Source organism: Saccopteryx bilineata, chromosome 2, assembly GCF_036850765.1.
Source record: "Saccopteryx bilineata isolate mSacBil1 chromosome 2, mSacBil1_pri_phased_curated, whole genome shotgun sequence".
In the NCBI taxonomy this organism is placed as follows: domain Eukaryota; kingdom Metazoa; phylum Chordata; class Mammalia; order Chiroptera; family Emballonuridae; genus Saccopteryx; species Saccopteryx bilineata.
The window spans coordinates 74,315,781-74,604,138 of record NC_089491.1 but is presented as its reverse complement, the minus strand read 5'-3'; the positions used below and the strand labels follow the sequence as shown (position 1 = coordinate 74,604,138).

The 288,358-nt window shown below is 37.0% G+C and overlaps 1 protein-coding gene across 8 annotated transcripts; it reads left to right on the top strand.

The window, feature by feature from the left end:
* The first annotated feature begins 63,398 nt into the window (after positions 1–63,398).
* MPDZ (multiple PDZ domain crumbs cell polarity complex component) lies at positions 63,399–254,474 on the top strand. 8 transcript variants are annotated; one of them, XM_066257252.1, is made up of 48 exons: positions 63,400–63,686; positions 97,612–97,651; positions 97,982–98,049; positions 101,225–101,391; positions 138,769–138,978; positions 139,475–139,614; positions 140,266–140,479; positions 141,577–141,705; positions 143,643–143,852; positions 146,911–147,025; positions 147,343–147,431; positions 153,912–154,098; positions 154,886–154,957; positions 157,652–157,761; positions 160,316–160,462; positions 161,890–162,054; positions 163,841–164,026; positions 165,146–165,355; positions 168,196–168,312; positions 170,319–170,486; positions 178,774–179,052; positions 179,300–179,414; positions 186,608–186,806; positions 199,076–199,180; positions 203,317–203,409; positions 210,591–210,768; positions 213,461–213,571; positions 218,276–218,374; positions 221,343–221,505; positions 223,475–223,671; positions 225,009–225,100; positions 225,307–225,397; positions 227,569–227,649; positions 235,047–235,139; positions 235,228–235,302; positions 237,613–237,787; positions 239,919–240,064; positions 240,869–240,952; positions 241,174–241,367; positions 242,795–242,942; positions 244,576–244,662; positions 245,536–245,626; positions 246,504–246,547; positions 247,728–247,850; positions 249,893–249,997; positions 250,557–250,669; positions 251,675–251,798; positions 254,073–254,474. In XM_066257252.1, the coding sequence occupies exons 3-48, from the start codon at positions 98,034–98,036 to the stop codon at positions 254,217–254,219; spliced, it is 6,204 nt and encodes a 2,067-aa protein (XP_066113349.1). In that variant the 5' UTR covers positions 63,400–63,686; positions 97,612–97,651; positions 97,982–98,033; the 3' UTR covers positions 254,220–254,474. The 8 variants fall into 8 exon arrangements, with proteins under 8 accessions (XP_066113353.1, XP_066113355.1, XP_066113349.1 ...); XM_066257251.1 differs by lacking the exon at positions 97,612–97,651; XM_066257253.1 differs by lacking the exons at positions 63,400–63,686; positions 97,612–97,651 and adding an exon at positions 63,855–63,872.
* The last annotated feature ends 33,884 nt before the right edge of the window (positions 254,475–288,358 follow it).

Genomic DNA, 288,358 nt, shown 5'->3' with positions numbered 1-288,358 from the left:
AATCTGGTTGGAAAACCCCCTTTAGTATTTCCTGGAGTGGGGGCTTTCTGATGATAAATTCTCTCATCTTTTCTGTATTTGTGAATATTTTTATATCTCCTTCGTACTTGAAGGATAGCTTTGATGGGTATAGTATTCTTGGCTGAAAGTTCCTCTCTTTCAGGGCTTTGAATATTGGGGTCCACTCTCTTCTAGCTTGTAGAGTTTATGCTGAGAAATCTGATGATAATCTAATAGGTCTTCCTTTATATGTTGTATTCTTCTTTTCCCTGGCTGCCTTGAGAATTTTTTCTTTGTCATTGGTTTGTGTCATCTTCATTATGATGTGCCTTGGAGTGGGTTTGTTGGGGTTAAGAAAACTCGGTGTTCTGTTTGCTTCTTGAATTTGAGGCTTTAGTTCTTTCCACAGGCTTGGGAAATTCTCATCTATTATTTGTTTGAGTATATTCTCCATTCCATTTTCTTTCTCTTCTCCCTCTGATATACCTATTATTCTTATGTTATTCTTTCTGAAGGAGTCAGACCATTCCTGTAGGGCTTTCTCATTCTTTATTATTTTTGAGTCTCTTTCTTCTTCTCTCTGTTGTGCCTCAAGTTGCTTGTCTTCTATTTCACTAATCCTATCTTCTATCTGGGCAGTTCTATTAGCTAAGCTTGTTATTTCATTTTTTAGTTCGTGAATTGAGTTTTTCATCTCTGTTTGATTTGTTTTTATAGTTTCAATTTCCTTGGTAATATATTCTTTGTGATCATTGAGTTGTTTTCTGATCTCCCTAAATTGCCTTTCTGTGTTTTCTTGTATATCTCTGAGTATTTTTAAGATTTCTATTTTAAATTCTCTGTCATTTGGCTCCAAGGCTTCCAATATGTTAAATCTTTTCTCCATAGATTTTTCCACATCTATTTGTGTTACCTCTCTATCTTTTGTATCCATAATATTGGATTTCCTTTTTCTTATTGGCATCTGAAGGTAGTCTCGTTGATAGTGTTAATTAGAATTAAAAAAGAATAAAAAGGGAAAAAAAAGAAAAAAAAAGGGAAAACACTCCACACACAAAAAAAGTAATAATTTATTATTTCCCCCTTTTTTCTTTCTTCTCCTCCCCTCCTCTCACCTCTTTAGGGAAATATCGTGATGACCTGTGAATTATATTATGCTAAATGGAACAAAAACTGCCTATAACGGAGGGCCTGATTTGGGGTGAGGAGTTCAAGGAGCAAAAAAGGGAGTAGAGATCTACTAAATGCAAAAAAAAAAAAAAACAAAAAAAAAAAATAAAGGGAGAATATCTTAGACAAGCATTAAATGATTTGCTTGTAAATGGTGGTCGACTAAGAGATATAATGAGAGGGATAAGAGGGAAACAGAAAAAAGGAGAGAAAAATAATAATATTTAAAGAAGAAAAAAATAAAAATAATAAGTAAAAATCTGTTGTATTAAGTGCAGCGAAGACTAAATACAATGGAGACTTTGGGTTGGGAGGAATGCTAGTGAGTTAAAAAGCAATGAAAAAAAGTACCCCAAATGCCACAAAAACAAACAAATAAAGGAAAACCAAGAACAAAAGCAGAAAAGAAAAAAAAAAGAACAAACAACAACAACAAAAAAAACAAAAAAAACTTGAGTCCCAAATTAAATAATTTGTTCGTGATTGAGGATTAACTGGGAGGAAAAGTAAAAGGAGAAAAGAAGAAACGAATAGAAAGGAAAAAATAAGAAAAAGAGAGAAACGAAGGAAGAAAAAAAGGAAAGGGAAAAAAAACAAAAAGAAAACAAAAGGGGAGAGAGTGAGAGTTAAGGGTTTTGAAGTGTAACCCTAAAGGATAGTAAGGATGAAGAAAAGAAATAAAATGTAACACTCATGGGTAGTGTAGTTCAAGAAAAGGGTAGCATAAGATGGGCAGAGAATAAAAGGACCGACGTGGAGAAAATACAAATAATATTAAAGGCAATAAGTAAGAAGAAAGAAACAACAACAACAAAGAATTAGTGGAACAAGTTATAAAGTCTGTGGATTTTTCTTGATTTTGAGAGGTTAACTTCTTCCTTTTTCTTTTCTCTCCCTCTTCCTGGTCGGTGACTCTGTACCCCAGGTTCTGCCCCTGTGTCACGCTTAGGTAGGGATTTGCAGTTGATGGGATTCTATGGCAATGTCATATAATTGACTTTAGTCTCGCTGGTAGTCAAGGCTTGTTGGCGTTTGCAGAGTCCAACAATGAGAGAGTTTGCTTTCCTGGAGTCTCTCCCCTAGTCTCCCCTTCCTGAATTAGCAGCCTGGTGATCCAGCTATGAGGCTGCCACTGCTTCTGTTTGGGGAGTAAGAGGCTCAAAGAGCTGGGAAATCCCCACTCTATCCTCACTCAGTGCAAGGCTCTGGGTAAGGCTCTGGCAGTCAGAGCCTCCAGCGTAATCAGGTGGGGCTGGGAGTCAATTGTTGTCAAGGTGACTATTCAGTGCCTAGCATTCAGTTGGACCACTCAACCCAGGCTTTCCACACTTGGTAGCCTGTTTTGGCTGGGAAGAAGATGCACTATTCGCTGCTTGCTGTATAGATCTTAATATCTGCCAAGTCCCTCTTGTTAGGTATATCCCTGAATATGGAGGCTCTGTCAATCAGAAGTTGCCCCCGCCCCTTTAGTGAACGGCACTGAAAAATATTATGCCTCTTGTCTTGGATCGCTGAACTGGGAGAGATCTTATCAAATTAGAACCCCGTGGGTGCGCAGATTTCATGGGTTAAGCTAATTTCAGTGATTGGATCCACAGCTGTGCTCCAGAGAGTATTTCAGGCTGCCTGCGCGCCCCTCCCCCAATGCTTGATTGTTAGCTTGAATGGCTGGGTGAGGTGCCCCGCCCACGGAGAGAATTTCCTGACTAGGAAAGACAGGTTTGGCGCCCCTCCCGGACTGCGGCACAGGGGCACAGGCCAGTAGCGGGGACTCCCGGACAGCCGCACGGGGCGCGCGCGGCTTCTCAGCGCATGCCGGTAGCCGGGACTCCCGGACGGCGGCACGGGTAGCTGCACGTGTGGGTTGACTCACCACAGGCGTATTCCCTCCTCGGCAACAGTCCTTTCGCTTTCTGTGTGTGTGTGTGGAACTCCGGGATGCTCCGAGGATATATTTTTCTGTTTCTAGTTGATAAATTTGTTGAGATTTTGGGGAGATCTGTCGGACGCGCTGCTCACGGCACCATTTCCGTGACGTCACTCCGAGAGTCCATTATCTTTGATTTAAAAGAGCAATACAAATTTCTCCAAGCCTGAGGTAGCTAAAGAAAGTTTGACAAAAAGCAGAAAGCACTTGGACTACCTATGTACTTCATTAGGTAGTATATAGAATTTCTACTTATGGAGCTAAAGGAACTCTCTTCTGAAATGACTTTCTTGAAAAACATTAAGACTTTTTCTATCATATAATTATGGTGGTCTGGTCTTTCTTTTGGAAAAAATAATGTTTTTTAGTTGGTTTTTAAAACTATATATGGGCCCTGGCTGGTTGGCTCAGTGGATAGAGCATTGACCTCACATGTGGATATCCCAAATTCAATCCCCAGTCAGGGCACACATGAGAAGCAACCATCTGCTTTTCTCTCACTTCCTCTCTTCCTTCTCTCCCTCTTCCCCTCTCGCAGCCAGTGGCTTGATTGGACTGAGCATTGGCCCTGGCACAGAAAATAGCCTGGTTGATTTGAGCATTGGCCCTAGACAAGGGTTGCCACGTGGATCCCAGTCAGAATGGAGTCCCAAACAGCTTAACCAACAGTCGCTATCTTTCTTTCTCTCTCTCTTTCTCTTTCTTTCTTTCTTTCTTTCTTTCTTTCTTTCTTTCTTTCTTTCTTTCTTTCTGTGAGAGAAGGGGAGACAGTGAGAGAGACTCCTGCATGTACCCCAACCAAGATCCATCCAGTAACCCCATCTGGGAATGATACTCAAATCCACTGAGCTATTTTTAGCACCTGAGGCTGACACTGGGATCAGCCAAGCTATCCTCATCACCCAGGTCAATAAACCACTCAAGCCACTGGATGTGCGAGGAGGAGAGAGAGAAAGGGGAGAGGGAAAGGAAGAGAAGCAGATGGTCACTTCTCTTGTAAACCCTGACTGGAAATCAAGGCTGAGATATCCATATGCCTGCCTGAGGTTCCATTCACTGAGCCAGACAGCCAGGAAAACAAGTCACTCTCATCCTCCTCATTCCATCCAAATATACAGTAGAATCTGAAAATGCCATTACTCATTTTTTCAATCTTTCTGCAGCTAGGAATTTCTATGTAACTTCTGCATAATAAGATAATCTGACAACAAAGGGCTGGTCACCTTTAAAATATTGATGAGAGACTAATTTGAACTTGGTTCAAGGTTGTTTTCAGTTTGGTATATGACTGAATTAGCAAATAAGAGGTGTAAATGATATGCATCTGATAAGTATACACATGATGGGATTCAAATAATTTAACAACTGGTTCACAACCCTACTGACCATTTTAAGTATAAAAAAATAATATACCAAAAGGTAGTTTATTATTTTATACACTTAATACTTAAATAAGAATAATAAAAGAGGTATACAAACTAGATTGAGTTTTAAAATATAAATAAAAATATTAAATAATACATGACAAAAAACAATGAAACTGTTATTTAAGCTATTTCCATATTATTTATTTTTTTCTTTCTTTTTATTGATTTTAAATTATTGTGTTTACATAGATTCTAGTGTTGCCCCGAATACATCCCCCCTCCCTTTTATTCCCCTTAACATCTCCCTTGCCCCCCTCCCCATAGTGCCCTCTGCTCTTCCCTTCAGGTTTATCCCATCTTATCATCCCCTTTCCCTCTGTCCTCTTTTCCTCTGGTCCCTCTGATCCCTCCTCTGTGTCAATTCCATTCCTCAGTTCACATTGTTCATTGGATTCCTCAAATGAGTAAGGTCATATGATATTTTTCTTTCTCTGCCTGGCTTATTTCACTTAACATAATAGTTTCCAGGTCCATTCTTGTTGTCAGAAAAGGTAAAATTTCCTTCTTTTTCATGGCCCCATAGTATTCCATTGTGTATATGTACCATTGCTTTTTAATCCACTTGTCCACTGACGGACACTTATGATGTTTCCAGATCTTGGCTATTGTAAACAATGCTGACATAAACATGGGGGTGCATTTCTTCTTTTGAATCGGTGACATAGTGTTCTTGGAGATATTTTCCTAAAAGTGAGATGGCTGGGTCAAAAGGCAGTTTCATTTTTAATTTTTTGAGGAATCTCCATACTTTTTCCCATAATGGCTGCACCAGTCTGCATTCCCACCAGCAATGCAGGAGGGATCTGAATTCTCCATATCCTCTCCAGCACTTACTATGTGTTGTTTTGTTGATGAGAGCCATTCTGACTGGTATGAGGTGATATCTCATAGTGGTGTTAATTTGCATTTCTCTGATGATTAGTAATGTTGAACATTTTTCCTGTGCCTATTGACCATCTGTACGTCCTCTTTGGAAAAGGGTCTATTCATTTCTTTTGTCGATTTCTTGATTGGACTGTTTATCTTCCTGGTGTTGAGTTTTACAAGTCCTTTATAAATTTTGGTATTAACCCCTTATCAGTAGTATTGTTGAATATGTTCTCTCATTGTGTGGTTTTTCTTTTTATTCTGTTCATATTGTATTTAACTGTGCAAAAACTTTTTAGTTTGATATAGTCCCATTTGTTTATCCTGTCTTTTATTTCACTTGCCCGTGGATATAAAACAGCAAATACATTGCTGCGAGAGATGTCAGAGAGCTTACTGCCTATGTTTTCTTCTAAGATGCTTATGGTTTCACGACTTACATTTAAGTTTTTTATCCATTTTGAGTTTATTTTTGTGAATGGTGTAAGTTGGTGGTCTAGTTTCATTATTTTGCAGGTAGCTGTCCAATTTTTCCAAAACCATTTGTTAAAGAAGCTATCTTTACTCCATTGTATGCTCTTATTCATTTGTCACATATCAATTTTCCATAAAGGTGTGGGTTTATTTCTGGGTTCTCTATTCTGTTCCATTGATCTATATGCCTGTTCTTATGCCAGTACCAAGCTGTTTAGAGTACAATGGCCTTGTAGTATAACTTGATATCAGGAAGTGTGATATTACCCACTTTAATTTTCTTTTTGAAGATTGCTGAGGCTATTCATGTTCTTTATTGGTTCCATATAAATTATTGGAATATGTGTTCTATATCTTTGAAGTATGTCATTGGTATTTTAATTGGTGCTGTATTGAATTTATAAATTGCTTTGGGAAATATAGACATTTTAATGATGTTTAGTCTAAATATAAACATGGTATATGCTTCCACTTGTTTGTATCTTTCTTTATTTCTTTTATTAATATTTTATAATTTTCTGAGTACAAGTCTTTAACCACCTTGGTTAAATTTACTCCTAGGTACTTGATTATTTTGTTGCAATACTGAAAGGCATTGTTTTCTTAATTTCTCTTTCTGACAGTTCATTGTTAGTGTATAAAAATGCCTCTGATTTCTGAGTATTAATTTTATATCCTGCCACCTTGCTGAATTCATTTATCAAGTCCAGTAGTTTTTCACTGAGACTTTAGGGGTTTCTACAGTGTGTCTGTAAAGTCATGGTGCACTTTTGACCAGTCAAAGGAAAGCAATAAAAGACCATAGAAATGTGAAATCTGCACCAAATAAAAGGAAAACCCTCCCAGTTTCTGTAGGATGTTGTGGCAGCATGTGCGCATGCGCAGATGACGTAAAACCATGTATACAGAGGAGCAGCCCACAGCCGTGCCAGTCGAGATGTGGACGGTACAGAGGAAAGTTCAGTGTGCTCTGTGCCTCACTAAATTCGAATCTGTGACCAAAGTGCAACGTGAATATCAGCGCATTTATAACAAAGCGCCACCACATAGGAATGACATTACTCGGTGGGATAAGCAGTTGAAGGAAACGGGCAGTTTGGTGGAGAAATCCCATTCTGGTAGGCCCTCAGTCAGTGACGAGTCTGTAGAGGCTATACTGAATAGCTACCTGAGGAGCCCTAAAAAGTCTATATGTGAGCCCACATCGAACTGCACTGAATAGGTATGAATCTGGGAGAGTTTTCATTTATTTGATGCAGATTTCACATTTCTATCGTCTTTTGTTTCTTTCCTGTGACCAGTCAAAAGTGCACCATGACTTTACAGACACACTGGTATATACAGTATCATATCATCTGCAAATAATGAGAGTTTTACTTCTTCTTTTCCAATTTGGATGCCTTTAATTTCTTCTCTTGTCTGATTGCTGTGACTAGGACTTCCAGAAATATGTTGAATAAGAGTGGTGAAAGGGGGCACCCCTAGCTTGTTTCTGATCTTAAGGGGATTGCTTTTAATTTTTGCACCTTTGAGTATGATGTTGGCTGTGAGTCTGTCATAGATAGCTTTTATCATGATTAGATATGTTCCCTATATTTCCACTTTGCTGAGAGTTTTGATCATAAATGGGTGCTGGATTTTATTAAATGCTTTTTCTGAATCTATTGAAATTATCATGTGATTTTTCTCCTTCTTTTTGTTTATGTGATGAATCACATTGATTGATTTGCAAATATTGTACCAGCCTTACCTCCCCAAAATAAATCCCTATTGACCATGATGTATGATTTTTTTCATGTACTGCTGTATCTGGTTAGCTAGTATTTTGTTGAGGATTTTAGCATCTAAATTCATCAGTGATATTGGCCTATAATTTTCTTCCTTTGTGTTGTCTTTGCCTGGTTTTGGAATCAGAATTATGCTCACCTCATAAAAGGAGCTTGGAAGTTTTCCTTCCTCTTGACTTTTTTGAAATAGCTTGAGAAGTATAGGAGTTAGGTCTTCTTTGAATATTTGGTAGAATTCACCTGTGAAGCCATCTGGCCCAAGGCTCTTGTTTGTTGGGATTTTTTTGATAACTGTTTTGATCTCATTTGTTGCAATCGGTCTGTTTAGGTTTTCTGACTCTTCCAGATTAACTTTTTGAAACATTATATGTTTCAAGGGGTTTGTCGATTTCACCTACGTTGTCTAATTTTTTGGCATACAGTTCTTCATAGTATTTTCTTACAATTTTTTGTATTTCTGTTGTGTCAGTTGTTATTTTTTCCACTCTCATTTTTAATTTTATTTATTTGAGTCCACTCTTTTTTTTTTTTTCTTGATGAGTCTGGTTAAAGGTTCATCGATCTTGTTTACCTTTTCAAAGAACCAGCTCTTGGTTTCATTGATACTCTGTATTGTTTTTTTGGTCTGTATGTCATTTTTTTCATCTCTGATCTTTATTATTTCCTTCCTTCTACCACCTCTGGGTTTTACGTGCTGTTCTTTTTCTAGTTCTTTTAGTTGCAGGGTTAAGTTGTTTATTTGAGCTTTTTCTAGCTTCTTGAGGTATGTGTGTAGTGCTATGAACTTCCCTCTCAGTACTGCTTTTGCTGTGTCCCATAGATTTTGAGTTGTTGTATGCTCATTTTCATTCATTTCTAGGAATTTTTTTATTTCTTCTTTTATCTCATTGTTAATACATTCTTCATTTAATAACATGCTATTTAGTTTCCAAGTATTTGAGTGTTTTTCAGTTTTTCTGTTGTAGTTGACTTCTAGGTTTGTGCCATTCTGATCAGAGAAGATACTTGATATGATTTCAATCTTCTTAAATTTGTTGAGACTGCTTTTGTGCCCTAACACATGGTCTATCCTAGAGAATGTACCATGAGCACTTGAAAAGAATGTGTATTCTGCTGCTTTAGGCTAAAAGGTTCTGAAGATATGTATTAAATCTAGTTGATCTAGTGTGTCCTTTAAGTCTGCTGTTTCTTTCTTAATTTTCTTTCTTGAGGATCTATCTATTGATGTTAGTGGAGTATTGAAATTTTCTCTTCCCCACTACTATATGATCGCATTGCTGTTGATCTCACCCTTTATATCCATCAAAGTCTGCTTTACATATTTAGTTATTTATAATGCTTATATCTTCCTATTGGTTTGCTCCCTTTATCATTATGTAGTGACCTTCTTTATCTCTTACTATAGCCTTTGTTTTAAAGTGTACTTTGTCAGATATAAGTATTGCTACCCCAGCTTTTTTTTTATTCCATTTGCATAAAATATTTTTTCCAATCTTTTACTTTCAGTCTATGTGTATCTTTTGTTTTGAGGTGTGTCTCTTGTAGACAGCATATGTATGGGTCCTGTTTTCTTATCCATATAGCTACCCTATGTCTTTTGAGTGTATCATTTAATGCATTTACATTAAAGGTTATTATTGATATGTAGTTGTTTATTGCCATTTTATTCTTTAAAGCTACATTCCTTTTTTACTATATTATTTTCTCCCTTTGTTCTGTTTACAACAGGCCCCTGAACATTTCTTGCAGCATTGGTTTGGTTATAATGAATTCCTTGAGGGGGTTTTTTTGTTGTTTTTTTTGTTTGTTTGTTTGTTTGGTCTGGGAAGCTTTTTATTTCTTTTTTAATTTTAAATGATAGCCTTGCTGGAAAAGAAGTCTTGGTTGTAGGCTCTTGTTCTGCATTATTTTGAATATATCTTGCCATTCCCTTCTGGCCTCAGGTGTTTCTAGTGAGAAGTCTGATGTCATCCTTATAGGGGCTCCTTTGTAGGTAATTGACTTTTCTTCTCTAGCAGCTTTTAATATTTTTTCTTTATCTCTTAGCTTTGATATTTTAATTATGATGTGTCTTGGTGTAGATTTCTTTGGGTTTCTCTTTAATGGAATTCTCTGTGCTTTTTGAATGTGTGACTTTTTCCTGCATCAATTTAGGGAAGTTTTCAGCTATGATTTCTCCAAACAAGGTCTCTATTCCTTGTTCTTTCTCTTCTTCTTCAGGAACATTATGATGCAAATGTTATTTCCCTTCATGTTGTCACAGAGCTCTGTAAGAGTTTCCTCAGACTTTTTGAGCCTCTTTTCTTTTTGCTGCTCTGCTTCCATGCCTTTGTTTATCTTGTCCTCTAACTCATTGATCTGATCCTCAGCTTCATCAATCTTGCTTTTAATTCCTTTCAGTGTGGTCTTTATTTCTGATATTGTTTTTGTCATTTCTGAGTGTTTCTTTGTTATTATTTCAATGTCCTTTTTTATACTTGCTATCTCTTTATTTAGGTGCTCATTATGTCCATCCATTGTTGCTCTAAGATCTTTGAGCATCCTAACAATCATTATTTTAAACTCTGCATCTGGTAATTTGGTTATTTCTGACTCATTCAAGTCCTTTCCTGAGGATTTCTCTTGATTCATTTGGATCGCATTTCTCTGCTTTCCCATTTTTTCTTTGTATAAGAAGGGTGTGGCCACAGGAGTCCGATGGGTGTGGCCTCTGTGTTCTCTACATGTGGTCTGTCTGCAGGCCTGCTTCCCCCTCTGCTGCACCCGGCATTCAAGTATGGGCATCGCCTGCACCAGCCCACTGCAGCCATCCCTGCTGTTTCCTTAAATCACACCTTTAGGGTGGGGGTCTGATTTGGAAAAACTTGAAGTAAAACTTCTGGAATGAGAACTGCTACTTTGATTATCCCAGCTGTTCCCACTGCTCAGGTCACTACGCCCATAGCTGGATGGTATCAGAGTCCAGATACCAAGAATCTGATTTCTGGTGGTTTACTGGCATTCACACAGAAACATCAGTCAACGAATTGATCACAGGAAGTGGGGAAGGCTTCAGTGCTCTATTCTGAAGTTGTGAATTACTTCTGGCAGGAGCCCCTTCCCTGGGGACCACAGGTGTCCATTCAGTTGGCCACCTGGAGCCCTTGGACCACCAGATAGCCAGTGAGCTTGTGCACGTCCAGGCAACAGTCCTGGGCCACCCTGCCACATGTTCACAGCCCCATTGTGCACTCCCCAGCCCTCCATATTGTTTCTTGATTGGCATTCTCACTTGTAATTTTTTTCACCTATGAATAGAATGAACATTACTGCAGGCTTTAGAATACACTGTTGTGCAAATGAATATTAAAAAAGAGTAAAGAATATAAGTTAGAGATTTCCACATTGGGAAGCTTCCCAGGTGTCCACCCTAGAAAGAACCCTGATTACAAGTGCCATTTTAACAACTGATTTTTAAAACTCAACAAAAAATTAGGTATTGATTCTGCTGAACCAGTGCGAACCAGCTAAATCCTGCCACTTAGTATACACAAGAATGTGTGTAGTTTCCTGGAGACTTTCTAAAGTTTATTGCTGTGTGAAACTCACATAGAATAAAAAAATCCACCAGTTTTTAGAAGCCAAGAGACTAAAGTTGCAAGTTCTTTAATAGGATTAGACAGGGAGTAAGGCTATATTGGTTATGAGGGTCTACATACTACTTTAAAAGGCAATTTTCTACTGAATCATGGTTACATACCATTAGGTGTGAAAAGCCAGAGTGTATTCAGAAAACACTAAATTATCCAGTTCAACTGGAGTATAGCAATAGAACAGTCTTTGGGAGGAACAGGCCGAGGGACTGAATTGTAGACACCATGGATTGGACCATCATCAGAAAGCAATTGAAAGTTAGTGACAGTAACCACATATTCATCTTCTAATGGTTCTTCTGGCAGGAAAATGCTTAGAGAAATGGAAGGAGCACATTACAAGTAGACAGATATTCTAAACACTATTGCCTCCTTCAGAGAAACAGGTTCAGACAAGGGATAATGGTGATGAAAATGACAGAATTGGGAGACCTGATGAATTAATAGAGCTAAATGGTCCTTTCAGGTAGGTTTGATGTAGCTGAACACTCAACATTGAGATGATAGTTTGAAATCAAGAAGTATGACAATTTCTGGGTCATTAATAATGACAAATCATATCTGAATGTGTTTTTTCCTTCAGATAATCATTTTTATTAAAGTATAGTTGAAATGTATATTTTTGAGTATACAACATAGTGATTTTACATTTATATAACTTACAAAGTGATCACTATAACTCTAGTAACCATCTGTCACCATATATGGTATATCCTTCCATTCATTTGTGTCATCTTCAATTTCATTCATTAATGTCTTATAATTTTCAGAGTACAAGTTTTTCACCTGCTTAATTAAATTTATTTCTGTGTACACTTGACCTTTGACCAACACAGGGGTTATGGGATACCATCCCCCTGCACAATAAAAAATCTGCATATAATTTTTGACCCCCAAAAAACTTTACTATTCTATTTGTTGGGGGTTGGTTACAGAACCCCTCCCCAAAGATACCAATATTCACAAACACTCAAGTTTCCTGTATAAAGTGGCATAGATCAATACATACAATCAGCCTTCTGCATCTACAGACTTCCAACCATGGATCTAAAATAATATAGGTATTTAGTGAAAAAAAAATCCACATAGATGTAAACTCATGCAATTCAAACATATGTTGTTCAAGGGTCAACTTATTTTTTTTCTTAATTTCTTTCTCTGATTGTTTGTTATTATTAATGTCGTATATAAAAATGCAACTTTTTCTGTATATTATTTTGGTGTTCTACAACATTAAAGAATTTATTTATTGTTTCCAATAGTTTTTATGGCATACTCTTTAAAGATTTTCTATATAGGGCCTGGTCAGGTGGCTCAGTGTTTATTAAACATTGTTCCAGGGCATGGAGGTCGCTTTTCGATCCCTGGTCAAGGCACAAACAAGAAGCAATCAATGAGTACACAGTGAAGTAGAACAGTGAGTTGATGCTTCTTTCTCTCTCTCCCTTCATCTCTCTCTCTTATTTCTCAACCAATAGAAAATTTTTAAAAATGTATTTTCTATATTTAGTATCATGTATTCTGCAAATATTTGCTTTTTTTCCAATTTCTATGTCTTTATCTTGCTTGCCTAATTGTTCTGACTAGGACTTCTAATATTATGTGGAATAAAAATGGTAAGAGTGGGCATCTTTGTGTTATTCCTGATATTAGGAGAAAAGAGTTCAGTTTTTCACCATTGAGTATGAAATTAGTTGTAAGTTTGTCATTTATGGTCTTTATCATATTCAGGTATGTCCCCTCTATCTCTACTCACTTTGTTGAGAGTTTTATTGTAAATGAATGTTGAATTCTGTCAAATACTTTTTCTGTGTCTATTGAGGTAATCATAATTTTTATGCTTGGTATAGCTTTAGTGATGTATCATACTGATTAATTTGTGGATATTGATATGGATATTACATTTCTGGAATAAATCCCACTTAATAAGGTTATAGGATCCTTTACATGGACAGTCTTATGCCACATAATAAAATTTCAGTCAACAACAGACTGCATATATGATGCTGATCCCATAAGATTATAATAGAACTAAAAAATTTCATTACCTAGTGACATCATAGCCCACTATAATGTCATAGCACAATACATTACATGTTTGTAGTGATGATGGTATAAAAAAACCTACTGCGCTGCCAGTCATATAAAAAAGTAGCACATACACTTATGTACAGTACATTATACTTTATCATGATAATAAATACTATACTACTGGCTTAGGTATTTACTATACTATGTGTTTATCATTCTGCTGAATGTGTTATTTCTATTTATAAAAGAGGCTTTTACTGTAAAACCATATTCCTTGTTATACCTGTAGCAGCTTCATATGTTTCATGATTACTGCATTTTTTATTGCATCATTTTCTCTTGTGTTTGATTTAATTTTATCTTGTTTTATACAGTAACATGCTGTACAGGTTTATGACCTAGGAACAATAGGCTGTACCATATAGCTTAGATGTATAATAGACTATACTATCTAGGTTTGTGTAAGTGCATTTTATGATGTTTGTAGAATGATGAAATATTCTAATGACATATTTCTCAGAAAATATCCTGTTCATTAAATGGCATGTGACTGTAATGTTGAATGAAGTTTGCTAATATTGAGTTGAGAATTTTCCCATCTATGCTCTTCAGGAATATGGCCTGTAATTTTCTTTTCTTTTTTTGTAGTGTCTGTGTTGTGTTGGAATCAGGTTGATGCTGACCTTATAGAGTTTAAAAGAGTTTCTTTTTTTTCTATTTTTCTAGAATACTTTGAGAAGGATAAATATTAATCCTTTAAATGTTTGCTAGAATTAACCTATGAAGCCATGTGGTCCCAGGGTTTTGTTTGTTAGGAGTATTTTTTTGTTTTGTTTTGTTTTTACTGATTCAATCTTGTTACGAGTAATTTGTCTGTCAGATTTTCTGTTTCTTTCTGATTCAGGGTTGGAAGGTTGCACGTTTTTAGAAATTTACCATTTCTTTCAAGTTGTCCAATTTTTTGGCATGTAACTGTTCATAGTATTCTATTATGATCCCTTGAATTTCTGTGGCATCAGATATCACATCTCATTTATTCCTTATTTTATTTACTTGGACCCTTTGTCATTTTTTTGTGATATATCTGGATAAAAATATATCAATTTTGTTTTTCTGTTCAAGGAAATATCTCTTAGTTTCATTGATCTTTTCTAGTATTTTGGTGGTCTCCCACATTTATTTTCACTTCAATTTTATTATTTTCTGCCTTTACTAACTGTGGGCTTCACTTTTTCTTTCTTTCTAATTCCTTAAGGTGTAAGGTTAGAAGCTTATTTGAGATTTTTTGTGTTTTTATAGATAGGACTGTGTTGCTATAAACTACCTCTTACTCCTGCTTTGGCTGCATCCCATTGATTTTGGAATGTTGTGATTCCATTTCATTTGTCTCAAGATATTTTTTATTTCCTCTTTGATATCTTTGTTGACAAATTGGTTGTTTAGTAACATATTGTTTAGTTTTATATATTTGTGTTTCTTCCAGTTTTATTCCTGTAATTTATTTCTAGATTTATACTGCTATATTTAGAAAAGATCCTTACATGACTTCAATCTTCTTAAATTCATTGGACTTTCTTTATGGCCTAATACTCAATTGACGAATATTTCATGTGCACTTAAAAAGAACATGAAGGCCTGACCTGTGGTGGCGCAGTGGATAAAGCGTCGACCTGGAAATGCTGAGGTCGCCGGTTCGAAACCCTGGGCTTGCCTGGTCAAGGCACATATGGGAGTTGATGCTTCCTGCTCCTCCCCCCTTCTCTCTCTCTCTGTCTCTCTCTCCTCTCCCTCTCTCTCTCCTTTCTAAAAAAAAAAAAATGAATAAATTAAAAAATAAAAATAAAAAAAAATAATAAAAAGAACATGAATTCTGTAGTTTTTGTATGGAATAGTGTGCATATATTATGTTCGATGTTCTAACATGGTATTTAAAGCCAAAGTTTCCTTATTGATTTTTCTGTCTGGAGGATCTAACCATTGAAGTTTGTGGGGTTTTAAAATCCCTTATTATTATAATACTCTCAATCCCTCCCTTTATGTCTGTTAAAATTTGCTTTATATGTACAGGGTGGGTAAAAGTAGTTTAACAGCTTTGAGTATATAAAACACAGAATTTATGTGTATTATTATTTATTAGTTATTGTATTATTTTCCATATAAATAACTGTAAACCAACTTTTTACTACCCCTGTATATTCAGGTGCTCCTATGTTAGATGCATAATTATCTATGAATATTATGTCATCCTCTTGGATTGGCTCCTTTATCATTATGTAATGACTTTTTTTTTGTCCTTTGTCACTGTCCTTGCTTTAAAGTCTGGCTTGTCAGATAAGAATGTTGCCACCCAGTTTTCTTTTCATTTCCATTTGAATGGGATATCTTTTCTATACTTTCACTTGTAGTCTGTGCATGTCTTTTGAGATGATGTGAACCTCTTATAGTCAATCTATATATGGGTCTTATTTTTTTAAATCCATTCAGCTATATATATTTGGAGAGGTATATTTATATATCATATAAAGAAAAGAAGATGAAGTATTGGTAAGCTGGTTAAGGAAGCACAATGCCAATTTCTAAAGTTTAAAAAAAATTACTAAATTTTAAGAGTGCTCTTTAAAGCAATGTGCATATAGAGTAACAGAACCCAGATTAAATATGTTTCTACTGAAAAAGGTTACATGAATTAGATTTAGTCTGCAAAAATTAGTTTAACAAAGATGGAGGCCGCTATGGTATCCCATCAGACTGAAACTAGAATATAATTGTATTGCAGAGACTTTGGCTTTCTGGAATCGATTTACTCTGACATTTTGTTTCTTTCCTGACTTGATATTTCAGAGTTAACTTACCCAAAGAAAAGCGGACCTGACAACACTTTGTGAGCCTTGGCAAGTTTGTAGTCTGTTGGTGGTATGGCTGTAGGCCCAATTCTCATCTAGTGAATGTAGTCAATGACTGTATGTTTTTGGTATGCAGTCTTGTTTATGTGTACCAGAGAAAGAACTTCTACGTAAAGGAAAAAGCCTTGAAGGTATTTAAGCCTTACAACTACTGTTAAGTGTGAGGTGGACTACCTTCTTATTATTGCACAGGTTTCTCTCATTTTGTTAATAAAAGCCAGATTCCCATTTCTATCGTTTCTGTATGGCAATGATCGGTAAAAAGTAGAGAGAACAGATGTGCAGAGAACTACGACACTGAATAATGATACCCATTGGAAATAGTTTAGATGTTTGCTATTAAAAGATAACAAAAAGAGGCTCAAATCTTTTCTGATTTGTTAATTCTTTTTACTCAGGTAAACTGTTTTCTTTAGAGAGTAGTTTAACACTACCATTCTACCATTCTGAAATTAAATCAGTTCAATGCAAACAGTATCTGCAAAAACTTAAACAACTTTAACAACTGAAAATTTGAGTCACATATCCAGATGTTTGACCATATTATGTCAAGTGTCTGCATATTCATTCTACTTGATTTAACAAGTTTTATTGCAATATTTGGAAAACTATGGATAGGTGAACTAACTCATTGAGAATCTCAGACCTGGAAAGAGGCCTAGAGGTCATCTAGTTGGTACATGTCAGAGCTCACGGTGGCGTAAAGATAGCACAGTCCAGTGGTGGATGGAAAGATAAAGTTGAAGGAGAGTAATTAGTACCCCAGAAACTAAGATAATCTTTACTGAATTTTGTTCCTTTTAGTAATGTTTGTTTTTAGGTCGATATTGTTGTGATGTTTTTAATTTTTAGTAATTGATTGGCTAGGTCTTTGGGGGCAAAAAATAAAATACACTGGCCTAAGTTCTTGGAGTCCTCACTTTGCCTCAAAAAGGAAGAAATAAAAATCTTTTTCATTTACCACTAAAATTCTACCACTTTCCAAGGACAGACATTCATTCTGTAGTATACATATGAAAACGATTTAGCATGCCTATCCACAGAAAATGTATTAGCTCAGTTCCTTGGACCTGAAATTAATTGAAGAACTTTAAGATTAATGGGACTGGAAATACCATTGCTTCCCTTCGCGTAATCTTTATAGCATCTTCATATTCCTAAAATACAACATGTTATGATGAATCTACTGTGTCTTATCTCTTCAAATGATTTTGCAAATTTTCAAGACCATGAAAACAACAAAAACTAAAAAATGGTTCTTTTTCTCTGTGCTACACAAATCAAGTGATCTCTAATGTTGTTCATGTAAATACTGTTAGAGACTAGTAATGCAAATTATATGGAAGTTATAGTGATGATCATTAAAATTTCAAGACTTAATCAAATACTCTAGAGAAATAGTCTACTTTTCTGAAAACACTATCAGCTTCAATGCTATTCTTTCAATACTGACAGCTTAGTTATTAATTTTTTTATACAATCAGTCATCAGGTATTTATTGAGGATAAAACCATAAGTCTAAGAATGCAATCCCCTTTGAAACATGTTATTTTCTCTTTTTCTGACTTTACAGTTCAGAAAGAGATACTAGATTCAGATAAAAATGACATAAAGCAATAAAAAGCCTACTAATTACTTGTAAATTATACCATTTGAAATTCAAAAAACTTAGATCTTAAAGTAAATAAAATCACATTGAAAAATTTTTAGATTTCAAGTTTATATGTGCTTTTCTCAACATAGAGTGCTATCTATGCACAGTATGAAGAATGACAAAATAGCTGTCCAGATCAGACTGCTAATTCTTCTACTTTCATCAATACATTTTTACATAAATGCTGAGTCTCAATCAAAAATGATACGGTTTACTGGGGGAAAGGAACAAGAAAGACATTGCAATTTGTTTAGCATTTTAAATTACCAGGTATTTCCTGTAAGATTTTTCATTTGGTTCTCATATTGGATTTATGAAGAGATTACTGAGACTCAGAAATAAGGACATTTTCTCAAGATTACATATCTAGTAATTAGAGGATAAAAATTCATACCCAGGTCCAGTTCAAGTTTCAGTATTCTATTATAGCTAACTCATGGTAAATTTTTATGTATCATACTAGATACACATGGGTATTTAAAAACATAATTATCCCACAGTTGAAATGATATTGTGGGACCAAAAGAGATGAGATGAACACAAGCTTAACTTTGCCATTGATTCAGTGAATAATTATCTCTCAGTCACTTAAATAGAGTGGCCTCTGCTTTTGTCATTTATAAAAACAGCAAAAAAGAAAATTTAGGTTGGTCATTTGGAAAATGCATAGCTTCCAAATCAAATGATTGCTTACCTCTCTTTTGAGATGACAAATTGTAATGACTAAACATATCCATATGCCAAAGGAATAAACATATTTCAAGCCAAAACCCAAATTCAAAATAATATATTTCTCCTGTATCCACTTGATCATATATAAGTCTAAATAATAAATGTGTATGTTTTGTACCATTTTGACTTTTTTACATCTACAAAGTTAGAGAATTAGGGACATATTTCAAAACAAATTATTTTATTTTATTTATTTATTTTAGAGAGGAAGGGGGGGGCAGGAAGCATCAACTCCCATATACACCTTGACTAGGCAAGCCCAGAGTTATGAACTGGCAAACTTAGCATTCTAGGTTGGTGCTTTATTGACTGTGCCACCACAGGTCAGGCACAGAACAAATTCTTCCTCTTTACATATGACACTCATTTTCTTACTATTTTAGTAAGGTGCCATTTTTTCAAAACAGTTTTACTCCTTTAATTCTAAAGAAGCCTATGTAAGTTGGGTTGAAAATATTCAAAGAATTTGTTAAATAAAGACAAGAAGAATAAAAACTAATCATATAAAATTAAGATTTGGAGAATAAGATCTTTAAATGTATAAGTCTTTCCGTGGGGTGAAGGCTTCTATCAATCAATTTTTCAATGTATCAATGTAGCAATGAATATTTACTAGAGATTTTATTATCAAGAGCATTTATCTATTTATCATTCTTACTGCTCATTCCATTACTAAAATGAAAGAAATCCTTTACTTCTATTTTGACAATAATTTTCCCATATCCCAAACCATCCAAATGCTTTATAAACCTTCATTTTCCTGTCTCAGCTCTAGCGAATTTTGCCAAAATACCCTGAGTCTAAAATCATATAACAAAACTATAATGCTGAAAGTGTCCTTAATGAGTTACGTTCCCTTACCTTAGCCTTACATCTAGGACTAGCCTTCATCTCCTTTATTCACCTGTTTATTCCATTCCTCCAGCAAGTCATATTCTGAGCCTAGAAAGGTAACTCATTTCTGGCTCAATACAGTACTTTGCTTTTTAAATTCAAAGATGCCTCAGATTGCATTTCAGTCTTACACTTATTCTTTCTCTTCACTGGTCTTATAATAATTGAGGTATCTGAGCCTACATCTTAAACTCCATCAAAAGATTACTATTTCTAACCTCAAGAGCTCCCTTTCTAGTTTAACAGATACTGTTGCTTTGAATTGAGAAAGTTCTAATGCTCTATTTTCAAATTACCTGGAAAAATAATTGCTGCATAAATTCTACCCTAAAACAGACCTACAAACTCAATTTTTACAATGTTGTGCAGCATACAAATTTATGTATTGTGGTAGTATCTTATTGAGTATTGTTTCTATTTCTTCCTAACTGCAGGTGGTATTTCCAAATACTTCTATTGTGAATTCTAGTGGGTAGGGTGTGATTAGCTATGTGTATTTTAAGTATAATATAAGTCCATTCTGAAGATATGTTCTATGTATTTCTGATGCCTTTTGTTTACAACCTACCTTACAACCCCCACGTTACCAGAGCATTAAAGAATATATATCATATAGCAATATAAGAGTAAAGTAAGAAAGATCAACACAAACCAAGAGTGCTTAGGAGTGAAGTTATAATAAACATGTAAACCATAGTGACCATCACACTTGCTACAGGACCATAATTTTGGCTCTGTGCTTTCTTATAAGCTGAACTTGGGGGGAGAAGGAGGAATCTGGTTATTTAAAAATCTATTGTGTTACAAAATTAAATAAAAAGAATTATAAAGAGCTCAAAAGAAGCAAGCCATTACTGACACAAAGATTGAAAGTGGGAACCCCATGAAACATAACAAGCAATATTCTCAACAACATCCTTACTTTTAACACATCAAGTTTAAAAAAAAATTATTTCTTATATTAGCCCTCAATAAAAGCCAAAGTAATCCCAACAGGATGAATTAAAGTAAAAAGAATGGAATAGGTGCCATCCTGGTATTATTGAAATATATTGATCTCTGAAGTCCACTTTAATACAGGTGTAATTTTTAGACTATGTAAGAAGATGGGCCTTTGAATACAACCTACTTTACATAGGAGTGCTGCTACAGACACTAGAAATTAAATGGTTTGTGTGTCCTGCAATTAACTGACATCAGTTTTTTATCTATTAGACTTATATGTAGATTCAGACAGTAGGCTTCATAGAAAACAATGTCCACATCTTATAGTTAACACAGACATATTGTTATGTGTTAAGAAGACACATAGTTGCCATTGCTAAGTGTTTTCCAACAGTCTAAATTTTTAGTCTATAATCTTATGTCTTTCAGAGAAACCTATTTACATTATGATAGTCTAGTAATAAACTAGGTCAGATATATTATCATTAGACAGGCAAAGGCAAGAGGCTTACAACGTTTCTGTTAGTATACACAGGAAAAAAGGCAATATTCCTAAAATACTTCAGATGTTACAAGGACATGTTAAAACACAAGGTGTCTGGGAATGTCTTGTTTATCCTAATGAAATCAACAGAGGTAGGCCAGGATGGGAGAATCCTTATAGCCTACAGATATGTAATTTGTGCTGTTTCTAATTTGAAAACTGGAATAGATTTTTAATTTATGATTTGAAAGATTGAGTTCACCTTTGAACAGTTTAGGTAAATTAGATTGCCCCAAGTCACACTTGAAAAGCACCACAACCACCACCATCGGTTTCAATTTGTAAAATAGAGCCAATGAAAGAGTCGCTAGGGGCAGATTCACACACCTAGCCCTTAAATTATGCATACATAAGAACCACCAACACCTCCATCAGGCAAATTAATTTCAAAGTGTGAGGATTTCTATTGAGAATACTGTGTTCAAAAGTTCAACTCAGCAATACCAGCAAGGCTGTACTAATGAATCAACTCTAAAATCACAATAGAAATGGAACAGAGCTCAGTGTTTTGTTATGGTCAACATTTCTCTGTATCAAATACCTAAAATCCACTAAAGTGTGCTTCTCTAAAAGGGCTTGATGAATTTAACTTCCTAATATTAAAAACTATGTGTTTGAAGGGCCAAAATAAAAAACCAAAAGAGGGTAACTAATATAATTCAAGTTAAAATTCTTAATTTCCTCCCCTTTTCTAACAAAACTTACAAGAACATTATAAGGAGAAATTGTCAATTGCAAAGATTTAGAAGGCAGCAATTGGTTTATGAACTCTCATTGAATTAGTTCTATAAATTAGACTCTATTGAGTCTAATGACTCTATTTGAGTCTAACTCTAAAAAGCAAACCTTATCTTATCCAGGAAAACCCATGGTATATGTTTAAAACTTCATAAGTGTCTATTACTTATGCTGTATATTGTACTAAGTAAGCCCATTTAAAGCATACACTTTAGCTTTCTTATGCCAATGATTTTACAAATTCATGACTATTATAAAATATATGGCAATTTAGAATAAATATCCTTTATGTCTATCATAATTACGTTCTACCAATGAAATTACACCAACACCTATGGGACCAAGTTCTTAGAAACAAATATTGTGTTTAATGCCTGCAGTGACACCTACTGGTTATGAAGTACACCAAATTCTTGAAGCTATTTGAAAATACCATAGGTCTATATTTTCGCCCTCAGTTCTTGAATTCACCATCCATTACAAAGTCTTTCTTTTTACCAGCCAACTCATTTCAGTAGCTTTTTGGTAACAAAATATATGCAAATAACCTTTCCTTTTTGGGAGTAAGGATTTGACACAATAGTCTCTTATTTTTGTTGAGTACGAAGAAGAAATGCCCTTTTTGCAGGTAACATATTGTCACAAATCATTTCATTTGTACTTCTGCAAAACCAGATGTATGTTCTTATCCAAGATGCTCAAGAGAGACAGTGCTTCTGATAAATTGAGGAGAAAATGAAAAGCAAAGAAAACTTCTGCATGAATTACAGATTTACAGGATGGTCTGACTGGTGGTTTTCCTGCTTTTGAATTCTCACTATTCTCTGGTCTATGTTACACCATTAAGAAATTGTTCATATGCTTTTCTTTAGTCATTGCTATTATAATATTGAGACTCATAAGGTCTATATCTAAATCATCCTTGAAAAGCTGGGAATATGGTAAACCGCATGTAATGGCTTTAATTCTTATAATGACCCTTTGAGTTAGATACTATTAACTCCATTTCTCAGATAAAGACACACTCAGAGAAGTCAAATACTTTGGGTAATACATTTTGCCAAAGTTAAGATCCTAATTTTAATCTGTCTTGAGTTCAAACATCTTCTTCCATTATGACACATAAATTTGTTATCAGAAATTTCTCGCTAGCCAAACTCCAGCCTCAGTGACTGTTGGGAATGTTCTATCCTCTGTAGGCCACCTACACCCCTTCCCACAAAAAAAATGACTCCTTCCTAGCAAGTAATGCTTCTTCTACTTCTCAGCAGTTTCAAGGATACTGTTCTACTTTGTCTCTAAAGGTTAAAGTTCCTGGAGGGGAATGGACCTGTTGTGATTTTTGTTGACAGAATCATATTGCAGCTTCTGGCATTGGCTCCTTACTCTGGAGCAGTGGTTTACCAAGAGAACTTTAAAAAAACCCTGCCAATCTGTAAGATGCTCCAGTGATAGGCACATGTCATCATATGTCAAATATCAGAGTGTTCAATACCAAGAGTAAGCCCTAATGTACCCTGTAGACTTTGTGTGATAATGATTTGTCAGTGTAGCTTCATCACCATTGCAACAAATGTACCTATGTGGTGTGAGACCTTGCTAAAGGGGGAGGTTGTGTCTGTGTAGGGGCAGGAGGTGTCTGAGAAATCTCTGTACTTTCTGCTCAATTTGCTGTGAACCCAAAACTGCTCTAAAAAAAGAGAAAGTTTATTAATTAGAGGGGAAGAAAACTGCCAATGTCTCTCCCTCCCCTTGCAATTAATTCAGAATCTCTGGGAGTCAGACCTTCGTAGTAGTGTCTGTTTATAATTCCCCAGGTGATTCTAATGTGCAGCCAGATTTGAAAACCGCTGGGCCATGTCTCCTGTGTATCTGGATGCCTCTGGCTCTCAGGCTGCTATGTGTCTCCTACTCACAAACACCCCGGAGTCATCGCCATAATGATTCCTCCGCTTCAGCCTCCCTTGAATATAAATAATGATACTTATGTTATATCATTATATATAATATGTAATAATAGATCCATGTCCCTGGTAAGTGGCCAGATGGGCATCTAACATAGCATATAACCTGCCATCTCACTTCTGATTCTTTGTCCCGGAGCCCCTAACTTGTGACTTTCATGCCTTCTAAGAATTTGATTAAAGTTGCCAGCCACTCCACTGTGGGTTTAATTTCTCATCCCAGATTCAGCCCGGAATGCCTATAGCTCTTGTCTCCACTCTTGCCATCATCTTTCTTCCAGTCTATATCCACATTTGTGTATAGAGATCAAGGACTTCCTCCAGTGTTTTTTTCCCTAACCATAGGAGTCCTGGACAGGCTGTTTCCTCTATTGTTAAGCTGGTAAATGTTAATTCCAGCTTTAGCTTTCATGGAAATGTCCATGAAACTCGGTGTTAAAGGCATTCCATGACCTCTAAGTGTATCCTGCATCCACAAACACCAGCTCTTATGCATAGGTGAGCAGACTTAAGTCCCACTTCATTTTACTAGACTATAAGCCATTTGAGGGCAGAAAACACACCTATTCATCTCTATCACCTGGTCCTGTGCCTGTTAAACCTAACTAGATATTTAAATATTGTGAGTAAATTAGTCCTTCCTTTCTGAAGTTCTGAAATATGTTTAGAAAATTAACACTGCCTGCTGCCTTCAATGTAATGGGCATGGGCTGCTTTTTCCAGTTGTAGCAATAAGAGTGTTCACTAAGTTATTCCACTACTTCATTTGAAGACTCTTTTGACCAACACCAAATTTTGGGATAGTTCCATAACTACTGAGTTGCATAAATTATCAGGTGCCATTAATACCTTATTCTAAGTAATCAAAAAGGTGTACCTGAGAGCCATAATATGTCATTTTATTAAGCATTTCATTTAATTTGGGAATAAAGGGTAAATTACCCCCCAAATAGGAAAGGAGATTCTTTTCTTAAGACAGAACATGACATCAGCTATTAAATCCCAACTCTACTCTTACTTACCTATTTGACCACCTCCAAGTTATTTAATGATGTCAACTACTTTGTGGGTTTTATTATTATGTATTTTTTATAATAAGCTTTATGAGCTACTTATAGGTCACATAATGATGCCAATTATTATGGTCATTATTATCCTTGGCATTTACTTTTCCATAAATATGTTTTTCCTGCAATTGGAATATGAAATCTGTTGTTGATCAACATTGCATTTTGAAAAATTTAAAATTTGCTTGATTGGCCAATAGTCTTAAAATACAATTTTTTATTCCCAGGAATATATTGTTTAAAAGTAAATTGGCCACCATAGTTCAGAAAATATTTTGGCAATGTAAGGAAAGCTTTAATAAAGCAAATTGTATGTCAATCAACTAATATCCAAAGAGCACCATTATGTTCTGTAGATGTTTTATGAGGAAAGAACAATCTTAGGTTAGCTTAACCACCAGGTCTCTATAATTTAATTGGGCATCCTAATTCTCAGAGAATTTTGTAATTTCTGCCTCAGCAGTAGAAAATAAAGACCAAGTCAGCTCTATGCGATCAAGAGTTAGACATTGGATCAGATATTGGCATATTTTTAATTCTTCACAAGATTGTTTTTATGACCTGTAAGCCAAAGATTAATATTTTGGAATAGGATTGATGCAGCCAGACACAACAGATGTTTGTTTCTATCTTTTGGGGGCTTTGGTTGTTTAAATACAACATAAGAAAAAGTCTAATAAATAGTTGCTGTGGTGATGAAAGTTCCTACAGCGCTTCCAAGGTTGCATTATTTTATTTGAATTTCAGCCTGATGTCAGGATGCTGGTGGGGTCCTATTATGCCATTTTATAAAACCTTTTTATGTGCCTAATTTGGTATACATTTAAATGTATATATGTACACACATAAATGTTTGTGCTTGTTATTTAAGGTATTTCAAGTAAGCTATAAAATATTGAAACCATCTGATTTGCATTTTTTAACAAGAATCAACATTTGTATTTATTTATGGAAAGATTTTTGGCATAAGATGTTCTATTAAATTATAATAAGGAGCTTTCTCTATCATCCTGGGGAATCTGGCAACTAGCCTACCTCCTACCCAGATCAGTCTTCCTCACCTACCCCTGCTTTCTCCCACCTGAAATATATGAAACTTATCGCTGTAGTCTTGCCTAAAGCTGGTGTTGAGAAATAAAAAGTTCAATGAGGCAGTTATTTGTTAACATGGACATGATTCCCATGATTCCCCAGTCCTACAGGAATCAGCAGATTGACCATCTGTCATTTGGGTAGCTCTATTTTAATTTTCTGTAAAATGAACACAAATGTGTTTTATATTTATATTTTAAGTCTTAAAATAACACCTCAAAATTAATTGAGTACAATTATTTGTATGCCCTAAGACTTGGAGAGCCACAACCCTATCAATCTTTACATTTCCTAATCTAATCTAGTTTATCTTTCCAGTCTCAACTGTATCAATTACTGGCCCTCCAAATAAACACCATTATTTGAAAAGTATAATTATCATGAATTACTATTACAAAAACAATAACAATATAATAATAATAAATGCTTATCTTCTGTTCAGCAATACCACTCTGTACTTTCATTAATTGACAAAATTCTACTTGGGAAGTTATTGTTATGATGCCTATTATACAGATGGTAAACATAGAATTCGAGAAATTGAAGTCACATATTCAAGAGTACAAAGTTAGAAAGCAGCAAAACAAGGAATCACTTTGCACGGTCATATGTTTCAGTAGAGGCATAAATGCTTTACTATTTTATATTTATCTGTGGCTAGTAAAGGTAAAAGGTAAATACTCCGTGACCCAGAAATATGGCTTTTAGATAAATATGCTCTAGAAATAATAAAATGTGTCCAAGATATTTCTTTTTTATTAAATTTATTTAGGTGACATTGGTTAATAAAATCATATAGGTTTCAAATGTACAAATATGATGCATCATCTGTATGATGCATTCACCACCCAAAGTCAAATTTTCCATCACCAAATACTCAACCCCCACCACCCTTTACTATCCCCAACCCTCTATCCCTTTAATAACCACCTTACTGTTCTCTGTGTCTAAATAAACTCACAGCATTTCTTATAATAGTAAAATCTGGAAACTATTCCTATCTCTAGTATTATAAGCCAGGATGTAGAAGCTTAATCTCAGTTAAAAAGAAAAAAAACATTTTTACATAGATTTCAATATATATATATGCATGTTTAATTTTTTTTAAGTTTCAGAATAAAATACATGTGAATATATGAAAACAGAGCCTGGATGCTCTAAGTTCATGACAGGGATTAACTTTAGGGCAATACAAGAGTTTTCTCCACGGATGGGAGAAAAACTCTTTCATCCTTATAATGTTGAATCATTTAGGCATATAAAAAACAACCAAAGCAGAAATGAAAAAAAAATCACCGTTAATTCTGGATACAGAAGAACTAGGCTGTACTCTTTAAAAAGGAGGAGAATATTATCTTATGAAGTTTGTATTTTAAATTTTTATTTTATTTTGCAACAGGCTCTGTACTTCATGATTGATTTTAGCATTTTTTAAATCAATAAATTTGTTAATTTTATTGAGACTTACAAGCTAAACCCAGAGATAGCTAGAGAAGGAAAGGTGAAAATACATCAGCTTAGAAATTAATATATATTAAGCTTTTTATTCTAGCTTTTGAAACTTTAGTTAAATAAGAAAATGAAATATTCTAAACATATTTTTAGGATCTGTTATTTTATATTTATAGTTGTAAAATTTTTCCTGTGTTATTGTTAATAAATCAATAATAATGTATACTGAGTTATAACTGAATACTGTACTAATCTTTTACATGTAGTTATATCATTTAATTCTTATAACATTTTATAAAAAGGCACTTTCACCTCAATCTAAAAGATGAGAAAACTATTTGTCACATCTGTGAAATGAAGATGGTACTAGTTACTTTATAGATTGGTTTGTAAATATTGAATTGATGTATATAATGGTTCTCACACATAGTAAGCTAATATTATTGATTTCAAGACAAGAAAAATAAAGCTCCTACATGTAAAATAACTAGCCTGAAGGCATATAGCCATTAAGAGTTGGAGTCACAGGAATCATGAGGACTCAGTAACTGTGCTTGGCCACTGTTAGGAATTTACCTGTTTGCTCTTTTAGTGAATAACAGTTAAATAAAAGTTTTCATGTATTTGTTTCACAAAGATTCAAATATTTTATTGAAAACTACACAGTGTCAGTGAGCTTGAGAGAAGCTAGTCACTTATTGTTGTAAGGAGCATACATAAATTGGTATGATTTTTTTGGTGGGAAATTTAACAATCCCTATCAAAATGTATAATTCACATATCTTCTGACCCAGTGGCTTCCCTTCTAATTCTCTGATGTTATTGTATAGACAAATGCACAAGAAGGCTCACTACATTACTGCAGTCGCAAAAAGACTGGAAACATCAGTGATCATAAAAGATTGTCTTTAAAATATGATACATTCATACAACAAAACCTGCTGTAACCATTAAAAAGAATAAGACATATCTGTGATACTGATATTAAATCATCTCTGTTAATTTTACTAACTTTAAAAAGCAGGATAAAAAGAGAATATATAGCATGCTAACATTTGTATAGAAACAATCATAAATATGTAGGCTTAGTATGCAATTATCTGTCTCTAGAAATGTACATAGGAAACTAAGAACAGGACTTCCTCTGATATGAAGAGCCACATGAACAGGAGTCAAGGGTTGGAGGAAATGCACATTTAATTCTACCATTTTTACCGCTTTCCATTTGTACCATGTGTATGCATCATTTTTGTAAAATATTTTAAAACTAAAAAACAAAACAAACAAAAAACCCACAAAAAGTGATTATACATAGCATCATCTGTTTAAATGCTGCATAGAAATACTCTGTATCTGAAGTCAGCTTTGCTCTATTATTTCCTTTCCCAAAGTAGATACAGACAGGGAAAACTTGGCAAGGAAACCAGTTTGTCTAGAAGGAGGTTGGGGAAAACTGGAGCTGGGTGACAGGAAAGGGGAGAAAAGGTAAACATAGCTTTACCTATGCACTAGAAGATTATAGATGATAGATGATGATAGATAGATAGATAGATAGATAGATAGATAGATAGATAGATAGATAGATGATAGATATGAATGGGAGGAAACAGTGAACGGTTTCAGTTCAGTCTCATTCCCAGCCCAGAGTCCAGATGCCTAAATATGGCAGCACAGATGACAACGTTGGGAGTTGCACCTGGAGAAGCAGCAGGCATGGAAACAGCATCTGGGTAAAAGTAACTGGAGTGGAGGTGTCCTCATGGAGAGCTGCTCCTCATAGCTTGAAGCAGGTCTTACATCCAGGTTACAGATGGTTTCAACAAAAATACCAGGCATACTTGATAAATGGATAGCTGCAAGCTCACAAACCAGATGGCCTGGAGGTGGGCACCAAACAGCCTTATTTGCAGCATCAGATATTATGAAGAACAAAATAAAGGGTCAAGGAAAATTCTGTGAGTATGCCTCCATCCTTGAGCATTCCTCTTGAAGAGAAAGTACAGCGATGGGGCGCCGTGGGCATGGAGCTGATTCTTCAGGAGCCCAGACTGTGTGAGCCAGCCATGCAGGTGTATTCGATACGATTGATACCTGTGCTGCCGTGCCTTAGGGAAACAACGGTTTCAGTAATGAAGGTATACTTCCTAATATAAAGCATGCAAAAGAAATAAATTTTTATCTTACTGCTTTTACATTTGCCACCTCAAGAAAAAAATTAAGAATTTCTTGAGTAGAGGTCAAAGAAATTATACCTTAATTTGGAAACTCTAGAGAGAACAATGATAAGTAATTATGATAGGAGAATTATGAATCTTGCTGTTCTTGGATTGTTAGGGTTACATATGCTGTTTACAGCAACACTGGAACATGCAATGCCCTTTGTGTGTGCATGATGTATATTCTACGGAACCTGACTTCTGATAAATCCTACAAACATTTCATTTTGCCACTGTGATAAAAAGCTGAGAGAGAGAGAGAAAAGAAGAAAAAGCAACTGAATAAGTTCTAATCTTAGAGTGTGTGTGTTGAGAAGGAGAGAGATAATTTGTTAAAGAAAAAATAAAGCTTAAGTAGTTAAATAACTTTAAGTTAAAAACCTTTAACTTTCCTGATTATTTAAAATATTAGCTGATGAAATACATGTTAGTTGACCTTTCTTTTCTTTACAAATAATCAAGTTGTTCTGTTTGTTTGTTTGTTTGTTTGCATTTTTCTGAAGTTGGAAATGGGGAGGCAGTCAGACAGACTCCCGCATGCGCCCGACCGGGATCCACCCAGCATGCCCACCAGGGGGCGATGCACTGCCCATCTGGGGCGTCGCTCTGTTGCAACCAGAGCCACTCTAGCGCCTGAGGCAGAGGCCATGGAGCCATCCTCAGCGCCCAGGCCAACTTTGCTCCAATGGAGCCCTGGCTGCAGGAGGGGAAGAGAGAGACAGAGAAGAAGGAGAGGGGGAGGGTTAGAGAAGCAGATGGGCTCCTGTCCTGTGTGCCCTGGCCAGGAATTGAACCCAGGACTCCTGCACGCCAGGCCAACGCTCTACCACTGAACCAACCGGCCAGGGCTATCTAGTTGTTCTTAATCATTTTCCATCTTTCCTTACACTTTGGTAAATGCAATTCCTCTGATTCACTTTATTGTTGCTTGGGAATTTTCTTGATTTATATTATGTCTCAAATGATAAAAACTTTCCAAAATTGTCCCAGATCCTAACTTATTGAACCACCTGCCAAATTAATTTTACTTATCAAGATCCTTTGTTTATTTTTTAAGATGCAATACTGAGAGTCCATCAGATTTATTATTTTTCTCAAAGAAACACAGATTGAGTTTTAACAGATGTTCAGATGTTTTAATTTCCAGAGTTTACAATTCCCACTTGGCTTTAATGAGTTCATTCAGCAATGCTGGCTTTTACTAAATACTACATGTTCTCACGCTTGGTTTTACAGCTCTAAACTACAAAAGCATACTAGAAAGGAGAGACGGTGAGACAAGCTTATTGTTGGAAGGGAATTCACACATGTCTGTGGGTTCAGATAAGGGAGCATCCTTAGCTGGGGAGTGGAAAGTGAGGTGAAATTATAAGAAAGCACCTCAAAAGTAAACTCTCCTCTATGAAATTTAGCATTTGCCTCTAATCAAACAAATGCTAAATCTTCTTTGATATTTATAACTCTATTTGATTATGAATAATGACAAGTTCTTACTGGATATTTACTTGACAGTATTTTAAAAGAAAATATAAGGTTTAATATTTTCAGATTCTATTCTTAGACTAAGTCAGGTCAAATCAAATAGTATCTTATTTTAAAAGTCGATAGAATCTTTGTAATCTTCTGTTTTCAATGCTAGGTCCGTTAGGGATAGAATTAATAGTGTTTACTTCATATGTCGGTAATTCAGCAATTGTATCAGTTATTATTCTAATGTTTTAAGTGCTTGGCATCAAATATATAATCTTTCATAAAAATATTAAACAAAAATCTTCTTATGCTAGGGGATATTATGCTCAGGATTTTGCTGTAGTGGAATTGATTTAGAGGAATAAAAATGAAAATCTATACTTTCTCTAATATGAGATAGCATGGTATAACAGTTGTAAAATATTGCAATTACTGATCACTATAAGTTGATGTTTAAGAGTTTGTGATCTAATATACATTATAATCACTTAAGATTTTTATCATGTAGGCTTTCAAGCTATTGCCAAGTGTAAAATCCAAGATGGATAAAGTTGGAATAAGAAACATAATTGAAGGAACAGAATAATTTTCTTCAGGATAAAAAAAAGAGATAGGAAGACATTCCAATCATTTTATGCTCTCTTCATCTGCCTCAGACATAATTGTGAGATATTAACTTGTGATCTGCTCTATTCTATTTTCTTCTTCTTCATTCTCTCTACCCCAACTCTGCCTAGCCAAAAAAAGAAAAAAGAAAAAAGAAAAATATGGCACCTTCAATTTTTGGATAAGCTGCTTGCTACTGAACTCCAGACAGTAGAAAACAAAACCCATAGAAAGAGCTCTGAGTGACAAAGGGCTACTAAGATTTCTAGTTTGAATAATTCATGCTTAAGCAAAATATCAATTAATGGTGTTACTTTTGCGATTTAAGTCTATTGTTTTAGATGACCTCAGGATAGCCAGGTGAGATTTTTTTAAAAACTTCAAATAAAATTATAGCAAAGTAAATTTAATTTAGATTATTCCAGGAATGACAAGATATTTTTTGATAGAAAATATTATAATATAAAAGACTACATTAAGAGGTCCAATTTAAAAACACTCATACATATATAGATATATGTATGTATGTATGTATGTATGTCAAAGTATAGAGAATAAAATACAGCAACCCTTTCTGATAAAGGTCAGAAAATCACAGAGAAGTATACTTCCTGAACTTAACGAGGAATGCCTATCCTACATCTATTGTCAGAATCATAATTATGATGAACGCCAAGGAACATTCTCAATGATATGAGAAAAATGACAAGAATATGTGCTACCACCGGGTGATGTTTGCTCTCAGTTAAGATCCTGATGGGAAACAGATGACACACTCAAACTAGATAACAGGGGTAGAGAAACAAAAGGATTCTGTAGCATCGTAAATTAGCAACACGTGATCACTCGCAAGGCTGAGGGACACTTGGAGCAACGTGTTAGCAGAACTAGGAATGAATACTACATGGAAAGGACTCTTGATAGGATACCAACCAGGCAACAATTGAGCAGGGAAAGTGTTGTAGAAATACATACATTCCGCTCACTTTCCTCCCACTGTGATTTCCCGCCTCATTGGCTGAATCTAACTGGGAGCCAGAAGGCAAGGAGCCTGACTGAGGTGAGCATTTCAGGGCTGTCTCTGTGTGCACAGAGCAGGTGCAGAGTGGGGCTGGGCTCTCTGGATGGGTCAAATAAGGACAGATATTCAGCACAACCAGCTTTCCTACCACAGTAAGTGTGCACCAGATGCAAGTGGAAAACCTGGATACAGACCCCAGGCTTTTAATTACCTCATTAACTACTTGAAACGAATCTTAAAATTATCTTTTAGATGATCTAAACGGAAAAGGGATTCCAATCTCAGTGGCAGCAAACATTATAAAATGCCTAACATCATACAAATAGCAAACTTACAAAATACATAAGAATAAACCTTAAAAATATTTAGGTGTTGTGTAAAGGAAACATTTTCTAGGGGAATATAAAATATTACTTGAATAAATTGTCAGGGAAAACATGTCCTAAGTTGGAATATTTTTAAAATGTCATTTCTTTTCAAATCAATTCTAGAATTAATCTAATTTCAATTAAGTTTTTTATAAGATTTTTAAAACTTAAATTTCACTTAAAGAAGCTTTGGGGAAAAAAAAGGCCTGACCTGTGGTGGCGCAGTGGATAAAGCGTTGACCTGGAAATGCTGATGTCACCGGTTCGAAACCCTGAGCTTGGCCCTGGCCAGTTGGCTCAGCGGTAGAGCGTCGGCCTGGCGTGCGGGGGACCCGGGTTCGATTCCCGGCCAGGGCACATAGGAGAAGTGCCCATTTGCTTCTCCACTCCCACCCCCTCCTTCCTCTCTGTCTCTCTCTTCCCCTCCCGCAGCCAAGGCTCCATTGGAGCAAAGATGGCCCGGGCACTGGGGATGGCTCCTTGGCCTCTGCCCCAGGCGCTAGAGTGGCTCTGGTCGCAGCAGAGCGACCCCCGGAGGGGCAGAGCATCGCCCCCTGGTGGGCAGAGCGTCGCCCCTGGTGGGCGTGCCGGGTGGATCCCGGTCGGGCGCATGCGGGAATCTGTCTGACTGTCTCTCCCCGTTTCCAGCTTCAGAAAAATACAAAAAAAATATAAATAAATAAAAATAAAAATAAAAAAAAGAAACCCTGAGCTTGCCTGGTCAAGGCACATATGGGAGTTGATGCTTCCAGCTCCTCCCCCCTTCTCTCTCTCTGTCTCTCTCTCCTCTCTCTCTCCCTCACTGTCTTTCTCTCTCCCTTTCTCTCTCCTCTCTAAAATGAATAAATAAAATTTAAAAAAAAGAAGCTTTGAAAGTAAACTGGAAAAAACAAAAGCTAAGATATTTTTTTCAAATCTTATTGAAGAGGGTACTTGCCCATTCAACTGGGAAACTTAAAATAATATTTCAACTATAAAATATATATTTTTTTATCAATCAAATTAGCAGAATTTCACTCTTGCCCCCTCTTTACCTTAAACATTTTTAAACATCCAGTGCAGCCTGACCAGGCAGTGGCGCAGTGGATAGAGCATTGTCCTGGGATGTGGAGGACCCAGGTTCAAAACCCTGAGGTCACTGGCTTGAGCACAGGCTCATCCAACTTGAGTGGGGGCTCACCAGCTAGAGCTCAGTCTTGAGCACGGGATCATAGCCATGATGCCATGATCACTGGCTTGAGCCCAAGGTCACAGGCTTGAGCAAGGGGTCACTGGCTCAGCTGAAGGCCCCTGCTGCCCTGTTAAGGCACATATGAGAAATCAATCAATGAACAACTAAGGTGCCGCATCTATGAGTTGATGTTTCTCATCTCTCTCTCCCTTCCTGTCCTATCCCTGACTGTCCCTCTCTCCTTCTCTCTCTCTTTCTCTCACTCTTGCAAAAAAAAACAAAAACAAAATCCAGTGCAGAGTAGGTGTGCTGAAAAGGTTATTGTCAGAGCTGCTAGGAGTGTAAAGTGGCGCAAACTTCATGAAGTATAGCTGGGTAATAAGGATGGAAACCTTAAACATGTTCATACCATTTGACCCAGTAACTCAATTTTTAGTAAATTATCCTTAGAAGGTAGTTAGACTGCACAATAATCTATCTAGGCAATTATTCATAGAGTTATAATAGCTTGTTAAACAACATAAACATTCAATAATATGGAATTTGTTAAATTATGGAAAAGTCACTTATTAAGATGCCATGTAGACTCTAAGGGCATTTGTTTAAAAATATTGACTAGAATAAAAATACTAAAATAGAATTTAAAAATATTATATGGAGGTTTAAATATTTATGTAGAGTATTCTAATAATTGATTAATATTAACAGATATGTAATATAATTGTGTTATATAATAACAAAAATATTTATTGAATATAGAAATAATATATGCATATACATATATATATATAAACTATGATTTTCTTCTAAAATTGTCTCTTTTCTAAGCGTGCACAGGAAAATGCAGGCATACACCAAAATGTTAACATATGGTTTATCCTGGTTGTTAGTTTTAAATGATGTTACATTTTCTTCTTTATATGTCTCTGTATATCTCAAATATATTATGGTCAAGAATGACATATAATGAGAAGGAGATCTGTGTGTGTGCATGTGAGCGTAATTTTAAAATATTTTAATGTTTAAAGATTAACTTAAATTGCTAAAATCAATGCTCATTTAGTTAAAGGATAATGTAATTGTACCCTGCTGTTGTTAAATGCTAATGTTTTCATGGAAACAGGGAAATAAAGTAGATCCTAAAGTGAAGAAGGAATTTATGTGAGTGGGCAGAAAATTATGCAGATGACAGAATTTTAGCATTTTTCTAAATTAGTCGGTCTTCTTTTTTTTTTTTTTTAGTCGGTCTTCTTAAATATCATCTTGATAGTAACAGAGCAAAGTTATTTCACCAAACTTTTAGAAATGTAGGATTACAATTTCCTCTAATTCTTTTTCCAGTAATTAATAAAGGATTATTAATATTAACTAACTAGTAAGGGAGTTTTGTAATAAGAAAATACTACTCTTCTAATGTATGGTTAGGAGTATTTCTATAAAGGATGTATTTAAAAACATATGTGTTGTCTTTAACAAATGGAGCAATGAAGCAGAATATTTAAGTGCAAGGAAAGATTGCAAACTAATAAAAAAATGTTAGATTATCTTTAAAATAATGATGAATAGTTAATCTATTTTTTTAAAATACAATGGTAGATCATCACCAAACTTGATTTCAGATGCATTAGAGCTTTTTAGCTAACAAGTAAAATAATACACTAGAAGAAAATATATAAACATACAAACAAGCTTAAGAAAATGGAAGTATTTTCTTTATCCTAAAAGAAATGGAAAGTCATAAAGGAAAGTCTAATTAAATTATAATATTTAAAACTTGGTGTTTTTTAAAACATAGATCAAATCTCAAACTTAAATTTGAAAAAGAGATCCATTCATAACAAATCTAATAGATTATGGTACTATCCTTTATACATGAAGAATTCTTCAATATTATAAGAACTCTAATAATCTAGTACAAATGGTATAAAGTGACAAATTACAAACCTCATTAATAATCAACTGCAAACTAAGACAAACATAAGACACTATATTTTTCTTACCAAATAGTCAAAGTTAAAAGTATTTAAATATCAACTTTATTGTAACAGAAACTAGTTTCAAGAGAAAGTATAAATTGTCATTATTATTTCTCTAATGAAAAATAGTGACATATATACAAATTTTAAGAATGTTAATTATTTGAATTCTTCCCTGGGGATTAACCATAGAAAATAATTTTAAATGCATTAAAAAGCATAATATTTACCAGCCTTTCATTATCAGATTGAAATTTAGAAATAACACATAACAGGTATAATAGTGTAATGACTAAATAAATTTTTATATTTCCACATGAAGGAATTCTAAGAAATTTTAATGAGAACAGTCTTAATGTGATACTAAGTTAAAATTCAGGCCTGACCTGTGATGTCCCAGTGGATAAAAAGCATCAATCTGGAATGCTGAGGTCACGGGTTTGAAACCCTGGGCTTGCCTGGTCAAGGAACATATGGGAGTTGATGCTTCCTGCTCCTCTCCCCTTCTCTCTCTCTCTCTCTCCTCTCTAAAATAAATAAATAAAATATAAAACAAAAGTTAAAATTTTCAAGATACAGTCGAGGTGACCCCATTTTTGCACATATATATCTACATATGACTGAAAAACTATAGCTAATAGTCCTTGAGCACTTACTATTCCAGACACTGTTCTATGTGTTTTACAAGGTCTACCAATTATTAGTTTATTGCCTCTCGGCTCCAGATTTATCCTTTTTGTCTGCTCTAAGAAAATGGAACTCGGCCCTTTCAATGTCAGGGGAGGGTCCTGGAAAGCTATTGCAGGAGGAAACTGTTTTACTTTCTGTTTCTTAGGGTTCTCCAGCACCTAGTTCCTGCATTACATGGTAACCAGTGCTTCCCTTGGCATCTGTCCTTCCAGTTTTGTAGCAAAGGCTCCTAAAACACTTCGCTATGAAAACCTTATATGATTGTAGGGGATCTTTGCTTTTTATTGTTCATTATTAATATTTCCCTTGTAGTCTAGAGGGCAGTTTTCTGGCAAGTCCTGCCAATGTGTCAATGTGTCACCATTCAAATTCTTTCATTCAGTGAGCACAACCTGGCTCCTTTTAATAAGGTTTGAAGAGAAAAGAGGAAACTCTTCCTTGGGAGCTATAATGAAAATTACATCATTTAATGCTGGAAAGAACTCTACATAATAGAGCATTATCTCTAAGCTACAAATGAGAAAACTGAGGCAACATATAAGATCATACAGATAAACATTGATGAAAGCGGAATTTTATCCAGGCACTTTGGCTCACAAGCATGTATTTGCAACCAGTATGCTATATTGACATCTGAAATACTGAGTTTATTCACACAGGTACAAAAGGACATGGAAGGAAAAGCAGGTACATGTATGTGGTAACTCTCTCAAGTGGTGAATATTACAAGTGTCTTATTTTACTCTGCACAGACATTAATTTTATAATCAGCAACATGTGTTTAGGTTGAGAGTAAATTTCAGAGGAACTCTTTCTGGACCAAAGATATTTCAATCTTTACATAAAGCCATACTATCAATACAAAAAGAGTACCAATTCTGAAACTATTGTGATAATCAAACCACTCTTATTACTTCAAGCCCTTTCCTGATGCACTGGTATAATCTGTATCACTGAACACACAGTTCTAAACTTTGGTAAGGCTCGTGCTAACAATGCATTCAGTACTGAGGCAACAGTAACTAGAGCTAAGTTTTAATTTACATAATTACAATCTCATACAAATAAAAAAAAATTCATTATGGTTATGCTTGGCTCCAGTATATATCATCCCTACAGCTAATATTATTAACAGTGCAGAGAAAATTTATAATAAGTTTTCAGGAAACTTACTTAATGAACATTATTTTCCAATATCAAGAAATGTACAGTTACCCATCATTGTTCAAGGAAGCCTCTACAGTGGTACCTTGAGATACGAACAGAACAACATACGAATTTTTTTAAGATACAAGCTGCTATTCGGTTCGTATTTTTGTTCGAGATCCGAGCGAAATTCCGAGATACTAGTCGTGATTCGGGAAGCTGTCGTTAGTTGGCATGTTGGCGCACGGGTCCAGTATCAGCAGTTCGATATACAAGTTGAATGACTTAAGAGCTTCATTATAGAATGAATTAAATTCGTATCTCAAGGTACCACTGTATTTTTAAAATAATCTATTTGTCCTGAATTCTTTATACTACATATTATAACTTACCCTCTACTGTTCCACCAACTATATTACAATCTATGGCATTTTCCCCCTTTTTATTTGTGAAATGCAATTTCCTCCTGGGGGGTGCTCCTGATGGTCTGGAAGAATCAATCTCCTAATATTTCTAATAATCTTATCCCCAGATGGTTGAGTGTCAACAGCAAAGCAATTATTTTTTTACTTCTAAGAAGAAAAGGGAATCTATGCTTTTTCTGTATGCTTCTACATACATTCTGGCAACAAAGTTGGAGTCATTATCTCTAACTTAAAAACAAAATATAAGCAGACAGTTTAAAGAAAGCTGAAATCACTTAAGAGAACTTCACGTCAAAGTCCGTTGTCTTGGCCCTGGCTGGTTGGCTCAGCGGTGTAGCGTCGGCCTGGCGTGCGGGGAACCTGGGTTCGATTCCCAGCCAGGGCACATAGGAGAGGCGCCCATTTGCTTCTCCACTCCCCCCCCTCCTTCCTCTCTGTCTCTCTCTTCGGGTCCCGCAGCTGAGGCTCCATTGGGGCGGGGATGACCCGGGCGCTGGGAATGGCTCCTTGGCCTCTGTCCCAGGCGCTGGAGTGGCTCTGATCGAGGCGGAGCGGCGCCCCCTGGTGGGCAGAGCCTCGCCCCTGGTGGACGTGCCGGGTGGATCCCGGTCGGGCGCATGCGGGAGTCTGTCTCTCCCCGTTTCCAGCTTCAGAAAAATACAAAAAAAAAAAAAAAAAGTCCGTTGTCTTAAAAGAGTGCAGATCATTAAAGTTGTATATTAGGTATAAAAAAAAACACTGAGATTTTAGCTTTTTATACTCATATTTAGAATATTGTTTTCAACTGTCCCACAGATTATGAAGTTTATGAGAATCTCATAGGACCATAGGGGATTTTGATTATTCAGTCTTTATTAATCTTTTTTTGTACTTTCATTATATAAATATATATTCAATTATCCAATCAACAAATACTTATTGAGTCAGAAATAATGCCTGGAGAAGATAAATATATATTCAATTACTAGATAACTAATACAAGCATAACTTGTATATAACACATATGAAAAATCATAATTGAATTTTTATAGTAATATTGTTATTCTCCACACTAAAAAACTGATCAAATCATTTAGTCATCTGTGGCCAAAAGCATTCACTTAGTTCTCACCCCATCTTTATTTCTTTTCGTTTTTCATTGTCCAGGTTCTTCTTCTTGTATATTCTTCCTTGCTCTTGTCTTTCACAACCTAAACTAGAAAGGTTTTCATATGTACAGACCTTACTAGTATTTGCAGGAAATTCTTATTCACTACATTTGCCATTACTTATTTTATTTTTTTAAGAAGAAAACTTTTATTTCAAATAGGTTCAGTGGTATGTGTGCAACAGCAAAAGCTGGTGGTTACAAATAGTTTCATTTCAAACCTGTATTAATATTTACATTAGACATTATTTGGGAATGATTCATTTCTTGTAGGTTCAAGCCAACATTTTGCCAATTTTAGCATTTATTATAGACTCTGTTTTGGTACTAGAGGTTAAATTTTCATCAACAAAATTCATCACAGTTGCTACTACGGTAATGGACTATGAAATTCATCCCCAATATTGCTTTGAAAATATACCCACAGGTTGTTAAGAGAAAATCTGACTTTATTCTTTAGTTATCATCTACTGTTGCCTTGATTGTCTTTTTTATTTGACCCCAACAAATTAAATACCTGTGTTTTCTCAACTCTTTTGCTAAGGGAAATTTTATCTCTGACTTCAATACACACAGGATTAGTCAAGACGATTTTTCCATATCAGCTTTGACTGCACTAACTCTTCCACCAGATAACAGAAATCCTATGTTTACCACAAGCACCTCATTCAGACAACGTTTGCACCTTTGCAGCTCTCTTGTGTCCTTCAGTGTGTACCCCTGGAAGCCTTCCAAGCAGGAAATAGGATAGTTCTAGTTCTGTGAAGATCTCAGGTAGAGCCCCAACTGCACCAAGTGCCTGCTCACCATTCTATCAGCCAGGCACAATGTGGGGCCAATTTTTGTTCCAACTCCCATAAGACTTCCTGAAGCAGCATACTGAAGATCATTAAGCTCAGTAAATAGTGATATCATTTTGGAAAAGATTGGTTTACACATGAATTTTCCTTCGCTATCTTTGGAAACAATACCAGATGTGACCCCCTATATCCTGGCCCACCTTTTTTACTACTCCTTTTAGAATATTCCCACCAGCTACACCCTGTGATACATTTTAATAAATGACTATACTAGATTCCTGTTACCAATAAAGGCTTTTTTTTATTAAAATGGCATTTTATTTTTAAATAGTCCCAAGATTTGATTCTATTTGAAGTTGTCGCTATTATACGTGTCTGTATATTTTGCTTTATTTTTTTTTATTGTTCCTTCTTGTAACAATCTGAGTGCAGTATTCTTTTTTTTTTTTATTAGAAGAATAAGAATAACTTCTAAGTTGATCCTCAGCAGTAAGGGATTTCTCAGTTTCAGAAACGTTACTGTCACAACCTCTGGGAATCCTTGACAGTCAAATAAACAACCCAACTACTCAGAGACCACCATCCTAGGTAGTAATTTCGCAGGTAAATGCTCTGGTCAATATTCCCAGCTGAGCTCAGTCTTCCAGTCTTTCTGGCCAAGGTGACAGGGTTCATTTGAAGCCACCTTGGATCCTCCAGACGAGCTTACTCATTGCCTGAACTATACCTCATGACTTCTATTCATGCCGTGAGGAACAAAATAATCACCTGGACCAGCCTGAATTCCTTAGCTACAAAATCATGAGATACTAGAAAATAATTCCTTTTTAAGCATATACGTTTTTAGTTTGTTAGGCAGCAGTTGGTAATGAGAACATTCTTTCCTGACTGGAGCAGTTTAGTGGTTTTATTCTTTAAATATTTCATACCATTTTCATGTCAGCTACACTAATACAGTAAAGAGTGTAAAAAATTCTGTTTTCTACAGAATTAATTGGAATGCAGAAACATTTGTTCATCAGGTGGAATAGAATTAAAAATGTCCAGTTGGGCCTGACCTGTGGTGGCACAGTGGATAAAGAGTCAATCTGGAACACTTAAGGTCACCAGTTCAAAACCCTGGGCTTGCCCAGTCAAGGCATATATGAAAGTTGATGTTTCCTGCTCCTCCCCCCACTTCTCTCTAAAATGAATAAATAAAAGTTAAAAAAAAATCCAGTTGGATAGATGGACCTTGATAACATTATGCTAAGTGAAATAAGTAAATCAGAAAAAGCTAAAGACTGTATGATTCCATACATAGGTGGGATACAAAAATGATACTCATGGACATAGATAACAGTACAGTGGTTACCAGCAGGAGGAAGATATGGTGGAGGGGAAGGGTATAAAAAGGGACAAATATAACATCATGGAGGATGATTTGACTTTGGGTGATGGGTATACAACATATGGTAAGAGGATTGGGGGAAGGGTATAAAAAGGGACAAATATAACATCATGGAGGATGATTTGACTTTGGGTGATGGGTATACAACATAAGGTAATCGACTATCCAAATGATGTGGAGATGTTTGCCCAAAATCTATGTATTCTTGTTGATCAATGCCACTCTGTTAAATTTAATTTTCTAAATAATAATAAAAAATATATCCAGTTAGCCATCTTATTAAAGTGAATTTACAGATTCAGTTCCAGTAGAAAAAGATTTCCTGGCAGTAAAAAATGGATTCTTCGTAGAATGAAGAATGAAGTCACTACCCTTGCTCAGCTTTATTTATAAAGAATAAAACACTAAAGCTTTTCTTCAGCATTAGGGCAAGAGAGATGAAGGAACATTAGAGAGGCAGAAAAGTTCAAAGTACATTAGGCAATCTGTTAGTTTATCAGATAACAAAATTCCTGATTTCTTCAAGTCCTTTGTTTTATGTGTTATTTCTCTAAGTAAGCAATATGTTTCTTGCCACTGCCATCATCACTATTTCATACTTGCACATGGAAGATAAAATCTTGCCTCCCAAATGAAGATAAGAAGAAATGTGAAGAGGTGTAATAGAATGCGAGCTATCATTTCTCTCTGAATTTGAAAGATGAGAATCCTTATTGAACAACACAACTCACAAAGATCATTGTTCTTCAAAGTAGTAGTTCCCAAACCAGGCTACACATCAGAATCACCTAGAAAATTTTTCAAAATGCTTTTTTCCCAAAAGTTCTGACGTGAGATCTGAAAATATGTATGTCTGTATTTGACAAGGTTCTTTCAGTGAAAGGAAAAAAGTCAAATTAAAAAAAAAAAAAAAGTGACTCAAACTGACAAGCAAAAAAGAAAGTTTATTAATTTACATAGCTGAATAGGTTCCTATTGGGGTATACCTGCTACTTCTTAGTAACAAGAGTAGTTTCAGTTCTTTGCTTTTCATTGTAGGATTTATCTATTGGCTTCCCACAGTGGAAGATGAGAGATGAGTTTATTCACCAACTTCTGTTCCCTGCATGCCTCCCGATACTCCTCCTTATACTTTCAAATATTGTTCAATATTCAGGGTTATATTTCTATAGCTATGTAGCTGCTGTTTATACTTGAGCCATGGAAGTACATTTTTAAATTCATATGTAAACTCTCACTTTCTCTTATAAGTGTTAATATTCTCTCAGTTTTTTGAAATACATTGTCTTCAATGAATTTCATCTTTTTTCATCTGGACTGTTTGTCCTCTAAGGCAGCTAACATTCTGGGATCTCCCTTTGCCTCTCTCTTCTTCTCATCATTTTCTTGCTTTCTGGCTCCCGTATGTAAAATAAAACTTTGTTGATGTCAGCTGTTGATTAGAGCACCTTGTTTCTGCTTCACTGGCTAACCTATTATTTAGTAGTCCTGGTGGATTCTTTATGTGGTAGTCAGAACAGTACAAGAGAAATAAAATGAAAGCTGCCAGGCCTCTTATGGCCCATGTCTGAGACTGCTATCACTTCTGCTTCTCTCTGTTCACCAGTCGGTATTCAAGGGAGGGGACATAGACAGGGATGGAGTAGCTGTCACTGTAGGTCTTTGCTCTTTCTTGATTTACTCTCTTATTTTTGTAAATGGAAGATTATATTTTGAGACAAAGTACAGTTGAAAAGTATTGTTAGATACCCTTAATTGTGATAGATAGTTATTTGAATTTTGAGCTATAAACTGGAACTCTTCGCTTGGAATTTGAAGGCAAATTGCCTTTGTCTTCTAACTCCCAGCATCAGTATTGCTCAAGTTCAATGCCATTGTGATCCTTGATCTTTTAAAAGTCTTTCTCTTTAGAACTTCATACACTTTTATCTTTTCTCCCAATGTTTGAAAATTTTACAGTTGTGTGTTTTGGTTTAGATCTATTTTGATCCATTAATTTGTCAGGGGATTTTATGGTCTGAAAACTCATGACCTTTAGTTCTGGGAAATTTTCTTGATTTATTTGTTTAGTGATTCTCCTCCCTCTGTTTCTTTTGTTCTCTATCTTTGCATCTCTAATTGCTAAAAATTTAGGCTTCCCACACTGATCCTATGATTTTCTTATCTTTTCTCTATTATTCTTTACTCTTTGTCTTCTGCCTTATCTCTGGACAGATTTCAACTTAACAATTCAAAATGTCTAATGCAGTTTTTCATTTCTATCATTGTTTTTAAACTCCAAAATTCTTTTTGTTCTCTCTTTTTAAAAATGTTAATTTGTCTGAACTATAGTGGGGCTTTTTTGTTTTGTTTTTATTTTACATTTTCTTCTTCCTCCATGGTTTCTACAATATTATCCTTTATGTTTAGGTTTCTTTCTTTTATGTCCCAGGCTTTCCTCAAACCCCTGATGTTTCTTCAATCTCCAGTGATAGATATTATCACCATTTTCCAACATCTTGCTTTTCTTCCCCTTTAGAGTAAGTAAATAGCCTCCAATGACAGCTGCCAACATCCCCCCATTCCTATCTATGTCCCCTCCCTTGAATATGGACTGATGAACAGAGCAGCAGAAGTGATAGCAGTCTCAGACATGCGCCTTAAGAGGCTGACAACTTTCATTTTATTCTCTTATCACATTCATACTGCCATATAAGGAAATCTACCCAAACTACTGATTAGCCAATGAAAGAGAAGCAAGGTGCTCACATCAAATGGTGTCATTTATGGAAAAGAAACAATGCCTGGGCTGTTTCAGTTTTTGCTGAGTTCTTAGTTGAATGCAGCTGCAGCCACCTCAGTAATGCTGGCATTCACCTCTGAGAGCAGAAGAATCACCATAGAAACCCCAGCCATGCTTTAGAGTCATGAAAAATAATACTTCTAATACATATTGTATTAGGTCGGTAAGCTTGGAGGTAATAGATAACTGATGTAGGGGATACTATACATTCCCACATTTTGACATTAGGCTTAGCCATATGACATTCTTTAACCAATGAAATGTTAGCAGAAGTGATGTCTGAAATGTCTGAACTTAAAAAGTCAGTTGCATGGTCTGCCATGTTCTTTCCTCTATGCAAAGTCAGCCATATTCCAGATATAAGCTATTCCCCAGAAGCCTAGACTTCAAACTAAAACTGACTTTGAGGGGAGTATTGCATTTCTATAAGCCACTAAGACTTGGAGATCTTTTGTTATTCCAGCAAAACCTTGCCTTTCCTGTCTGGTACAGACACTTAAGAGTCAATGAGAAACTTGTGCACAAGTGTAGGTAATCCACCAGATGCTCGCTAGATCTTTCAGAACTGAGGCTCTTCTTTCACCAGTTGCTGGGAGTGCTGTCAGCTGAGAGTCCTCAACCTTCATTCCTCTCTGGAAACTGCTTCAATAGGAGAAAACCTTTGCCCAAGTCATGACCCTTCCTGGGGGCAAACTGTACCCAATGATTAGTCAGCATAAAGGCATGAAACACCCACCTCCCAGGTCATAACACAGGACAGCTTTGATGGACCATCCCTGCTTCAAAACTTCCATTTTGTCAGTTTAAGATGTGGTCGCAGCCCAACCAAATCTTCCAATCTTGTTGTTTTCCCTTTTCTTCTTTCCATAGTTGTGTTTCACATGAACACTCCAAAATTTATTTCCTGCAAGATAATCTCCATTCCAGAGTCTCTTTCCTGGGAAAATTAACCTATGAACCTATGATCATTTTTTATATTTTTATTACTAAAACAATTTAGGGAGGACCTAATATCAATATTTTGAGGAATTTATCTCAGATTGTTTGGATTCCTCACTAAATAATTTTCTAATGTCATGCTCAACTGTATATAGGTCAGGCTGCCAGTGCTCTGGGAGCAGAATTGAGGAGAAGACTATTGAATACTAACAATTACTTTCTCAGCCTTCACTTTAAGATTCCCATTTTCAGTAAAGTATCCTGATATCAACTAGACCCGATATTCTCCTGATCAAAGACCTTTGATTTTACTCTCCACAAAGAATAAACTCCTTGCCTTCTGCTGTGATGAGAAAAAATTAGAGAATCTTGGAGCCTATTTCTACTTAAAGATGATTTTAGTCATTACAATTTTTGTACTATTTTTACTTTTATTTCCAGAAATGCCTAGTGCCACCATTTCCTAAGTCTACAATGCAAACCAAGTAGTTATTCAGTTTTCCATCTCTTTTCAACTTCCAGAATTTTGTTATTGTGGTCTCCTCTCTTGATATCTGCTATCCCTGTATATTTATGACTTCCAAAGAGAGTCACAAAAACCCTTCTTTTGTCATCTGCCCATATGCCATGTGACTGCCAATCTTCCTCAGGGCCTATGCCATACCCATTGTTGAACAATTTGAATAGATACAAGCTCAATCTATTCAGCTTCAATCAGTTGCTGAGTCTGGATCATTGTGCAACATAATCTTCCCTTACTGGAAGGAAATGGGGCCTTTTTAAAATTATTTTTTAAATTTGTAGAAATGGCCTGACCAGGCGGTAGCACAGTGGATAGAGTGTCAGACTGGCACACCAAGGACCAAGGTTCAAAACCCTGAGGTTGCCAGCTTGAACATGGGCTCGTCTGGCTTGAGCATGGGCTCACCAGCTTGAGCCCAAGATCGCTGATTTGAAGCCTAATATCATTGGCTTGAGTAAGGAGGTCACTAGCTCTGCTGTAGCACTCCAGTCAAGGCACATATGAGAAAGCAATCCATGAACAAGCAATCAACGCACAGCTAAGATGCCACAACAAAGAATTGATTCTTTTCATCTCTCTCCCTTCCTGTCTATCTGCCCCTATCTGTCCTTCTCTCTGACTATCTCTGTCTCTGTAAAAAAAAAAAAATTATATATATATATATGTATATATATATATATATGGCCATTCTAAATGGCTATTGGCTTTCTGTTGGCTATTTATATAAGAAATAGTATTTTTACTACTGATGGATTTAATTAGACCAACTTTTAAAAATACCACTGTAAAACATCTGTTAACCAAAAGACACCTTGGTGCTTTCAGTTCAAGACTAGCTAGTTTATTGTATAACTGCTTCCCACCTCTCATTGCTGCATATTAGATCTGAATTTAAAAGATATAGAAACCTGACTCTTTAAATATTCAATAGAACCACATCATATTCCACATCAGATAGTTAGCATCTAAAAAATCTTTTGTGTTTGTTTAGCCCCCTGTGTATTTTATCAGAACTTTTACTGTGTTTACTATGATAAAAGCAGCAATTGTTATGAGATTATTTTAGTGCAATAGAAAGAGTATTTTAATGTGTTGTAATTGCAGAATACTGTTAGTAGTTGTTAAAAAAAAATCTCAAAAATGATAGCATTGTAATCCCTGGTTGCACATTAAGGTCCATATTCTTCCCATGATACTAATGCATAAAGTAGAATGGTAATAATAGGTACTTGAAAATGTGTGCTCAGGGAAGAATATAACCTTTTAAAATTACTTACAAATGGAAATCCATGCACTTGGATTGCCAAAACACATTTCATCACAACTAACTAATTTTCTATTTTTGCAAATATAATTACAAAGATGATTCCAAGTAGTAAACTTAAGATAAAGTTTCCCAATTTCACATTCACATAATATCACAAATGGTTTTTCATAAACCATTACTCTAACATAGTAGTTTTCAAACTTTCTGACTGAGGCAGAGCCTGTCCTCAAATTAAGCCTTAGCCAAAAGACTACATGATACCAAACCAATAAAAAATAAATGAACTTTTGCCACTGGACAGTTGGCTCAGTGGTAGAGTGTTAGCCCAGTGTGTGGGTGTCCCAGGTTATATTACCAGTCCAGACTGGTAATAAAATTAAAAAAAAAAAATTACCAGTCCGCACAGGAAAAGCACCCATGTACTTCACCACCTCTCCCCGTCTTGCTTCTTTCTGTCTCCCTCTCTCTTCTCCTCCCCTCCTGCAATCAAGGTGTAATTAGAGAGAGTTGGCCCCAGGCACTGAGAATGGCTCCATGGCCTCGGCCTCAGGCACTAAAAAAAATTAGGCTTCAGTTACAATTGAACAAGAGCCTCAGATGGGCAGAGCATCGCCTCCTAATGCACTTGCTGGGTGGATCCCAGTTGGAGCGCATGCACAGTCTCTCTATACCTCCCCTCTACCCCTCCTCTCACTAAGATAAAAATAAATAATAAACTTTCTCTAGTTAAAGTGATGAAGAAGGACCCAGAGTTCTGCCCAACAGATTCTGACTCCTAACTCTATGAATCAGTTTTTTTCAGAGATTCATGAAGCACTTCTGAGAAATTACTAATACTTTTGAGATGCTTAATATCACACAGATACCTCATTTATTAGCTATTTGTAATATACAGGGGCAGCAAAACTAGGTTTACAGTTGTGGGTATGCAAAACAGAGATTATTCTTATATTATTTATTTATTAACAAGCTGTAACCGGCCACATGTTGCTGTGGCTCAGTCTGGTTAAATGGAAAAGAAAGAAAAAAGAAAGCGCACATTTCTAATATGTTTAATTTCACAATGCTTGTGGGTATACAATATTTTTTTGTTTTTCCATTGCTATGCAGATATAGAGATTGTCTGGTTTGCCGACTCTAGAACATGCAACATATAATTGTCCATGTGAGAAGTAATCCGTGTGTAGATCTAAAGCACACAATTCTAAAGATTGACCCTGAGCTTTGTTGATGGTGATTGCAAATGCCAATCAAATTGGGAACTGCAATCTCTTAAATTGAAATGGCATATCCATTGGAATCATAGGAATGTGAGAAATGAGGACATCTCCTTTGAAAGGTCTTGTCAAGATTGTTGTTTCTATGACGTTACTCGTTTTTTTTGTTTTGTTTTTTTTACTGCAAACCACATGCCGTTGCAAAGCTTTGGTTGGTTGATATTTCACAACATGATAATTGGCACGCCGATTTTCAATTGCAGTACGTGCGTGCGGTGGCATCCCTGGCAGATCGAGTGAATTCAAAAATTCTGTTGGATAATTAACCTCTTCATCTGCTTCCACAGCAGTGTAACCGGACTTGTATGTGACTGCCTCGCTTTGACTGTTAGACTGAATAATATTGTTAAGCTCGTAGATGTCTTTGTTCTTGCCGCAAGAATAGCTCGTTCACTCAGCCAATCGTGATTCTTATAATTGGTTTGAATATTGGGAAATACTTTTTCAGCCAATTCTTCTTTTGACGTCACTAAATTGCAGAAGTTATGAGGCAATGAAATTTATCCTGAGGTCAGATCAACCAGCACCTTTCCGTTCCCAATTTCCAGCAATTGATGTGAGAATATCTCAGCTGATTGATTGTTTAGCAGCTGGACATGCATATTTGTAGTTAATTTTAACGTCTTTACATGTTGCCACAAAGCAGAGTATTTCAGGCAAGCATTTATTTCATCTGCTGGTGTCAATCAAGGAATTACAGATAATGTTTGCCTGAAATCTCCTGCAAGCAATATTAATGCATTCCCAAATGGTCTGATGTTTCCATGCAAATCTTGCAATGATTGACCAAGAGCCTCAAGCGAGTTTTTGTGCGCCATTGTGCATTCATCCCAAACAATAAGTTTGCATTTCTGCAATACTTTTCCCATGCTGATGCTTTGGAAATGTTGCATGTAGGAGTTTCAATGAATTGCATGTTCAATGGCAATTTCAAAGCAGAATGAGCAGTTCTTCTACCTGGTAGCAATGTCGCAGCTATTCTGGACGATGCAAGAGCTAAGGTTATGTCATTTTGGGATTGAATTGCTGCCAGTATAGCGTGTGTTGCTTTTATGTCCAACAGATGGCGCTGTTTTTCAAAAAAAAGAAGCATGTTTTTACCTGTCACAGGTGTGACATCTATATAGTAGTAGGTATATAAAAACACTTGCATATTCAAATGCAATCTAGTAGGTATATGAAAATGTGCGTATTTGAATGTAACTTTGTATCAAAATTTCAAAGCAATCAGTGAAGACCTTTCAAAGATTTAAGATTTTGAACAAACATTTACATTTTAACTTATATAGATTTTAGAGGTAGGAGGAGGAGGAGGAGGAGAGAGATAGACAGACAGACAGAAGGAGGAGGAACAGGAAGCATCAACTCCCATTTGTCCCTTGACCGAGCAAGCCCAAGGCTTCCAACTGGCGGCATCAGTGTTCCAAGTCATGCTTTATCCACTGCGCCACCACAGGCCAGGCAGCACTGATTTTTTTGCATTACACTGCTTTGTTTGGAGAGAAAAATAAATGGGCAAAACGCAGTCAAAATAATTACTTTTTTTTTTTCCTGAAGCTGGAAACGGGGAGAGACAGTCAGACAGACTCCCACATGCGCCCGACCGGGATCCACCCGGCACGCCCACCAGGGGCGATGCTCTGCCCACCAGGGGGCGATGCTCTGCACCTCCGGGGTGTCGCTCTGCCGTGACCAGAGCCACTCTGGCGCCTGGGGCAGAGGCCAAGGAGCCATCCCCAGAGCCCAGGCCATCTTTGCTCCAATGGAGCCTTGGCTGTGGGAGGGGAAGAGAGAGACAGAGAGGAAGGAGGGGGTGGGGGTGGAGAAGCAAATGGGCACCTCTCCTATGTGCCCTGGCCGGTAATCGAACCCAGGTACCCCGCACGCCAGGCCGACGCTCTACCGCTGAGCCAACCGGCCAGGGCCAAAATAATTACATTTTATTTGAAAATTGACTATAGAAATAAGGAAATATCTGAAAAATCAATTTGTTTCAGCAAAATCTACAAAGATACAAGCATGGATGATGACGTTGCAGTATTCTTTGGAAATACCATTAGACAATTTTCATAGACTTGTAAAAGGCCACAGCCTCTCTCTTCTGGGACAACTCTAAATGGTCACCCTAGTTCAGTGATGGGCAAACCCCAGCTTGCAAGCCACATGCAGCTCTTTGCCCCCTTGAATGTGGCTCTTCCACAAAATACTATGTGCAGGCGCACAGATATGTGCAGGGGGTGTCCTTAGGTAGGGCGACTGGAGACACAGCGCAGGCCAGCAGCGGGATACACAGCACAGGGGAGGTGCATGCAATTCATGTACGAGTTGAGTAAGCCAGTCAGTCAGCAGTCTCACTGTGCAGTGGTTAGTGCTAATCTCATCTGCAAATTGGGTGCCGGTAACAAAAGTACCTACTCAAATTATAAAGTTACCTGTATTTTTCCAACCAGCTGCAAAACCTACAGGTATTTTTGTCATCCATTTAAGATGACAAAATTATTTTGTGTTGGTAGCTTTATTATTATAAAATGAAACATTTTTTAGGTGCCCTGTCTGACATAGCTACAAAGAAGCAAAGAAAAAAACGGAAGATGAAAACCGTGAATTTAAAGTTGAATGGACCGAGACTTTCACGTTTATTCACAACTTAAATGGCCTTCTCACCTGCCTTATTTGTCAGGAAAAATTGGTGCATAACAAGAAATCAAATTTGGAGAGACACTTTACAACTAAACACGTGTCATTTAGTACTAAATATCCTGTCAGTGATGCAAGGAAGAAAGCAGTTGAGGAACTTTGCAAGAGTTAAGAAAAATCAAGTTCTGTATTTAATTACTGGATGCAATCTTCCAACAATGTCAATATTGCAAGTTTTGTGGTTAGTCAAGAGATTGCTAAGAGAGGAAAACCATATACTGACGGCAAATACATAAAAGGTTGTTTATAAATGCATCCGAAGAGCTATTTCGGGATTTTAAGAACAAAGCAAATATTCTAAAAAAATAAAAAAATAAAGAGTTATCACTGTCTGCTAAAACAGTGAAAGATAAGAACAGTCAAAATGTCTTTGAATATAAGCAACCAGCAAGTCAAAGATTTTAAATTGGTTTTAGCTTTATCAATAGCAGTTGATGAGTCTTGTGGCATAAATGATACAGTGCAAGTTTCACTTTTTGTAAAATTTATTTCATCTATAGGTCCTAAAGAAGAACTTTTAGGATTATTGCCACTCAAAGGTCAAACATATGGAGAGGATATAGCAAATGCTATAACTGAGTGCATTGAAAACATCATATTCCACTTAATAAAATTGTCTCAATTTCAACAGACGAGGCACAAAGGTATGACCGGTGTAAAAAATGGCTTTGTTGCTATTAAGAAAGAAAAAATTAATCACGAGATACTTACTTACCATTACATCATTCATCAAGAAGCGCTTTGTGCACAGACATTTCCAGAAGAAATTTGCAAATTTATGGAATTGGTGATTAAGATTATCAACTCCATTATGGCTAAAGCTCTTAATCATCGCCAATTTAAAGAATTTTTAGTTGAAATGGAGAGTGAGTATGCAGATCTTCAGCTGCATAACAAGGTATGTTGGTTATCAAGAGGAAACGTTTTAAAACGTTTTGATTCCTTATTAACAGAAATTAAAGCATTTCTTCTTAAGAAGAGTGTTCACTATCCTGAACTAACAAATGATTAATGTATCCAAAACTTTTATTTCATGATAGACATTACGTCTCATCTAAATCAGCTTAATCGTAAACTACAGGGGAAAGGAAACACAATTTTTTCGATGTTAGAAGTTATTTCATTTGAAAACAAATGATCTTTTGCTCAAGATTTTGAGATACTTTGATTCACTTTCCAAGCCTGTTGAAATATCGCCAAGAAAATAATTCCGATATTGACGTTTGCTATTTTAAAACAACACTTTTACATATGAGGGAAGCTTTACTCAACAAGTTTCAGGAATTCAGAAACAGCAAAGGGATGTTAGCCTTTGTTAAAAAAAAAAACCTCTTAATGCTACTGTTACAATTAAATTTTTCTCCCTTTAATATTGACATTGGCAACTTTAAAATTCAATTGCTGCATTTAAAAAGAAAAGAATTGTGGAGCTCAAATTTTAAACATCTTTGTGCTGATATAGAAATATTGAAGAAAAACAAATGTGATCTTAGTTCACAGCACAAGTGGTCTACTTTGAAAGACCTGGAGAAGAAAGATATGTTGATTTTTAACAGCTGGAATAGTATTCCTGACTTGTATAATCAGCTGGAAAAATAGCATTGGCTGATCTTTCCTTATTTGGGCCTACATATTCATGCGAACAATCATTTTCAAGCATGAACCTTATCAAGAGTAAATTGAGAAGTCGTCTTATTGATGAGAACCTGTAATCATGCCTAAAATTAAAAACAACAACATACAAACCTGACTTACCCAAACTTTCCAAGGAGATACAAGGCCATTGTTCACATTAGTGTTTGTCAATCATTGTCATGATTTAATTTTATGGATACCTTACAATTTAATTTTATCAATATATAATATCGTTATTAAGTATGATATCAAGTTTTATTCAACGGACCTATAGCTTAAGATTTAAAACTTTAAATAAAGTTTATTGAGTTAATTTTAGGGACTGTTGTGGAGTGAAAGAAGATGTAGTGTCGAGGATTGAGAAAGGTATGTTGAGATGGTTTGGACATATAGAGAGGATGAACAAAAGGAGACAGACGAAACAAGTATACAAGACGAGTGTGGATGGGAGAATTGGAAGGAGTCAACCTCAGTGAACGTACCTCAATTAGATTGAGTACGTTTTTAGCAAAGGCCAGTTTAGGAGTACCCTAATTAAGTTAATAACAATGTACCTACCTATATAGTTTAAGTTTAAAAAATTTGGCTCTCAAAAGAAATTTCAATCGTTGTACTGTTGATATTTGGCTCTGTTGACTATGAGAGTTTGCCAACCACTATCCTAGTTCTATAACACCCTAGGATCTCCTGAGGGCTTTGTCACTGTACTGTAACATTTAACTCCTTCCTTTCGCCAGTTCTTTTTTCACAATCCCCTCACCTAGGTGTCATTATAAGGGCATTCCCCAATAAACTTCAAAATTCCCTGGAATTTTAAGGGATGACAAAATGTACAAATTTATATTTTCAATCAACCTCCCCCACCCCCACTCTCCTCTGGTAATTATCAGTCTGTTTTCTGTGAGTCTGTTTCTATTTTTGTTTGTTCATTTATTTTGTTCTTTCAGTTCCACATGTAAGTGATATTATTTGGTATTTGTCCTTCTCAGTCTGAGTTATTTCACTTAGCACATACCCTGTAGGTTCATCTATTCTGTCATAAATGACAAAATTTCATTATTTTATGGCTGAATATTATTTCTTTGTATGTATGTTTCATCACTTTTTTCTACTTGTCTATTGATGGGCACTTTGGGGTGCTTACATATATTGTCTATTGTAAATAATGCTGTAATGAACATAGGGGTGCATATATATTCTTTTGAAATAGTGTTTTGGGTTATTTTGGATATATACTCCAAAGTGGAATCCCTGGGTCATAAGGCAGTTCCATGTTTAATTCTTTGAGGACACTTTATGCTGTTTTCCATACTGCCTGCACCAATCTGCATTTCCACCAACAGTGCACAAGAGTTTCCTTTTCTCCACATTTCCTCCAACATTTGTTGGTGGTTTATTGATGATGATAGGTGTGAAGTAATATCTCATTGGGTTTTTAATTTGCATTTCTCTGATGGTTAGTGACATTGAGCATCTTTTCATATGTCTTATTGTTTTATCTGTATGTCCTCTTTGGAGAGGTGTCTATTAAGATCCTTTGCCTACTTTTTAATTGGCCTTTTTGATTTTTAGTATTGAGTTGTATGAGTTCTTTGTAAATGTTGGATACTAACATTTATAGAATGTATCATTGGTAAATATCTTTTTCTATTCAGAAGGTTATCTTTTATTTTGCTGATGGTTTCCTTTGCTGTGCAGAAACTTTTTAGGTTGATGTAGTTGCATTTGTTTATTTTTTTCTTTTTTCCTTTTGCCCAAGGAGATATATCAGAAAAGATATTGCTGAGGTAAATGTCACATATTTTAGTGTCTATGGTTTCTTCTAGAAGTTTTATGGTTTTGAGTTTTACATTTCAGTTTCTAATCTGTTTTGAGTTTATTCTTGTACATGTTGCAAGAAGGTGGTCTAGTTTCATCCTTTTTGTATGTATCTGTCCAATATTCCCAGCACCATTTTCCCCAGTGTATATTCTTGCCTCCTTTGTCTTAGATTAATAGACCATGTAGGCATGGTTTATGTCTGAGCTCTGTATTCTGTTCCATTGATCTATGTGTCGGTTGAATGCCAGCCCCTTGTTCTTTTGATAAGTATGATCTTATAGTATAGTCTAATATCGGGTAGTATAAAATCTAAAAATTTGTTCTTCTTTCTCAAGATTGCTGGGGTTATTTGGGGTCTTTTTTGGGTCCATATAAATTTTTGAAATATTTGTTCTAATTCTTTGAAAATGCCATTGGTGTTTTGATAGGAATTGTGTTGAATCCATAGATTACTTTGGGTAGTATGACCATTTTAATAATGTTAATTCTCTCTACACATGAGCACAGTATATGCTTCCATATATTTCAAGTTTTTTCAATATCTTTCTTCAATGTCTTATAATTTCCTAAAGGACAGCTCTTTTATTTTCTGGTGAAATTTATTCCTGGGTCATTTTTAATGCAATTGTAAATGGGATTGTTTTATCAGTTTCTCTTTCAGATAGTTAATACTGGAGTAAAAAATGCAATTGTATTCTGAATATTTATTTTGTATCCTGCTACTTTGCTGAGTTCATTTATCAAGTCTACTAGGGTTTTGGTGGAATTTTTAGGATTTGCTCCATATAGTATCATGTTATCTGCAAATAATGACAGGTTTACTTTTTCCTTTCCAATTTTGATGCCTTTTAATTCTTCTTGTCTTATTGCTATGGCTAAGACTTCCAATACTATGTTGAATAAGAGTAGTAAAAGTGGACATCCCTGTCTTGTTCTTTATCTTAAGGGGCTTACTTTAGTTATAAAGCTATAATAATTAAAATGTGATATAGATGTAAAAGAGGAGACAAATGGGGCATGATCCAGCAACAGGCCTTGTGATATGTGACTTTATTATAAGATAATAGAAGCATTATCAGTGTCAGTTGGGACATTTGTTGTCTTGAATCTTTGATGAAGTCCTACATCTCAGGACCCAGGAATATTTGGTTCACATATTCTAAACAGGAGTATAAGCCACATCCCCAGGGCACTTACTAAAGGAAATGCAACATTAACCCTGACACCCTTTACCTATCATCAAATTCTAGGCTATGATAAATAAGATTAGAAATTCAAAGGAGGGTTTTAGAGTGAGGCATTCTTTAAAGAAAACTGCACACTTGGTAGAGAGTACTATATATTTCTCCTTTACGCCTCCGAGTGAGCAATCTTACTTCTTCACCATCTCCCCAGACAAGTGAGGGGAGCTTTAAGAAAATCACTTACCAAGTTCAATTTGTCTTATACAGGAGCAGCATTTTATTTCCCAGGCTGTGTGCTTGCTGAACTGTGTGTAAAATTTAGCCGTTTCCTGGTGCAGCTATTGAAAGAGAGTGTGGTGAGAAAGTTTTTACAGAAAGTTGATCGGGTCTTCTGGAGTTTGGGGAGCACAGAGATTACTGTCTCGAAAAGTTTAATGTGAGAGGCTGTTAGAATTGCCTGTGAGCAGGCAACTGCAAATTTGGGTGGAGCTCAGTTGCTGAGTGTCTCTGCTGCCATATAGGTGATTTGGAATGTGGTGAGACTAGACTAGCACCGTTTTGAAAGGAATTCCCCAGAGAACTGCCTGTCTGGATGAATGGACCCTAGTAGTAAGAGGTTGTGGGGTGTACAGGAAAGCTGGAGTTGAAGAGGTATTCTAAGGTATTGGCAGGAATGTATCTCATCCTTATTATGGGCAGATGTCCAAGGAGCCAGAGAGGAGAGGTCTCCAAGTAACTCACTGAATTACCCCATAAGAGTAAGAGTTAGTCTTTGGAGACCTGCCATAGAAGACTGTTGTTAACATCTAGCCAAGTGAAAAGATAATTTTGCTCCTTTTCATCTCATCCCAACTTCTTTCCTTTAACTTTGATGGGCCAGAAACAGCAGCGAGTGAATGGAGATGAGGTGGTGAATAAAAAAAACAACATCCAACTAAACCTGGGAGCAAAGAGGAGATGTTTTAAATCAAATGTAAAATTAAATTTTAAAAAATCTGGGTAGAAATTTTCATACTCAAAAATAAGGGCTATTCATACTTCAGACTGGCTGTAGAAACAGTAAGGAGCATGGTAGTTTGAAAATACACCTGCAAATTTCTTGACACTCTTTCATTCAAGAGATAGTGTCTGTGTCAGCTTTCCTCGTACCTGTAAGCATTTGTGACTGCCATGATACATAAGGAACGGCAAAAGGCGCATTAGGTGACTTCCAAGGCTGAAGCAGATGAAGAATGCAGCTGGCCTGCTGGCTTCTCCTGAGCATGTGCTCTGGGAGCTTTCAGCTACCGGGTAAGAAGTCCAGCTATTCTGGGGCTGTCATGTGCAGACACCACAGGCAGAAGTCACATTGAGAGAGAAAAAAAGAGTCAGAGAGAGGGGCTCATGGACTGCAGGGCTGCAACTGGGGAGGGAGGTGAGTGTGGCATTCACCTTGGGTGCAAAATTTGAGACACCCAGGAAACAAAAATAAATAACATTTTAGAGTAATATTTTTAAATAAAAGATCAAAACTAATGTAAGTGATGAATAATGCATTAACATTGTAAATAAAGACAGGATCAGTATTCCTAATTGCTCTTTTTACTTCTCACTCCAGTATGGCTCAGCAAGGCGTCTGATTGGAAGGGACACAAGGCCACTTTCTGGGGTGCTAGAAATATTCCACACTTCAGTTTACTTTATATCTACCTGGATGTGTATAATTGTCAAATGTTATTGAACTATATACTTAAGATATGTACACTTTATTGTTTGCAATTATACAACTCTCTATATGTGTATATATTTTTAGAACAGGCGTGATCTAAATATTTTTTCAGTCTAAAAAATATTAGAGGAATGTTGCAGGAGGTTTGGGGGACAGAAATTTACTTACTCTTTAGAAGAGAGCCACTGCAGTGGATGGTCTCTGGAGGGCGTTTTATGAGAATGTGGGAGCTGAAAGTTCTGTGGGAATCTGTTTGCTGCCCTAAATAGGAAGTTGACGTATGGAGATGAGCAGAGCAGAAAAAAAGCAGAGATATGGAGCCGGACCGTATCTGAACTATGTCTGATTACTGCATTTACTCTGTACCTTTGTAATCATATAAGCCACCATCCTTTTTGCTTTATAAGTCAGTTTGGGTTGGCTTTTTAAAAAAAAAAAACTCAGCAGAAAAAGCAAGAATCAGAGGCAGGGAAGCAGTAGGAACTAGGAGTGAGCAGAAGTTATGAGATATACAGAAATGGAGTGTAGACAGCTTTGGAGGCAGCGCCTCTCACCTACCAGGCACGGCACTCCCACAGGGTAAACGACAGGAAATAAAGCAAGACAGGATCTCTGCTCTCATGGGGCTTACATTCTAGCTGGAGGTGGGGGACTGGAAAAGGAACAGTGATAATTTTAGAAAGTGGTAAGTACAGTAAAGGAAATAATACAGGGTACTGTTTTTGCTGGAGAGCCAGAGAAGCCTTCTCTACAGAGACGATATCTGATCATAGACTTGAATGAGAAGATGCCAGCTATCTGAAGCTTGAAAAACATGTTCAAAATCGAGAGATAGCAGCAGTCCTGGAAGACAAACCAACAACAATAACAACAACAAAAACAGAGAAAAGAGTGGATACTCTCTAAGAACTTTAATGTCAGTATAAATCATCTGGAGATCTTGTTAAAACAAAGATTCTCATTCAGTAGTGTGATGTCTGAAACTGGGTTTTCGAAAAGCTCCTGGGTGATGAACATGTTTCTGGTTTCTGGTCCATACTTGGGGACAAGGCTCCCCAAGTGTATTCTCACCAAAGTGTCATCTACAGTCTGGCTCACAAAGAAATGGAAAGTTTCCTTAAAGGTCTTTATAGCAACTTAATATAGATACAACATCAAAACATGTAGCCATCTTCCCATTAATTTATTTGGTCAGTGATACACTGGAAATTAAAAACATCACCTGACCCTTCACAATTTGAGAAACACTGGTCCTAGAGTACTACAGCTGGAGGGAGCTGATCGACCTACTGAAACTGTAAAGAAGATGGGTGCATTGAAATACCAGGTACAATGGAGAGTGGAAATAAATGTCAGGTGTAAAATATGGGTATTGGAACAAACAACATTATTCTCTCGACCACTATCGCAAACACACATACAGACAGATACGTTATAAATACACAAACATACACATAAACACCCAGAGCTTCTATACCGATTTCCTGGAAGCCAGGCATCTTTTTTTTTTTTTTTTTAGAAAAACACCAGAACTGAGCAAAGGGTTCCTCATTCTGAATTTAAGAGGCTCCTGAGTATAATATTGCTCCATCAAAAATAAAACATGTGAGTCAACAAGCCTTCCAGTGTGAACAGTGTCCACAGACTGTTGCATTTTTTATTTTTTTAGAGAGGCACGGAGAGAGAGACAGAGACAGAAACATAGAAACATCCATCTGTTCCTGTATGTGCTGTGACTGGGGATAGAACAGGCAACCTCTGTGCTTGGGGAAGATTCTCCAACTAACCAAGCTGTCTGGCCAGGACATAAATGATTTTTTTCTAGTTATTGATTAATTTTTAGAGAGACAGAGATAGGAAGGGGGGGCACGTAAGCATTCATTTGTTGTTCCACTTCGTTATGCATTCCTTGGTTGCTTCCCGTGTGTGCCCCGACTGGAGATATACTTACTGGAAACCTTACCATTGTGGATGACGCTGTAACCGACTAAGCTAAAAGGCCAGGGCCAGTATCTGGGAACATATTTTTAAAAAATATTTTATTGATTGATTTATTTTAGAGAGAGGAGAGAAAGAGAAAGAGAAAGGCAGGGGGGAAGGAGTGAGAAGCATCAATTCATAGTTGCTTTTGAACCGGCGATCTCAGCATTCCGGGTCGATGCTTTATTCACTGCGCCACCACTGTTAAGGCTGCTGCCTCATTATGAAATAGAAAAAAAACATTAAGGGTTGCCAGATTTTCAAGGAATCAATTTAAACAAACATAATTAGAGGCTGAAGAAAAGCAAGATGAGCAGAGACAGGGCTATACTGAGTCATAGTTATGGTAGAAGACAAACATTCTAAGAAAACCTGGTCTCTAGAGGTGCATTCTCTGAAATAATCTTCCATTTCTCTCCACGTGCTTGTGATATAACCAGAAATCTGTCACATTTTCCAGTGCATTTTACCTATGGCAGCTCTTGTCTTCTTGATGTTCCTAACTATTCTTTGACAGAATGTTCCTTAAAATTTAAAAGTACTTGTGTGGCTCACTGTGGATGGCTTACTATGTATACTGCATGAAGTTGAGTTATTTTAGTTGCAAATAACAGTTCAAAGTGTTTCAAATCTAGAGGAGATCTATTGGTCATATAAATGGAAATATAAGAGATGAGGTGAGCTTCAAGGTAATGTGCGATCCAGTGACATAGTGGTAGTCTCAAAAACTCAGTTTCTTTTCTCTGTTGTTTTTGCCATCACAAAGTAGGCTATTATCAAAAAGATACTGTGCAACTGGAGCAGGTTCTTTCCATTACCCTTACTGCTGATTTTTCTTGACTTTTGTTTGGACATATGACTTATACACTCATAGCATGAATGACCCCAAAAGAAAAATTTTGTAGGAGAGAGATTCTAAAGTGTCATTCTAGCTAGCTTGCATTAACTTGAGTCAGAGATTCTGGAACAGTGTTTGGATGTGTTCCACTGAAAAATAACCTGTTCCCAATGCTTTCTCCCATGAGTTCCTCATTGCACTAGAATTCTGTGGGTACAAAGGCAAAGGAATGTAGGGTCAGATGGTCATGACCTTCCAGTGCCTTTTCTCTTTCCCTTAGAGAGATGAGACCCAATCAGACACAACATAAGTTTCAGTGTCTCTATTCTTCTATAAACATTTTGTTATATAAAAGAGACATGTTTTCAAATGAGACAAAATTTTACATTTTTCTCATGCTTGAGATTCTTTCTTAGCCGTTCCTTCCTCCTAAAAGCTTTCTCCTAGACACATATATATTCATTATTTTAACATTCTCCTCTTTCTTCTTCATCTTCTTTTTAAAATCTTGTCTGTTTTCAATGAAAAAAGGGTAAAGATTATTTAGAATGGCATTTTTTTTTAAAGATTAAACAAACTAAAAAGAAAAAGTATTCAAACTCCGTTTTCATTTGAGAAAATAGAGGCCAATTGGAGCCTGCAGACAGACTATAAAAATCTTTTTGCAAACTAAATTAAGCAGAGGGAGATGCCAACATGCCATCTAGTTTTCACTGAAATGAAGCATTAGTAATAAGAGTCACATCTGATGTAATGCATGAAAATAGTCCGCAATTAGCAATCCCCCAAAGTCACGTATAATTCTTGGGAAAGGAGTTGGTTCATACAGTGCTGACCCCGGAGCTCTGCAGTAGCATGTACTATTGAGGAACTGCCTGTTGCCCACACCTGTGACCTGTTGTTAGCGCAACAAGACTGCATTTGGAAGGCAACGAGAGGGGTTCTCTGTATCTTGATGGATCAAAAGAAAATTTCCAAGATCTGTCTTTCAAGCAGACATTAAAGGTTTGAGCAGACAACTTGGGTCTTTTACCAGTTTCAGAGTAGTAGAGGAGCTGCAAATGTAAAATAATATTATGTACTTCATTTATGTTTGTACTTGTTAAATTATAATAAAACTATATATATAAACCATTCCTGGAATTCCTTCCATTTTTTTCTTACAAAAATGGTCTAAGCATTACTCCAATTTGAGGGGGAAAAAGAATTTCTGTGGAGAATGCCTCGTTGGGGGGAAAGACGAATGCAGACAGTGTTCCCAATTCTGTCACTTTCATATCCTGGAGGCTGTGACTGACACTTCATAGAAAGAATCATTAATTGAGACAAAACGGGAGAGTTTCAACAGAAAATAGGTGTTCTACTTTATGTGCTTTATACTATGGCTTTCTTTGTAAAATTTCAATTCTAGAAAGTCTCAGGCCCTCTGGGTTAGAATGAGCAGAGGAGGGTAGAACACTAACTTCAAAAAGGGAAGCTGAAGGGTGGAATCATCTTCAAGTGCTGGATAATTTTATGGAGGAACTAACGAAATCAAGATGCTTTTCTGTTCTCCAATATGCCCTTCTTTAAAGTAGGATTCCCTTTGCTAAATAAGACCAGAACAATAATTTCATTTACATACTTGGAATAAACCAGGGAACGAATTTCCTTAAACTTGCTTCTAATTCAGTGTTACGAGTTTCCTATGTTCAGTAGAACAAATGACATTTTACTTTTTAAGACCCTGAGAATACCTTTAGTAGCTGGTTATGCAATTGTTTGCCCATATTGCTCCTAGCAGCTAGCATTTCATGCACTCATTTCCTTGGCTTTTGAGAACAACCAGATTTGGAAAATGATAAATGGAAGTGCTTTGCTGTTCAAAGAATAGGAATCCTTTGGAATGTCTAAGCAGCAAGATAATCATCTCCAATTGGGATGCTCTGAGATAACTCTATAGCAAGGACACAAAAGTTATGTATGTACAGAAAATGTTTTTTTAACATGGGGTAACTTGCGGATGCTGATGGAAAGGGACCACAAGACAGAGATGTGTTGAAAATACAAGGGATAAAATAAGCTCGGATAAATTTTCCCTTTTAAAAATATTTTAAATTGGACTTCTCAGTATTCTTTGATTTATATAAATACTTTAATATCAGGTTTATGTATTGAGAAAGAGAGCAATTATCTTCCACAAAAAAGACTACAGGGGTTCAGGAATTAAGGGTATTAAAAAAGACAATTTTTTTCTTGATGCCTTTTAAAAATTTATCAATATTTATTTGAATTTATAGGGGTGATGTTGGTTAACAAAATTATATAGGTTTCAGCATCCATCATCTGTCTATTGTATTGTGTGTTCACCACCCCAAGTCAAGTTTCCTTCCATCCCTATCCCCTCTTTAAGGAAAGATAGTCTTAAATGGCCCAAAATAGAAATAAATGCTTTTCCTAGCACCATGCAATTCTGCACCCTTCCTCCATGCTTATAGTTTATGTCTTTTCATTGGAATTTATGTCTGAAAATGTAACTTGGAAAGTAAGATTATTAGCTCCCCTCGCCCCATGCCTCATCATTAAAGTGTTTCTCATCATCATTCCATACCACTTTAATAAGCTTCCCATGCAGAAAGCATCCACAGGGCAGTACACATTAAATTTTTTTAAAGTACCCATTATTAGAAATAGAGACTGCCAGTTCCCACAGATTGCCAGATTTAACGAATTAAAATACTGGGCGTTAAATTCTAATTTCAGATAAATAACGAAAAATATTTTCTAGAGTATGTCCCAAATATTGCTTGGGTCATACTTGTCCAAAATAATTACTCTTCTTTACCTGACACTAATTTTTAAAGGGGCGCCCAGTACTTCCCCTGGTCAACCTCGCACAGCCCATTCCCACATCCAAGGCCCAGCGCCTCGGGGGCTAGTTTAAAGCCCAAGACCGCTGGCCGGGCCGCGCCCCTGATTGGCCGAGGCGCGCCCGCCCCGCTGGCCGCAGGCGTCACGCAGCCCGTGCAGCCCGGGCGCCGCCGCCGTCGCCTCCGTCGCTGCGGTCGGCGCAAGTGCGGCGCGCGCTGGGGGAGGGGGCGCGGCGGAGCGCGAGGTTGGCGCGAGGCTGGCGTCGGGCTGCTGGAGGCCGGGCGGGATTAAGTTTCTTGGTCGCGCGTGAGTGTGTCTGCGCGATTATCCTCGCCGGGCCGTTACTTCAGAGGAGTAGAGAGGACTGGGCGAGGCGAGGTCCTCCGAGTCCCCGGCGACCCCGTTTCCTTAGCCCTCTGCTCCTTTCCGACCCCTCCCGGGGCAGCCGCCGTCAGCTGGGTAAGCGGCGCCAGGACACAGGCCAGGAGGCCGGAGCGCGCCCCCGCGTCTTGTGCGCGCGCCCGGCCTGGGGAGAGCGGGAGCCCGGGGCTCGGGGCGGGTGGCGGGGGGGGGGGGGGGGGCGCACTAGCCCCACCCCGCGAGGCCCGGGAAGCTGCAGCTGCTCTGGCTCTTTAAATGGATGAGGTCTGGAAGTTTCTTTCCTTTGCTACGCGCATGGTCCCTGAAGGATAGTCCCAGACCTTTTATTTCTTCCTCCCCCCCTCCCGCAGCCCCTTGTTTTTGCTTACTTAAAGTGGCGTGAAAGTTTTTTCTTTTCCGGGCCTGGCGCGCGGGGCGGTTGCTCCCGGGAGCAGGAGCCTGTTGCTCTCCGCAGCTGAGGATGCGCCCCAGGCTACATGCCCCAGGCTAGATGCCCCCTCCACCGTTAGGTGGTGCTGGGCAGTGCAGGGTGGGGAGGTGGTGGGAAGAAATGTCCCCACACCGGCGTCTCTCGCCGGGGCGGCCGAGGACCCAGATCGCGCCGCTAATTGCTACTCCGTCACCCCTTGGCGCCTGTGCCTTTTCATCTGCTGCCCAATTTGGTACCAGCATTTTTCTCTTCATTCTTCCGCCCCCTGCGCCAATGGGCCGCTTTTGTCTGCGATTTCGCAGCCCTGGGATTGCGGATGTTCCCGGGGAAGCGCTGTTCCGGAGACGCTTTGTGTCTTGAGGAAGTGTGTGTGTGTGTGTGTGTGTGTGTGTGTGTGTGCGCGCGTGTGCTGGTGTAAATTTTCCCTGGCATTCATTGTCAAAGGCAGGGCTTTTCTTCCCTGCAGCCTGCAGATCACTTGGAAATTGCAACTAGGACTGCGGGGGAAGAGGAGGGGCCCGGCGAGGGCCGGAGGTGGCTGCCGCTGCGCAGTGGCTGGGGGCGAGTTCGGGACCGCCGGACGTTTTCATCCATTCCGCGGGTGGAGTTACTGAAGCGCCAGGCAGGGGTGCTGTGTGCCTTGGGTGGGGAGGATGAGGATGGCGACTAGGGTTTCATGGGTATCATCAGATTAGATGACTATGCTTTAGCCAGCCTAGAAGGAAACCCTTCCATGTTCTTACGCTGTTGAGAGAGGAAGAATTTGAGAAGTCCATCTTTGGTGGACAGCTGTGGGGTAACCATCCCTTTCGTGTTTCCGTAGACATTCCTCATTTAGGTAACCTTTTACAGAATAAATAACACCCAATCTGAAAAACTAATGAGGTGATGGTTTAGGACCTGGGGGTCTTCACATGTGGAACTTTGATGTAGGTGCCTATAATGAACTTTTGTTAGGGTTGAATCATCTACATTTGTAATATATGTGTTTAGCACCTGGTTGTTGTTTTTTTTTTTTTTTTAATTTTAGAGAGGAGAGAGAAAGGGTGAGAGAGAGACAGAGAGAGAGAAGGAGGGAGGAGCTGGAAGCATCAACTCCCATATGTGCCTTGACCAGGCAAGCTCAGGGTTTCGAACCGGCGATCTCAGCATTTCCAGGTCGACGCTTTATCCACTGCGCCACCACAGGTCAGGCTGCACCTGGTAGAATTTAGTAAACATTGTATACTTAAAAACCCAACAAAAGTCGAAGTTCCTTGGCTTGAACTTCTAATTCAATGTAGAGCTTTGGATGGATGCACCTGTGCCTTGCTTGAGGGAAGGGTGGAGAGGATTTAGAACAGGGATCACCAAACTGTGGCTGGCAGGCCACATGCGGCCCCCTGAGGCCATTTATCTGGCCCCGCCCACTTCTGGAAGGGGCACCTCTTTCATTGGTGGTCAGTGAGAAGAGCATAGTTCCCATTGAAATACTGGTCAGTTTGTTGATTTAAATTTACTTGTTCTTTATTTTAAATATTGTATTTGTTCCCGTTTTGTTTTTTTTTTACTTTAAAATAAGATATGTGCAGTGTGCATAGGGATTTGTTCATAGTTTTTTTTATAATCTGGCCCTCCAACGGTCTGAGGGACAGTGAACTGGCGCCCCGTGTAAAAAGTTTGGGGACCGCTGATTTAGAGGATGGTGGAGGATAATCTTGGCTAGGATGCCCAGATATGCTGTTTGTTAATGGACTAGTTTACAGATGGGCAAGTCTATCTAGATTGGGTTCTATTCGTGCCCAGAGTTCACATTTGGGTACTTTAAAGCAGAGGTCTGTAAATTTAAGGGCCATAGACCAAATCTGCCTGCTGCAGTGATGTTTTACCCTAAAGTTTAGGAGCTAGGAATGGTTTATACAATTTTAAATGGTTGAAAAATGAAGTAAAAATATTTCGTATGTGAAAATAAAATTTCAGTGTCCATATTTACGTTTTATTAGAGCAGGGCCACACTTGTTCTTATTGTCTTTGTCTCATTCTTCACTCTGCATGGCTGCTTTCACAGGTAGTGTCAGAATTGAGCAGTTGCATAGTTGAGTCAGGGATGTATAGCCTTCAAAGTCTAAAATATTTTTATGTTACTTTGTAAAGAAAATGTTGCCAACCAAGGCCAGGCTTTAAAACTATTCCTTACATACAGCCTTTTGTGATGGGTGCACTGTTTAATTTCTTTACCTTTCAGGCCCTGTTTCTGGTGCCCCCTGAACTGCTAGACTTGTCTCCAAAATGTAGACAAATTAAATCAGTGTTGGATTTTTCTTGTTTCCAAATTTCACTCTCAAAATTTTTCTTAACTTTTTGGTATCTTTCTCTGTTGGAATATAGGATAAACTAGGAGATTCTGATTAGCAGCAATTATGTATTTAGTTATTTTAAATTTAACATAGCCTTATTTCAGGGTATTCTGCAGTTAGTTCTAGTGACTACTAGCCATTCTGTTACCTGAGCAGGTTTGAGGACTACTATAGCAGTATTTATTTCGGTAAAGAGAAGGAGGGGATAGAGCATGTCATGAGTTCCTTTCCACAGGAAAGTTGTCACATAGATAAAGCTACTTTATTTTGGAGGGGGGTCCCCTTGACTCTTCCCCACTCCTCTTTTCTCACGAATTTGCTAAAATAAACAAGAAGCTGATGAAGTTTTTCTCAAAGTATTAGTAATAGAGCAATCATATGTGTACCATACCTCTTACATGTGCTCCTTTTCTTTCTTTGGCTCCTTCAGTATTTTCCAGTCTCTTGTTTTTGGTTTTCCTTCTCCCTGTAACATACTACTTCCGCTTATCTCCTAAGCCTGGCTCTTGTGGTTTGGGAAAGGAGAGATGTCAATCAGTGTTATTGTGCTCTAAATTCCTTTCATGTAGACATTGCTCTGTTTGGTCCTTAAAGATGTCTTTTCATTGTAGATACTTTTAAACTTTTTAAATGCACATATACTGTGAGAGAGTAGAGGCTGTTTCCAGAAGTTATTATATCTCTTCAAAATGGGGTGCTCAGGAAATCCTTGAAATGTAATTTTGTATTGATACAGGTCTTGAGCCATTAGCTGCTGGGTGGGAAGGCTGTGCTTTACATATAAAGCAGTGAACTCATTGTCTAGAGTTAAGATGAAGGAATTTAGAAGCAGGCATGTAACAGTGAATTTACCTGTATGATAACAGTTTGAGTTAAAGGCAGATTATTCTCTCCAGATTATGTCCCAAATATGATATTATAGACTTGGCTGCTCCATATATATACATTGCTTTATAAATCTTTTATTTTTCCAAAAGGGGGGAGATTTTTTGGGGAAAATATCATGTCAAATATTTGCCAACAAAATATGCATAGGATTACATATACTGCATTTCCCCATGTATAAGATGCTCCCAGGTATAAGACGCACCTTAATTTTGGGGCCCGAAATTTGAAAAAAGTGTATTGCATAAAGTTATTAAACTGAAGTTTTATCCATCATAAAATTCATACATCTCCTTATCATAGTCAAATGCAAGTAAAAAATCTACAACTGTGTAAGACACACCCAGTTTTTAGACCCCAAATTTTTCCCAAAACGGTAGATTTTAGATTAATGTAATTTAAGAAAAAAAAATGCTGCTTTAATCAGATTCCAAATTATCATGAAATGTTTCTAACCCTAACATTTCATCTTTACCGAATTTAACATTTTACTCATTTGGGGAAAGATAGAAGAAATAGTTGAAGAAAATTAATGTGTTGATGAAACACTTAAGAAAATTAAGGCTCTGTATACAAAAAGGGTCAATTTCCCAGGAAACACCAGAATAAAGAAAACAAGTGGCCTCAAGCCAAAGCTAAAATACCCTTTCCTCAAATAGCAGTTTCCCTTTATTCATAAACATCAAATTACACAACAGCCTCCTACATGACCTGACCTCCCTCCCTTACTGCGAACCAGTCCATTCTTCAGGGCTTCACAAGTTACAGCCTACCGTCTATAACAGTGGTCCCCAACCTTTTTTGGGCCACAGACCGTTTAATGTCAGAAAATATTTTCACGGACCAGACTTTAGGGTGGGACGGATAAATGTATCACGTGATCAAGACAAACGTCAAGAGTGAGTCTTAGACAGATGTAACAAAGGGAATCTGGTCATTTTTTAAAAATAAAACATCGTTCAGACTTAAATACAAATAAAACGGAAATAATGGAAGTTATTTATTCTTTCTCTGCGGACCAATACCAAATAGCCCACAGACCGATACCAGTCTGTGGCCCGGGGGTTGGGAACCACTGGTCTATAAGACCTTTACAGTATCCTTAAGAATTGTTACGGGGTGACTTATGTCCCTCAAATATGTATATTGAAGTCCTGACCCCTAGTACCGCAGATATTACTTTGAGATAGGATCTTTAAAGAGGTAATTAAGGTTAAATGAGGTCATTGGTGTGGTCCCTAACCTAGTATGACCGGGGTCCTCATAGGAAATCCAGACATACACAGATAGAAGCCCATGTGAAGACACAGGGAGAAGTTGGCCACCTACAAGTAGTAAGCAAGCAATCTTATGTTGATGTCTGCCTTTGAATCCCTGTAACTTTTACTACATGTAAAACCTTTTTATTCATTCCTCTGTGTATCTATTTTTCCAACTAAGACAATAAGCTCCTAGAGAGCAGTATATTTGTTTTGTGTTCTTCCCACTGCCTAGCCTAATACAACATGCCTCCTAATCCATCTATTACTATCTACTAAATGAATAACTACCTCCTATCTCAGAAATATTTCTCAGGAAGGCAATGGATTACTTACTAAACATCAGTTTCCTTTATCTAGAAATAGTCTCTCATCTCATTCTTATTTGCCCATATGAAACCCCACTATAATTATCTAATTAAAGTACATCATCTTTACCATATATAATTAAATTTAATAAAATTTCCCAACTGTATTTATATTGATGCTCGCCTATGAATAACACTAATTTACAGGAGAAAAATAATACCTTTCTTGTTGTAAATATGAGGTCAATAATATATGTAACAAATATGTAACTATATCAAAACAATTTCTACTTTGCATCAAATGTGTTTGTAAAGCAGATATAACTAGGAAATACAATAATGATATAAGATACTGTCATTTACATGCACTACCAAGCAGTCCCATTATAAGGGAAGTTGTCTAATTCTTGTCTCTTCTTGGAACTTGTTATTTTTGGTTCTACTAGGATTTTTTATTTACATATAACTGTGAAGTCTATTTAAGACAGTTTATCGGCCCTGGCCGGTTGGCTCAGCGGTAGAGCGTCGGCCTGGCGTGCGGGGGACCCGGGTTCGATTCCGGCCAGGGCACATAGGAGAAGCGCCCATTTGCTTCTCCACCCCCCCTCCTTCCTCTCTGTCTCTCTTCCCCTACCGCAGCCAAGGCTCCATTGGAGCAAAGATGGCCTGGGCGCTGCGGATGGCTCCTTGGCTTCTGCCCCAGGCGCTAGAGTGGCTCTGGTCGCGGCAGAGCGACACCCTGGAGGGGCAGAGCGGTGGATCCTGGTCGGGCGCATGCGGGAGTCTGTCTGACTGTCTCTCCCCGTTTCCAGCTTCAGAAAAATACAAAAACAAACAAACAAACAAAAAAACAGTTTATCTTTTACGATTAATTTGACCTTATTAAGGTTGTCTAACATAATAATTTGTTTTCATGTTGGTATAGGAACCAAATTGATGTCAAGTAAGCCTTATTTAGTATCAACTAAATAAACAGTAGCACTCTCCTGGCTGAGTGTATTGAGTGCTTTATGAATGGGATACTTAGTGTGATGAAACGTGAAGGGTCTTTATTTCTAATCGATTCTATCACTGAAATAATTCTAAGATTCTTATATTTGAATGCTTATGTCCTCAAGTGTTCCAGCCTCAGTTCTTACCTCTTCTTCATCTCTGCCTTCTTCCTGATAAATCATACCTGCTTTAGCTTCAGCAACACCTAGAGGCCAGTGATTTCCTTCATTTATATTTCCTGTCTTTTTTCCTTAGAGCCACAGATGTAATTGATTGACTCTTTCAACAAATATTTATCGAGTGCCAACTCTGATCCAGCCACTGTTTCCAGTGCTGGGAATATAACCCTATGAGGTAAAAAAAGGAACCACCACCAACAAAAACAAAAATTTACTACCCTCATTGAACTTAAATTCTAATTGTTCCTATTTTCTGAAGGCATTTCAAGCTCAGTATGTCCAAAAGGAGCACATTTCCATTCCTTCCTGTAAAAACAGATGACATTTCTGTTTCTGCAATTGTTCTTTTTTTTTTTTACACAGAGACAGAGAGAAAGATTGAGGGATAGACAGGGACAGACAGACAGGAACGGAGAGATGAGAAGCATCAATCATTTAGTTTTTCGTTGCGCATTGCGACACCTTAATTGTTCATTGATTGCTTTCTCATATGTGCCTTGACTGCGGGCCTTCAGCAGACTGAGTAACCCCCTTGCTTGAGCCAGCGACCTTGGGTCCAAGCTGGTGAATTTTTTCTCAAACCAGATGAGCCCACGCTCAAGTTGGCGACCTCGGGGTCTCAAACCTGGGTCTTCTGCATCCTAGTCTGACGATCTATCCACTCCGCCACCGCCTGGTCAGGCTGCAATTGTTCTTTGAGCTGATGATGTCCCAATGTTTCTAGTCTTGCAGATTAGAAACATTGAGAGTTAGTCAGCCTCCACTGCTGTCCCTCACTCAGTCTGCCTGCCCCCTACACACTTCTGGTAGTCACTGAATCTTTTTGATTCCCTTTTTTTGATGAAGGTACCTCTTTTTCCTTGTCACTGCCTTGATTTAGGCTTACAATATTTTTGTGATTGGGCTGTTTTAACAGCCTGACATCTGGTTGTGCTAGCTTTTCTCCCACTGGTGAATTGTTTGCCCTTTTGCCAGAAAATAAATCTTAGTAAGCCCTCCTCCAGTCCCCACTATATCTAAACACTCTCCCTGCTCGCAGGGCAGAGTCCCAAAGAGTCCGTGGAATTGCTTTTCTAGCTCCTGTCTGGCTTAGTAGCCCCACAGTATAGAAACACTGTCATTAAATTCTGTTTCCTCTATGGTTTCATTGCCTTAGCCAACATCCTTCCTTCCCTTAGCAAGAGATGTCTTGACTTCTCGAGGCTCCTTCTTACACTGACCTCACATGTGCATCCTTCAGGACGATTCACATGTCGCATTTCCTCCAATTTCTTCCTGACTCATGGTGATGGCATTGGATTCCTCTGTACTCACACAGAATTTAGCACATCGTGTTGGCAGTGTAATTACTGTTTTCCACTAATGCAGTAAGTTTTTGAATATGTTATATGACTATTATATATTTATATAAATTTTTTGCTGATGATTTTCTTAAAGTTAGGAAAAATAGATAGCCATTCTGTTCCTAATACTGTTGTTAATAAGAATGCTTAATGCTTCGACAGCATTTCTCATTTTCTAAGTGAGATGAGATTCACTTAGGGGAGAGTTGATTCAGTTCCTCCTGTGCATCTGTAACTTCAGTTAACACCCTGCTCCAGCACCTGCTAGTTTGCTGAATGCTAAGGAATTTTCTGATCACTTTATAAATTATCTTGTGGCTGTTCCATCTTTCTATCTCTTCTCCCTTTTAGCTTCCTCACCTCATTATTTCTTCTTCCTTTCCTCCCCTATTTATTTATCTAGATTTTGCCATACATCAAACACATTCCCTCCCCATCTGTCTTTTCTGGTAGATAACACTTTTAAGTGTCACTTTTTTGGCAAACTGAACTTGGGAGTTTGCAATTACTGACTTCATTTTTATCTCTTTGAAATATTGTATGGGGGTGATTTTGAGGTTCCTCTGTCATACAGAATAAATGGATACTTTTCAGCAATGGGAAAGGAGATGTCCTGAAGCTGCATACTTTATTTACTGCATAGGTGAGATGTGGTGCAATTTGCAAGCCTCAGTCCAAAAAAGATCAAATATTTGTTTTAAATCTGATAATAAATTTGAAGTAACAAAACAGAGATTAAGTGACCAGACATTAATAGAAGACAAAATAAATTGATACCAATAGCTTTTGTATGCCTGTTACTTCAAGCACTTTGCATATGTTGTTGCTAATACCCTCTTTACAGTAGCCTCTCAGAGAAGTTAAGTGACTTGCCCAGGATCTCGCAACTAGTAAAATGGTGATGAGTTCTTTTAAAAAAATTTTAATGAGAGTTTATATTAAATATTACTTGTATTAGATACAGCATAGTGATTAATCATATATTTTTACAAACTGGTCCCCTCTGAAATTTCAAGTACCCACCTGACTCTTAGGTAGTTATTACAATATTATTGACTCTTTCTTATGCTGTACTTGACATCCCTATTATTATTTTTTGACTGCCAATTTGTTCTTCTTAATCCTTTTACTCTTTTCACCCAGTCCTCAACCCCCTTGTTTCTATTTTGTTTATTTATTTTTCTCCTTAGATTCCACATGTAAGTGGAATTATATGTTGTCTATCTCTGACGGACATATTTCACTTAGAAAATATCCCCTAGAGCAGTGGTCCCCAACGCCCAGACCGCGGACTGGTACCAGTCCGTGCGCCATTTGGTACCGGTTGCAGAGAAAGAATAAATAACTTACATTATTTCCGTTTTATTTAAAGTCTGAACGATGTTTTATTTTTAAAAAATGACCAGATTCCTCCTGTTAAATCCATCTAAGACTCACTTTTGATGCTTGTCTTGGTCACATGATACATTTATCCATCCCACCCTAAAGTCCGGTCTGTGAAAATATTTTCTGACATTAAACCAGTCTGTGGCCCAAAAAAGGTTGTTGACCACTGCTCTAGATCCATCCGAGCAGCCACAAATAGTAAGATTTTATTCTTTTTATGACTGAGTAATATTCTATTCTGTAAATCTTTATGGTTTCATTGTCTGAACAGACATCCTTCCCTTAGCAGGAGATGTCTTTATCCACTGAGCTATTAATGGGCACTGGGATTGCTTCCATACCTTGGCTATTGTATATAATGATGCAGTGAATATAGAGATAAATGTATTCTTTTCTGAATTACTGATTTGGGTTTCTTTATACCTGAAAGATATATACCCAAAAGAGGAATCACTGGGTCATAAGGAAATTACAGTTCCAATTTTTTGATGAATCTCTATATTGTTTTCTGTAGTGACGGTTCTAGTCTGCATTCCCACCAACAGTGCACAAAGGTTTCCACATCCTTATCTATGTTTGTTATTTGTTGATTTATTACTGATAGCCATTCTGGCAGGTGTGAGGTGATATCACATTGTGGTTTTATTTTGCATTTCTCTGACAATTGGTGACATTGTACATTTTTTCATATCTGTCGGCCATCTGTATGTTCTCTTTAGAGAATTGTCTATTCAGGTCCTCTGTCCATTATTTAATTGAATTGTTTGGTTAGTTTTTCTTTTGGTTGTATGAGTTCTTTATAAATTTTAGATTTTAACCCCTTGAGTGTATCATTGGCAACTGTCTTCTTACATCTTTCAGGTTATCTTTTCATTTTGTTGATGATTTTTTTTGTTGTGCACAACTTTTTACTTTGATGTATTGCTATTTTTTTTTATTTGCTCATCAGGGAGAGATATCAGAAAAAAATATTGCTGAGAGAATGTTAAAGATTTTATAGCCTTTGTCTTCTTTTAAAAAGAAATTTTATGATTTTGAGTCTTACATTTATGTCATACATTTATTTTGAGTTTATTTATATGGTGTAAAAAGGTGGTCTAGTTTTATTTTTTGGCATATATTTAATTTTTCTAACATCATTTATTGAATAGACTGTCTTTAACTTATTGTATGTTCTTGCCTCGTTTGTCATAGATTAGTTGACTATATAGGCATGGGTTTATTTCTGGGCTCCTTATTCTGTTCCTTTGATATATGTGTCTGTTTTCAAAATGCCATTTTATGCTGTGTTGGTTACTATATAACCTTGAGATAAAATTTTAATCAGGTAGTATGGTACCTATGACTTTGTTCTTTTTCAAGAATTGCTGTGGCTATTCAAGAGGTCTTATGGGAGCTCCTTTTTAGGTAATTGTCTTTGCTCTTGTTGCTTTTAAGGTTATATCTTTGTCTTTACCCTTTGGCATTTTAATTATGATGTGTCCTGGTGTGGGCCTCTTTGGGTTCATCTTGTTTGGGACTCTGCACTTTCCGGACTTGTGTGTCTTTTTCCTTCACCAGGTTAGGGAATTTTTAAGTCATCAGTTCTTCAAGTAGCTTCTCAATGCCTTGCTCTCTTCTGGCAACGCTGTGATGCAGATGTTGTTATGCTTGATATTGTCCCAGCGGTTCCTTAAACTGTTCTTATTTTTACTTCATCTTTCTTTTTTGGTGCTCTGATTGGGTCTTTTCTGTTTTCCTGTCTACTAAATTGATGATTCAGTCTTCTGCTTCATGTAGTGGTGCTGTTGATTTTTTCTAATGTATTTTTCATTTCAAGTCCTCATTTTTCACTGGTTCTTTTTTATGATTTCTGTGTCCTTTTTTAATGCTTGCTATTTATTTGTTGAAGTTCTCACTAAGTTCCTTGCACATTCCTTTAACCATTGTTTGAACTCTGTATCGGTTGGTTGGTTGCTTGTTTCCATTTCACTTAACCATATGCCCTGTTTCTTTTTCTGGGGACTATTCCTCTTCTCTCATTTAAGGCATGTTTCTTTGCTCATTTTGGCTACCTCTCTGTATTTTATTAACGTTTATTATGTAGCTCTGTTTTATACCACCCTCCTCCTCCATCTTGGTAGGTAACCTTGTGTAGTAGGTATCCTTTGGGGCTCTGTTGTACATTCTCCCTGATCACCTGAGTGAGGTGCTTCAGGAATGCCCTTGTGTGTGTATGTGAGCCTTCCTGTTGTAGCTTTTAATCTTTTTTCTGTATTTTCCTGATGTCAGAAGCAGGGAGGCAGTCAGACAGACTCCCGTATGCACCTGACTGGTGCATGCCCACCAAGCATGCCCACCAAGGGGCGATGCTTTGCCTATCTGTGGCGCTGCTCTGTTGTGGCCTAAGCCATTCTAGCGCCTGAGGCGGAGGCCATGGAGCCATCCTCAGCGCCCGGGCTAACTTTGCTCCAGTAGAGTCTTCGCTGCAGTAAGGGAAGAGAAAGATAGAGAGGAAGGAGAGGGGGAAAGGTGGAGAAGCTGACAGACACTTCTTCTCTGTGCCCTGGCTGGGAATCGAACTTGGGACTTCCACATGCCAGGCCGACGCTCTACAGCTGAGCCAACCAGTCAGGGCCCCTCCTATTGTAGTTTAATCTTGATTGCTGTTGACTCACCCATGGGTGGGGTTAGCCCTTAGGCTGGCTGACTGTGAGGCTTGACTGTGACCACAGTGTATAAGGTGCTCTGCAGGGGGTGGTCTCATTAAGCAAAATGTACCCTGGCAGAGTTCAGTGCCTATCAAGGTCTGGTGGCGTGTTCTTTTAAAAGAACTTTATAGAACAGTCTGGGAGCTCTGAAAGCAGAACTGCCTGGGCCGACTTAATCCGTAGGTAAATAACTTTTTCCTCTTCTGTAGTAGTAGTAGTAGTATTAAAGCCCAGAGCTATGATTTGGTGGAAAGGACTTGGCCTTGATGTCAATCAGACTTCAGTTGGCTTTAAATGTTAGCTCTGTTACTTACAAGCTTCATGAATGTAAGAGAAAACACTTTATTTCTCAGAGACTCACTTTTTTTACTTGAAATTGAGTTTATCTAATACAGAGCTGTTGGTTTGGTTTAGGGAAAGGCATGTGTGTAAACCACATGCTCTGTTTATGGAGACAAGGTTATATGACAGGTACTTCATAAATGATTCCATTTTAAGCAGTAAAATTAATAGTGGTTGACTGTCTAAAATCTCACTTATGGAGACTATTTTATACCCTGAAGAAGTCATTATTATAGTAGATGCAATAGCAATCAAATTTTAAGTGCAGTTTTTTTTATTGTTATTGAATACAATTTTTAAAAGTGTCAAATAACAAATTATTGTTTTAACTTGTGGGTTACAACCAAGCGTACATTTTAGATATCCTTTGGTGAATATATATATATGCAAGTATTTACCTCTTGAAGGGAGTATTGGAGATAAATTTGAACCTGAAGAATAAAATGGATATAAAAAATATTATTCAGCAAAATGGCATTGAAAATTTAATAATTTGTTACTTACAGAATCGACTAAGTTACATAATCCTGAGAAAGTTACTAATCTCTATGACCCATTTCCACATCTGTAAAATGTGTTAGCAAGTTATGTTTTAGAAAGAATAAAGGCTCACAAATTTTTCTTATGTCTTCAGGTATTTGAAATTATTAATGCTTAATTATTAATGCTTATTAATAAAATAAATAAGATAAAATAAAACTAAAAATAATTTGTAATTATTTTTTTCTGGCTGAATTTAAGAGTTCTAAATTTCTCCATGCTAAGTATTGCAAGAGTTGGCACAGAGAGCCTGACCAGCCAGTGACACAGTGGATAGAGCATCAGCCTGGGATGCTGAGGACCCAGTTCAAAACCCTGAAGTCTCCAGCTTGAGAGTCTCCAGCTTGAGTGTAGGCCCATCCTGCTTGAGTATAGGCTCACCAGCTTGAGCGTGAGGTTGCCAACTTGAGCAGGGGATCATCAACACGACCTCCTGGTTGCTGGCTTGAGCCCAAATGTCTCTGGCTTGAAGCCCGAGATTCCTGGCTTGAGTCCAAGGTCATTGGCTTGAGCAAGGGGTGAATGGGTAACTGAAGCCCCCTGTTTAAGGCACTTATGAGAAAGTAATCAATGAACAACTAAGGTGCCACACTGAAGAATTGATGCTTCTCATCTCCTGTTTCTCAGCCCCCCATTGCTAAAAAAGAAAAACAAGAGTGGGCTCAGAGAGATGGAGAGTGGCATTGTTCATGAGCCCTGCTCAGTACATGTATGTGGTGTTTCTCCGAGTTAAGAGCTAACACTGAACCTACTGGGGATGCAGGAAAGAGAAACAGCCACAGTAAATGTCACTCCAATGTGCTGTTTTCTTCCCAGAGGAGTTCCCGTCAAAAATTTGAGTCTGGCCTTTTCTGAATACGGTTCGTAAACTTTATCTTTTTTTTTTTTTTTTTTAATTTAGTGAAAGGAGGGGCGGCAGAGACAGACTTCTGCATGCACTGGACTGAGATCCACCCGGCAAGCCCACTAGGGGCCCTTGCTCCTTTTCAACCGGAGCAATATTTTAGTGCCTGAGGCAGAGGCCATAGAGCTGTCCTCAGTGCCCAGGGTCAACTCGCTCTAATCGAGCCTTGGCTGCAGGAGGGGAGGAGGGAGAGAAAGAGTATGTGTGTGTGTGTGTGTGTATGTGAGAGAGAGAGAGAGAGAAGTGCGAGGGCAAGGGATGGAGAAGCTGATGGGCTCTTCTCCTGTGTGCCCTGATTGGGAATCGAACCCTGGTACATCCACATGCCAGTTAGATGCTCTACCACTGAGCCAACTGGCCAGGGCCATTATCATTTTTTTTTTTTTTTGTATTTTCCCCAAGTTAGAAGCAGTCAGACAGACTCCTGCATGCGCTCGACTGGGATCCACCGGACATGCCTACCAGGGGGCAATGCTCTGCCCATCTGGGGCAATGTTCTATTGTGTCCAGAGCCATTCTAGTACCTGAGGAGGAGGCCATGAAGCCATCTCTGTGCCCGGGCCAACATTGCTCCAGTGGAGTGTTGTCTGTGGGAGGGGAAGAGAGAGATAGAGAGGAAGGAGAGGGGGAAGGGTGGAGAAGTAGATGGGCGCTTCTCCTGTGTGCCCTGGCTGGGAGTCAAACCTGGGACTTGTATACGCTGGACCAGTGCTCTACCACTGAGCCAACCGGCCAGGGCTGATTATCTTTTTTTTTTTTTTTTAATTTTACTTATTGATTTAGTGAGAGGAGGGGAGATAGAGGAAGACAGAAACATCTATCTTTTCCTGTGTGTGTCCTGATTGGGGACCTAACCAACAACCTCTGTGCTTCGGGGCAATGCTCTAATTAGCCGAGCTATCCTGCCAGGGCTAATCTTTATTCCTGTCCTAATTCAGCAAAGAAATTACAGAAGGCACAAACTGAATTTAGGAGGCACTAATTGATGAGGAAGGATAATATCTAATTATGTATGGTACTTTTAGCTCAAGTATACCTAAGTAAGCAATATGATAGAGACACATTTTGTAATTTTTGCAGTAAATATTCCAGAACAGGAGAAGCAATTTAGAATAATAATAGGGAAATGATGGAAGTAGAGTTGTTTTTAAAGTTACAGGGAAAAGCCCTAGGAAATGACCTTTGGTAAAGGACATGAACTACCTCAAGATAAGTTGAAGTAGCAAGGTTATGATATTCTGGTTTACCTTCCCACTTCCTAGTACCACAGCATTTTCTGTATTAGAAAAGGTCCTATTCACTATCCTTTAGACCAGCAATATTAAACTGGTGTGCCACGAGGATTTTTAAAACATGCAATACCTGACTATTTAGTCAGGGGCATTGACCTCTTTTTCCTTATCTTGTCAAAAAAACCCCTGATAGGCACTGGCTGATTGGCTCAGTGGTGGAGTGTGGGCCCAGGCATGTGAATATCCCAGGTTGGTTTCTCTGTCAGGGCATACAGGAGAGGTGTCCATCTTCTCCACCCTTCCTGCTCTCACCTCTGTCCACCCTTCTCTCTCCTTCCTTTTTCCCCTTCCTCCCTTCTTTCCTCTCTCTCCCTCTTTCCTCTCCTCCCGCAGCCATGGCTCGATTAAAGCGAGTTGGCCCTGGGCGCTGAGGATGGCTCCATGGCCTCCACCTCAGGTGCTAAAAAAATGGCTCTGATCGCAACAGAACAACACCCCAGATAGGCAGAGCATTGCCCCTAGTGGGCTTGCTGGGTTGATCCCGGTTGGAGTGCATGTGGGAGTCTGTCTCTGCCTCCCCTCCTCTCACTAAAATAGGCTCTGGGGCTACAGGCTGGGGCTTTGTTCCTGGGACTCAGGACCCTCTGCTCTCTGCTAAACTCACTTCCCCCCACCCGAGTCTCTCCCGGTTGCCGTTCGCTCTGGGGAGCTGGGCAGCCCTCTCTGCGTTTCCGCTTTTCCTACCAGTCTCAGTGTGGCTTCTTCAGTGTTCCTTGGTTGAAGAGTCCTCTTAGTTTAGTCGAAAGTTGGTTTTTACAGATGATGGTTCTTATAATTAGTTTGTAATCCACTTTGGTTCTGGGAGGTAGAAGTTGGTACGTCCGCCTACTCCATCACCATCTTGTCTTTCCTCTCACTAAAATAGTAATAAAAAAAAAAATGATGATGGCCATCTCGGGAGAATGAGTCCATTTTACCTACTTTCCTTGTCAGATCAGCAAAAAAGTAGTATTTTTTTTTTTTTTTTTTTTTTTTTTCATTTTTTTCTGAAGCTGGAAACAGGGAGAGACAGTCAGACAGACTCCCGCATGCGCCCGACCGGGATCCACCCGGCACGCCCACCAGGGGCGACGCTCTGCCCACCAGGGGGCGATGCTCTGCCCATCCTGGGCGTCGCCATGTTGCGACCAGAGCCACTCTAGCGCCTGAGGTAGAGGCCACAGAGCCATCCCCAGCGCCCGGGCCATCTTTGCTCCAATGGAGCCTTGGCTGCGGGAGGGGAAGAGAGAGACAGAGAGGAAAGCGCGGCGGAGGGGTGGAGAAGCAAATGGGCACTTCTCCTGTGTGCCCTGGCCGGGAATCGAACCCGGGTCCTCCGCACGCTAGGCCGACGCTCTACCGCTGAGCCAACCGGCCAGGGCCAAAAGTAGTATTTTTTTTGATGTGCCACAGAATTTTAGTTTATGTATGCCATGAAATAAAAAGGTTGGAAATGCTGCTATAGGGCTTTACCCTTAGGAATTATCTGGTCACAGGTGACAAAACCATGTCTTCTGCTCCTGTGTCAAAATTGAGATCTCACTAACTCAGTTTAAATGCTGTCCTTGCGAGGGGGCTGATAAATGACAGCTATCTTCTGTGCTGTTGCCTCCTCCAGCAAGTGATTGATAGGTCCTAATACAGGGCAGTTGCCATCACCAGTGTTTTGGGTCCCCTGAGGGGATACTTTGAGTATCCCTGCTTTTTCTAAGCACAAGGACATATATACATACATATTTCCTGGGCCCACTGGAGAATTGCCTCATTCCAGACAGCAAAAGGGCAGGAGGCAGAAGCCCAAAGTAATTTCTCTGGAGAAATTGTTGTCAGTGTTGAAATTGCACCTGGGAATTCTGTTACACGAAGTTAATCTCTGCATATTTTTGGTTTTCCCAAGAAAATAATGTGGCTGGAGCGAGTGCTTTATGAGTCCATAGTGGTCTCTTTGAGTCAGATGTCTACTCATTGTTTGCCTACAAGTTCAGTCTTTGAAGGAATCCCCCTGCATAGTTCTGCCTAAGAAATATACTAGCCTGTTACATCTTGATCCTTAGTGCAGAAAGTATGTTAGCAAACGGGCACACTGCCCAATGAATCTGAATTCCTCTGAGCTGAACCTAGGGAGTTAGCACAAGAGGCAAAATCTTCATTCTTGGAAGCATCTAAATCTTTTCTCTGAGGCACTGTTTGGTGTGAATTAACAATTGAAGGTACTAAGAGAGAACATATGGGTGAAAAATATGTAAAACTGGGTGTCCAGAAAGAAAATATCGGAATCCATAGTTCTCTATCATGTATGTGTTTATTTGCTTTGCTTATTTTTAAAAAAAGCATGGAGGAGGAAGGAAATAAATACAATTATAAACAATTGATTTGTCTAATTATTAAAAATAAAACTGTTCTTTTAAATAGTTGAATAATAACAGTAGCTGAAGTTTATTTTTTTTTAATGTTTATTTTGTTATTGACTTTAGAGAGAGGTAAGGAGAGAGCAGGAGAGAGACAGGAACATCTCTCTTCCTGTATATGCCCTGATGGTGGATTGAACCAGCAACCTTTGCGCTTTGGGATGATGCTCTAACCAACTAAGCTATCCAGCCAGGGTCATAGCTCAAGTTTCAATCCCATACATATAGCTGATTTGTCATTAAACCAAAGCTCAGTGAACTTTAGCTTGTCTGTGAGCTACATGTTTTAGGGGACTAATTCTAACATTGCCTACATAGTTGGAAGTGAGCAGTAAATAAGGGACCTTAATTTAAAAGAGTCACAAAATATACATATAATTTGTTATCCTGGAAGTGGCTGTGAATCTGGTAAAATGTCTTTATAAAGCTAGTAGTATATGTTGAAGGAATCTGCAATTAAGGTAAAAAACGTGGATACTTTTTGAAAGGCAATGAACCTTTTACCTTAGGGCAACAATCTTAAAAGTGAAAGAAAGTATCTTTCAAAACCAATGTTAATTTAATGAACTTGTTTGTTAGTATAAATACATTTGTTGTGTATCTATAGTAAAATATTTATATATTTTTCTTTGCAACATTTTTTTTCTTCCTATTAGGAAATTCCTAGGCTAGGATTGAGATATTTTTTATCAAAATTTGATTGCAGTATGTGGATTCTTGATCAAAGTAATAATTTTGATTTATGTATGTCTACATATTGTAAATTAATATGCCACTTCTTCAAATTAGAGCAGTGATTTTTCAACTTGAGTGCTACAAGAATTTTTAAAACATACAATATACAATACTGGACTACTTAGAGTCACTGACTGCTTTTCCCTTAGATTGTCAAATAAAAAAATGACAACAGCCAATAAAACTATAGTCTACTTGTGTGAATGAATCAAAGTTATACCTATTTTTTGTCAGCTCTTCAAAAAAATATATATATATTTTTGGTATGCCACAGAATTTGACTAATTTGTTTACATGTGCCACTAGGTGAAAAAGGTTGAAAATCACTATATTAGCGTGGATATATTATGTGACTAACTATTCATTATATTGAATTGTCATTTGAATGTACATGAAAGAAAAGTTTTCTTTCAATTAGAACAGATGTATACTTACGTGTTCTGTTGGGTTCAGCCATCATTTCCAAAGATGGGGATTTGAGTTTGCTCTGTGTATAAGTTCAAAAGTAGAACAGCAACAGTTATTCATCACTTCCTGCCCTGCTGCTCTCTCTCATGGAGCTGGCTAATCCCGGACTGTAAGCCTCTGCTTCTGAGGCTCTTATCTAAAATAGCTTGGTGAAATACAAGCCGAGTAGCCACCAGAAAATCAGACTAAATCTTTGTTTTTAATGGTAAAAGGAAAAATTTCTTATGAGATACTAATTTATGAAGAAATCTTTTTCATTATATATATTGCTGGAGTTAAGTAATTCTGAAGAAATTATTTTTCTGGAAGCATTTACCAATAATTAAAAAATGTTCCAAGTAATTTAGTAGTATGAGGTGAAATTTTTTTTTCACTGAAGAAGGATGATAGGATTTGAGAAATATTGTAAAGTGTAAAGAAGACATAATCATCCCTAGTCCTATGCTCCTAAAATTAGATACTAACATTTTCACATGTTTCTGGCAATCTCTTATTTTTCTAATTCTTATTACAAAAATATTTAAATGTAGCTTTTATGGTGAGTTATTATGCAGTAAATCGTGACATTATATCTTTCCATTTTAACAGGCATTGTGGCTCATGGCCAGTCTTGCTTCTTCTGTCCCCTTCCATTTCAGTGAAGCAAATCCCAGAAATTTCACTACTTTATGCATAATAATTTCAAGCAGTTTTTACATATATACATACTATTAATACATGAAAAGTATTGTTTCCTTAAAAAGAAGAGAGAATGCTAAAATCCTCTTTTAACCTTTCTCTCTTCTGAGGCTACCTCTTCAGCTGTCCACCCCTAAAAGGAACTAATACTAGAGTTGATTCTAGAATGTGTCCTTTTAATTAATTGTTGAATATAATGAGAATACAGATGTACATATTTACATGTAGCATAAATTTTATATATATGAAAAATACAGATAAATAATATGTAAACTATACTTATTCTGCACATCCCAATTTCCTTTTTGAGATCTGGATTGAGAATCTATTCTTGAATAAGTGATTCTGTCTCATTTTTATTTATTGTGAATACATATATCTGAATTTGTTTTAGTCCCCTTGTTTTTGTTCTTACTCTTCCTATTTTTTTCCTCTGTTCTCCACCTCTTGTAATTATATGAGCAGTCTTTTTTTTTTTTTTTTTTTTGATTCAGTCTTAAATGTTCATGATTTTCCACACAATATACTCCTCTGTGCATGCCATCAAGGGCTTTGGTGAGACATTTCTTCTTTTTTTCTTTCAATGGACAGAGAGAGAGAGAGAGGGATACATAGGGACAGACAGAACGGAGAGAGATGAGAAGCATCAATTATCAGTTTTTCATTGCGACACTTTTAGGTGTTCATTGATTGCTTTATCATATGTGCCTTGATCGCGGGCCTTCAGCAGACTGAGTAACCCCTTGCTCCAGCCAGTGAGCTTTTTTTTTTTTTTCTCAAGCCAGATGAGCCCGCACTCAAACTGGCAACCTCGGGGTCTCGAACCTGGGTTCTCCGCATCCCAGTCTGATGCTCTTATCCACTATGCCACTGCCTGGTCAGGCTATGAGTAGTCTTTATTTCACCTTTTTTCCTTTGTTTATAAATAATAGATTCCATTTCTGTATTTTAGTATTACTTTAAATTTTTGACATTCATACTTGGCTTATTTTTTCTAGTGGAGTTTGAAGTGAAACTATTACTTATTCTAGCCTCCTATTACTGGAATATTTTTGCAAAAATATGATTTTATTTTTATTTATTTTATTTTTTTATTTTTTTGTATTTTTCTGAAGCTGGAAATGGGGAGAGACAGACAGACTCCCGCATGCGCCCGACCGGGATCCACCCGGCACGCCCACCAGGGGCGATGCTCTGCCCACCAGGGGGCGATGCTCTGCTGCCACCAGAGCCACTCTAGCACCTGGGGCAGAGGCCAAGGAGCCATCCCCAGCGCCCGGGCCATCTTTGCTCCAATGGAGCCTTGGCTGCGGGAGGGGAAGAGAGAGACAGAGAGGAAGGAGGGGGAGGTGGAGAAGCAAATGGGCGCTTCTATGTGCCCTGGCCAGGAATCGAACCCGGGTCCCCCACACGCCAGGCTGACGCTCTACCGCTGAGCCAACCGGCCAGGGCCAATATCATGATTTTAAATGTATGAAACCTTATTATATTTAATATCCCTTTTTCAATAGTGGATAAATATTTGGTTGAAACCTGATGGTTTTTTCTCAGGCACTGATCAAAACTGAATAATTCATAGTATTTTATTCATCTGCCATAATGGCAGCTACCCTATGACTTGTTTTTCTGATGTAACTTTTCCCTGTAGGATTCTTAATTATCTCAGTGGTCCTATTAAAATTATATTTGCTGTAGCTCTCTCAAAATCTTTATTTGAGGTAGATTGTTCACATGGAGGAAGAGTATTTCTAAAGCAGGGATGCTTGAAGGGATTGGGTTGTTTGAGATGTGATTGGTGCTATACTGAAGCAGGTTGTTTGAATGAAAGTGTTTAATACTAATTACCCCTGGCAAAATGGAGTTCACTGTAAGAATGCACGCCAGTGACTGCATCTTAGGGACCAATTTCTCCGTTTCTCTCTTACTGGCTGTGTAGGGTCTCTGGCAGCTGACTTGTCTCAGAACTCAGGCTTGCAAGTACCTCTTTTCTGCCTCCTTTACAAATTCTTTTATTTCTTCAATTCTAGCTTCATCACTAGTTGGTTTATTCTCTGAATGTTTCTTTTCTTGAGTTCCCTAGAGAGACTGTAGCCCATTTCTGTATTTCACCTCAGCACTTGGTTTGTCCTCCCTTGGGTGAGTAGCCCAGCCTTTGTTCCACTGGCTATGGTAGGAGGAGGGGGCTTAGCATGGTATGTAATAATTTATTTCTTGGAGTAGGGGCTGTGGAAAGTGGAAATCTACAGGATGGACAAAAGTAGGTTTATAGTAGTGAGCACATAAAACAAAGTTTATTCTTATATTAGCATTTATTCACTATTGTATAATTTTTCATATGAACAACTGTAAACCTACTTTTGCCCCATCCTGTATGTTAGGGAGTTTGGGCTGCCATAACAAATACCATGGACTGGGTGGCTTGAAAAACAGCAATTTACTTCCTCATGGTTCTGGAGGAGGTTGGAAAGTCTGTCTTCAAGGTCTAGCAGGGTTTGATTTCTGATGAGAACTGACTTCCTGGCTTGTAGATGGCCACTGTTTTCTTTGGTGTTTGCTTGTGGAGAAAGGGGATGAGATGAGGGAGGGAGAAAGGGTGGGAGGGAGGAAGAGAGAGGTTGATATCTCTTCCTTTTCTTTTTTTCTTTTAATTGGGAAAGTGAGACAGACTCCTGCATGCATCTGTCCAGCCTGGGACCCAACTGGCATCCCTCACCCCTACCCTGGGGCAGATGCTAAATCAACTGAGCTATCCTCAGGGCCTGGGGCCATGCTCAAACCCATTGAGCCATTGGCTGTGGGAGGAGGAGAGGATGGGGGAGAGAAGCAGATGGCTGCTTCTCATATGTGCCCTGACTGAAGATTAAACCCGGGACGTCTGCATGCCAGTCTGATGCTCTATCCACTGAGTCAGTCAACTAGGGCCTCCTTATCTTGTAAGGTTGTAAAAGCCTTGTCTCCAATGCAATTACATTGAGATTTACAGCTTCAATATAAGAGTTTCAAAACAGTTCATAGCAGTTTTGAAATAATTCAGCCTTTTTTTAAAAATCAGGATAAGTTTTTTTTCTAGAACAGTCGTACCACTGACCTGCTATTATTTTATATTCTTTATATAAGTGATTGGTATCCAGTCAGTAAGTCAAACAGGAAAGCTCGAATTCATGCTAGGCTCATCTACATTACATCCACATTACCAGGTCCTGTTGCTTCTAGTGTTAAATTACTTCTTGAATCCATCTCGTGTTTTTATTTTTCACTCTGTAAAAATGGTAGGTAGGGTCCTCAAGTCATTTAGCCTGTACCCATCTTTAGCCTCATCATCTCTGCCTCTATTCCTCCTTTTCCTTCCGCCCCATGCATGTGGAGAACTACTGCAGTTCTCAGAAGGTACTGTGCAGCCTAGCCTCTGTGTGGGAGCTCTTTTATTATTCCTTCTAAGTCTCATCTGTTCATTAGGACTCTGTGCAGTGGTCTCAGAAGATTTTTCTTTCTCTTCAGTTTGGGTTTGGTGTCCTTCTTATGTCTTCTTGTATTTTAAGTGTCTGCTTATTACTTTTCCAGTCCCTTGGCCTGTGAATTCCCAGACTGTGTTCTCATTTCTCTAATTCTGCCACATAACATGTCATTCATGTAGGCACTCAATGAGTAAATAAGTTTGAATGAGTAAATAAGAATTTGAGTTTTTTATAATGCTGTGACCCCCTTCAGCATTTTCACTTTGGACAGGTAATTTATCTTTCCATATTATAAAGGAAGACAAGACTTAATATTTAAAGTATGTTGTAAGGCAAGATTCCTTGATACCTGATTCCCTTTGATTTGGAGAGTAAAAATATATTTAATACATTCTATTTTTATTGAAGAAATTTAAAAAGATTCAGGAATGTCAGCTTAATGAAAATAAAAATATTGTTCACAAATGCTTTTTTGATCAAGTCTATAAAAATGAGGGAGAACTTCAAAAGAACAGATGCTAGAAAGGCTGAGTGTTTTCTGTTGGAGGATTGCATGATGGTGGTGGGGAGGTGCCATTTCTGTGCTTTTGGAGCAGCAGCTCAGGAACGTTATTCTAGAATTGAATTCTGACTGAACGTGTAAGTTTTGCTGTCATGGCCAATTGACTTTATGACAAACTACTCGCAAATGACTACAGCCTTGCAGGTAGTGCTGATGCAGCTATGAATGAGACAAATGCTAAATTTAACTGCAGTAACAGATGCTGAGTGACTTGACAAGCTGCAAACCATTGCAGCAAGCTCTCTTAATGTTGTACTCCTTTTACAGTCAGAATTGTGTACGATAACTAGAAAATTGTATGCATATGGGACAGTTTCTGTGAGTTATTTTTAGCATTAAACACATTCTCACTTGTTAGTTGCCATATAATCTGCATTGGGCCGAATGATTGTTTTCTGTTCCAGGCACTGACTGTCTACTACACGAGAGCTGTGCCTGCACGTTCCCTGTACAACTTGTTGAAAAGTACAATGATTAGTCAGTTAGTAACTTCCTCCTAAATAAAATCAAATATCTTACTTGATTTTTTTATCCTCTGCTGAAACTAGTGTTATGGACTTATTGTTGGAGAGTCATATGGTCACAGCTAAAATCCTTAGAGATTTCTTTTTTTTTTTTTTTTTTTAAATATTTTATTGATTGATTTTTTTTAGAGAGAGAGGAGTGAGAGAGAGAGAGACAGAGAGAGAGAGAGAAGGGGGAGGAGCAGGAAGCATCAACTCCCATATGTGCCTTGACCAGGCAAGCCCAAGGTTTCGAACCGGCGACCTCAGTGTTCCAGGTCGACGCTTTATCCCACTGCGCCACGACAGGTCAGGCCCGAGATTTCTAAGGGATTTGGCAACTCTGTCATAGTGTTCAACTTTTGCAGAAATTATGAAGTCTTTAAATTAAAAATGATTATGAAAATTTAAATTTTTTCTCAGTTAATATATAGATAAATAGTGTTGCCAGATAGAATAATGCATACCTTGTTAAATTTGAACTTTAGATAATCAACAAATCAGTGTTTGGTATAAGTATGTCCCAAGTATTGCATGAGATATACTTATACCATAAAATTTTTCATTTATCTTAAATTCAAATATAACTAGGAATCTTGTATTTTTATTGCTAGTTCTGGCAACCTTATATTGATACCAGATTTTAAAAACTCAAAAGAAATGAAGTGCAAAATAAGTTTCTCTTAATTTCCTCCAGCCCCTTACATCCCACTGTTAGTCTTTGGAAAGCTTGCAAAAATAGTCTGTGCTTTAATAAACATGTGCATATTAATTTTACTTACACAAACATTTTCCTCCCTTTTATATAAATTCTAGAAATTTAATACATTGCTTTGTGCTTTTTTTTTTCATTTAGCAGTAAATTTCTACCATGTGATCTTTCCCCCAAAAAAAACAATGTAGAAAATACTGGGTAGTGCAGTAGAAGAGTGAGTGTGCTCTTTGAAATCAGGCAGAGTTGGATTCACATCTAAGTTCTGCAGCTTGCTGGCTAGATGTGTGTCCTTGAGCAAGACCTCAGCCATTCCTTTTCTCTGTTGTCTTATCTGGAAAATGGAGAGAATAATGTGCCAGGCAGTGGAGGATATTGTGGAGCACAAGATGGTCAGGTTTCATGCTCCCATGATGTAATGTGTGTTATGTAATGTGTATGGCTCTGTAGTTCCTCATAGGTACTGAATTAATTGAGTCAGCATTGATATGTCTTGTAATTCTGAGTGCCATAGCTACTGAAACAGACAGGTTCAGTTATCAGCAAATATGGCTATAAACACAATACATCAGCAGTAGCTGGAAAAGGAGTAATATTTTCTTTGTTATTTGAATATGCTTATTTTCATTATGTTGAGGGATTTTTTTTTTTACCTTGAAATGTAATAGCCATGCTTTTAAATGTACCTGTACTTTGAATATTAATATAGGAACTTTTATTATTTTCTTGGGGGTTTTTCTTAAAATATTAGATTTTAAAAGTGACTTATTCAAACATATATGAACATTATATAAATGGTTAATATTACTCATCTTTCTTTAACTACCTATAGTTATTAAATACTCAATTCTGACTTGGCTGTATCTTATATGGATTGTTGGCTATGTTGCATTGTCAACACCAGTCCATTTCAGATTTCATTCAGTTTGGTTCCCTAGACTTTATGCATGTTGTCTCCCTATTTCTTTCTTTAGTTTCTTCTTGTGTATGGCAAGGTCTACACAATTTTGAACTTGGAGAGAGGAAAGAAAACAGTAATGTGAATCTTCTTCCTTTCAAGGGGCAGGATATTGAAGTTCAATTGTTAACTGACTCTGGAGCCAGACTACCTGGATTCAAATCCTGGCTCCAACACTTATTATTGATATGACCTTGGGCAAGTTAATTAATCTTTCTGTACCTCGGTTTCCTCAAGTGAGTGGATTAAAGGACTTAATTGTATAATATGCTTTGGACAAAGCCAAGCATGTGGCAGGTGCTGTGTTTGCTGCTATTATTACTTCTTCTGTTCCAGCATTAATGTTGATTACTTGTTATTGTATCCAGTGGTGGGATTTAAATAATTTAACAGCCGGTGCTCTGCCCTAATGACCATTATACGTACAAAAAAATGATATACCAAAAGATAGTTTAGTATTTCATACAGTTAATACTTAATAAGAACAATAAAAGAGGTACACAAAACTAGATTATGTTATAAGAAAGAATTTTAAAATATTAAGGAAAAAGTATTAATACCTGATAAAAAACAAAACTGTTATTTAAGGTATTTCCAATGACAGCTTGTTGCCTCCTGGTTGTTTGACACTTTTTATGTTTGTTTACCGAAGTAACAAATGCAAGAGAATTAAAATGTAGTATTTCATCAAAGATATAATGAGATTTATGAAATGAATAAATAAATATTACAAGCATAGTTCCAGCCAACTTTTTCACCTATGGACGGAATGAACATTGCATTAGAATACACTGGTGCTTAGAATACACTGGTGCACCGATGAACATTAAAAAAGAGTAAGGAATGTAAATTTGTGATGTCCACATTGGGTGGCTGTCCAAATGCCCACCTTAGAACCTTGATAACAAGTGCCATTTACCAACCGGTTTAGTGAGCTCAACAAAAAATAGGTATCGGTTCTGCTGAACCAGTGCAAACCGGCTGAATCCCACCACAATCTCATTTCTTCTCTTTACTGCATCTGATTCAACCTCACTGGTCACTTGCATTGCCCAGAAAAACCCTTAGAACTTGGTGTTTTTATGACATTTATTGGATCTTTTTAAAGTTTTATCTGTTGGCTATTAACCACTGTTATCAGTCAGTACCCTTCTATTTCTGTGTATAGTTGAGGAGGGAAATAAGGGAAGAGTGATGGGGGTGGTGGTTGGAGGGTGAGAAGGAGAATTCATGTGTACAATTTGATGGGAGTGGATTCCATCTCTGCGTCTCAATAATTCTGTGATTACGAATGAGTTTCTTTATACTTAGAACTGAATCATTGTGATAGAGGTATAGAACAACGAAAGGAACACATTTTAAAAATCTTTTATCTCATGGTTAATAATTGCTGTGAACTAGTGTGGCAAGTAATTCCAGGACCTGAGTAGGAACAGCACAGATTTAAGAAAATAAACTTAAGAGAAATAGGATGGGAATAGGAAGCCTCTGCAAGCTGATGGCAAGAACAGAGCGCCCTCCACCCCCTACTTGCTTATTTATAGGGCAAAGTGAGGTCATTAGCAAATCAAAGAGATCATTAAAACAAAGTCACATTTCCAAGGCAACCCAAGAATTTCATCAAGTGCAGAATACCCCCACCAGACCTAACATCTTAACTTCATAAAACAAAGGATAAAAAGAAAACAGCCTCTAGTCTTTCGAGGAACATGGGGTATAGGATGAGTATAAACAACCTAGCACCACAGCTACCTTGGAAGTGTGGAAAAAAACAGCCTTTAGCAACTTTACTAAGTAAGTGAGGTGGGGGGTTGGGCAGACTGTCAGCTTACTGCCAGTTCTTTACACCTCTGTCCCCCAAAAATCTTAACTGCATAGACCCTGTTGGCTTGTGGTTCCTAACATATCCCCCTTTTCTAGTTTTTAACTTCAATTTGTGTGCTGTGATTTATACTCATTTGATTTCCCATGTTCCAATTTGGAGGCAGACTGAAAAAATAAACACAAAATTAATATAGCCAATGCTAAGAGATACCAAAATAAGTGTCTTAATACAATGAAGGGATTAAAGCTTTTTAGATTATCAAGCAAATTCTTAGCTATACAGCAGGATATAAAATAGAATTTTTGCAGTTTTGAATGTCCTTAATATGTTAATGTAATTTCACCAAGTCCATGTTGACACCATCACCGCTCCACATTATCTGTAAATGCAACCCAACCCCACTTCAGTCTGAGAACTGTCCCAAGAAGCAGAAGTTACACAGATTCAAAAAAAAGTTCATCTGGCACTGGAAGTGTTGTCACATTTCCACACTCTGCAGCTATCGTCCAAGTCCCAGTGACCACTGCTTCTAGCACATTAAGCTTTTGTCTCAAGCTTAATGTCAATACTGGATTTCTGGCAATGATTCAGGTAGACTAGAAGGGCCATCCGCAGCATGTATGGAGATGGAGCTTCTGTGTCCTTTAACCTGGAGAGATGAAACCAGGGGGCCTTTCCCTAGAGTTTTGCAGCCTTGGGGTGGTGAGAACCTTGGGATACATTACACTATGCTGGGTGGTAGAGGTAAATTTGTAACAGAAGTGGGCAAAAAGGAGAGAGAGAGAGAGAGGCTCTGAATTTGGAGAGTAGGTTCTGTCCTAGAATAGGCATGGGGCATTTAGGCAAGAGGAGAAAAGAGTGTGTAAAGGAGACACTATGTATTAGACAAGGCAGTGGATCCATGGAAAATGGGGAGAAAAAGAAGACCATCAACACCCACAACAGAGATCTTTGAGGATGAGCAGAACCCAAATATTCCAGCAAGGCAGAGTAAGTGGCCCTTGTGTCTATAAGAAATGAGATGGGCTTACCTGCTACTTGGATGGTTACCCTAGGCTTGTTTGTGGTGATGTGAGATGGGGCTGATGGCCCTGGGCACCTTCAGTCTTCAGTGGCAAGTCCTTGCCAGCTGGGCAAGGTTAGGTCAGAGGCGGCTGGGAGGAGTGGAAGAGATTGACCCTTCCTTTGCAGGAGCGAGGGAGCAGCCTATTTTCCATTGACCATTTTTGCCTGGCAGGGGCTGAGAAGGCAGGCAGGCAGGCTTTAGCCCAATGACCTTCCTTTTCACTGTTAAAGCAGGGCCCTGATGGAGTCTTATGAGGCCACTTAGGGGCATTGGAGCTGTTAAGGGCATATGCCAAGAGCTGGTATTTTGTCTGATCTCTTTGGGCTTTGTCTGCCTTTTCTTGTTCCTCTAAATGCCATGCTTAGGAGATATCGTTGAGGGGTTTCAGAATCCTCCTCTGCTTATATAAACTTTTTCCATATGTCTGGAGCTGATTGGAAAAAGACAGAAAGCATTATCAGCTGTATCAAATGAAAGAGGGTAGGAATTTGCAGGAGAAAGAGGTTTGGAGTGTGCTAAGAAGATTTGATAGATGAAACAGATTTGACAAAGAGAGGGATGAGAGCATAGTAAAATAAGTCTTATAAAATTGTGCTTGTGAAGCAAGTGTCTCATCCTGGCTCATGGTGTTTCACCAAATGTTCAAGAACCCACCGTGGAGCCTCAGCAGACCTAGGAAAAATATACATATATCCTCAGCCCTATAGGAAAACAGGGTGTGGCCCTTGCCAGATTCCTGTGAGTGGGTCCTTCCATCACACTTCAGGGAAGGCTTTCCTCGTTGGATTCCAGAGTCTCTGGGCCACTGAATGGCCTGTACATCAGCATTCAAACAAAAAAACAAAAAATATTTTTTTAAAGTAAAACATGATAAAGAAGATTTGTATGAGTTCCAGGATATGACTCCCCCTTTTTTATTTTTTATAGTTGACCTTTAAGCATTTGTTGGGCATGCTTTAAAATGCCTTGACCCTGAGGATTGTAAGGAAATACCTGTCCTCAGGTTAAATCCAAAGTCTAAAACATAGTAAATGCTTTTCCAAGTAACACTTCCATACCTTACAAAACATTTCTATCTCATTAATTAACAGGCAATCTAGAGAGCACAGGAGGCTGAAAAAAATCTAGTATGACCTTTGTTATCTTCCCATTGTAAAAAAACAAAAACAAACAACTGAGAGCTTTGTTAGGGAAATCCACCCTGCCCCAAGTCGCAGCTCAGTGATTGCTTCATGAGTGAGTAAAAAAAAAATCCAAAAATGAAACCCAGTGTTACTTAGCAATAACAGATGCAAAAGCTCAACTAAATTAGCAAGTCTTTAGGATCTACATTCTATTCTATTTAAATTTAAGTGAGTGCTTTTTAAAAGGTCCAATTTTAAAGCAAAATGTACGGATGAAATTATTATTTTTTAAATATTAGAGCCGGCATTTCCAATTTTTGCATGCAAGAACTTAATTCAGGCCTTAAAAACAGACACATTTTAGACAACATTAAACAAAGACTAAACAGAAACAAGAATCAGAGAAACCAGAGAGAAACCTAGGATTTCAGAGCACAACCAGATTAGAAAGATGCCTGCCTGATCTTAGGGCATTTTTTAATAGGGACTAAAGATGGACGAGACTAGTCAAAATTTCCTCAAGAAAAATCTCGGGGCCGCAAGGAAATTTTGTAGACAGATCCACCTTGAGTCCCCATCCAAATTTCCAGACAAAGAATAGAAAAGAAACAAAATGATAGTTCCAATGATTGTAGCTAAAACAAAGAAAATCAGACCATAACAGGAGAAGCTGTAACTTTTCTAACACCTGAATCTCCTATTTAAAAATTCCAAAAGCCGCTTCAACTGGCAGTTCAGGTTGATTATGCTGAGATTTCTCCTCCTGAATTTTAGATGAGTGGCAAACTAAGTTGATGGGGCCGGGGAACGCTCTGTTGTCAGTTTCCCTGAATCACCTGCCCTCTGGCAGTATTCTTAGATTTATATTCTTTTGCCCAATGTTTCCCTTTCCTACAGCCTGGGCAGAGGTCAGGAGCTTTAAGATTTGGCTGCCCTTGAGGGAGAGAGAGGCTGAGACTGACATCCGGGAGGGGTAGGGCAATTTCTAGCAAAATGTCCTAAACCCCTGCATTGGAAACAAGATCTACTGGCAGAAGTACTTCCCCGACCTTCCTTCTTTTGTTTGTTCTGCCGTTTATCAGAGTATTGTCCTGGAGGCCTCCCCTGAGACACTATGGCAATAGCCAGACCTTGCATGTATGAAGGCCCAATATCAATGTATATCGTGATGTAATTCCCTATATCTCGAGTCTGATCTAAAGCTTGTTGGAGTGAGAATCTCCAAAGGTCTGAGACAAAGACCCTGGGAGCAACCCGATAAGCGTAAGAAAGAGCAGAGGGCAGCAGAGGCACAAAGGTTAAGGCGGCCATGGCCACCCTCATTATCTCTCCAGTCATCCTCAGACTCCAAGGTCTTCTCAAATTTACATCTCTCTGTTTCTAGCTTACTGAGATCAAACAACAGCTCTTCCTCAAATAAAAACATTTGTACAAAAAGAAAAAGGTCCCTCACTCTTGACCCTAATTGTCTCATAATTTATTACTCCCGACTCTACTCTCCCCGAAAAGGACTCAAAAACTTGACTTACTCTGCGCACCTGGGGAGTTCCATCACCTGCCTTTCGTTTAGTTTTCCCTTCTTCAGGCCCCACGTTGGGCACCACTTGCCAGGAACCAGCATGGCAAGTAATTCCAGACCCTGAGTGGGAACAGCACAGAATTAAGGAAATAAACTTAAAGAGAAATAGGATGGGATCAGGAGGCCTTGCAAGCTGATGGCAAGAACAGAGTGCGCTCAACCCCCCTACCTGCTTTATTTATAGGGCAAAGTGAGATCGTTAGCAAATCAAAGAGATCATTAAAACAAAGTCACATTTCCAAGGCAACCCAAGAATTCCACCAAGTGCAGAAAACCCCCACCAAACCTAACATCTTAACTTCACAAAACAAAGGACAAAAAGAAAACAGTCTTTAGTTTTTCTGAGGAACATTGGGGTATAGAATGAGTATAAACAACCCAGCTAACACAGAGGTGTGTACAAAACAGCCTTTAGCAACTTCACTAAGCAAGTGAGGTGGGGGGTTGGGCAGACTGTCAGCTTACTGCCAGTTCCCCACACCTCTGTCCCCCAAAAATCTAAACTGCAAAGAACCTGTTGGCTTGCAGTCTCCAACAAGTAATGATGAACTCTTTAAAACCACAGAAAAAGCCATGTATTTATTTTAGGGATATCAGAGCAGAGGAGACAAACTAATTTTATATCACTGAAATCCAGAGGGTGGAAGTCTGGGCACTAATGTCAGTTACTTGAGCCTGAGGTTTTAAATAAAAAGCCTTTGTGATAAGTCTGAATAAAAAGTAATTTTTTTTTTCACATAACTGACTTGTAGGTAAACTCATGGATGGTAGTATTTTTCTCAGTTTCTACTCTCTACTTTCTCTACAGACTCCTAAATCAGCGGGCCTCTAAATTCATAGAGGACCTCCTCCTCCTCCACCCCATGCCAATAATGCCTATCTTTTGAAGTTAATATTTTATAAGGGTAGGAGGATAAAACCAAATTTTACTGTATATATCAAATACTTACATGTATAATATTATTCTTTTTGGACTTTGTGAGTATTATTCATGAGTAAATAGAGATGTTCAAGTTCAGAAAAGATAGATAAGTGACTTAAAAACATAGCTATTAAGTGGTCAAGCTGAAATCATCAGACTTACTAATCTATACCTTTCCATTGCTATCATGCTTCCTCTTGGGTGATTTAATTACATATACATATGAAGGGCTCTGGCCAGGTAGCTCAGTTGGTTCAGATGTTGTCCTGATACGCCAAGGTTGCGGGTTTGATACCTGGTCAGGGCTCATAGAAGAGTCAACCAATGAATACCTGAATAAGTGGAACAACAAACTGATGTTTCTCTCTTTCCCTCTCGCTCTCTGCCTCCTTTCTTGCTCTCCCTACCTTCTTACCCATACTCCCTTCCCCTCTTCCCTTCTCCCTCTCTCCTTCCTTTATCTCTAAAATCAATAAGTTTAAAAATTTCTTTAAATACATTCCTATGTAGACCTGGGCTTTCTTACATTTTGATATCTTTATTTTATCTTTTAATTGTCAGAGGTTAATAATATTTTTTGGGAATCTCATTGTATGCTATTTTATGAAGCAATATCGTAGTCTTCTTGTCAGAAAGAATAAAAAGTATGACTAATTTATTTTTAAGTTCTCCCTGTATTTTTCCTCATGAAACCATGCAATGGTTGGTATTGGAATGCTCATCAATATGGGCTCAGTATTAATATTAATATATATATTATAGTTATGATTTATGTAGTGATCTGGAAATTAGTATATTTTATTTATCTCATTTATCATGACATACTTACTGAGTAAATATGTTTTCTAGTAAACTAAGGTTCAGATGGTAGGCCCTTGGTCAAGGTCACACTGTTACTTAGGTTTCAGTTCCAGGTTAGAGCCAGTGCCCTCTCGTTGTCACACCAGGCCACATTTTGTGTGTGTGTGTGTGTGTGTGTGTGTGTGTGTGTGTGTGTGTTTCTGAAGTGAGAAGTGAGAGGAGGCAGACAGACTCCCGCATGTGCCTGACTGGGATCCACCTGTTATGCCCACCAGGGGGCGATGCTTGGCCCATCTAGGCGTTGTTCTGCTCCAACCGGAACCATTCTAGTGCCTGGGGCAGAGGTCATGGGGCCATCCTCAGCACCTGGGCCAACTTTGCTCCAGTGGAGGCCTGGCTGTGGGGATGAGAGAGAGAGACAGAGAGGAAGGAGAGAGGGAAGGATGGAGAAGCAGATGGGTGCTTCTCCTGTGTGTCCTGTCCTGGAATCAAACCTGGGATTTCCACATGCCGGGCCTTCGCTCTATCTCTTAGCTAACCGGACAGGGCCTACACTAGGGAATTTTTTAAACAAGTGCCAGTGGTTGAACTATTTGAAATGGAGTTGATGTTTTAAATAACATATTCTAAATTGAGATAAGGAAAACCAATAAATACTGTTTTCTATTATTACACAGAGCTCATTGCAGGCTTGATGGTCTACGCATATGTTCACTTGCATCACATACCTCCATTATTTTCCAAATTCATTTTCTCTTAAATAACAAGGGACAACTTGTTTCTTCTTAAAGAAAGTCTCTTTCTCATCTTCCAGATGCATGTGAGGATGTGGTTGTGATTCCTTTTCTCCATTGAGGGAATTACTGACTGACTTCCCGATGACTGTTTTGTGCAAGACACAGAGTTGATGTAACTGTGGAGACATTGTGCAGAATTGTTAAACAGCAAATATTAAAGATGAATTAGTGATGTGAACATTGTCAGTGCAGATCTGAATTCAGTACATTTAAAATGTCTAGATAAGTGTTGTTAAGAAAGATGAGATCTGTGTGAGTTGAAGTTTTTGTTTATTTTTTTTGGATGGTAAAGAAGAAAATATTATAGTCAGGAGGGTATTTTAAAAACCCCTGAAGAATCTTCTTTTACTTAACATTCTTTTACTCACATTTTCATCCACAATTTAATGTATTCTCTTCTGGTGCCTGACGTACTGCTTGAGTGTCACAGCTTATTTCTAATAGATGTGTATGTATATGTGCCCCCCCCCCCCAGTTAAGACTGTGAGCATTTAAGGCCAGAGTCACATCTTCTAATTTTTACATTTTAATGTTTTTTCCTCAGAATTTCTCATGCAGAGTTAAGTAAGCTTCTTACTTTGTGGGTAAGGATATTTAAATGAATCCAAGATTTTAGTGGGCTGTGTTGATCTTGTAAAGAAATATTTTGGATTTATCTGTCATCTTATTAAAAGAGATTTCTTGCCTTTTACTTATAATGCAAATATTACCTGTAAATATAAGATAATTTTGGATTAGTTCTAAAATTATTGCTTTTTTTTATTAAGTATAAGGAAAACTATCTTTTCAGTCAAAGAGATTTTAATGGTCAAAGGAATTAAAGTAGCATCAAGTGCTTTTTATAGTATATAGTTTTAGAATATAATTTCAAAATTCTGATAAAATATAACCATTTTATTTTATTTTCTCTCCAGAGTTCCATTTTGTTTACTGTTTATCGAGAAGAATACTGAACTTTGAGGAAAAATGTTAGAAACTATAGGTAAGACTTGTTCCTTTCTATCATTGTAAGAATTGGACCTCCTTCCAGTCGGATCTTTGAAATATAGTATGTTCTAAATAGCAGGATTCTGTCATACTTAGTTTTTAAAATTTTTTTATCCACTAACATTATACCAGGGTAATGTGTTTCCATATTTGAACAATTTCATCTGAAGTGTTATAGAAACATAGTTTATAAGCAAAAGTTAAAAGCCTATGAGATTTTTCACTTACAGGTTTTACACTTAATATAAACCCAATTATCATCTATGAACCTAATGCTGGCTAACGTTTGTTTCTGAATAGCATCATAAAGTTTAACAATATTTTTAATACTGAAAAAGATCTTTGCCTATATCATACATATTTTTACTTTATTTTTTATTTTATTTATATTTAAGTGAGAGGAAGATAGACCCCCACATGGATTTCTCTCTGGTCCCGCGATGAGTGCAGCTGGTGTCTTGACAGCTGTCTATTTTGAGGGGAGGGTGAGAGTGAGTGGGAAAAGGAAGAGCTCTTGTTGTGACCGTAGGGGTCATCACTGTGACTTGTGGCTGGGACCATACCAGTAATGAAGAAGCATGGTTGTAGCCTTCCTTCAGCACCCGTTTTATACTAAAGTCCCACACCATAAGGACTACTGCTTCACAGAGGAAACTTCCTCTTAAGAAAGTGGAAAGTAAAGGAGTAATGTAAAATTATTTAAATTGTATCTTTCTAATCTTTATTCTGTAAGTTATTGACTCATACTCTTTCCAAGACGTAACTGAGGAATTAATGCTAGATTGTGATTCTGAGATACCATGGGAAATGTAACCCAAAATAAAGTTCTCATGTATATCTTTATCATTATTTGCTTTTAAAATTCTGTGTATGAGTAAATATTTTTTTGTTTAAATTTGTATATGTTTGTGAGCTCATGGCCAACATTAATTTATGTTTTAATTTCTCAGTTTATAATTCCACATTTAATGTTATAAAAAGTGCCTCTGTTGATAATTCCCACTCTTTTTTTTTATTATTATGATATAGCAAATATATTTTGATTCATAAGTATTTTGCCATAATGACTCTGTTAGGACCTATAACTGAACAGTCTCCATCAAAAATAAATAAATTTGGCCTGACCAGGCAGTGATGCAGTGGATAGAGCATTGAACTGGGACGCGGAGGACCCGGGTTCGAACCCCAGAGGTCGCTGGCTTGAATGAAGGCTCATCTGGCTTGAGTATGGGCTCACCATCTTGAGCGTGGGGTCACTGGCTTGAGCGTGGGATCATAGACATGACCCCATTGTCGCTAGCTTGAGCCTAAAGGTTGCTGGCTTAAAGCCCAAGGTCGCTAGCCTGAGCACAAGGTTGCTGGCTTGAGGAAAGGGTCACTCGCTCTGCTGTAGCCCCCGGGTCAAGGCACATATGAGAACTCAATCAATGAACAACTAAGGAGCTGCAATGAAGAATCAATGATTCTCATCTCTCTCCCTTCCTGTCTGTCCCTTTCTGTCCCTCTCTCTGACTCTCTCTGTCTCTGTAAAAAAATAAATATAAATAAATAAATAAGTTTGGCATCAAGAGACTGTGTGTGTATGTGTGTGTGTGTGTGTGTGTGAGTTATTTTTAGGGAGGTGTTTTTAATTATTACTTTTGGGATAAACTATCTGGTGGGACATGCATGTTAGATGCTGTGGTTATTATTATTGATAGTATAATATTATGATTACTCAAAATATATATTTTGCAACTTTGTGCCTGATAAATTAAGTGCTCAGTTAATATATGATTTATTTTAATTATAAATTAATTATGTACATAAAAATTTTCTATTGAAATTTAAGTTATTTTAAAATTAAATAGCAAATATTAAAACACTAAGTATTAAAAAGTCATGTTTTTGAAGAGATATGCATTATTGTGATATATGTGCAAGTAAATTCTCAACTATAGGACACTGTACACCGTAATATGTGAAATTGTCGTACTTTGGGTATGAGGACATTATCTACATTTATGTATTTATGAGTTAGTTATATTTCTAATTTTTCTTATAAGTAAAATTTTAAAAGGTGAACATATCAGCATTGGTAAAATCACAGAGCATTTAGTCTTCAATAGTTTTTATTAAAAAGTTGAAATAGCTGGCATTAAAACTTAAATGTAAAACCTTGGTCGGTTGGCTCAGTGGTAGAGCATCGGCTCCGGCATGTGGATGTCCCTGGTTCAATTCCCAGGCAGGGCACACAGGAGGAGTGCTCATCTGCTTCTCCACCCTCCCCTCCCTCTCCTTTCTCTCTTTCTCCCCTCTCCTGCAGCCAAGGCTCCACTAGAACAAGTTTTCCATAGGCGCTTAGGATGGCACCATGGCCTTGCCTCAGGCACTAAAATGGCTCCAGTACATGGAGCAATGGCCCCAGATGGGCAGAGCATCGCCCCTATTGGGCTTCCTGGGTAGATCCTGGTCAGGCATATGTGGGAGTCTGTCTCTCTGCCTCCTCACTTCTCACTTAAGAAAAATACAAAAATAAATAAATAAATAAAACTCAAATGTACTTTATCTGAATTAGTTTCTGTATTTTACAATTAGTTGCTTGTAGCATGCACCATAACCAGTTCTGCTTTTCAAACAGATTTTCTTACAAGAGACTTCAATGTTTGAGGGACATATAGTGACATGTTTCAGTCTCCCTCTTTTTTTAAATTTTTTTAGTTAGAGGAGGGGAAACAGAGAGACAGACTCCTGCATGCTCCTCAACTGGGAAGCCCATCAGGGGTTGATACCTGCCCATCTGGAACCCTTGCTCCATTGCTCAGCAATGAAACCATTTTTTAACCACTGAGGCAGAGGCCACAGAGCTATCCTCAGTGCCTAAGGCCGGCTTGCTTGAACCAATCGAGGCATGGCTGCAGGAGGGGGAAGAGAGAGAGAGAGAGGCAAAGGAGAAGAGAGAGCAGGGCTGGAGAAGCAGATGGTCGCTTTTCCTGTGTGCCCTGACTGGGAATCAAACCCGGGACATCCACAGGCCAGGCTGACGCTCTAACACTGAGTTAACTGGCCAGGGCCTCTTTTATATACTGAGTTGATTTTGTATTCTCAAAAGGATTTTTAGCATTTCTATACGCATTGGTTGATGAGCGTGTTTGAATCTCATTATTGACTAATGCCACTCTTTGGTATAGACAAGAACCGGGCCCTACAGGCAGCAGAGCGCTTGCAAGCCAAGCTGCGAGAACGCGGGGATATGGCAAATGAAGACAAACTGAGCCTTCTAAAGTCAGTCTTGCAGAGCCCACTCTTCAGTCAGATTCTGAACCTTCAGACTTCTGTACAGCAGCTGAAAGACCAGGTAGGACATCATTTACCCAAAGCAGGCATTCACAGCATGGCATAGATCTTGTGAAAGGCTTGTGTTTTTCTGAAAGGCTCAATTTTGTATGTATTAATACATAGTTAATGAAGTCATTCAAACCTCCAAACGAGACATTCAGATTCACTGTGGCTCCCCCGCCCTAGTTATTTATGTAATGGTTGTTGCTGTATACTGTAGATGATATGACATCGTGTTGAAAGCTGTGTGAATGCTAAAGAATAAGCCCTTACAGGAGAAGGGGATAATAAAAATGTGTTTCGGGTATATGGCTGTAGACTTGGTTTCCATCTTCACCAAAGCTCATTGTTCTTGTGATCTTGCTCATTCAGATTCAGGCATTCAGTATACTTTCAAGATTTCGGATAAGCCTGGATTTGCATGTGTAATCGTGTGTGAGGAAGGGAAATCACCTTTATTTTGACAGTAAAAGAAATAATTATTGTCATCGGTTGGAGGAATTGCAATTCTCACTTCTTAAAGGAGTGTAAGTAGCAATTCCTTCTATGACAGCATCAGATTGTGATAAACATTAGAACTCTTAAATGTAGCACTGTTTTTTCTGTAAAAATTATGAGCATTAAAAGTCCTAGCAATTATATTAAAACTGAAACATAGTACAATGACAGAATGAAAATTAAAGTCAGATGTTCTTTGAACTTAATCACCATTTCTCAGGTTTAAAAACATTTTTAAAATGGTGTTATCCTCACAAGATTTGAAGTCAGCCTGTGCCTTCAGTCCAGGTTAACTCTCATTACTTTATATTTTTAGCATTACTTTAATGGTAACAGATGACTTGCTGTTAAATATTCTGCCTTACAAGGTTAAAAATGAAACTTGAAGACTAGTTTCATAATTCAGTGAAAGAACAACTCCAAGTAAAATAAAAACTTAGAATGTGCCAAATACAAAAAGAAAAAATAGTAGTGATAGAGAAGAAATTTGTTTAATGTCATGAAACTTCTTAATCTAGATATTTTGGTAACCAAAAACTTAAATTAAAAAGAATCTTTAAAAGAATATATTTTTAGTGAATTTCTAATTAATGATTTTTAAAGTCATTATTATGAATTAAAAGAGATTTTATATGTAGTTGTGTTTCTCCTCTTTGCAAGTTATTAAAAAGGTTAGTTTTAGATACTCATTTTCAGAATGGATGGGTAAGGTTTAGAGAAACAAGTATTCTGAATATAAGTGTGATTATAATGTAGATAACTATCTGTTTTTTTTCAGAGTGTGTGAAGTTGAGCAGATATGTTCTCCCCTTATTGTGTTATGATGACATGATTATAATGACAGTAAAAGTTGAAACAAAAAGTATTAGTAACTATGTCAGAAAATACCACTAGTCCAGTGAGATATAACTATCAAGATACCCCTTCTAGTCAGCCTTATGTAAGCAGAATAGCATTTCTACGTACCAGGTCTGCTGAGGGAGGGGGAAAATAGGCCTACTTGTTATTGAACTTGTTTTACCTTTTCCAAGTAGAAATATGTTATGGGTTCCAAAACTGTTTGGGTCCCACATGATCAGCTGTGACCTCCGTGGAAATCTGTGGAGCATAATATGATTGAGTTTCATCATCTGTAATTAAGTACAGTGTGATATTGTTTTATTAGTGGTAGATGCTGATAATTTTCAGGACTAAGTAAGCTGTAGGGTTTGTGAATTCTACAGGCCTGTCTTATGTGCCTTTGGATTTTTGACTCTGGTCACCTGTTCAAATACTGAACAGAGACCAAGCAAACCATGCAACCTACACCCTGCTTATCTCATTGGCTTAGAGAGAGGTTGAGTGACTAGAACTAGAATTTGGTTTTTGTGGCCTCCCAAAGCACAGTTCTTGCTTTTTTTTTTGACTCTGCAGTCTGTCTTGGATTATTCCCCGCCCCCCCAAAGGCAGAAACTTGGTCCTTAGCTGATAAAAGTTTAATTTTGGTTAAAGCCACTGATAACCTCTCAGTTGTATTAAACTTTCACTTCATTCATTCATTCATTCATTCATTCATTCATTCATTCATTCTCCCTTCTTTTCCAAGTGAAAGGAGAGGAGATAGAGATTCCTGCATGTGCTGTGACCAGATCCACCTGGCAGCCCCTATCTGAAACTGAAGCTCTGCCCAGTTTGGACCGTGCTCATAGCCTAGCTGTTTTCAGTGCTGAGCTGAGACTGCACAGAGCCATCCTCAGCGCCTGAGGCCGATCAGCTCAAACCAGTTAGCCTTGGCTGTGGGAGGAGAAGGGAGAGAGAGAGAGAGAGAGAGAGAAAGAGGGGGAGAGATAAGGAAGAGAGGGAAAGGTGGAGAAGCAGATGGTTGCTTCTGTGTGCCCTGAAGGGGAAGTAAGCCTGGGACATCCACACTCTGGGCTGATGCTCCACCACTGAGCCAACTGGCCAGGGCCTGAATCTTTACTTTAGTTTCCATTTGTTACTAATTCAGTTTTATTTGTTTATTGAACTAGATTATTTTTCTTGTATGACTAGAGTAAAATTTCAAAAACTTGTATTATTTTTTGTTTTAAAGTTTAAGTATAGGCCCTGGCCGGTTGGCTCAGCGGTAGAGCGTTGGCCTGGCGTGCGGAGGACCCGGGTTCGATTCCCGGCCAGGGCACATAGGAGAAGCACCCATTTGCTTCTCCACCCCCCCCCCCTTCCTCTCTGTCTCTCTTCCCCTCCCGCAGCCAAGGCTCCATTGGAGCAAAGATGGCCCAGGCGCTGGGGATGGCTCCTTGGCCTCTGCCCCAGGCGCTAGAGTGGCTCTGGTCGTGGCAGAGCGACACCCCGGAGGGGCAGAGCATCGCCCCTGGTGGGCGTGCCGGGTGGATCCTGGTCGGGCGCATGCGGGAGTCTGTCTGATTGTCTCTCCCCATTTCCAGCTTCAGAAAAATACAAAAAAATAAATAAATAAATAAAATTAAAGTTTAAGTATAAATATTCTAAATTTTATATTAGTTTTAATTTTTCTGTATAGTTTACCAACTGATAATTTATTAATATTTATAATTTAATATTTAATTATTGCTTGTAAGAATAAAATTTTTTATTTTTTTTAACTAGTAGCTACACATATTTAATCAATGGCTAGCTTTTGTTTATTATCACATGCCTAAATTTTGTTTTCAGATGTATGATTTTATATGCACAATAGGTGCAAGTTACTGTTGCCATCTTCTTTAGTATTATTGGTATATTTGACTCCTCTGATTTTTCCCCACCATTATTCTTCTGTCTTTTAAAAAGCAAAGGATGTGAGTAATGGGAAAGCTGAAGGTATATGTAGCATATTGGTGAACATGATCATATTGTTGCTTTAAGGACAGATGCTGACATGCCGTGTTGAATTAAGCCTATTATTTTTTCCCCTCAGATCCTCCTCATTACTTCTATTCAATAACGTTTAATTTTCCTAATTTGCTTCTTCAGTATTAAGACTGCCCTTAGATATCAAACTGTTTCCCTTTGGCAAATTAAACACTTGACAGGTGTGTAACTGAGAGGGCAAAAAAAGCCATCCCCTGAAGGCATGTGCTATTTAAATATTGTCAGAAATATTAACAGGTCTGAGAGTATAATTGATGCCTCTGTTTAACTCTGCCTCATTATGCATTGTTCTAACTGCCAGCTAAAGGGATGTGTGCTATTAAACCTGAATAATCTCTAATGGCTCCAGTTTATTCCTACGCATGATTCCTGTTAAGCGAAGAGAAGGAAAAAAAAAGAAATGTGACTGTGTGTCAATGATCTGTCAAGTGCAAATTTTCCACTAGTGTCCTCCCTGTCACCTAGCCATCATAGCTAATAACTTCGGGGCTCAATGCGTATTCATGGCAAAAATTCAGCCATTGAGGGGCAGATAAACCTGTTAACAGTTTGATAATAGAAATTTGTCAGCCATGAGGAAATTGGATATGCATATTTATTCTATGACGTTTCTCCGGTCCAGTATAGGTGTATGCTACTTTCCTGATGGATTAATTGCCTTGCCTTATGAATTGACCAAAGGCACTAAATCAAACATCTTTTTACCCTGATTTCCTTGTAAGAAGAGAGTGGATTAAAATTGTAAATTCAACAGAAATTTGGGAAACAAGCCCCGAGGCACAGAATATTCTAGAAAATGCTTCTTTTAGTGATTTCCATATTTCTTAGAGTGTGACACTTTCTTATTTTGTTGTTGTTTGATATTTCCAGGCTCCTAGTTCATTAAGCTTTCTCCCAGAAAAGTTTTGACTTCTATACATATTACCTAGATGCATAATAGATACACACAAAATTCAGCCAGATTTTTCTAAGTCTTTCCTTGGAATTAATTGGAGAGATACTGACTTAACATAAAATCAAGTTGGAAATTACTGTTCAGTGTTGATGAACTTTATTCTCTTTCATTTTTCTTCTTGAAATATGATATTTCAGATGTAAAATTTTGGTTTATAGTCCTAAGTCACTGTTTACATTTCAAAAAATACTTGACTAAACTGATGGCAGAACATGTCAAAGATAAATCGAAACAAAAATGAAATAAAAATATCAGAGAACTAGATATTTCTTGGACTTTGGGTTACTAAAATTGAGTATAACATTAAATTCCATTTCTCAAAAGCAAAGGCAAAACAAAACAAAGCAACAGCAGAAAAGACTGAAGGATTATATATTGCTCAGTGTGAGACATCATTCAATGAGCCAAATTTTTCCTTGACAATAGGAGGGTTAGTTCATGGATTCTTTTATAAAAGAAGGCTAGTAATCATTTAATGATTATTAATAATTTAATAATCATTTATTAATAAACCTTTACTTAATGCCTAAATTCAATAAAAATATGCATAAATAAGATAGAGGTTTTCACTATCCACAGGAGAAAATAGAACATACATATTCTTATGTAATTTGTTAGAAAAACAAGAAGGCTTAATGGTATGAGTGGAAAGAATTACTAACTTTAGAAGAAAAGTTTACACGAGATAATATGTAAGGTGGGTCTTGAAAAATGAATAGGAGTTTTCAGCAGAGAAGGGAGAAATTATTTCAGGTGGTGGGAAAGTTTACAATAATGGTATAGAGCAGTTCTCAACTGAGTATGATTTTGCATTCTCCTTTCTAGGAGGCATTTAGCAACATCTGGAGATATTTTTGATTGTCCTTCTTTAGGGAGGGGGAGGGCATGCCACTGTCATGTATAGGGTAGAATCCAGGGTTGCTGCTAAACATCCTAAATGCACAGAATAGCCCTCCAGAACAGAATTACGGGGTTTATAACGTGTGCAGTGCTGAAGATGAGAAACTGCGAAACAGTCAATACAGACCTGTATTATCAGAGAGATAGAATATATGCAGGTTATTGCAAGAGAGGAAACTGTCAAGCCAGATTGTGAAAGCTTTAGTAATTTAAGGTGTGTTCTTTTAATCATCTTTGCTCTTTTGCATTCAACTTTCTATATCAAGCTTTATTGTATCAAGTTGCAATTGTATTAACTTTTATCTTCTAACCATTTCATTAAATACGATATTTTAACAATCAATCGTTTTTACTTCTCCACTTTTTAAAAATTTTACTAAAAAACACAATATATAGACCAGGCGGTGGCACAATGGATAGAGCGTCGGACTGGGATGTGGAGGACCAGGTTTGAGACCCCGAGGTCGCCAGCTTGAGCGCAGGCTCATCTGGTTTGGGCAAGGCTCACCAGCTTGAGCCCAAGGTCGCTGGCTCGATTAGGGGGTCACTTGGATTGCTGTAGCCCCCCCCCCCCCCGTCAAGGCACATATGAAAAAGCAACCAATGAACAACTAAGGTGCCATGACGAAGAATTGATGCTTTTCATCTCTCTTCCTTCCTATCTGTCCCTATCTGTCCCTCTCTCTGACTCTCTCTGTCTCTGCCACACAAAAAAACAAAACAAAACAAAAATACTATAAAATTAAGAGTTTTAATGACAGTTTGATAGATAAGACCTTCAATTACAATTGTAAAATATATCATTTGTTCTTCTAGGAAATGCAAAATAAAGGCAAAACAAAACAAAAGAAGCTTTTACTTCTTTCATTGTTCTTTGAATGAACTACACTAAGAATGGACACTAAGACTATGTCACAGTCTAATTTTTCTTTTTTTTTAGCTTATGCAAGAGAGAGAAAGAGATGGGATCAAATTGGGACAGACAGATAGGAAAGGAGAGAGATGAGAAGCATCAGTTCTTCATTTTGGCACCTTAATTGTTCAGTGATTGCTTTCTCATATGTGCTTTGACAGAGGTGGGTAGCTGTAGCTGAACCAGTTACACCTTGCTCAAGCCAGCGACCTTGGGCTCAAGTGAGAGACCTTGGGTTCAAGCCAGTGACCATGAGGTCATACCTATGATCCCATGCTCAAACCAGCAACCCTGTGCTCAAGTCAGCGGCCTTGGGGTTTCGAACCTGGGACCTCAGCATCCTAGGCCGATGCTCTATCCACTGCACCAGTGCCTGATCAGGCAACATTTTAATTTATAAAAGTGATAACTTTTCTGCCAGAGGGTACATGAGTAAATGTACACCCTGTATTTTTTTTCCTGATGCTTTGTCTTAAAACTGCAGCAAATGTTAGACAATGAAGAGAAATAGGTAGTCAAGTGTGTATTTCAGAGGGTCACTTTCAAATACCCCATATCAGCTGGGGGTGTTAAATCGAACACCAATATCCTGGGGCATGTCTTCAGGGCCAGCATTCTGTATGTATATTTTTGTAAAGCTGCTAAGTCAAGTTCTTGACCAAGGTATTGAGGTATGCTTACTTTTAAGCAGTAGCATCAGTGACCCTGATATTTTCTTACACTTATATATTTAAGATTGATGGAAATATGAGAATTTTGAAAGTTGAACATTTTGTGCCTCTGTTTTGAATTTGGTAATCAGAAAATAATATTTTGTGCAATTCATGTTTCCAAGAGCAGAAATACCTGTTTTCTCAGCTTTATTTTATTACATATATAAATGACAAACCATAACCCCCCCTCTATGGTTTCTCACTTGAGACTGAAATGAATATGATTCATCTAGAGGCTTGCAGTCAGCAAAGGGGAAAAGAATCACTGCTGTCTCTCAGGAATGTGTAAGACTTGGTGTTGGTGTGAGGAGGGACACAGAAAGAGAGAAAATATGTCTTGACCCCGTTAACAGGAACTATCTAAAAATGGAATGGAATTCTTCCCAGAAGAATGAAAATGAAAAAAAAGGTTTTTATTTGTCCTGAAACTGTTTTACTTTTATGGTAGAGAATTGCAACCATGAACCAGAAAAGTGTCCGTTTCTTGAGACTCTAATGTACATTGTCTAGGAGCAGTTTAAAGAAAAGGAGTGATTTTTATGTTTTTACATTTCCCATAAAGTTTATTTACTGTAGGAATTTCAAATACTTTATTTTTGGTACAATAACAGCTTTTAAATGTTTGTTCCTTTAACTAAAAGTTTGTAAATATAGAGCCTTTGAAGGACTAAAATTCTTGTTTTATCCTAGCCATGAAGGCACTGTTCAAGCTTTTTATACAGTACTGGATTAAAATGCAGCACCATCTTGCTATTGGCTATGCATGTGTGTCTAAAACAGCAAATGGTGCTAATTGTGTGGTGTTTTTGTGACAAAGTTAAATGAACTTTGGAAAGAAAAAAAATGTGAAATTTACTGGGTATAACCTAAATGAGTTTTTAAACGAAGAATTTTAGAACAGTTGATTTACATTTAACGCTGTAGTAACAACAGCAGTTACCTTTACGAACCCCACATGTACTATGGAGTTAGTCTCATTTAACCAGTCCGTCAGCTCAGAAGAGGGTGGGGGTTACCCCTGTTCTGTCCAGTGAGGAACTTGGGGTTTAGAGAGGTTATGTAACTTTATCTGGACTATACAATTAATCATTGGTAGATTTAGGAGAAGAATTTGTGTCTGTCTGATCCCGAAGCTAATGCATTTTATCTTTAATTTATACTTTTTCTAAACCCTCAGTTCTCTAATATAAAGTAATAAATAAGTATTGGGGGAAAAAAAGTTAATAGCATTCCTAAAGAGAAATGCACTTAAATGAAACATTTTATAAACTTAAATTTATTAAGATTGTCATTTCTCTTAATTCTGTCCCCAGATTTTAATCAGAGGGCCTTTAAAATGTTAACTAGTACTTTCACTCAGGTTTTATTTATAATTACCCTCAACTTTAAAGTAAATAAAGGTAATGGAATGGAGAAGCATTATATAATTTTAGTCTTAATGTATCCATTTTCATATACAGGGGTGGGCAAAAGTAGTACAAAAAGACATGCAGGTTATGATTTATTAAAATACCTTTATTAACTGTTTCACATACAGCTGCAAACCTGCTTTTGCCCACCTCTGTATTGATACATGTCTACATGTTTTTGTTTTATTTTTATTTTTCTCTAAGCAAAGTGTGAACTATGAATCAGTTTTATTTGGTTTTGGAAATGTAGGGCTTATAGGAGAAAGAGTAAAAATTCTAGCATGTCATTTGTCTAAATTTTCATTTTTGAAATTATTATTTATCCTGGCATTTAAAATAGATTAACTTAAAAAAAAATAAAATAGATGAACTTAATTTTGATTACTTCTGCCCTTTGATGTAGAAATTTCAATATCTTTTGATTAGAATATTTTTGGTTAAGCTATATTCTTTAATTTATTTTTCCCTTGAATGTTTTGCTAAGAAAGCACAGAAGTATTGAGATTTAAATAAAGAAAAGACATTCTGCAAAAACATATCAACACACATGCCTAGACTGGGGTGTGTATGCTTCGTTCCACTTGCCATTTGTTCTTAACAAGAATACAAAACAGTTTAGGAGTTAATTAATTGTATTTCAGATTTTTTTTCTTTTAGTCCATTTACTACTTTGGAGATAAAACCATACCATATTCATCTTTGAATACCTCATATCTAACATGGTACTTTATTCAAACTCAATAAATGATTGATTAATTAATGAATGCATGAATGTTTTCAATATTCAGAACTATTATACATTAGTAACTTACCTTTCCTTATTACAGAACTAATTTTTAAGATAAATTAGCCAAATACTGGTTACATTTTAACCCTGAGTTTTTCTCTTAGGAACCATATTGATAAGATGTTCCTCTTCCTCCCCTTTTTCCTCATTCTCATTCTCATCATCATAGTAATTAACAGGTATTAAGTTCTTTTTCTTTTCTTTTTCTTTTTTAAGTGAGAGGAGGGGAGATAGGCACAAACTCCTGCATGAGCCCCAACCGGGATCCACTCGGCAACCTCCGTCTGGGGCCTATGATCAAATCAACCCAGCTATGCTTAGCACCCAGAGCTACTGCTTGAACTAATTGATATGCTGGCTCTGGGAGAGGAAGAGAGAGAGAGATAGAGAGAGAGAGAATTGAGGGAGAGAAGCATATGGTCACTTCTCATATATGTCCTGACCCGGGAGCGAACCCCAAATATCAGCACGCCCAGCCAACACTTCATCCACTGAGCCAATCAGCCATGGCTGGTATTAAATTCTTACTGTGTGTCAGGAACTATTCTGCATAATTACATGTTTTATCCTTAAAACAATACTATCAAGTAGTTAAGGTTACTTTCCTCATTTTACAGATGGGGAAGTGATGCACAGAGAAGTTAAGTGGTAGAACTAGTATTTAAATGCAGGCGGGCTGACTTTAGAGCCCAGATCTTAAGTATGAAGCTGTGTTGTTTTCTCTTTCACTGTCCTCATAAACAGTGTAGTGAGCATAATTTAAGGATTTTCTGGTGACTTGAGGCATCATTTTGATTATCTGACCTGAGAGGCAGCCATTGTTGTGTAGTGTGGAGACAGACACAATCCAAATTTGTATTTTAGCTCTGATATTTGTTAGTAGGTGATCTTAAGCAAGAGTTTATTTCTTAAAATGAAAGTGTATACATTTCTTTAATGTAGCTTAATAGAATACAACTGGATTCTCATATCTGCTTTTGCACTTGATCTGTTTGTATCGTGATAACTATTTAATTGATTATAATTAAGTTATAGCTAGGTTTGTTAGGTAGTTCACAACATAAAATGAAAGTAATTAGGATTCAATTGAATAGGTAGAGACACTCATAGCAAGCTATATAACAGACTTTAATTCATTCACGGTTAAGATGAGTGGCTGGCTAAGTCTAGGTTCTCGTTTCGGTGGGGCCCCGAACAAACTTGCTTGAAGAGGCAGAGTGCTTCACTGCAGTTGCCAAATGGTCATGGTAGGTGATGTAGAGTCTGCATTGGGGTCTTAGGAGACAGACTGGATCTTCACCCCAGCTACTTATATATATATTTGGCCACTCATCTTAACATAGGGGTACACACTTGGGGAAATTCCACTCATAATCACAGTTCAGCACATATGTTATCTCAGGGTTACATGCTCGGGGGAATTTCGATCTTAATTACAGTCTTGCATACATAGTTATCTTGGGAAGTCACACATGGGTATAGCTAATTGCATTAATGCACTCATTATCAATTTTGATACTCTAAGCCTTGGCACACATTTCAAACATAGGGAGTTATCTCAAAAGGGCTTAAACTGGTTACACCTAAGTCACTTTTAGTTTCTTTTTTATATTTTATATTAATTTGGTTTATGTTTACTATAATATTTTGTCCTTTGGTCCCAAAGGATTAGTGGGCCTGAGGGAACATTAAGTAGTTTTTTTTTTCTGTTACTGAAGATAATCAAAACTTTAGAAGTAATAAGACAAGCAATGAGAGGTAAAATGTCTCAAACGTTATTAAAGATAGAGTACAAGGTATGAATACCGTATCTTATATAATACATAGGGTTAAGGGTTTCCTAATTAGATTTACAAGATATTGGGGTAAAGATTGAGCCAAAGGTTTCTATTAGATCACAGGGTTTATGTATATTAGAGGCAGCATGTACTATCAATATAGATTAGGCATTAGCAATAACAACCAAATTATTTTGTTTGTCCTTTTTAAGTTTCTTAATTATTTCTACAGTTTGATTATGGAACACTTATATTCTATCTTTTGTGCCATCATTTTATTCAGCTATATAGATGTGTAGATTCTGTAAGATAGTTTGTGTTTTATGTGGTAAATAATTGAAAGTGGAATGCAAAGTGAAATCCGAATATTGAATATTACCTTAGCGTGTAATGTTCATAGTGTTTCTAAGTAATTTACATTCCTATTGTCTTGTGTCATTAAGATTTTGCCCTATGCTATGTTCATAATATTTAATGTTATATATCAATAGATAAATGAAAATTCACCTAAGTTGTACATAATAGGGGTGAGGAAGTTTGTACAATAGGAATAGTAAAGAAATCAATAGGAAGGGGGCTGCGTGCAACATAGGAGGAATCTCTGTAAAAAGGGAGTACTATTTCAGTGGGAAAAGGGGGTTCTGATAGTTCAAGGAGTAATTGGTCTAAATCTACTTCTGTGTCAGATAGATTTTGGTCTAATTATTTTTCTTGAGTTTCAAAAGGTCCAATTTGCATGTCTTCATCAGAGTCTCAATACGAATTAGAAGTATTAGGAGAGAATGGTGAAATAGGAGGAGTTTGTGGTGATGATGAAGGAGGAGTAGGTGGGCTGTGAAGGAAGATAGGGCTTACTTAATATTATAAATAAAACTCCCTGGGTATTGCAGCCAGAGTTATTTGCCCAGTGGGTAAAAATGATTTTGTTTGCACCAGTAGAATTATTCTCACAACCTCTGTCGTTGCATAGAAATATTTCTAAGAATACTAGGGTTGATAACAGTAGCATATATTAGAGGACTAGAAAAAGGAGGCAGTTAATAAGCCTGAAACACATCTTAAACTAATGGGGATAAATTTGAGGTTTTTGTTTGTTGTAGATGCCTCTTTGTTATTGATGGTCCAATAAGTGTTTCCTCCAGCATTACAGATTATTTCCCGTTGGGATAAGAAATTATCCTTAGACGATTTGGTGATGACCTTATATGGAAATATTCTGTTTCTTCATATTGTCAATTTGTACCCTGGTTCCCTGGATACAACCAGGTGTGGTTGGGTTAGTGTGTCTAATGGGGATGGTCTGAGTTGTCTTGGTCTATTATTTATGAGGAAACAAGCCTCTAAGAGTAAAGCCTGTAGGCTTTGAAAACTATCACCAACTAATAGGGAGTCACATTTTGCCTTAATAAGCCCATTATATCTTTCTACTGTATCATGCCTGAGGTTCTTGGATGATAAGGTAGATGTAATTGCCCGTCTGCCTCATTATTTTTGGTCCATTTCTGTACAATTGTTGCTGTAAAATGCATGCCTTGATCCGATTCTATAACCTTTAGGGCAGTGGTCCCCAACCCACGGGCCGCGAACCGGTACAGGTCTGTGGGCCATTTGGTACCGGTCTGCAGAGAAAAAATAAATAACTTACAATATTTCTGTTTTATTTATATTTAAGTCTGAACAATGTTTTATTTTTAAAAATGACCAGATTCCCTCTGTTGCATCTGTCTAAATCTCACTCTTTACACTTGTCTCAGTCACGTGATACATTTATCTGTCCCTCCCTAAAGGCGGGTCTGTGAAAATATTTTCTGACATTAAACCGGTCCATGGCCCAAAAAAGGTTGGGGACCACTGTTTTAGGGTATCCTGTAGGGTTTTTCCAGTTATTTAGTGCTCTAATTGTTGTTTTTGCTGATGAATGTGAGGATGCTAGTGCATAGCTTATCCCTGAATATGTATCTACTATTGTGCATGCATATTTTTAGCCAAAAGGATATTTAAGTGTTCCAGTGAAGTCTATTTATAGTTTAAAATTTGGAATAAGCATATAATCTTATTCTGATGGGCTAGTATATTTGAACATATATGGGTTTTTAAATGTAGGGCAACTATTAATGGCCTTCCTGATGTCGCTATCAGAATTTTAAAATTTCTTCTTTGTGTACACCCTATCATGGCTGTATGTCCTAAATGTCCTGACTATGTATAATTTGTATAAAATCTATTGTGAATGTGAAAATCTTCCTTCTTAATTTTATATTCCTTTCCTTCTCTCTTTAAATTTAGGTTTGGAATTTTTGCAATATAATATTCTCCTGTTGTGGGATCCTTTTCAAATTTTAATTTTTGTATATATGTTTTTATGGATTCTATAATTGTTATCTCCTCATCTATGTTTTCTTACTTTGCAAGTTTATGTGCTGTTGGATCTCCTTGTGTGGTTTGTGAGATATCTGTTGTATCTGTGCTGATGTGTGTTCAGTATATCTTTATCTTTTGTGCTACCTCTTCTATGAGCTTTCAATATTCATGTGACCATAACTTTCTACCATTAATTATATATTCTTGTTCTCTCCATTTACCTGATCATTCAGTAGGTCCCTTAAAAACTGCCCATGAATCTGTATATAGAAAACCTTGGATTGTCCTTCTTCTAATGATATTTTTATAGCTAAATATGCTATCAATTCTGCATGTTGTGCGATGGGACTTACCTTCCTCCATTATGGCTTCATTCCTCGCTGATCTGAAGGCTGCGGCTCTCCATTTAGTTTTGTGGTCACTGGACATGGAGGCTGATCTGTCTGTAAACCAGGCACTTTTTAGAGCGGACCTATATTTTGGCCCCTTGGCCCCAAGATTCTCAAGAAGGAACTTCTCTCTAATGAATTTAAGGGGCTCTATTTCAAGTTTGGTAATCTCCTCAGTGAGGAGGACACGTTCTCCACTGCCACTTATTTCCTTGGAGTTAATGTACCACTCCGATGCCAGCACCTTCTCATCAATTTGGTGGGTACCTATCAGTTCTTCAGCCAACATTTTAAGCAATGCTTTCAGGACAATTAGTGAGCACATTCTTGTTGGTAATCCTCCTGTAATGAACTCAACATGGTTTAAGGCAGCAAGTAGTGTTCATGTATGTTTCTCAAATGGCAAATAATTATTATGAGCGTAAGGGAATCTTTTGAACCAAAATCCTGTTGGTACTGTTTATCTTCTTCTGAATTTTTGGAGTCTCCAACATCTATGGGTTCCCATAAATATTGTATGTAGGGTTAACCTATTTCTTTGCCTTGGTGAATGTAGTTTTTGGAAGTGTTGTATATATTCCTTCAGTATCTCCAGAAATTTCTGTTGCTCTGGTCCCCCTATGAAATCTACTACCTTTCTAGTAACCTTATAAATTGATTCTTTCAGTATGGATAACATGATGTGTTATGTGTTTTCTGCAATATACAATCCTACTAATTGTTGTGCTTCTTTCTTTGTTTTTGTAATGGGTATTGCTAATATTTTATTTACTACTCCCTGTGGTATTTGTCTCCCTGCTGTGTTCCATTCTATTCCTAAGAATTTTACTCTGGTGCCTGATCATTGTACTTTTTCCTCATTTGTTGTCCATCCAAATTCCCTAAGAGTTTGTTTGTTTATTTATTTATTTATAAATTTTTCTTAATTTTAATGGGGTGACATCAATAAATCAGGGTACATAAGTTCAAAGAAAACATGTCCAGGTTATCTTGTCATTCAATTATGTTGCATACGCATCACCCAAAGTCAGATTGTCCTCTGTCACCTTCTATCTAGTTTTCTTTGTGCCCCTCCCCCTCCCCTTTACCCTCTCCCTCCCTCCTTCCCCAAATACCACACTCTGGTCCATAAGAGTTTATTAATTTAAGTCTTCCTCTAATCCTTCTGGGAATTTTGATTCATCATTATTATATTATCTATGTATGCTATTATTTTAATTTTGTATTTTATATCATCTATTGATGATACTAGTAAATTATGGGCAATGGTGGGGGAGTTTTTATATCCCTGAGGAAGTCTCTTAAATTGGTATTGTTTTCCCTGCCAAGTAGATGTTGTGATAGGTCTAGACTACTCTGTTGTGTAGTAGTATCACAAAAAAAACATATCTAACAAATCTGCTGCTAAGAATTTTGGATTTAACTGTTGTATTATATTTGTCACCTCTTATGCATCTGGTAAGTTTCCTGGTAGAGTTGGTGACATCTTATTAATATTTCTGTAGGCTATAGTTATTCTCCAAGAGCCACTGGGTATTTTAGCGGGCCGTATCAGGCTATTATGTAAGTGTGACCTTCCGTTTTTTATTATGTCATCTTCTATTAGCTTTTCATTTCCTTTGTTACCTTCTGATGTCCTCCCTTTAATGTATACTGATTTATAAACAATGGTCTTATTATTTTGGTAGTTTTTATAGGTTCTATGCTTAATGCCGTTAACTTTTCCTTTTCATAAATTTACCCTTATTAATTTGAACATGTTTGGAATTATATCCATTCCTATTAAATTTTCTAATTGTAGACTTATCAGAAAATCTGTGTAAAAATTGTGTCCTCTAAATTTAATTTTACCCCTTCTTCTGTACGCTATTAGGTGGTTTTTTTTGTCACTCCATTATTGTTAGTTTCCCCTTATTGTATGTCCCTTTTAGTCATGATACTTTTGATCTAGTATCTATTATGAAGGTAGTTTTATATGGCTTTGAACTATTTTCTAATTGTACTTCTAATGTTACATATGGTCAGTTGTCTTCCTCCTATCTATAGATTTCACTTATATTTTTTGTATTATCTATTTCTTGCATTGCCCTAAGTCTTGGGTTTACTATATATCCCCCTTTTGAGGAAGCTAGCTAGTTTTTTGAAAATGGTCCCTTGTCTATCTCATTTGCCAAATTTGTCATAAATGGGTTGTTCCTTCCTTGTCCTTTTTTTTAAAATTTCCCTTAATATTTTTCTGATTTCCTTGGAAGAAAAGGTTATTTTTCTTCCAAAAAGGTTTTTGGTCTTGTAAGTATTTTAGGAGTCCTCTAAAATGTGTATTTTGCCAATTATTTTCCTTTTGTTGATACTGGTTTTGTTTCTTCCCATTCCTGTCAGAAAGGGTTTCCTTTTTGCTGGTTTTGATTGTATTGTCCATTTCGTTGCTGCCATTTATTTTGATTGTTCCTCCTAGGATATTGGAACCTATTTGTTGTTCTCCTATTTGGGTCTGGGAAAATTTTTTTCTGATTATTTTTAAATTGTAGCCCTATTATTTCTTTTGCTCCAAAACTGTATTGGAGCAAGGAATTTAAATCCTCATGTGTCTGTTGTCTTTGTCTTATTTCTTCCATTGTGTTTGACCCTGGTATTAAATTCTGTAGAGGAATCTTATGATAAGGGGTGCTCGGAATATCACCCCTTGTACATTATTTTTCTCCCACAGGGATGCTATGCTGTCTTCATATACAAACATTAATATTGTCATTTTCCTGACAGTCTTGTTTAAGCTCTTAAGATCACTCCATTTTACATGGCTTGTTGCATTTAGTAGGTCTAATGCTGGAAAAGCCTGTCTCCAGGCACTATTCATCCAGTTCCAGATTGATGTCATTCTGGTGGTCTCCGACCCCATTAGTCTTCTCAGCTGTTGTTTTAAATTTGGATTTTTCTATTGCGTCAGTCAGAGCCTGAGTTCATCTCTTGTTAGGAAGAGTGTGTCTCCCCCCTTGTTCATAAATTTTTACTAGCCAATCTACATCACTTGCTTCTGCTTGAATTATTAGCTTTCTCAGTTCTGCTAGTTCAGCTCTAATGTAAGAAGTGAACTCTGTGGTTTCCTTCTGTCCTTTATGTTATCTTGGGGTTATATGCTTAGGGTAATTTCAATCTTCTTTTTTTTGTTGTTGACAGAGACAGAGAGGGACAGATAAGGACAGACATTCAGGAAGGGAGAGAGATGAGAAACATCAATTCTTCATTGCTGCACCTTAGTTGTTCATTGATTGCATTGTCATATGTGCCTAGATGGGGGGAAGCTGGGGCACAGCAGACTGAGTGACCCTTTGCTCAAGCCAGCGACCTTGGGCTCAAGCTGGTGAGCCTTGCTCAAACCAAATGAGTCCGTGCTCAAGTTAGTGACCTCAGGGTTTCGAACCTGGGTCCTCCACCTCCCAACCAATGCTCTATCCATTGCGCCTCTGCTTGGTTAGGCAGGAACTTTCAGTCTTAATCACAGTCTTGCATACATAGTTATCTTGGGCAGTCATACATGGGTATAGCTAATTGCATTAATGCACTCATTATCAATTTAGACACTTTAGGGCTTGGCACACATTTCAAACATAGGGAGTTATCTCAGAAGGGATAAACTGGTTACACTTAAGTCAGTCTTAGTTTCCTTTTTACATTTATATTAATTTGGTTTTATGTTTGCTATAACAGTTTGGATTTTTTGTTTTAGTTGATATACGTGGAGAAAATCTAACCTCACACAGATATGTAGGTGTGAAAGCTTGGAGTACAGCCTTTTTAGATGCTTGTGGAAATCTTTCTTTGATAGTACACCAACACTCTTGGTAGCTTCTCAAAAATTAGTTATAGTGTCGAATCTGAAACTGAATCAATGAAAAATAGTGTATATTACAGTAAAATCTGTTTCTCTTGCTCTTTGAATTTTTAAACCTATGCATAATTTTGTATCATATTGATCACTGAAAAATTTGAGAAGTAGGACAATCATATTTTAATCTATTATATAAAAAAGTTATGCTTGGTAGTATAGCTTTCCATCTTATCAACAGTCTTTAAATTATGAAAGATTGTCAAGTGTAAGGTGGCAAATAACAAGTTTTCCAAAATTCTAATTGTCACTTGAAATCTTTTATTTTACTATTGGCAACAAATACTGTCAGTTGTTTTTCTTGAAGTGACAAGCCATCTTTCTTCATTTTGAAGAAATTATATGCCATCTTCCTATGGCTATATAATCACGTTTTTATATTGAGTAATTTTTTCAGTAATATGATACACATGAAAAAATGTTACCTAATTCAGCTTACAACTCAAAAACATAATGCTTTTCCTCTAGACAACAATTTTCCTTTTTATGCAGTAAAAGTACTTTGAAAAGGCATATTACACATTCAGCAGTCAAGACTGAAAAAGATGAATACTTTTACTACTTCATCAAGAACTTTTCAAGGTGATTCTGTGGGTAGGGAAGTAAACTATTTTTCTTGATGAGAAGAGTTGAAAAGAATTTGTTGTCTTTTGTCTCTTTTCAGCCTACCACAGATACCTCTACCCCCAATGATACTAATAAAAAATAAAAGTATTATCAAGAAATTGATCAAACAGTGTGACAAAGAAACTCTTCTTTTTGAAATTAGTGGAATCTAATTGGGATCTTAGTAGAAAGTCAGGGGATAGTTTAAAAAATCCTCTTATATTTTACTTCAGTATAGGAACCAACATTTTTTAATGATAAATTAAAAATATTTTTAAAACAATGCATAATGAAAATAATTTAAAATAAAACTATTTTAAGTTTATTTTCTAGTCTTTATCCAAATGTTTATATATGTTTTAGAAAGTGGGGTATCTGAATCATTTCATTAGCTATTTTAGTAGAATTTAGTACTTCTTTTAAAAAGTTAATGAAATATACATGAAGTATTCTGCATTATCCTGCCTGAACCCAACATTTTAGTGAGTATGCATTGTGGATTGATTTTAATCAATATGTTTTATGATGTAATTTCAAGAATGAATAAAATCTGCTTGACCAGGTAGTTGCACACTGGTTAGAGCGTCAGCCTGGGATACCAAGGACCTTGGTTTGAAACCCTTGAGGTTGCCAGCTTGAATATGGGCTCACCAGCTTGAACACAGGGTCGCCTTCTTGAGCATGGGATCCTAGACCTGACCCAGTGGTTACTGGTTTGAGTCAAATGATTGCTGGCTTGAAGCCCAAGGTCGCTGGCTTGAGCTAGGGGGTCATTGGCACAGCTGGAGGCCCCTGGTCAAGGTACATAGAGAAAGCAATTAATGAACAACTAAGGTGCTGTGATGAAGAATTGATGCTCTCATCTCTTTCCCCTCCTGTTTGTCTCCTCCCCCCACCTCAAAAAAATAAAAAAAAGAATGAATAAAATATTTGTAGATACTGCTTTGTGTGAGTACTAGAATATGATAAAATAGCATAACCTGCTATTTGACCTTTCTGTTAAATTGACAACATTATATAAAAGTATAAAGTCTACCATCTTGTGTATCATCCTGTCATTTAATAAGCTATAGCAATCAGCATTGCTTTGGTAGATTGCTGATCATCTGTATATACTTTTCTGAATTCTGAAAAGTAGAAATTCATTTCCTCTTTTTTTTTTTTTTTTTTTTTTTGCATTTTTCCGAAGCTGGAAACAGGGAGAGACAGTCAGACAGACTCCCGCATGCGCCCGACCGGGATCCACCCGGCACGCCCACCAGGGGCGACGCTCTGCCCACCAGGGGGCGATGCTCTGCCCATCCTGGGCGTCGCCATGTTGTGACCCTCCTGGGTGTCGCCATGTTGCGACCAGAGCCACTCTAGCGCCTGGGGCAGAGGCCACAGAGCCATCCCCAGCGCCCGGGCCATCTTTGCTCCAATGGAGCCTTGGCTGCGGGAGGGGAAGAGAGAGACAGAGAGGAAGGTGCGGTGGAGGGGTGGAGAAGCAAATGGGCGCTTCTCCTATGTGCCCTGGCCGGGAATCGAACCCGGGTCCTCCACACGCTAGGCCGACGCTCTACCGCTGAGCCAACCGGCCAGGGCTCATTTCCTCTTTTAAGTGTTCTTAGCTTTCCATTTTGAGTTTCATGGTTTATAGATTATTATTTTTTAGCATGGGAATTTTAAGACAAATATGGCATTGAAACTACTTATGTGTATGTAGGGGCAGGAGCAGAAAATATGCAGTTTCATTATTTAGAATACTCAAACATTCTTTTAAATGATTTCTAAAACAATTTTTATTTTGATAAATATTCTTGGGTAAGGAATTATTTTCTAAATTTAATCTCTTTATCTTTTAAATTTATCAGACTTTGGTAGTCAGAACTACTTAAGATATCAGCAAAGTGTAATGTGGGTTCTAGGCCACTATCTGCTTTGCTATTCAATAATCACAGCTAGTAAAAGAAAGGTGTTCTGCCTCAGTCGGTGGATTACCCAATCCTGGTGGAGTGGTTTTATAGGATATCTAACATATTAATGATTATGTAAAGCATTTACATCTTCAATTACAGTTCTATCACGTGGAGCCAATGTCTTGGACTTTTGAGATGCTCAGAAGTATTTGAATGAGTGAAAAGAAAATCACATAGAAAATGTAAAATTATGCTATTTTATTTGAAAATGTCCCTTCTCCTTTATAACATGCTGCTACATTTTGTATCTTGGTTAGTTCAAGAGCTCTGAGCTTCTTTATGTCCAAAATAGTCTTGTCACGTTAAGTTAATCCCCTTTGAAAATGCAACTCAATTTCTTTAATTAGTTTTAAAAATAAGGATCATTAAATCAAAGTGCTACCATCAATTATTGCACAAGGGTTTGCCTGTTCAATAATGTATCAGAGTTGTGCTCTCATCAGTATTTCACTGAAAGATTTATGGAAAAGGAAGCCTCCTTAGGTTCCAAACTAGAAATGTAGTTCTATTATGAATAAAATTTTTTTCCTGTGATTGCTACCATTTTAGGTGCTGTAATTCAATGAATACACCTAGCGTCCTACCCATCTTTGCAATTCATATTTGGGATCAGTTCCAGAGAGTGTTATACAGCATTTTTATAAAATCACTTTTTTTTTGTTCTTCAAGAAAAGGAAAGGTGTAGATTAAAAAACAGTCTGCATTTCTGTGGGGTGCACTTGTTATGATTCCTCAGATTGTGCCTTGTTTCTTATTGCTCATTATGTTAAGGAATAACAAACAAACAGAAAATTGGGAAATTGATCTAGTAATATATCTTTATAAATTTTTTTGAAGTCTGTGAAACTAGGTTTGCAAAAATAGTGGTCATTTTTCTTGCTTACTTCAAGATAATATAGTAAGTTTTTTGGCTTTAAAATGATAGAAGTGTAATATCCATCAGATGTACATAAGTGTTTGGATCATTTTATTCTCATTGCTACATTGAGCATTCAGATAAGTCTCTCTAACAGGACCACAAGGAAATTCATTTTAATCCTATGCAGTCATCTTTGCAGACAGTTATAAAAGTACTTTGGAAAGATTGATGTTAACCATTAAAATAGAGCTAATAATAACTTCTTTTTAAATTAACAACCCGGGAGGATAGATGAAACTTAAGAGTATATTTCAGTATTTTTGTAGCAGGTTTAGTTAAGTGAATCTACATATTTGAATGAATTGGTTAAGATTAAGTGCATAGATCATATTTATATGATTAAAATATTTAAAACATTGACCTTTTTGAGTATTTTTGAAATGACATTAATTTTACAGAATAGGTATTATTAAAAAAATATGAGAAACAGTTTATAATTTTGAAATCTCTCAATTGTTAGCCTAGTGCCAATATTGGTCAAAGTACTTTAGTGTACAAATATAAGATAACGTAATGATTATTTTTCTTCTTGTAATTTGTTCTGCAATTAAATGATTACAAGATTTAAAAGCTCATAATTTTTGAGGAAATAATATTTAAAGATTCTATGAAGGATAAAACATTTCCTCAGAGGGAAAGAAGCAGGATGACATCAGAATAATGGCAGCATGAGAGATACTCTTGATCTCTCCCATTAAAATGTGAACAAATTGAACAACTATAACACAATGAAGGAACCCCAGCTGGGCTCACAGTTGCACCTGAAAGATCCACGCACCGAATGGACTAAAGTTGTTTCTTTGTTAAGGTTCTTAAAATAGTACCACTCTCAAATGCCAACAAGAAAGAAGAAATTGAATACTATGGCTATACAATACAGAAACGGAGTAAGAAAGAAAAAAGAAATCTCCAGAAAAAAATCTCTATCACATAGAAGCCTTGGAGTTAAATTATAGAGAATTCAAAATTGAAGTTCTGAAAATACTCAACAAGATGCACCAGTACACCAGTTGGCGACTTAATGAGCTCAGCAAACAAAAGAATGAGCAAAATGTATGCCTCACCGAGGATATTGAAACTTTAAAAACAGAGATGAACTCAATACATGAATTGAAGACTGAGGTAGCAAGTTTAGCTAAAAAGTCAGGTAACTAGAGATGCTACAGAGAGAAGAGGAGAGAGAGAGAGACTCACAAGTTTAAAAAGTTGAGAGAGCTCTTCAAGAATTGTCTGACTCCAATAGGAAGAGCAATATAAGAGTAATCGCTATATCAGAAGAAGAAGCAAGGGAGAAGGGAATGGAGAGCCTATTGAATCAAAAAATTGATGAGAATTACCCAAATCTATGGAAACAGAGCCTTGAATCCAAGAAGCAAACAGAACACCGAGTTACAACAACCTAGACTGACCTACTTCTAGGCACATTATGATAAAATTGTCAAAAATCAATGACAAAGAAAGTATCCTCAAGACAGCAACGGAAAAGAATGCCACAACATATAAAGGAAAGCCCATTAGATTATTATCGGACTTATCAGCAGTAAATCTAAAAGCCAGAAGAGAGTAGACCCAAACATTTAAAGTACTGAAAGAGAGGAATTATCAGCCAAGAATACTATATCAATGTTATCCCTCAAATATGAAGGAGAAATAAAAATTTTTCCAGACATACAGAAGCTGAGGGAATTTATCACCAGAAAATCCCCACTCTAGGAAATACTCAAGGGGGTTATTTGACCAGGCATCAAGAACAAGACAAATCAAAGCTACAAATAAAAGCTCCAACAAGGCTACAATAAAAACAAGGATAATCTGTGACAACAATAACATAAAAGGGAGAGGATAAAGATCTATAATAGCAAAGGAGGATGGAGTACAGAAGCACTCATATGATAAAGGACTCTTGTACATAAACATTTTTTTCTTAACCTAATTGTAACCACCCATGAAAAAGCCACTACTGAAACACACAGCTTAAAAAAGAAGAAACGGGAAAGAAGTATGGAATACCACTAAACAAACACAACTGACAGAAACAAAAAGAAGAGCTAAACAAGACACAGAGCTACCAGAAAACAAAACATAAAAAATCCTCAAGTTTCAATAATTACCCTAAATGTAAATGAATTGAACTCACCAATAAAGAAGCACAGAGATGGTATCAAAAAGCAAAACCCAACCATATGCTGCCTTCAAGAGACACATCTAAGCTGCAAGGACAAAAGTAGCCTCAAGTGAACGATTGGAAAACAATTCTCTAACTAAAGAATATCCAAAGAAGAGCAGGTGTAGCCATATTTACTGGTATATCTGACAGTGCTGACTTCAAGATGACAAAGATAACCAGAGACAAAGATGGACATTTCATAATCATAAAGGGGACATTGTTTCAAGAAGACATACCACTTCTTAGTATATATGCACTGAACTAGGGAGAACGAAAATACGTAAGACATCTAACTGATATAAAAAATAGAAGCAAACAAAAACACTATCATACTTGGAGATTTCAAGATACCATTGACAGCTTTAAATAGATCGTCCAAACAGAAAATCAATAAACATCAATCTTATATGACACACTAGAACTAATGGACATAATAGACATTTACAAGTCATTTCATCTGAAAACGTCAGATTATACATTCTTCTACAGTGTACGGAGAACATTCTCAAGGATAGACCATATGTTGGGCCACAAAACTAACATCAACAAGTTCAGAAAGATTGAAATTATACCAAGCATATTTTCTGATCATAAGGCTTTGAAATTAAAATTCAACTGTAAAAAGGAAGTAAAGAAACCTACAAAAATATGGAAATTAAATAGCATACTTTAAAAAAATGACTTGATTAAAGAAATTAAAGCAGAGATAAAAAACATACAAATGAAAATAACATGACAACAAAATTTCTGGGATGCAGCGAAAGCAGTAATAAGATGGAAGTGTATATCATTACAGGTTTATATCAAGAAACAGAGATCCCAAGTAAACAACCTCACATCACATCTTAAGGAACTAGAAAAAGAAGAACAAAGGCAACCCGAAGTCATCAGAAGAAAGGAAATAGCAAAAATTAGAGAACTAAATGAAATAGAGAATAAAAAAACTATAGGAAAAGTTAATACAATAAATAGCTGTTTTTTGAAAAGATCAATAAAATCGACAAACCACTGGCTAGACTCCTTAAGGTAAAAAAGGAAGGACTCATATAAAAAAATCCAAAATGAAAGAGGAGAAATTACCACAGGCATCATACATATACAAAAGATCATAATAAAATATTATGAAAGATTATATTCCAATAAATTCAACAAAAGACAGGAAATTAATAAATTCCTAGAAAAATACAATCTTCCTAGACTGAGCCAAGGAGTGGAAAACTAAATAGACCTGTAAGCAGGGAAGAAATAGAAACAACTATTAAAAACCTCCCCACAAACAAAAGTCCAGGACCAGATGTTTACACTAGTGATTTCTACCAAACATTCAAAGAAAATTTGGTACCTACTCAAAGTCTTCCAAAAAATAGAAGAAGAAGCAATACTTCCCAACACATTTTATGAAGCCAACGTAACCCTCATACCAAAACCTGTCAAGGTCAACACAAAAAAAGAAAACTACAGACCAGCATTTCTCATGAATACAGATGCAGAAACCTTAACAAAATACTAGCGTATCAAATACAACACATTAAAAAAATAATATATCACGATCAAGCGGGGTTCATTCCAAGAGCACAAGGATAGTTCAACATACAAAAATCGATCAACGTAATACAGTTGTCCCTTGCCATATTGCAGTTCACTTTTCGTGGTCTCACTGTATCACGGATTTTTAAATTGTATATATCTAATATAGTATTGTAGAATTTTTTGCTGTATCGCAGGATTTTGCAGTTTATAGGTATTTTTATATATTTATTATTTTAATTATTTTTCCATTAAAATAAGCACTTCTAACCTAAAACATAGAAAACAATATGATAAAAATATTAATTAAAACATAAAAAGAATATTAAAATGTAGCATACAGCAAATGAGCTGTAATGTTCTTGGCTGTGCAGTACATTCATATCATCATCATCATCATCACTGCACAGCTAATTCATCATCATCTTCATTGTTCAAGGTGTTGTATATTCACTAGTGAATACCCATATAGAATTTTATATGTTGTTAAAATTGCATATGTTTAAGAGTGTAGATATTGTTTAAGAGCATAGGAAGTATTTATAAGAGTATGGGAAACAATAATAGTGTGGGAAAGGTTTATAAAGCCTTAAAATGTATATAAATAATAAAATATAAGGTCGCTACTTCATGAATTTTGCATGTCACGGGGTGTTCTGGAACCGAACTCCCCACAGTAGATGAGGGAATACTGTACACCACATCAGCAAAACAAAGAATGAAAACCATATGATTCTAAAACCATATGATTCTATCAATAGATGCATAAAAGGCACTTGGTAACATACAACATCCTTTTATGTTTAAAACACTCAATAAAACAGAATTGAAGAAAAGTACCTCAACACATGGTAATAAAGGCTATATATGACAAATTATCATTTAATATCATACTGAATAGTGAAAAAATGAAGGATTTTCTTCTAAAGTCAGTAATGAGTCAAGACTAGCCACTCTCTTCATTCTTATTTAATGTACATCTGGAAGTTTTAGCCAGAGCGATCAGGCAAAAGAAAGAAATAAAAAGTATCCAAATTGGGAAAGCAGAAGTAAAGGCATCACTTTTTGAGATTACATGGTACTGTACTTTATATAGAAAACCCCAAAGACTGCACCAAAAAACTATTAGAAACAATAAGTCAGTACAGTAAAGTTGCGTATATAACATCAATATACAAAAGTCTACTGCTTTTCTATATGCCAACAATGAAACTTCAGAAAATGAACTAAAAAACAACATTCTTCTTATAATTGCCAACAACCAAAAAATAAAGTGCCGCCTGACCTGTGGTGGCGCAGTGGATAAAGCGTCAACCTGGAAATGCTGAGGTCGCCGGTTCGAAACCCTGGGCTTGCCTGGTCAAAGCACATATGGGAGTTGATGCTTACAGCTCCTCCCCCCTTCTCTCTCTCTCTGTTTCTCTCTCTCCCTCTCTCTCTCCTCTCTGAAAATGAATAAATAAAATTAAAAAAAATGCCTAGGAATAACCTTAACAAAGGATGTGAAGGACCTATATATACTGTAAACTATAAAACATTATTGAAAGAAATTGAAAAAGAGACAATGAAATCGAAAAATATTCCATGTTCATGGATTGGAAGAATCAACATAATTACAATGACCATGTTACCCAAACTAATATATAAATTTAATGCAATTTCCATCTAAATCTCAATGTCATTTTTAAAAGAAATAGAAAAAAATAATCAGCAGGTTTGTATGGAAACATAAAAATCCCCAAATAGCCAAAGCAATCCTGAGGAAAAAGAGTGAAGCCAGAGGTATCACACTACCTGACTTCAAATTATACTATAGAGCCACTGTCATCCAAACAGAATGGTATTGGCAGAAAAATAGACATACAGACCAATGGAACAGGATTAAGAGTCCAGAAATAAACCTACATATATATGGACAAATCATCTTTGACAAATGAGCCAAAAATACACTTTGAAGAAAAGCAAACCTCTTTAATAAATGGGGCTGGGAAAATTGGAAAACAACATGCAAAGAATGAAACTTGACTATAGTTCGTCCCCCTACAGAAAAATTAATTCAAAATGGATCAAAGACTAAAATTAAGACTTGAAACTATAATTACATAGAAGAAAACATAGGTACTAATCTCATGGACCTTGGTCGTAGAGAAGAATTTATGAATTTGACCCCATAGGCAAGGGAAGTAAAGGCAAAAATAAATGAATGGAACTATATCAAACTAAAAAGCTTCTGCACAGCAAAAGAAACAGAACAAAACAAATAGGCAGCCAGCTAAATGGGAGATAATAGTTTGCATACAGCAGCTCCGATAAGGGGTTAATATCCAAAATATATAAAGAACTCACAAAGCTCAGCAACAAACAAGCAAACAATCCAATTAAAAATGGAGAGAGGACCTGAACAGACACTTTTCCCGAGAGGACATACAAATGTGCCACAGGTATATGAAAAGATGCCCATCTTTACCAGCTATTTGAGAAATGCAATTCAATACTACAATGAGATGACACTTCATACCTGTTAGATTGGCTGTTATCAACAAGACAGATAATAAGTTTTGGAGAGGCTGTGGAGAAAATGGAACCCTCATTCACTGCTGGTAGGAATGCAAATTAGTACAACCATTATGGAAGAAAGTATGGTAGTTCCTCAAAAAAATTAAGAATAGAACGACTATATGACCCAGCCATCCCTCTACTGGTTGTCTACCCCTAAAACTCAAAAACATTGGTACACAGAGACACATGCACCTCTATGTTCATCTCAGCATTGTTCACAGTGACCAAGACATGGAAACAACCAAAGTGTTCCTCGATAGAAGATTGAGTAAAGAAGATGTACATATATACCATGAGATACTACTCAGCTGTAAGAAAGATGATATAGTGACATTTACAACAACATGGATGGGCCTTGAGAACATTATACGAGTGAAGTAAGTAAATCAGAAAAAGCTAAGAACTGTGAGATTTCACACATAGGTGGGAGAGAAAACAGACTTGTGGCATAAATAAAAGTGAAGTGGTTACCAGGGGGAAGGGAATATAGAGGACGGGGAAGGGTATTTGAGTGAATGGGAATGGATGGTGGTTGGGGGGAAGGGTATAAAGAGAGACAAATATAAGGTGACAGAAAATGATTTGACTTTGGGTAATGGCTATAAAACATAATCAACAGTTCAAATGCTATAGAAATGTTCTCCTGAAATCTATGTACACTTATTGATCAATGTCACCCTGTTAAATTTAATTTTCTAAGTAAAATTAGAAAATTTAAAAATAAAATAAAAAATTAAGAAATTTATTTCCTGAGTATTCATCTTGACCTAAGTACTTGTTAAAGGATTTATTCTGAAAATGAAAATTATTCAGTTGAATCCATATGAAGTCTGGAAGTTCATCCATCATAGTAATAGTGTAAGTTTCATCTTCAGATACCCAGATTTCATATTCTCCATTTACGGCAAATGCTCTGCTCATTGAACTTTAGATTCAACAGTGGTAGTCAACCTGGTCCCTACCGCCCACTAGTGGGCATTCCAAGCTTTCATGGTGGGCGGTAGTGGAGCAACCAAATTATAAATAAAAAGAGAGACTTAACTGTAGTAAGTTGTTTTATAAAGATTTATTCTGCCAAACTTAGCAAAAATCTTGGTAAGTAATTATTATTATATACTTTATATTATAAAGTACTTGGTAAGTAATTATTATTATATGCTTTAACTTGCTGTAACTCTGCTTTATACATTTTATAAAGTAAAGTTACTTTCCTACTTTATAAATCACCATTACTGTGGAACCGTGGGTGGTTAGAAAATTTTACAATTAACAGAGATACAAAAGTGGGCAGTAGGTATAAAAACGTTGACTACCCTTGGATTCAAGGTATCTATTATAGACAGTTTAGCTTGATATAGAGAGGCTGTTTCTTTTATCTTTGTCCATCTATTTGTCTATCTATCTGTCTATCTATCTAGATATCTATATATAGAGGAGCAGGGATTGCTTCTCAGATGGACCGGGACTCAAGTTGAGTCATTGTCTCCTTGCTCAAGCCAACAACCTTGGGCTTTTCAAACTAGCGACCTTTGGGCTCATGCTGGTGTGCTTTGGGATGATGTAGATGATTTCCCCCACTGAAGCCAGTGACCCAACCTTGAGGAGCCCATGCTCAAAGCCAGCGACCTTGGGATTTCGAACCAGTGAATTCAGCATGCAGTGAATTGATCCACTGCACCACTGCCAGTCAAGCAAAGTCTGTTCTTTTTTTAATAGAAGTGTTTTTGTATCATACTTAGAGTGCCCAGGTTCTGTGTTCTGATTGTATTGATTATTTTGCAAACTATTTAAAAATGAGAAATAACACACAGGAAAGGGCAAAATTAGGTAGCTCAAGGGTTTTTTACAAATTGAATATACCTAAGTAACCCTTCACCTAAATTAAAATATAAACAGTTACCACTTATAAACAGTTACGGCTATTGGTGTCCTCAGGCAAGTACTAACTCTCCACCCCAAAAGAATCACAAATTTTTTCCCAGCTTATTTAAGATATAATCGACATATAACATTGTGTAAGTTTAAGATATGGTAAAAACATTTAAGATCTCTACTTTCTTATCAGCTTTCAGGTATACAAAATAGTATAGTTAACTGTAGTCACTGTGATGTACATTAGATCCCTATAACTTATCCTGGAGAAATCAAATCTTTACCTGTTAACCACAATCTATTTCCCTCTTCCCTGAATCTCTAGCAACCACCAATCTACTCTCTTTCTATGAGTTTGGCTTTCTCAATTTCCATATATAAGTCAGATCATATACTGTTTTGATACTTATCATATAGATAAGTATTTGAATGTTATGTAAATGCAATCTGAAAAAAAATATTTTCTCTGCCCTGGCCGGTTGGTTCAGCGGTAGAGCGTCGGCCTGGCTGCGGGGGACCCGGGTTCGATTCCCGGCCAGGGCACATAGGAGAAGCGCCCATTTGCTTCTCCACCCCCCCCCTCCTTCCTCCCTGTCTCTCTCTTCCCCTCCCGCAGCCAGGGCTCCATTGGAGCGGGGATGGCCCGGGTGCTGGGGATGGCTCCTTGGCCTCTGCCCCAGGCGCTGGAGTGGCTCTGGTCACGGTGGAGCGACGCCCCGGAGGGGCAGAGCGTCGCCCCCTGGTGGGCAGAGCATCACCCCTGGTGGGCGTGCCGGGTGGATCCCGGTCGGGCGCATGCGGGAGTCTGTCTGTCTCTCCCCGTTTCCAGCTTCAGAGAAAATTTAAAAAGAAAAAAAAATTTTTTTTTTCTCATTTTGTGTCTGTGACATTCATTTATATTGTGTGTAGCTGAAGTTGTTTTCCAGGATATTTGTCATTTCTTTTGTTAATTGTAATTTTGTTTTCTTCAGTTTAGCTATTGTAAATAAAGCTGCCATGCCCATCTCTTTTGATGTTCATTAGTGTGTATTTCTCTTAGGATATTTATTTACAAGTGAAATTTCTATGTCTTAAGGTATACAATCAGCATTTGTATATTCTGTCATTCTCTTTTTCCAAGTCTTTGTAGGTCTACACTATCACTATAATGATGAAAATTTTCATTGCTCCACATTAGTTTTTACACTTGGCACACCAGTTTTAAGTTTCCTTTGTGTTTACATTTTAGTCACTCTGGGGGTATGTTGTAATATATTGTTATTTTAATTTGCATTTTTTTGATAAGTAACTATATTGAATACCTTTTCATATGATAATTGGTCATTTGGATATGCTTTGTGGATTTACTGTTTAAGTCCTTTGCCTGCTTTTCTATTATTTTCTCAGCCTTTTTCTTGCTGATTTACAAGAGCTTTATATATATTCTAAATACAGCTACTTTTTGGACATTTGTATCACAACTGTCTTTCTCTGATTTGTATTCTTTTCATTTCCTTAACAGTACCTTTTAGTGACTAGAAGTTTTTTGGGTTTGTTTATTTTAAATTTTAATAAAGTCTCATTTGTCAAAGTTTTCCTCTTTGGGTGTTGCCTTTTAGGTCCTACTTAAGAAATAATTGACTTATGCAAAGGATGTAGAAATATTCTCAAAGATGCTTACATTACTTTCTAAATTTTGGCTATGGTGTGAGGTAGAGATTTTTTATGTTCATGTATCTGTTTAGAATTTTCCATCTGAATATCCCTTAGACCCAGGTCATTTATTGAAAAGACCATCACCCTTTTCTTCCTCAACATTGACACTATTGTTGTAACTCAAGTGGTCATATGTGTGTGGATGTTTCTAAACACTGTTATGTTCTGAAAGTACTAGAGCAGCAGTTCTCAACCTGTGGGTGGTGACCCACAGGTTGAGAACCGCTGTGCTAGAGTGTCAGTTTTTTTGTTCTTAGTCTTAATGTTTAAGTTCTGTTTTTTTCTTTCATTGATTCACTTAAGTCAGCTGTCAGTTTTATTTTTCTTGGAAAATGTCAGGCAGAAAAGATATTTTGCTCACTTTGTTAAAGATGGCACTGCCCACATGAATGGCCGTAGCCCTAGCTCGTGATGGCGAACCTTTTTATAAAAACCGCCCACTTTTGCAGTGCTGATAAACCTGGTCCCTCCCGCCCACGAGAGGGCGGTCCAGCTTTTATGGTGGGCGGTAGCAGAACAACCAAACAGCACCGCGATTGGCCCACCATTAAAGCTGGAATGCCCACTAGTGGGTGGGAGGGACCAGGTTGACCAGCACTGCAAAAGTGGATGGGTTTTATAAAAAGGTTATCAGGGCCCTAGGTGATAATATTAATTACCTTCATGCTTGGGAATTGGCGTGGTTATGCTAATGTGTGTTGTGGGAAGACTTTCACACCAAAAGGTTTTAAAAAGAGGAGCTAGGAGGCCATTTTGGGGAGAGTGGCCATGTTCTTGTAGAGAGGAAGAGCTGATGGAGGCAGGGCAGGGAGGCCACATGGAGGAGGCAGCCAAAATGGCTTATGGGGAAGGAGAAGCCAGTTCTTGGAGGAGAAGGAGATGGGGAACAGAGGTGGATAAGACTGGTGAGGTAGAAACCTTTGATTCTAGGAAAACTCGGATGAGTCAGTACCTTTGTGAGCGTTAAATGAGGGGGTTTTGGAGCCCACTGTGTATTTTTACTTGCTTGCGGAGCGCGAGTTTAGACTAAAGGATAATGGACCACCAGTTTTCGGCTCTGTTGATTCCTTACCGTCTGTCTGAATCAAACCTGAACCTGCGTTGGCCAGGTGGCTTTGATGGCGCCGCGGTTACTGGCCATACAGAAAATAAAGTAATTTTGCTTTGGTGGCTCTTAAGAGTTTTCCTTGGTCTTGGCTTTCAGCTGCTATGTTAGCTTCTATGATAGCCACCAATAATCTGTACCTTCTGGTACTCGTGCTCTTGTGTTGTCTCTTCTCTTTGGGGGCTGGGCTTACTGATTTGTTTCTGATGCATAGAATATGACTGGAGTGATATATTCTTTTTGATATATAAGCTAATTTTTTAAAAGGTAGTTCTTTATGCAAATGTTTTATTTCAGTGGAAGGGTTATTCTGGTACAGATACTCCCACAGGGGAAGCTTAATTGCATATAGATTTAAAGATGATTTTTGTTTTCCTGGGATGCTACTATAGCATACCTCCAAATAAGTGATTTCCTAGATGAAAGGATACTGTCCATTTCTTCGATATTGCATATTGACTTTTGCCCAGATCACTAGACAATTGTTTATTCAGATATTTTCCTATTTGTGCTTCTGTAATACTTACCAAGTAAGTGTACGTTTATAAAAAAAACATTTTAAGGCTATTTAGGCCAATTATTTTTTATAACTGAATGACTTTATTACATAAAAAATTATGAAAGAAATTATGAAAACTTATTTAAATTTTTTGAAAGGCTACTCAGATGAAATGATAAAGCTCTTCCTGGTGAATTGGTTGTGTTTGATCAAACTGTAAAACACTGAGAAAAGATCTCATAACCATCTAGACAACTTATTCAATTAAATTTTTCTCAAATGTTTAAATCCTTGCTTCATGGTTAGAGGCTGGATTTGAAAATAATGCCATAATATACAAATTTGCTTTATGCAAGAAAGAAGGTGGATTCCTCCCATAATGAAGATATTTATGAATTAACATGTTTCAAGTTAAAATCAAGTGCTTGTTTGTCCTTTGTTTTTATTTCTACTTTATCTGACCATTTAGAATAACTTAACCAATTACTGTTTTTTTGTTGTTTTTTTTTTTGTTTGTTTTTTTACAGAGACAGAGAGAGGGATAGACAGGGACAGGCAGACAGGAATGGAGAGATGAGAAGCATCAATCATCAGTTTTTCTTCATTGATGGCTTTCTCATATGTGCCTTGACCGCGGGCTTTCAGCAGACCGAATAATCCCTTGCTCGAGCCAATGACCTTGGGTCCAAGCTGGTGAGCTTTTGCTCAAACCAGATGAGCCCGCACTCAAGCTGGCAACCTCGGGGTCTTGAACCTGGGTCCTTGGCATCCCAGTCCGACGCTCTATCCACTGCGCCACCGCCTGGTCAGGCCAATTACTGGTTTTGATGGCATCTTATAAGAGAGCTTCTCCTATAATTCTAAATATTGACAGGTGTTCATTCTGCCCTTTCACACAGAATTTGACAAATTTTTAATTGAATACTTTACATAATCTTTATTTGAGTTATGTTTTAGGTATTAGAACTGACTAAGCCCATTAATTAAGTTACATGTTCATTTGCTAAGAACAGAAAAGGCCTTTTTACACTGAAATACTAAGCCAGAAGTTAAATAGAGAGCACATAATTATTTAGTAACTCTTGTTTACTTACTAGCAAATTCCATTAATTATACAGATTGTTTATGTGTAGGTAAAAATCATCATATAGTTGTTTTTTCTTCTGTTTATTTAATATTCTATACACCAAGATGGGAGTCAGATTCCTTTCGTTAAACATTTATACTGTGTCTGCTATGAACAAGCCTATCAAGGAAAATAAAGTTCATTCTGTTTCTCAAGAAGATTAGTTCAGAAAGCCATTATAATAATTACAGCAGAATCAAAAGAGGACTTCGTGTTTTTTTGTGGGTATAAATTTGAAAATTTAAAGATACATTTTATATGATAATTAAATTATAGATTTTACATGTATGATATCTTTAATTTTTAATTTTACGTTTCTGTGAACCTCAAGGGTCAGGAGGAGACAGGAGGAGTCATTGACATTGGTTAAACCTTTAACATATTTGGAGAAAACATTGATATTTAGTACTTTTATGCATTCTTATCTATAATATTGTATTTGCTTTTGTTCTAAGATTTTATTTTTAGAATGCCCTCACACCTTGTTTTACATAATATCAGATCTTATACTTCATCAGTTAGCTTTATATGGTTAGACTCTGTTCTTGGAATGTGATTTGTTCATTCTGGCTTACCATAGTAGAAGTCCAAATATTTTTTCCTACGAAATATACCACAGACATTAGGTCCTGGTGTGTGGGATCCTCAGCCTGTAACAGATTTCATTATGCCATCTGCTACAACCTGAGCAGTGTATCTTCCGCTGGCAGACTCTATTAAAGTTTCCACAGCTCAGGATAAAAAAAATCAGGTTTGGCATAAGAAGCTTGCTTTTGAAAAAAATAGTAATTGATCATGCCTGCTGTCGTTTTTAAAATAAGCACTTGAAAGGATTCCCAAAAGCCTCTTCTAAATGCATTGATCTCTTTTTCATCTGTGGTTGTAGATAAGCCATTACAATGGTTGAATTATTGGTTACTTTGGTAACTTACTGAGTTTTCTGTTTCATTTTTAAGTATAGATAACAAACTCTTACGCACAGATAGATGATGTATTATGAAATGTTTTGATTATTTCTTTCAAGGGAAGCTCTTTCCCTAATATCTTACTTGCAAAAATGATATCTCAGATGACTGTTTACATGTGTATAATACAAAGAATATAAGAACACCATGATGAGAAATCTAGTTTATTTGTACTATGTCTTATATATGCTGTTTCTGACTTTGTTAATTTTTGTCATATGTAAAATGAAAATAAAGAGATGAAGAGGATCATTGGGAAGGATATATCGGAGTAGTCCTTATGAATAAACATTCTGCAAATGCATGTTGAATGCCAGCTCTGTACTAGGCACTCTTCTGAGAATGAGGATGTAACAGAATAATCCCCCACTGGAGAATTCTCCATTGGATTTAGTCTGTCCTGACAAATTGAGGTGAAAGTTCTATGACAACAGAGGACATGCTGGGTGATAACAAGCACTGTGATAAAAACAGGGCAGGGTAAGCTAATGGTGCATAGTGGTGGGATGCTTTCTTAGGTGGGGTTTTCAGGGAGGGCTTCTGTGTGGTGACAGTGAGCACACTTGAATGAAAGAATGTATAGATACTTGGAGGAAAGATGTACCTGCCTAGTAGAGGGGCAGCTTGGCAGTTTGAGGAAAGGTGAAATGGTCAGTAGATCAGGATAGCTGGGGTTGTGTGTGTGAAGGACAGTGCTGGGAGATAAGTTCAGAGAGTGATCCAAAAACATCGTTGGTGTAACCTTATAAATTATTACAGATGAAAAGTTAGCTTCCACATACCCTATAGAAATACGAAGTCAGGATTGACTGCACTGTTTTGTTAATTATTTAGCTTTGACTTGAAGTTTGTAACAGACACACAAAGTAATTACAGATATTTTTCTAAAATGGAATTATCTTTTTTGTTGTTTATTCATATCATTGTACCTGGAATTTGACAAACTGTAGGTTTGAGGGCACCATCTCAGTCTTCCAGCCTGACAACTCTGCCCAAGACTTTTGCAACCAACAAGCAGAGGCGTTAAGTTCCAAATATAAAGTCAGAGGGAAGAATGTGCCCAAGGCCAGACTCAGTCTGAACAAGCTGCAAGTGCAGTACTACCCTCAGGCTAAACACTTCTCTAGAACAGTGGTTCTCAAAATTTTTGAAGTTGGGGGCACATTTAAAATCCTACAAATAATTGTAGGTGTACTATATACAAATTTCTGAGGAAATATGTTATTAAAGAAAAAAAAATAAAATCCAGGCATGCTTTTATGGTAATTAAACAAAATAAATACAACACAATTAAATTTATTCTGACATTAAAAAACATTTTTATTCAATATGTTACATTTTTTGAGTTATTCTTTTTAGAATTCGTAAAAAGGGATTAAAAATTAAAAAAACGACAAAAAGGTTACCTTTTTATATATATATAGATACATTCCTAGTAAGATTTAGTAAATTCGGCAGGTCCTGGGGCGAATGTGTTAAGTTTTTTCATTCTTGTGTTTATAACAAACACGAGCGTGATGTGTCCTAGCGATTTCTTCAATGTTTGGGCATATATTTGAAAGGCAAACTCATTTCCTCACCAATACATTGAAGAGTTCCTCTCTTTTTATTCTTAATTGTGTTGAGTGCAGAAAACCCCCACCATACATATCATCTTAACTTTACACCAAACAAAGGATAAAAGAAATTGCCTCCAGTCTTTCCAGGGAACATGGGGGTAGTATAAGCAATCCAGCACCACAGCTTAACAGCCTTTTGCAACCTAATCAGGCAAGTGAGGTGGGGGGTTGGGCACACTGTCAGCTTACAGCCAATTCCCTACACCTTTGTCCCTCAAGAATCTAAGCTCCAAAAACCCTGTTGGATTTTTGGTCCCCAACAGGCATATATTTCTCTGGAATACCATAGGGTGTCCTGGAAATCTTCTAGGGTGCACCAGTGTGCCCTGGTGCACACTTTGAGAACCACTGCACTAGAAGGACATACAGAACTTACTGAAAGTTGTTAAACTCATTGTTGTGGTCTATTTTACGGAAAGGATGCCGATCAATAATTGTCTGAAAGAAGAGGCATATAGTGTAGAGTCTGGTAATACTCCAAGTCAAAGTTTTTATTTTCCTTAAGAAGTGTCTCCTTCCCCCAAATCTGTGTGTGACAGTATGCTGGAGTATTGCCAACACAGCAAATTCACTTGAGCTCTATTTCAGAATTTTTATCTGTACATAATTTCATAGGTATGATTGATTGATTGATTGCCATGTGGTTTAACCTAATTTCAGAATTTAAGGTGATAACATGTAATCTTGGGGTCCACCATGAATAACAAAGACAATCTAATCATCTGGGAAATTCCAAAGGTTTAGAAGTTACATCCTAGGTACTGGATGACAAAGGCCACACTTCTCTTTGGAGAAGACCAAATTCTTTACTACATACATTGTTATAAAAATTCAAGCAATATGGAAAGTAAAAGGCCCCCTGGAATCCCATCTGTCTGGAACAGCTAGTGTTATTTTGGTTGTTTGGCATATATTTTTCCAGATGTTTAATGATACATATATAAACATATTTTTTGAAAGTATGTTGAATTACATTATTCATATTGTTCTATAACCAGCTTTTTTCACTTAAAAGTGTGTGTATAGATGTGTCTGCTTTTGCATTTGCTTTAATGAGTACTCTGAAGTTCAACACTGGAAGTAATTAGTTTAAAAATAATTTTTATCTAATAAATAGTGCTGCATTGCACGTCCCTAGATACATCTTTGTGTGTTACTCTAATTTTTCTCCTTGAAATAAATTTTTTGAAATTGAGTTGCTGAATTAAAGGATATGAACAATTTGAAATTTGGTATGTACTTCATTATTACCTCTCTTGGGATGTTTTCTATGAAATAGTTTGTGAAATGTCAAAAGTTGTTGATAATTTTCATATTACTCCTAGGTAAACATTGCAATTTCGGCAATTTCCAACGCCGAATGTGCCCATATTCCACATTTCATCCCAGCTGTAATTCCTACTTTGCAAAATGAATCGTTTTTATCATCTGCAATCAATGGGAATCTGGAAGCACTTACAGCTTCAGGTACTCATCACATCAGTGGGAAGCCTGCTTGTGATGAATTTGATCAACTGATTAAGAATATGGCCCAGGTAAGAGCAATATTTTCCTGTTAGTTATGATAGAACATAAGATATCTTAAGATTGTAATCAAGACCTGAATAATTTGAAGAATATTTATATTATTTATCATGTTAAATATATATTAAATATTTTATTAAATGTAAATATACATTAAATATGTATTTTGTTAAATGTAGTATTGAATATATTCTTATTTATGAAGACATAACATCTGGAAATATTGGATAAAAATGAAGTAGATTTTGTGTCTTTGAATGGTTCAGAAATTTTTCTGTTCCATTTTTAAAAATTACCACATTTTAAACTAAGTATTATATCTTAGGTTCTAGAAATATTCTTCAGGATAAATATTAATAAAATAACTTGTTCTAGGTGATGAAAGGTAAAGGTTATCTTTGAAAAAAATTTTTAACTTATTTTTTAACAAAGTAATGTCATAATAAGATGATTTAAGTGCAGCGATTAGCACTTTTAATTGTATTTTTTGCTTTGCTTCCTGGGTAGGGTCGCCATGTAGAAGTGTTCGAGCTCCTCAAACCTCCCTGTGGAGGCCTCGGCTTCAGTGTCGTGGGGCTTAGGAGTGAAAACCGGGGGGAACTGGGGATATTCGTGCAGGAGATCCAGGAGGGCAGTGTGGCTCACAGGTGAGACTGCTGGGGTCCCTTCTCTTTTTTTGATACCACATTCTGGAGGTGTTCAGCACCTTAGGGGAATTTGGAGAAGCAAAAATGAATAAAAACAAACAAAAATTTGAATCTAATATTAACCAGTTTTTTTTTTAGACATCCTTAACATTTCTGTGATAAAAAATAAGACGTTTTAGGAGTAGCTTTTGAATATACTCATAACTTAATCACTTTTTAGTAAGGGAAGAAAAATTTGATTAGGATGTTGTTAATAAATAAGCTCTTTTGATTAGATTTTAAAATTACTATCTAGAAAAGTATACATGATAATTGACCATGATAAATTGAACTATATTTTATAAATATACTCAAAGCAATAAGTAAATATATGTGTCTTTGCTTTCACTCCTAGAGGATAGGAACATGCAAGACAGGATGTACAGGCTGAGTGGGTAGTGAAAGGAGAGGGCTTACAAATGGGAAGAATTGATTAGGTAGATCGACTGGAGTAAAAGTGCATGTTTTTAAAAGTAGAAGTGCCAGAAAAACCTTTAAATGTGTGGACATTAGAAAATAGGATTACAGTAACCTGAGACTGTGCTCCAGAACAGCTGACCTTGTCGTAGGAGTTGTCAGTTACCTGTAACCACCTTTTTTTATTTTTGATAGAGATGGAAGATTGAAGGAAACTGATCAGATCCTTGCTATCAATGGACAGGCACTTGATCAGACAATTACACATCAACAGGCTATCAGTATCCTGCAGAAAGCCAAAGACAATGTCCAGCTAGTCATTGCCAGAGGCTCACTGCCGCAGCTCATGAGCCCCATAGTTTCCCGTTCTCCGTCCGCGGCCAGCACAATTTCAGCTCACTCGAATCCGGTGCGTATGTGGGATTTTCACAAGGAACAGAACATGTTTTCCTAGTTCTTCTTGATTTTCTACAGGTTTCCAGTTCCTTAGATTCTTTGTATTTCTTGAGTTTTACTACCTTTCTATTATTTTCTCTCTCCTTAGTCTGGAATATTTATTATTTTATTATGACTTAAGTTTCTGGCTTCTATAACAATTTTTACCATTATTGTTTATTGTTTTTTATTTGATAACATCCTTCAAATGAAAAAAAAAACACATTTGGTCCTTTAACAAAATTGACTCTTTCTGTGGACAGATAGAGTCTTTATTTTGGTTTATAAATTGTAAATTATATATATGTACTGTTGTTACAGTTAGCTGTCATTGACTTTAAGAAGTCATCTAATTTGGCCTGACACAGCAGTGGCACAGTGGATAGAACATCAACCTGGGACACTGAGGACCTAGGTTCCAAACTCCAAGGTCGCCAGCCTGAGTGTGAGCTCACCAGTTTGAGCACAGGGTCACTGGCTTGAGTGTGGGATTATAGACATGACCCCATGGTTCTGGCTTGAGCCCAATGGCCACTGGCTTGAGCAAAGGGTCACTGGCACGGCCCCCTGGTCAAGGCACATGTGAGAAAGCAGTCAATGAACAACTAAGGTGCCGCAACTATGAGTTGATGCTTCTCATATCTCTCTCTTCCTGTCTATCTATCCTTGTCTGTCTGCCTGTCTCTCGCTAAAAAAAAAAAGTCATTTGATTTGGAATCCTACAAGGTAGAATTATGCAGAAAACATTTTTAATAGGTAATAGTTTTTCCTTGGTCTTTTTCTTTTTTAAAATTGTTCTGCAAAGGATCTTGCAAATCAGTGCCTATCTTTACCTGGTTAAATGTGGTCACTATAATGATGTATTGATAGATACAAGAATAATTATGAAGTAACAGTCTTTTAAAATGAAAGTGTCCTAAATAAAAGGGGTGTTTCTTAAAGCTCACTGTTATGTTTGAACTTAGTTATTTAATACTGCTCACAAAATAATATTCACAAAAATTTCAACTATAATGAAAATTTTAGTTTTTCCTAAATTTTTTCAGATGCTTATAGGAGCTTTGTTTTCAGGTTCACTGGCAGCACGTGGAAACTATTGAATTGGTGAATGATGGATCTGGTCTGGGATTTGGAATTGTAGGAGGAAAAACAACTGGTGTGATAGTAAAAACCATTCTGCCAGGTGGAGTGGCTGATCAGGTGAGCTACTCCTAATAGGTTTTTCATGTTTTATCAAATAACATGACTTTGTCTTTTACATTATCTGTCAGAAGAAACTTTTGCCTTAGATATTACCCAAGAAGTTGAGTTAGAATCTTCTGTTTTGTTGGCCTGTCCCTAAAATTTTTCTTTAGACCTGGGGAGAAATACTTTTGAAACGGGAACATTGATCTTAAGTTAAAGAAATAGATCCACAGACTAAAGCCCAGGTTATGGTTTTGATCATTGTAGAGGTAAAATTTTTTTATTTATTTATAGACAATATTTATAAATGTAGCCAATGTTTTATGGCCACAAGATATTACTGAAAAACGAATACTATCGTAGGAAAAAAACAAGGTTTCATTTTGTCCCTCTAGTGGTGGGTCACTGGTGTCATCCTTGTATATGAAGCACAGCCTGTTTTTTATCACTTAGAGTAGTTTATTAAAGAGTTGCCATTTTTGCTATGTGACATGTTGAAATATATTTAAAAAAATTGTAGTTCTTTGTTGTGATTTACATTTTAATTTGCAAGTTATGCTAACGGATGTATCTTTTGCCTTGATTACAACATTTTGTTTATAAAGATGTTTGTTTTCACATGTGTATTTGAACTCACTTAAGAGACAGTTTATCAAATATTTTTCATATTCATAAGTGAAAGTCAGATTTATTAACAGCCTTATCAATAGAGGTATTGACAGTAACAAAATAGTTTGCAAATATTTTTTTTCTTTCTTTTTCTTCTTTTACAAGTGAGAAGAGGGTAGATAGAGAGACAGACTCCTAGATGTGCCTCGACCAGGATTCACCAGGCAACCCCTGGGGCCAGTGCTCTGCTCATTTTGGGCCATGTTTGCAATTGAGCTATTTTTAGCACCTGAGGTGGAGCCACAGAGCAATCTTCAGTACCTGGGGCTAATGCACTTGAATCAGTTGAGCCATGGCTGTGGGAAGAGAAGAGAGAGAGAGAGAGAGAACGGGGTTGGGGAAGGGTTGGAGAAGCAGATGGTTGCTTTTTCTGTGTACCCTGACTGGGAATTGAACCTGGGACATCCACATGCCAAGGTTATACTCTACAACTGAGCTAGCCAGCCAGGGCTAATATTTTTTCTATTAAATATTAGCCAGTACCTATCAGTATCCAGTGGAATTCCCTTAGTTGACAGGCTTGTGATAAATAAATTGTCTTCAATATAGAGCTGCACTGCTCAATATTGTCGATACTTGCCACGTCTCATTTTGAATTCAAATTTAAATTAATTAAAATTAAAATTACAAATTTAGTTCATCAGTTGGACTAGCTGCATTTCACCTTTTGCTTGTAGCTGCCGTATTGGACAATACAGAACATGGTCATCATTGCGCAGAATTCTAGTGCCCCTGTTTATATGGAGGTGTATAAGACTGCTTTTCACTCTTCTCATCTGCCTGAATTTTTTTCTCAACATGATTTTATCTGCAGATGAGTTCTTTAGCAATATTTATAATTTAAATGGCAAAGCAGAAAATTGTAATATTAATTCAACATGTGGTATTAATTCAGTGTGATCTTGTGGTTCATGACATTTTGAATAATGTATTTTTATAGTTAATTTTACTTTATCTTTGCACAATGGCATTTTCTCTTCTGTCTCTCAGAATTTCACAAAAGGCTTAATATTTTCTTACATCCAGTGGGTAGAAATCAAATTGCAAAGCTCCTATCCACTATCAACTATCAATTTAAGGAATATTTGAGAATTTTAGTTACTTATGTCACATTAAATGGTGTTAGACTGTTTCAAAAAACAGTTAAAATCACAACCACATGTTTAATGTCCCATTATTGAAAGTTCATAGTACTTTTTTATTATTCCTTTTATTTTATTTAGGATTTTTGTGATGAAGGTAATAATAACAGTAAAGCCTGATAAAAGTTTCTTTTTATTCAGCATGGGCGATTGTGCAGTGGAGACCACATTCTCAAGATTGGTGACACAGACCTGGCAGGAATGAGCAGTGAGCAAGTAGCACAAGTCCTCAGGCAATGTGGAAATAGAGTTAAGTTGATGATTGCAAGAGGTGCCATAGAGGAACCAACAGCACCCACCTCTTTGGGCGTCACTGTGTCCTCATCTCCATCTTCTACACCAGAGCTCCGGGTAGGTAGAGGTAAAAACAGTTCATGGGCAAAGTCACAGACAGTAGCACTTAAATGACAAGATGTTTATTTTGAAACTAGATTTATTAATGTGTATATATTAGTGACAAAAATGAAACAAAATTGAAATATAGAGATGTTTTGGCACAAACAATATATTACTAATTAGGAAAAATATGTAACAGATGAAAAATAAATTGCTTAAATTCTAGAGGACTATTTTACATTTTTCTCTAAGCAGCACATTTATGAGGATAATGTTTTGCAGCATGAAGACAATTTAAAGAATTACTTGCTACTAATACCTAAAATGTTTACTGGTAATTCTTTTTCTTACTCAGTAGGCCTTCTGTAAGGTGGGCTGTAAGTTCTAATTATTCCCTTACAACAACTTTCTTTTTAGTGTCCCCTTATTGGGGTTGGGGGTGAGTAAACTTACTAAAATTTTTTAATATTATTGTTTTAAGGTATGTTATACAATTGTTACCAGATTTGTAATTAGAAGTCCCTATTGTGACCCCACCATTAAAAATTTCTAAACAAGTGTTAATGCTTTTGAGGTTGTAACAAAATCTTTTTCATATGCATAGCATTCTGTCTGTTTTTAACTTTGTATTTAAAAAAGCTAGAAAATTTCAGAATTACTAGGATGTGGCGGTTATTTAAAATATTTCAGGTCACAAGATGACTATACTGGATAAAATATCAAAATATCAACAGAACAATTTTATCAAGAAATCTCTTAAATATTTAAGAGGAGAATCACACTCAATTTTTAGATAAGCTTTATAGCAATACATATTCTACATTCCATTCATAGACCTAAACACATTGATATGATTTTTTTCTGTTTAAGTTTTTTTCTAACCAATTGCTTCAAATTCTAATTTTAGTGTCTGGGCTAAAGGAGTCCACAAGCCCTTTGAGACTTTTATTAGAACACTTGAAATTTCCATGATTCTGTTGTTTTTAGGATTGAATTTGGTTGCTATTTTTTTGCGAAGAGAAAGAAGTAAAGAAAGAAAGCTTGTTTGTGAAAGGATTTAAGTGGCATTCTTTTGTGGTAAACAAAAACATTTTATTCAGCATTATATATATGAATGCAATACCGAAAACCACTTGATGTAATTGAAAGCTTAGAAAAATATCTCTATTCTGTTCATATCATCATTTCTGAAGCTTGTGCCCCTTTTAAAAACTATTCGATAGTCAAATTGCCACCCTCTAAAATAGCACTCGCATAAGTCTTATTAAAAATAGAAAACACATTTGTTTCAATTGAAGCAGATTTCATCCTGTCATTTTCTTGTAATTATCTAAACTTTAAACTTTCTGCTAAGTTTGCACAGATAATTATGTGCAGTGAAAAAAAATAAAGGAAACTTTATATAAAATGAGATCTCATTTAGGTGGACTATAAGTGAGATACAGTCAGAGTTTGCTTAAAGAAAATCAGAAAACATTACCCAACCAGCATGTCTATTCGAACCCATAGGCTTACTCTGTTGTGATCTTCTTAGGGTTCTCTGTGGAATCTGCTGACACCACACTAGTATATAATGCCAATAGCTTACTGAGAACTTAGTGCACTAGTCTCACTAATGCTTTGCACCTGTGCCCTTCAGGCCACTATTTAAGTAATGGCAATGCTACATGATAGAGAAACCTGCTTTCAGCTCTCATTGCAAGAATGAAGGAACTCATTCTTTCTTATAGATAACTTTAGAAATTAAAGTATGAATTTACAAAACAAATATAGGGACCATTTTAAATAGTTCATTGGTACATTTCACTAATTTTTAAAATAATCACCAGTGTATTTATATTGATAGTATGTCTGAAGGATAGAATCAGTCATACCACGGTGTTAGAATCAATTATCACGTAGGATAGCAATAGAAGCACCATGTCCTGAGTGGAATGATGGCCTCTACATTCCACCTAGGATTTTACATGCTGCACAGCATTTAAGAGCAAGGGTTCTGCAACCGGTCTATCTGCATTTGATTTCTGCTCTAATAGAATGTTTACTGTTTGTCCTTGAAAAAGTTTATGTTCCTCAATGTCCCCAGAGAAAAGTTTACAGTAATTGTGCCTACCTTATAACCTTGTTCTAAATAGTAAATGTCAACTGCCTATTACAGAGACTCTGCTCAGTAAATGCTAGCTGGACATGTTATTTTTATTTCTGATAGACAGTTGAACAAAGTGATGATTAGAAAAATTCAGTGCCAAAGCTAGATTTTAAACTTGTTGATCTGAATTTAAAACATGAGTTCTTTCAACCTCTGAAAATAGAATTTATTAATAAGAAACTTTTTTTAAAGTTTTGTATATACAAACAATAATGTATTTCTCTGATAAGGAGGTATGTTCAGCTTTACTGCTGACATTCCTTTTAAGTACAAATAAGATGCTCAGTGCATATTATCAAGATTGAAAGAGTAATCTGTACTATAATTCTTTAAGAGTTCTCTGATAACCAATTACACCTTATTCCTTTTTTTTACTTCTTTGCACTTATTTTGTGTGTAATTTTTTTATTTTAATTTCAAGTGTCCCACTCAATATAATTCCCTCACCCACACCCCCTTGTCCCCCATTACCCTCCCATAGCCCCCTCCCTCCCACACCCTCCTCCCTTTCCCTCTTGGATTTGCTGTCCTGTTATCTGTATCTATGTGTTATGTATATGTAATTTCACTAATCCCTCACCTTCTCTGATACCATCTTCTCATCCCCCTTCCCTCTGACTGCTGTCCCTCTGGTCCCTGTGACTCCTCCTCTGCCTCTATTCTGTTCCTCAGTTCACTCTGTTCATTAGATTCCACATATAAGTGAGATACTTGTCTTTCTCTGCGTGATTTATTTCACTTAGCATAATAATCCGGGTCCATCCATGCCATCGCAAAAGGTAAGATTTCCTTCTTTTTCACAGCTGTGTAGTATTCCATTGCCAATTACACCTTATTCCTATATAAAGGTTGTGGATTTTTGAGTTTATCATATTTGTTTACATGTTTATTTTTCTGTATATTTACTTACTGATTTTATTTTAGGTTGATGCTTTCACTCAGAAAAGTGAAGAAAGTGAGACATTTGATGTAGAACTCACTAAGAATGTCCAAGGATTAGGAATTACCATTGCTGGTTACATTGGAGAAAAAAAATTAGGTAATATTAAACGGTAGTATTTTACTTTTTTAACTTGACAGTTGTCTCATAGGATTATCTTATGAAATATTGAATATTATGTATTTTTATATTATTGAATAAACAGATTAAAATCTTTTCTAGGAACTTAATATATGAAATTCTGATTTTATATCAAGACACATATTCTCTAGCCTAAATTTTACTACTGTTTGTGTGGCTTATTGATTTATATTTATACAAAATTAAGACTTTATATTTGGATAATGGAGGATGATGTTTTTTATTATTTGAGAAATTTTTGTAAATAGTAAAATTAGAACTATTTCCAATCTTAGAACCTTCAGGAATCTTTGTAAAGAGCATTACAAAGAGCAGTGCTGTTGAACATGATGGAAGAATCCAAATAGGAGACCAAATTATAGCAGTAAGTAACACACTTTATTTTATTGATTGTCATGGTTGAGAAATGCATTCTCCTAGTTTACTCAGTTGTGAGAGCTACATTTAACTTTGTACTAATTTAAGCTTGCTTTGGTACTTTGAAGCTCTTGTTATAAATACCAATTTTTTTGTTTTGTGGAAGTAAGAGTGTTAAATAGAAGCTTTACTGATTTTAGTTCTAAAGGTAGGACTTTGTTCTTGAATAATTTCTGATATATCTGATTTCTGGTTGTAACATTAACATCATACTTACACTTTAGTTACATTAATACCACAGTTACATTTCAGTTGTAGTCACTTCAGAGGTAAAGACCAGATGTCATAACCTTTAATTTAATTGAATCTGAATTTGGGATGTGTGTATTTTCTTTTTTACATTAGCAGGATGACACTATTACTGTTGACTCCATGACCAGGGTTACTTTTAGCTCTAAAAATATACACGAATAAGTAAAATATCCAGCCTCTCTCATTAGATCAAGCCCGTCTTTGTTACCTGAGCAACATTAGTAGGCTTTGAGCATATTGCTGTTCAAGGCCGTGTGCAAGAGAATCTTCCAATTCAGTATGCGGTGGCAGCAGGGCTACCTAACTCCTCCTTGAGCATATTGCTGTTCAAGGCCGTGTGCAAGAGAATCTTCCAATTCAGTATGCGGTGGCAGCAGGGCTACCTAAGTCCTCCTTAGAGCACAAATCCAAAGACCCTGCACCTGGGCTTCCTGGCTAAAAAACTATAGGAACAACTGCAGGTGACATATTCTCTTAGGTGTTCACAGTGCATGTTGAAAAACCAAAGACTGAGAAATTCTGCAATAGAGAAACTTGTTTAAGTCTTTTACTTCAGTGTTTCCTAAACTTTTCTAATCAAACATATGTTAGTGTTCTTTGAAAGCCATTTTGGAGAATGCCAATTTATTTAAATATGTGTTTGTTTTTGCTTAAGTTTCTCTGTTTCCTTGGGATCTTAATAATAGTAAGAAATTAGCATGTAAAGATAGAAGAGTCCTTGTTCATAGCAGCATTATTCACGATAGTTAAGATGAAGAAGTGACTTGAGTTCATCGATGGATGAATGGATAAAAAAATGTGATACATACATACAATGGAAAATTATTTAGTGGTACAAAGAAGGAAATTCTGTCACATTCTACACCAATGGATGAACCTTGGGATATTATGCTAAATAAAATAAGCCAGTCACAAAAGGCCAAGTAATGTATGATTCCACTTATATGAAGTTCCTTGAATATATAGTCCTGCTTTACTCATAGAAGCAGGAAGTAGAATGGTTTTGGGAGTCTGGGTGAAGGGGGAAGTGGAGATCTGTTGTTTAGTGGCTATAGTGTCTCACTCTGCAAGATGAAAATGTCTGAGGATCTCTTGTAAGACAGTCTGAATATACTTAACTCTTCAGAACTGTGCACTTAGGAATGGTCAAGATGGTAAATTTTTTGTTATGTGTTTCCAGCTACAATTTAACAGAAAAGGTAGAGGTGCCTGCCCAGGCAGTGGTGCAGTGGATGGCGTGTCGGACTGGGACACAGAGGACCCAGGTTCGAAACCTTGAGGTCGCGGGCCAGAGCGTGGGCTCATCTGGTTTGATGACAGCTCACCAGCTTGAACCCAAGATCACTGGCTTGAGCAAGGGGTCACTTGGTTTCTTGGTTTGCTGTAGCCCCCTGATCAAGGCACATATGAGAAAGCAATCAATGAACCACTAAGGTGCTACAACAAAGAATTGATGATTCTTATCTCTCTCCCTTCCCATCTATCTGTCCCTGTCTGTCCCTCTCTGTCTCTCTCTCTGCCTCTGTTACAAAAAGAAAGCCCTCTGCCTTTTACTTTTACATTGTAACTCCCTGAGTTTTGGGGCTTAGTTCTATGAAGCTCCTAATTATACCTGTTCACCTTCTGAAATCTGCTGTGAGAATCAAGTTGTGCTTGCCACCTAAACTGGCTGTCACCTGGAAATGACCTTTCCCCATGGTATCTCCATTTTAACATGCAATGAAAATTAACTATTTTTTTTTAATTTATGGAGGAATGGGAGGGAGAGCAAGTGAATAGATACAGATTCTAAATTCATATAAATAGCTCTATAATACACACTTGACCATAAGACACACCTAGGGTTTTAAGGAAGAAAAATAAGAAAAAAATATTCTGAACCAAATGGTGTGTTAGAATATTTAATAAAATACCGTATTTTTTGCTCCGTAAGATGTACGGGCATTTTCCCCTCCATTTTTGGAGGGCAAAAAGTGCGTCTTATGGAGCAAAAAATACGGTATGATACATAACTATGTACTTTTTCCCTAAGCTCTATATTTTAAGTCATTAGAGAGCATTTATAAATTTGCTTTATTGAGATATAATTCACAAAACATACAATTTACCGTTTTAAAGTGTAATTTAGTAGTTTTTGTATATTCAGAGTTGTGTATCAATTATTGTAGTCAATTGTAGAGCATATCATTTTCCTAAATAGAACCCCATATCATTAGCGGTATTCCCTATTTCCCCATCCTCCCAACCCTAGATAAACACCAATCTACTTTCTGTGTAGGTAAGCCTGTTCTGGGCATTTCATGTAAATGGGGTCATACAATAAATGGTCTTTGGTGATTGGCTTCTTATGCCTAGCATAACATTGTCAAGGTTTATCCATGTTGAAGCATATAAAAAAGAAATTATTTCTTTTTATAGTTGAATGATATTCCTCTGTATGGACATACCACATTTTATTTATCCATTCATCAATTGATGGACACTTGGGTTGTTTCACTTTTTTTGGCAAATAATTCCTCTGAACTTTCATGTACATGTTTTTGTGTGAATGTATGTTTTCATTTCTTGGTTATATATAGTACTTAGGTGTGGAATTGCTGAATCATATGATAACTTTTAAGTATTTAGCAAGCTCTTTTCACTTACAAAATTAAAATAAGGAAACACTTCTTCTATAGTTTTCAGGAAAATGAAGTGAGTAATTTATTTTAAATACCTAGAATAGCCCTGGACAGATAGCTCAGTTGGTTAGAACATTGTCTGAGGGCACAAAGGTTGCCAGTTTGATCCTTGGTCAGGACACATACAGGAACAGACTGATGTTCCTCACTTTCTCTCTCTCTGTCTTTCCCTCTTGCTAAAATAAATAAATAAAATAATTTTAAAAATACCTGGAATAATACTTTGTACACAAGTGCAATTTAATTAAACAGGTGCTTATTAAGGACCTGAAATGAATGCATATTTAAGAGAGTCCAATAACTTTCCTCCACTTTCTCATTATTTTCATTTTTATATAAGTTGAACCTCAAATATAATTTGCTTAGGCAGTGTCAGTGGTAAATTGTTGACCCCAAACTGGAAGCACCCTTTCTTGTGGAATGTTTTCTTGCTTTCAGTAAAATCACTTGTCTTCGCTTGTCATCAGTGTTCTGATTTGTAATTTTTAGTAACATTCTTAGAAGCACCCTAAACTTTTAGGGAACATTATGAAATGCTTTTGATTATGCATAAATTTAGTGCAAAATATCACCATCTTGTGGACTTCTGGAATACTGGTAGTAAAGTTCTTTACATAAGATGAATTTTCACAACTGCAGTGTTTGTTTTTTCAATCTTTGTTTTGGTGACAGCTATTTGGACCTATACTCTGTTTTGATTTTGTAATTGTTGAGGTGGTATAAGGATTAAGAAATTATTTTCTATATAGAGGAAATATTGTTTTATAACATTAAGCCTTTTTTTGTTATAAGATTTCTGTTTTACAAATTGTGCTCTGTAGACCCTCTAGGGTTTCACTATAGACCTTACAGAGAAAGGGAGAAAGAGAGTGAATGAGTACATTTTTCCCCACTTTATATATCAGTATATAAGAATTATTTGATAAAAGGACTATTTTTTAAGTTGACCTAACTTATTAGATAAAAACATATATACTCATTCTTTTTAAATTGATTACAGAAATTCTGGCTAAAAGCAGTATGGGGTTATGATTGATTAAAATACTATTAAACAAGCATGTAAATATGGAAAGGTGTCAGATGTTGCCTTTGATATTCTATCTTTTCACACGTGTATGTGTAGACTGTGTTAGAGGAGGGATTGACCAGTGAGTGTGCTAAGAAGCTGGGGGTTTTGGCCCTTCTCATGACTTACTTGAGCATAGATAAAAATACTCATAACTTCTCAACCATAATTTCATTTTCACACATATTACACTGAGTATAAAACTCTTGGTTCATAATTTCTTGACCACAAATTCTCTCGGTAGCCTGTCCAGTCTGTTCCTTAGTTGCTCATAGATTGTTTTTCTTTTGATCTACAAAATTTACCTGAATATGTACAGATGTTATGGTTCTTTTTCATTTGTTTTCTGGTTTTTCATGTACCTCTGATTTGCAGACTCAGGTAAATTACCCTACCTCTCCTAATCCAATAGTTTTTCCTTCATTCTCTTCTCCTTGGCAGTTCTTTTCACAATTATGTGGATTTCCTAGATCAACCTATATAATCAGTCTTATTTCTCTGATCATTTTTATCTGTGGTGGCGCAGTGGATAAAGTGTCGACCTGGAAATGCTGAGGTCGCCGGTTCGAAACCCTGGGCTTGCCTGGTCAAGGCACATATGGGAGTTGATGCTTCCAGCTCCTCCCCTCTGTCTCTCTCTCTCTCCTCTCTCTCTCTCTCTCTCTCTCTCTCTCCTCTCTAAAATGAATAAATAAAAAAAATTAAAAAAAGAAAAAAGAATCTTTTCCTCTGAAATATGGGAAAATTGTATGTTCCTGTCTTCTGTTCCCTGACTTTGTTTTTTGTAGTATTTAAAACCCTGTTGACTGCCTTAACGATAACAGTTATGTTTTTATGTTTTGTTAGATTTTTTTTCTTTGTAACTATAGTCCCTACTTCCATAAATTGAGTGAAATATGAATCCCTTTGAAGGGAACTTTTATAAAATACCTTTTTTTCTGTTCACTGCAATAATAATTTCATTGGAAGATGTTTGTACCGATGCTTTTATTTATTCCAAAAGGTAATTTGCTTTACAAATAAATATTTGACACGTGAGTGAGTGGTTCCACACACCCATTGGCTGAATATCTGTGGTGCAGATGGCACTGTTTCAGTGACACACAGAGCCTGTCTTCTTGGAGCATGCATTCATAAACCAAATAATGACAGAAAATTTAAAATTCAAATTCTTATAAATGCTCTGAAGGAGAAATACTAAAAGGGGACTTTGACTGTAGTCAGGAACAAGATAAGATAATGTTGACGTAATTGTTGGACTGAGATGAAGGCATTACAGGTATTTTCTAAGTTAGCAGATGAGAAAGAGCCTGAATGGAGTGAGCTATGGAGAGTCCGCACTGAGTAAGCAGACCTTGCAGAGACCTCATGGCTGAAGGCAGCGCCACAAGTCAGGAGTAGGAGTGAGCGTGTGGGGTGGGAGGGCAGAGTGCTGGGCACATCCTTCAGGATGAGAGTGGCAATGGGAGGTGAGGCCTGGGGCACTGGCCATTCCAAGCCATCCAGAGAGAGGAATAGCAGTGTTGTTCTGAGGAGTGGTCTGCGAAAGGCAAGAGAGATTGTGTGGCTGTGTCTTCAGTTAGGAAAGCTCTCAGGGGCATCTTCAAATGTTTTGTCTTTTATGAACTAGAAAAGGGGAAAATTACATACATTCTTGAAGAAGCAAAGAAATGAAAAGGAGTGCAGTTTTGTTGTCTATTATTATTATTATTATTATTATTATTTCTTTTTTCTAAGTGAGAGGAGGAGAGAGAGACTCTGCATGTGCCTTCTCCGAGATCTACTTGGCAACCCCTTTTTGGGGCCAATGCTCAAATCCACCAAGCCACTGGCTACAGGAGGGGAAGAGAGAGAGCAGGAGGAGAGGGAAGGGGAGAGAATGAGAAGTGTGCCCTGACCAGAAATTTAACCCGGACTTCACACACCCATCCAGCCAACACTCTGTCCACAGAGCCAAGCGGCTAGGGCCATTTTCTTTCCTTTCCCTTTTTTTCTTTTTTTTGTAAAGTCAGTAAATATATATAATTCTGGGAAAAATTAGCACTCTTAGTGACTTTTTGTCACTGTCTTCTCTCTATACTTTAAATCTATGTATTGCTGGTTTTTAAACTTGACTACACATCAGAATCACCTAAGGAATGTAAAAGAGTATTTTAAAAGATATAGAAACCTGGGCTCCACCCTAGGACTGTTGGCTCATCATTTTTAGAACTGAGACCCCAAAATCTGTATTAAGCAAAACAAAACCCTCCTGAGTGATTCTAGTGAATATCTGTTAGTACTGGTCCCCAAACAGCTGTTAGCTGATTCCCAGTTAGGGGAATAATCATTCCCCATTCTTTTCATAGTAATAAACAATAAGTATGCATTTGGTACCATTTGTAATGCAAATACTCATTTATTTTTTAACATTCCTTGTTCTTACCAGGTAGATGGCACAAACCTTCAGGGTTTTACCAACCAACAAGCAGTGGAGGTGTTACGACACACAGGACAAACTGTGCATCTGACTCTAATGAGGAAGGGGACAAAGCAGGAGACTGACCCCCCGTCAAGGGAGGATGTCACAAAAGAGGCGGGTTTGTCTCCCGTTAATGCCAGCATAATAAGCAAAGGTAATGTCAAATTAATCTGCTTTTCAGTTATACCATTACTTCAAATCAATTTTTTTTAAATTCTGAGATTATTTAAAGAACAGTCTTTACTCCTCACCATTTAGTATGAACCAAGTAAAAATGAAATTTAATAAAGTTGGAATTAACTGAAACAATGATGTGTTCATTAACTATAGAACAGACTTCAGAATAAAGCATATTACTTACTATTCTATTTATTTGGTCACCATTTCTGAGCTGGAAACATGTGCAATCATTTACCTTTCTGTCCCTGCCTTACTTTTAAATGTTATCATCTTGTTTTCTCTTTAGAGGAATTGCCCGTATTATACATGTGAGCCCTATGATGTTTCTAACTCCTCAGATTTTCTTTGAAAGATTCAACTTTAATTTCCCATTTAGAAATGTTATTCATAACCTGCTTATACATGAGTATCTCTGGAAATTACTGACATCCTTGTATAGCTCACTGGTATAAGGGTTTATTGGTAGAAGTCAGGCTGTTGGTTTGAATGTGCTGCTTTATTTCTCAAACCGTTAACCATTCTGGTATTTATGACTTAAACGATTTACTACAGTACTAGGAGACAGGAAGGCAGATCACAGGAGAAATATATTACTTTGTCCCATTAACAGGAGAACTTCACTTTAAGAACATGTGGTTATTGAAGAGTTTACCTACCAACAACTATTTCTCAATTAGGGGTTCAAAAATATATTGTAGGGTATAAAAAATTCAAATGCTTAACATTATTGATAGAACTACTAAAATATTCTTTTCTTTAAGAAAATTATGGAAAAGATGATGAGTCTTTATGTGTGAGGAGAAACACCAGCATATTACCCATTGAAGAAGAAGGTGAGTCTCTGGGGCCAGGTTATTTTTTCTTTAAAATATGTATACTTTTTTAGAGAAATGATTTTTATAAATGTGACTAAGCTTCTATGGACACATTATATAGTAAATTACAAAAAAACTTTAAGAAAAAGATGCTTATAAATTATTATATATAGATGTGATTAATTGCTCTGGTAGATTAAAATAATTCAGTTATAGCTGGCATATTTTCTTGTTGAGTCAGTCTAATCTTCTACCTTTTTTTTAGCTAGAACCATTTAGGTATCAATAACTTACATACATGGTTTTATTTCAACCCCCTTATTTCTGTACAGGCAACATATGACTGTCTTACTGAAGAAGCAAACATAAAATTATAAAGTATTTTTAAAATAAAACACAAAGGAACCTTTAAAGCATAAGCTCTTAGGAATGAAATTGTCCAATTTTGGGAGGCTTTTTCTTCTGGTTTTAAAAAGTTCTAAACTTTTACATTGATAAGTTGGTTTGGAAAGGGATTTTGGAGAGAAACTAAACCTTTCTGAGATTTCTTTCACTATACCAGAGAGTCCATTCAGCTGTTTAAACATTTTTTAGAGCAGCATTGTTTTAACATGTAAGTATGCCACAATGTTATTGTGCCTTTTCAGGCTGGGTGCTATGTGCTTCCCTTACCTGTCAGATTGCTTTAGGTACTTTGGTAACTTAAATCCATTGGGCAATGACCAAGACTGATCTCCCTTCATTTGAATTCTTCCTTTCACAAAATAATTTAATTGAACCTTTGTTGTTCTTTAGAATATCTACTACATTATTAAATAAATTTTTGTTAAAAATTTTATTTACTTTTAATAGTTTAAAGCAATATTTGTGTTTGCAAAACTATCCGGGAGTGAGATGTATGAGGTTCATAGGTATTAGTTACATTCTGCCATTTTTGCACTAATAAGTGAAAAAATCATTTGGTCTAAAGTGAATATCAGGAATAAGGAGAAAGGATAAAAGTGTTTCAAATCATGAAACTTAAGATAGTAAGTGGTGATGGGTATGGGAATTGTCTTGATAGCTCAGACCATTTGTTTTGCTTTGGTGAGTGTGTGTATGTGTGGGGTAGGATAGATGAGAGAGGCTCTAGACTTAGAATCAAGGGTCACAAATTCCTTTTTAAACACAATAAACTGAGGAAAATCTCTAAGTGATTCTAGTGCATCTACCCTACTGCTTGGTCCTCAGATAAGGGGGTGAGCTAACATTGCCACAGTCACAGAAATTTGACTCATTGTGTGAACCTGAATGAGTCGGTTCACTTCTCAGTAAGATCAGAAGACTGGACTTTGTGATTTTTAAAAGATGCCTGAAATTTTGTCTTATAGCAGTTGGGAGAAGGGAGAATGGATGGTTGTACAACTGTAGGTCAGTTTTATGAATAAAAACGTCAGATTTTTTATCAGAAGCATATAGATTTCCTACTTTCTTCATTCAGAATCCCACCCTGCTTGAGTCACTGTCCACCTTTGTAAGGACAACAGAATCAGAGAAGGGAGGTGTGGGAGGAGGTGGGACTCTGAACTGACCCTCCTCTTTCTAACCCTGACCAGAGAGAAAGGGTCCATGCCATCTGTGTTCACCCCTGCATAGTTATCCCTCTTTGGACTGAATTCAGTTTGAAAAGAAAACACTCATTTGGGTAGACTAGTCTCCAAATTAAAGTGTGTGTGTGTGTGTGTGTGTGTACACACACACATAAATATATATATATATAGATAGATAGATATACACATGCACATTCATATACATAGTTTATTGTTTTTAGTTCCTCAAGGAGAAACCAGATCATTTTATTAATTTAAAGCATATCACATCTGTAAAATAAGACTAGAATGAATGCTCATTAATTCCATTAAAGAGAAGGCATTTAATAAAAAATCTGAATTTTGAAACACTCTTTAAATTTGACATTTGAAAGCTAAAATGGATATTAAAATTTTAATTTAGAGTGTGCCTTGTAGAGGAAAAGACAACCTTTATGAGTAAGAACTACGTTGAAATACGGAAGTCTTTGAATATGACTTGCAAATTCTTTTCAACCAGTTTCTTATTTTAATTAAATATTTTAATTCAATATTATTTACATAAGTTAATTTTCTTTCATTTCTTTTTTCATTTTCATTTTCTAATTAGTGCAGTTCTAATTAATGGATTTTATTTTAATGTACATTCTCAGTTTTTTTGTCTTATTTTTTATTTATTATTTGTACATGAAGTTGCATGTATTATTTAATTTCTTTGTTTGCTTTTGGAAGGTGTAGCATGGTCCTTATTTATACTCTGTAGAACCAAACGAAAATGACATAGGCAAAATACTGTAAAAGGCAGCATGTTTTTGTTTGTTTTTACTATAAATTAACCGTAGGACCACCAACTGAAACCTGGAGTGATGTCGGGGTCATGATTTTTTTTAAATGAATGTTAGAAATATATGTATATGTTAATGGAAATATACTGAAGATTTAAAAGAGGTTTCTTAAAAGAGAATAGTGTTGGAATGTGCAGAGATAATAGGGTTCTACATTTTATTATAATATGTAGAGAAATAGAGTTATATATTGGGTGATGAGTCAGAATTTGTATTACAGGTTATGGTTCCCCTGGTATAGAATGTTAAAATAAGGATATTTTTTGTAGATTGTCTCTAACTTGTGTTGACTATTTCAGGGTATCCATTACTGTTAGCTGAGATAGAAGAAATAGAAGATGCACAAAAACAGGAAGCTGCCCTGATGACAAAGTGGCAAAGGATTATGGGAATTAATTATGAAATAGTGGTAGGTTACCTTACCCTCCTATCTTATAACTGCATTTGAGCAAGAAGTTCATGGGAGCGATAGAAACGATGATCGTAAAGAGTCTTTGAGAAGCAAATGCTCAGGGCTTTTTTCAGAGATCTAAGTGTGTTGATTCAGGTATTTAAAAAAATTCAGGTTGGAGAAAGGTGGATATTAACCAAGGAACTGAAATAAATGAAATGGAAGTTGTAGAACTTATAATTCACCCATGTTTTAATATTTTTGGCAGTAGTATATCCTATATAGATATCAAGGTTTTTTTCTCCTGATTCTTAACATTGGGATTTATAGAAAAAATCAGAAAAGAATGACAGCATTTACTTAAAGATAAAATAATAATAAATCATGACTGTATACAAAATTGTAAAGACTTTTTCTGCTCTCTCTCACTTTCATGTAATTACTGTCCTTAAGAGGTTTACTTCTACATGTTCTTTTCATATAACTTATGCCATATTGAATGTTTTATATTTTTTGATAATTTGCATAACTAGTATTGCAGTTATCTGCTTCCTAAAAAGAGGTTTAACAAAGGTGACACAAATTATCAATTTTTAGATGTACACCAGCAAATGTCAGGAATTTCAAAAGGAAACATGAATACTAAGGTAGAATTTCTCTTGTTGTTTATAATATTCAAGTAACTAGATTAGAAGAGATAAAAGACAACAGATTTTATATGATATTAATAACTGGTATTTATTAAGCACTTTGTGCCAAGAACTATTCTTCATATTTCATTTAATCCTCTGAAAGTGATTCTTTTTTTAAAACATAAGACGGTTAACAGTCAGTTAAGAAACAAGTAAATACAGCTTTTATTACGATTATAGGTTGAGTCAAGGAAAAATACAGTGAAGTCCAGCTGAACTGTGGTTAACTTGACATGAAAAGAACATTGAGGTACTCCTTCTGTGGGGTAGGCTGGCATGCATAACTGAGACTGAACTGCTGGTAACTGAATAGTGAAGGGAACACGTTGAGTAGCTACTTGTCACAGATGTCAGACTCTAGACTGGGAACTTTTTTTTTTTAACTTTAGTGAGAGGAGGAGATGCAGTGACAGACTTCTTCATGTGCCCTGAGCAGGATCCACCTAGCAAGCCCACTAGGGGGTGATACTCTGCCCATCTGAGATCTTTGCTCCATTGCAACCAGAGCCATTTTTTAGCACCTGAGGTGGAGGCCAAGAAGCCATCCATAGTGCCTGGGGCCAACTTGCTCTATTTGAGCCTTGGCTGCAGGAGGGAAGGAAGAGAGAGAAAGAGAAGCAAGAAGGGAAAGGTGGAGAGCAGATGGGCTCTTCTCCTGTGTGCCCTGACTGGGAATAGAACCCGCAACATCCACACACTGGGCCGATGCTCTACCACTGAGCCAACCAGCCAGGGCCGAGACTGGGAACTTTGTGCACATTGTCTCTTGGTGGCTCTCCCAGTAATCTGTCAAGGGCAGAAGTGTGCTGTAAGAAGAACTAAGCTATTTATTGGCCCTCAACAAAAGTGAATTATACATAAATCTGCCTTTAAATTGTTTGCTGTGTAAATATACAGCATAAAGATAATCATATAGGAGTGGTGTAGTAGGGAGGAGGATTGATGGACATTATCAGTGGGGACCTGAAAGACTGGTCAGAGGAAGTGATACCTAAAATAGGTTTTAAGTGAGAAGGATTTCATCCAGTGTTAGATTTCAAAGTCAAATGATGTAGTTTCTGATACTGACCCTTCACATATTATTAAGATGTGAGAGAGATCTTTTCTGATTAAGCTGCATTTCTCTCAGTCTCTGTCCCTCAGTTTCCTTAACTATAAAATACAGGGATGAAGTAGATCATCCTTAGTATACATTCTGATTTTTTAAATATTATAATAAATGGATTCTTTATGAAAATGGTTGATTTCCTAACATTCCTCATTATATTATGTAACAGTAGGAAACAGGAAGGTCATTTTCCTGTTTTAAGCTTTGATTCACTTTTAAAAAGCAGTCTTATCCCTCAGAAGAGCCTATGTGAGAGGCGTGGGCTCTAGGTTCACTGCTGAGTTTCAAAGCTCTTTTCTAGATGTGTGACTGCAGTTAAGGTAACCTCTCCGTACCTAATGTTCCTAAATTTGTAATACAAGGATGGAGATTGCATCTGTTTATGAGAAGCAAATGAGATAATGTGTGTAATGATGTTAGTACAGTCTGCGGCACCTAGTAAGTGCCAAGTATGCGTTTTTTCTGTACCTTTGTTTGAACTCAGGCGTTTGATTTAATCTGTGCTAGTACCTTCCATCTGTTGTCAATATATATAGGCAGAGCAGAGTATCTAGGTTTCTGCTTCTCACTGCTTCCTTTTGGTTTCTGGTTTGTTCATGAAACTGATAGATATCAGTACTCTTTCAATGGCAAAGCTCCAAAGCTTTGCAACTTTACAAGAAGATTTTTGAAGCTTTTATGAGAAGGTTGACTTGTTTTGAGTAAAAATAAAATATATATGTGAAAATTTAATAGAAACCAATTAGAATTGTGATGATTTTTCTTCTTTCAGGTGGCCCATGTGAGCAAGTTCAGTGAGAACAGTGGGTTGGGGATAAGTCTGGAAGCAACAGTGGGACATCACTTTATCCGATCTGTTCTACCAGAAGGTCCTGTTGGCCACAGTGGGAAGCTTTTCAGTGGAGATGAGCTATTAGAAGTAAGGAGCTCCATTATTAACTATTTTACGCTCCCTCCCCCCAAATAAAATTTTTAAAAGGCTGCAGGAAGCTTCATGTGGTAAATAAGTAAATTCTTATTTTTAATTTCCCCTCTAAAGGATACTTTATAATAGAGATCTACAAATAAAATTTCACCCAAAGCCACAATTTTCAATTTATATTTGCATTGATTTTCAGACCTAATGCCTTGCTGAATTTGATTATTTTAGGTCCAGAGAACTATAAGAACTTCTTAAAAAATTTTTAAACATTTATTCAATTTTTAGAATAGGTAATACATTGACATATTTCAAAATCACAAAGAATGCAAAGCTTTACAGTAAAAAGCCTCTTTCCTGTTCCAATCTACCCACTTCCCATCACTCTTCTTTAGGTAACTACTGTTACATTTGTTTCTGTGCAACCTTTTGGATATTTTTAATGCATAAATAAGAAAGTTTGAATGTATTCTTTTGCCCCATTTAAAATAAAACATGCCAGCACACAGTATGTGCAATTTTTCATTTTGATTTTTTTACTTAATATAAAATGTCAACTTTTAAAATACTCTTTTCCCATTTGTTTTTTCGGTAAGATTTTTTTTTTTTTTTTTTTTTGGAAGTGAATTGTGATGGTTTATTCACATTGAGTATAGGTGACCTATTGTCATCTTTTTTTTTTTTATAAATTTTTATTAATGTTAATGGGATGACATTAATAATTCAGGGTACATATATTCAAAGAAAACATGTCTAGGTTATCTTGTCATTAAATTATGTTGCATACCCCTCACCCAGAGTCAGATTGTCCTCCGTCACCCTCTGTCTAGTTTTCTCTGTGCCCCTCCCCCTCCCCCTAACTCTCTCCCTCCCTCCCTCTTGCGTCCTCCCTCCCCCCACCCCTGGTAACCACCACTCTCTTGTCCATGTCTCTTAGTCTCGTTTTTATGTTCCACCAATGTATGGAATCATGTAGTTCTTGTTTTTTTCTGATTTACTTATTTCACTCCGTATAATGTTATCAAGATCCCACCATTTTGCTGTAAATGATCTGATGTCATCATTTCTTATGGCTGAGTAGTATTCCATAGTGTATATGTGCCACATCTTCTTTATCCAGTCTTCTATTGAAGGACTTTTTTCGGTAAGTTTTTATTAACTCTTTTTTACCAAACTCCCACACTGGCAGATCAAACTTGTATGAAAGCTAGTGATTTTTCTGAGAGTCCTTTGAAAGGTCCAAGTCCATTAAGAATCTAAACTTGAATGAAACTGTTTCGATGGTATTATTCAAGTGTAACTATAGTTCTGAGCACATCAGCACTATGGTAATAGTAGAATTTATCTTTGTTTAATGAAAACTTGTTCATAAAAGAAAATTCATGTTATCAAATTCACTTTCTTACACAACATATCTTTTTCCACAGGTGAATGGCATAACTTTGCTTGGGGAAAATCACCAAGATGTGGTAAATATTTTAAAAGAACTGCCTATAGAAGTGACCATGGTGTGCTGTCGTCGAACTGTGCCACCCACCACCCAGTCAGAATTGGAGAGCTTGGCCTTAAGCGATATTGAACTAACAGAAAAGGTATCCAATATGTGAATATGAGACTAGTCTAATATATAATGGAAAGGCTAAAATGGCGACTGAAAATTTTTAGCCGTCTTTTTTTTATTTGGTGTTTGATTTGTTTACATTGCCCATGGCCTGTAAGACAGACCTTGGAGTCAGACAGACCTGGGTTTGAATCAGACTTGGCACTTACTAGCTCTGCAACCTTGGGCATGTCACTTCAGATTTTGAACCTCAGTTATCCCCTCTGTACAATGTAAGTTATGTTGCTTTTCTTGGAGCATTACTCTGTAGGTTAAATAAGGTAATCTAATGATACTAACTATTGCCCATTGCATGCTTATATAACTTATTAATAATATTCCTATGAAGTCAATACTCATATTGTCCCCATTTACAGAACAGAAAATTGAAGTATGTAGTGAGTATATAGTATCTATGTGGTAAAAGATACTGAGCTCAGGGCCTCGCACACGGTCACTGCTCAGTGCATAGCTTAAAGTATTGATGGGCACATCGTTTCTGCATGTATGGGTTTTATTTGCACACTCTTGATACTTCTAAAATGTGAGAAATTTGAGCTCATTAACCTACAGCTAATACTCTTCGACATCCAGGAATTCCCATTTTTCTGTTTCCTTATTTTCCATTTAGATCAAAATGTCAAGAAATGGAGCTAATTGGCTTTCTGGAAACTCTGCATATATCTAAAGTTAAGAAACTTTGCATAATTTTCAGTCTAGGTGAAATCTCACTTAAGATATAATGAGAGAGATATAACATACTGAAGGAATCAATAAAGTGGAATAATTTTAAAAACTCTGAAGAACAAAGTATATTTAATATTTACAAGGGTGGTTAGAATAGGATAGAATAAGAAATATAATTTCAAATTGTATAACACCATATATAATCATACACATTTTTATGTGGTATAAATGGGATTATTACAGTAAAGCTGGTGGACAGATTTGCATCCATGGTCATAGGCTAATTGATTAAAAACAAAGATAATATGCAAACTAGATTTTCATCAGGAAAAATACATCTTTTCTAGATTTGATGTGTTCATACAGGTTAATAAAGCTGAATTAGCCTAGGTGCACTATATTTTTACTAAAGAAGCTAATGTTTTGAACCTCTGTTTCTGTGCCAGATGTTTTATAAATGTTACCTTATTTAATCTTAAAAAATCTATGAGATGGGTAACTATGAAGCCAAGGTGAAGAATATTGGTCAAGGCAAGACAGATAAATCCTAGAGACAGTCTTCAAGCGCAGGCCCATCTGACTTGAAATCTTGTCTGGCCACTGTGCACATTAATTTATTAATGAAATTATCTTGTGCTCAAGACACAGAAGCTTAGAACCCTTGTTTGCATAAAGTATGGAACTTTTACATGTAGCCATTTCTTCTTGAATTGTTATTTATTGTAAGAGTTATTCTTTAATATCAAAATAGCTTTATCTTTTCCTTCTGACAGCAGAGGTGATTGAGACACTGATGAAAAAAGTGAAAATCACCCACAATCATGCTGCAGAGATATAACCATTGTATATTTTTATATGAGATTATTAAACCATGCATTTTTAATGCCAGTTACAAGTTAGATATCTCTTCTTGTCTAATAATTTTTGGTAATGATGACCTTAATTTCTAAAGGTTTCCTGATAAGCTCCTAACACTCTTATTTGGGAGTGTTTTGGTCTGGAAAGAGGCTCTCCCATGAACTTGAATTGTTGGTTTGTGAATCTGCTAATCTAGTGCCTCTGTAATAAAAGCTGCCTGGTCTATTGCCTAGCCTCACCTAGATCTAGGTGAGTTCATCGGATCTTCAGAAACAGAGGATCCTGTACTGGAGATGACTGATGTGGGCCAAGATACAGTGAAGGTTCAAGGACCTTTGGCCATGTGGGAGGCTGACGTTCAGCACATTGAGCTGGAGAAAGGGAGCAAAGGACTTGGGTTTAGCATTTTAGATTATCAGGTAAATATATCCTTCTCTTAACAGTTTTTTGATAGAAAGTGATACATACTAAAGCAGATAATAATTTAGTCATCAAATATATTGTTTCTAGTAAATATTTCAAAATAGTAATTTACATGATTCATTGATTAGCATAAAGGATTTCCTTTTAACATTGAATTCATTGAGCTCTTAAATTTCAGCTCTTGGGGATTTGAAGAACATGCAGAATATATTTTAGGAATATCATAGAAATAGAGTATTTTGACATTTGAGGAGTATGTCCAAATTATTTTTATTTCCTTGCACTTAATTGATGCTTCAATTTTGTTTAATGATAAGACAAAGCGTTAGATACTTATTTCTTTTGTCTAAAGTAAATAATAGGTTTATAGTTGGATATATTATAAATTCAAGCATTCCTATCACTTGACTAAATTATGAATAAGCTTAAATTGGTCAAATGTGACCTGCATCTAACCTTGTGTTGCATTCTGTGCTGTGAGCAGCTGAGGAAATGCTATGGCCCGTCTGTTAGATGCAGCTGTTGCTCCTCATTAATTAATACTGAGCCAGACACCATCTCCCATGACTCCTGGGGTTGCGTTATTCACAGGGCCTGTTTTTGGAGCCTAGTGCTAATATCAAGGTTGTTGTGTATTTTACACTGCATCCCCAAATTCTGTACAGCCTCTTTTTATATTTCCTTATTTCAAAAGACAGGCCCTACCTTCAATACCCTCATATCTGCTGATGTTCCAGAACAGGTATATCCTATTTAACAAATATCCATGTTAATACTTCACATATCTGACAACTATGTAGCCTCAGATAATAGTTATAGAATTTGTCAATTTATCAAAAGTTAAAAGTATTTAAAAATTATCTGTACAATTTGAAAGGTCAACTCAGGAATGATGGAAAGTAAGGGATTGATAAGTGTGAACTCTTCCTAAACTAGAACGGAGGTAACCTTTGCCGGTAACCTTTGCCGAGATAATTCATTACAAGTGTTAATGAAATTTTTTAAAGTCACATGGAACAGTTAACCCATCCATGACAGTTCAGAGAGGACAACCTGTAAAAGTGTTTTTCAGTGTAAAACGGAGCTGCCTTTTCTTCTCTTTTCTATCCCATCAGGATCCAATTGATCCAGCAAGCACTGTGATCGTAATCCGTTCTTTGGTGCCTGGTGGTGTTGCTGAAAAGGATGGACGACTTCTTCCTGGAGATCGTCTCATGTTTGTCAATGAGGTTAATTTGGAAAACAGCAGTCTGGAGGAAGCTGTACAAGCACTGAAGGGTGCGCCTTCAGGAACTGTGAAAATAGGAGTTGCCAAGCCTTTACCCGTAAGAATTTGGATTTTACTAATTCCTTTTCATATTTGCAAACAGTGGCTTTTGGGCTTGCTTTTAGCGTGGTATATTAATATATTATGATTGAATCATGACTTTTGAAAATTTCTATTAAAACAGTTACTGGCTCTGTGAGAAAATATTTAATTTTGAGTAATATTTTTCAAAGAGTAAAGGAAGTAACATAGAAAGTTCAGAAGTTTATAACATTGTTTTGTGTTTCACTTTTGACCTTTTTTATTCAATAATAATGTAATGGTGATACAGAATGAAATATTTTCAAAATAATGTGCCTTAAAATATCTATACCGATATAGTGGAGTATTATTAGCAGTAATAACTAACAGTGGAACCTTAATTAGGGTGAGATAAAGTAGAAGCTGTAGAGTGGCGTAAGGCCCTGCCTTCTGTCATTCTCAACGTATTTGTTGTCTAATTACTGCAAAGCACAAAACTGACCTTTCCTAAGTTGGTTCAAGAGCTTTTGGCTCTCTTCTTGGGAGGGAATAGCTCTCATGTCATTAATTACTTCAATATTAAAAGTAACGAGTGTCATACTACATAATATTAATATGTTTATTAGGTACAGTGATTGAAATGTAACACTTATGACTCAATTGCAGTGAAATATTGGAGACATTCTCACTCTTTGTGAGATTTTTTTAGTGTATAAATATATTTTTAAGTGAAAGGGCAAATATACTTTAAGAAAACAAACACATGGGTATATTTTCATAAACATCAAATAAAAGATTTGTTCAAGTAGTAAACCTTGTTAATGTATTTTAAATATTAATTAAATTTTTTGTGCTTCATTTTTTACTCCACAAAGAATCCGTAACCTATGAAAACAGAAAGAGGAAGAGAAGAAGGGAAGAAGGAAAAAAATATGTTAATCTAACCTGAAATCAAATCAAGATTTTAGAAATCAGAACAAAAGATTGATACAAAAGGGAATATAAGAATGAAGATAGGCCATTATGTGATTGCACATACAAGTTAGGGTAAAAATAGGTTTACAGTTGTTTGTATGGAAAATAATATAATTAATAAATAATAATAGAAGAATATATTCTGTGAGCCATGGCCAGTTGGCTCAGTGGTAGAGCACCGGCCCAGCGTGTGGAAGTCCTAGGTTCAATTCCCAGTCAGGGCACACAGGAGAAGCGCCATCTGCTTCTCCACCCCTCCCCCTCTCCTTCCTCTCTGTCTCTCTCTTCCTCTCCCACAGCCAAGGCTCCATTGGAGCAAAGTTGGCCCAGGCACTGAGGATGGCTCCATAGCCTCTACCTCAGGCGCTAGTTCATTTGAGCAATGGCCTAGATGGGTAGAGCATCACCCCCGAGTGGGCATGCCAGGTGGGTCCTGGTCAGGCGCATGTGGGAGTTTGTCTCTCTGCCTTCCCGCTTCTCACTTCAGAAAAAAAAAACAAACATATATATAATTCTGTGTTTCATGTACTCACAGCTGTAAACCTACCTTTGCCCATCCTGTATATTAAGATCGACCATACATTTGGTTCTGGTCTTTTTCATAGAGAAAGAAAAATGGCAAGGACTCAATATATGTTTTTACTGCTTTTCAGAGAAACATGCCAGTTATTCTGGGCAGACTTTCTTTCCTAGCTCATTCCCAAATAAATGTCTTCCATAACAGTATTTTCTATTTCAAATTCAATAAGTATTACAAATAATATGATAAATACTATTAACTCAAATGTGTAGAAGAAGAAGAGTAACAGGTTTCTTTTCCTAAAATGCTTCCACATGTATTGATGATAAAGGGTGATATAGGCATGACAATTATCTAAGTATTTTAGCCTATTTTATCTGAGGTTGGAATGAAAATGTTAGGTTGTTTGTCAGTATGATCTAGGTTATGGTATAATAGCTTGTAATGCAATATAAATAGATTGTGTACACATAGGTTTTTAAACCCATGCTAAATTAAGAGGTTTCATTGTAGGGTTCATTAGCATTCTTTATCAAGTAAATTACATTCTTAAAATAATATGGGATGACAGAAGTTGATTCTTTTTTAATGATTTGTTTTTTTCTGTACTTCTTTCATGTCTTAATATCTGAAGGTTGCCTTATTTCTTTCTATACTAAAAAACTTGTGCCCTGGTCAGTTGGCTCAGCGGTAGAGCATCAGCCTGGTGTGCGGGGGACCCGGGTTCGATTCCCGGCCAGGGCACATAGGAGAAGCGCCCATTTGCTTCTCCACCCCCCCCCTTCCTCTCTGTCTCTCTCTTCCCCTCCCGTAGCCAAGGCTCCATTGGAGCAAAGATGGCCCGGGCGCTGGGGATGGCTCCTTGGCCTCTGCCCCAAGCGCTAGAGTGGCTCTGGTCGGGGCAGAGCATCACCCCCTGGTGGGCAGAGCGTCACCCCTGGTGGGCGTGCCGGGTGGATCCCAGTCGGGTGCATGCGGGAGTCTGTCTGACTGTCTCTCCCCGTTTCCAGCTTCAGAAAAATACAAAAAAAAAAAAAAATCTTGTTTAGCCAGAATATTTGGCAAATAAAAATGACTAGAAGATTGTTACAATATAAAAAATCATTGATTTTGATAACCTTTCATAAGAAGAATGAAAAAATTAGTTGAAATTTGGTATTGGAATGCATGTCCTTATTGTGTCTTGAATTAAAATGTTAAATATGACTATTAATCATGTCTTATGCTCATCATTCTATGTTAAAGTCATGTGGTATCATTTGAAAACTGTCCCCTTCTTTTCCTTTCTCCTCTTACTTTTCTTTCCCTCTCCTCTCCCCTCTTTCTGTTCTCTTTCGTTTTCATGATCTTATCCTCAATCACTGGCTTCATTCTCCCTACAGCTTTCGCCAGAAGAAGGCTATGTTTCCGCTAAGGAGGATTCCTTTCTCTATCCCCCACGCTCCTGCAAGGAGGAAGGGCTGGCTGACAAAGCCCTCTTCAGGGCTGACTTGGCTCTGGTTAGTGCCCACAACTTACCAAGCTTTGTTTCAATATCTTAAGTCTTATTTTTGCCTTTCAAAATATTCAAAAATCTTACTAAAGTTTTTGTTCATTATGTTTTGGAAAACTAAACATTTTTTTCTAATCAATTCCAGTGGTTCTAATAATTTAGAATGGGAAGAAAAACAAACATGTGAGAAATATTAGTTGGATTTGTGGGGAAAAGTTCTTCATCAAGGCATCATGTCAATGTGTAGAATTGATATTTATATCGTACCAAAAGTTTGTTGGAGTACTTTGTTTGCTCTAATGTCATACTAAGTATCTCTAGACATTCTTGAACTGTTTCAGTATTTACCTAGAAGTCAGCATTTTGTCACCTTTTTATGAGGTAACATGGACATTATGTTAATATTCTGTTAACACTTCAAAACTAGATAGTTTAGAATTCTTTGAACTACATAATGTACTATGGTATTAATGTATATATAGCACCTAGCCATAGAAAATTCTTTTTGAAGTGTTGCAGGTCACAAATATATCATTGTTTCTAAAAGCACCCTGAGAAATAATTTTTTTCTAGAGTGACATGCATTCTTGAATCCTTAAATGGATACCAGTCAAAAAGGAGATTTGCCCCACTTTTCTGTGAATTCAACATCTTCTAGTAGTAGTTGCCCTGGGTCTCTACCTAGACAGCTATGTAATCTTATATTGGTTACTCAACTTTACTGGACCTTAGTGTTTTTATCTCTACAATAATCAGATGAGTTGATTAAGATCTCTTTTATGATTCTGAGGCATCAGTAAAAGGTAAACACATTGTTTTGAGATATTTTTCTTTAATGTTACTTAAAACAAGTATTTTTCTATTGTAATCTATGACCTAAGTCTTAGTTAATACTATCTATATAGATAACATGTTAAGCATTTACTATTTAGATTGCTACACAATGTAAAGGGTAAATATTCACATAGTTACTCACTGGTGAATTTGAATATATACTGAAAATATAATATATTATTAGAGAAGTTCATTTTGAAATGATTCATCTGTGTATTCTTAACATGTTTTTGCAAGAATGTGACCTGATATAATGTTATAATGCTCGTAACTTCTGGCTTAATGTGTAAGTTGAAATCACAAAAAATATAACGTACAGAATTTTGCCATTAAAACAGAAAATACTGGTAATATTGAAGAAGGGTAGTATTTATGTCAGTTCTACTTATTCTAAGGTGTAACAGTGAGTGAATAGCAAGAAGAGCTTCCAGCTTATCATGTCTTGATTCTTTCACTTGGTTCTACTACAGAAGATAGTAATAGAGTTTTAGATAATATGTAATGAAATTCTCTACCTCACTCTGCGTGAGTTTTCTAGCAGTAGCAGTTTATAATTTACATTTTTTACAACTAGATCATAATTAGGCTCCTTCTTTGTTGGTGTAATTTCAGCATGAAATGACAGATTTTTTCTTTGGTTTCTGATGATCACCATCAAGTTCTGGGTCTGTAACCTGAATGGTTTTTAAATCTAGTTAAAGGTAATTTAAATAAAATATATTATCTTAGTGAGATTTAAAGTTAGGTGATTGTCTAGCAGGCCTGTTGAAGATGTTATTTTAGTTGAATAGGTAAAGTGCCGACCTCATTCATTTTATTAAGTTCTAGGTGTTGGGAGGGTATTATTTAAAAATATTGTAAACTAGAAAAGAGCAAATATTTTTATTCATTTATGAAACAACTTAAACTTAGAATCGATTCTGGTTTTTTAATGTTACTTTTGCCCTTTATTGATGGAATAAAATAATCTTTAATGCCAGCACCCTCTGCTGCAGGTGGGCAGTTCATCCTAGTTCTGTTGCTTTAATCAGTCTCTGATGTGTTGAAGAAGGTGGAAAGGTCATGTAGAAAATAGCATAGACAAAGGAATGATTCCAGCATGTCTTTTAATCTCAAGTGTAGACTTTATCATATGTATAATAGAACAGAATTTCCAACTGATCTTGTTTTTATTCCTAGGTTGACACAAATGAGGCTGACCTAGCAGGTGAATCTGCATTTGAGTCTCAGTACTCTCCTGGAAGTGACAGTATCTACTCTACTCAAGCCTCTATTTTGTCTCTTCGTGGCAGTGCTTGTAGTGATGGCCTGAACTATGGTCCCTCCCTTCCATCTTCTCCTCCCAAGGTACAAAGGCAGTGTTATCTCATTTATGGGACAGCCTTGTGTATAATTTCCCAGAGGTCATTGTTTAAAGGAGTGTGGGAGTAGCATGACATAGACATTATGTTTCTCAAGTCATGGATTTATTATCATTGAAGTTCAGTTTCATTTAAGTAGTGTCTTATTGGGTACCTGTTGGACTCTTATGGACTATTTCATTTTAGGGTCTGGAATACAGAGTGATAGACACAAAAGTTCAAATCTTTGGTTAGAATTTTTGTGTTAAAAAAAATGAAACACTTCTCAAATTTATATTTTTAGCTGTGTCTACTTTGGAAAAATTACAATTCTTTTCTTAATGATTGTAAACTGTCTCATGCAAAATTGGATGGTAAAATATATCTTGCATTAATTTAATATTTACTAGCTAAGTTAAACTTAATGCTGTCATGTGTTTTTATATAAACTGATGCCAAAGAATACATAAAAATCATAGTTAATTGCAAAGTGTATTTAAGTGATTGGATACAAATATGAAGAATTTAGTTATATTTGACCTATTTGTGCCATTTGTGTTTTAGAAACAGATTAGTAGCATAAATGCTCCAACTCTATTCATTTTCTTGATGATGTGCTCTGTAATGTTTATTAAGTAATATTTTAAAACCTTTCCAGTCTTTTGGGTGTGAAATGGTACCTTATTTTAATTTGGGATTCCTGATTACTAGTGAGCTTGAACGCTTTTTCATGTATTGGCCTTTGGATTTCACGTCCATCAATGGCCTCTTTATATCTTTGGTGTTTTTATAATGGGTTGCTTATCTTTCTATTCATTTGTTGGCATTGTTTATATTTTCAAGACATTGATATACAAAGCAACTCTGTATTTTTATGAGTGTGTGTGTGTGTGTGTGTGTGTGTGTGTGTATATATATTTAAAAACCTAAGAGTAGGAATGTTACTTTTCAACCTCAATAAAAAGTTATTCTTGGAGAAAAAAGTAAGCATGGGAATTTAGCTTAATACAGGGGGTCCTTGGGTTACGGCAGTCTTGACATACACATTTTGAGTTTATGACACTCACTCCCATAAAACTTAAAAAAATTGAGACGTGAGTGTTTTGGCTTACTCCATTAGCATCGTCCTTAGGGACTATTTGGGTGAGCTAGTTTGGTTGCGCGTGGTGGAAGAATACACAGTACAGTACAGTATGTTTATGTCCTTTTCCTTTTTCTGTGCCTTCGTTGTGTTTTTATGATCTAGATGATGATTTTACAACTGTGTTAGGATAGATAAGTGACTTAGGCTAGGGTGTATTTCGACTTAGACCAAAATTTGAGTTATGTCACTGTCATAGGAACAGAACTGTTTCATAACTTGAGGACCCCCTGTACATTATACCACTATAAGTAGTAGGAGAGACTGAAGAAAGTATGGCAAAATGTTAATATCTATTAGGAAAGCATTCGTATGTAGATATGTTTTCTTTATTTTTCTATGTTGGAAATATACCATAAATAACAATAAAAATTAAGATAAAAGGACTGGACAATAATTCTTTCTTAAATATGTGAAATATGTATTGTCCACATAAATTCAGTGGGAAGGGAGTTTGTATCCATGAATAAGTTGGAAAGTAGAATTTTCATAGGTTTCCTTCCTTTCCTGAATTAATAAGTGTTTTGTTTTGCTTTTTTTTTTTTTGGCCAGAACATTCAAAGCTTTTTTTTTTTATGTTCAAGATATACCTGTTATCCTTGCAAATGTTGCTAGGCAATCTCTTTGAGTTGGTTTGCAGGGTATAATGTTAAATAGAGCAGCTGCTCCTCTCTCACCACACCTGAGACGGTCTATCTGATTGCATCCTGTCTGGACCCTGTTCAGTCTTTCCTGGCCTCAGGGCTAGAAACTGAGTTCATCTCCTAGTGGAATCTCCTAATCCACAGCATAGCACAATTCTTGCCAGTGGGACAGATTGCATTGTTTAACTTTGTAATTGTTACTTAAAGGGATTACACAATCTGCATACTGAGAAGCATATATTTTACAGGGCAAATGCTGGCTGTATGAAGCACAACATATTGGCTTACTGAAGTCTGTTTGCCTCCTTTTTTATTTTTTTTCCCAAGCAGTTTACTCTTTTGTTGAAGCAAATTTTAGCAAGCTGGTTTATCAACTGAAATGTTTAAACTACAAAATAACATAGAAGGCATTAATGAGGGTGTTTTAAAACAAATTGTGAAACCTCCTGTATGCTTTTGGTTTTCTTTAAAAGTAGGACTATTCCTACAACGTGGTCAATCTCTGCAGCATTTTTGTTTGTTTCGTTTTTGTTGTTTCGATTTTGATTTTGTTTTCTGTGGCATCATTCTAAGATCTAGAAATTTACTAGAAAACTGTGTAAATAAAAAGTTAAATGAGCCTGACCAGGTGGTGGCGCAGTGGATAGAGCATCGGACTTGGATGCGGAAGGACCCAGGTTCGAGACCCCGAGGTCGCCAGCTTGAGCGCGGGCTCATCTGGCTTGAGCGCGGGCTCATCTGGCTTGAGCAAAGAGCTCACCAGCTTGGACCCAAGGTCGCTGACTCCAGCAGGGGGTTACTCGGTCTGCTGAAGGCCCACGGTCAAGGCACATGTGAGAAAGCAATCAATGAACAACTAAGAAGTCGCAACGGGCAACAAGAAACTGATGATTGATGCTTCTCATCTCTCTCCGTTCCTGTCTGTCCCTGTCTATCTCTGCCTCTGTAAAAAACAAAACAAAACAAAACAAAACAAAAAAGTTAAATGAGCATTTATCTTTTTATTTCTTTGCACTAAATTTACTTTAAAAGGCAGAATGACAATTTGTAATGGACTTTAGGATTGACAATTTTTTTGTAAAGAAGAGTGTGCTCACATTAGGACTTTGTAATAACAAAATAAGATGGTATACCATTTGATATATAAGTAAAACAAAGGAGCCTCTATACTGATATGAAGAAAAATGAAACAGTGTGAGAATCTCAGTGATCCCTCAAGTTTTTGACTTTGCTAAGTATATAATAATTTTGTAGCCTTAAATCATGGTCTGGAAGCACACAAGTAGTTTTATCTCTTTACACTGATGAGAGGGCAGGTATGCTAGAAGAGGTATGAACTGGTCACCCAGAGCGGGAGCTTGTCATGAAGGAAGGACTGGCTGCAGAGCCTGGGCCTTGCCAGCAGCTGGGACACTGGAGACTATAGCCACAGGAGGAGCTCCTCTGTACAGAATTCTCCTGTCAGAGAATTCTTTCTGCTGTATTTTCTTTTTAAAGGCATGATGTTTGCTTAATTTGATTAATTATCATGTAAGGATTTAAGGGAAATAACCATTATTCAAGAATCTGAAAACTATAGCTGCTTCCATGGCATTTGAATCAATTGAGGTAGGCCATTGAAATGTGGATTTTCTTTTATTTCTTTTTTTATAGGGACAGAGAGAGTGTCAGAGAGAGAGATAGGAATAGACAGACAGGAACGGAGAGAGATGAGAAGCATCAATCATAAGTTTTTCATTGCAAAACCTTAGTTCATTGATTGCTTTCTCATATTTGCCTTGACTGTGGGGCTACAGCAGACCTAGTAACCACTTGCTCCAGCCAGTGACCTTGGGTCCAAGCTGGTGAGCTTTTTTTCTCAAGCCAGATGAGCCTGTGCTCAAGCTGGTGACCTCGGGGTCTCAAACCTGGGTCCTCCAGATCCCAGTCTGATGCTCTATCCTCTGCATGGTCAGGTGAAATATGGATTTTAAAGGCAAAGGGCCAGTGGGGTTTTATTCCTTTCTCATTGATCTAGGTTTTAAATTTTCAATTAATTTTTTTATTCTCTTTTCCTTGTCACCTCGAAAAACATAACAAATGCAGAAATAATTGTTTTCAAACTTAAATTCTTATAGACTTTTTCTTTAACAGCTCAGCATAATTTTGGGGAAATGATGGTCTCATTTATTTTCTCCTATTTAGATTTAAAAATTTACCTAGTGCAGATTTAATAGATATATACTGAGTCTCCTCTTAATGCTCTACCTTTCTTGTGCACCATGTTCTCTCGCTCTTGCTCCAGGGATGAAATGAATATCAGTCAGAGCGTGCCCTTCATTTCTAAACATCTGAACGAACACCTGACAGGCTTTTGATTTTAGTGCAAGTTGAACTTGGTGTTTGTCAAGATAGAAACTTCCTCTTGCACCTTGTACAGCAAACACAACTACTGGATTCTATGAGGAATGTGTGTGTGTGTGTGTGTGTCTCCAGAATTCCAACAAGCTTCACTTACTGTCATTCTATAGCATAAAATACTGCTACCTCAACATGCATGTTTAAAATATGTGTATTTTTTTGGAGGAGGGAGTTAATATAAAAATCTTATTAAATCATTTCTCTCAAGATGATGAAAGTGATTGTGAAAATCTTAGTGACAAAACTGCAAGTGCTCAAAAATGTAAACGATGTTGTCTTTTCGCTCAGTAGGGTCAGTGTATAAACAGTAAAGGGAATCTATCTACCTTTCTCAGAAACAGTGGGGGAACAATGTAAGTTGGAGTAGCTGTGGTTATAATATATTTTTCAGAAGACTTAAAGTAGACTGCTTGTTGAAGAAAGAATAGGTTGTACCCAGTACATATTTAAGTTATTTAGCTAGTCTATGTAAATGTACTATCTGAGTAAATAATGTACCCAAGTATAACCTTAATATTTCATTAACTTAAGAAACAGCCTGACCTGTGGTGGCGCAGTGGATAAAGTGTCGACCTGGAAATGCTGAGGTCACTGGTTCAAAACCCTGGGCTTGCCTGGTCAAGGCACATATGGGAGTTGACGCTTCCAGCTCCTCCCCCCTTCTCTCTCTCTGTCTCTCTTACCCCAATTCTCTCTGTCTCTCCTCTCCCTCTCCTCTCAAAAAAAAAAAAAAAAGAAACAGACCTATTTTCAAGTAAATTTGACTTTTTATTTAACCTCTCTGCCATTTCTTTTCCTGGAAAATAAGATTAAATCAATTAGAAGTTCATATTAGGGTTGGTTTTTGGTATCTCCTTCATTTAGATAATAGGTTGCACTGGGAAATCTGTAGTTATTTTTGGACATATATGGGAGAAGAACTGCTTTTAGATCTATAAGGCTTTTATTTTCTTAAGTGAGAAGCAGGGAGGCAAAGAGATAGACTCCCACATGCACCTGACCAGGATCCACCAGCAAGCTCACCAGGGGGTGATGCTCTGCCCATCTGAGGCTGTTGCTCTGTTGCAACCAGAGCAGTTTTAGCACCTGAGGTGAGGTGATGGTGCCATCCTCATTGCCCGGGCCAACTTTCTCTAGTGGAGCCTGGGCTGCGGGAGAGGAAGAGAGAGACAGAAAATGGTGAGGGGAGGGGTGGAGAAGCAAATGATCACCTCTCCTGTGTGCCCTGACCAGGAATTGAACCCAAGACATCCACATGCCTGGCTGACACTCTACCACTGATCCAACTGGCCAGGGCCAGATCTATAAGACTTTTAAAAATAAAACTCTGTTGTTCAGCAACCAGGAACATTTCTTAAGTAGGATTATGTTGACTGCTGTGTTGATTAGCTCTTTTTTTTCTATCTGTGTAACTTCTTTATGAATAATGCATAGAAATTTGTTACATGATTTACTGTAAACCCCAGCTAACAAGGGCAGCTTGACCTCTTTTTCTGATGAAAAGTAGTTTTTATTATCTTTATTTAAGGAGTGCGAGAGATGATTTTCTGTTAATTATTATATTTAATTTAGTAATAGAGAAGCTAACAATTTTCTTTAGTAAGTATACTTATTTTTAACAAGATGAAAATAATCAAAGTTATTCACAGTGGCCAACACATGAAAACAACCAAAGTGTCCCTCAATAGAGGATCAGATGAAGAAGAGGTGATACATAGGTATATACAATGGAATACTACTCAGCCATAAGAAATGATGACATAGTGCCATTTACAACAACATGGATGGACCTTGAGAACATTGTACTGAGTGAAATAAGTAAATCAGAAAAAGCTAAAAACGATATGATTTTACACATAGGTGGGACATAACACTGAGACTCATGGACATAGATAAAAGTGAAGTGGTCATCACGGGGAGGTGTAGGGGGAGGGGCAGTAAAGAGGGACAAATACAAGGTGACAGAGAGTGATCTGTCTTTGGGTGATGGGCACACCACACAGTCAACAGTTCAAATGCTATAGAAATGTTCACCTGAAACGCATGTACTCTTGTTGATCAGTGCCACCACATTAATTTAATTTTCTAAATAAAAAAATAAAAAACACCCTGGGAAAAAACTTAGTGCTGAGCAGGACCAATGCAAAGCTTTCAAATATTTTATAAATCAGGTCATTAATATCAACTGAGCATTGTGAGTAGTCAATAAATACTTGTAAGAAATGTAAAAAAAAATAAAATTGTATAAAGAATTTTTGTTGCATATAGAATTCAATATCTGCATGTATAGGTCATATAAAATCTTAAAAAAAAGAAGTAACAAGCTGGGGAAATATTTCCAGTATATATCACAAAGACTTCATATTCAGAATAGGTCAATGACCACAATAAGTGAATGCCATCTGATATAATCTTTGATAGAGGCTATGAAGAGAGTGTTCACCGGACGCTCTCATAGTGGCATGTTCTCACTGTCAAGGACACACATAGTAAAACACTAATGCATATATTTCTTACAGATCAAATTGCTAAACTAATTTAGGGTTGTCAAGATTAGTTAATAGGTATTCCCATATTCTCTTTTTGTGAGAGAAAATTGGAAGGCCATTTGGCAATATATACCAGCATCTCAAGTGTGCATGTCATTTCAACAACAGCTCCAATTGTAGGAGTTTATACTAAATAAATGTCCACAGGTCCACAAAGATGTGTAGCAAAAATCACTGCAATGACAAATAATTATTGGGAATTTTCTGTTCAGACTTTTTTTTTGTACTTTGTGGTATAACTCTATCCTCCCAACAGCCCTATAGTAGGTCCTATTATTTTTCCTAATTAATAAATGAGGGCCAAGGAACAGAGTATATTTAAGTAACCTCTCACAGCTCAGAGCTAACTAGTGGTGGAGCCAGTACCTGAACCATGCCAGCCCAACTACAGAATCTGCTCTGCAGTCCTTTCAAACTTGAGAATAGTATGTAGCCTTAAGAAGATTGAAGTTGACTTTCATTCATTGACATAGGAATCCCTCGTGTCAAGGTAAAAAGATACTTCAAAAAAGCAAATAAAAATCTGTGTAATGTGTGGTTCAGTTTAGGTTTTTAAAAATGTATTCGTACATGTGTTTGGATGTGTATGTGTGTGTTTGGACTTCTGCATATATATTATACAAATGAATTTAAAAATCTGATTAATAAACACACAACTGAAGCCAGCCAGTTTCCTGGGGAAAGGACCAAAAGTAGGAGACATAAAGGAATACTTTAATATAGTATGCGTACTGTATATCTGTTTGGCTTGAGCCCTTTCCAATGGCAATGTATTCATGTACTGCTTTTATACTTTTTTAAAATATCAAAGCATTGAAGTGAAAATTGATAAGTATATTCCACAGCAGCAGTTCATGGAACAACTGCTTACCCAGAGCACATAAGTGATAAAATATATCTGTTGTAATTAGATAAATATGTATATGTAGAACTATAGGATTATAGAGTTTAGGGAATTTTAGAAATTAATGCAAAGCCAAGAGAGGTTCTGTGATGTACAGATTAACAACAGAGCCTGCATTAGAACCTACCTCTTATAATACCCCTTCTTAGTATTTCTTTTATCTTGCAGAATATTTATGAAAAATTTTTCTAAAATAATACGAACAGTGTGGCTTTCTGTTCTCCATAAATACTTATAAATGTCTGTCAAAATAATTTTTTCTTAAAGGTGCTTGTGTATCTGAATCAGGTAATGTTCTCTTTATGCATTGCTCTTTAAGATTTGGAAATATAACTTGCTTTCCCATGTAGATTGAACTTCAGTTTTATTTGTAAGTGTACTATAATAGTGTATCTAAATGATATCACAGTATATTGTACAAGCATAACTCAGTAGAACAGGAGATTGTGAATGCAGGAAATGCATTGAAAAGCATTTATGAAAATAAAGATACACGGAATATCAGCTAAGTAAAGAATTAGTATGTTTGCTAATTTTTTTTGAATAATGAGTAAGTATGTTGTGTGGGTTTTTTTTCACTAAATAGTTGCTCATTAATAGGATCTTAAAAAATACTTTGTAAATCTGACCTTTTTTTTTTATTCTTTAATCATTAGGATGTTAGTGACAATTCTTCAGATCCAGTACTTGATCTACACATGTCCTTGGAGGAACTGTACACTCAGAATCTCCTGCAAAGACAGGATGAGAGTCCACCTTCAGTAGACTTGAGCATAGGACCTGCATCAGGCTTTACCATAAATGATTATACACCACCTACTGATCAACAATACGGATGTGAAAACACTAGAGTATGGACCGAATCTCACCTACCAAATGAAGTTCTGTCAAGTGCAGAACTTACTTCTCCTCTGTTACCTGATTCAGCTGGAAAGGTAATATTTTAAAGATACTGTTTGTGTATTATGATGGGGTTGAGGACAGTGACGTATTTTGGCTAATCTCCCTATTTGGAGCTAGTGCTCTCCTGACGCTGAGGTTTTCAGAAACCAACCTATGAACTTGTTTTGGTTATAGATTCTTGTTTAATATGGCACACTCAATTAGAGAATGTGTGATGTTGAAATCATACTCCAAAGTCTAGGTTTCTTTTTCCTGTGACTTATTTTTTACTTCCACCAGGGCTCTGAGTTCTTAAATCAACAGATCTCTCTGGCCTCTACTGTCATGCTTCAAAATATATCCACAGAATCTTTTGAGAGGACCATTACTATAGCAAAAGGCAATTCTAGCCTAGGTAAGTTCCTTATTTTCACACATCTCTTCCCAACCAACCCCCCCACAAAGAGGAAAAATTGAACCTGGTTTTGGTATTTTTGGCTGTAGATAAGAAAATAAATGTTACAAATTTTCCTGTCATTTTATGATTTCTCTTTTTATATACTCATTATTTTTCCCAAAATGATGAACAGGTTTGTTTAGTTCTGACTAGCTTAAATTCCTCACTCTTTTTATGATTTAAAAGTGTTCAAGAACCTCATTTACATTCAAGTAAAAGATATATGAATTGTTTGTGTATGAAACAGCAAATCAGAAAAGAAATTCTTAGAAAATGAGAAGTCAGCAATTTGGAATTTTAATTCTTTGGAAAAGCAAATTATTAGTTTCTTTGAATGTTACCAGTTATGCGTAAGTCAGTTTGTATTTAATTTCTTTCATTCACTGAAAGACTAAAAAGACAGCCAGGTGTGCCACCACCAAAATGGAAATGCAAATTGTAATAGTCCATCCCAGGTGGCAGGGTTTTGTGTCCTTTCTTATCCATAAAGGGTTGTGGCTACTTAATAATCATAAAGCCTTCAGAGTTGGGTAAAGTAGTCTTCCTGTAAAAATAAAATCCTAATTGCAATAACTAAAGGTATCTTGAAGCAGAGCACATTTGTTCTTTTTTTTTTAAGTTAAGCGGTCATGTGACTCAACTCTGATCCTAGTGCTCTATGATGATAAGTAGGATGTTAGAACAGTTGCTCTGAATCCAGAGTATAGCCCCAGCCTCTCTGTTTATCTCTACATCAGAGATCTTGATCAGAGATTTTGCTTGTTGTAACCAACCAGTACCCTTTACATTGATATCTATGGCAGGGTCTTGTTTCCTAAGACTTGAGACTTGGCTGAGATAAACAGTAGTTCTTATGTGGTGAGTGGGATTCCAGTCTCTGTCTCATTGTAGATTTTGTTCTGTTTGGTGGTGACTGGGTACTACCATCAGCAGCTAATGGAGAGTTAGAGAGTTTCTACTTAGTTATAATATTTCTTATCTGTAGTATGCTTAATAGAATGATAGAGAACTTAAGTTACAGAATTTTCTGTTATTCACTAATTATGAGATAGATGTTATAGATATCAAAACATTTCAGAAATATATATTTCATCTGCTAATAGAGTGCTTCTGAAAGCCTTCATTTAGAATACTAGTTCTATAGGATATAAATAGGAGCTATAAATGGATTCCAAGTTTAAAAGTTTGAAGGGTTGTGAATTTAAGGAGATGTGTTTTTGTTTGCACTACATCTCAGTATCTTTAATACTTAGATGTGCGTGTGGACCTGTAAGACTATGTTATAGAATGCAACATTTCATATTTTTAAAAATATTTTATTTATTGATTTGAGAGAGAGAGAAAGGAGGGGAGAGAAGTGTGGGAAGCATCAGCTGGTAGTTGCTTCCCATATATGCCTTGACTAGGCAAGCCCAGAGTTTCAAACCAGTGACCTCAGCTTTATCCACTGTGTCACAAGTCAGGCAACATTTCTCACATTTAATTAGCTATAGAACCCTCTTTTTTTTTTCTACCAACTCATAAAACAGGTTTTGTAAAGCCCATACGAGAAGCCCTATTCCAGTGTACTTACTCAACTATCAAACATTCATTTTTTTACCACTATGTATAGATAGATTCTATGCTAATTACTTTTCTCAAGAAACATGAGTTGAAGAAAATAGCTAATTAATACATAAAATTCTAAACTCATTACATACTATGATAGACATTCATACATAGAAAATTAAAGGTTTAAAAGAGGGAATGGCTGATCCCTAATCTCTGTATGTGAATGAGTTTGGAAAGGTTTCAGAAAGGACAAGATAACTTGATTTAGTTCTTAAAAGAGGAGTAGATTTTTCCACTTAGTTGAGGAATTAGGAAAAGCTAGATGGTACTAGGGCTAAGGCAGAGACATGTAAAGCATTCCTGAATTTTGTTTGGTATGGATGAAGTGTGGTGTGATGGTGGCTAGCTAGGTAAGATTGGAGTTGAAGGAAGGACAGGGTGGGAGACAGCTGCTGGATGGCTTCTTGTGCGAGATACAGGATTTCTGTTGTCACACACTCCTGTCTTCAACCCCTGTGTGCTGGAATTAAAGGGCCGAAGAGTAAGAGGCATGATAGAATTTGTGTGTTAGGAAGGTATTTCTGGCATAGGTTGGTGAATTAGATCGGAAGCAGTTGGGAGGTTCTTGTAAGAACCATCATTTGAGTACATCTGATTTTATAATCTGAGCCCTTTGGATTGCTTACCTATTGTTAGTTTGCTGAGAGAAAGTTGAAGTTTTCAAATCTTTTTCTTCATCTATGGAGAAAATCATATGTATTATTAATGTATTCTGTTAAATTGTTAGAGCACATCATTTTTAAGTGTGTTACAGCTACCTAATATAAAATTTATCATTTTAACCATTTTTAAGTGTACATTTCTGTACCGTTACTTGCATTCACATTGTAATACAACTGTCACCATCCTGTATATCCAGAATTTTTTCATCTTCCCAGACGGAAAGTCTGTGCCTGTTATATAACGACTCCCCATTTTTTCCTGTCCCCTACCTCCTAGCAGCTATCGTTCTACTCTCTGTCTCTGTAAATTTTAACTACTCTTGGTATGTCATATAAGTGGAATCATATAAATATTTGTCCCATTGTGAATGGCTTATTTTATTTAACAGAATGTCCTCAAGGTTCATCCATCCAGGTTGTAGCTAGCCTGTGTCAAAATTTCCTTCCCTTTGAGGGCTGAATAATATTTCATTATACACACGCACACACACAAGCACCACACTCTGTTCACTCATTTATCTGTTATCGGACACTTGGATTAATTCCACCATAGCTTTTACACTTTGATTTTAAAAATATACTAAACACGATTAATCTCTTGGGGTAAAACAGTGAAAGGTGAAGTGTCCTTTCTTTCTATCATATCAGAAAATCCATTTAAACCTCAACAGTTTGATTTTAAAATTAAAGTATAAGAGAGCCCTTTCATTTGCTTTATGATACTAAACCTGTAAGTATACAATTATAGCACCATTATTTTATTAATCAAATTGTAATATAAAGTATAAGTACCTTTCAGTTTAAAATTTTATGATTTATTTTCATTGTTTGAATTAATTACCTACTCAAAATGTTAATAGGGTTTTTCCTCGATGTGTGATTTCCTGAGACCCAGTGAGGCTCCTCTAGAATTTCAGAGTTCAAAGTATGCTAAACTGAGAACATTTCTCTGTTATCTCATTTGATGGGAGTTGTTCATTATTCCGACTTCTATAGCAATTAAAGTAACTAAATATAAAGGAATCATGAAAAAAACCTATTTTTAAAACCTAGGAAAAACATTAAATAATTAAATCATCCATTTAAGCTTTTAATGTAGGAAGATGTGTTGCATTTACAACTTGAAGTAAAAAAAAATGTGATACTGTTTTAGAAAATGTAAATTGAGGCTGGAATATAATAATAGGTGAGTATGTTATGAAAGGATCTGTCACTAAATACATTTTCTTAGATTCATAGTCTCCCACTAATCAAGTTATATAAGATTGTTTTTAGTTCTTGTTTCCTAGATAATTTATTTTATTGATAACTAGAAGAAACTATTAAATGCTAGGTTTCTCTAAAAGTTGTCATATTCCATTTGCTTTGATTTCATGAATCACTTTTTTTAACTTTCTTAAATTTAGGGGGAAAATGTTGTATACAGATACATTCACATGTGTACACATGCATATAATGACCTTTAACATTTTAATCTTGGTGATTTTGTATAGGCCTGTGGTGTATTAAGTACATACATTATATTAGGACTTGAAGGTAAAAAGTAGGAAGGAAGGCATTGTCCTCTTCACTGATTAGGTTTAGAAACATAGACACAGGCATTTTCCAGAAAGTGCTCAGTCTTTAGGAGATGGAGGTGGAACTCCAGCCTTGGACAGTCTCCTCTCCACTTCTACACAGTGCATGTCAGTGCTTGAGGTGCCCAAGGCTATGTGGAGATTGCTCTGATAACAACCTGCGTTTTGAAGCTGAATTATGATGTGCCTTTAACCTTTAGAGAGCAGTGTAGCTTTGGATTAGGATAGAGATGTACTTTAAATATATTTTGTGAGTTTTTATTTTGTACTTTACTGAGCACTTTGGGCCATGCACTTTGAAAGCAATTCTACATAAGTTTTTCTCATATACTTATTTTCTCATATACTACAATGCTAAAAGTAGGCATGATCCCCATTTTACGGATGAATGAAATGATAAAACGAGGCCCAGTGTGAGGTAAAGTCAGCTACCCAAGGCTACATTAATTAGAAGGGGTGAAATTCAGATTTAGGACCAGTTTTCTAGTTCTACAATATATGGGTTAGGCTATTCTACTATGCCTCCTCTGGGAAAAAATTAGGAGATCTTGTAAGTTACAATCAAAATCTAGGTGGTGGATATTACCTTGATGTTGTTGAACCCTGAAAATGATTGTTTGGTGAAAGGAAATTATAAGCTGAGATAACTGACCCCAACCTCTTGGTCTATGTTGGTTGACACAAGCTGGAAGCCTTAATAGCTGCTTGAGTTGGGAATTAAATGTGCTATAAAAATGAACTTAGAGGTCGTATCAGCCATAACTCATGATTACTGTCCCATGTTTGTGGCTTGCTTTATGGTAGAGTGCATGGTAGTAGTAAGAACAAGATAAGGGGTTAGGTTCCCAGTATGGGCCTTAGTTAAATATTGTTTACAGTCCTAAATTTCGATTTGACCAAGTAAACTTGTTTGGTGGATGTTAGTGGGAAGGGCAGCAGCAGCAGGGCCAAGAGCAGTAGTACCTGCTGAAATGTTTCAGAGCCAGTCTCTTTGCTCATGAGAAACTCCCCTGGCATGAAGTAGTGTTTGTTGACTTACGGTAAGCAGAGGTATTTCCTTAATGATAACACATTTAAAAAGTCTTTAGTATCAGTCTTAAAGGGATATTTTAAATTCATTATTATGAGTTATTATCATGATATTGAATTCATGATAATGGTTTACTTTTATTAGAAAATGATAACCAAGAGCCTGAATTGCCCATATCCAGGCACAGAGTATCAGGCTGGAAGTGTATTGCAGTCTGGATTATTCTTTAAAAGTATTTAAAATATTCTGTCTGATTTGGTATAATTAGAATGAATATTTAGACAGAGAGTATTACTTTGTTGTTTTTTTTTAATAAAACCAAAAGAGGAATTTGTGGCTCTTCTCAGAAAAAGATTTTATAAATACTCTATAGCTTTATATCTCTCCTTATTTGGTTTAATTATATAATTTTGTTTTAGAAGAAACTTTTAACAGGTGATTTTAAGTGAACTAACATTTTATGTAAAGTGTTTACATAATTTAAAATATTTAATATTTTTGAAGGATAGAGTAAGGGTTAGATGAGAAGGGAACAGTAGTAATTCAGGTAAGATTTGCTGTGACTGCCTTTTCGAGGAAGTGCTATTGAAGATTGAGGAGTTAGCTATGCAGGAGCTACTAAAAGAGGGCATCAGGCATAGGCTCTGAAATGGGGAGACATTAGGCGAATTTCTGAAATGCAGTTGCTGGAACACAGGGAGCCAAGGATGACATTGTTCAAGGAAGGGTGCGTGTTGAGAGAGCCAAGCCACCAATGCCTGTAGACTGTGCCAAGTAGGCATGCTCTCAGCATAACAGGAAGGTAGTAAAGGGTTGTTAGGAAGGGAGCGATGTGATGCGATTTGCCTGTTTTGAATGATCTGTCATCTGTGAGGAGAATGCATTGGAAGCCAGGAGACTAGTTAGGAGGCTGTTCAGAAAAGTGAGGTAAGAGAAGGTCCTAGCCTAGGGTTATTAAGGAAATGGAGAAAAATAAATGGATTCAAGATAAGTGTTGGTGATAGAAAAGACAGGACTTGGTGATGGATTACATACAAGAGGTAAGAAAGAGTTAGGAACCAATGTCTTCAACATATCTGCCCTGAGTATGGAGAGGAGTTTTGTGGTGTCAGCACCAAAAAGTGGAAGACAAATGGAGAAATAATGGGAGGTAGAAACTTGGAAATTCAATTTTATAATACTAAGGGTGCCTTTCTTATTAGTTATCCAGGGAACATGTAAGGAGGGCAATTAAGTATCCACATCTGGAGCTATCAGATTTGGAGATAAAATGGAAGATTAGAATTAAGTTCATGGCCCTGGCCCGTTGACTCAGTGGTAAAGCATTGGTCCAGCATGTGGATGTCCCAGGTTTGATTACCCGTCAGGGCAAACAGGAGAAGTGATCATCTGCTTCTTCATCCCTCCCCCTCTCCTTCTTCCTCTTCCCTTCCTGCAGCCAGTGCTTGACTGGTTTGAGCGAGTTGGCCTCTTGCTGAGGATGGCTCTGGTGGGCTCCACCTCAGGTGTTTAAAAAAAAAAAAAAAGGCCCAGTTGCTTAGCTGTGGAGCAACAGTCCGGAATGGACAGAGCATCACCCCCTAGTGGGCCTGCTGGAGTGGATCCCATTCGGGGTGGAAGCCAGAGTCTGTCTCTCTGCCTCCTCTTCTCTCACTAAAGTAAAAAAAAAAAGAATTCATATCAGTTTAGTTCAACAAACTACTGTACATTCGGACTGTGATAGATACTGTGGATAAAACTTGAATACAAGCTTCTTGATATTAGGAATTCTGTGTTGCGCTTTTTTGTTTTATCTCAAGCCACTAGCATAGTACTTGGCACAATACTGAATGAACAGATGATTTGGAAATAAAGTACAGAGTTTCTTAATTTATTGAACTAATTTTCCATTCATAGTTCTGTTTTTTATTTTCTTATACATGTAAGAGATGAACTCCTGTTATAAAATTGATTTGAAATTGTCAAACTATTCTCCCTGGCAGAGCTTTCTGTGTGAGGGGTGACACATCACATAGCCTCAGTTACGTTCACTCCATTGTAGACCTGTTTGCTCTCTAATGTGTTTGACAGGGAGTGTCTTTTCAGGATATAATTTCACAAACATTTTGCAATTTAAAGTATTTTTTGTTAGAAACTTATTCCTTTTATTTTGATTTTTTTTTATTGGCTTAAAATGTTAGTCCTGTTTCATAGGGATAATACAACTTTCAAATTAAAATGAATCTGAAAATTACAAATTTAATTTATATTTGTGTTCCTCCATTACCATAGGGATGACGGTAAGTGCTAACAAAGATGGCCTGGGGATGATTGTTCGAAGCATTATTCACGGTGGTGCCATTAGTCGAGATGGCCGGATTGCCATTGGGGACTGCATCTTGTCCATTAATGAAGAATCTACAATCAGTTTAACCAATGCCCAGGCACGAGCCATGTTAAGAAGACATTCTCTCATTGGGCCTGATATAAAGTAAGTATCATTTGGACCCCTGTTTGGTTTGGGAAATTCAAGAATTTTAATTTATTAATCAGAGATTATTTTTTCCATAATATACTTCGGTTTGATATACAAAAATGACATTTATTTCATATAAGTCATTTTAAGAATTTGACCATTTCTGAATAGTTCTTGATTGTCAGTAGTCTCTTGAAGATAATAATGTGGAAATATCTTTTATCTTATTTAGAAAATTAAGTTTAACAGGATGACATTGATCAATAAGAGTATGTAAGTTTCAGATAAACATTTCTATAGCATTTGAACTGTTGACTATGTTATATACCCATCACCCAAAGTCAAATCATTTTCCATCACTTTATATTTGTCCCTCTTTACACCCTTCCCCCAACCTCTGTCCCATCCCTCACCCCCATGTTCCCTTCCCCCTGGTAACCACTTCACTTTTATCTATGTATAGGAGTCTCAGTTTTATATCCCACCTATGTGTGAAATCATACAGTTCTTAGCTTTTTCTGCTTTACTTATTTCACTCACTATAATGTTCTAAAGGTCCATCATGTTGTTGTAAATGGCAACTATGTCATCATTTCTTATGATTGAGTAGTATTCCAGTGTATATGTATCACATCTTCTTTATCCAGTCCTTTATTGAGGGACACTTTGGATATTTTCATCGCATTATATTTGTATATTGCTTTGGGTAACATGGCCATTTCAACTGTGGTAATTCTTGCAATCCGTGAACATGGAATATTTTTTCATTTTTCCATTTTTTTCTATTTCTTTCAGTAATGTTTTATAGTTTTCAGTATACAGGTCCTTCACATCCTCTGTTAAGTTTATTTCTAGGTATTTTAGTCTTTTTGTTACAATTATAAAAGGAATTTTTTTTTTAGTTCATTTTCTGAAGTTTCATTGTTGGTGTATAGAAAGACAATAGACTTTTGTATATTGATTTTGTATCCTGCGACTTCATAGCGGCCCCTCGTCTATCGCAGGGCTTAGGTTCCAGAATGCCCCGTGATAGGTGAAAATCCTCGAAGTAGTGACCTTATTTTATTATTTATATATATTCCAAGGCTTTATAAACTCTCCCTACACTTTTATAAACCTTTCTCACACTGTTATTAACCTTTCCCACACTTATTTTGCTTATTTTACCACAAAAAAATAATTAAAATAAATATATAAAAATACCTATATACTACAAAATCGTGCGTGATACAGTGAAAAATCCATGATACAAAATTAGATATATACAGTTTAAAAATCTGCGATACAGTGAGACCGTGAAGAGTAAACTATGATATGGAGAGGATGGCTGTATTGGTTTTTTGTTTCTAATAGTTTTTTGGTGGAGTCTTTGGGGTTTTCTATGTATAGGATCATGTCATCTGCAAAACGTAATACTTGTATTTATTCTTTCCCAATATTGATGCCTTTAATTCTTTCTGTTGCCTGATTGCTCTGACTAAAATTTCCAGAACTATGCTGAATAAGAGTGGAGTGGGCAGCCTTGTCTTGTTCCTGATTTTAGAGGGAAAGCCTTCATTTTTTCACCATTAGTATGGTATTAGCTGATAGTGCATCATATATGGCCTTTATTATGTTGAGGTACTTCTATTCTAATTCTACTTTAAACATAAAAGGGTGTTGTATCTTACCGAATACCTTTTCTGCATCTGTTGATAGGAACATATCATTTTTGTTCTTTGTTTTATTGATGGTGCTGTGTTAGGTTGATCGATTTCTGTACGTTGAACCATCCTTGTGCTCCTGGAATGAATTCCACTTGATCCTGATGTATTTTTTTAATGTGTTGTTGTATCCAATTTGCTAGTATATTTTGGTTAGGATTTTTGCATCTATATTTATTATAGATATTGGTCTGTAATTTTCTTTTTTGTGTGTTGTTTTGCCAGATTTTGGTATGAGAGTTATGGTGGCCTCATAAAATGTGTTAGGGATTATTCCTTCTTCTATTTTTTGGAAGACATTGACAGGATAGGTACTAGATCTTTTTTGAATGTTTGGTAGAATTCACTAGTGTAGCCATCTGATCCTGGACTTTTGTTTTTTGGGGAGTTTTTTTATAGTTGTTTCTATTCCCTCCCAGTTTACAGGCCTATTTAAGTTTTCCACTTTTTTATTATTCAGTCTAGGAAGATTCTATAGTTCTCGGAATTTATCTGCTTTCTCTAGGTTGCTGAATTTGGTGGCATATAATCTTTCATAGTATTCTACTATGATCCTTTGTATATCCATGATGTCTGTGGCAATTTCTTCTCTTTTAGGTTTTGTTTATGAGTCTTTTCCTCTTTTTTCTAGGCAGTGGTTTGTCGATTTTATTGATCTTTTCAAAAAATAGCTATTGCTTGACCAGGTGGTGGCGCAGTGCGGAGGACCCAGGTTCGAGACCCCGAGGTCGCCAGCTTGAGTGCGGGCTCATCTGGTTTGAGCAAAAAAAAAAAAAAAAAAGCTCACCAGCTTGGACCCAAGGTCGCTGGCTTGAGCAAGGGGTTACTCGGTCTGCTGTAGCCCCACGGTCAAGGCACATATGAGAAAACAATCAATGAACAACTAAGGTGTTGCAATGAAAAACTGATGATTGATGCTTCTCATCTCTCTCCTTTCCTGTCTGTCCCTATCTATTCCTCTCTTTGACTCTCTCTCTTGTCTCTCTAAAAACAAAAAAAACCCCAAAACAGCTATTTATTGTATTAATTTTTTCTATAGTTTTTTTATTCTCTATTTTATTTAGTTCTCTAAGTTTTACTATTTCCTTTCTTCTGTTGACTTTGGGTTGCCTTTGATCTTCTTTTTCTAGTTCTTTAAGATGTGATATAAGGTTGTTTACTTGAGATCTTTCTTATTTCTTGATATAAGCCTGTAATAATATTCCATCTTATACTGCTTTTGCTAGATCCCAGAAATTTTGATATGTTGTGTTGTTGTTTTCATTTGTCTGTATATATCTTTTTCTCTCTGCTTTTATTTCATCTGTGACCCAGTCATTTTTTAGAAGTAGGTTGTTTATTTTCCACATTTTTGTGAGTTTCTTTAATTCATTTTTGCAGTTGAATTCTAATTTCAAAGCCTATGTTCAGAATATATGCTTGGTATAATTTCAATCTTCCTAAATTTGTTGATTTTAGTTTTGTGCCCCATCATATGGTCTGTCCTTGAGACTGTTCCATGCACACTAGAGAATAATTTGTAATCTGATGTTTTGGGATGAAATTCCCTGTTATGTAAATGTCTATTACATCAGTTTGGTCCAGTGAGAAGAGGGGAGATAGTGAGACAGGCTCCCGCATATTCCCCAACCAGGATCCACCCTGCAACCCCAGTCTGGGGCCAATGCTCAAATCAGCCAAGCAATTTTTAGTGCCTGAGGCTCACCTTGTCAGACCAATTGAGTTATTTTTAGCACTCAGGCCAATGCTCTTAACCAGTTGAGCCACTGGCTGTGGGAGATATAGAGGGAGAGAAGGGGGAGAGGGAGGGTAAGAGTAACAGATGGTTACTTCTCCTGACAGGGAATTGAACCTGGGACGTTCCTATGCCAGGCCAAAAGTATCCACTTAGCCAATCAACCAAGGCACAATGTGGAAATATCTTAGGACCAGATATGCCTGCTTCCTATTCTCTGTGCCCTAGTGCAGTGGCTATTTGCAAAAGGAGGCTGTCCCTTCCTATAGGAGTGACTGGTGATGAGACATTTTGTTGTGACAGCGGCAGGTCACAGTGGACAGCAAAAGCTTAAAGGTGGCCTGAGAGAGGCTGTGCTCAGGCTGAAGCCGAGGTTCCAGAGAGGACGTGCAGCATTTGTATTGAAAGGCAGACACGGGTAGCAACATGAAGCTGTTTCAGGGCAGCGCCCAGAATGGCCACATGCTACACATATTGTGCACTCCATGCAGGAACTGCCGCAGCCACTGTGCAAGGGCGAGTTCACCATGTTCACGCACATTCCCGTGTTTGTGAGTGACTTCATCCAGATTAACAAAATAGAAGAAGTGGTCAGTATGCACAACAGTGTGTAGCTGGTCACTGGGCATTGTATACATCAGTCCAACCTCACAATACCTGACTTTGTGCTACTGGCACAACCAGCTGTCAACTGTACAGACGTGGCCACATACAACTTACAAACTCGGGGAAGGAGACTCAATTCAATGATGTGCTTGCACCTGACCAGGCTGCTTCCTTTCAAATTTGGAAAGTAATTCCTCTACAGTCGTGAGAAAAAAACAGCACCACTTGCAGCTTGCCATTGGCTGCCCTTTGACCTACAATTGTGCCCTCCATCAGATGCTAAAGATGTGCTTGCTCCATGGAAGGCCTGGTGCTCTTCCTGGGACCTCCAGTGCAGGCTGACAGCGGCATCCATGCTGTACCAGCTTGTGACATGATGGACATACCTGTGTTGGAGACAGAGAACAGGAAGAGCCCAGAAGCTGTGGAGCTCCATGGAAAAGGTGACCAAGACCAGGTCAGGTTCATTAAGACTTCCCTTGGTTGCTGAGGCATCTGGGGTCCCCTCTGTTACTTATGCTGGGAGGGGGGGGGGAAGAATCCCCACAACCTGCTTCATGAAAATACTCTGTGCTTAAGGACACATTGGCTTTCCTACTCCTGGCCCCAGCAGGGCCTGACCAGGAGCAGCAGCAGTAACGCCTGAGGGCAGTGTGAGGATGGCAGCAGGAGGACAGATGACCAGCAGACCTGTTACACATACCTTGGAAGGTCCAGGAGCTGCACCTTCATCTCAACCTGGCAGAGTACAGACAATATGAGTGAACAGAGTAGAGGCCAGAGAGTCTCCCAAGACCAGGCTGAAGCCCTTAGGAAGAAAAAGGAAAAGGATAAAACTCCCACTAAAAGGACTTCTCATTCTGCTAGGAATTGGGAGGGCAAGTCAATCTAGCTAAAGTAAGGCCATGGAACCACTCAGGGAGATCAAAAGAAGGACCTTAGCAGCTCAGGGGGCCAAGGACATGGCTTCTCCCATGGGATACAGCAGCCTCAGCGTCACCCAAAAGAGGTTTCGATTGTCTTAAAAACTGAGGAGGAGCTGGTCTAGGATGTGTCAGATCTGGAGATCTGTTTCCTCATCCTTTCCCCATTCTGCAGCTCTCCAGAGCCTGGGAAGGAACACTTTAGCCATTCTTGAATTTTGGATATCAATTAGAATGTATCTCCAATGTTAGGATCCACCCACCTGTTTTAAGATGAGGAAATTTAACTTTTTTGAAGTGGGTCAATTTTTTCATTTCTTGAAACAAATAAATACCTGCCATAAAAAGAAATGTTTTAAAACAATGTTGCTTTTTCTTTTTAATTTTACTTACCCAGCAATTTTTCAAAAACCTCAAGATGTGACATATGTAAAATATCTCTCACAGGCTAGGAGGGTTCACTCTTATGATCTTAGAAAGAAGTTTGGATTGTCCCTCAGTATAAGGAATTGTGCTCCACCTATTTGACCCGTATGGATCCCAGAACTAAGCCCGTTGCTTAAGGGTCTGTAATGGAAGAGGTCATATAGTGCCAGTCTGAGCAGTAGTTTACCTTTGTTGAAGCTCATCATCCAAGAGAATTCACCAATATGTTGAATATAGTCTAAAAGTAGGCCCTGTAGGGTATTTTATGGGGAAGTGCTTAAACTGTCCTATAATGTCATAATTTACCTGAAGCATGCTATATATGTGGTTAGGTTTATAAGTAACTAGACATTTCTTGAGCTAACCTAAAAATTAGTCAATGACTTGGCCTTGGCTGGTTGGCTCAGTGATAGAGTGTCAGCCTGAAATGTGGCTGTCCCGGGTTCAATTCCCAGTCAGGGCACAAAGGAGAAGCAGCCATCTGTTTATCTACCCCCCCTCCTTTTTCTTCTCTCTCTCTCTCTCTCTCTCCCCCCACCCTCCCCACAGCTGTGAATCGATTTATTAGAGTTGGCCCCAGGTGCTGAAGATGCTCCATGGCCTTCTGCTTGGGTGCCAAAATAATGGCTCTGTTGCAGAGCAATAGAGCAACAGCCCCTGATGGGCAGAGCATCGCCCCTGGTGGGACTTGCTGGGTGGGTCCCGGCTGGGGCACATGCGGGAGTCTCTCTCTCTACCTCCCCTTCTCTCACTAAAATTAAAAATAAGTAAATAAACAATTAATTCATGATTTTATTATCATACCTCATAAATGAACTAGTTTGGCCTTTCCCTGAAGCATTTTGCATTGAATATTTATATTAATTGTATTTGGCATAAAACAGTTAATAGAGCTCAGGGAAAGATCATTGACCTTAAGTTGATATAATGATTACTAGCATGGAAAACTTTTTTGTATTAAGCTGTTTTATTGACTGCATTCTGTATTATTTTTTTTGCAAAGTACATATTGCTAGAGCTTAGGTAAGAAAAACAATACTTAAAATCTGGTTGTCATCTTGCCTTCAATAAAAAGGAAAATATATGTTGTTTGGAATAAATTCTTCCCATAAAATTACTATTTTGAGGCAGAATTTCTGTAATGGGCTTTCATATTTTGTATTCCTTTTTACTTTTATTTTATAATAGAACAGATGATCAGATCCTGTGACAGTCCCTTAATTATCTTATTAATAATGTGAATACAGGTGAACATCATTAAAACTATCAGTTGTTGGCTCTGGCCGGGTTGCTCAATTGGTTGGAGCTTCGTCCCAATGCACCAAGGTTGTGAGTTCGATCCCTGGTTAGGACACATACATGAAGCAACCGGTGAATGCATAACTAAGCAGAACAACTAATGGCAAAATGGATGCTTCTTTCTTTCTCTTTCTCACACAAACAAATTTTAAAGATTATCAGTGCCTCTACACTAAGAAAAAAGAAATTTTAAGTGCTTTTCTCATCACTATGGTCCAATGTCCATTTCTTTTGCTTAAAAGATGAATGATATATATATTTCCACATGGAAGCTCTTTATGGCAAGGGTTTTAGCTTACATCGTTCTCATGCTTTATAAAATGCTGATGGCCTAGTAACTGATCACTTGATTTATTTTAAGGTAATGCTTTTGTTACATTTTGAGCACTGATGCAGGTCTCTGAACCCCATAATTGATGTTGGGTTCTAGCCTTATTCCTCAGTTCTAATTTACTGAAGATCTTAAGAAGGTAGCCAAAAAATAAAACCATCATAACATTGATTTGACATAAGTTATGCATCTATCATGCTCTAGAAAATTTGTCAGGTATGGTTTCAAGCTCCAAAATTTTTTCTCCTTTTCTCATTTGTGTTGCTATTTGTTTTGATTTGTTTGTTTTTCTTCTGACTCTACCCCAGAATTTACCGTTTCACACAGTGGTGGGATTCAGCCAGTTTGCACCAGTTCAGCAGCACCGTTACCTAATTTTTTTGTTCAGTTTGGCAAATCGGTTGTTAAAATGGCTCTTGTAATCAGAGTTCTCTCTAAGGTGGGTGCCTGGGCAGCCGCTCAATGTGGAAATCACAAATTGACATTTGTTACTCTTTTTTAATGTTTATCTGTGCAACAATGTATTCTAAGCTCCCATAGTAATATTCATTCCATCCATAGGTAAAAAAAATTTGATGGAACTATGCTTATAATATTTATTCATTTTATAAAACTCATTATACCTTTGATGAAATACTACATTTTAATTCCCTCACATTTGTTACTTCAATAAAGAAACATGTAACATGCCTGACCTGTGGTGGCCCAGTGGATAAAGCGTTGACCTGGAATGCTGAGGTCACTGGTTCAAAACCCTGGGCATGCCTGGTCAAGGCACATATGGGAGTTGATGCTTTCTGCTCCTCCTTTCTCTCTCTCTGTCTCCTCTCTCCAAAATGAGTAGATAAGATCTAAAAAAAAAAAAAAAAAAAAAAAAGAAACATGTAACATAAAGACAAAAAGTGCCAAACAAACAGGGGTGGCAAGCTGTCATTTGTTAGAGCTTTGTGTTACACAATATGGAAATATCTTAACAGTTTTATTGTTTTTTGTCAGGTATTATTTAATATTTTTTCATTAACATTTTAAAACTTTTTCTTGCAATCTAGTTTTTTTTTTTATTTATTAATTTTTAGAGAGGGTAGAGAGAGGGGGAGAGAGAGAGAGAGAGAAGGGGGAGGAGCTGGAAGCATCAACTCCCATATGTACCTTGACCAGGCAAGCCCAGGGTTTCGAACCGGCGACCTCAGCATTTCCAGGTCAACGCTTTATCCACTGCGCCACCACAGGTCAGGCTGCAATCTAGTTTTGTGTACCTCTTTTATTATTCGTATTTAAGTATTAAATGCATGAAATCATGAACTACTTTCCAGTATATCATTTTTTTATACTCAAAACAGTCATTAGGGCAGAGAACCGGTTGTTAAATTATTGGAATCCCACCACTGCTTTCACGTTGACAGCAGCTGTATTATTACCTTCAAGGGTGTCTGGAGAGCTAACTTCATAAATAATTGCTTAAGGATCCTAGGAAGCAAAATGTTCTGTGCTATTTTACAATAAAAAGAAAAGAAAAATCCCACAGCCTTCCCTCCTCTAGAAATCAGTCAGTAAATCAATTAGGTAATCCATCTCATCCTCCACACGTGCACACACACACACCCACCCACACCCACACCAAAAGAACACTTTAATTTCTTCTCAAGAGTCATAGCTGTGATTCAGATGGATTTATTGGGTAAATGGTAGAAAGAAATTAGGATCATATAATGTTCTTTGAGAAAAAAAATGTGTTAAATGATAAAACAAATACCCGTTTAGGTTAGCTGGGACTGAGCAGCAGGACCTGTGCATTTTGCATAAAGTATTTTTGGCCCTGTGCCTTCCAGGTATTTTGCTTTCATGAAGCAAAAGGTTTAGAATTACCTTGAAAGCTATGTCAGTATTCCTCCCAAAGGAATGTTTACTCTGAATGGAACCATGCGTTGCCCCTGGCTAGTTGAGCTCTCTAGTCATTGCTTGGATTTAGGCTCCATCATGTTTCTTCCTTTTAATTCTTGTTATTAACCTAACTTAATCTAGGGTGGTAGTAGAGAAGTGTATTGGAGGGATTTAAAAAAAAAGACTTAATGGTTCAGCTACATAACTGATTGGTTTTAGAAAAAGCATTTTTTGTTGAGACAATGCACTTTTTTTTAATGCCTTTTACGATAGATAGGAACTTGGTGAGTGTGCTTTTTATGCATGCCTGGGTAGATAATTTGAGTTTCAAGAGTTTAAGAACAGCCAGTTTAAGTTCCAGGTTTCATTATTTTTCTGTGGAAAACCAGATGTGAAGCCTCACCAGAATGCATTCTGTTTCACTTCTCACTCCACCTTGCCAGGAGCTCTTATATTTCTGTAATAATAGCCAGGGTTTTTTGCGCTTAGCAGCAGCTGCTTGTAACATCTGCCAGATAATTACTGAGCTGAATCAGAATTCACCTGCTTTAACCTAAAGTGTGGGATGAATTCTTGATCAAGGAATAAAAGATTGATTGCAGTTACATTTTTCCATGCTTGTTAATAATCATTGCTATAGACAGTAGTAAAGAGCAGATGCTTTTCTGGGGGAGGTGTAGATGGGAGGGAGGTGGAAAGAGGAAGAAACAACCAGGAGCACCCACTTTTAACTACATATGCATGCGCTTCATATTCAGCACAAGGCACTGACATTTGTTAGCACTATTGTAAAAAGATGCTGTGGCGTATGCTTCACATTCTAGATTTTCTACAGCACCTGCTCACGATTGAGCCCCCTTTATGTGTGAGTATCCGTGATTCAGAAAGCTCATTATGGCTGTGTGTTATGACTTGTCTGTGCAAACCATTTCATGGTTTTGTAATGTCCGATGCAGGAGTAGATCCAGATACAGATTCAGTGTATACATTTTTGCTCCCCCAACTTCATTTGTATACTAACATAAATTCCAACAGAGCTATGAGGTTGTTACAAATTCACATTGCACTGATGATGGTGAGGCTATTTGAAAATCATTTTCCAACTACTAAGCTTTTAAGCTCCTTTGTCAGGGAATGATTCTGTCTGCATGTGCAGGCGGGGTCTTTGCGATAAGAGCCGTATTACATTTCAGCATCACTAGTGTTATTTGTTTTTTCTTCAACGCCATATCTAACCAAAGGTTAGTTTACATATAAAAATTTTTAAAGCAATGCTCAAATAGGCAGTTTCTGTGTTTCTGCAGTTCATAATTCCGTTTTGGTGTTCTTTGTTGGAGATTTGGAGGTTTTACGTGGCTGTGTGACTAGGCGTGTGTGAGAATTGCTCTGTATGTGCTTTGCATTATGGGATGCTTGTTCTCATGGCTGTGCTGTGTGTATTGGGCTATTTATGAAGCCTACCTTCTTTAACCTTTCTCATAATCTAAAATATTAAAAAATATATATTTGTAAATCTCATTTCCTCACACATTGGTTAAAGGAAAATCATCCTTTAGAGGAAAATTCTTTTTAACATTATTTGGTATAGAAATACCTTTTCCTTCTCAAACCAGTTTAAAAATTAAATGTTTTTAATTGATTGTCATTATTTTTACTGTGTTTACTTTTCCCATTCACCTCCTTCTGGCTTTTTTTTCCATAAGGTTTTACTTATGTATGTTTGTATTGATCTTCAGAAAAAATACCAGTTTCCTTGAGTAGGTTTTTCAGGTTTTGGGTTTTCTGTTTATCTTGTGTGTGTGTGTGTGTGTGTGTGTGTGTGTGTGTTTAAAAGTTTTTTTTTTTCAGTATAAAGTGTGGATTACTTTTGACTCATTATTTTTGAAGGGATAAATATAAATTTGTTTTCCAATATATTTTTTTAATATCATAGTGAAAGTGTTTTTATAGATGAAAAGATTAAGTAGGGTCAGAATTAGAGTGCAACTTTGTTACCCAGCCTAGTCCTAAATCCACTGAACTGTACATTCTGCTTCATTTTTAATACTTTAGGTAAGTGTCATAGAGAGATTTTTAAGGGTCCACAGTTTTGGTGGGAGGGATCAGGTGTGACAAGGCTAGCTGATGCCCTTGTATTATGCTTCTCAGTATATGTCCCTTTTGTGACTGAAAATATGGTGATTGAGTGGTTGTGGTTTACCCTCATCACACTCCTAACGAGCAACAGAACTGTATCTTTTAACTCCAAATCTAAATGACCTCATAGAGTGAATGCTTTTTATAGATAACCAATCTATCTGAAGTTATATGCCTTCCTCACTCAATAAATTATAACATTGGTGTAATTTTTATTTTATTATAACATAAAAGACAATGCTTTCATCCTTGTGCTCCAGTGCTAAGGTTTAATATGTATTGTCTTTATGGGTAAGTTATGGATAGCTGGTTTAATAGCCTTTCTGATTTTTATATTCCTTTTTATATGTACTCTTTTTTTTTTAGTTGTGCAAACATGCTGAACTGGCTTCAAATACAGTAATTTCCTTGGTTTTTCATTAATATGAGATCTTGGAACAACCAGCTTAAACAAGTGCATCAACTATAAAGCCTTATATGACGGCAGTAAACTTAATTTTTAAATGTCATTTTCTAAACATTATAGCTGTCAGCATCTAACTCTGGGCTTTCCATGTTATAGGCATTCAGCCAGTGCTTGTTGAATTAGTAAGTGACCATTCACGTGTAAACAATAGGCTTTTCTCTGAAACCAAAATGAGCTTATAAGAAGTTATTGCAAATAAGTAAGAGCATCTTTCCATAAACTTATATTGGCTTAACTTCAGACTTGGAGAGTACATAACTTATTGGAGCTAATATTTAATTATTGATAATTCTTGTTAATATCCATAATTATGTGCTGTGGAAGACTGTAAAGCTATTTACATAAAATAATATAAAAACTCAGTGTTTTAATACTGTATGCCTAATCTGTTTCTCTAGGGAAACCAAAAATCTTTGAGTGAAATGAATGTTATTACTGACAGTTATTTTCCTAAGAATTTGTAGATATTTCTAATTTCAAAAGTTGTTTTAGCCTTCTCATTTGGAAATAATTAATGATGTTGTTCTCCTCTCCCATGTGATTGTTGGTAAACCACATAGTTTATCAGCAACATTTAAATTTTAATTTTTGTTATTCTTACCTATAAGATGCTTGATATTTTTGAATTTTAGAATCTCTGCTGAGTAAACTGATTGAGTTGTGTGAAAAAGTAGGGATGGAGGGACAATATAATTGATTTCGCTATTTTAGAAGCGTTTCCTAACAGTTAGCCAGAACTTTGCCCCTCTCTGTTTTCACGGATCATGTTCTATTCCAGAATTACTTACGTGCCTGCAGAACATTTGGAAGAGTTTAGAATAAGCTTGGGGCAGCAACCTCAAGGAATAATGGCACTGGATCTTTTTTCTACATACACTGGCAGGTAAGTGAGACAGTTTGCTACAGTGGTGAACGATGCAGTCGGTTATAATGAAGAGTTCTGAGTCCAGAGTCAAGGAGGACTAGCAACGAAAGAGAATTTCTTTCCTTCTTTCAGCATTTAAAAAAATAGTTTGCCTCCCCCCCCCATGATATAGTGTAGGAAATTTGGAAAAATTATAAGAAAATTCAAATTAAGAAACAAATTTATTCTAATTATACTACGGAATATAGCACTTTTAACATACTGAGTTTGGAGAGTTCACTCAAGGTATGAATATTATTTCATCAATTCCTTGAAAGCTACAATTTGTGTAGTATTTTACCATACTTTTAATTCTTCTGTAAGTATTTTCAAACATAGTCAGGAATTTTATTTATTCTTTTTTTTAACATACATACAGTTTGAGAAACATTTTTAATGATTATTTTTTATTCTTTTAGAGAATGTAGAGCTGAATGTGTTGCTATAGATGCATGTCAGGAAATAGTGCCTTTTAAATGCTCTGCTTAGGAAAGGCAAGAACTAGGTGTTGCTGCTGCTGCTGAGTTCAGCACAGGGAGGGGAATAGTGTTAAATTGCTTCTCCAGGAAGAATGTACCGTGCTGCACTGTCAGCTGTGGGCCTTTTTTGTTCAGTTGCGTAAGCGACTCAGGACCGACTTTCTTTTTAAGCATGCTGCAGAGCAGCGGTGGCTTCGTCAGTCTTCTGAGGTCTGCTCAGCAGAGTCCTGCCATTTCTCAGAGAATGTCAGCACATCCTAGAGCACTTTGGTGTCCAGTGACTGCAGGCATCTCAATAGGACATCAGTGTTTCCTCTGCAAATTGCACACGACTACAGTGATACAGAAAGTGTTAGGAAAGGGAAGAAAGGTGTTTAATAAAGGGAAGCAATGCTACCCTTGGGGCCTCATGAATTTTATGGAAAAAGGAGTATTCACTCCATCCTAGCTATATAAAGCTCATCCACACTCCACTTTAGAATGTCCATCTCAGGGTTAAAAGCTATCTTCCTGATGCTTTCTGTCAGAATGCTAAAAGCAGTCATTCCAGTATCCCTCTAAACTTTAGAGTCTAAAGTGTCATTTCAAATCGCTTAATTAAAGAACATGCCAACATAACATCATATTCCTTATAAGCTCCGAGACCTTAAATGCACTGAAATATGTTAGAAAGAGCCACTTTCAGCACTGTTTTGAATGGGAAGGAGAGTGTCCTAGTCACTCGCACAGCAGTGCTGTGACTAACTGCTTTCTTGCAGAGAAAGTATATTTCCAATTAATATAAGGATGTGGTCTGTTTTTATAGAGCAGGATCCTGACCCAGGGAGAGGTTAAATAACATGTCCAAGATTCAGAGTTAATAAATGGCTCAAGCCAAGATTAGAATGTAAGCAGTCAAGCTCCATGTTTTGAACCATTGGATCCAAAGAAAAAATGGATATTTGCATTAATTGCCCAGGCCTGGGATAAAAGTATGGTTAGCATAGCCTGGAAGTTAAGAGCTCAGGTTTTGTAATAAAATGACCTCAGTTAAAAGCTCACTTCTTCTACTTTTATTGTGTGACCTTGTGCCAGTTTCTGGCACTTAAATGCCCATGTGAAAGGAGTTATTACAGTTGACAGAAATTTTATTGGTATTCAACAGCACCCTGGCTGAGTGAGCGCAGGAAGAAGAGAATCGGTCCATTCTGCTCTTTGGAACACAGGGTACTTGAGTCTCGTAAACCACACTCTAGGAGGGATAAAGAATAATCAGCATACTTATAGGAGCATATCTGGGGTAGTGAAAAGATTCAAGACTATAGAATCATTTGAAGAGAATGAGACTTTTGTATCAGAGGATTCAGTATACTAGTCTTTTTGTATTTTTCTGAAGCTGGAAACGGGGAGGCAGTCAGACAGACTCCTGCATGCGCCCGACCGAGATCCACCCAGCACGCCCACAGGGGGCGATGCTCTGCCCATCTGAGGCGTCGCTCTGTCGCACCAGAGCCACTCTAGCGCCTGAGGCAGAGGCCAAGGAGCCATCCCCAGCGCCTGGGCCATCTTTGCTCCAATGGAGCTTCGGCTGCGGGAGGGGAAGAGAAAGACAGAGAGGAAGTAGAGGGGGAGGGGTGGAGAAGCAGATAGGCGCTTCTTCTGTGTGCCCTGGCCGGGAATCGAACCCGGGACTTCTACACGCCAGGCCGACATTCTACCACTGAGCCAACCGGCCAGGGCCTCAGTATACTAGTCTTATAGCTAAAGAGGCATGAGCACATGGAGCACTATGTCTGAGTTTCTAAGTAGCCCCCACTGCTGAAAGTCCGTGGGTGAGAAGTCTCCCCACCCTCAGGGCTGTCACTGAATATTTCAGGTACTCTTTCTAGGTCCTCGTTCTTGTCTGTCTTCCACACCTGCTTTTTCTATCACATTCTCTCCGTTATATTGATTAGTTCTAGTTTCCGTCTCTCTGCCTTGTGTCATCTGGATAACAGCTTCACTCGGAATGCTTCGTTTTCAGTCAGCATCTTAGCATCATTTTTTATATTCCCTCTTGTGAATTCGTTCCCAGCAGTCCTGCCCCATCGTCAGACTTGGGCTTTCAGAACCCCAGCCTCACAGCCTGTTCCTCATTTTGCGCAGGAGGGGAGTCAAACACCTAGTCCATGGACAGGACATGTAGACAGGTCAACTTCCTTATAACAGATGAAAACAACAACAAAAAACCAACATTCAGGTTAAATGAAAAAAATGAGAAATTCAAGTAGAGTCTGGACATTTACTTGCAAAACATGTTGTGAGACATATTTATATCCAGATGGATTATTGGATTAATGACTTCTGATTTCAAAGTCTAAAGATTACATGATTTGCAGAGTTCAGTATTCTTGTCAATGGAGAATGGATATAATTGAGCATACACTTTATATTTTTCAGTTTATGTAAAAGTTACCTGAAAATCATTTTTGAATCAATTTTTATAGCCTTGTATGCTTTCAAATTAATATGTAAACATTTCTCTAGAAAGCCAATTTTTACTAACAGCATAGGACACACCATAATTAATTTAGCCATCCTCTGTTACCCTTGAATGTTACTTGACTGCACACATTTTGTTTATATGCCTGGCATTTGGCAAAAATCTGAAGTCCTACAGAAATTGAAAAGTGACCTTGAACCTAGGTGCATTGTAAACTGCCTCCTATATGGAGTATTCTGGGTCTGGCCCCTCAGAATGGGCTGAAGTGGGACCATAAAGCATTTCTTTCTTCCTTTGAAGGTTGAAGGGAATGAACTGGTCCATTTTTAGGAAGCAGAGATGCCCAGTTCCTGGTGCAGGTAATGACAAGTTGTTTTAGGGCAGGGATCGTCAACCAGGGCTGTGCACGCCCGTAACCCGTATGGTGCTTCTGTCTTCTTGCACATGCTGGGTGTTTAAGAAATACTTGTTGAATAGTTTTTTTTTTTAATTCTGTATCCCCTTCTAATTTTATTCCTTTATCTCCCATGTTTCATCAAGAAAGAGACTAGGCCCTGGCCGGTTGGCTCAGTGGTAGAGCATCGGCCTGGCCTGCAGAAGTCCCGGGTTTGATTCCTGGCCAGGGCACACAGGAGAAGCGCCCATCTGCTTCTCCACCCCTCCCCCTCTCCTTCCTCTCTGTCTCTCTCTTCCCCTCCCGCAGCCGAGGCTCCATTGGAGCAAGGATGGCCCGGGTGCTGGGGATGGCTCCCTGGCCTCTGCCTCAGGTGCTAGAGTGGCTCTGGTCGCAACAGAGTGACGCCCCGGATGGGCAGAGCGTAGCCCCCTGGTGGGCGTGTTGGGTGGATCCCGGTCGGGCGTGCGGGAGTCTATTTCCCCGTTTCCAGCTTCGGAAAAGTACAAAAAAAAAAAAAAAGAGAGAGACTAGTCAAGACTCTTGGTGTTTAGCTGTATCTTCAGACTAAGGGTAGATTGAGTCTAATGTAAGGCTTTAATTTTGTTTGATCAGATTTTATTTTCTCCATAATGTAAAATGGTATATGTTTATTGGAAAAGTTTGGTGAAAATATAAAGCAGTTCTGCCTTTTTAGCCAAATCAGTAAAGGATATGTAAGATAGTCTTGTGTGGGGTTACTGGGATTTTGAGGAACTCGTTGTATAACTCTCTTTAACAGGGACATTCCAGAATTACCAGAGCGAGAAGAAGGAGAGGGAGAAGAAAGTGAACTTCAGAATGCAGCATACAGCAATTGGAATCAGCCCAGGCGGTAAGGACTGTTTCTGGCTTCTGCCTACTCAGTGTTTAAAAATAGGGAGTTGTGGTTTTAAGTGCTGGTTTACAACTATATACTGTGCATTGTTTAATATCTCTCTATTTCTTCAGATGTATAGTGGGGCAGATAACATGCATCACTCAGGGTTAAAACTATCATGTATACAAGCGTTTGGCATATAACAAGGACTTGGTGAATAAAATTCACTAGAGAAAAGTATGCATAGGTGGTTGAAATAGATATTTTCTGTAGAGTTTGATTTTAAGTATACCATCAAATGTTAATAATGTTAATTTAAATTTCTCTAGATTTGTATAAACTATATATTCAGAATGTGTACAGGATTGTATGTTAGTAAGCATCTTATCACAGGTTGCCGTTAGAAACCCATGTTTCATCTATAACCAATGTCCTAAATATGCTTAGATACAGCACTATATATCACTAAGGCAAATTTTTTGTGTTCATGCTAAATAAAATAATTTAATTTAATAGAAATTTATTGAGTTCTAATTATGGACCAAGACAAGAGGCAAATGATTTTGTGAATAAAAGTGAAGTATAAGACATAAATCCTGCCTTCAAAGAAATGAATAGACTTGTATAGGCAACACATAGAAACACAAAATAATTGAAGAAGAAAATAAAGTATTTTGCATTAAGTATAAAATGTAAGTAATCATTGGATACTCCCTCTAAATAAACCTAAAGGTGACCATCACATTAGTGCCTTACATATAGTAAATACTTAATATTTTTTCTACATTAGGGAATACAGTGGTACCATGAGATACGAGCAGACCAACATATGAATTTTTTTAAGATATGACTTGCGACTAGGTCCATATATTTGTTTGAGATCTGAGCAAAATTCCGAGATACGAGTCATGATTCGGGAAGCTGCTGCAGTTTTAGTTTTGGTTAAAGTAAAGAAAATGCAGTTTTAGTTTACATTTAGCGTTAAGAAAGTGCAGTTTTAGTTTACGTGTCTACAGTGCCTGCATCCCTTCCTCCCTCCCTCTTCCTCCGCCATTCACCTCCATTAGCCGCACTCGTCTATCTCCAAGGTAAGAATAGAGTACTAAATAACACTTTTTTTTATTTCATATATTTTGTTATGCATTGGTAAAGTATACATGTGTGTTTCTTAATTAAAAACATGTCTTTTTTCATAATTTAGAATGGTTTGGGGATATTTCACAGGGCTGGAACAGATTAAATCTATTTCAGTTATTTTAAATGGGAGAAATTTTTTTTATATGTGAGGTGACTGACTTATGAGCTCGGTTACAGAACGAATTAAACTCTTATCTCAAGGTACCATTGTATTTATTCTACAGTGAATAAATAAAATGCTCAAGGGAGGATAATTTCTACTCTTCAGAGATGCAGTTCAGTTTTATGATTTTCCTTGCTCATAAATGAATTTGAAGCAGCAACCATCACATTTAAACATGTTCTAGGTTGAGTCATGTTCAAAGTGTAGAAAATTTATGGGTTTTTTTTTTTTACAAAATACTAGGAGTATTTTTAGTCATCCAAAATAACTTCTTGATCTGAAGTCTTTAAAAGCTGTTTAACCTGCTTAAAGAAATCACAGTCTGTGTACATTACCCATGCTGAGAACAGAATATAAGTGCTGTATCTGTGGCAAAAAAAAATACAAGATGTTCAGTTTCTTATTTGAGGATGGAAGCAAAAGTATGTTAGATGAAATTATTTTGTAGCTGGTGACCATAGTGATAAACTTGAATTTGTTGGAGGACAGTAATCACAGGGAAAGAAAAAAATAGGCTGGCTAGTTTTAATAACATTGTAGAAGGAACAGCAGTTTTTAGAAGACACTGTGCCAAATGTTTGGAGTCTGTAAGAGTTGTATTGGAATTCTGTCACTTTTTCAGCAACTTCCTGAATCTTTGCTAGGACTCAGTTACTTCATCTGTAAAATGGGATTAATAATAAAACCTTTTAAATTGGGGGGTGAATTCAGTGGGATAATTCATTTAAAATTCTTAGCATAGTGCCTGATACAGCATGTACACTTAGCTGGCCTCGTCACCCATCACCAGCAGCAGCAGCAGCGGCAGCAAGCACTGACAACTAAGCAGATAAAATGTTTGGGCACAGGAATCATGAAATTTGTTTCTTCTTTATGAAGTTTTGTAAGGAGGAAGAATTGATGTAACTTCTGGACAGGAAGTTTTTATATTTTTATCAAAAATTTTAACCTTCATATAAGCCTAAGAGATATCTCTAAAGATGATATCTACCTTACTAGAGAGAGTCTGTCTGGAGCCTCCATAGTCTTAAAAATGTACTCTGTATTCTTCTCTATAGAAACACTGAGGTACTGAGTTCAGAGTATTTTGTTCATAGAATATATGAGGAAGCATACCAAGATAACCAGATCTCTTAGTAAATGAGGACCAAATATATATTATGACTGTGCTTCCTAACACTGGAAATGTGGTGGGACATTTGTTCATGCAGTCAAAAAAATTTACTTTGTGTGGAAATAGAGAATACTTTTTAGCAAAGTATAAATTTTTAAATTCCAAATAGGCTGTTACTCTCTTGTTGGGCATGTGATTTTCATTTAAAAAAATTGGTATCATACTGTTGCCTGTATCATTTTCTCTCAGTCCAATGTTTGGAGATCTGTCATGTTGATTCTTAAAGATCTAATTCATTGAATTTAGCTGCTGCATTTCAGTATATGAATATACCACAGTTTATTTCCATATTGATATTTGCATAGTTAATAGTTATTCACTATTATAATAATTCTATGTGGTAAATATATCAATTCCCCCTATAGTTATGAATGAGAATTTGTCTAGGTATATACCCCAAAATGCAATTGCTGGCACATAGTTTTAAATGTATTATTTACTTTCTTAAAAATTGTCAACTTGTTTTATAAGATGGCTATGTCAATTTCTCCTTTTTTCAGTATAGTTCCCTTTTCCTAACATCCTTGTTACTTCATCATATAATTCCTTTTTAAAGGCAGAAAATGATAGGTATCTTGTCTTAATAAACAGCATGAAAGTATAAGAGGATTGAGGTGGTAAGAGTTCACATTTGCCATTTGTCATATGGACTGAATTTTATGTTTTTAAATCACATTACTTCAGTAATCATAGCCATAATAAGTCTAGTAGACTTACTGGTTATTTCCTCTGTGCCAAAGCTTTGTTTTGCACTTGACATGTTTTCATTAATTTAATAGTCACAGAAACAGTCTGGTACAGAGACTCTCCTGGCTCCATTTCACAGATAGGGAACCCCAGAGAGCAACTAAATAGGTTGCAGAGGTCACATGATTGTTAAATAGCAAAAGAGCTGGACTGGAACCCAGGGGCTCTCTGTCCAGAGCTTAGGCAGCCTGCCTCAGAGCTCTGTTTTACTTTTGGTTTTCTGAATTTCATTATATTTAAATCTTTGTACAGGTCTAAGAAAGGCTGCCATTTTTCTATAGAACTAATTCAGTATATGTTCTGTAAAATTTTTATTTTATGAGTCTTTTTCTTTCCACGGAATGTTTACCATGTTCCATTCAGTGAATACTGAGTCTGGTTCCACAGCACTGTGGTCATTTTGGCAGTCTGTCTTTGGTTATCTTCTCCAAAGTCTTGTTGCAGCCTTTCTTCTAAGAAGTGTATCTAGAAACACTTTGATATCTGTGCCAGACTCTGTGTAAGCATATGGTGCTATTATCCAAAGGTTGTTTAACCTCTCTGTGCCTCATCCTTCTTTGTAAGATGGGGCTAAGAAGAGAACCCACCTTATAAGGATGCTGTGAGAATGAAATGAAAGTGTGTGGAACTCAGATATTAATGCTGAGCTCATGATAAGCCCTTAGTAAGTATTTGCTGCTGTTTTTATTATCAAGAAGTTATAAGAACCACTTTTTAATTTGCACCAACGACAAAGAACCCTAGGAGATATTTTCTCTCATTCTTTCTATCTTTCTTATTTTTTTAAGAGATGGGTTAAGGAGTCCCACCAGTATTCTGGATTCTTAAATATTAAACATAATGACTGACTCACTGTCTTCTTTCCTTTACCATTTTACCTCAGGAACTGCTTTAAGAGACAAGGAAGTTTGTTGGTTTTTGTCTTTCACAGAGTTCTAGAATGAAAGAAAATAGTGAATAAGATTTTAACAGTTTAAACTACTAACACAATTTTTATAAGATAAAGGGTCATGGATTATAGATTTCTACTGAAGAAAAAAAGTGTGTGTCAATGAAGTGTCTCATGACCTGACTTTATCTGACTAGTAGCTTGTCCTCTCATTCTGCCTGCGGTGCTCTTTTATCCCCAGCCTCTCCTACAGGGACCTCCCTTATGTCACTGGAGTCCTTTTGTCAGCCTCTCCTCTCTTCTGGGAGCATCTCAAATGACATAGTAGAGGGCATGTTTGGACCATGCTTTCTCCTGTTTAGTGTCCAGCATTGTGTCCCTGCAGCATGGAGCAGATTGCAGTCTTACTGTCTGTCTCAGTTTCTCTGCTTGGTATCTCTGTTTTCTTCCAGTTCCCTGAGCTGCTCCCTCCTCTTGGCCAAACACCTCACCATAAATCAGCTTAATTCATTCATAGTTTTTATAGATATTTGGAATTATATATGAGTTCAAGTGTTTATTCTGTGAGTATGGAAAGTGTATTCAAGCCAGAAGAAGTAGGAGGTGCCAATGTCCTAAGGCAGGAGAGTGTGTCTGTGGAACTTAAGGAGCAGCAAGAAGATGATGTGGTTTTGGGATTAGAGATAGGGAAAGGGAAAGCCATGGAGATGCTTTAATGGAGATGATAGTAGGATCAGATCATGCAGGAGCTTGTCAGCCATTCTCTTGATGCTCTGATGGTTACCAGATCTGCCCTTGTAAGGAAGACATACATAGGTCAGCTTCTGATAGTGTGTGTGCAGGAATGTTTTTCTTGATTGGGCTGCTCAGCTCTGAACTGTCTGTTCAGGGGTAGCTGAATTTGATTACTTACCATCTACATAATAGAGCTCCTGAAAAACGGTGCTTTTACATTTGTCTGGGTCCTGGCCTGGAGTATGTATGTCCAGTATTTACTTTTGTCAATCCAGTTTCCAAAATAGATTAGTATTTATTAAACTCTAAAACACATAACTGGAAAGTATTTAAAATGATCTTGTTTTTTTTTTTTTTTTTTTTTTTTTTTTTATTTTTTTTTTAATTTATTTTATTTTTTTCATTTTTCTGAAGCTGGAAACAGGGAGAGACAGTCAGACAGACTCCCGCATGCGCCCGACCGGGATCCACCCGGCACGCCCACCAGGGGCGACGCTCTGCCCACCAGGGGGCGATGCTCTGCCCATCCTGGGCGTCGCCATGTTGCGACCAGAGCCACTCTAGCGCCTGAGGCAGAGGCCACAGAGCCATCCCCAGCGCCCGGGCCATCTTTGCTCCAATGGAGCCTTGGCTGCGGGAGGGGAAGAGAGAGACAGAGAGGAAAGCGCGGCGGAGGGGTGGAGAAGCAAATGGGCGCCTCTCCTGTGTGCCCTGGCCGGAAATCGAACCCGGGTCCTCCGCACGCTAGGCCGAGATCTTGTTTTACCACTGATAAAACTTTAATAAATTGAACAAGCAATATTTGCAAAATTAGTATATATATAAAGACATTTTATTCTATTAAATTTTAAAATATTAATTATAATTTTAATCATTTGATTCATTCTTAAGTGTGCAATTCAGTGACATTAAGTATGTTCCTATTTCTACATAACTATTACCACCATTCAGCTCTAGAATTTTTCTCATCTTGTACAATTGAAACTCTGTACACATTTCATAACTACTTCCTTCTCTCCTGTCTTCTAGCATCCACTCTTCTACCATTCTATGTGACTATTCCAAGTAAATTGTATAAGTGAAATCATATACTGTTTGTGCTTTATTTCATTTGGCTGGCTTATTGCACTTAGCATAACATAGGTTAACCTATGTTGTAGCATGTGTCAATTTCCTTCCTTTATAAGATTAAATAATATTCCGTTATTTGTATATACCATTTCTCTTGTCTATTCATCTATAGATGGACTCATGGGCTGCTTCTTCCTTCTGGTTATTGTAAATTATAATTCTATGAACATGGTATAAATATTTCTTTAAGACCATGCTTTGGAATTTTTTGGGTCTATACTCAGAAATAGATTTGCTGGATCATATGGTAATTTTATATTTAAATTTTTGAGAAACTTCCATACTGTTTTCCATAGTGGCTACAACATTTTACATTGCTGCCAACAATATACAAGGGTTCAAATTTCTTCATGCTTTCTCTAATTTTTCCTTGCCAACACTTATTTTTTTTTCCTAGTAGCTATCTTAATGAGTGTGAGGTGGTATGTCATTTTAGTTTTGATTTGCATTTTTCTTATTAGTGATTTTAAGCATTTTTTCAAGTACTTATGGGTCATTGTATATCTTCTTTAGAAAATGTCCATTCAAGTCCTTTGCCTTTTTTTTTTTTTTTTTGAGAGAAAGGTGGGGAAGGAGACAGAGACAGAAACATGTAGCAATCCTTGTATGTGCCCCAACCAGGCATCAAACTGGCAACATCTGTGCATTGGGATGAAGCTCCAACCAGCTGAGCTATCTGCCGAGACCTTAATTTTTTATTTATTGATTGATTTTTAGAGAGACAGAGAGGAAGGGAGAGGAAGGGTTTGGGAGAAGGGAAGCATTCATTTGTTGTTCCGCTTGGTTGTGCATCCGTTGATTGCTTCTCGTGTGCGCCCTGACCGGGGATCAACCTACAACCTTGTCGTTTTGGAAGGGTGCTTTAACTGACTGAGCTGACTGGCCAGCATCCAAGTCATTTGCCCAATTTTTAATCAGGTTGTTCATTTTCTTATTGTTGAGTTTCAGGGGTTCTCTGTACATTCTGGGTATTAATCTTTTATCAGATATGAAATTTACAAATATTTTCTCCTATTCTGTAGGTTGCCATTGTAATCTAATGATATTATCTTCTGACAATCAAAAGTTTTTAATTTAAAGAAGTTCAATTTGACTATTCTTTTTGTTGTCTGTGGTTTTAATGTAATTTCTAAAAAATAAAAAAAAAATTCCTAAGTTCATTGTCATGAACTTTTTCCTATGTTTTCTTATGAATTTAACATTTTATTTATTTTTTACAGGGTTGAACTTTGGCGAGAACCAAGTAAATCTTTGGGCATCAGCATTGTTGGTGGACGAGGGATGGGGAGTCGGCTAAGCAACGGTGAAGTAATGAGGGGCATTTTCATCAAACATGTTCTTGATGATAGTCCAGCTGGCAAAAACGGAACCTTGAAACCTGGAGATAGAATAGTAGAGGTACCCTCCAATGAGCTTTCTGTGCACAAATCCTTTATCTCTGCCATTCTCTTTACTAAGGGAATTACTATCTTGACAATGATTATTTGATCAAACAGAGTAAAATGTGTTTGTGGTTAAAACATTTCTTGTATGTTTCTTTTCATTCATAATTGTTCTCTTCAATAGGTAGTAACATTGTATTCTTGATGTAGAGACTGATTTTTGAAGTTATAACCAAACCAGTTTTTAAAGACATTAGCCCTGAGATGAAATAATTAAATTCTGCTTAAAAACGGGTTTCTTGGGGAAATAATTCTTTTAAAAAAATACTTTATAGTCATCATTTCATTGTAAATGTTGTTGGATGAGATTTTTATTTTTCCAAGTGAGTCTTTTTTGTAAAATCTTTTACGCTAAGACTCTGATTGTCTTTCATAAATGTTCCCACCCCCGGTCCAAGCTCAGATTTCCTTTCTCCTCAGTGTTGTGCCAATGCATCACTTCAGGCTGTTCATTTGTGTGTTTGTCTGCACATGTGTGTACAACACATGTGTGTGTTTATTTTGTTATATATGAGAGAGAAACATTTGGTCAATTGTACCTAATTCCTTAATTTAAATCAAAGTTTAATATCTTAAATATATTCTTCCCTCAGGAGTCACTCACTCATTTACTAAACAAATGTTCCTGGAGCAGCTGTTGCATTCCAGGTGCTGTAACAGGCTCTGGGCATCCCGCAGGAAACAAGGCATTGTGCCTGCCTGTCAGAGTGGGGCAGCCTTGACAACTAGCCAGTCACTTCAGAGCAGTCTGATAAATTTTTTGATTATTTAAGAGGGCGAGGAAGAGACACCTGACCCAGATTTGCTGAGTTGTCAGAATTTAGTAAACTAAAAGAGACAACTTTCAAGTGGAAACCGATCACTTTATTACTATAGTGACCATTATATTTACTTTATACAAGTGTTTGTCTCTCATTTTCTAAATCTATATAACTTACATATTAAGACACCTTGACTGTTTAGAAGAAAGTTCTAACTTAACCGTTATTTTAAATGATCATTTTGGAGATTTATTTATTCCCCTGTTGATTATTACTTAGAGCTTCAGAAAGAAGAAGATTTAGACTTGAGAGAAAGCCAGGGCCATGTATTTTTTTTCCCCTCTCACCACTTACAAGGGAAAATGGTGGGTTTTTCCTCTCTTCTTGCATACTTAGCTTTCATTAGATGATCTCTTAGCTCCCTTTTAAAGAAAGTTTTTTTGTTAGAGTACTATCTAAAATATTCATTTTTAGATTATCGTAAGGCATTTTATATGGATACTTTGATATTAAATACCTTTGACCTAAGTAGAAAGAGTAAGAAATATTTATATTTATTTCTGGAAAGGATTGATCATAGTTTACACCAAAATGTTGTTTGAATGTATTGAGGATATTAAAGCATCCTTTTCAAATGGAAAATGATTTTTTTGTGTGATACAGTACTGTATATTTTTTAGCAGTGATTTGTTGCGTGATGTTATGTGTGGAGGCTTTTCTCAGAAATAAGAAAGCCTTAGGCTTCTGTAATCCTGGGAACTATATAACATGTCTCTACAAAGAGTTTCTACAAATGTATATAGAATAGATGAGTAGATACCTGCAAGTGATTTCACTCTAAGCATAGAGTACTTTAGACCTTAGCAAAGATATTTAATGTCCTGTTAAATGTTCTCACTCATGGAATAGATAGTACACATGATACTAACTTTTATTCTACAAAAAGTTAGAAGTCATTTTTAATATGTACTGAAAGAGATGTTGCTAAGTATCATCTAAATATCAATCTGAGGGATATTTTCAATTAAAAGTATATAATTTTTAAAGGTGATAATGTTCTATGCAGAGATTTAGTAATTTTCTTTTCCAGAATTGTGTCCACTATAATTTTACTATTTTGTTGTATATACCATATTGTGGTAATTGGGAATGATAAAAATGAAGTAGTGTTCTATAGTTTTCTGACAGGATTAGCATTTGGCCTTTCCAACTATTTTCCTTCCTATTCAGATAGTGTATAAGCTGAGCTGATCATTACCCAGGCAAGCGTGGTCAATAAAATGTTGCAAAATAACTTGTTTCCAAGCTACTTATATGAGAATTACTAACAAGTAAGCACAATTTCTTGGCTTCCAACTCCTGTCATGTTAACTGCAAAGATTCTTTTGCAAAACTTACTACCATAACCTGATATTTCTGAATGTCAGAATTTTGTTTTTAACTTCAAGCTTCCCTGTATAGAGAAAAATATACAATGCATCATACACCCATTTCCCAAACCACTCTCTAATGAATTGGAAAAATTTTTTTACAGTGACTTCTATGATGAAGACGGTGCTATTAGGCAGTTCTCTTACAGTATTTCTTTAAATACACTGATTTATTAAAGGAGTAACTGAGCAGTGTAAAAAAGCAGAAGCAGAGACTTCATTCTAATGATTATCATTTCAGTTGATTATTAGAGATAGAAGTCTGTCTCCGAAACAAGAGACCACAAGTATGCTGAACAGATTAAAAGTTTTGAAGCTTCACAGACAGTCTCAATTATTTTTTATTCTGAAACTGATTTTCTAGGAGCCTCACCCCAGATCCTCAGAATGCAGATCCACAAATTGTTCTGTTGTTCTATAGCTTCTTGAAATGTTAAGCTGAGGCCTTCCATTGCAGGTGGATGGCATGGACCTCAGAGATGCAAGCCATGAACAAGCTGTGGAAGCCATTCGGAGAGCAGGCAACCCTGTAGTCTTTATGGTACAGAGCATTATAAACAGAACAAGGGTAAGCAAACACAGAGGGCAAGGTAGGCATGTCCCAACAGTGTTCAACTTGGAATCTAATGTGTCAACCACCAAGTTGTCTCTAAAAGCAAAGGTTTCAAATCCTAGAATCTGAGGAGACTTGGTAAAAGTTTATTTTGCTTGTTTCTTTTTTAAATTAAGTTGTTCTGGAAATCCCTTTTGCCATGTTTAATAAACCCTTGAAGTCTGTTTTAAACACACAGAAATAGGATTCATTGGTGGCCAATGATGACTAGATGGACAGTTATTAATATTCATCATAGTCACAAAGTATGTAAATTGTTCATGGGAAACGTGGTATAGTCTCTCAGGTTAATAGTCTGACCTCTAAAGGAGTCCCTTAGGCCTTTGAGATTACATTTTACTTATGCATTAATTCTCGCAGACAGAATTTCCAGTTTATGCAATCCCATGATCACCTGTGAATAATCTTGAATGTATTTGTCCCACAGAACACTGGAATTCTACATGGGTTTTGTTTCAGCTGTGTTAGAAACAGGGATTCCATGACTGCTGTTTCCCAGCCCCCGTAGTCCCTGGTGGACAGAAACCTGCTAGCCCATTTTACCACCTGTCGTCACAAGTGAAATAGTTTTTAAAATATTTTTTTAAAAGTATAAGTGCATTTAGTAATTGTTGTTGATGGAGAAGATACTGAATGTGGCATTGTATATTTGTTATGCCTTAATGTTGCTAAAGATGAAAATTATGGCAAACGTTTAAAAGTATTTTTAAAATTTTTCTTTATGCCCCAGTAAAAAGAAAATTATTTTAATATGCAGCAGCTCTTAAATATATTTGGGTCACATACCCCTTAAAGTTCCTCAGAAATACACATATTCCCTGAAAAGTTTGCACATCATTGCAGAAGTTTCCTAGATGTCCCGAACTTATAGAGAGGTTCACCTCTGGATTTAAGTTAAGAATCCCTGAAATGCTGATTCTCTTTGAAATACCTGCTTCTTAGCTTTTAGGATTGGTTGTCTTGAAAAGAAAATGTCAACATATGTGAAGGGAGTAAAAAGAATTATCTAAAACTTAAAATATGTACTTTTTATATAAAACACATATAACTTTTTAAATTAAGAATTTATGATATCAGTGCCCAAGTGATATAGAAAAATAGAAAACGGCTCTGAAGATGAGATCCAAGCAATTTGTCAGTATGCTGTGCCGTGGAATAAAAGTGACTAGGTTTATCCCATCGGCTCTTCCCTTTGTGGTCGAGACAGGTGTAGCTCCGTCCGCTTGGGTTTACTGCAAGAAATGAATTTAGTAGTTCTTCAAGTAAGCCTTTATCTTCACATCTGCAGTTTTTAATCATCCATTTGTTTATTGTTAGGTAATAATTATTCATTCAGATGAGAAAATCTGCCAAATGGTAGGGCTGAATCATACTCCATTCTTTTCAAACGCTATTCAGTTTGTTTAAATAACTATAAATCTTTCTACATTTGTTTCCATTTGTTGTGTTAAACATAGACACAGGATGATAACGTTGGTAAATGGCTATTTAAGTTAAAGCTACTTTTTGTGTGGGTGTGTTTTATCCCTTTTTTGGTTATATTTTTAATTTCAAACTTTTATATCATTTAGAACAATACTATAAATCACTGAATAGGATTTTCAATATTTCTTTTAAAAACTTAAACTACAAACATTTCTTATATTGCCAGTCACATTTTCTAATGAGCGGGGAAGATGTATTTTTCATGCACCTGGAAAATAATGCTATTTTATTATCTGTGGTATAATGACGCCTGATTTTATAGCAATTATTTCAGGATAAATTGTGCTTAGAATGACAGGCTTACTCAAGTTATATGTGACAGGGTTCAGGATGTGTACCCCAAAATATGAACCCTTGGCATATTAAGTATTTTAAGTTAAGGGAATTTTAGAAGAGTCAGATGATGGAAGGACTCTGACCTTCCCTTTTCTCCTGAAGCAGGTTGTGAGATCTCATGTGAAAGGTGCCCTTCCTGTACCAGGGGGAAAGTGTCCCTGTCTCCACAGATGCGGGGATCCTGAGAGGAATCTGAATGAATGGACAGACTGCTAAGTTACCCCTAGTTCATTCCACTTCACTCATATTTTTTTGTCCTGTGATTCCTTCCGTGACTACCCACTGTTCATCCAACCGTGTATAAAACACTCAAGTTAAACCATTTCTTAAGGTCTTTATTTCTTCATGAAGGCTCCATATCACATAAAACTTTTGTTAAATCAATCTACCTACTTTTTTCTTGTTAATATGTTTCCTATTACAGAGATCCAGCTGAGAACCTAAATGTGTACAGGAATTTTTTTTTTTTTTTAACGTCTCTGCATATGCATTTTGCTTTGGGAAATTAGAATTAATTTTGTATTTAACCTTTTGAGTAGTGAGTTTTTTTCATGCTCGCTGACCCCCGGGCGTGAGTTTTTTTTCAAAAAATGAAATTAGTTCCAATTACAGTTTTATTAACATAAAATCATGTTTGTTTGATTACCAATTTATGGAAACAAGAAGAACATACATTTGCCTTTTTTTTAATGTTGCCTACACATTTTTAAAATAAAAATTTTTGTATGATCATACTTTGGATGATCAGGAGTCACGAGGATGTACATGAATGTTCTTACTACTCAAAGGGTTAAAATAAGCTATACTTTGTAGTCAGTGATTTACTTCCCTATGTAAATAAATTGAGTCCCTTGTAATCTAAAGAAAAAGAAAATCACAAATACCTAAGAGTCTCTTAATGGGAAATGTTGTATGTGTGAATGTAATAAAGCTTTAAGAAAATTTCATTTATAGGCTGAAAGCTAAACTTTGGCTCTTAGACTGTTTAAGCACCAGAACTTCCCAGCACCAGCCCAAATAGTTCCACCAGTATGACACTTCACAGAATTCCATCAGACTACATCATCTTAGTAACGGCTGGGCCCCATTAATACAGGCCAGAGAATGTTTTTATCTTCCCTGTGCTTCTTAGTTAATAACATTTCTATTTTTATCAGCCCTTGGAATATAAACAGAAGTTGTGTCATTGATTTTTTAATAAGAAATATTATCTGTTTCTATAAATCTTTCCTTAACAGTAGAGTGATCTCCCACTTCCCTTGCTATGCTCATGCTGTACTTTTTATATTCTGTTCTCATGGCCAAATTCTAATCCTATAAGAGCTGCAAATTTAAAGAAGAAAGCAAGCAAAACAAAATACTAGAGCTCTTTTTAAATATTCTATTTCTTGCCATTATGATTTTACTTTATATTATTCTACAAAATCATAAAGGACATAGAAAACCAAAAATTCCATGTATGAGGATTAGAAATAATCTCCCCTTTCCATAGCATTGCATTTTTCGCCTAGGATATGTTTTTAATCTCTGCCTAGTCATATTTCTACCGTCATAATATATGGTCATGTTCCTTGGCATTTGTGATCTTCTCTTTTGTAAAGCAGAGTTGACATTTTAAACTAAAAATCAGAGCAAAAGTTAAGATGAGTAGAAATGTCATTGTGCCCATTTCTTTTTCCTGTCTTCTCTGTGTAGGAAAAACATTGCAGAAGAGCAGATTGAAAGGGTAATGTGGCATAAGCTTTAGTGCAGACGTACTGAGTGAGGATAGAGCCTTTCCAGAGTGTTCTCCGTACAGGCTGTGCCACGTGACAACCTCTCCCTATGCTTGATGCTTGCCAGTAGAGCTTTTTTATAGAGAGAAGTAACACAAACATTTAATTGGAGCCAAAATGAATTTTAAATGTCTGCAGTTTCCCCTAAAAGATGTAGTCAATAAAGGAAAAAGATAGCGGGTATGAAGAAAAGGAGAATTTATTGTGCTAAGGAAATTGCTTTTCTTTTTTTTTTTTTCTTAAACTATAAAAATGCTTAAATTCTATCTGGCAGTCATCCTGCCTTTTATATGTATATTCAGATCCAATAGTACTAGCTCCGTGTATTACAGGCAAGCCACAAAACCTATGAGAACACTCTAAGGCAGGACTTTAAATATTATCCAATGCCTCATAAATTCCCCAGTAGTACGGGAACTTTCATAGGGAGTTTTAAAATACGTATCAATGTTTCTACTCCACAAAAAAGTAGGCAGAAATAGAGAACACTACTGTTCATTTTTTTAAAATGTCTATTTCATTTTTTAATTAAATTACTATTGATCTTAAGCAACCTTAATATCTAGTCAAAGTATTAAAAGTTTCCTTACTGGGATACAAGATAAAAGACTAGTGAAATTTACCAATAAACTAGCAGACATATATTTAATTTGCATTGTGGAACAGATAAAATAATTTGCTTTTAAATTAAATTCTAAAAACTTCCTTGATTTTAATTTTGAAACATATGCTGATATGCTTGGAATACATATTAATATATAAAGTAGGCGAATACATGTGTATCTCTGTCTGATAGTGAAGATGTTCAGAGAGAATAAAAGAAGTTTGGGATCCATTTGATGAATTTATTTCCTTTGTGGTTTGTGGCCGATTTAGATAAAGTGTAGATGCAGGTCACTAGGGGTAAACCTTTACTTCCAAACTATTTAATAAGTTGTTGTTATTAATACTAGATCTGACAGGTTTTAATTTTACACAGTTATTTCAATCAGTAAGTACTTTGTTCTTAAAACTGTTTGGAATCCATTACTTTGCGCTCAGCGCCTCTTATGTTTCTTTTTAGAAATCCCCCTTGCCTTCCTTGCCGCACAACCTTTACCCTAAGTACAACTTCAGCAGCACTAACCCATTTGCTGACTCTCTGCAGTTCAACGCTGACAAGGTTGGATAATGCCCAGTGTCTTGCCATTGCCTTTTGCAAATGTTTTGTTCTTTGTGACTACTCTGCCTTTGTCCTAGTTCACTGTTTACTAAATTTGGGCAGAGGAAAAGAAGAAAAAGAAACAACTGTGTGTTTGGAGTGGGCATGCAAATCTTTCTTAAGCACTTTTTCTTGCAAGAGCATGTTCATTTTAATAGCAGAAATTAGATGTTCCTTCTGAAAAGTAAGGGAGAATTGTGAGTCCAGTGCCTTTTCTGTATCTTGGTATGAGTTAAATTTTCTGATATTTAAGTCATTGTTACTTGCCAAATTTATGAACTACTGTTACATACAATTTCTTTAAAACCTTGTATTGGTATAAATCTCTAATAGATTTACACAAGGTCATCCTAAAAGCTTTCTTATGAGTTAAACGCTCCACAGAAATTGTGTCTTTACAGAAGTGTCTTGAATATTCATACAGTGTATCCTTGTAAATGCCCAATCAGGAAACATAACCATTTCAACACTTGTAAACCTGTACTTGGATATGCTCATATTCTGATGAAATTATAAACCCAAAATTGAAACAAAAACTTACAAGACCTAATATACTATAATTTGATCATGAAAAGGAAGAAAGCTGGGAACAATTTCTTTCAGGAAGCATTTTATGAATATTCATTGGAATTTCATGTTATTGTAACAAGGAAAATCAACAATGATATATCTGAAGGAATATGTTTTCTGTTACTATAGGAATTACAGAGTTCAAGTAGAGTTATCTTCCATTGTTCCCCAACTAACCCCTTTGCTCCCACACCATTTAAGGTTTGTCTTAGTGTGACATTTCCATAAGTAAGTGGTGTGTTACAGAGTGCTGTGTGTATACATTAGACTTTGCATATATGGCATGGAATGATTTCAAATGCATCTTTACCAATGAAAACTAAGTGATCTTTGTTCAAGAGTTATATTTTTATTACATATTTTAAGAAGTGTCAGCAACAAGCTACTTATACGATCTCAGTGAGAATGAGGTTTTAGGAGTGATAGAATAGAACACCTAGTTGCCTTTAGTAAATACAGGCATGTTTTAGTTTTATGATTCATCACCTATGTCAGGGCACCATTTTAGTTTACTCACAATATAAAATGTGCCTAAGTAAGTTTCTGAACAGTTTTCAGACAAGCAGGTTTTGTTTGTTTTTCAGAAAAATAACAGGTCAGAAAAGTTAGGCTGCAAGTAATACCTATAAATTTGTACCCATAAGTTTGTTAAAATTATGGGAAGTTTAAGTTAGATTTTGTTCTTTTTAAAAATGAAATGGGCTTAATTCACGCGTGCTACCATTTTTCATTGTTACAGAGAAGTGATTTTTTATTTTAACTAGAAAAATTTTGAATTACATATTCCCCCTCAACTTAGTATGTTTAATGAACCTTGACTGAGTCAAATTAGGTTTTTTGTATGTTCATTTTTTATTTGTTCATTGTTAATTTGAGAGTTTTATGGCCCAGCATTTGGGAAGATACCAAAGATGTTGTTTTCACTGGTAATTCTTGTCTGTTTGGCCAGTGGTTTGTAAACTGAATATTTTAATACAGAATATCCTATAACTTGAAAAATCTATTGCCCCCTAAGTCTCTAACAATCAGCTTTCCTGTGCTTTGCCAGAAAAATAGCAATTCATATTTATTATGATAATTGTGGAGTAGCTTAGAATCCTGAAGTGCTTTCTGAATCATCAAAGAAAGACTACATTCAGTGCCATATAGTGTTAATATTAGATATATACATATTTTTTGGTATACTGATTTTGGACACCAATGAATAACCTTAGACACTTATGCATGCCTGTTATTTAGTGTGTTCTGTAAGAAGCTTTTTTCTTTTTAATTGTAGTCTTTATTTCCAAATATATACATGTAAAATAAAATGAGTTCTATTAGAGGGATTTTTGTGTAGAATAAAAGGTAAAATAACAGAAAATGTAGAATTAAGGCATCAGGAATAATATCCTACCAGGGTTAGAACTTAAGCTGGGTGTCTCTGACCCTTGAATTAGGTGCTGCCTTGCTATGGAAATTGGAAGAGACAACATGGTATAATGAAGCAAAAAGAACTGTAGTACCAGTTTGTGATTTTAAACAAAATCTCGTTTTTCATGGTCTTAGGTTATTAATCTGCAAAATGAACTCAGTGACTTAAGGTCCCTTTTTTTTTTTTTGAGTAGGATCTATGTGACAGCAAGTATACTATACTTTGTCTTTATGTGAAGCCCCCTCCCATGTTTCTCCTTTACCTTGTGAGCTACCTTGGCAAGAGAACAGTGGTGTTGTCCCTTAAAACCAGCCCCTCAGCTCCAAGTCTGCGTGCTCTGTGCCGCCCTGAGAGATGAACCTGCATGAGTATTGCTCATTTTGGTGGATTTGTTGAGAGTCATTAGGAGAGAGGATTCAGGTAGCAGTGAAAAAATTATTTCTGCATAGTCTCACTAACAAGCTGTGACCTTTGGTTGTTTGATTAACTTTTTTGTTACTTTTTTTCTAGTTTCTTGGAAGACTTTTCTAGACTCCCTCCCCCCAAATCTTGCCCAGACCCCTGGACATTAATAATAACTTTTGAGTGAATTTTTTTCCAAAAGGAGAAGTTTATGTACTTTTTCATCTTAAGTTACTTAAGCCTTAAAGTTGAATAATTCATCATCTTAAATTACCAAATAACAATTTAATGAATTGTTCTCTGAATATATCACTGTGTTTTTGTACACTTTACCTGAATCCTGTCTACCATTTTGTGTGTGTGTGTGTATACACATGCATGTGTATACACACACACACATACATACATACCTATATTTTCCATTACTTATGTGTCAGATATTTTAAAGCAATTTTTTTGTTTTTAACATTATTCTCTTATTTCTTTTCCATAACTTTTTCCCTTAGTCTGCACATATCTACTGCATTCCTCTTGTTCCCACAGGCAGCCAGTCAGTCAGAAACAGAGCCAGGAAAGGCTCCATTGTGCAGTGTGCCTCCACCCCCTCCTTCAGCATTCGCAGAAATGAGCGGTGATCATGCCCAGTCATCCGCAAGCAAAGTCTCAGAAGAAGTGGACAAAGAGGATGAGTTTGGTTACAGCTGGAGTAAGTTATCGTTTTGTAATGCATTTAATTTAAGAGGTATTAAAATAGCTCTGTTTCTCAAGGCTTATGCCCTGGCTGAATAAGGATGTTTCAGCTTTAGTTATAAATACAGCAGTTTTGTGTAGGAAAAAAAATCTGTTTGTTTTTGCTTGAATACAGCACACATTCCCAAGGCATGAAATCATTTCCCTCCTTTTCTTCAAGTCTACGTTCCTGTAAAAGCCCACGTTGCCTTTCACATGGGAGCTAAAGAGGACAGGGCCCTGTCTCAGAGGCTAGTACTGGATCAGCCACCCTGTGGCCTGAAAGAAGTCCTCACCCCTCTCCAGGCTTCAGATTCCTCTGATTATTGTTGCTGTTATTATGCCTTAAGGTTTGGTGTTTACTGGGTAATGTGATAAAGTTGTTGAAATAAGAACTTTGAGCAGTTTATCGCTCTTTTCAAAATGCAGTTTTGGCCTCCAGTTGCTAATGTTAAATTAGATAAAGTCTGAATAGTGCAAAGCATAATTCCCGATGCACAGGAAGCATTCAAAGGTGGCCGGCTATTGTCAGGATCATTGAGGTGGCCCTGTTTTCTAAAGAAATAAACTATTTTACAGGGAAATACTAAAAATTCAGCCCTAAGTTAGGAATGGATCAATACGTTAAAAAGTTTTATCTTAAAAATACAATTATTGCCTTTAAGAAAGCTATGACATATGCATTTTGGAAGTACAGAATGTGAAAGCCATGTTGCCAGATTCTAAAAGGATTCAGGAAATGGAAGTTTATGAAATTGATTCAGTCAAGAATCAATATCGAATACACGGCATGAGCCGTAATAACATTTTCTAAGAGATGTTTTGTAAAGTTTACAGTTCTCAGTCTATTTTCAATGAAATTAGAATCTAGTTCTAATCTACCAAGGAGGACAGAATCTAGTCTGAGGGAAACATTAAATGGAATGTTTAAGTTATCTATTGTCATGTCACAAGTTACCCCAAAACTTAATGGCTTAGCAGTGGTCGGCAAACTCATTAGTCAATAGAGCCAAATATCAACAGTACAACGATTGAAATTTCTTTTGAGAGCCAAATTTTCTAAACTTAAGCTATTTAAGTACTTTTCTTATCGAGGTAGCGCCTGCACATGGTATTTTGTGGAAGAGCCACACTCAAGGGGCCAAAGAGAGCCGCATTTGGCTCACGAGCCATAGTTTGCCGACCAGGGGAAGAAATCAGTTTATTAGTGGTATCTACCAGGGTGCTATGGTTGACTGGATTCCCTTGGGCAGGGCCTCAGAGATGATTCACTCACATGCCTGGCAGTTCATGTTACTGCTGGATAATTCCTCACCTGGACCTGTGCCTTGCTGCAACTACCTTTGGCCTTGCCTTCTCAGATTAAAGAATAAATGCTAATTCTTGAACATGTGGGATGGGATATTTGAATAGTCTCATCTGCTTAAGACATGGGTCCAAAAGCTGGGACAGGTACATGAATTTGTCCTTGCCTGTTGGCTCTGTGCAATAACAAACCTATTCCCTTTATTCTGGATATATGGACCAAGCAACTGCCAAATGTGATGTGACATGCAGTGTAGATTTTCCTACGGGAGAAATGTCTCTACTGACTTGTCACAGTGAATACTCAGAACATTCTGTTCTCCTTGTAAATGATAAATTAAATTTTTTATTTTTATCAGGGTCTGAGAATTTGTTAATATGAATCACTCTTGGACCTGATTACCCCAGGTAAACTGCTTACCCTGATGCAAAGAAATTTCTCAGAATTTGTGTATTCCAGGAAACCAGCCTTGATGCCCAGGTTGCCAGTTTATTTAGTTTTTCTTTGCTGCCAAGCATTATTTTGGTACAAATAATGCCCTTTTGAGTCTATTCTAAGTAGGTTTCTGTAGTAAAGTATTAGACTGTGAATTAGCTCTCAGTACTAATGATTTTGTTGTTGTTGTTGTTGTTACCTGTAGAAAATATCAGAGAACGTTACGGAACTCTAACAGGGGAGCTACATATGATTGAACTGGAGAAAGGCCATAGTGGTTTGGGTCTGAGTCTTGCAGGGAACAAAGACCGATCTAGGATGAGTGTCTTTATTGTCGGGATTGATCCAAATGGAGCAGCTGGGAAAGATGGTCGATTGCAGATTGCAGATGAGCTTCTGGAGGTAATTTATTGTGGAAAATGCTGAGTTTACTTTCCCTGAATCAGTGCAGTGGGATCATCAGTTTCTAGAAAGTTCACCTGGGTCTCATATGATGAAGAAAACTGTCACTTTTCTAATAAAATAGATGCATTACAGCAAATTTGGCATTAAACCAAATCTGTACTAAGTTGCATCCATGTTCCCATTAACTTCCATTTAAAGGTCATGACTGTGTAGCACCAGAAACAATTTTTGCCCCAAGGCAGTAAAAAAAATTACATTTCAAAACAATTTTTTGTGTGTGCTGTATTTTTTATTAGGAGCGTTTGAAAAGCAAAATGACCAATCACTCCCTAGTAATGACACTGACCCACTGGACATTCTGGAATTTGAATCCTTAATGGTAGAAGTGATGGATATTGGGTGCATTGGGGTCAAGGTTAAGGCCAAATAACAAAAACAGTAACTTGGCCTGCTAAACAAAATAAATAGTGGGTCATACTTTATAGTGTTTAGAATTGTATTGGATTGTTTTGTTTGTCCTTGCCTCCTATATGCTAGAAACCATGTATTTTTATATTGCCTTAATACTCTTCTGCGCACCCTGAGTATTTCTCTGTTGGTTAGAAAGACACAGTCAGCAATAGCTAAAAGGGTAGAAGATGGGCAGTTTCCATCAGGAACTGTGCTGTGCAGAGACAGTATGCTGCGCAGATCCTGAACTAGCATTGCTTCTCCTAGTGGCCTATGCCCTGGGCTTGCGTTTTGAGACTAACTAGAAAATATGACAGTAGGGGACTTCTTAGGATGCTGTGAAAGTCACAAGTGCTTCCACAGAGCCCATGCTCTGTACAAAGTACACTGAAGCCCAGTGCACCCAGGAAATTCACTCTGCTCTCCTACAGTCAATCCAAGGACTGCCTCTTTTAGTCCATGAAGATTAGACTGTATGACAACATTTTAATGTTGGCTTTTAACATGGGCTTTTCTTTATTCACCATCAAAGTCAGGTTCTTGCTCTGAGAAATAGATTATATGTGGGTGTATATATATTTTATTATTTTTTATTATTTATTGATTGGTTTTAGAGAGACAGAGAGGGGAAGGTAAAGAAAGAGGGAAGCATTCATTTGTTGTTCCGCTTAGTTGTACATTCATTGGTTGCTTCCTGTGTGTGCACAAGCCGGAAATTGAACCCACAACTTTGCATTTTGGGATGACGCTCTAACTCACTGAGCAACCGGCCAGGACCTATAAATATTTTAAAGGAAGAAAAGATGTGCCTTACGTTAGCTAGATAAGATAAAACTTACAGAATTAAAATTTCAGGCCCAGTTAATGATATTTATTTTCCATAGATCAATGGTCAAATTTTATATGGAAGAAGTCATCAGAATGCTTCATCAATCATTAAATGCGCCCCTTCTAAAGTGAAAATAATTTTTATCAGGTGAGCATTTTCTTTTTCTGGTTTACTAAATGTCTTTCAATTCTGAGTTATTTTGAATGAAATTAAAACATTTATAAATGTGTTAGTGTTACAGTTCCAGGGCTTTGCTGTTATAGAATTTTCTGTAGTCATCCTTCTGAGTGTTAAAGTAAAAGATTGAAAATAATATGAATCATTATATGACAGTTCAATGCATTTTCTTTTAGAAATAAAGAAGCAGTGAGTCAGATGGCTGTATGTCCTGGAAATACAGTGGAAGCCTTGCCTTCTACCTCAGAAAATCTTCAAAATAAGGAGGTATATAGCTCGTGTTTGTTTCTCTGGGAAGATTTGATTTGTATGCCACTTACTAATTCAGCTAACAATTGTAGAACCCTTACAGGGCTATCAAAGGTAAATAAATCATAGCCTTGGAGTTTGTAGCCTTGTACAAGAAGCCTGTAAGCTTCAGGGAGCTCACCACTTCCATGAAGGCTAGGGCCCTTCCCCAAATGACGATGGTAGAAGAGGCGGTGTCGGGTCCACCTCTGGAGAGAGCCAGGGTAAGACTATCGAGGAAGTTATGTGTAGGTTGGAAGTAGAATATTTGAGGGCAGAAGCATTGCAAGCAGGGGACATGGAATGAGGAATAGTGTGGAAGCTCTGACAAATGCAAGTAGTAGAAAACTGCAGAGCATACTGAAGAGTGGGAGGTAGGAATGGGCAACTGGTGAGGAAGGGGGACTGCTAAGGGAGGGAGGTCAGGTCACGGGATTTGATGACGACTTGGTCTTTGAGGCCATGCCGTTGGGAACCCAAAGAATGAGAACTTATGTCTTAAAACTTCTATGGTATGTTGGAGAAAAATATGAGCAGTTTCAGGGAAGGGAAGTTAAGTTAAAGGGAGTAAGGGAATTATCAGAGTACAGTAGTTCAGGAGAAACATAACAAGATCCTGAACTAATGAAATAAAAAAGAGAGAGAGAGGAAAAAGGAAGAAAAGAAATGGTTACATCAGATGTTTAGGCCACAATTTGAAATTATTTCATCCCCAACTAAATGTATTCATTGAGGAAAAATATGTATTGGATATCTTCCTTGTATCAGGTACTGTTCTTTGGGCAGGAAATAGAGTGGCAAGTGAAAGAGGTAAGATGTACAAGGCTTCCATGTTTGAGTTGGTGATTTGATGGATGGCCGATGTTTAAAAAAAAAAATTATATATATATATATATTAAAAAGAGGAACAAATATTAGTACAAATTGAAGACATGTATTTGAGACAGCTTAAGAAGGAAATACAATATCCATTGGGACATTTGGTCTACAGTTTAGAGATGAGTTCCCTTAAGTACAAATTTGGCTGAGAGCTGATATGCTTGCCTATAAGAGAACATTTAGAGAGAAGAGGGCCAGGGCCAGGATTATGTACTATCATCAATAAGGAAGAAGGCCAATGCAGAGCGCTCTGAGGTGACGAAGAACCAGGCAGACATGCTGCACAGCAGCAGAGAGCACATTTGTTTTACAGCCTTGAAGACTTCAGAGGGTCAAGTGAGAAAGTGAATAAAGAAAGTCCACTGGACTTGGCAATTAGGGGATTATCAGTGATTTTTGAGAAAGCAATTATGGGTAGGAAGTTAAGAAAAGAACACAGTGACTAAAAATTGAGACTTTTTGGTGGGAGTTCCATTTTTATTTTGAAAAGTTTGGATGTAAGTTTCACATGAATAGGAGGTAACAGAGAAAAATTTTAAATTAGAGGAGCCATAATGATTATCAGTGAACTAAAGTGTAGGAAAGAAAACACTGTTTCCTAAACAAACATATAAACAAATATATAAACATTGGGCTTTATCTATACATAAGATAGGTGTATGGACTATTGTCTCATTCTGGTGAACTGAGTCAAGTGGATTTTCATGATTATAATGGAGAAAATTTTATTTTCATAGGGATTGTACCAAATAACTTTCTTAATAAATTGGATAACTTTAATATTTTCCGGTTAAAATTTAATACTCCTAAATGCACTTGGTGACTAGCACAATAAAGAACAGTGAGTGGCCACGTGGGATTATGTTGAAATGCATTCCCAGAGAAAATGTTTACATAACCAGATATTCTCTGTAAATTTGCAAATAAAAAATTTTATATGATAAAAAAGAAAAAGAACAGTGAATGCACCTCTGCTGGTGTTCTGTATTTCAATGTGTTTCACTGTGTGGTAGCTGGGCTGCTACTAGATTGCACTGTAGCACAAATCCAGGCAGCTTGCAAACCGCAGTGTGTCTCTGTGCTCTAAAATAATTACTGTCTAATCCCACCGCATTAGTATTTTGAAGAGAAAATACTGTTCATAAATATCATAAAATGTTAAAATAGTGGTAATTGCAAAATATGAAAGTTTTGATTAAGTGGCCTTTATATTTAAACAAACAAAAATAATGAACACTCAATTGACAATTTTTCTGTTTCTTTCCCCTCAGGCTGAACCAAGTGTTACCACTTCTGATGCAGGGGTGGACCTCAGTTCATTTAAAAACATGCAACACCTAGAGCTTCACAAGGTAAATCTACTTTGCTTTGGAATGAAGTGGAACAAGTACCTTCCCACCACTGTTCTACTACACTGGTTCTCAGAAGTGTGGTCTTGAGACCAGAGCATCAGGATAGCCTGGGATTTTGTTAGAAATGCAGATATTTGAGGCCACTCCGACCAACTCCGTGAGCAGCTGTGAGGGTGGGCCCACAGTCTGTGTTTCAGTGAGCCTTCTCAGTGATTCCAGTGAACGCTGAAGTGTGAGAACCATAGTGCTAATTGATATTTTGGAGAGAACCAGCTTTTCCTCTTTTATGGTGTTCCATCCAAGGTATGAAATTTCATGGTCCCACCTTTGATTTATTTACCAAGGATCTGCCATTGGGGAAATTAAAGAATAAAAAAAAAGTTATAGTTTCTTTTTTCTTCATAAAACGGCAAGCTCAGATACTGTGTTTCACTAATAGACATCAGTGAGAGATTTGCTTTTGAAAAGATCTGAAATTTAGATAGAAAAGACTGCTTTAAAGAAGTGGGTTGCTGAATAGAAACCTATAAATGCTTTTAGGTGCTGCAGGCTCATGCTGGACTGCAGGCGGTCAGTGGATGAACAAGAATATAAGCAGAAAGAGCAGTGAAGTGCTGAGGGAGAGGAGGAAGGGAGGTGTTGTGGTCAGGGAAGGAGGACATCTACGTGAAATGCTGCAGCAGACAAGAGGGGTCCTGCTGCCGCCCGTGGGCTGTGAGACAGTGTGGTGTGAAGCCGGAGGGCCTCAGCTTTGGAGGCAGTTTGTCAGGGTTGACTGTACTTCTCAGGTCTACACCTGAAACATTTTGAGTTCTTCCTTTGCCTCAGTTTTCTCACCTGTAAATTGGAGAGATGATGATATGAACTTGTGATGGTTAAGTCGGTTTATTATGAAGTGGCTGGCACAATGCTGGGTACACAGTTGGCCCTTGTTAAGCATTTAGAAGGAAAACCTATTATTGACTTTATTTTCTTTTTTACAATAGATAACTTTGCATGTACATTTAAGAGAAGCCCTTAATGAGTAATTATGTTGTAGGGAGAGGGAAAAGAAGTCATTAAAGCCATCTCCTTTTCTACCAAGAAGTCTATACACATCAAGAATCCCTCATTCAAATGACACTTAAGAGAGCTATTACCTGCCTTTTTCCCCTGCTGATTCCAGGAGTGCATTACCTTTCCCAACCTTTAATATGTTCCTTATAAGAATCCTCTACTTCATTCAAACTGACTTGAATCAGAAGCCCATGGATATTATTTTAAGAATCCTTTCCTGCTTAGACTTGACTTGGAAGAGCGGGGTGTGAACACACAATATGGTGGTCAGAGATATCAGGTAGAATTGTGTACCTGTATAATTTGTTTACCAGTGTTACCCCAATAAATTCAATTAAAATAAAACAAATTCATCCCCCTTGCCCTTGCTTATATTGAGATGTTGTTCTGCTCTTTCTTTTTTTCTCTTTCTTTCTCTCTTTTCCTCCCTTCCTCCCTCCCTCCCTCCCTCCCTTCCGCTTATCTAAATCCTACATAACTCAGGACCTAGCATAATATCACCTCTGTTTATTTTGAAATATTTCTTCAATATTCTGACCTATATAGTGCTCAATATTAATGTCTTATTTATTTGTCATTTAACCAAGAGCATCTCTTATGCTAAACTTTCATGTGAGTATATTTTCTGTACATCTTAAGTTGCATGTTTACCACAGCTGCCAGACAAGAAGAAATAAAGGCATCTAAATTGGAAAGGAAGAAGTAAAACTGTCAATATTTACAGATGACATGATACTATATAAAAAGAACCCTAAAGATTCCATTAAAAGCACTACTAGAACTGATAAATAAGGTCAGTAAAGTAGCAGGATACAAAATAAATATTCAGAAGTCAGTTACATTTTTATACACCAATAATAAACTATGAGAAAGATAAGCAAACAGTACCATTCACAGTTGCTTCAAAAAACCAATATCTAGGAATAAATGTAACCAAGGATGTAAAAGATCTAAAGAAAGAAATTGAAGAAGGTACAAATAAGTGAGGCCCTGGCCGGTTGGCTCAGTGGTAGAGCGTCGGCCTGGCGTGCAGAAGTCCCGGGTTCGATTCCTGGCCAGGGCACACAGGAGAAGTGCCCATCTGCTTCTCCACCCCTCCCCCTCTCCTTCCTCTCTGTCTCTCTCTTCCCCTCCCTCAACCAAGGCTCCATTAGAGCAAAGATGGCCCGGGCGCTGGGGATGGCTCCTTGGCCTCTGCCCCAGGCACTAGAGGGGCTCTGGTTGCAACAGAGCGACGGCCCGGAGGGGCAGAGCATCACCCCTTGGTGGGCAAAGCGTCGCCCCCTGGTGGGCGTGACGGGTGGATCCCAGTCGGGCACATGCGGGAGTCTGTCTGACTGTCTCTCCCTGTTTCCAGCTTCAGAAAAATACAAAAAAAAAAAAAAAAAAGAAAAAGAAATAAGTGGAAGTGAATGCCACCTTCATGAATAGGAAGAATTAACATTAAAGTGTCCATACTACCAAAAGCAATTTATACTTTCAACGCAGTTCCTATTAAGATACTAATGGCATATTTCACAGAACTAGATCAAATATTCCAAACATTTATATAGAACCACAGAAGACCCTGAATCGCCACAGTGATCTTAAGAAAGAAGAAAAAGTTGGAGGAATCACACTGCCTGCTATCAAACTATTTTACAAGGCCATGGTAATCAAAACAGTGTGCTACTGGCATAAAAATAGAAATATATATCAATGGAAAAGTATAGAAAGCCCGTGCCTTGTGTAAACCCCATGCCATGATAGTCAATATTTAACAAAGGAAGGAAAGCATTCAATGGGATAAAGATAGTCTGTTCAATAAGTGGCGTTGGCAATATTGGAAAGATACATGCAAAAAAATGAAATGAGACCACCCTTTTATACCAACACAAGAATAAACTTCAGATGAATTAAAGGCTTAAATATTAGACTCAAAACCATAAATATTCTAGAAGAAAACAGATAGTAAAATCTTGGCCACTTCTCTTGTAAGGGAAACAAAAGAAAAAATAAGCAAATGGGCTACATCAAACTAAAAGAGATATTGCACAGCAAAGGAAACTGTCAACAAAATGAAGAGACAGCCCACTGAATGGGAGAACATATTCACCATTACATCTGATAAGGGATTTTGCACATACATACATACATACATACATGTTGAAAGAAGTAACTCCTAGAATTTCTCTCCTATTATCTTAAATAGTATTATATACCATGGTTCATAGTAAGTATACCACTCACAAAATTAGGGGATATTTTATTGCTTCATATTCATTTTGAAATATCCCCTAATTTTTGTGAGCTGTATATTTGGGAGGAAAGAATGAGTGAATGCTTAATTACATTTAGTGTGTACACAAGTGAAAAGGTGTTTAGATCAGGAAAGTCAGGAAAGAGAGAACAGTTTTTATATTTAAAAGTGAGAAATAATGTAACGGTTCATTTTGTGTTCTCTTTTGACTAGAAATTTTCTGGACAGGTCGATTGTCATTTTTCTTTTTCTTCTTTTTTAAGTGGCAAAATAGAAGAATAAAAAAGTATTTCATAATATATATATATGTTCAGAAATGAACACTTTGTGGCTGACTGAAATACTAATTCAATTTAATAGACAAATAGTTTTGCTTAAAGATTTATTTTTAGAACATTTTGCTGAAGGAAAATACATATACATCTAAGCAGGTAAAACCTTACGTGATTGCCAGAGATAGGTTTATATCCATTCAGTTTTATATGGTGAAAGTCTTCAAATACAATTAAGAGTTGTTTTTTTTAATTTTAGACTATTCTTCAACTTCAAAATAGTCCTCCTGATAATGAGTAGTTTGTTTAACTTAGTTCAACTTTTAATTTTTGTTTACTCTTTTTACCCCTTTAGTTATACAACTGTTTCTCCATAAATATAATTCCTTAATGTGTTTCACATTCCTTGTATGGTGGTATTTTAATAACTAGCTCAAAAGAGGTCTTTTTTTTTATTAAGCACTATATGTACTGAGGCAAAGATGAGGTAGAAAGCCGAACAGACAGAAAAGAAATTGTGCACTCACACCCTGTTATTCTTACTTATATATATAATATCACTAAATTATCTATAGATGTGAGTACATTTGTTTTTGTAATACTGTAAGTGGGTTTTGTAATACTGTAAGCTACATGGAGATATGTAGCTTATTGTTTCTTTTAGGACTTCGCCTCTTTCAAATAAAAATAGTTGTCACTGGTCATAAAGAAGGTGATTTATGGGCCCACAGTAGTTGCTCTTGTGGCTCAACAGTCATCTGAGCCAGTTCTTTCTTCCCTTGTGTGGCTATCCACAGTGTCAGCTTTGATCCTAAGGCTGGTGTTCCTCATAGTTCTAGAAAGGCTGTGAACCATAGTTGGGGTCATGTGCTACTTCTTTCACATATAGTTGGGGGTCATGAGAGAGGTTGACTGTTCCAAAGTGCTAAGCAAAAGTCTTGAGATTCATTCTAATTGAAGCAGTTTAGATCATATACTTACACATCTGAGCTAAGGACTACAGCCATGGAATAGAATTGTGCAATTGCCATAAGTCAATCAAATGCCATCCTTGGAGCTAATTTTCTTTTGCTATACAACAAATTACCTCCAAAATTAACAACTTAAAACAGTAGACATTTATTATTTTCACAGTTTCTGTGGGTCAGGAATTTGGGAGCAGTTTGCTGGGTGGTCTGGTTCGAACCCTTTTGTGTAGGTGTCACCAATCTGCCAGCTAGGGCTATAAGATGTCTGAAGGCTTGATTGGCACTGGAAGAGCCACATCACATCCAGCCAAGATAGTTTGCTTAAACGGCTGTTGGCAATGGGCCTTATTTTCTTTGCATGGTGCTACTTAAGTGTCCCCATGATATGGCAGCTGATGTCTCAGAGCGAGTGAACCAAGAGAAAGAGCAAGGAGGAAGCTCTTATGCCCTTTTTGACCTAGTTGTGAAATTGCACATCATCACTTCTGCTTTATTCTGTTTATTACAATCAAGAGACCAAGTTCAGCCCACACTCAGGAATTCCTTCTTGAAGGTAAGAATAGCAAAGGGGCCTGACCAGGCGGTGGCGCAGTGGATAGAGCATCAAACTGGGATGCAGAGGGCCCAGGTTCGAGACCCCGAGGTTGCCAGCTTGAGCACAGGCTCATCTGGTTTGAGAAAAAGCCCACCAGCTTGAACCCCAGGTTGCTGGCTCTAGCAAGGGGCTACTAAGTCTGCTGAAGGCCCACGGTCAAGGCACATATGAGACAGCAATCAATGAACAACTAAGGTATTGCAACGTGCAATGAAAAAAAAACACTAATGATTGATGCTTCTCATCTCTCTCCGTTCCTGTCTGTCTGTCCCTATCTATCCCTCTCTCTGACTCACTCTCTGTCTCTGTAAAAAAAAAAAAAAAAAAGAATAGCAAAGGGTTTTGAATTCCACCACTGAAAACATAGGCAAAGAGAGATAGACAGTTATGTGTGTGGTTTGAGGCAGCAGGGAGAGGGGGCTGGATATTCCAATGAAAATTGGTAAATTTGTACAAAGGAGTAAGATAAGTATGACTGTTAGGTACATATCCAGCAAATACCCATTGTACTAGTAAAGTTTTTTCCCAACTACCGTTAGGTGAATAGACAATAATAGAATCAAATCTCAGAACTGAGTACATACAGTCATTGTAGATATAGAGTATTACTTATTCAAACAAATGTTTCTTTGTAATAATAGGAAAGACAGTTGGTGTGAAAAATCCCAAATAGTAACTAAATTATTTATGTTTAGCATAGGAATTTTGTCATTTTGTTAGCACATTGACCCTTCCGTTCTATATGTCTGATTCTCTCTGACTACTAGATCAGGGTTTGGGGTTCCAAAATACTGGCACATTTAAAGAATTTATCTGAAATAAATTTGATTATATGTTGTAGAGTTATTAGCAGAAGGGGAATGTATGTGTTATAACAATGCTTACATGATGCATCAAGGTTTCAAGTCTTTTCTTACTATACTTGATCCTTAAAACAACCTTGTTGTTGGGCAAGTATTATTCTTATATTTGTTTTTAATCAGAAAATCGAGGTTTAGAGAGATCAAGTGGCATATTTAAATTTCTACAGCAGAGCAGGAAGTAAATTAGAACTGAACTCGGTTCATTCTAAAAGTGTGGTTTTGTCTTACACACATGACTGATTGACTAGAAACAGCGCAGTGGTAGAGGATGATAATGACAGTCTGAAAGTTATCAGGCATTAATAATCTACCTTGGCAAAGCCAAGTGTTGGTAACCTTCAAAGTGACGGTAAAGTCTTACCTGGGTGTCAGGGTCATGACTCTGAATGCCCGATGGTGAACTCTGGCTCTCATGTATACGTTTCAACATGAGGAGGTTCCCTTTATCTTTTTTGCTTTACATTTCCCTGGATGGAGACAGTAGTGGAAGAGGAGCCTGGCTCAAACCCGAATGAAATGATCAAAACTCTATTTTAATTTTATGAACATAAATATTAAAGATGAAATCTAGTATTATTGAACATTTGGTTTTGATAAAAGCAAATGTGGAAAATACAAAGTAGATGGAGCCACCTAGCCTTGCTCGGTTTTCAGTGCAAGTCTGTGGGCTCAGTGTTGAGAGCATTTTCACTCTGCACCAAAACAGCACAAGTCCCTATAGAAACCACTCTGGATACTGAGCACCAGAAAGTACAGAACACAGCAGTCATTGCCTTCTACCTGTTAAAGAAAGGTGCCTGGGAGGAAGGAGCCAAGCTTAGTTGCTATTTGTAAACTTAGGCCAGAAAGAGGAAGCAGGAGGATGCTACTTTGATTGATTTTGAATGACTTATTCAGTCAGCCAGTTACACACAAGTAAATTCTCCAACATTGTATGTTCACTGAATTATTGATTGCATTTTTGTTTCCAGGTTATTTTGCTAAAGTTACTAGAAATATGTTGCTGGTATATATATGCTAAAGATTCTAGAGATAATAGACATACAGGAGGAGTGAAAATACTGGCTGGGGAAAACACAGGTTTACAGTTGTGAGTGGGCAAACAGAGTTTATTCTTGTATTACTATTATTATTTATTAATTACTGTATTATTTTCCATATGAACAAGTAAACACCCCACCTGTATTTGAATATCTGATGGAGAAAAATTTATTCCCATTAGAAAAACTGAATCATTTGCTTAAGAAAAGGAGAGATTTCTAATAGTAGATGCTGAAACAATTTAAATTTCTTTTGCAGCCCCTAGGTAGAAGATGACATTTGGAAACTATGGCCACATACCTTTCCTTTTGGATAAATGTAATAGTTCAGATTTTCTGAATGATCTTGTTTTTATTTCTCTAGGATCAAGGGGGTTTGGGCATTGCTATCAGTGAAGAAGATACACTCAATGGAGTCATCGTAAAGAGTTTAACAGAGCATGGGGTAGCAGCCAAGGTGAGGCTTTACCTTGTTCACCTCAGAAAGTGGTGGAGAAGAAAGTTACTTCCGTAAAATCACTCAAATCTTCCCTGTTTCCATTTAGGATGGGCGTCTCAAAGTTGGAGATAAGATATTGGCTATAGATGATGAAGTTGTTGTTGGCTATCCAGTTGAGAAGGTACTTTTTCTTTAAAAATGAAATAGTGCTGTGAACCCATCCTTGGGCATGGCTCAAATATGTGTGCGAATGAATCTGTGTGGGTCTGTGTGGCTGGTCATAGGGAGTTAGAGCTGTGAAGCTATACTAGACAAATACCCTTAAGGCAGAGAAGAGATTATTTGGAAGTTCTTCAGTTTTTCTTTTCTATTTTCCAGTCAAGCCATTGTAAACAGATTTTAGGGCTCAGCCATTAAATGAGATAAAGCCAGTGGAAGCTATTTTAAAATATATATGTAACTTTTATTGGGATTAACAGTTATTTGTACTGAGTTTCCTCCTTAAAGTTTTCATAATCCTTAGCAATCTCACATGAGGCCTTTCATACAGAAGTACTAGGGAAAATCCTTTGTTTCTCTTGAGATTTGGTGTGCCAGTGTTTCTAGTTCTACATTGGCCAGCAAGAAGCTGAAGTCATTTTTTTCATTCAGTTTTAATAATTGTATAGGTTGATCCTTCAACTCATACCTATGTTCTACCTTTCTATTTAACTTAGTTATTATGTTGCATAGTTTTCCTTATCCTGCTTTTGACATAAGGGTTTCTGTTTTATTACAAGTGTTTGTGTAAGCTGCTTCAGTGTTGCTATAAACAGGAAGTGGGTAAAATACCCCATATATATTTTAAGGTGGTAGTGATTCAAAAAACTGAGTGAAACTAATTGGAAATATAAAAGATTGAAAGTCCTATACTTATGTAAAGAAGAGTAGAGTTAGAACTAGACTTACAGTAGAAATTAGCAGTGGTCTTAATATTAGTCAATTAAAGGAACTCTAACCATTGTTTTTTGACCCCTCAAATCTTTTTTTATTCATTTTTTTTAAATTATTAATTTTAAGGGGGTAACATTGATAAATCAGGGTACATATGTTCAGAGAAAACATCTCCAGGTTATTTTGACATTTGATTATGTTGCATACCCATCACCCAAAGTCAAATTGTCTTCAGTCACTTTCTATCTGGTTTTCTTTGTACTCCCCACCCCCCAGTAACCACCACCCTCTTGTCCATGTCTCTGAGTCTCATTTTTAGGTTCCACCTATGTATGGAATCATATAGTTCTTAGTTTTTTCTGATTTACTTATTTCACTCAGTATAATGTATTCAAGATTCATCCATGTTGTAAATGGTCTGATGTCATCATTTCTTATGGCTGAGTAGTATTCCATAGTATATATGTACCAAAGCTTTTTAATCCACTCATCCACTGACGGACACTTGGGCTGTTTCCAGATCTTCGCTATTGTGAACAATGCTGCCATCAACATGGGGGGTGCATTTCTCCTTTTGAAACAGTGCTATGGTATTCATGGGGTATATTCCTAAAAGTATAGCTGGGTCAAAAGGCAGTTCGATTTTTAATTTTTTGAGGAATCTCCATACTGTTTTCCACAGTGGCTGCACCAGTCTGCATTCCCACCAGCAGTGCAGGAGGGTTCCCTTTTCTCCACATCCTCGCCAGCACTTATTCTGTGTTGTTTTGTTGATAAGCGCCATTCTGACTGGTGTGAGGTGATATCTCATTGTGGTTTTAATTTGCATTTCTCTAATGATTAGTGATGTTGAGCATTTTTTCATATGCCTGTTGGCCATCTGTATGTCCTCTTTGGAGAAGTGTTGATTCATTTCTTTTGCCCATTTTTTGATTGGATTGTTTGTATTCCTAGTGTTGAGTTTTACAAGTTCTTTATAAATTTTGGCTATTAACCCCTTAGCAGACGTGTTGTCAAATATGTTCTTCCATTGTGTAGTTTGTCTTTTTATTCTGTTCTTATTTTCTTTGGCTGTGCAAAAGCTTTTTAGTTTGATATAGTCCCATTTGTTTATCCTGCCTTTTATTTCACTTGCCCGTGGAGATAAATCGGCAAATATATTGCTTCGAGATGTGTTGGAGAGCTTACTGCCTATGTTTTCTTCTAAGATGCTTATGGTTTCATGGCTTACATTTAAGTCTTTTATCCATTTTGAGTTTATTTTTGTGAATGGTGTAAGTTGGTGGTCTAGTTTCATATTTTTTTCAGGTAGATGTCCAATTTTCCCCACACCATTTGTTAAAGAGGCTGTTTTTACTCCTTGTATGCTCTTACCTCCTTTGTCAAATATCAATTGTCCATAAAGGTGTGACCCCCTCAAATCTGGACAAGGAAAGAATTTGCTTTGCACTTTTCTCTCAGTCATAGTTTTATATTCCAACTCTAAGAGTAAGTTATTTGTATAAGTCTACTAACTTGCCTTTAAATTTGTTTCCCCTCCACACCAACCTCTTGCCAGTTTATTAGCCTTTTGAAAACAACAAAGATGACAGTGAAACTTACCATTTGTGCGGGGAATCCAGATTCCCAGGCTCCTGCTTCAGCAGCTGGTGCAACCAATGGAGAAAAAAAGAACAGTCTCCAGTCTCTGACGGTCCCACCACCTGGCTCCCCGGAACTGGAATCCATCCGAAGTAAGGGCTAATCTCCTGGGTCCTGCATGTCTTGCACTCACAGACTAGTAAGCGGGTCTCTACTTGGGAACTGGCTGCCTGCCTAGAGGTCAGCGTGTGAAAGGACCCAGTCAGGGAACCTTCCCCTGAATGATGATATAAAGAGAAGAAGGATTACTGCCCATTAGGCAGGTGACTGTGTGCTCTACATTAATCAGCCTTAGGACCTTAAGAAACCCTTCCATCCCCTTTGAGTCTCAGCTTCTTCATTTCTAAAAAGTAGTGATACTCGTTGCTCTCCAGGACTCTTTAACTAAGGGAACCTTGCTTCCAGATGTCTGACTAATGAGTTAAAAACATCATTTTGTATATTTCTTCTTTTTATATTGAGCACGTAATTTAACTTCTCTGAGCCTCGGTGTTCTAAATGGATACAGTGATAGCACTTCTCCAGTGGAATAAGTGGTCCCTGGCACTACAAGAAACTCTTTAAAATGCTAGTCATGGCCACAGGTATTTATAGTTGATCTGAGTTCTGTTATTTGGATATAATAGTAGATCCTGTCAAATGAAATGGTTGTATGTGAACCATGTATCAACCTTTTTTTGTATCATTAAAATGCCAGTCTAGTATATTGAGATAAATTATTTCTTCCAGTTATCTTTTTAAGAAAAACTACACTAGTGTTTAATAAAAATAAATAAATTTCAAGCTTTGTAGCATTATTAAAAAGTACTTTTAAACATTGACTTTTTTGCATTTGGGGATAAAAATCTCTTTTGGCTTTTAAACTGCAACATTCAGTTCTTCTGACAGGTACTTAAGGAAACAGCAGTTTAAAATATTTGTAATAGGTTGTGCAGTGGATAGAGCATCATAGTGGGACCCAGAGGACGCAGGTTTAAAACCAAGGTCACTGGCTTGAGCACGGGCTCATCCACCTTGAGCATTGGCTCACCAGTTTGTGTGCAGGGTCCCTGGCTTGAGCCAGGGACATCATAGACATGACCCCATGGTTACTGGCTTGAGCTCAAGGTCGTTGGCCCAAGCAAGGGGTCACTGGCTCACCTGAAGCCTCCGATCAAGATACATATGAGACAAAAAACCATTTGTAATATAGTTGGACAAAGAAGTCTTCTAGTAATACATTTAGAAAGACTGAGTAATTCAATGAATTCTTAAAAATGTTTTGGAAATTTTCTCATTTCTAAATTTTATGTTTCCTAAATAGCATTGTCTATAAAAATATGAAATGCTAAATGAAAATGAATATCTTACACCTGTTCTTACCACTTCAGGAGCAAGAAAATAGTCTGTCTCTGACTTCCTGAAAAGAGAGCATCTTGTCTAAAGTTACTCTACCAAGTGTCCCAGCTTTCCCAAAATATGCTGTTTGCTGTATGCTGTTTTGGTATACCATAACACATAGGATATGAAGACTATGATAAAAAGGGTGGTGAACTTATATTCACCTTGTTCTCCATAATGTGTCCTTATCTACTCAATTCTGGGCATGTATGTACCAACATGTAATGGGTGATTTTATAAAACATCAGGTAAGACACTGGAAAGATACTGCAAGTGAGCCTCAGCTGACATTTTGAAAACTCAGATATTGATCAGGTGTGATTACATAAGAGACTTCATAGGATGAGAACAGAAGAAAAGACACAGAGCCCTGACAGGCAGGCCCCATGACCAACAGGTAGATGCCCTTTGTGTTTAGTGTCCGTCCCTCACTGGTGTAGGTCCTGCCACACACATCTCAGTTCTGAGATTTGTAAATCATGATTTCGTAAGAAGTTTGTATAGCTCCAGTGAAATATAGACTGTCAGAGTTCAACTCTCTGCTCTTGTTTCTCTGATATATATTATCTCTAGTGATTTAAAAAACACAGAATAGTACAGAAAATAATTTAACAGGTAATTTTGTGCCCACCAATTAAATTAACAATGAAGGCTTGATCATATTTTTGTGATAGTTTAAAATGTATCAGCAAAAGATTAAGGTGAATTTGAAGTCCTTATCCCCAGTCTTTGGCCCATTTTTTTTGCTCCATCTCCCAAAGACAGCCAGTGCGGTGAATTTACTGTATATTCCCTTCTCATTAATTTTATTTGTATTTCATTTCATGTTTAACTTATTTTTAGGTACAAGCAGGTCATCAACACCAGCAATCTTTGCTTCTGATCCTGCAACCTGCCCCATTATCCCCGGCTGCGAAACAACAATTGAGATTTCCAAAGGGCGAACAGGACTGGGCCTGAGCATTGTTGGGGGGTCGGACACTCTGCTGGTGAGGACTCCCCCAGAGACACTTCAGGAGACAGGGCGGCCCTTCAGCGAGCTCCCGCCCCAGATATCTTACGAGGGAGTTTTGTCTCCGTTTTGCAAATGATGTATAAAGGCTTAGGAAAATGTATCACTCCTTGTTATTTTAATATGTAGGGAAGATATTTAATTGGGTGGGTACTGGGATTTTTATTTTGAGTAAGCCAATCCTGTCTCAGTAAGATTCTGTTACCTTTCTGATTGTGACCTCTAGGTTCAAAATATTTCCGTCAGTTCACCAGTCCTTGCTGTATTTTAATTTCCTTTTTACTAAATGGACATGGTTGGGTTAGACCCATATTGAGAGGGGGGGTCTATGGATAATTTGTAGGCAAGATTTTCTTAATGTCAAAAATGCTTTTAAAATCCAATTATTTCATATGTGAGTAGGAAAGATGATGCATGTATGTATTATATATGTGTATATGGTTTATATTTTTTTCTTTAAGTTTCCCTATTATTAGAAAGAAGTATAAGCTTCTTTCTCTCTTTTTAGCAAAAATTATGTTGTTAAGTTTTCTGTGAATTTTTTAAAATTTATTTATTTTTTACTTTTAATTAATTTTAATGGAATGACATTGATAAATCAGGGTACATATGTTCAGAGAAATTTTTCTGTGAATTTTGATATGTGACTCACATAAGAGTCTAGTGAGTATGTGACCCTTATCACTGTCTACAAAAATGCAGTGTGTTTTGACTCCATTTCTGCTCACGATTCCTGGGAGAAATGGGATAAAACATGGGTGTGTCTTGTCTGGGTCCTTAGGGTGCCATTATTATCCATGAAGTTTATGAGGAAGGAGCAGCATGTAAAGATGGCCGACTCTGGGCCGGAGATCAGATTTTAGAGGTATGGACACTGTTTGCCCTTTACATTAGCAAGGAAAGGCTGTTCTGGGGAGGGTGGTCTTTGTGTGTATATTTCTCTTTTCCTCCCTCTCTTCCCTTTTTTCCTGCTCCCCCTTTCCCCCCCTCTCTTTCCCCCAACTCCTTTTCCTCCCCTCCCTCTCTCTGTCTTCATTTTCCTTAACTCACCCAGTTCCTCACAGCCTATGTCCCATTTCTGTACAGGTGAATGGGATTGACTTGAGAAAGGCCACACATGACGAAGCAATAAATGTCCTGAGACAGACGCCCCAGAGAGTGCGCCTGACGCTCTACAGAGATGAGGCCCCGTACAAAGAGGAGGACGTGTGTGACACCCTCAGCATAGAGCTGCAGAAGAAGCCGGGCAAAGGCCTGGGGTTGAGTATTGTTGGTAAAAGGTAAGGCTGAGAAGGGCAAACCCAGGCACCTTTTGGAAATGGTTGAATTTAAGGTCTTTTGAAGAGTAATAGCAGTAGAATCTTTATCAGTAGCAAGTGTTCTGTAAGTAGCTAATGTCAGCCCACTCAGTGTGAAACATCGGAAGACATTGATTTTGAACTTTTTCAGTCACTATTTTGAAGGCTTTTGAAGGTCTCAGACAAAAGACCATTTGTTACTTTTGAGGACCTGCTATATGCCAGGAAATATGGTAGATTCTGGGGAACAGAGTTCCATAAAACATGGTTCCTTACCTCAGAAAACTCACCACTTGATAAGTGATAAATATACTCGTGCAACAGGAACCTATTGATGAGGGACAGAAATGTCTTGTGGGGATCCATGGAAGCAAAAGAGAAGTGCACCACATTACCCTATTTAAGGAAAGTAGATTAGGAAAACTTATTTAAAAAGAAAGGCCTGAGCTGAAGCCCAAAGTAGTAAATGATAGTTGATTTATGAAGGGGGGTGGGGGTGGAAACTATTCTAGTGAGAAGGATCAGCATGAAGAGCGTGCTATCAAGGGAAACAGTGTCACATTAGAGGCTGCGGGGCAGATTGGCAAATATACATACATTCAGTACCAAATGTATTTAAATATTTATATATAAGAAATAGTAACAAACATATAATATGGTAAACTCCTACACCTTTATTCTAAAGATGGGAAAGCAGTTGCTAAGACCTGGGCAAGCACTAGTGATGCAGTTCCCCTTTCACCGAGCACATCTAATTACAGCTACCTTTGTAGCTCAACAAGAACTTGTTGGTTTAATTATAGTTTTTTGAATGAAAGATTGTAATAAGATTAGTATTTGTTCATTCTGCATAAATCTCTCTTGATTGGAAGTTAGATCTGTAATGATTTAAAATAAAAGACAATACAACAGGGATACTTAAGTTTTAGATAACATAGTTTTAGTTTGCAATATACATTATTAATCATTTTCAGTAATGTTGATGATAATAGCAGCAAATTTCTACAGGCACAAGTCAATATCCATTTAGGGCTTCCTTATAGTATAGAGAGAACAATAAATTGTGCACCCAGGGACTAACTCTTATATCTCATTTTTGCCATTTGGTAGCTTTGTGACCCATAAAATGAGTATAATAATAGCCACTTCTACTCACAGTATATAACTGTTAAATAAGTGTGCTTATGAAAGACATGTTTAATCTATGAAATATTGTAAGACATAGGTCATTATTTATCACAAAAATTAATTTTAATAATATTTCCCGGATGCTTTAAAACAATAGAACCTACAAAGTCATAAAAATAGAGTAGAATTTTCAGTTTAAAAATGTCTGCGTTTTCTTAAATAAGCATTGCATTAAAGTTGAGAAAAAGTAATAATGTTGAAAATAAAAATTATGTTTGCAGAAATGACACTGGAGTGTTTGTGTCAGACATTGTCAAAGGAGGAATTGCAGACGCGGACGGGAGGCTGATGCAGGGGGACCAGATATTAATGGTGAATGGGGAAGATGTCCGTAACGCCACCCAGGAGGCTGTTGCTGCTTTGCTGAAGGTAAACATCCAGTGCCAGAAGCAGTTGTGTGCCATACCGTAGAAGAAGAGGAGATTTAGCGTGGAGTGTCACTGCGACACAAGTACTGACTCCTCTTTGTTTAAGCTGTTCTCCCAAATAAGATATAAGAAACCATATTTTCATGATCAGTCATCCTCAATACACAAAAACACTTTATGCACCTTAAGATTCATTGCAATGTTATTTGCAGTAATAGAAAAACTAGAAGCAATACAGTTGACATAACTATACAGACTTATAAATTTAGCAAAGATGCATGGCAAACGTATCTGTTTAAAATCATGTTCAGGAAAACAATATTAATTAACATGAAAGAACATAACAGCAGAGAATGTGAAACAAAAATGAATTTCTACAGTGTAGAAATATCTATGTAACATAAAATCTTATGCTTAGTCTTATAACAGTAATTATGGGGTGATAATTGGAACAATGGAATCTTGGATTCCTTCATTTTGAAATTTTTCTATTGAGGATAAATTCCTTTTCTAAAAGAAAAATTGACGTAAAATATTTTTATAATAATAAATACCCTTGTAGTGTAAAAGAGATATTAAATAGATGAAAGAGTTTCAACTTTACACACTAAATCATTAATATATGGAATTTGTTAACCTCTAAAATTATGTAAGCTGGAAATATGAGTAGATTCAAGAAGGGTTTAATAAGTCCCTGACCCATTTCAAAACAAACAAAAATAATATATGGATATTGTAGGGCAAGTCTTGATCTTTCAAAATTTAACTCATGATCGACATGTTTAAAAGCAAAACATTCCTTGTACCGCCTGTCACAAGCAGCATAATAATATCAGTGACAAATATTTGTGGAGGTACCACTTGGTGCTAGCCAGTGTCATAATCATTATACGTGGATTATCTTATCACAACAACCTGTATTGATCTCCATTGTAAAAAAAATCCAGAGTAAAGACTGACCAAGCTAAACATTTATCATATTAAGGTCACACATCTAGTAAATCACATAGTCTGATTTAAAGCAGTGTGTCTGACTGCAAAAGCCCAGCATCTCCAACACCTTGTGCTGCTTCCACATGAGACTGCACAGCATTTTTTGTAGCCTGTGCTATCCTGCCTTTCCCATAAAGGGCCACAGGGAAAGTGTCTTCGATCTTTGTTTTGTATTTATCGCAATATGGTAATTTAAGTATTGCTTATTCAGGTACAGTTTAACAATAGGGAGTTTACCCATTTACCTTAGTGCCTTTGCTATTAAGAGCAAAATAAGTTGTTTTATTATTTCTGTTTTGTTTTTTTAAAAGCCAAGTTGTTTAGATCATTTAGCCTGTCTAAATCAGTGTATTTTCTGAGATAATTGCCTAGTTCTCAATTTGTCATTACCTATCAGAAATAGTTTCCGTGAAAATTTTGAGGTCATAAGACAGACACTGGGTGTTGCTATTGCTGCTGTTTTGACTAGTTTTATTTTTAAAAAGTCTTTTTCTACAAAGTATTAGAGATATCTTTGCCTATGGAAATTCCAAAAGGAGTATGCCTTAAAAACAAAACTTATTTTTAAAGAATAAAATGTGCTCCCAAAGATGGTTGTAGCATTTTAGTTAAATATTTTCATAAGACAACTGCTCCCCCAGTGTTCCCTAGGTACAGTGACCTTGGAAGTTGGAAGAATCAAAGCTGGACCATTCCATTCAGAGAGGAGGCCTTCTCAGAGCAGCCAGGTAGGTGGCTGTGGGATTCATGAGGGTAATGCGGTCCACATGCCAAAAGGAACTCAAAGACGGTCTTGCCTGTGAGTCTGCCTGGGGTCATGGACACAGGCCTGGCTCTCTGGCAGCTTGGCGGGTGGCGTGCAGTTTGAGATAGGGAAGGGCAGGAGCTGAAAGTGGACAGGTAAGCAAGGTGTAGCTGTTGAGTAGTTTGTAAGTATTCTAAGGAACCTAATTTTTTTACTGACGTGATTCTTTTTCCATAATTTCAAAAGTTAACCAATTAATGTATGAAAGCCTAACCAAGATAATATATTTTCAATGTAACAAACATTTACCAATCAATATTCAACTGAAAAAAAAATCCCATCTAGTTAAACTGCAGATGCTCACATGTGTAAAAATATGGCGTTATACCATTCAGGTCTCCTTACAAGTTTCTCTCAGTCTTGTCTTCTGATGAAAGACCCCATTTTTATCAACCCATCCTTAAAGACTCCTTCTTAACTCCTTAATGACTACCATCAGTCTCATGTTGTCTGGTCCCAATTGTACTGTTTTTAAGTCCTTATCTATGTCCATCATCAATATAAATGTAGAGAAGATTATCTGGAATGAGAGTATGAAAATCCATAAAAACTTTAGGTAAGTTGGAATCAATTTCATCCATCCTTTCAGCTTCTGTTTATTTAGGTCACCATACAAATTCTTCCTGAAAAAGAAAAAAAACAGTAAAAACTGTTTAAATGTCCATGAAATTATCAGATGCCTATGTTACTTAACAAGTATTTCTCTCCCAATGCCTTAAGGAATTCTGAAATAAGTAGTATTTAGGGGCTACTATTACTTGGAACCCTTTCTGAACTAATGCACGTGAACTTGCAGATGAGTGAGTGCAGCCTGTCGTCCTTCACTTTCCCACTTTCTGGACCCAGTACGTCTGAGTCCCTGGAGAGCAGCGCGAAGAAGAATGCATGTAAGATTGGTTTGCTGTTCAAGCGTGATTTACTGGTTTGAATTCTGGCCATCAACACAGATTTTCCTCCCTGTTTTAATTTACCTCCAAGCGCTCTTTCCCCTAAATCATTCCATATACTAATACAGGTGGAAAGGTGGGTGTTGGCAAAAGTTCTGAACAACACGGAACTGTGCCTACAGCACCACTTTTCATCAGATGTTTACCCTACAGGACATACCAAACGTTAGAATCAGGATTCTGCAGTTCTTCTAGTATTGCTAAGCCTGATGGTATATTTGATTTTTATTTCCTTTTTCTGTTTAATGTAACACAATAAGTCAGAAGATGTCATTAAGTAAAGCCTTTCTTTTCCATGGAAGATTGCAAGCATTTTGATTGAGAAAATTAATGTCATCCTCCGGTGCTTTAATTACATGAAGTCATGATGTAGAGGGTTTTTTGGCTTGAAGCATTGGTTAAAAGTTGTTCACATCGAAGAAACTAACCATCTGGCATTATCTGTTTGCACAGTGACTAATATTCTAGAAATTCAGGAACTTACATTCATAAATTCTTTGTAATACACCCATGACTTCATTCCTCTCAGCTGTGCACATGTGTCTGTCTGTCCAAAACACCTTCTGTCTTTGTCTCACTAAGAGTAGCTTGTACAGTTATATACTCAGTGCCTCACATGAGGAGGAAAAAATGGTATCAACTAGAGACACAAGTGCTCTTATGTGAGAGAGATCACATCATGTGTCCTCGCAACTCAAACCCTTTCACGAAAACATGGGTATGTCATTTAGTCTCATCCAGCTGCAGACATTGCCCAAAATTTCAATGAACATAAAAATGCTATAATAACCATATTTTATCTTTTTTACCTTTATAGTGGCATCTGAAATTCAGGGATTAAGAACAGTTGAAATAAAAAAGGTAACTTGGGGATTTGGGGAAAGAAAACAGTGCAAACTCTGTTGACTTCAGAGGCCCCGGTGTGGGTGTTTTCCTGTAAGCTGTCTTGCTTTTGTATAGTACCATATGAAAACTTAAGTGTGATACACAGTGGAAATAGCATAATGCAGTCTTTGCCGAATTTTCTGATTTTAGTACCTTGTTTGAAAAATCATTGTTGGCATATTCTGTATTGCCAAAACTGGCAGCAGCTCAGCCCCCAACAAAGTATGCTCGACCTCATGCTCATAAGTAAGCCTTTGCCTTCAACAGATAGTTTCTGTTTTCCTCAAAGAGATTTCCCAAGAGCTGTGAACAAGAGAGAAAATAAAAGCAGCCTCAATTTACTGAGCCTGTACTATGTGCTGACATTCTAATAGAAATCCCATGCTGTCACCATCTCATTTAATGCTCGCTGCAGCCCTTTGTGGGAGGTGTTGTACTCTCCACTTTGTTAGGAAGATCTAGTAATCCATTGAGAGGAGTGGACTTTTTCTAGGTCCCAATATTTGTAACTGAGGGTCCTGCTTTGAAAAACAGGTTTCCCAGATTTCAAAAATGGAGCCTTGCCTGACCAGGTGGTGGCACAGTAGATAGAGCATTGAACTGGGATGCAGAGGACCCAGATTTGAAACTCCAAGGTCGCCAGCTTGAGTGTGGGCTCATCTGGTTTGAGCACATGCTCACCAGCTTGAACCCCAGGTTGCGGGCTTGAGCAAGGGGTCACTCAGTCTGCTGTAGCCTCCTGGTCAAGGTGCATATGAGAAAGCAATCAATGAACAATAATGAGCTGCAATGAAGAATTGATGCTTCTCATCTCTCTCTCCTTTTTGTCTGTCTGTCCCTATCTGTCCCTTTCTCTGTCCCTCTCTCTGTCTCTGTCACACACACAAAAAAATGGAGCCCTTTGCACTTTATCAGTGTATCTGTGCTCATCAGTCCCATAGTATGGTTTTCACTTAACGTGAATGATATCTTTCACAGATGCTTATTTCCCTATCTCACACAAATGTCAAATAAAAAGTAATGTAACTTTTTTAACCTTCATTTTATATCCTCACACTTAGAGGATCAGAGTTAACTAGAGATATTGTGCAAAAAAACCCAAAAGGCAATTAAAAATACCATATTTACTAAAATATTCTCTCTCTTCCATGGCCAGGAGCCTACTGATTCACTGGGAATCAGTATTGCTGGAGGGGTGGGCAGCCCACTTGGTGATGTTCCTATATTTATTGCAATGATGCACCCAAATGGAGTGGCAGCTCAAACCCAGAAACTCAGAGTAAGTGCCCTGGTAGCCCTAACGGTTTTGACAAAAGCTTTAATAAACCCTTCGAATCAGGCCACCTGGTGCAGGCAGTTTTCTATGTCTGTATCTGCTTTGAAATCAGCTGCTCTGGCCACAGCAGGATGTACTTTGAGTAAAAGATGAAGACAATTGGAACAGGGGAGAATTTGCTGCTGTTTGCAAATTTGCAGGCAAATGAAATGGGAAGATTTGCTATTGTTCTTAATATTTTTTACAATGTCTTTGAAACTCTGTCGAAGAAGTAAAACAGAAAGTGTTTTAGAACACCAGTATGAGGCAAAAACTTTTTCCTTACACATTTCATTGGTTTAAATGCTGATTTAATTTTTTGAAGTTGAAAACAATCATTTATGTTGCATTGGATTATCAATTTTGCAGAATTTCAGTGTACAGGTATGGGCAAAACTAGGTTTAAAGTTTTAATAAAAATAAATAATACAATAATTAATAATAATATAGGCCCTGACCAGTGGCTCAGTGGATAAAATATTGGCCGGTATATGGACATCCCAGGTTTGATTCTCGATCATGATTCACAGGAGAAGTAACCATCTGCTCCCCCACACACACTTTTCATTCTCTTCCCTTGATGATTTAGGGTGGCTTGATTGGTTTGAGCATGGCCCAGGGCACTGAGGATAGCTCAGTTGGTCCAAGTGTGGCAGCCTCAGGTGCTAAAAGTGGCTCGGTACTCAAGCATTGGCCCCAGATGAGTTTTCCAGGTGGATCTCAGTTGGTGTGTAATGGGAGTCTACCTCACTGCCTCCCCTCGTCTCACCTAAAAAACAAATAATATAAACAAACTGTGTTTAGTGTACTCACAACTGTAAACCTAATTTTGCCTAACCTATATGTATGACATAAATTGTAAAACTATACAAAACTTGCTTCAGTGTTGAGAGATTATCCAAATCTAGAGCATTGTGATGGAATTGCTGTGCTGTTTAGTTGTAAAATCATGAGTATTCCATTAAAGTCTATGAAGTCAAGTCTTTGTGGCCTTGTTCAAAATGGTCTCGAGGCCTGGCACATTGGCTTAGTGATGGAGTGTTGGCCCAGCATGTGGATGTCCCGGGTTCAATTCCTGGTCAGGGCACACAGGAGAAGCTCCCATCTGCTTCTCCACCCCGCCGCCTCTCGCTTTTCTCTTTCCCTTTCTCTCTTCTTCTCCTGCAGCCATGGCTCGATTGGAGCAAGTTGGCCCTGGGTGCTAAGGGTGGCTCCATGACCTCCATGTTGGGTGCTAAGAAGAGCTTAGTTGCTGAGCAACAGAGCAGTGCCCCAGATGTACAGAGGATCACTCCCTGGTGGGCTTGCTGGGTGGAGTCTAGTCGGGGCACATGTAGGAGTCTGTCTCTCTGCCTCTCTTTTCAGTGAATAAGAAAAAAGAAAATAGTCTCGAAACATAGCCTCCTCTTAGTTGAAATAGTCTCTAAGTTGGGAGTGGTTTAGTCTCCTTTCATACCTAAATATATGACTGACACTTAAAAATTGTTATACATGGCACATGGGTCAGAAAACTTTTCTGTGCTGGACCAAATAGTGACTATTTTAGGCTTTGTGGGACATATGGATCTGTGTTACAACTGCTTAGCTCTGCCCTGTGAACACAGCCAAATAAGCATAGAGAATTTGACTCACCGAAACAGGCAGTAGTCCAGATTGGACACAGTTTCCCACCCCTGAGAGTCACATATAATGTATATAGTAATAATGTCCAGAAAAATTCTGGGTTCCAGATGACATCAGATATCTTATTTTTTTAATAGGAAACAGTGTCTTACCCAGGAGAAATGAAGAGAAAAATGATTTTCCCCTCTCCTCAGAGACTATAGAACTCAGTCATTTTGTGTAACTTCTTTTTATGGAATCTGGTTTCCCTGGGTAGATTTTTATTGCTAATAGCAGTATACACTATTGATGTGCAAGGTAGAGAAGGAAATGTTTGTTCAGGTCTCAGTGTCCCTCTCTCCCTGGCTGCTTTCGCAGATAACTGTTCTTTCTCTCCCTTGCAGGTGGGGGATAGGATTGTCACTATTGGTGGCACATCCACTGACGGGATGACACACACCCAGGCAGTTAACTTACTGAAAAACGCCTCCGGCTCCATTGAAATGCAGGTAAGAATTTTCTCCCAAGCATTATTCAGAATATGGGTAGCTTGAGGATATGGGTTTTGATGTTAAACCAGTAAAAATGCTTAAAACTCTTGCTATTATTTCATTTAATATTTCCCTTGAACAAACTGATCAGATTGAGTGTTCCAAGTCAGTATGTAAGAAACACGTTCTGTCACAGTTACCCTGGTGCACTTATTATTTCACACTGTCTAAGGAAGAAGATACAAGGTCTTAGCAGTGAGTGATCAGTTGCTAGAATTTTGAGTGGGGTGAGTGAGTGCCTTGTGTTCTAAAGATCTTTAAACATTGCGTATACAACCATGTTTGAAAATCATCAGAGATCTTCATAGAATTGACTAGTAGAATATTTTTACTGTCAGTTGAAGAGGTCTCTGGACCTAGTGAAATTCCCTTTTCTATGGCTTATGTTATGTCAACAGAAATGATAAAGTGGACAATAAAATACATGTTTTAGTTTAACTGCTCTTTTTGAAGGAAAATTACTGATCCCTAGCCACATGAACATGTGCTGTTTGCTTCATATTTGTCCCCCGCACAGGTGGTTGCTGGAGGAGATGTGAGTGTGGTCACGGGTCATCAGCAGGAGCCTGCCAATCCCAGTCTCTCTTTCACGGGGCTGACTTCGAGCAGTATATTTCAGGATGATTTAGGGTGAGCTCATTTTTGATGGTCTGTGTGCCCCTACTCTCACATAAAGGTGAAATGATAGGAGATAAGGGATAAAATATGAAAATCAAGTGTTTCTAAACTATTAAATAATTATGGCATGGAATTAGTTTTTCAAAGGTAGACAGACATGCCTCTACTCATCCCACATTTTCAGCTCTTGAGTTTTTGGGAGTACATTTAATCTTGATTTTACTACCTTATGTGACACGGAACAAGTCAGATCTAACCTTTTAAAAATTCCAACATTGCCTACTTATTTAATCATCTTTTTCATTTAAAAATCTACAGTTATCCAACACGAGTACAAAAATATTAGAAAATAGAAAGAGAAGAAATGAGCATATTAGAATTTTTAAATAATTTGATGCAACTTTTACATTATTTATAATTGATATTTCTCCCTGAGCTTAGGGAATACTGATGTTTATGACTTATTCCATCATGGTCTTCTGCACTTCAGCCCTTCACTTTACTTTTATTTATTCTTTTAAAGTTTTTATTTATTGATTATTTTAGAGAGAGAATAGAGAGAAAGAGAGAAAGGGGTGGCGGAGGAGTGGGAAGCGTCAAATTGTAGCAAGCCAGGGGCTTCAAACTGGCAACCTCAGCATTCCAGGTCGATGCTTTATCCACTGCGCCACCACAGGTTACTTTAAATGAACTGGAAAAAGGGTGAGCTTCTCCATGCAATGAGAACATGTTGGGGAGTATGTTTTTTAAGAGGACTATAAATGAGTAATAGAATCAGGGTGTTAAATAGAATTTCATTACATTATGCAAATTTAAAATACTGAGCACAGCATACACTGGCTGTCAATTTAAGCATGCCAAAAACACCCATGATACACTTACTGTCAGTAATACAGAGAAATACTACTCTAGGTGGGTGTCAGGTAACCCTTAACTTGCAGATTCACAATAATATATATATATATATATTTTTTTTTTTTTAATTTAAAAACTCCTTTTTCCTTCCTTTTCCTGTAGACCTCCTCAGTGTAAGTCCATTACACTGGACCGAGGACCAGATGGCTTGGGCTTCAGTATAGTTGGAGGCTATGGCAGCCCCCATGGAGACTTACCCATTTATGTTAAAACAGTGTTTGCGAAGGTGAGGTTGCAAATTTTAACCACCTTCTCTCCCCCTAAGTGTTCATTAATACTGGTCAGCAGCTGGCTTATTAGTTTATGGCCTGAGGTAACGCCAAATGGTTAACAGTTGGTCATTTTCTTCTGTAATTCCCTATAGGGACAGATCATTAAATATTTTTGTCCAATTTGAGGTTTGGTTATGTTTAAAGGAAAATAGGTTAAAATTGAAATTCTATGGGAATGCTTGACAATAGATATAAGAATATTAATGGACTTTAGACAGTAATGCCTAATTTCTTTTGAAAAAAGCATATTGAAATAGAATTGAATGTCTTTTGAAAATAAGGTATTTTAAATATGGATGCTGCGAAGTGCTGGCCTTCCTTTACCTTGCATTTTTTTGTTGTTAAATACAGAACAAACAGAAAAGTGAATAAATTTAATCTACAGATTAACTAATTGGTCATTTATTATGCAGTTTAATATCATTGAATAAAATAGAAAAATAATAACTAAGATAATTTGAAGAGCATCCAGAAGCCCCGTCACCTACAACAAACCAGCACTTGTCATCAAGGGATTTAATAAAAAACGGAAAACCATCAGTATGTGTTTGTAATTATATAGTAACCTGCTCTATGTCAAAAATGTTTAGAATAAGGGTAAAGTTATTGCCTCATTGGTGAAGCTATTATAATTATTTAAACCCATCTAATTATTATTAATATGTTATTAAGACATTTTTTTGAAGAGCTACAAAATTGGACAAAATTTTCTGCAGAAGAAAATCCAGAATCTCAAAATTTTACAATGTAAAGGAACAAAATTCTCAAATCTGTTAAAAGATTTGATACAGGGGCCTGAGATGAGTGCTCTGGTTCTATAAAGTGCCTACCACTGCAGGTTTCATTTTATTATTTTGAGAAGAATATTATTTTAACCAATTTAAAGTACTGTATCTTTATCAATTAAGCTATAGGCTAAATTTATGAGATTTGTAAAAGCCACTGGCATGTCCAGAAATACAAACAGCACTTGCCAATGAGTAGAAGAGTCATGCAGTCATTTTCCTCAGCCTTGGAGCAATTTATTTAAGGCATGCTCGTTAGAACATATTTTAAGGATTTCATCATTATGGATTCCTCATTAACTTTTCTGTATTTTAATCTTATATTTAATTGCATAATTGCCTACCATAAGCATGCCTTAAGATGAGGTTCTTTTTTAAACAACAACGTCTGTGTTTAATCTTAATCATTAGGGCCCACAAAGAATATGAAAACTACCCTGAGGAAGCAAAGAACCAGTAAGCATGAGCTGCCTTCTTAAAGCCACAGAAAGAATTAGTATTGAAATTAGCAGCATTTGTGCCTTGTCCTGCTCTTGTCAACATGGATGTGGTCTTTGTGCTCTGCAGACCCTCGGGTTTGGTGGCCCTCATGCTCTTGTCCTGTAAAGTAGCTTTTGTTCCTACCTTATCCTTTGTTTTCTTTCTGCAAGTCTTTACAGGATAAAATATCCTGGATTCTATGAAATTATTTCTACCAGGCAGGTTCCCAAATATTCTTTATTAATTTGGGTTTCCACCTGCTATGCTGAACAACAACAAAAGAAAAAAAAAGGGAAAAAAGGCCCTGGCCGGTTGGCTCAGCGGTAGAGCATCGGCCTGGCGTGCGGGGGACCCGGGTTCGATTCCCGACCAGGGCACATAGGAGAAGCGCCCATTTGCTTCTCCACCCCCGCCCCCTCCTTCCTCTCTGTCTCTCTCTTCCCCTCCCGCAGCCAAGGCTCCACTGGAGCAAAGATGGCCCGGGCGCTGGGGATGGCTCCTTGGCCTCTGCCCCAGGCGCTAGAGTGGCTCTGGTCGCGGCAGAGCGACCCGGAGGGGCAGAGCATCACCCCCCTGGTGGGCAGCGCGTCGCCCCTGGTGGGCGTGCCGGGTGGATCCCGGTCGGGCGCATGCGGGAGTCTGTCTGACTGTCTCTCCCCGTTTCCAGCTTAAGAAAAAAAAAATACAAAAAAAAAAAAAAAAGAAAAGGGAAAAAAAAACATTAAGCTAATCTAATGACCACTAAAGTCTCTCCCAAACAGGAATTTCATTGCTAAAACCACTGAGGAGAAAGACCTCCTTTGTGTATGTTCATCATTGCTTAATGGCTGTGGAGCACCCATGGAGCATTGAGAGCAGTGTGTCCCTGCAGAGCAGTTTAGATGCTTGTTTAGATCTTTTTCTGTTGCATAGCTCTGAGGCAGCAGTTTTTGGGAACTAAACAAGCCTACTTTATAATTGCAGGGAGCAGCCTCCGAAGATGGGCGACTGAAAAGGGGCGATCAGATCATTGCTGTCAATGGGCAGAGTCTGGAAGGGGTAACCCATGAGGAAGCCGTTGCCATCCTTAAGCGGACAAAAGGCACTGTCACTCTGATGGTTCTGTCCTGAAGCGGCTGCCAGGATGGAGCTAGCCCCTCAGCCCCTCGCCCCCATGCCATGCTGTCGAGAGACTGGAACTGGTCTGTGGACGACCGGACACCCTTCCCGTGATGTTCGTTCATCGTGCTCTTCCAAGCTGTAGGGGCGGGAATGCCATTTAAGTTTGTTACTCTCGTATAGAAATAATTTTCTTACTGACAGCCTTGTATCATTTCTTCCCGTTCTCTTGCATATTGTGAAAATAAACTTAAAAGCAGAACTGTCTGCACAGTTAAATCATTCTTCCTGAAGATATCTGACATTTTATAGTGATATGGGTAAAAATGATGTGCTAAACTTGTTGAAAGAGGAAGCAAAAGTTATTCTAAAGCTAACCTAAGAGCTTCAGTACTGACATGGCTTCAGTAAGTTAAGGTAAAAATGAAAATATAAATTAAAGAAGAAAATGTTAAGTTTTATGAAAACGCCTCATTTTGTCAATCCACCCCTCTCCCTCTTACCAAATGTAAAAAAAGAAAAGTGTTTTTCTGTTGAAAAATCGTTAAAAATACTGTGTTTCAAATTTTTCACTATTATTAAAAATTGCATCTCCCACATATGTGCATTAGTATACACATATGCATTTTTCTCCTCAGGTGTGTTCCTAAGTTGGAGTGAAGAGCAAATAGCTAAGGCAATATCCCTAAATTTGTAAAGAAAACATTTAATGCACGTCTTTAAGTTCATTTCCATTTTTGACCTGTTATATTTCCACGATTCTACAAGTAAAGTGATGATGCACCCTGTATTGACTGTCATTTCTCTACAAGCAGCTGTGCTAACTGGAGGAACATAGAAGACACTCCGAATCTTTAGTGCTGGTTTAACTGATGCAACACTAAAAATGGCTTAGCACGCTGTGCACTTGGTTTTCAGCTAGTATTAATCTAAATGACAGAGAAAGAAAAGCAATGTGTTAGTAATTAATTTGGTTGTATGCCATTAGAAAATTGAGAAAAATTAAGGGGATTAACATAACTTCATTTCACTGCCTTATATTAACATCTTACAATACAATAGTTTAAGACTAAGGGAAACAGATGGAACTGTTTACTGAGACAACTGGTGAGGAATTATCATGTGTTCGTTCCCATTTTAGAGCGTGAAACTCCTACATTAGAATATATAAAGTCACTTTAAATATTATCTATATTTGTAACAGAAGTAGTGTACAGATATTTTATTACAGCACTTTTGTGTAAATGTGGGATCAAAGTGAATAAAGTTTCATTGTGCACAAATAAAGAAGCAGACATTTTTTTGTTCTTTTTACTGAGGAGAAAGCTTTATTTTATTCAAGGTTGATAATGTGAAATAGTTTTTTTTATCATATCTAACCAAATATGGCGTGTCATAGTTACAGTTACAGGAACTTTGGACAACATCATTATAAAAAGCTCAGTATCTTTATACTCCGAGTTTTTACTGATGCTGAAGACTGGTAGACTCCTCGTGGAGCAGAAGGAGATAAGTGACATTGTAGAAAGAAGTGTCCTGCCTGTGTGTGTTTCAGAGATGATATTAATGCAGTAATATTTTAAGTGTCTTACGGTAGTCAGAGCTGGTGTCAGATGGAAAAGTCATAATGCGAAGTATTTATATTAATAAGCATGAAAAGTCTGGTTGGAATGCTGAGCCAGGATGGGGAACCTTTGTTCTGCTGATTCTGCTCTTACCTAGGTAATGAGCAGGGCATTTCCTCTGTTTCATCTTATCTGTAAAACAATAGGTCATTTTATCTCAGAACTTGTGTTTAGTTCTAAAATATAATTTGGTTATTCTTAGCTATAGAAAATGAATGGACAAAACTACACGTGGGGCAATTCGGGAGATGTTCCCTTAACCAATCATTGTAAACCGATGTATTGATGTAACAAAATTCATTTTTATGTCTATCTTTTAGTCATCATTTAATGGTCCTCTGTCATGAAATATGTCAGGTAGGCCACTGGAGGCCGAGCTCTCCTCTTTTATAAATTTTGACTAACAAAGATTTTTGTGAAGGGCATTGCGGTAGATTCTAGGGAAACAAGTCGATCAAATGAAGTTTGAGTAAATATGTGGGAGTATCCCAAAGAGAACAGCTCGGAGGTTGTCCGTGCTAGCCTGAAGTGCAGCCCCTCCCCCAAGGTCATCTCCACCAAGAACCTGAGATGGTGACCCTATTTAGGAATAGAGTCTTTGCAGATATAATAAATTAAGGTGAGGTCATATTGGATGAGGGGATCAAGAACTGGAGCCACCAGTGGCTGGAAGAAGGAAGGGTTTATCTCTAAGGTCCACAGAGGGAACATAGCTCTGTTTACACCTTAGTTTCAGACTTCTAGCATCAGTGAGAAAGCATAAATTTCTGTTGTAAATTGTATAGTTTGTTCTATTTTGTTATGGAAGCCCTGGAAAATTCATACAGTATCTTATTTGTAAATCCTTAGCAACTATCATTGTGTCTCGATAATAGAGGTTCTGTACATTCTTGTTGAACATATGAATGATTAAATTATAGATCATGGTTAATGTCATGGTATGACATTACTTTAGTTAGCAAGGTGCAGCCTGTATACAAAGTGCAAAAGTAAAACAGTAGGGATGCTACTGTAGGGGTATTGAAACAGTTGAGAAAAACTCCCCTTCTAAATGAACAGAATCGAAGAACATGACAAAAATTCATGCTTTCTATATTATTTTTTTCTCAAAATATAAGAGTTCTATGTAGTAAGGGAAGCAAGTGTTTAGGTAAAGAGGTTGAAGACATGAGCGTTTACTGTTAACGCCATGTACAATTCAAGACAACAGATTAACCATAATTGGAACCATATAATGGTTTGTGTGATTAAATCACAATGGAGAATACCATGCATTTCTGCTGTTCTTTGTGACCCCTCCAAAAGGATGATGAGAAGGAGGTGGATAAAGTATTTAACTTCAACACTGACTGATACATAACAGCAGGAGTAACAATGAGGTGTAGCCAGTCAGTAGAATTCATACATCAGAGCAAATACTGACTTGGAAGCATAAAAAGATTAAAAAGCATGAAAGATGGAACAAGCTAAAGGAAAGGAGTTTTTGTTTATTAGCTTGATTGCTTGTTTTGTTGGTAAGACTCTTGATAGAGCACAGTTCGATAGATTTGAGGAAGCAAAGGAAGCTCTTCCCTACTCTGAGGTTACTGTACTGAGCGGCCTCATATGTGATCAGCTGTGATTGGGAACGAATGAATGCTTGGCAGTGATTTAGAGCCTTGCCTCAGATCTCGTCAGAGCGAATGAAGAAGGTGTTGCCTGCAGGAGGACAGGAGTAAATAGGGTTTTGTTTTGTTTTTTATGTGTTGGTTGGTTGGTTTTTGGTTTAGGTGTGGGGATGTCAAAACTCATCACCTGCTTTCAGCAGCCCTGGTGTCTTGTTTCATGTCAGCAACAAGTATTCTCCAATGCATTTGATTTGTGCAAAGATGTTCCTCAGCTTTGTCTACTAGGAATTAATGTTTAACGTCACCCCTTTTTGAAGAGAGTTTTGAAAGGTAGGACTGACCTCTTTTACCTCAAGAGGGAAAATAAAATGTTAATGGCAAGAAAATATCTAAATGAAAGAGCAGGAAAACGAAGTGTAGCTAATGTTCCCTCAGTGATTTGTGTGTACTTGACACTGCAGCTTTCCCCCCTCAAAATGCAGGTAGTTCATTTTTATGTAAATTAGAAAATAACTATATTATTTGTCTAAGAATATACTTACCAGTCAAGTAAAGACAGTTCAATAGTAGACCCTTAAAAAGAATTATGTCAAGAAGAAGGAAAAGTCTATGATTATGATCTCGGAATTCCTTTGCTGAAAACATTTCTTGAATTTTCTGAAGTACCACCATGGCAGCTTCAGAAGGGAATCGCTACGTGCTCATCAACATTGGACATTTCTTCAGTAGGTTGTGTCACTTCACAATATTTTGTGATCCTTTCTTAACTCTCCATTCTTCTCTACCTTATGTGCATATTTTCAAAAATACAGTTACCTTTGGAAAACATAAACCTTTTTTCTCTTCTTTTGTTATCAATGTGATAGACCTTAAGACTTTTCACTTGAGTCTACCTTGAAATATTTGGCATTCAAAGTTCCACTCCCCAGAATTATATTAATCTAAAAGGTATGTTATCCATTCAGTAAGACTTACAGATTTACCTTGCTTTGGAAAATTAGATGACTGTACATAAAGCATTAATACCATGTACAGGATAAACAATCAAGAAATGGTAGTTGTATGTATTACATCATGCAAGACATAGAATAATATAAATTCAGTAGTTTTACTTAATAGCCTTCAATTTTCACTTCAGTATGATCATGGCCTTCTGAAGTTGGATGCCTATCAACATACCAAAATTTCATTGTTTCATATACAACCATCATAGTGTTTCCCATATCCTTATATAAGTCTACTATTAAATATTTTTCTTTGAAGTAGACTAATTTTTAACTTGCGTGCTTAAAAAAGAGTTGCATTTCACTACTTTAAATTAAAATGCAATACATTTGAAAAAATACATTTGCATAAATTTAAAGTAACTATGAGCAAAAGCCATGTTCTTAAATTCTCTGAAGATACTATTGCCTAACAAGAATCAACTGTGTTAGGGAGAATGGCAAATGTTAGAATGGTGCTAATGACTCAATGGAGACTTCCCTGGTTAAAGGAACTGAAATAAAATACCTTCTTCAATATGTGGTAATTCATTAATTTCTAGTGCCTTGTCAATGCCACCTAAACTGATCACATCATGATAGATACTTTTTAAAAACTTGATTGTACCAAAATCAGAAAGATTTTATCGACTCTTTAAAAAAGTGAATCCAAGCCAATCAATTCTGTTTTTGAAAGTGTGCTTAGTTAATGAAGTTAAGATTTTGTTCATAAGGCTTTCACTAAAATCAGAATTAGGTCATCACCTTCAATGTCTTAGTTTTGGCAATTTGAGTTTGAAATAAAGGACAGATAACATTAAGTAAAATTAATCACAAAATGACCACACTAGTTGTTGTTGTTTTTTATGGAAACTTTTAAAAAATATTCCACTTGTGCTTTGCTTTTAAAATGTAAGTAACAAACATAAACCTAAGAAAAGTAATAGTGTGTGGTATTAAATAAAGCTAACGCCTCGCGCACCTGGAGGGCTATGAAGGTGGCAGTATACCTAACTAACCTAACTACGCACCTTGCTGCCTTTAAGTGCACTGATACTAACCAACCTCACTGAGTATAAAAGCTGTTCATTCACTGGCTCCAGACAAGTTTGAAGTTTATGCAAGGCAGCAATTTTTAACCATTTTCTTCTCATGGCACACAAAAAATAATTACTAAAATTCTGCAGCAAACCAAAAACTATATTTGTTGCTGGTCTGACAAAAAATAGATATGTTTGCTTTATTTACACAGGATGGCAATTGTGTTGGCTGTTGTCATTTTTTTATTTGACAATCTAAGGGAGAAGAGGTCAGTGCCCCAAATGCCAGGTATTGCGTGTTTTAAAATTTCTTGAGGCACACCAGTTGAAAACCTCTGGCGTGAGGCTACACACAGTACAAGAAAAAACAGCCTAGCATACGTATTTTTAAAAGAAGAAACCATGCTTCTATAAGTTAAATGAAAAATATTTACCTGATTTTTAAAACAAGTCATTATTATAATCATGGCTTTTGTACTTTCTGTGAATATTAAAATATATGCAAGTCCCTTTAGAAAATATTTATTATCAAATCAGTAAGGAAGTGCTTAAGTTTACATTTTTACTTCTTAATTTTCACACATTACTTAAAAAGATAACTTTACTAGTAGGATCATGAGTTAATTTGATGTCTTACTCTGGGTACAAAAAGGCTGTACAAAACTGGATTGACCATTTATTGCTCAAATATTTATGAACTTGAATTCTTTAAGAAATACTTACTCTAGAAAACATGTTGCTATAATTAAGCATATAGATAATATGTTTTTGTTACAGACGTTACAGAGATGTCACTGAACTTTTTAAAACTTACTGGAAGTCCTCTTCATATAGAAATGTGAGTTTCTATAAACCTCTTCATTGCAGTTGGATACCTGTGCTTGTAAAAGCACAACAGCGACTTCATTTTAGCTTAAAAATGATTTTAAATGCTTTGATAATATTTGTTACACACTATTTTTCTTCTTCTTTTTTTTTTTTTCATTTTTCCGAAACTGGAAACGGAGAGACAGACAGACTCCCGCATGCGCCGGACCGGGATCCACCCGGCACGCCCACCAGGGGGCGACGCTCTGCCCATCCTGGGCGTCGCCATGTTGCGACCAGAGCCACTCTAGCGCCTGAGGCAGAGGCCACAGAGCCATCCCCAGCGCCGGGGCCATCTTTGCTCCAATGGAGCCTCGGCTGCGGGAGGGGAAGAGAGAGACAGAGAGGAAAGCGCGGCGGAGGGGTGGAGAAGCAAATGGGCGCTTCTCCTGTACACACTATTATTTTTTTTAGGTTTATGTTTGTTACTTACGTTTTAAAAGCAAAGGACAAGTGGAATATTTTTTTAAGACAGCTTCCATAAAAAACAAAACAAAACTGGTGTGGTCATTTTGTGATAAAAGATGCTGGCTCATTTTTGTAAAGTAATTTTTTTTAAAGGGTAAGGGGCATGTAATTTTTTCTTGGGGTTAATAAAAGAATTAGATTTTAATCTTGGGGTTAAAAATTTTATATGTAATTTTTCTTGCTATTTGGAGAGCTAAAATGGGGAATTTGCATTTATTTATAAGGACCTGATTTCTTCTGTTCAATAGTGGATTATTTTCTAAAGCTTTTTCTTTCTACACATTACAGGTATTAAGGTAATGAAGTTGTGAATGTCTCAACGCACACTTTGCCTGCCGTGCATGAATGTAAGTCATAGCTGGAAATGTCTTATGCTGAAGGAACTCAAGATTTTTCTGAAATGTAAACAGCATGGGCTTCCTAATCTCAGGGCCCTGGGTTCATACCTCGGCTTGGCTCTTGACAAGAAGGCAGCAGACTTCTCTGAGCCTCTGCCCCCTTGACAGTAAAATGGGATTGAGAACATCTTTCTCACAGCTCTGTTAGTATCAAATGAGATGATGTATCTGCACATGGTACCATTTGATAAATGGCAGAAATGCTACTAATATTGTGAAGTCAGCATAACTTAAGGGCTTGATGGTCATTTCATATAGTGGACTTGTGGAGGTCATCAGGAGTGTGCTATCCCTAATATTAATTTACATCCTGACTTTAAATAAAAATTTGTGAAGTGCCCTCTTTCTCATTCTAGAAATTTCCTCATCATTTCTACTAGAACGGAAAGCAAAAATGACCCCAGGGGACGCCCTGGCTGGTTGGCTCAGTGGTAGAGCGTCGGCCTGGCGTGCAGGAGTCCCGGGTTCGATTCCCGGCCAGGGCACACAGGAGAAGCGCCCATCTGCTTCTCCACCCCTCCCTCTCTCCTTCCTCTCTGTCTCTCTCTTCCCCTCCCGCAGCCGAGGCTCCATTGGAGCAAAGATGGCCCGGGCGCTGGGGATGGCTCTGTGGCCTCTGCCCCAGGCGCTAGAATGGCTCTGATTGCGGCAGAGCGACACCCCAGATGGGCAGAGCATCGCCCCCTGGTGGGCATGCCGGGTGGATCCCAGTGGGGCACATGCGGGAGTCTGTCTCTGACTGCCTCCCTGTTTCCAGTTTCGGAAAAATGCAAAAAAAAAAAAAAAAAAAAATGACCCCAGGGGAACTGAACTTGCAGAGTCTCATTGGTTGCTAAAGTGAATGTGCCATTCCTTAATTTTTTAAGTGAGATTGGACTTGGGGTTATTAAACCTAGTAAGAGATTTTATAACCAGTGTAAAAACCCCATTGCTTATATAATAAGCTTAGTATCTAGTTTTAAAAGTAAATAGGAAATTGTACAATGTCCATCACTCATACAGTCTCTCCTCCCAAGTCCTCTAGGATAAATTTTATTTCCATTCTTCTTTTAAATACAATGCCTCTCCAGAATGGAAGAAACAGAGAAGAAGTTAGTTTGGTAGATTGTCTTCTACAAGGAATTTGGTAAGATTAGCCAGGTGTTTTTTTTCTCTTCCATGTGACATATAATTAAGGAATTCAAACAAAAATAGTTGAGGAAATATAAGGTATATATTATATGCCTACTAATGGTTAAACTTTATTGATTAATTTTTCTTTTTATTTCTAAGCTGTCAAGGATAGGAAATTTGCCTTTAAATAGGTCTTCTGCCAAGCAGTGATCACATTTGACTATAAAATAAGCTTCAAGGCCCTTTAAGACCTGGCTGTGAAAGTTCATTCAGTTGGAGACTTGGGCTCGAGGTGGGAGAAGACTCTTCTCTTTGGGATACGGTACTTTGCTTTTCTTTGGTCTAATGAAGGGCAGTGCTTTTTGAACTGGAGAGGAGACAACTGGAACATGTAAGCCCGATTTGCAGGTTTGTACACTGGATATGATAAGCATAAAACACTCAATCCCACGTGCTAATAAATATTGTAGAATGTTTTTTTAATTTTCCATTGATTTGAGAAAAAGGAAGGGAGAGGAGGAAGGAAAAGAGAGAAGCATCAACTTGTCCTTAGTTGTTCCATTTCCTTGCGCACTCATTGTTTGCTTCTCCTTTGTGCCCTGACCTGAGATAGAACTCATGACCTCGGTCTGCCAGGACAAAATTTTATTCACTGAGCCACAGCCAGGGCCTATGGATATTTGAAAAGAAATCTTTTCAATGACCTAAATATTGGAAGCTAGCAAAGGGCCAAGAATCAATCACCCTTAAACATTTAAAGAATTGAGATTCCCAAAGAATATGTTTATACCCACCTGTGCACTAGTGATTATTTGCAGATAGATGTGCTCATGAAAAAAATTTGTGATGGGAAGTCCTACTAAAGTGTGAAAATCTTTGATAAGTTTTTCTTTATGACCATGGAGCTTTTTTCTTTTTCTGATACACATATCATGATATTGCTACTTAGAGAGGGTACCTATTTTTCAACTTTCAAATAAAAAATATATTAATGTATCTTAACTTTTTTATATGGGGATTCTGAATACTGGACAGACTAAAAATTTTGTCACTAAAATTTTTGAATGAGATTGTAGAAAATACTCCAAATTTGAAGGAGAATAAAACAAAACAAAACATGATTGGACCTTTCCTGTACTAGGGCCAGATATTTAGTTTCTCTAAATATATTTGTACATGGGGATAATATCGGCCCCCACGTTTTTGAAAGTCAAAATATTTAATGAATGTGAAAGTTTAAAATTTTTTAAAGTATAGATTATTGTTATTATATATTAGCTAAACCATATATTTTTGGCTATTTTGATTAGAAGTTACCAAATTGACCAATACTGTCTAAATATATTCTGTCACTTTCCTGTTGTACAGTCCTATAAATAAACCACTTTTCCTAATCAAATGCTTTATTAATGAATAAGATATATCTAATTTTTTCAAAAGTATGAGATGGTATATAATTTTTTATTCTGAGGTATATAATTTTTAAATATAAACAATATATCTGTTAAAGATTAAACTCACTCATTCCCAGGTATGATCTTTAGACCATTTTTATCATCACTGTGTCTTGGACATAGCCATTTTATAATAGATGGTGGCGTTGTGTTGTTTGATTTTGTTTATGTTATGGATTCTGTTACTCTACTGAAAATAATATTAGCACAGGAGCTTTGCTCAGTGGTAGGGATATGGGTGATGGAAGGAAATTATATAGAAGGAAGGGATGAAGAAGCAAAAATGTTTAGAGGAAGGGGGAAGAGCATTAACCTCAAGCCTATTCTGATAAAATATCTGCCATTGTATATGAAAGCTAAATATGGACTTCTTCAAAGTCAGTGGAAAACAAAAGGGCAGGGTCAATTATAATTCTAATTTTGGGAACAAAAGACAGAAATTATTAAATTTCTTATATTGCATATAATTACACTAAGAGCATCATAAGTGGTTAGTGATTATAAATGAGTAATAGAATCATTTTGGGACAGACTCAGACAGATTAAGGAAAAATGTGGCAATGATGTCAGTAAGGGACAATGCTAGTTCACATGCTCTCTTCTTCTCAAACTTTTTATTTAGCATCGAAAATGAGACTAAGAGGATGGTGGAAAGTCATGGGTGTTTTTCACTTTCTGAGGAAGTAGAAAAAAATGCACAAGGTCTCAAGGGCATGAAGGGCATAATGCAACTGCTTGTTTCCACAGGCATCCCCAAAAGTTAGGTCCAGTGGACGGTTTCCATGAGAACGCATGGTATCTCTGTAGATGCTGGCTATATAGTTCTAACGTTTCTGGAATGTGACTGCTTCTTAACCAATTGGTGTTGCTCCCCAAGAAAGTATATTTACTATAAGAAAAGAAAGTATATGATGTGAATCTCATTTTATTAAACCCACTCTCTACAACATTTCAAAATGGATGCAGCATCAATTGGGCAAACAATAAATTTTCATAAAAATTCACACTTAAGACTTCTTTTCCTCCTTGACTTTTTACCTTAGGTAGTACTGACAGTGAAAGTGGTCCATTGAAATGGTACATGCAAGGAAAAGAGTATTTCCTCTGCCCTTTAATCCATTTACCATTTGAAGTTTTCTAAGAAGTACCCTGGCAGATCACATAAGCTAGAGAAGTGAAGGAAAGCCAAAGTCCAGATATTTCAGGTGAGATTTGTTTTCTGGGTTAAATCATTGAGTAAATTAATCTGATCTCCCAGATAGTTCTGTAGTATAGTTTTGGCTTGAAGTATAATCCAAATAAACCGTTTAACAAAAACCTGAAACACCAGGCTATGGATTTTATTTTTGATAAATAAGGTAAGAGTTTATAACCAAAGTACTCAGGAAACATTTTTTGAACCTGTATTCTGCATTAACTCTTTATAAGGGAAGCTGTTCTATATAGAAACAGATTAGAAGTTCAGTTACGGTAAGGGCATCCTCTGTGGGGTCTTCCCCAACCTTCCCTTCAAAGAACTCTTCCTTTAATGAAGCTATTTGTGCTTTTTTCACACCCCATTATAACAGTTCCCTTGCAATTTTGACATGCTTTCTGTCCATATTATTATCTTTACTCCTGTTCAGTACTGTAGGAAGAAAGATTCTTTGCCTCTCTCAGAGAGAAAGAAGAGTTAAATTCCTGGAAATGAAAATGTGAAGTCTTTGCAATGGATTAAAACAAACAGAAGTGGCAGTGATGGCTAGCTAGCATTTCTCCCAGAAGGATCACAACATTAAGAAGCCTGATTAAAATGATTAGACTAAGAGAACTAATTGCCTTAGACTAAGAAAGGTAAACAAAAAGGAAGGGGCAATTTGATTATAGCCTGAATTCCAGCCAGTGGTGGGATTCAAATAATTTAACAACCAGTTCTCTGCCCTAATGACCATGTTAAGTATAAAAAATCGATACATTGAAATGGAGTTTATTGTTTCATGCATTTAATATTTAAATAAGAACAATAAAAGAGGTATACAAAACTAGATTATGTTATGAGTTTTAAATTATTAATGAAAAATATTCAATAATACCTGGCAAAAAACAATAAAACTGTTATTTGAGCTATTTTCCTGTTACTCCTTGATTGATGTCCTCACTTGCAATTTTTTTCACCTCTGGACGGAATGAACATTACTACGGGCACTTAGAATACGCTGTTGTGCAAATGAATGTTAAAAAAGAGTAAGGAATGTAAATTTGTGATTTCCACATTGAGAGGCTGCCCAGGCACCCACCTTAGAGAGAACCTTGATTGCAAGTGCCATTTTAACAACTAGTTTGCCGAACTCAACAAAAAAATTAGGTATCGGTTCTACTGAACCGGTGCGGACTAACTGAATCCCAACTCTGGTTCCAGCCCACTGAGTTACTACAAACATTGAAACCACAGCTCATTCTCAGAATTTTTCTAACATTTCACCTAGAAGAGTTTCTTGCAGCCCCTTCTTGACAAGTGAAGAAAACAGTCTATGGGAGTGTTTTATCGTAAGGTTTTATTTTCTATAACTAAACATGACATCCCTGATGACCAAGCCATTTCTACCCATAGCTTATTTTCAACTTTTCAATCTCTTGCTTTCTTATGGAACCTCTCCAAGTTCCATGCATATTATGTGGTAGACTTGCAGTCTAAAGCTGATTTTCATAAAGGCATAATCGGTGGCTAAATCATAATTTATATGTAGCTCACAGATAAATGGGCCATATTCAGAGAAGCAGAGTCTGGCAACCAAAAATAGCTAAAAGTAGTGTAAATAATTGTTCTATTTAGTTTGACTTATTAGAACTTAATCTTTTGATTGGTTTATCTTTTCCTAATCTTCCACTCTTAAAGAAGGGATTAAGAATTACAGCCCTTCCCCTACTGGTTCCCTAATACTTTCCTCACACTGTGTGCTCCCTGCTTCTTTCTTCCATCTTCAAACCACAGGAGCCTGCTTGCCCACAGGCAGGTCAGGCTGGGCTACTGGACAACCCAGAGATTCCGCCCACTCCTTAGCTCTCATGGAGGGAAGGAAGCACTGGGTAGTCCCTAGGAAATGGATTTCATCTCGAACTCTGACCACTTTTCCTGGCAAAATCATCCCATTGTTTTGTTTCAGCAGATAAATAAAGGATAGCGAGGTATTAACATGAAAGTTCAATTGAGTAAGTTTGATGATCTAATTGACTTTATTGAGCAATTCATAAATCAGGTAGCTTCCTGTCTAGCAAGTAGAGAGCTACTCAGAGGAACTGTACAAAGTGGTAGGATTTTATAGGCAGAGGGAGGATGTAACAAGGAAGTTGGAAGTTACTAGCAAGAGGGGAAAAAAGGATTGTTTTTTATCAGAACATCATCTTTTGGGAGACCAAGTGTTTTATCAGGCAAGTTACCTCACTGGTGCTAACCAGGAAGTTTCAGATAGACTGTTAAAAGTCATATTTCTAGGAAAGGGGGAAGTTGGAGTTACATCTTGGTTTGCTGTCCTGGGAACAAATCATTTTGGACCTGTTACTTCTTTTCTATGGAATCCACACGCCCCCACGAATCTGCTAGGAGAGTGCTTAGGGAAGGCAAGGCGGGCGTGTGTGAGTATTATGGAGTAATGCACAGGAATGTGGCAGGGTTGTAGATTGTGTCTGGACCTGGGACTGTGTGTGTTTTCCATTCATTCATTGCATCTTTCTCAATCTTTGTCCCTCCCCCATTTCTTTTTATTTTTTACTCCTAATCAAAAAGCCATTTTCTCATTCCCCACTGAAATGTAAACCAACTCCCAAAATAGCTGCTGGCAAAAAAAAAAAAAAAAATGTTAAAAGGAAAAGTTGGATGTCTAACAGTGTTTTCATTCCCCAAAACTGTATCAGAATAAGGCTGGTGAGGGAGAAAGGGGGAATTGAAGGTTTTTAAATGGGAAAGGGAAAGAATCCTCCGATATAAGGACTGGGAAGCTGAAGGAAAGAGGACCAAGTGCCATGTTGTTCTTACAAGATATACCCACCCAGTTGCCCGCTCACTTGCAATTGACCTGACTTTCTGCAGTTACTCTGACTCTGCCCCCTTCCATACCCATCACCTGTGGACAACCCACCACCTGATAGAACTTGTCACTGTGAGTCCACCAACTGAAGGAGGGCCATTGAATAACATGGGTGGGTTTGGTGACATGGAGGAAAAGTATTTCTTGCTGGTTAAGAGGAGGGTTGCATTTCATACCAGTAGAGAAGTTCAGTAAGAAATGGAACAGCAAGAACCATGACATTCATTTAAGTCTCATACAGAGCATATTTCCAGCTCAAATGGCTTGTGTTTCAAATTTTTATTTTGGAGTGGTTGGGGATGATGAGGACATGGTGGAGGATAGAAGTTAGGTCATCGTTTACCACTGCTATAGCCAACGGTGGGACTCTGAATCCGGACTGGTTTGTTGGAGCCAGAATCCTCCTCCTCCTCCGGCTGCCGATTCCGTTCGGAAGTGTGCTCCTCTCTGGGGCTGTGTTATGTGATCCCTGCTAGAGGCGTGGCCCTGTTTCTCAGGGCATGTCCTGAACAGAGATGGGAAGGGAAAGATTGCCCTCTTTTCTACAGACCTGCAGGTCGAATGGTTGTCTTGTTTACAAGCCATCCATTGATTGAAAGCCCCACTTCCTTCATGCACCATATCTCCTTAACTGAGACCTTTCCTTGACCTTATCCTTGTCCATCATCTTTGTTATCTATTCTGGTCATCTACAGCCTTTGTTAGTTCCGTACCTATGGGTGTTACTTCTATCCAAAATGACAAATCTCACCTAATTCCCAAAGTGGTGCATGCTTTCCACTTTCAAGTATGACCTGCCTTGCTTTTGTCATTGTTGTCACTTGCTCAGGCTTTGAATGAGGTGCCCCTCTGATTTATCTTAGTGTCTACTTTTCTGTGCTGCTTGTCCGGTTTGGGTTATGGCTCACTGTGATGCTCTCTGCTGGTCCGCTCTCCCCAACACCCACTGTGGTGCTGGCGGTGGGGTGACTGTCTTTCCTGAGTGGATGTGTCCTCCACATCACTGCCTCACCTCTCATGCGTTTTGTGTAACAAGAATCACAGAAGTCTTACATTTTAGAACTAGATAAGAGTTTTGAGATAACATATCCTTCTGTGGTCCAAAAATAAGTTGTTAGAACATTGATTAAAAACAATTAAATTGATTCATTATATGTCAGACTTACCATAATGGTCAAATATAGCAATATATTACAAATCTTCACTGAGTATATAATACTATTTTCTAAACCCAATTGACCAAAACTATCTAGTGAGACTCAAGTTCCAAAGAATTCATTTTTAGGAAACACACCTCTACTACAGCAGATCTGAGGAAGTTATTCCATCTGAGAGAGTTATTTAGCTATATTTTCTTCCCAACAGGTTTTGAACTTTTGGACAGAAGGCTTGGACCTCATTCAGCTTTTTATCCCCATAGACTATAAAAGATATATCATGAAGAAGGGTATAATATGTTTTATTTTTCTTTTTAAGATATAAAGTTTGGGGGTTTTATTTTCCTCTAAAGAAACTGGACAGGATTTAAAAGCAAAGCAGATAAAGAGGGTGTGTTTTATTACTTTTGAGGCATTCTTTGAATGGTGGATGGTGAGAAGGAGCGTGGGCCTGAGAGAGGGAAACAGGTCAGCTTTCGGCATACCCACTGAATTACAGAAAAACAAATTAGTTGATATTGGAAAGTCAGGGCATAGAGTAGAAGACAGCCCTTCAGTGGTCAAGTATGTTTCCAAGTTGGCTGTCCTCACAAGAATTTCAAAGTGATGGTTTTAAAAAGATTTAATACTTAAAAATAATTTATAGTAATAGTATCATGCTATCTGAAGAAAATTAGCCAAGCAACAGTCTTGTACATTTGAAGTTGGAATAAAGGAGATGCATGAATAACAGCTGATTATTAACTTACTGAGCTGTACTCTCAAAAGTTAAGGCATGAAACCATTACGGTTCATAGTCATTAGTATATACAAATTTCCAGGAGAAAGCCACCTGAAAGGTTAGATTAAACTCTTTCCTTGACAGAGGGAGAAGCTTCAGGTCCATCCGTGTTGTTGCAAATTGTAAGATTTAATTCTTTTTATGGCCAAGTAATATTTCATTGTATATATGTAATACATCTTCTTTATCTACTCTCTACTGATAAGCACTTAGGTTGCTTCCATATCTTGACTGCAGTGAACATATAGAGTAATATGTCTTTTCAAATTAGTGTTTTGGGTTTCTTTGGTTAAATACCCAGAAGTGGAACTGCTGGGTCTTTAGTCTCTTCTTAGAGCCTTTGTGTTAAAGTCTGTTTTGTCTGGTGTAAATATTGCTACCCCAGCTCTTTTGTTGTTGTTGTTTCCATTCTCATGAAGCATAGGTATTTCCCATCCCTTTACTTTCAGTCTGTGTGTGTCTTTTAGTCTGAACTGGATCTCTTGTAAACAACTTATGTATGTGTCTTGTTTTCTTATCCACTGAGCCACCCTGTATTTGTTTATTGGAGCATTTAATACATTTTCACATAAAGTAATTGTTGATAGATATGTATTTTTTGTCATTTTATTATTTGTGCTTTAATATTTTTTTCCTTCTTCTTAAAAAAATTTCTTTAACATTTCTTGTACTGTGATTGGCAAAGATGCTCCTTTAGGGTTTTGTTTGTTTGTTTGTTTGGGAAGCTCTTTCTTTGCCCTTCAATTTTAAATGATAGCTTTGCTAGGTAGAGTAATCTTGATTGCTTTTCATTGCTTTGAGTATTTTGTCAATCACTTCTAGCTTGCAAATTTTCTGTTGAGAAATCAGCTGATAGTCTCATTGGAGCTCTCTTGTAGGTAACTGCTTTTCTCTTGCTGCTTTTAAAATTCTCTCTTTGTCTTTAACCTTTGACATTTTAATTATGATGTATTTTGATGTTGGCCTCTTTAGGTTCCTTTTTAGGACTCTCTGAGCTTCTTAAACTTATGTTTCTATTTTCTTCACCAAGATAGATGAGGTTTCAGTCATAATTCTTTTAAATAAGTTTTCAATTCTTTGCTCTCACTCTTCTTCTGGTACCCCCATGATGCAGATGTTGGTATGCCGAAGTTGTCCCAGAGGCTTATTAAACTATCATTTTATTAATTCTTTTTTATTGAATTTATTGGGATGACATTGGTTAATGCGGTCATATAGGTTTCAAGTGTACATTTCTATGATACATGATCTGTATATTGCATTGTTTTGTGTTCCCACCAACCAAAGTCAAATCGTCTCTGTCACCATATATTTGCTCCCCTTCGCCTTTACTGCCCCTCATCCCTTCCCTCTGGCACCCACCATACTGTGCCTGTGTCTATGAGTTTCAGTTTTATTTCCCACATATGAGTGAAATCTTTTTCTGACTGACTGATTTTGCTTAGCATAATAGACTCAAGGTCTATCCATATTGTCACAAATGCCAGTATTTCATCATTGTTTTTATGGCTGAGTAGTATTCCACAGTATATATGTACCACATCTTCTTTTTTTATTTTATTTTAAAAATTACATTGAAATGGGTGACATTGATCAATAAGAGTACATAGGTTTCAGGTAAACATTTCTATAGCATTTGTATTGTTGATTGCGTTGTGTGCCCATCACCCAAAGTCAAATTATTTTTCCATCACCATCTATTTGTCCCTATTAATACCTTCCCCCACTCCTCCCTACATTCCCCTCCAGTGGTAACCACTTTAATTTTATCTATGTCCATAATTCTCAGTTTTATATCCCACCTATGTGTGAAATCATATAGTTCTTAGCTTTTTCTGATTTACTTATTTCACTCAGTATAATATTCTCAAGGTCCATCCATGTTGTCGTAAATCATTATTTCTTATGGCTGAGTAGTATTCCATTCTATATATGTACCATATTTTCTTTATTCAGTCTTCTATTGAAGGACATTTTGGTTGTTTTCATGTCTTGAACACTGTGAATAATATGGTGACGAACATGGAGGTGCATGTGTCTTTACGTACCAATGTTTTCAAATTTTGGGAGTAGGTACCCAGTAGAGGGATTGCTGGGTCATATGGTAGTTCTATTCTTAGTTTTTTGAGGAACCACTGTACTTTATTCCATAATGATTGTACAAGTTTACATTCCCATCAGCAGTGAAAGAGGGTTCTTTTTTCTCTCCAGCCTCTCCAGCACTTATCACCTGTCTTGTTGAGAACAGTCATTCTAACAGGTGTGAGGTGGCATCTCATTGTAGTTTTGACTTGCAGTTCTCTAATAGCTAGTGAAATGGAACATCTTTTCATATGTCTTCTTAAGAGAAGTGTCTGTTCAGGTCCTCTGCCCATTTTTTAGTTGGATTGTTTGGTGTTGAGTTGTATGAGTTCTTTATATGTTCTGGATTTTAACCCCTTGTCAGAGTTGTTGTTTGCAAATAGATTGGGTGTTTTGTACTACCTTATCTTACAAATCGTTTATGTGATCCTTTTCTTCTGCTAACCTGTTGATTCCTTCTTGTATAGTCTTTATTTTATTTACTGTATTCTACATTTCTGACTGTTCTTTATATTTTCTGTCTTCTTTTTTATTTTTCATAAACTTTTTTGTTGAAGTTCCCAGTGACTTAATGTATTCTTCCCCTAAGTTCATTGAGCATCCTTATTAACCAGTGTTTTGAACTCTGCTTTTGGTAGATTCTCTGACTCCATTTTATTTTATTCTTTTTCTGTGGTTTTGTCTTATTCTTTCATTTGGGACATGTTTCTTTGTCTCCACATTTTAACTGCCTCTCTGTATCTGATTTTATGCATTAGGTAAAGCTGCTACATCTCCTGGTCTTGGTAGAACAGCCTTATGTAGAAAGTGCCCTGTAGGGCCCAGTGGTACTGCCTCCCCGATCACCTGAGCTAGGTGCTTCAGTTTCACTGCCTGTATGGGCGGTGTTTCCCCTCCTGTTGTAGTTGAGCCTTAATTGCTGTTGGCACATCTATGGGAGGGAGTCACCCCCCAGGTTGATCAGCTCTAAGGATTAGCTTCAACTATAGTGGAGGAGCTGCTGTGCAGGGGCCTGTCCCATGGAGTTGGACTCTCTTCAGCAGGGCTTTGGTGCCTAATGAGTTTGCCCTTGAGTATGTCCCTCATGGGGATGGTTGGTGCTTCAGCATTGGCTGAAGCTGTCTACTGGGTCCTTTGGCTTTGGGGTCAACTAGGGGGTGCAGGCCAAGATCACCACTGCCTTTGCAGCCCAGGGCTATCAGGTATATGTTACAAAATGATGTGCGCAGATGGTTTGATGCCAGTGCTGGACTTGGAGGTGTGCTGGAGAGGCCAAGCATGAATGAAAGCTATCTGCTGCTAGTGCAGGGCTTGGGGCTGCTTTACAAGAAGTTCAGGGCACAATGAGGCAAGATGCTCTTGTTTAGGATTTGTGGACCTTTGAGAGATTGTAAGAAAGTTTGCAGCATGAGTCGTTTTGTAAAGAAAAGCCACTGGAAGTGAATTAAGTGGGCCTGCAAGTTGTATGGGCAGAGTCTGGGAATCACCAGGGCAGGGCAAACATTATGAGCCTGCTTGGTGGAGACTCAAATATAAATCCCACCTGCTGGCTCTGTGGTGGGGAGCATGCAGCAAAGGGACGGTGGCCTCTGCAAGCACTTCTGTCTGGAAGAAAGCTGCCTTCCTGTCCTCATTCCAATGCCAGGTAATTCAGTTCCTCCCCTATGTCCCTGGTGCCTTTATAGCTGCTGCCCCAACGCTGGAGCTCAGAGCAAGCAAGTCCTACTAAGTCCACGTGTGAACCCTTTAAGGCAAGTGCCTGGGTCTCCAGCAGCCCTCTGTCTCACTCGGTCACAATTTCAGCTGGTTTTCCCAGTCAGAAGTTACGGGGACCTTTTTCCCGGCAGTGGAACCCCGGTTTGGGGTGGCCTGGTGAGAGGCTGGCACCCTTGCTCCTCAGGGGCACCTCCATCGCTGAGATATCCCTCCTAATTTTTAGCTGCCACATGTGGAGATGCCACTTTGTTTTTTATCTCTGCCCTTCTTACCAGTCTGGATGTGGCTTCTTCTGTATACCCTTAGTTTCAGGCCTTTTGTTCAGCTAGACTTCAGGTGGTTCTCAGGGGTGGTTGGTGGTTGTTCTGTAGTTATAATTTTGATGTGGTAATTTAGTATTTTGTGCAATTTTAGAAGTGCTTCTGCATGTGTAGTCAGTTAAAAAAAAGCTGTGATTATAAGACATTCAATAAATGGAAGTGTATTACAAAATGATAAGTTTAAATTACCAACAAACTATTAAGATGTTGCAGTGTATGTTTTTAAAAAGTGCAGGTAATTAATAAAGGATTGGCCGACAATTTTTGAGACACAATAAATAAATGGAACGGGTGAAAAAACCTTACACCCACATTAAATACGTGGCTCACCCCACGAGCATCAGCTGTTTAGCTGTCAGCAGCCAGAGCTGGTTCGCTTGTGCACATATAATGCAACAGTGGCACTCTGGGCAGGATTTATCTTGCTGTTTGATCTTCAAGGTCTGAAAAGAAAGTCAGATATTCACAAGAAATACAAACAATTGGGGACAATATGTATATGATTCTGAAGGTAGCCTGTTGAGTCAGGCAAGCTGAGAGAAGAGTTTCCAGCCATGCCTTTCTAGTGCAGATTGTATTTGGTTTACTTTCTCAATGACCTGAAAAAACAAAGGACCAAATGATTATTATGAGTGATGAAGTAAAATATGGCTGTTCCTGAAACTTTAGGAAATGCCATCAATTGGTTAAAGACCTTTCTATTTAGTTAAAATTCTCAAAGGGAAAATAAACCTCCTACAGAAAAAGGAAATTCATGAGTTTCATTTTTTTTCCTGGAGTACAACCACTAGAGGGCGGTAGAGTCCATGCTACTTTGACTTTATTCGCCATTACCCACCCCTCTGACCCCCAGGCCCAGCCCAACCTTCTCTTTCTGAGTGGCTAAAGGGACTCTTCAGAAAAGGGGTTGGGTTTTGTTATTTCTTTTAATTTCTAAAATGCATTATTTGTTTTCAAAAACATACCTGAGATACAAAGCATTAGTATGTGAGATACATCCTTTTCCAGATTTCAGGGCATGATTGTATTCTTTTTCTTTTAACTATAATAGTGCTTTTTTAAGTAAATGCTTAGGGCATGAAGAGAGGTATACACACAAGCTTTACTGTAGTTATTGAAAAAATAATAGCAAGCATTATGTCAATGAATTCTGAAGTCAGTTCTTAAGAAAAACTCCCAGAACATCTAACTTTAAGAAAACAAGAGTGATAAAGTCAAGCTATTGTATTCTGAAGAATAAATTTTATATGAAGAACAGAATAGCCTCAGAAAATACTTGATACTTAAAAGCCTGGCTTTCTCTAGACATTATTACTGCATATTATTGTTAGACTTCAGAAGAAAAAAAATGACTTTTTTATTTCTGGTAAAATGAAAGATTTGGTTGAAAATTATCTTTCACTTAAGTTGAAAATAGATTTTGTGAGCGTTTATTTTGTGTTTTATCCAATAAAGAACTGTTGTGTTTTTTGGGTTTTTTTTGTTTTTTTTTTAATATTAATATTTTTTTATTAAATTTAATGCAGTGACATTGATAAATCAGGGTACATATGTTGAGAGAAAATATCTCTAGATTATTTTGACATTTGATTGTGCTGTATACCCCTTCCGCAAAGTTAAATTGTCTTCTGTCACCTTCTATCTGGTTTTCTTTGTGCCCCTCCCCTCCCCTAACCCCTCTCTCCTTCTTCACCCCCTCCCCCCTCCCCCAACTCCCTGCCCCTGTTGCCATCACATTCTTGTTCATGTCTCTGAGTCTCATTTTTATGTCCCTTCTATGTATGGATTCATCTCAGTTTTTTTTCTGATTTACTTATTTCACTCCGTATAATGTTATCAAGGTCCATCCATGTTATTGTAAATGATCCGATGTCATCATTTCTTATGGCTGAGTAGTATTCCATAGTATATATGTACCAAAGTTTTTTAATCTACTCGTCCTCTGACGGACACTTGGGCTGTTTCCAGATCTTCGCTATTGTGAACAATGCTGCCACAAACATGCGGGTGCATTTCTCCTTTTCGAGCCGTTCTATGGTGTCCTTGGGGTATATTCCTAAAAGTGGGATAGCTGGGTCAAAAGGCGGTTCGATTTTCAGTTTTTTGAGGAATCTCCATACTGTTTTCCACAAGAACTGTTGTGTTTTAATATATCACTGATAAAAGCAAAATCATAGAACAACTAATGGAGCAAGTTTATACTTCTCTTCCTTCCCTCAGTCTCTCTCTCTCTCTCCCTTCTTCTCACTTACAAATCAGTGGAAAAACTGTCACTGCAGTCATCAGCATTTTGTGCATAAAATTTTTCTTCAGAAAAAGAAGTAAACTTAGTTTGGATCTTTGGCCTTGAAATACTTAGAATTAAATTTTTTATAAACATACTTAAAGAAGTGGTCATTTTACTTGCTGAAGAATGGAATCCTAGAGAAACATTTAAGATATATAAGCGCTCCTTAGATTAAAACTCAATTAGACTAGTTATAACTAGTCATACTTTTGAACATTTATTCCCCCAAACAGTGCTGGGCATGGAGCAGATACTTAGTTTGTTCAACAAATTAGCATCTATCAGATGTACCTAAATTCCAAACACCGTGCTAGGAACTTTTATCCCTGCCTTATAGGAGCTAAAATCTCTAGATTTAAAAATATTTGCAATGGGTAGTTTTGAGATAAATTAGTTATAACACTTATATTTACTAATTTTTGTTAAAATTTCCACTCTCCTCACAAAAGTGCTCTATGACACACATTGTTTTCCAGGTAAAGTGAACTGAATTATTTCTGTGGAGACATTTTAAAATGAAGTTTGAGATTATTACAAGCAAACTGAGTGTCTTAAAGACAGTGGTGTCAATTACTGGTGTAGGTGATAAATTTTCTCTAAATTCCCTGTATGTTGTTACCAAAATTTTCTTTTATACCTCCTACAAATAGTTTTGGCACACTGACCCTCCTGCACAATTCACTTTGGAGATTTGCAAGGGGTTTAATACTGGATGTGGTGTAGGGCTCGCAATAAGAGCTTTTTAGACAAAAATCATCCTGGCTCCATTTAATCTTCTTGCTGTGTAAGTCTGTTATCACTAATGAAATGGCTCAGTTTGCATTTGCCCTTCTCAGGGAACTACAAGGACATGATCTTAAAAAGACTGTACTCATATCAAAGCAATCCAGTAATAATATTTTAAGAAGAGACTCCTTGAACAACAGCCACAGAGGACTCAACATGTCTTTTTTAAAAAGTCCAAGTTAACCTCAACTATGTCACCTTTATCTCCTTAGAGCAGAAGAGAAAATCTTAGAGCATTGGTATTTCAGGTAAAGTGATTTTTCCAGAAACGGAGACCTGTCAGAACTCTTTATTTATCATGAATATTGCCCAAGTTAAGAAAAATATTTTTATTTGGCAAATTTTACTGAGGAAGGTTTTCTTGTTTTGTTTTGTTTCTGTGGGAGTGGGAGATTCTTTTTTCCTTTCTACTGAAAAGATTATGCTTAAATGAACCCTGGCCAGGTAGCTCAGTTGGTTAGAGCAGTGGTCCCCAACCCCCGGACTGTGGACCGGTACCGGTCTGTGGGCCATTTGGTACCGGTCCACAGAGAAAGAATAAATAACTTACATTATTTCCATTTTATTTATATTTAAGTCTGAATGATGTTTTATTTTTAAAAAATGACCAGATTCCCTCTGTTACATCCATCTAAGAGTCACTCTTGACGCTTGTCTTGGTCACGTGATACATTTATCCATCCCACCCTAAAGGCCGATCCGTGAAAATATTTTCTGACATTAAACCGTTCCATGGCCCAAAAAAGGTTAGGGACCACTGGGTTAGAGCACTGTCCCAATGCATCAAGATTATGCTTTTTTTTTTTTTTTGTATTTTTCTGAAGCTGGAAACCGGGAGAGACAGAGACTCCCGCATGTGCCCGACCAGGATCCACCCGGCAAGCCCACCAGGGGCGACGCTCTTCCCACCAGGGGGCAATGCTCTGCCCCTCCGGGGCGTCGCTCTGCCACGACCAGAGCCACTCTAGCGCCTGGGGCAGAGGCCAAGGAGCCATCCCCAGCGCCCAGGCCATCTTTGCTCCAATGGAGCGTTGGCTGCGGGAGGGGAAGAGAGAGACAGAGAGGAAGGAGAGGGGGAGGGGTGGAGAAGCAAATGGGTGCTTCTCCTATGTGCCCTGGCCAGGAATCGAACCCGGGTCCCCCGCATGCCAGGCCGACACTCTACCGCTGAGCCAAAGATTATGCTTTAATGAGATACTTAATAACACTGGGCTGGAAAGAGGATGGCCTTAATTAACCCAGTGTTTAATCAGTTAGCATTCCAACTTTTCCCACTTTGCCAAGATTCACTCTGTTGAACTTGAGGGCCAGCCTGCCCTGGAGAATAACAAGTCAATCAGTCCTCTTCTAGTGTAGCATAGTGTAGTACAGTACTCCCATCATACCTGTTAACTGTAACATCTTAGCATTTTGCACTGACTTCCTATTGAGGCATTATCTACTCAGGTCTTCGGATGACTTGATTCATTCATCTGCATTATAAATGGACTACTTAAATTACTCGTGTGATGGGAACAGTGATCTCCATTTTACGGATGAGGAAAATAAAGATCTGATAGGTGAATAATTGTTTTAATTATTGGGAGTAAGGTCTCTCAGTTTGAATAGGGCAAAGTGACAATCCATGGCACATCTTTGACTTCATATCCACTCTTGTTATTGCCAGAACAGTAACTGTAGTTGCATCCAACGGCAGGGGATTGAGGGGGATGCTATAACCTGGACTAAATCAGAGATTGAAAGCACAAAGCCAAATTAAAGGCTTTGATACTAGGGAAAAATTGCACAGCCTTCTTGCACCTCCAGACCCTGCCATGCTCTCAACCACATCCTTAAAGCTCAGAATGCAACTGAGAACAGGAGGGCTGCGCCAGGATTCACGCCTAGTAATGCCAGTGATACTGCAGCTATTTAACAGAGCAGCAAAACAAGTTTCAGCAACCCCGATCTTTATCTGCTTCAGCTGAAAAGGCCAGTTACATTAATCTCAGTTATATAAATGATTGTTTTTAAAGCAAGCTGGCACAGATCTAGGAGTTTTCACTTTTTCTTTGATGCCCATTCTTTTTTTTTTTTTGAAAAGTAAAGGACAAATTGAGCTACACTGAGTATAGAAAATGATGTAGATCTCACTATTGAATGGGTGCTCTGGTCAGGAGTTAGACAAATTATAGCCAAAATCACCTTTAATCAGGCATAATTTATATTCGATAAAATGGACCACAATTAACTGTAGGATCTTAATATAGTTTGACAAGTCTGTGCATCACTTATTTTCAATGTCTCCCAAAATTCAACTGTGTCCCTTTTCAGTCAAGGTCTCCTCCCCTCAGGTACTCATCACAGGCAATTATTGACCTGTTTTGTTTTGTTTTTCACCGCAAATTAGTTTTTCTTTATTAAAATTTCATATGAACAAAATCACATCTTTATATTGGCCTCTTTGCTCAGCCTGGCTGTACAGATGTCTCTGTTGCAAGGAGCCGTAATCTGTTTCTGAGTAGTGTTCCATCCTAGATATACCCATAATTTGTTTATTTATATAAGTCTGATAGACACTCATTTCAAGTTTTCAACTATAAAAATGCTAAGAAAATGCATGAAAATGTTTTTCTGTACATACAACATTTTTCTTTAATTTAGTTAAAACCAACAGTAAGATATTAGGTCCATAAAAAAAGTATGTGTGTGTGTGTGTATATATGTTTAAATCTTTGTCATGAACTCCTAAATTGTACCATGATCAAATATGAGTTTGTTTCTCCATAGTCTAACCAACACTTGATATATTCAGTTTTTTTAATTGTAGTCTTTTTATATAGGTGTGTAGTGGTTTTATTTTGTGTTTCCCTAATGAAAAATCATGTTAAGCAACATTTCATGTTGTTACTTACTATTTCTGTGTCTTCTTAGGTGAAATGTCTGTCTAAATCTCTTTGAATTATTTTTTAAAAATGTTTTTCTTATTAAATTTTGAGAGATTGTTCTATATATCTTATATATATTTTCTGGATGCTAGTTTTTATTTCATATAATATACATTGAAAATAAATACATATATATTTATTTATTCTTATACTATTTTTGTGGTTTTTCTATTTGTTTTCTTGCTCGTGTTTTTTAAAGAGTAGGAGTTTTAATTTTGATGAAGTTCAATTTGGATTTTTTCATGGATCATGAATTTGGTGTATATCTAAAAGTCTGCCTACTCAGTCCCAAAGATTTTTCTGCTATCTTATTTTCTAATTGCTTAATAGTTTTTAGTTTATATTTATATCAATAATATGATTTACTTTGAGTTAATTGTTATATATTGTGTGAAGTATGTACCCAATTCATTTTGGAATATGGATATTCAGTTAATCTAGCACATTTGTTGAAAAAACTGTTCTTTTTATCACAAAATTATTTTTTCACCTTTGTGAAAAATTAGTTGTTTACTTATGTGTGTTTATGTCCATTTTATTGAACTATTTGGCTGTATATTTACATTAAAATTACACTGTCTTCATCTATCCTAGCTTTAAAATAAACCTTGAAATGCGGTAGCATCAGTTTTCCAACTTTGTTCTTAATTTTCAAAATACTTTCAGTTATTCTGAATACTCTCCAACTTTATGGAGCTTTAGAATTAAACCTACGTTTTCTACAAACAGAGCTTTTGAAGATTTTGAATAAAATTATGTTGAATATACAAATCAATTTGGGATAAAGAGACACCCTGACTACATTGAGTCTTTTGACCAATGAGCAAAAGGTATTTCTTCTTTATCTAAGTCTCTTTGACTTCTCTAAGCAATCTTTTGTAGTTTGTAGTTTTCAGAGTTCAAGTCTTTTGCATCTCTTGTTAGATATATTTCTCCTAATTTTTTTGATACTATTGTAATTGGTATTATTTCCTAAATTTTAATTTCTGGTTGGTTGTTGATGGTTATATAGAAATAAAATTGATTTTGTATATTGATCTTGTGTCCTGAAAACTTACTAAATCACTTAATTAGTTCTAGGATTTTCTTGGTAAGAGTCCATTACATTTTTTTTTATATCGATATACTCACAAAAATTAAGGGATATTTCAAAATGAATATGAAGTGATAAAATATCCACTAATTTTTGTGAGCAGTATAGATAATCAATCATGTCATCTGTGACTAAACAATTTTTCTTTCCTTTTCAATGTGGATAATTTTTATTTCTTTTTCATGTCTCATTCCATTAGCCAGACTCTTCTTTGTAGTATTAAATAGAAGTGAGAGCTTACCCTTGTCTTACTATAAAGTGTCTAGTTTTTCACTATTTAGTATGAAATTGGATATAAGTATTTTGTTGATGCTTTTTATCAGGTTGAGGAAGTTTCTTTTTCCTAGTTTGCTGGGAATATTTATCAATTACTGGGAACCCTTGGGTAATGACAGTCTTGACATGTGATGTTTCGAGTTTATGACGCTTACTCCCATAAGAACTTTAAAAAATTGAGATGTGAGTGTTTCAACCTACACTGTTTGCGTTGTACTTATGGACTACATAGGAAAACTAGTATGGTTGCGCACAGTGAAAGAATATGCAGTATGTGGCGTATGAGTGCGGGAGTTCAGTAATACGTGTGTAAGAGTGAGGGAGTTTGCGTCCCCCAGTAGTTTACCTATGTCATTTTGAACAGTGAAAAGCGCAAATGTTCCATTTGTGTTGCTTTTTTTGGCGACAATTTGGCCCTTATCATAGCTCCTACACAAAAGTCAGAGTCTTCATATGGGAGAGGAGGAAAGCCATCATGATGGATGTCACAGAGCTACTGGCATCACATGGAGAGGAGCTGTCTGCTGAGGACCTCATTCAGCTGGAGAAGCAGCTGATTGAAGAAGAAGAGATAAGAACCCCAGAACCCAAGAGATTTACTACCAAGGGTCTGGCAGAAGTTTTCTTTATGGTTAAGGGTGGGTTGGCAAAATTTCAGGCTGAAGACCCCAATGATTACAGATTAAGTAAGGTCTACAAAACTGTTATGGATGCCTTGCAATGCTATAGGCAGATTTTGGAAGAGAAGAAATCATCAACCTTCAAGAATATCCTGGAACAATTCTTAAGGTAGAGAGGCCTGCAACAGATCCTGTACCCTCTACATCAGCTGATTCTAGAGGTGAAGCACCTGTAGTAGAGGTAGAGTCATCTCCAGCGTGTCCTGCATGTTCCTTAGACAATCCTGATTCAGCTGACCCAGTATCTCAAGTGCCTTCTGCAGGTCCTCCTGCCTCTCCAGCTTCCTCCTCCCAATAGGTCACTCTCTCCCACCTTGCAATGCCCCTTCCAGTGTGCAACCCAGCCACAGGAATAAAGGTAAGGAATTTTTTTTACATTCACTTTTTGTCATTTTTTCTGTTACTACATACAGTACAGTGTACGGCACAGTATATTTATGCCCTTTTCCTTTTTCTGTGGCTTAGTTGTGTTTTATATTCTGGATTATAATTTTATAACTGTGTTAGGATAGATAAGTGATTTAAGCTAGGGTGTGTTTGGACTTACAGCAAAATTTGTGTTGGTCCGTGTTGTAGAAATGGAACTGTTTCATAAGCCAAGGAACCCTTGGGTCTTGATTTTTTAAATGTTCATTTTATTGATTTTAGAGAGAGGAAAGGAGAAAGAGAAACAGGAACATGAGCTGCTCCTGTATGTACCCTGAGTGGGGATTGAACCAGCAACCTCTGTGCTTCAGGATGATGCTCTAGTATCTTGATTTTGTCCAATTATTTTTCTCTGTCATTTGAATTACCTTTTTATTAATTTTATTAATATAGTGAAGTACCGCCCTGGCTGGTTGGCTCAGTGGTGGAGCGTCGGCCTGGTGTGCAGGGTTCCCGGGTTCGATTCCCGGCCAGGGCACACAGGAGAAGCGCCCATTTGCTTCTCCACCCCTCCCCCTCTCCTTCCTCTCTGTCTCTCTCTTCCCCTCCTGCAGCGAGGATCCATTGGGGCAAAGATGGCCCGGGCGCTGGGAATGGCTCCTTGGCCTCTGCCCCAGGCACTAGAGTCGTTACAGAGCGACGCCCCAGAGGGGCAGAGCATCGCCCCCTGGTGAGCAGAGCGTCGCCCCCTGGTGGGCGTGCCGGGTGGATCCTGGTCAGGCGCATGCGGGAGTCTGTCTGACTGTCTCTCCCCATTTCCAGCTTTGGAAAAATACAAAAAAAAAAAAAAAAAAATATATATATATATATATATATATATATATATATATATATATATATTGAAGTACCTTTATTTGTTTTCAAATATTCAACCAACTGGAATTTCTGGAATAAATCCAACTTGGCTATAATGTATTATACAGTGGTACCTTGAGTTAAGAACAGACGAACATATGAGTTTTTTAAGATACGAGCTGCTACTTGGTTCGTATTTTTATTTGAGATCCGAGCAAAATTCCAAGATATGATTCGTGATTCAGGAAGCTACCACAAGTTGGCACGTTAGCACATGGGTCCAGTATCGGCAGTTTGATATACGAGTTGACTGACTTACGAGCTCGGTTACAGGATGAATTAAATTCATATATCCAGGTTCCCCTGTACTTTTATATAGTGTTTAATTCAACTTGCTAAAATTTTGTTGAGAATTTTTGCATTCATGTTCATGATGAATATCATTCTGTAATTTTTTTCTTGCAATGTCCTTTTATATTTTGATGTCAAAGTTTTGATATCAGAGTAACATGATCTTCATACAATAAAGTGGAGAATATTTAAGCTTCTGAAAGAGTTAATGTAGAATTGGTATTATTTCTTCCTTATAAATATAATAGAACTTATCAGTGAAATCATCTAGGTCTGGAATTTTATTTTTTCTTTTTCTTTTTGGCAGAAAGACAGTTAACAACAAATTAATGAGCATTCTATTCTTATAGGGTGACATAGTCTATAAATGTCAATTAGATCAAGTTGGTTGATAATGTTTTTCTTGTGTACCTTTAGTAATGTTCTGTTTACATGTTTAATTCATTTTTTGAGAGAATATTTCAATCCCTTACTGAAATTGTGAATTTTTTTTTCTTTGCAGATATATTAGTTTTTGTTTGTTTGCTTGTTTTTGTATTTTTCTGAAATGAGAAGCAGGAAGACAGAGAGACAGACTCCCGCATGTGCCCAACTGGGATCCAGCTGGCATGCCCACCAGGGGGCGATGCTCTACCCATCTGAGACGTTGCTCCATTGCAACCAGAGCCATTCTAATGCCTGAGGTGGAGGCCATGGAGCCATCCTCAGTGCCTGGGCCAACTTTGCTCTAGTGGAGCCTTGGCTGCAGGAGGAGAAGAGAGAGATAGAGAGAAAGGAAAGGGGGAAGAGAGGAGAAACAGATGGGTGCTTCTCCTGTGTGCCATGACCAGGAATCAAACCTGGGACTTCCACATGCCGGACTGATGCTCTACCACTGAGCCAACCCGTGAGGGCAATCTATCGGCTATTCATTCATTTTAGAGAGGAGAGAGAGAGAGAGAAGGGGGAGGAGCAGGAAGTATCAACTCCCATATGTGCCTTCACCAGACAAGCCCAGGGTTTTGAACCATTGACCTCAGTGTTCCAAATTGTCACTTTATCCACTGCACCACCACAGGTCAGGCAAGGCCTTTGACATTATTAAATGAAACTGCTAATCTCTAGTGCTGTTCTTTGTTCTGATATTTACTGTCTGATACTAATATAGCCATTTCTGATTTCTTTTTGATTGGTGCTAGCGTTATATCTTTATCATGTTACTTTTAATGTAATTGTCTTTTTTATTTGAAGTGCCATTTCTTGTAGGCAGTTTAGAGTTGGGTATTACTTTTATATTAAATCTGCCAATCCCTTCCTTCAAATTGGAATATTTACACTATTCATTTGGTTTTCAATCTTGCTCTTTGTCTTCTACTTGTCTTATCTGGTCTTTTTCTGGTTTTATTTGTTTATACCTCCTTTAACACTCTTTGTTATTTTGGTTTTTTTAGTTATTTATAATGTTCATCTTTAACTTATTACATTCATATTCACATTTTATTATACCACTTTATTTTTAGTATTGGAACTGTGCAGTAGTATACTTCCATTTTCTCCACTTGACCTTTATGTTAACCTTCTCATTTAATTTACTTTTATATATACACTATGAATTTCCCACTGCATTATTATTTTTGTAAGCAGTCAATTATCTTTTGAAGAGGTTTAAAAAATACAAATAAAGCTCCAATATTTATACATGTCATATAATTATAAACTTATAATTACAAATATAGGTATATATATTTATATGTTTATTCATGTAGTTAACCTTTCCATTCCACTTTAGTTCATTTTTATATTCACATTTCTATCTAGTATTATTTTTTTCCTGTTTGAAGGACTTTTTTTTTAACATTTCTTGTAATGTGGGTTTGTTAATGATTAATTGAGCTTTAGTAATTTTTTTAAAAAGTTTATTTTACCTTTACTTTTGAAAGATATTTGTATTGGGTATAAAATTCTAAATTTACAGGGTTTTTTCCTTTTATTATTTTAAAGAATTTATCCTACTCTTTTCTTATTTACATATTTTTGATGAGATATCTGCTGTCATGTTTATCTTTGTTCTTGTGTGTGCTTTTATTTTGTTTTTGCTTTCTATATTTAGTATTCTATGCCTGCTGTTGAACAATCTTTTTTTTGTGACAGAGATAAAGTGAGAGAAACAGAGAGAGGGACAGATAGGGACAGACAGACAGGAAAGGAGAGAGATGAGAAGCATCAATTCTTTGTTGGGACACCTTAGTTTTTCATTGATTGCTTTCTCATATGTGCCTTGATTGTGGGCCTTCACCAGACCGAGTGACCCCTTGCTCAAGCCAGCGACCTTAGGTTCAAGCTGGTGAGCTTTGTTCAAACCAGATGAGTCAGCGCTCAAGCTGGCAACTTCAGGGTTTCGAGTCTGGGTCCTCTGCATCCAAGTCTGACACTCTATCCACTGCACCACTGCCTGGTCAGGACTGTTGAGCAATATTTTTAATGTTTCTTGTACTAAGAGATCATGGATCTTTAAGTTTATAATTTTTTATTGAATGTAACTGTTTGAGCCACTGTTTCTTCAAAAATGTTTTCTTCTTTAGAGACTCTAATTACACTATTGATTTTAGGTGCTTGAATTTGTCCCATAGTTTACTAATGCTCTTTTAATGTTTTAAAATTCTCTCTTTATGTCAATTCTGGGCCTTTTTTACTGATTGATTAAACTCCTCATTACTGGTTGTGTTTTTTCTATCTTTCTGAGTACCTGTTAATTTGGGTTGAATGTCAAACACTGTGATTTTATTTTTAAGATGCTGGATATCTTTGTATTTATATAAATATTTTTGAATTTTGTTCTAGGACACAGTTAATTTGCTTGGAAACAATTAGATCTTTCCTTCCAGGTCTTGCTTTTTGAGATTTCTGAGGTGATAATGGAACAGTGCTTAGTTCAGAGCTAATTATTTCTTCCATTGTACTTTACCCAGTGCCTCAGAAGTCACGAGGGTGTCCATGTGGCTGGTGGGAATCAGAACTCTTCCCATCCTTGAGAACGTCCCGGGTATTATTACATTAATTCTTATGATTCTTCCCACAATGGCAGGTAGCTTTTTCACACACAGAACCTGAATCAGAATGCAGCTAAATAGTTCAAGGTTACTCTCTGCAGGTTCCAGAGTTTTCTTGGTGTGTACCTCTCTCCTCTAAGTATTCTGTCTGGAAAACTCTAGCCACTTTCATGTCCCTGGAGTAGACTCTCACCTCACTAGAGTCAGAGGACCCTCTGGGCTATGCCTGAGTTTCCCCTCCCTGTGTTGCAGCATGGAAACTCACCTCATTTGATTACTGCTTCTCTGGGTCATTGACCTTTGTTACCTCATGTAATAGGTCTTATAAATTCTTATTTTATATATTTTTTCCTGCTTCATATAGTTTCATGTGGAAGGATCAATCTTATTTGTTAATACATCTTTGCCAGGAGCAGAAGTCTTCAATTTTGTGAATCCAAATTTTTATCTGATACTGTTTTTTGTTGTTTGTACACTTGAAGAACTACTTGTAGCTCAAGCCTAATGAATCCTCATAGCTTTTATTTGTATGAAATTTTCTTATTTTCCCTTTAATTTTAAATGACATTTTCACTGGTTTTACAATTATAGATTAAAAGTTTTCATTTTTATTTACTATTTCAAATATGTCTGTTTTGTTATTTGGTGTTGTGAGCTGAATTGTGCCCTTTTAAGAGTCATGTATTGAAGTCCTAATCCCGTGTAGCTCAGAATGCAACTTTATTTGGAGATAGGGCCTTTAAGATAGTTAAAGGAAAATGAGGTCATATGGGCCTTAATCCAATGTATCCTTCTAAGATGAGACATATAGAAAGAAGACCTATATACATACCTGAAGATGGCCATCTACCAGCCAAGGAGAGAGGCCTCAGAAAAAACTAACCTGTCAAGATCTTGATTTTGGACCTCTAGACTTGAGAACTGTGAAGAAATAAAGTTCTGTTGTTTAAGCCACGCATGATAATATGGTACATCATCATGAGTGCCGTAGCAAACTAATATATCTGCCTTGTACTTTTTCTGTCAAGAAATCTGAAATAATATTGGTTTTTATTGCTTAATATTATAGCGCGTCCACTTTTCTCTACTTGCATGTAATAATTTCTCTTTATAGCTCTCTTTCTGAAAGTTGATTATGGTTTGCCATTGTGTCATTTTCATTTGGTGTATGTGCTTGGTATGTGTTACGTTTATAGGTTTCGACAAACTTAAAAAAAATGGTCATTATTACTGAAAAAATTTTATTGCCACCCTTCTTCTGTAACTCCAATTATATAAACATTAGATCACTTCATAATGTACCACAGGTCCTTCAGTCTCAGTTCATTTTCCCCTTTTTTTACTATTTGTGCTTCTGCTTGGCAGTTTCTGTTGCTGTGCCTTTAATTTTCTTCTGCAGTGTCTGCATTAACCATGGCCAGTAAATTTCTAAATTTCAGGTATTTTTCAACTTTAAAAGCAAATTTTTATATCTCCCTCTTCTTTATTTATGAGGTTAAATCCTCTTTTAAATCTTAAGTAGATTTATAAAAATTCATTTAACGTCTTTGCTAATTCTGTCATTTCTGTTTCCTCATTTGGTGTCTCCTGGATAAAAGCTCTGTTGTTTTGCCTCTTTGCATGTTTAGTGAACTTTGACTATATGCCAGCCTTCTCAGTGTGTTGTTTTCATTTCTGCAATTTTGATATAGATTGTTTTTACATATAATTGGATGTTTGATTTTGTTGTCTTTTTTTTTAAACACTAGTGAAATTGGTTCTGACAGATAGTTAATTTATACATCAACTTAGAGTCTTGCTTTTAAGAACTATGAGGGAGGGCTGGT

Bases quoted from the DNA above. Each gene is read 5' to 3' on its own strand.
- MPDZ (XM_066257251.1), top strand. The intron at 140,480-141,576 runs GTGCGTATGTGG...CTTTGTTTTCAG, and splicing joins TTTCAGCTCACTCGAATCCG to GTTCACTGGCAGCACGTGGA. The intron at 235,140-235,227 runs GTGAGGCTTTAC...GTTTCCATTTAG, and splicing joins AGCATGGGGTAGCAGCCAAG to GATGGGCGTCTCAAAGTTGG.